The sequence below is a fragment of the Balearica regulorum genome, chromosome 1 (genome assembly GCF_011004875.1).
Source record: "Balearica regulorum gibbericeps isolate bBalReg1 chromosome 1, bBalReg1.pri, whole genome shotgun sequence".
Lineage (NCBI taxonomy): Eukaryota > Metazoa > Chordata > Aves > Gruiformes > Gruidae > Balearica > Balearica regulorum.
Genome location: NC_046184.1, coordinates 201,461,316 through 201,749,673, shown reverse-complemented (window position 1 = coordinate 201,749,673; position 288,358 = coordinate 201,461,316). Strand labels below are relative to the sequence as shown.

The window sequence follows — 288,358 nt, the reverse complement described above, 5'->3', positions numbered from 1 at the left end:
GTTCCTTGCCTTTTCGGTTTATCACTTCATCAAAATGCTGCCCCAGGGGCAGATTCAAATCCCCTTGCAGTCAGTGAAGAAGTCAAGACTTTTGGGTTGGTGTCTTGTTTCCTTGTGCTCTGGAGTGTATCAGGAGACAGGCTACAGTCCTGGCAATGCTTCAGCACTGTGAGGAGGAGTGGCTGAGTAGGGCTTGTCTGATGTGTGACCTGAAATAGTGGTGTACCCACATTTGTCATCCAAAGTAAGTGAGGTGTTTTTAGAGGAAAGGCTGCTTTCTTAAGGCACCCAGGAGACCTTGGTGCACTAGTTCTTGTTCTGCCCTCTACTTCTGCTCCATCCAAGCAGCACCGGCTGCTGGAGCTTCCTGCTATTGCCGTCACGCTGCTCTAGCATTATACGATGAATTTGCTTCAGTTTTTCATATTTCTGCTCCGAAAAGGAGAGAACGTGTTCCATGAAGAAAAATATAAAGCTTCATACATATTTAAAAAAAAACCGAACAGTCTTTAGATAAACTGTCTTCTCCTATTTACTGCCTATGACTTTTCTAACACAAGACTGCAAATTATTGCTTTAGGTGAAAATGACCGTTCATCCTAGCCAGACTTAGACATGATTGATTGGTGTCAGACTTTTCCAAATCCTTAAGTTATAAACTTTACTCCATGTTATGACACATTTTCCCTTTCAACAGAAATAGAATTCAAAATTGATTATAAAATATATGCAAACTGAACATCTTTTCAGCATGCTTGTTAGTTTGTTTCCTTTAGCTCATGTTCTCTCCAATAGATTTTAATGGAATACACATCTTCAGGTTCCCCTTCTCACTGAAACTATCTGGGAAGATTTCAGGGGAAGGATGTCTCATTTTTTAGGCCAGAAGCTAGCAGAACGAATAAAAGCTAGGCTGGGAGTAAGAAAGAGAGGAGATTGTTACACAGAGACTAGAAAGAATGGAAAGGGAAAGAGAAGCAGAGGACAAGGGGGGCTGGGATCACAAACGGAAAGAGAGATTTGCAAGACATGGAGGTAAAAAATCAGTTAGAAGATGGATTTTAATTGTCAGCTCAGATCCAAAGATGCTGTGGGGCAAGGGCAGGTCAGGTGAATGAGTGAGGTAGGAAAAGGGTAAAAGTGAGTTTTTCAACTGTGGGAAGAAGGGAAGGAAAAGGACTAGGGGGAAGATTTAACATGTTGTGGGGGGGAATCATTCAGATCTGGCTGAGCAAAGGGATGGGACAAGAACCCAGGACTTGAATAAGAGCCCTAAGGTGATGGAGGGACCAGGAAACAAGTGGAACAGGGGGGAAAGGGCAGGGATGCACTGGTGGAGAGGCTGTGCAGTGAAAGTGATGAGCTGGGAAGAGGCTTGGGGCTGAAAGGAGTAGTATTCACACAGTGTGAGCCAGGAGAGGGCTGATCAAGACAAGTTGACAAGGCAGTCATAAATGCATGTTTAATTAATGCAAATTACAGTCCTACCTCTTCCACAGAGTGTATGTTTGCATATTCTGGACCCTGCTTTTGGTTGTGCCAACAGTCTCTTTTGTCTTTTTTATGCTAGTTAAAATGAATTTAAAATTACACATAATGAATGAGAGAAAATAGCTCCACATTTTGGAAGACATTGTTTTATAAAAATAGAAAGAATATAAATAAAGTCTATCTGTCTTACCTAGACAATGTTCTGCATTTCAGAACTGGTTGCTCTGGTAACTTTAAAAGATACTTTTTCCTCCTGAACTGAGAAGCAAGCTGACTTGTAAAGCCACACAGCCAAGTAGTTGAAGCAGATGGTGAGTGACCTCAGCAAACAGGAAAAGAAAAGTGAAAGAATAACTGAAATTGTCTCAATATTAGGGCTATGGTATCTGTCTTCCAAAGGGCAATTCTGAAGTACTTGTTTTATACCATTCACTTAACACTTTTCCTCCCAAGTCTGTTATTTAGGTCGGAGAAAAATGGTCCTTCGGCATCTTCTTGATATCATCTTATCTCAAATATCTGACACAATCACACTGAGATTTCCCTGAACAGTACAAACTGTAGTTGTTTGAATACAACGGTTAGTTTTGTTCTGAGATTTATGAAATAGAAGTGTTGACATATCTCTAAGAAGACAGAAGACAACAAAACGATTCTTCATGTACCCCCAGTGTGTTCATGAGAGTTACATCAAGGAAGATGGATAATATCAAGTGAATTTTGTTTTCATGTTAAGGGACATTAAAATCCTATGAAGGACAAAGCCAAATTCATAAAAAGTTCTGTACAGCTAATGGAAGTAGAGAACTGTGAAAAAAATATTCACACTATTTCTATAATATTTATCTAATAAACCTGCAGAAAAGATAGGCAAATATCTATGTTCAGCTTTGGATGACTGCCATATTCCCCTCATGCCTTGGCATGAGGGATAGAAATAATTACATATGGGTCTGAAACTTCTCCCCACTAGAAGGATAAAGAACTTTATTGGAATAAGAAACAGAAACCAGATGATAACACCATTCAGAGTTATGGCTGATCTTTGGATAGGGCAACAGCATCATGAAACCTACAGAGTGCTGTGATGGATAGGAAGTTAAAATATCGAAGAGTGTGTATACATGTATATGCATATAACTATATACATATTTATAGTTACAATTCATTAGTTCATCCAGAACCACGTAATGTGCATGAACTTTTCAGTTTGCACAGTCCAATGATGTGTCCTTTGCCAAGGCTGAATTTTGTCTGCTATCATGCTGTCAGTCTCCAATCTTGGCAATTAGCCACCTATTTCTATTTTTGTCTGTCTCGGTAGAAAGAGTACAATTTGTGACTGCACTCTACTACCCCATGACTATTCAATTTCCTTAACAGTGTCTTTCAGGGCATTTGATCTTTCCCTTTTCTGTGTTCAAATAAAGTGTGAGCTTTAACAACTTTCAGTGGTCTACTCCAGACTTCTGGCAGAATAAATTGGCAGAGTAGTCTCTTGGACTAGCTTATCTTCTAGAAGTCATTCTGACTTGTCTCCATCCCAAAAAGATCTAAGAGCTTTCCATCCTTGTCTTTAATGTCATTTAAGACTGGATATCAAAACCGCCAAAGAACCTTTATTTATATATGAAAAAAATGTCTATGATGTGTGGGATCTGATTTTGTATTCTTATTGCAGTCCTAAAGAGAAAAGCACAGACATTTTACTTTCTCTGTGGAAGCATCCTATAGAGTATATAAATTCGTTATTTAGATACTATTGATGATGCTATTATTGACGTGAAGCTCAACATGAGCTGGCAGTGTGCACTTGCAGCCCAGAAAGCCAACCGTGTCCTGGGCTGCATCAAAAACAGCATGACCAGCAGGTCGAGGGAGATGATCCTGCCCCTCTACTCCACTCTTGTGAGACCCCACCTGGAGCTCTGGGGGCCCCAGTACAGGAGAGACATGGAGCTGTTGGAGTGAGTCCAGAGGAGGGCCACGAAGCTGATCAGAGGGATGGAGCACCTCTCCTACGAGGACAGGCTGAGAGAGTTGGGATTGTTCAGCCTGGAGAAAAGGCGGCTCTAGGGAGATCTAATTGCAGATTACCAGTACCTGAAGGGGCCTACAGGAAAGATTGTGAGGCACAGGGAGTGTAGTGACAGGACAAGGGGTAATGGGTTTAAGCTGAAGGAGGGTCAATTTAGATTAGATGTTAGAAAGAAATTCTTTACTGTTATAAAGTGGTGAGGCACTGGAACAGGTTGCCCAGAGAGGTTGTGGAGGCCCCCTCCCTGGAAGTGTTCAAGGCCAGGTTGGATGAGGCTTTGGGCAACATGGTCTAGTGGAGGGTGTCCCTGCCCATGGCAGGGGGGTTGGAACTAGATGATCTTTGAGGTCCCTTCCAACCCAAACCATTCTATGATTCTATGATCCTACGATTCTATACTGGATACAGCTCCCAGCACTTAGAATGAGTAGAAACGTTCCCTGCACTGACCTTGTGGAAGATGTCAATAGTAAAATGCAAGTCTGTGTAAGTAATGATAGAGTCAGGACAGGAATGGTACATTTTGTCAGTCCAGCAATTGATTTCATGTATTGTTGGAGGAAGTCAGAGACCTCACACCTTTTTAGGTCCCAGCTGTCCAATGAACTGTTCCAGTCCTTTAAAAAGCCATGATTAAGACTCATCTTTCTGCTTTATAAAAGCATCTGTTCTGCTTTCTCTTTGGTGACCTGGTGAAGGGCTGAGCTTCTGCAAAAAATGTCATCTGTCCCTGTTCAGAGAGACACAGAAAAATACATCTCTCGAACTGAAAGCCATGTGCTCTTCAGAAAGATATGAAGACATCTCCATCCTTTTAGTGACTCTTAGATTGTCAGGGACTATCTCTTATTTTCAACAGGAAGATTGTGATCCAGGTACAGGAGTTTTTCTATGTTTTCTCACATCTTAGCGATGAAGAAATTATTTTCCAAGTGTTTCAGATATAGTAAAATTTAATCATCAAGAGGCAAATCATATCTCAAGCAGAGAAAGCTGTTTTTGACTTCATTGTTTGCTGTTGTGCAACACTTGGTAAACTGATTTAAAACTTACTTTAAAATAATCAGGAATGTAATTTAAGCCTCTGAAGCAGTGTGCGCCAAATTACACTCCTTTACAACAAAATTAAGAAATGGTTTGCGAAACTAACAAGAGCATTATGTCATGTCTGGAGCTGGCTTAATCACTGAAAAAAATATTTAAGAACTTTCAAGAGATTTCTTAGTAAGGCAAAAGTTACTTAAGACCCTTTAAAAAAAATTCTTAGCAGTTTTACAGGTGAGAGATATGTACAGATCTTTTTGTTCATTTCCCCACAAACAGAGCTGTAGGTAGTTATTTGTCTCCCAACTTCTCGGAGAGAAGCTGCTCTTTCTGAGGATATCCTTTTTCTTGTGGACTGGCATGTAATAGTTTCTTCAAGCATCAAAATGAGATGCAGGTTAAAATACAAGTTAATAATTTTAGAAGAATTATTCAGGAAAATAATCCATAACCTACGTATTCAGGAATCTACAAGAGGTTGTAGAAAACTTTTGACCTTTCTGTACCAGATGAATTCTCTATGAATGCTGTATAATGGGAAAGACACCAGTCTCTAAGACTGGGTACCAGAAATTGGACAGTGAGAACACTCACCTGCTAATGAACAACTGCAAGCATAACTGCAAGAGCTATAGTCTATTTTTATGCTGTGCACAACCAGTGAAAAGAGTCACCATGCTGGTGATGTACTGATCACAGATATCCCACCCTGATCTAGCAGATCGGTGACATCTACTCAGTTCACCCCCATGCTCACAAAGTCTACTATCTTAGCCCTCTCCGGTAACACTGCTAATTTGGAGATCTCTCATATCAGGAGAGTAGGGCTCTTTCCTCTGCACCACAGGGGCTGGAATTCAGATCTCAGATGCACACAGCTATATCTTCTTGGCTGAGGCTACATCAGCTTGGTACAATACACTGAATCGAGATTGACAGTTTCAGTATTTGGATGCAATGTGTGCATCTATAACTTTATACCACTGATTTAACAGTAGTTAAGTGTTCCTTATGATAGAGAAGTTGGTATTGTTCCATCTGAATTCACGTGCAACCAGCCTTATATAGACATGAAAGTATTCATATCGCCACTTGTGTTTATGAATATCAATAATGTACTATTCCCAATAAACTTCTTATCCATATGTTTGGAAACAGCTTCCAGGTGCCACCAATTCGTGCCAGAAACCTCCTGGATTGCTTATGCACTGCTGTGTTTTCCTTCCAGCATACCAACAGAAAATTCTCTCTGTAACCAGTTCTGCACCCCTGCCATACCATTGTACTAGGGAATCACTTCCAAAGGCTTTTCCATTATGATGTGTTAGCCCTTTCAGATCCATTGCTTTCCATAGTCTGTCCCCTGACTGGACTCTTCTCATTGTTTTGCCATCTGAGATTTTATGCATCATGCATATTTACTTCCTAGGGACTGGTAAAAATGCTAAGTATCACAAGACTTTAGCTTTGCACATCCTCATTAGGAAAAAAACCTCAATTCAATTAAAAAAAATAATTCATTTTTCATAAACTTCTATATTTTGGCACCTTCTCATTAACATTTCTGAACATTTAATACCTGGTTCTTGATACTAAGCTTTTTTAAAAAACTTGCATTATGTCAACTCAAACTCCAGTAAATTTACCATATTTGCTCAGTTTTTACAGACCAAATCTGAAACTGCACCAAAAAAATGGGTAAACAGTTCACTCAATAAGACTTACTTTCTGTAAATCCATGCTTGCTGACATGCCTTGTATTCCCCATACATAAGGTGTAGTTTACTGAAAAGCTTGCCAGATTTTTTCATTACTTCCATTACTTTGGCAGTAGTTCCAGCTAGCAGAAGAATCAGAGTATATTTCAGACATGTGACTGTGGATGTGGAAGAAATAGCATTGCCGACGTCAGATGACTGCAATGGCTTAAATATGATAGATTTAATTTTTCCCATAGCTGATGGCTCAGCTTCAACTGAAGCAGTATCAGGAGCCCTTGTATGAAAATGAAGTACACGGCAACGGTGGTGTCAAGTCAACCAAATCTATTAAACTCTTAGGTATAAATAAGACCATAGGGAACAAGAGTCCATCTGAAATGGTAATTTTACATGAACAACATGCAAAAATTGAGTGTGGATGAAAGTACTGGAAACAAAACCAAAATATATCATAGATGCCAGTCTCAGAAAAGTTAGATACTGATCAATCTTACTGTACCTATATACAGCAAAAAGATCAATAAAGTAGAATAGGAGAAATTCTTCTTCCTATGTTTTCCCTGCCAGTTCCTGGTTCCCTTTCTTCAGCACCACCAAACCACCACCTCTTCTAAGGCAAGCATTCAAAAGCACAACAGATATATTCCCAGAAGTGGCAGCAGTTATGGCACCGTGGTAACCATAAGAATAAAAGGGACATTCTTCTTAAGAACTTCTGATGGTCCCTGAATCAGGAGCAGCCTACTAACCAGCTGAAATGTGCACTACTTTCTTTTACCTAGCAAATATTTCCCTGAAGGGACTGACCATTTTATTAATTCTTCCTCACTACAGTTGCAGTTTTTTCCCGATGTTTACTAAAGTAAACAGACAGTATACAGCTCCGGCAGCTCATTAATATTCAGCTTTCTTGCATCTGGCTTATTATAGCTTTTGAGTTTATTCTCAAGACTCCTTTATGTCTCAAGATTGCACTAGCTTATAAAATTGAAAATACACTCTCTGTCATCTTGAAGAATATTACTCTGACTAGAAAGCTGCATGAACTATTGCTGGTGAGCAATATTTCCCTGGAAAAGAAGAGCAAAAGAGGAGCGATTATTTCTCACCTACACCTACATTTCTCTTAGCTTTCAGTCATGGCTGTAATATGTGACTGATGATTTTAGAAACAATCCACATTTAATTGTCTCACCAGAAATTCTTTAAAGTGTTCTGATCATGTTAGGATGCTATTTAATTCACCTGCTGAAAATTAATCTCCTCTAGGTTACCCCAAGAGAGCTGCTCTGAAATACGATCTAACTTTGAATACATCTACAGTAGCATTGCAATTTGAGTCAGGACTGTGGTCTGGAGGCAAATTAGCCTTTTGTTCCCACTTTGGTTTGTACCATGGAGTGATCTCACAGCACACAAATGTGTTCTTCCAGCTGAAGCTAAACCAGAAGAGGAGCGCACCTCCGTGCTCTGGCCATTGGTGGGCCCTGAACTCACAGATCATAGCCAGTTAGTCCAGGTGAAACTCCCTTGGAAATACACGGACAGTGCAGACTTTGGGTCCTCAGATCTGTTTGCTTCTCCAAATGGTTCATATTATGCCACATGGCTTCCTAGCTTCAGCTTGGCTTTTGGCAACTTCCAAAATCTTTATGAACTTGAAGGAGTACTCTTTTTGGCAGGGATGGGAAGAAAAATTTCAAACCAAGGGAACAAGCTTGGTCCTGAAAACTTATCCTAATTTTGCCTATTAAGTGCCTTCAGGTATGGTTCTCCAATGGGTAACTCTAATCCGAGAGGACCTGGAGCATTCCCCAGGTCCCAGCTATGACTGTGTGCTTTGATGACATCCAGGCATTCATGTCACTGTGAGAATTCAATATGCCCTACCAGGTAGAAGAGTATCTTTGGTGCACTCATACATGCCACCCTGTTTGCTTGCCTGGGGGCACCAGCACTGCGGGACACACACAGCCTCTAGACACAGTATCTAAAAAGACGGCCTTGAAGGACATGCATACATTTCCCGCTGACACCAGCATATTAACATTTCACCACAGCTGGCTTGATGGGGTACCCAAGTGTGAATGTGCTGTCAGTAGCAATTAACCATGTTTTGCACGTAGGTATTTGGCATGTTGTTAAATACCAGCAGCTCCACGTCAGTCTGCTGAAGGGTTTCAAACACTGCTGATGTTACTGGTGCTGCTCCCATGTCATTGAGAATGGGGAACTCCCCCTTAAATAAATAATATCTCCAAGTAGTGCTTGAGGTTTTTCACAGCACAACAGAATTTTTTAGCCCGGTGTAATCTAACCACCACTGTGGGATGTGTGACTCTTCCACAGACAAGACTGACCTGCTGCAGACCTAGCCCGGGGAATTATCCTCTCCTCGGCAGAGGCTTGTGTTCTTCTCTGGACAGTCCTGTTTCAGTCTTTGATGGCAACAATAATAACGGTTGTTATAATGTCAACTGTAAGGTCAACATTCAGAAGCGGTGTAAATTATACTGCTGTAAATCAGTCCAAGCGAGTGTCAGATGTGTTTTGATAGAAATTGCACGTTAGAGAAGCAAAATGGCAGGACTGAAGAAAAAGAATCAAGCAAAGTAAGATAAGGGGGCTATTATCCTGGAGAAGACTAGAGTATAAATCCTTGAATAAAAACTACAATATATAGCCAGTGAATTCTATTTCTCATGTGCAATCACTTGATTAGTAATAAAGAAATAGATGGTCATTATCAAGTTGGACTTTTTTCCTGCCCTACTTTTCTTCATAGTCTCTTTCAAGGACAAACTTTTAACTACCTAGTAAAGTCCTTATTAATAATTTCCTTCTTCACCTCCACTGCTGACCCATCTTTATTAAATAGTAACTTTGTAATGTTCTTAAAAAAATACCTGCTGGCTCATATCTGCATTCTAATATAGTATTTTCCTATACAAAAAAGAATAATAAAATTAAGTTTTCTCCAAAATATATCAAAACAAAAGAAGCTAGTAAAGGTAGGTTTCCTCTGAAGTCTTTGTACCAGCACTATTTTTTATCCCACTTCCTTGGTAGCATCAGGCTAACCAAGACTGTGAGAGCTATTTGTATATATCTTTCTCGCTGTGTAGAATAATCCAAATGTGTAGGTAAGAAAAGCAGAGGGACCTCTGGATGTCACATCAGACTCAATAGTCAAATTCAAACCTGCACCACAGCTTTGCCTTTTGCTGTCTGCATCTTCCAAGTCAGAGTGTTCTTTGGAGCAGATTAATTAACATTTCAGAGCCACCTGTGTGCACGTTTGGAGATGTCACGTAGTGTCGTGATTCAGCCCCAGCCGGCAGCTGAGCACCACGCGGTCTCTCGCTCACTCCTCCCCTGGCACAGGGAGAAGAATCGGAAGAAAAAGGTAAAACTTGTGGGTTGGGAGAAGGACAGTTTACTGGGACAGCAAAGGAAGAGGAAAAGAACAACAACAGTACTTATAATAAAATATACAAAGCAGGTGGTACACAATGCAATTTACTCCCCAACCAGACACCCAGCCTCTCCCCAAGCTGTGCTCCTCCCCAGCTGGCCCCCTTTATATGCTGAGCATGACATCATATGGTACGGAATATCCCTTTAGCCAGTTTGGGTAACCTGTCCTGGCTGTGTCCCCTCCCAGCTTCTTGTGAACATTAACTCTCTCCCAGTTGAAAACCAGGACACTTAGATACCCAGCTGTTGGCATATGGCACCCAGGGTTTCCAGTGATGTTTGTTTGTGCTTCAAAAGGGAAAAAAATAATCCTGACTTTAGCACCTCACAACACGTTTAGCTTAGCCCTGGCAGCACTGGGTGTTTTTCTCCAATGCAATTCTGTCAAATCCTGATTAACAGAGTGAAATTCTGAAGAAAAGCACCAAAAAATATGAATGAATATTTTACAAAATTTATAAATATTTTTTCAGCAGTGAGTACTCATTACAAGGTTACTTTAGGCATAGGGCAGAGCTTTATCTATGGGCTTCATCTCCCATGCTAGATCATATGGACTATCTCTCTCTTGAACGTAAATAGGAGAGCTTGACGCTACACAGGTTTACACTTTTTAATCAAGTAAATATGGAAGGAATAAATCTTGTTTGAGTATTATTATATTTGTTGCATAAATTATATTATACATACTTAATTCTTGTTAATTAAAAATTTTAACTGAAACGGATGTCCATGATCATGTTTAGCTGTACACTTTCAAGAAGGAAAGTTGTTAGTACTTTACAAGTGTCTTTCCTAAGGATTTCCTGGCTTCAGAAGTCATTTTATCAATACTGAACGCAACATTGTGCAGGGAATTTCAACAGGAAGATTTCCTTGTTGATCTCATTTATATTGGCAAGCATACCTCATGCCTTTTACGTATACAGCATTTATTGACCTTATCAAGCATCACAACAAGCATCATTTTCTGCTATTGTACTAATTCATGTCTGAGAAGGCGAGTTTGCTAATATGCCTGCAGACACAATATAAAACTCCTGTAGTGGCTATGTTTCCAAATTTTTCCTCCAAACAAACAAACAAAGACAGCATATTTTATATCCAGGCTGTATGGGCAATTTTGGAATCCCAGACTTCATTAAAAACTCCTTGAAGTCCAAATGATTCTTTCATCTTACCTGTAAAGGTTGCAGATAAGGGTTTGATCATCTCACTTGACTTCACATCTTTACTGTAATGCTATTAGATGAGCTTACTTTAATGTTCTAACCATGACATATGGACAGAAGGTGATTAAACTTCTGCTGCCTTTAAATTCCTTTTGACTTTCAGGAAGTAGATGGCCAAACACAAAATTCTGGTCAGAAACAACTTCTACCGAAGAAAAGAAGAAAAGGTTTACCGTCCACCAGCATATAAATGATAATTGTTTCTGGGTGAGTTCAAAGTCCAATTTGTGGTATGAATCGCAGGGCTCTACCCTAGCATTAGCCTATTGTTTGACCCATGCTTTTAGCTCCAGCTCACCCAAAAATAATTGTGAGCAGGAAGCCTGGAAGATCTTTTTTTCTTTTTCTTCTCTCTTGTCCAGCAAGGAGCTTTCTGTTTCAAAACACAGTAAGTGTTCATTGCTTTGGAGTTCCACCTCTTGAAACTTCTGCATGAATTTTGGCAACTGGAGATGATGGATTAGCTTCCAGAGGCCCTTCAGTTTCTCTCCAAGAGGAGTGTATGGAAAAGGAAAAGTATTTAAGAGTCATCTCAAGCTCTTTTAATAAGCTACAAGCTTATTCTAGCTGAAGGACTGGATCCTTTTGGAAGCATCTACACCAGGCAGAAGAAAGTTGGCTTTTAGGAATTGACGAGAAAAGTTGAGGACTGGAAAAGTCAGATTTGTTTTCAGATGGGAGTAAAAGAACATGCAAAGCCAAGAGCTTGCAGGCTGTTAAAAAAAAAGATTCTTCTGTAAGTCTGACCCTGATACCAATGAGTGTGTGAAATAATAGAATGATCCACAAATGACAGGAGGAAATTTGACCTGGAATGAGACAGGCACAGTTACAGGCATGCCTCTGAGCAGAGCCCCAGGGCTGCACCCTCACAGAAACATACATCCAGCAGTACCCACTTCCTAGCTATCACATACCATCTCCTCGGTATTACACGCTGATCCCTCAGCCCTAGTCGTACTGATCAACATAACGAAATAGTAATTTATTTCTTACAGCAGACCTGCCTGGCACACTCATTACAGTGTGATCCAGGAGGGAATAATGATTCATATGATGAATTTGTCCTATGAAAAACATAACTCTATCTCTCAACTGGTGTTCAACAACAGTGGAAAAACCCCCAAAAACCAGCCTTAGCCTTTGTTGTTTATATACTGTTCTAACAGATATTCACAGCCTCTGTACCTTTTTTTTCTCCCACTTGAATCTCTGTACCACCATGTCGTAACTGTCAGAACATGAAGTGTTTAGTTCAGTGGCTGGCCAAAATTAAATCCTACTACTATTCAAGGTTCCTAACAACTCCTACCATTAATAATTTGCGACTATTTCTATTTTTAGTGGTAGCCGGGAACATTAAACAAGGACTACCATACTAGACAAACAAGAGTTACTGTATTAGACACCAGAGGAAAAAGCCACACTGACACTCTTGCCATCTAGAGTGCTGGCAGGTGATAATGTCAGACAGATGAATAAATACATTGGACAGAAGGTGGGAAGATTCGCATAAATCAGTTGCAACAGAGAGTACAGATGTCATGTTCTACAGTAGTTCATTCCCTCTAGGAAATCATGCTTCTTCACATTGCTGAGTCCTATCTTTCAGCAGCACAGATTATGTCTGCAGATGTAAAGAAATTGTAGATACAACTTCTGTATTATTTCACAGGGGGTTCAGTTCTGATGCGTCTTCATTCATTAGAAACATGCTGGCTTTCATTCCTCCTTCTACCCCACTCTCACACACAAAATGATTCTCATTTCTGCAGCTTAAAAGTGAAAAGTTGACTTCATCCAAGCAAAGATGCAAGCATTTTCCCAAGGTCGTTTTTGCTGCAAAACTGACATAAGCAACAAAGAAATGCAAATGAGCAAGTGTATGCACAACTGTCCCCCGAGACTTCTGATCATCTTTCCTGACACCAAAGCAAAGAAGCTTTGGTGGAGGTGAAGGCTATTATTGACAACCCACAGCAGATATCATGGCCTGAACTGTTAAGTATCCAGCTACAGGAAAAATCAGTGACTCAGGCACACGTACACTCTCAGTCACAGCCTACACTGAAGTCCAGAGATGCTGTTCAGCTGCAGTGGGGACAGAAGCTTTGCCCAGATACCCAGATCTTCTTTGAGAAACACTAGAAGAGAAACCTTGTGTCTGCACTACCCATTAATGTGGGCAGAAGCAAGCACTCTCCTGAAGTTTTTCTGGGACTACTGTGTTCAGTCCATCCACAGGGTATCCCACCTGCCTCCATCGCACTATCACACGGCTGCCAGGCACACAAGACAGTCCAGGGTCCTTTCTCACATGGCCCTAGAGCTGCATGCCACTGAGCTACCAGGGATTTGTAGACAGCTTGACTCGGAGCTGCCTTTATACACTGCGGTAAGGTAGTGATTGGTGGTGCAGATGCCAAGAAGGATTCATGGGTCTGTATTTGGGAGCATGCTAAGATTTGGATAAAGTTCTGTCTGGACCGTGTTCCCAAAGGCAGTGCAGTGGTAGCACTGAAGTTAGTTCCTAATTCAAACTAGTTTGTTTACAGTTACATAATTTTCCTGGAACTGCAATGGTTAAAAACTGTGTTAAAACAAAAATTAAACATTTGCCTCTCAAATGCAGATATTAAGGCTGAGGGAGGCCACCTTTTGTGTTTCCTGCAGTTTGCTTCAGAGCCCACGGCACCACCATACTGAGATTTTGTCAAATGAGTTTGACTAAAGCTCACTTTGTACACAAAAGACTTTGAGTGATATGAATCATCATCACCTAGAAGCTCCTTTCATAACATTTTATTAAATTAAACGAAGGAGAACAATGAACTAGATTAGATTTTGGGGACCACTGAATCTAGTCTGCTATTTTTGCAGATGAGAGTTTAGATGAGCTGTTCTGTCTTAATATAAACTAGCGAAGAGATAAGTTGCAAGTTCCAACAAAAAAGAAAACTTTTAGAAATGAAAAAAAAAGGAATATTATCATACAAGAAAAAAATCTCAGTAACAGTAATAATACAGTTGCAATTGTTATCCACATATTTCCATGTGTGTATACAGCACCCCTTGTCCTGGTGTTATGGTCGTGCCACCACTGCCCCTCTGACTCATAGGCTGATGGCTTCAGTCTGGCGGGGGTGGAGGGGGTTCAGCAAGTTGTTGGCATCTTGAGTCCTTCACCAGGAGGACTCACGATGTTTTTTCTTTCTTCATTCTAGGATCTACTTGGGGCATTTTTATATGATTTTTTAGCTCATCTATACACTTTCTTTTTCATCATTGGTATATAACACCATGTTACATATGTACTTACTATATATAGTTTATTTTACATATGTTAGGTACTTGTTCTTTGTTAGCCCTAAACCCAGTTTTGTCCAGCTCTACATCTACATTTATTTAAATAACAATTGGTGAGAAATCCCATTGCACTAGAGCCATGGGGTCTCTAATGCAAAGCCTGTACCCATCTCTTTTATCATCTCATGCTTGCAATCCTCTCCACTGCATCCTGCAAAACCATTTTTCCAGGTCTCTGCTATCTTACAGACTGGAATTTCTCCACACCACATTGTTAAGTCACAATCATAAACATGTCATTCTACACAGAATGCCTACTTGCTACTACCACCTATATATAAATTATAGTTGTACTATATACAGATAAGCCACAGTAAAACAAGTTAGACATGACCAATTGATCATTAGAAAAATTGCTGTTGTGATTAAATGAAAACAAAGGTTTAGGCAGGTCAAGAAAAGTTCAGACAAAGCCTTACCAACTCAATACAAACCCTGTGGCCTGTTACTAGCAACGGCAGTATTGTATTACTAGGCTACAGGGCTACAGATGAGACAATCATGATGTGACTTCATGGTGGGTCTCTGAGCTTCTATTTGTTTGGCATTTCAGATAATTGCACTGTTCCCTACTTCATCTCTTCATTATTTGACTGTTTTTTTCCATTGATCTAATTGGGGTTTTTTATTTTCGTGGCATTTTATATATACATATGTAGACATTTTAGATATATATATGTATAGATATAAAATGAATACCTGAGTAATGAAAGAGTTTTTAAAGTTGGACCAAATGAATCCATTGCCAATGAAAGAGTTACACCGGGAAAGAATTTTGCTGCAGAGGTTTTAATTTCAGAAGAATTTCTTTCACATTAAGTCCCACTAGAAATAATATTAAAATGAAAATGGAGTAATGGATCTTGTTGAAATATCTAGGGGGAAAATCAAATTGAATTAAGGACAAATTAGTTGGTCCAGTTTTGATGAACACATGGACTTAATGTGATGAGTGAAGATCAGAGGCTTAATTCAGTGCTCTCATTTGAGAGCTAGAGAAAGGCTTCAAGCTACATTGCAGGCAAGTCAATCCAACATGCTTATGAAAAAAAAAAATAATGTTATCCCATTCTGTCTGTTTCCCTGAAGGAATGGATCTTGAAAACGTTTAGTATATATGTACATCCCAATCACAAGACTTAAACAGAGAATGGAAAATGTAGATAAGTAATTTATCTCGGTTTAAGTGGTTAGGCATGCTTATTTATATGAGGAGGAAGAGGACAGAGGATCAGTAGAGGAGAAGTTTTGTCTTTGCTTCCAAGCCTTTGATGTGGAGGGGTGAGAGCCCACTCTTTATGGGCATGTCAGGAAGAGATAGAAAAGAAGCAGATCTGCTGGGTTTAGCTCAGGGTTCAGTGTTTTCTACTACCTGCAGTAAAAATTCTGGTATTCAAGCTATATTAGCATACATTTCCTATTCCAAAAAAAAAGTACTATATCTTTACCAGACTGCCTGAGGTCATAGTTACGTGAAGATATAGATTCCATAATGAAATATGGATGTGCTCCAAAAAGTGTCTCCTAATAGACAAGAAGCTGTTCAGCAGCCTCATCCTTATTTGAGTTGACATTTGTCCAAATAAATAATCAGAATCTCAATTTTATTACCGCTGCCAGAGCAGGCTGTGGTCTTGTGTTTACATGGTGATCCACTGATCATAGAATCATTTCATTGTAGAGGGCAATCAGATTAGTAAGGTATGATTTATCCTTGGTAAAATCCATGCTGACTGTTCCCAGCTATCTTCTTGTCCTCCATGTGCACAGCAATGTCCTCGAGGAGGGCTCATTCTATGATTTTCCCACGGACTGAAGTGAGGCAGACCAACCTGTAGTTCCTGACGGTGATCTGTTGGCCTATTCTGAGTATGAGTGCAACATCTGCCTTCCTCTGGTCATTGGGGAACCTTCTGCCATCTCCATGATCTTTCAGAGATCATAGAGCGCAGCCCTTCAAGGGCTTTATCAGCTCTCTCAGCACCCTTGGATGCACCCTATTGAGTTCAATGAACCCATGCAGGTCAAGTTCTTGCAAGCATTCTCTGACTCAGTCTTCATATGCTGCTGGTCATTCTCCTCCCTGAACTTCTTCACAGGAGGCCTTGGAGAAGCTGAGGCAAAGAAAACATTGAATACTTCAACTTTAAAAAGTTAATTAAAAGTCTACTACAAGGTAGCTGTATGCTCCCCTACACATTCCTGTTAGTTGTGAGAAAACTTAGGATATCTCTACCTTGACTTCAGCAAGGCTTTTGACACCAACTCTTGTAACATCCTCATAAGCAAGCTTAGGAAGTGTGGGTTAGATGAGTGGACAGTGAGGTGGATTGAAAACTGGCTATATGGCAGTGCCCATGGTTGTGATAGCAGTGCAGAGTCTAGTTGGAGGCCTGTAGCTAGAGGTGTGCCTCAGGGCTCAGCACTGGGTCTGCTTTTATTCAATGTATTCATCAATGACCCTGCATGAGGGGACAGAGTGTACCCTCAGCAAGTTTGCTGACAATACAAAACTGGGAGGAGTGGCCGACACACCAGAAGGCTGCACTGCCATCCAGCGAGACGTGGACGGGCTGGAGAGCTGGGCAGAAAGAAAACTAATGAAGTTCAACAAGGGCAAGTGTAGGGTCCTGCACTAGGGAAGAATAACCCCAAGCACCAGTACAGGTTAGGGGTTGACCTACTGGGAAGCAGCACTGCGGAGAAGGACAACTGATCAACCTGCCAGGAGTACCATATGGCCAGTCAGTGCACTCATAATTGCAACATAGCTATTGGACATGATTGTTTCTTGCCTTGAAAACAGAAAACAGATAGGGAGCACAGTAGTAAGGGAATGATATCAGGATGGGGGGAGCAAGAGAGATATTGGGCATTTGATAAACTAGATGGTATCATGGGAATTCAGGGAACACAGAGAACCTGGGGATACTGCAGAGGGAGCAGGTGGGGATGAATATAAGACATAATCTATGAGAAGTGAGTTTCAGTAGCTCCACATACTGATCCACGCAGTACCTCATACAGTCAGGAACGTAAATGCAATTGGCCAGGCTTCAGCCTGACAGCAAATGCCCTAATAGTCAGTTTCTGCTCTCAGTTATAGTGCTATAAAACTAGAATAACTCTTCCATTTGATATTTTATTCCTAGTTATCACAAGGTGACACATCTGTTTATATTTTCTCATGCAATGCATGGTTATGGCAAATTGAAATTCCCATCAAATCACAATACTTTGCATATACTTAACAGCATCTAAAAACCCAAGAGTTTCACAATTTCATATTCCTACTTGTCAAATAGAAGACTAGCATCTGATTAACATTGTCAGAGTTGCTTGGTTGACACATTTAGCAAGACACAGAATAACTTCAGCCATATGCTTTAAAATACTATGAGAAAGGAGAATTAAGCATAGGTAGAAGCCTAATCCATGGCCAAGACTTTAAAAAGACGGGTTCCTACATTTAGGCTCTGAAACTAATCATTTTCTTAAATTAATCAGTTTTCAGTACTGATTTTCAAAGCAGGCAAATTCAGACTACTCCAGACCTCACATCTGCAAATTTAATGCAAGGAAAGCAATCTGATTTGGGATCAGAATTCTTTCTTGAGTTAATTTGGCGGGTGCTGACACATGGAACCTGGATGTAATCCCTTTGCTCCTCGTCAGATGAGAGAGAAAAGTGTTACATCTTTTCCTAGCCTGAGAACCATTAAGTGGGAACACATCCAGTAAGAAGCACATAAACCAAACTCCATTCACTAAAGGTCAAAATCTGTCTATTCCATACATGTCACAGAATCAGTTGGTCTGTGAGGATGTTATAGGAAACAGAAGCCTTGCTAGCGTCAGACAAAGAACATCCACTGCCTTCCCCTCATCTACCAAGCTAGTCATTTCACCACAGGGTGTGATTATATTGCTAAGGCCTGATTTCTCCTGTGTGTCCATCCTGACTGCTCCCAATCACCTTCCTGTCTTTCATACATTTGGAAACAGTTTCTGAGATTATTACAGAACTGAGGTAAGGCTGGCCAATCTGTAGTTCCCTGAATTCTCCTTCTTGCCTTTCTTGAAGGTAGGAGTGGCATTTGCTTTCTGCCCATCCCCAAACCCCTCCCCTTACCACCACAACCTTTCAAAGATAATTGAGAGCAGACTCACAATGACATCAGCCAGCTCCCACAGCACTTTTGGGTGTACCCCATCAGGTCCCAGTGACTCGCATATGTCCAGTTTTGTTTAAATGTTCCCCAACTTGATCTCTTGCTTCGGACTTCCCCATTGATTTCAGAGGTCTGGAATTCCTGATGACAAATATCACCAGTAAAGACCAAAGTAAACAAGGCATTGAGTGCCTGTGCATTTTCAACGTCCTTTGGCATCAGGTCTTCTGCCCCATTCAGCAGCAGGCTCACATTTTCCCTCATCTTCCTTTTGCTCCTGAGATACCTGTAGAAACTTTTCTTATTGACCTTCATGTCCCTTACAGTTTCAATTCCAGGTGGGCTTGGGCTATCCTAACCTGGTCCGTGCACTCTTGGACAGTGTCTCAATACGCCTTCTGGGTTGCCTCTTCCTGCTTCCATATCTTATATGCTTTCTTTTTTTGTGTTTGGGTTTTGTCAAGAGATCCCTGTTCATGCATGCAGACCTGCTACTGCCTTTGTTTGACTTTGCACATATTGGGATGGACCAAACCTGAGACTGGAGAAAACAATCTTTGAAAATCAACCAGCTGTTCAGGACTGTCTTCTCCCCAGGGTCTTATCCCATGGGATTCATCCAAACAGATCCCCAAACAGCCAAAGTCTACTCTACTGAAGTCCAGGGCTGTGTTCATAGAATCACAGAATCATAGAATCGTAGAATGATAGAATTGTAGAATCATAGAATCTAAGAATTGTAAAATCATAGAATGGTTTGGGTTGGAAGGGACCTGCTATTCACTTTGTTTCTTCCTCTTGAAATCCTGAACTCCACCACTCACGGTCACTGCAGCCAAGGCTGCCTCCAACATTCCTGACCAGTCCTGCCTTTTTTGTAAGATGAGGCCCATCTCCTCTCATTGGATCCGTGACCACCTGTCCAGCAGATATTAGGATGTTTAAAGTCCCCCGTGAAGACCACACCCTGAGAATATGAGGCCCCATCTACTTCTTCTTGTTCAGGCAGTCTGTAGTGGATTTCCACAATACTATCACCAATGTTACTCTGCCCTCTAAAGTTAGTGCGGCTTCTGTCCCAGTCCCTGCCCATTCTTCTAGTGCTGATGCGTGAGAAGTACCTATAAAATGAATGCATTATTCCAGCTAAAATTCAAATTTGTTTTCTGTGACAGAATCAGACATAGTTACTATGTGGATGGGAGAGAGAAAGAAAAGCCACACAGAAGAGCAAAATCTACCTTACAGTATGACTGATGTGCACATATTTAAATTGCTATAAAAAGGGAGCAAGGTGGCAGGTTATGGTGCTGCTTTAAGTTCATATTCACTTTGGAGGGGACAAACCTAACAGCTCCTTTATATCAAGTTCTTACTGTTATCTCAACTGATATCACAGTACCATGTCCAAGGAGCTATATGGTCTCCCTCTAGCTTGATATCTAAAATACTAACTCACAGATAACATCTTGCAGGATGAAATTCAGCCTCCTACGGTTACAGCAAGCAGACTACAAGTGCCCTGCAGACTTGCAAATAGCTTAGCTAATAAAAGCTTCAAAGACATCTTATAAAACACGGCCTATTGGTCATTTGTCTCATTTCCCTATGAAAAGGGCTACCAATTTTCCTATCATTTTCTGAAAGAGGTGATGGTGTCATAATCAGGAAAGGTTGAATCTGAAATATTTTGTGAGAAAGAACTTAGCTGAGTTAAATCTGAACCAGTCACCAAGATAACTAAGGCTGTGTTAACTAAGGCTGTGTTAGCTAAGGATACGATAACATCCTTGGCTATAAGGACATAGTGAGGCATAAAACTTGTCTCAGATGTGTGCATAAATATTAAGTTCATCACACTATGAAGACCACTGCCAGACTGAGACCACAATAAAGTTTCCATCTTCTTTTTTCTTAATTGCCAGCTCTGCTTGCAGCTGTCAAACCTAAAACCAGATCTGCTCACTGTTGATAAAAGCTGCACTGATTCCAGTGGGAATACTCAAATGAAAAGGGTTGCTTGTATGAACAAAGGTTCAGAAAACAGATTTTTCCTTTAAAACAAGGAGTATATCTCTGCTTTCAGAAAAGTATTCTGTACATTTAAACTAAAAGAGGGTAAATTTAAATTAGATATTAGGAAGAAATTCTTTACTGTGAGTGGAACAGGCTGCGCAGAGAGGCTGTGGATGCCCCATCCCTGGAAGTGTTCAAGGCCAGGTTGGATGGGGCTTTGGGCAACCTGGTCTAGTGGAGGGTGTCCCTGCCCATGGCAGGGGGGTTGGAACTAGATGGTCTTTGAGGTCCCTTCCAACCCAAACCATTCTGTTATTCTATGCTTCTATACATTTATGTTGTTTGACAAATTGGACAATTTTGCTACCTAAATTATGCTTTCCCTTTTGTTTCTTTTAATTTCTAAATTTGTTTCATTTGGATCTACAGCTTACTTTCACCTTGGAGACATTGCAGCCAAACTACCTACAGAGGAGCTAGGCTTACGTAGCCTGATGGCCGGCATAGTATCATCCCCTGCAACTCCTCCTGCTAGAGAAAGACACAGGACTGCAGCCATTCTTCCCAGTACTCACATGCAGCTGAGCAAAAAACTGAACTCAAGGAGTCATAATTTCCTAAGGACTTGTGGTGGGTTGACCCTGGCTGAGGGCCAGGTGCCCACCAGAGCCGCTCTATCACTCCCCTCTTTCATTAGACAGGGGAGAAAAGGTACAATGAAAGAAAACTTACCGGTCGAGATAAGGACAGGGAGAGATCATTCTCTAATTATCACCACGAGCAAACCAGACCGAACTTAGAGAGGGAATTCATCTTATTTATTACTAAGCAAAACAGAGTAGAGGAATGAGAAATAAAACCAAATCTTAAAACACCTCCCCCCACCCCTCCCATTTTCCCGGGCTCAACTTCACTCCTGGCTTCAACCTCCGCCCCCCCCAGCGGCACAGGGGGACAGGGAATGGGGGTTACGGTCAGTTCCTCACGTGGTGTTTCTGCCGCTTCTTCATCCTCAGGGGGAGGACTCATCGTTCCCCTGCTCCAGCGTGGGGTCCCTCTCACAGGAGACAGTCCTTCACGGCCTTCTCCAACGTGAGTCTCCTCCACGGGTGCAGACCTTCAGGAACAGACTGCTCCAGCGTGGGTCCCCCACAGGGTCACAAGTCCTGTCAGCAAACCTGCTCTGGCGTGGGCTCCTCTCTCCACGGATCCACAGGTCCTGCCAGGAGCTTGCTCCAGCGTGGGCTTCCCACGGGGCCACAGCCTCCTTCAGGTATCTCCACCTGCTCCGGCGTGGGGTCCTCCACGGGCTGCAGGTGGAATCTCTACACCCCCTCATCCTTCCTCCATGGGCTGCAGGGGGACAGCCTGCCTCACCATGGTCTTCACCACAGGCTGCAGGGGGATCTTGCTCCGGTGCCTGGAGCACCTCCTGCCCCTCCTTCTGCACTGACCTTGGTGTCTGCAGATGTTCTTACATCTTCTCACTCCTCTCTCTGGCTGCAAAAGCTCTCTCTAACTGTTTTTCTCTTTCTTAAATATGTTATCACAGAGGTGCTGATTGGCTTGGCCTTGGCCAGCGGCGGGTCCGTCTTGGAGCCGGCTGGCATTGGCTCTGTCAGACACAGGGGAAGCTTCTAGCAGCTTCTCACAGAAGCCACCCCTGTAGCCCCCCCGCTACCAAAACCTTGCCACGCAAAACCAACACAGGACTTAGCAAGCCAGTCATGTCTGATCAAGTTTACTGAGCACTTTGGAAAATAAATAGATAAATCTGATCATGTACTAATGTAATACCTAGGAAAATGTTCCAGTGTTTCAGTGTAACTCCAATAGCATCTTTGACAATGTTATTTCTGCAGATGTGTAATAGAATGCACTTTTTCAGGCATTCAAGCAATAATATCCATTACTGTGTTCTTCAGAGTTTTATGAGGTTGCACTTATTCTTTTTTCTTTTTGTTCTTATGTATTTAAGTGTCCTTAACTGTAATAGACATGTTGCATCATATTACCAACATTTCACATTAGTATTTAAAAAACAGCCAAAAAAGAAATGTCAGCAGAATGATTATACTTTCACATTTCACTGTGCCAATGAGGGACAATTACGCTGCAATCCAATAAAAAAGAATGGCTACAATAGGGAGTTCAAAGCACAAGGTGACAGCCTAGAAAAAAACTGTGTTGCTTTTCTGCATACATTGTTTTTTGTAAATACTGGAAATTTCTTGTTTTCTTAAAAAAAAAAAAGAAAAAGTAGATGCATCACAGATCTGGGAGGGGAACTCAAATCTGTAAGCAAAGTTCACCTTTAGGGAATAGCTGTTGGCATTGAAACTGATATGCTTCTGCTTTTGGGAGAAGCAAAGTGAGCCGTGGGTTTAAATGAGGAAAAAAATGAGAGATGAACAGACCAGTAAAAATCAAGCTAAAAAGAAAAAGAAGGGACTGAATGCTCTACAATTGGAAGACAGAAAGGATGAAAATAAGAAATGGACAAGTAAGGACATCATTTATTCACTTGTGAAAGGAGAGGCCCAGGGGGAGAACAGAGATAAAGCAGTACATTTCTACAAATGTACATCGTGCCACGTTTAAAAAGTCACAAGGCAGCAGACTGTTTAGATAATACAAGTGCAAAAAATCAATAAAATCTGGCAAGTATGAAAGAAACATTTAAGATTTGTTCCCCTTTTTTTGGTTGACTCTTCAGTTTTGTATGTATACGGATCTACTTGTAGCTCTGGTTTGTATAGATGATAGCTGTCTGAGACTGAGACTCTTTAATGTCTACAAACATTGCTGAGCACAACAGCTTCCATTCTCTGTCTTGGACTCTCTGATGTTACCAAAAAACCTCTTTACTTATGCTCAGAAAAAATGATGTATACTGCAGGGAAAATTGATTTTTAGACTATTTTATGTCAGCATGTCTCTTGCATAAATAGATGTTGGACATGTTGCTGGTTACCAAACTCAGAGAAGACAATTTATCTGAAGATTTAGGCACCTAAATTTAGGTATCTGCAGGCAAGCCAGAAATTTAACCTTTGATGAAAGCCAATGGAGATCTGGACAGTACAGATACGGACTCTGGAGAGCTATTTGTCTCCTCTAAAAGCAAACACCTACATTTGGTCAGTTAATTGCTCTCTATACTCCATTAGCTGACTTGATTAGATCTCCCTTGATTATAATAGGAGGTTAGATGCCTGGCTCAGGGGTTAAAGGTGTTAATACCAGACTTTGCATTATAATTAGAGATAAAGCAGCCCTCGTACATGGCAAAACTAGAATATTCTAAGTTGCTTTAATGACTTTTCTAAAATGGTCCCCACCTGGACTGGCATTGTGTCACGTATCTGTAGATGTCTGAACCTTTATCTGAATCCTACCCTTAAATCCAGAACTGAATGAGAACATTGCTCAATTCCTCATTAAAAAAAAATTTTTAAAAATCTAAGAATTTCAAAATCAAATAAAAAAAATACACCTCCAGTTCATTACAGTCATGAGTAACAGTAAGGACTTGTGGAAAAAGGAAAAGGCACCAAACATGGGGCTCAAATCCAGAAGCCTGAAGATTAAGAGTCCCATACTCTACTAAGAGCCAGGCTAGGAGGAAGGGGAGGAGTTTATTGCACTGGTAAAGCTGGTGGTCTGGCCATGGTAATGGAAATACCTTTAAATCGTTGTAACCCATGATTTGAGTTTCACGTTCTAGGAATTACTATAGCAGGAACCACCTGAACAAACCTTACGAGAAGCAGTGCAAGAGTAGCAGTGATATGACCTGAGCTGGCTTTAGTGCCCAGTAACTCCACGCAACCCACCACCTCTCCTGTCCTGAGTGACCACCGTAACAGATGGAGCCCAAAGTCATGGACTAAATGAACTCTATGGACATTTTGTGGACATTTGTGGACATTATATGTACCTGTTACAAGGGGGATCCATAGACTAAATGAATGATATCTGTGTATTATATCAAAGGATGGGAAGGAGAGTGTTGGTTAACGAGGTTGTATTGGATAGTGTGGTACCTGAGCATGATGCAAATGGTGTGGGTGTGAAAAATGTACTGGTTTTGGCTGGGGTAGAGTTAATTTTCTTCATAGTAGCTAGTACAGGGCTGTGTTTTGGATTTGTGCTGAAAACAGTGTTGATAACACAGGGATGTTTTCATTATTGCTGAGCAGTACTTACACAGAGCCAAGGCCTTTTCTGCTTCTCACCCCATCCCACCAGCGAGTAGGCTGGGGGTGTACAAGGAGTTGGGAGGGGACACAGCTGGGACAGCTGACCCCAACTGACCAAAGGGATATTCCATACCATATGATGTCATGCTCAGCATATAAAGCTGGGGGAAGAAGAAGGAAAAGGCGGACATTCAGAATGATGGTGTTTGTCTTTCCAAGTCACCGTTACACATGATGGAGCCCTGCTTTCCTGGGGATGGCTGAACACCTGCCTGCCCATGGGAAGTGGGGAATGAATTCCTTGTTTTGCTTTGCTTGTGCGTGCAGCTGTTGCTTTACCTATTAAACTGTCTTTATCTCAGCCCATGAGTTTTCTCACTTTTACTCTTCTGATTCTCTCCCCCATCTCACCGTGGGGGCAGTGAGCTGCATGGTGCTTAGTTGCTGGCTGGCGTTAAACCACAACAAAGGGGAAAGAGAAAGCAGGCTATGAAGAAGAAAGACCTTTCTAGATCCAAAGCTATTGTCACACTTAGTAAGGCAAAATCATCTTTCTCTGTGTTGGTTTGTTGTTTTTTTGTTTTTTTTTTTTAAATTCTCCAGTTTTATTCATTTTTGTATGTTTCTCCTAACCAGGACCTGATATGAAGCTGCCAATACCACAAGATGCTAGTAACTGGCATAGTTTTGCTGATTAGCATGTTTGACTGACAGCATAGTTTGATTAGATCTCAGCAAAAGCATACATGTAAACGAGACACAAAAAACACATGCAATGCCAGTCCAGCCTCAGACTTCAGAAAGCTACTAAAGCAATTCAGAACAGTCCATTTTTGCTATGATGTGCAGTGTCTCTAATGCAAAGACTGCTGTGAATTTCTTTCAAATTGCTCTGAGTCAACTGGAAAACTTTTTTAAAGCAATCTTGGCTTTAAATCAACCTTCAATAAATTGCTATAAGTATTTTTCTAGCTGAAACAATTAGTAAATAACTGGAAAATCTTTTTTGATGCCTTTCATAATTTCAGTTATAAATTCATAAGTGCATTGTTCGCTCTGGCAACTCATGATTTTTTTTTCCTCCTTTCTCCCTAAAAGGGTTAGTGCTCCAGTAGGCACCACGTGTTAATCAGGTGTGAGTAACTGAGAATATTAATTTGTCAAAAAGTAGAATATATAGGTGGTGGGCCCTAAGTATTTATGAATGGTGTGAAAACATGAGGCTGTAAGTGTCAGTCTTTTCCCTGGCCCATCACAAGCTGGCTGCTATTTGAGTCAGGCCCAGCTTCATCAAACAACATGCTGGTCATCAGGCTTTTATCACTGATAGATACCTAACCAGGTATGTGAATAAAATCAGATGATGCGATACCACATGGTAGTGAACATGGTACATCACAGCTGTGACATAACTGTAATCATGTCAAACTGAATACTAAAAGAGGAATTTTTATTTGAGTGAAAGGATCTCCTGGCATATCAAGTTGAATTTTGTCAAGTTGTTTTCACTACCCCGAATACTGTTTTCTTTCTTGTGCAAACAGGTACCTTAAGAAGTTTCAGAAGATTATTTCTACCATTTTTTGACATCAAGAGACAGGTAGGTAGATGAGGCAGCCACTCATTTGGGAAGCAAGATTTCATTGACAGTAAAAAAAAGTATGATAACTTTATACTTTGAATAAGATTTTTAAAGTCAGCCTTGCAATAAGTCTGGAGTGAAGCAGCAAATGATTTATTTAAGGTTTTTGTTTTTAATAAGAGGACAGTTAGATCAAGGTCTGGTTTGCATACCAAAGGCTTGAAAGGCTGTATGATGGCAGAAGTCCCTCTGCTTGGAAATAAATCAGGCTACTGGAGTCTATGCCTTGCCACATAGGAGTTGAGAAATTACTTCCTGGAAGTAGTTCTATCTTGGGTTCATGCAGCAAATCAGAATCAAAGAGAATCGTAGAAATATTTGGACCTCCTGACTGATTGTTCTGGATTTAAAGATAGCCTATTTTGAAACTGAGAGAAAATACTTTGGAAGCCATCACCAGAAGGCATTGGAGGGAGGTCCCCACTAGTGCCCCCAGTAACTTCTGTCAGCCCCTACCTCTGACCCATTGAAAAGAGTCTTCATAGAATACAGAAGTACCGTCTTGCAAAGGTGTGTAGTGCTAATCAGCGCAGGTTTTTTTAAGGGCTGTCTTCTGATGTGAAGGCTATCTTTGTCAGCTCCACTTTGGCTGGTGCCTGTTCCTCCGTGAAAGTTGTATTATGTGTCTGAGAATGGGCACAGTGCCACCCAACAGATGGTCATAAGTGTAGGCATGCTGTAAACCTAGCATGTACAGATCTAAAGCCAGATGTCTCCTCCAAATAGGAAAATCGTGTAGAGCTTCTACATTCTTCGTTAGCTAAAGTCATCTCTACTTTAAATATCCCCAAATACTTTCCAGCACAGTCAGAGTGAATTTTGGGCTCTAGTATAGAAAGATAAATTATTCCTGAAAGTGAGGAAAGAGATTATGAGGGATGTCTCTATGCAGCAAATAGATCTCTATAAAATGTGTGGTGTTAAGTGGAAAATGAACTTTTCTATTGTCTTAAAGTTACTCCAGAGGATAAGTATACATAGAGTGGGCAAAGAGGCAAGTTCAGTCAGATGTGGAAAACTTCTCAGTTATCTCAGGATTTCATCCCTGTTGTTATTATACATTCCACTAGTCTCCTGCTTACTATACAATATGGCATGAGGCTCGTTCCTCTCAGAGCAAGTATGATATTAAACAGGGTTTTGCTTTCCATGGCTCAGAAGCTGGAATCTAATTTATGCAATGCATGCAAAAGAAAAGAAATGTTATTTTCCAGTGACAACCCGATAAAATCTACACACCAGTTTTTTTTTTCAATACAAACAGCCATTGCAGGGAAGTTCATATATCAACTACACTGTTAACATTTCACTTAGAAAGAAGTATTTTCTAGGAAACTAATCTAAATTCTTTCCTTCTTTCCCTGGCCTTGCTTTCAGTTTTTCCTCAGCAGCTTATAGCACAGAAAGTGATTTTCCTGTTCACTGCTTACTGCCATCAGCCTTTGCTGTTTTCTTGCTTTTTTTTAATCTCCTCATTTCAACATCAGTACAACATAGCTGCTTCAGCAGCAATCACAGGTTCTACATGCCTTACAGGTTTTGTTTTCAGTCTGAATGCCCTTTTTATTCTGCTAGCTGTCTACACTTCACACCACACATTGCCTCTTTCTCAGACGAATCTCTGTGATTTCATTTCCTCTGCTTTACCACTCGTCTTTGTAGCTGGTCTAATCTAATGTCAGGTTCTCTTGGTGGAAAATTGATTCTGCCAGACTGTTTTGTGGCTTTCAAGAGGCTTTGAAGAAATGAGTATGAGCAAAAAGGGCAGTGGAGGAAGTCAGGGCTTCCAAACATTTGGATACCAAATTGCTGGTTCATACCATCTTAAGGCAGAAGAGATGGAGCTTCTGCTCTATGCAGGAGGATGAACTCTCTATGCTCAGGTTTATCTGTTATTTAAAGTATGCTTTCAACTCTGTCAGCTTGTCTACATAAATGAGGGCAAAGCAAAGACACTTTCCTGTCTTCCTCAGTTAGCACTCCCAGTTTTCTGACCTCCTCAGTGTCTGGAGCCTCTAAATAGTCTGGTCATGGTAAAAAATTAATAAATTAATAAATAAATAAAAAAATTAAAGGGACTTCTAGAAGGTGTTAAAAATCCTAAACTGAGCATCATCAGGTCAATCTAGCAGCAGGCAATCTCAGCAGGAATTCATCTGCCTGAACAATTACAGAAAAGTCTTTCTGTCATTTTTGTATCAAAAGAGTCGCACCTTGAAAGTTCAGTTTCTTTCAGACTGACTAATGGGCCCAGTTATCCAGTCCCACCACTTCTGCCATTTCTGTGGGTTGGCAACTTCTGGGACAGACATAAATTCGAAACAGAAATGGTTGCACAGCTGCACATGATACTCCAGTCATATCAAAAGATAAAGCCCTCTTACCTCTTCAGTATATCCATGACTAGAAGCTGTGATTCCTAACACCAAGCATTACGTACTCAGGTGCAAAGTATATGGAAGATTATGCCTTTATTTGTGGAAGAGGTTATGGACGGTGATTTTGCACTTGAATGTAATCACTGAGTGAACTGGAGACCATGTATATTGTGAAAAATATTTTCTTATTGGCAAGTATATGTTTGGTAGATATCAGGTTTGCTGAGGTTACAGAGAGGGGCTCTGTGGTGGGTTTGACCTTGGCTGCCTGCCAGACCCCCACCCAGCAGCTCTATCACTCCCCCTCCTCAACAGGAGAAAATAAATGAAAAAAGGTTGTGGGTTGAGATAAAGACAGGGAGATCCCTTACTGTCATGGGCAACCCAGACTGAACTTAGGGAAAATAATTTAATTTATTGCCAATTAATAACAGAGTAGGATAGTGAGAACTAAAAACATAAACAAAACCACCTTCCCTCCAGCCCTGTCTTCCTTCCAGGCTCAACTTCACTCCTGACTCTTCTACCTCCTCCTTCTGAGTGGCACAGGGGGATGGGGAATGGCGGTTGAGGTCAGTTCACAACACTTCATCTCTGCTGCTCCTTCCCCCTCATGCTGTTCTCCTGCTCCACTGTGGGGTCCCTCTCATGGGGTGCAGTCCTTCATGAACTTCTCCAACATGGTCCTTCCCATGGGCTACAGTTCTTCAAGAATTGCTCCAGTGTGGGTCTTCTCCAAGGGATATAGTTCTTCAGGAGCTGAGTGCTCCAGCATGGGCTGCACCTTCCTTCAGGGCACATCCACCTGATCTGGCATGGGGTCCTCCACAGGTTGCAGGGTGGATATCTGTTCCACTGTGGTCCCTCATGGGCTATAGGGGGACAATCTACTTCACCATGGTCTTCTCCACAGGCTGCAGGGGAATCTTTGCCTCCAGCACCTCCTCCCCCTCCTTCTTCACTGACCTTGTATCTACAGAGCTGTTTCTCTCACATTTTCCTCACTTGTCTCTCTCATAGCTCCAAAAAATGAGCAGCATTTTTTGCTCTTTCTTAAAAGTATTTTCACAGAGATGCCAACAGTGTTGCTGATGGGCTCAGCTTTGGCCAGCGGTGAGTCTGTCTTGGAGCCACCTGAAACTGGCTCTGTCCACCATGGGGGCAGCTCTTGGTGCCTTCTCACAGAAGCCACCCCTGCAGTCCCCCCCACTACCAAGACCTTGCCACAGAAACCCAATACAGGTTTTTAAAGGAGTAATAGAAAGGTGGGTGGGGATGGCAAGTGTTACACAACCTCATTCCAAGAAATGCCAGACAGGCTTGGTGAGCACCTAGAAATGTTGGTAGCTTGTTAGGCTGTTCACAATGTATCTTCACCCTAGAATAAATTTATGATCTGTATTTGAACTAATTCTTATGAATTACTACACTTCTATCATAGTCCTTGACTAAGAGCAACACTGAGATTGTATGGGCAATCTCATGCTTCTTGGAGGAACAGTATGCTCAAGCACTGTAAAAATTTTTGTCTAATAAATCCTGGTAAAACATGTTTACTCATTAAGGGCAAGTGTGGGAGGACAATGAAGGTCAAGGGTACTTTGCTTGTCTAAACCCATGCCCATACTGCACGTTCTCCTAGTAGCAACAGGTAGTGTTGTCCGTACAATTTGCCAGCACTGGTCATTCAGGCAGCCAGTTTGAAACCAAAACAGCATCACAGTTCACTAAGGGTCTCTGTATGAGCTCTTCACTTGAGCTATAGCTTGGGATTGATTTTCACTGTTAAATCAGTGGGTTGAGGATCTGAGGTGGGACAGTCATAGGGTAGCTTTGTACTGGCAGAGTGTCCTTTGGTTCCAGAGTCAGAATAAGCAATACTGGCATAACTGGCACAGTTATACCCATTTCAGGAAGGAGCTGCAAGAAGCGAGGGGTAGAAAGGAGGAAAAATTATTAGTTTAGTTGGCTAGTGTAGTTAAAAACTGAGTGTGTTGTAAATTATATAAGCCCAATGCTACAACAATGCAAGACAAACACACTGAAGAACTCTGACTTCTTCCAGGAATACACCATATTATTTTACTTTTAAAAAATATGTTAATCAGTCTTCACAAATTGAGTACTGACTACTAGATAAAGGCTGGAATTTCTGGACTCAAGTTTTGTGGTGATGTGCAGTGATGTCTGCATAGTGCCACACAGTATCTTTTAGGAGTAATCCCTATACAGACAAACTTAGAAATGGTAGAGCTGCGGCAGCATGATGTTTTGGTATTAGGTCCTACTTTCAGTCTGAGAGGAAGGCTGCATTAATGCCATTGCTCTGCTTTCAGCAATGACCTAGTTCCATCAGCAAAACAATACACTGCCATATTGGTATACATTTTTGCTCCTGCGGGTATTTTGAGCATGGAGAGAAGGAAGAAAAGGAAGTTTCTCAATAAATCTTTCCCCATATTATTATATGGAGCAGAAACCCTCCACAACTAGCAGGTGAGTTATTGTTTCTTTTTCTAGAGAACTACAGCTATCAATTAAAAAAAAACAAAACAAAACAAACCCCCACACATTTTCACTTTGTAAGTTGTACTTTGAAATTATTAATGTCACAGTGTGTTAGCGATGCTTTTGAACAGGGCTGCTCAGTATCCAAATGTTTTTCAGATTTTTTATTTACATTACAGGTAAAATTTCAAACTTTAAAAAGCTTTACAAACTTAAATTTTATATTTGCTGGTCTTCTGTGTGGTGATATGGGAGAAGGAATGGAGAACAGATGCTTTTATAGACAACTACCAAATTAATGTCTTCTACACAGTAATCTGAAAAAGCAGGGGAATGAGCTGGAAATCCATGTAGCTCCTTTCCTTTGTTCCTTTCTCCATCTGTGAGTTGCATTATTCGTGGGTGAATCTGTGGAAAACAGGAACTCAAGGAAGTTGGTAGGTCTGCTTGCTTTAGGAGGAATTTAAAATTCCCAGTACAAGAAAACCAAAATTGAAGTCTCACTATGCGTAAGAAAAAAGCATTATCACAGAACAAGAATGATTCAAAAGAACTGGCAGAATTGTGCCTACAGAATCTGTCCACAAAATCTGAAATTTGATAAAGTTATTTAGGCTATTCAGAACATGAAAAATAGGAGAAAGAACTTTAGAATGCAGAACAGACAGTATACAGACAAGTGAAATATAAAGTTGGTAAGTAAAAAAATACCACAAAACTACTTTTCCTTCAACAGTCGAATTAGAGGTCTGTTGGCTTTATCACCTAAGGAAAAGAAGCTGCATATCATTACAGATAGATCACTGGAACCTCTACTTAATGCATCACAGTGATGGAAAAAAGCAAATGATATGTCAGACTGCATAAAAAAATGGACTGGGGAAGAATACTGCAAAAGTAATGCAATTATGTTGCTAGTTCTACAATACCAGCCACCATTTTTTGAGAAAAATTGCACAGAATTATAGAGGGCTCAAGACAAGGGCATAATTATTAAGAACACAGAAAGACATTTTAAGGGAGATTGAAAAGAGTGGAATTTTTTCCTTTAGAAAAGAGGTTAATAAGAGGAGATGTGAAATAACTATACTACATAAAGGAATGTGATAGAAAAGGTAGATGGGAAACTTCTGTTTCATCTCTCTTGTAATGCAAGAACAAGGAGTTACACTAACAAAAGCAAAAGCTGGCAGAATGAAAACTGATAAAATCCATTCCCTAGAGCAGATAATTAGACTGTGGAGCAAATATGTTGATAGAGATGCAATTGAGGTCAAGGATTCTGCAAGGCTGAATGAAATTTGAATGATTACAAGAATTCATGCCAGGAAGAATGTCAGAAAGAAGGTAAAGCCTCAGTTTTCAGGGCTAAACCCAGTCTCTAACTTCAAGCAACAGGTAGAAGATGGTCAGTACCAGGCTTCTTTATTTTTCATATGAAGTGCATTTCTCACTACTATTAGTAAAATTCACACAGTATGGCCAATAGAATTTCTCACATAAGTCCATTTTACAGTGTTGTTTCGACTGCATTTTGGGTCTGTTCACAGTAACATGACAGCATTGCAGATGGTGTAAAAGCCTATCTCCAAAAAACAATCCAGTCATCACTTCCATTTTCAAAATCCAGAGATGAGTCATTCCCCTCCCACAGGTAAATGTATTTGTATGAACATCAAGCTCTACAAACTTCTATGTCTGTCCTCACCGTGAAAAAAAATACAGCAGAGTCCTTCTCTGTATTGATAAAACTCTCTGTATTGATAAAACACTTAACCACTCTCCAATTTAGCAAGTTCTCTGTCAAGCAGATGTAACTCAGGGTGCCCACATGGGTACAACAGTGCAACACTGGATTATGGCAAAGAGAATATAAGAAGAAAAAGTTGGTAAGTGAAGGAATGAGAAAAGGGTTCCTTGGAGACAAATAACAGCTGTGCAGAGGTTAACCACAGTTCTTAGAGGGCCACAGGATTACAAGATGATTTACACTGGGAGGAACCTCAGGGATCTCTGGTCCAACCTCCTGCTCACAGCAGGTCAGCTCTGAGGTCAGACCAGGCTGCTCAGGGCTTCATCTAGCTGGGTCTTAAAAACCTCTGAGGATGGAGACTGCACAACCTCTCTGGTGCCGCTGCCTGACTGTCCTCACAGAGAAGAAATGTCTCCTTAGATCCAGTCTGACGATCTCCTGTTTTACTTTATGCCCATTGTCTGCCAGCCTCCCACCCTGCACCACTGTGCACCACTAGCTCCGACTCCTCAATGACCTCGCCATACACACTGGGGGCTGCTTTTAGGTCCTCCAAAGCCATCTCTACTCCAGACTGAACAAACCCAGCTCCCCCAGACTTTCCTTACAGGGCAAGTGCTCCAGTCCCACCATCTCAGTGGCCGCCCCTGAACTCCCTGTCTGTCTTGTACTGGGGGACCCAACACTGGATACAGTGATCCAGATGTCATCTAACAAGTACTGAGTAGAGGGAGATAACCACTCCCCTCAATCTCTTGTTCTGCCCCTGTTCACACAGCCCATGCTGTTGTTGGCCATCTCTGCTGCCAGGACTCAGCATGGCTTCATCAAGGGGAATTCATGCTTGACCACCTTGATAAACTTCTATGATTAAATGACTGGGTAGATAAAGGAAGAGCAGTGGATATTGTCTACCTGGACTTCAGTAAGACCTTTGACACTGTGTCCCATAAGACCCTCATAGTGGAGCAGCTGATGGACTGGGTAAGAAAACAGTGAGGTGGACTGAAAACTAGCTGAATGGCTGGGGCCAGAGGGTGGTGATCAGTGACATGAGGTCTAGTTGGAGGCCAATAACTAGTAGTGTACCCCAGGGGTCAATACTGGGTCCTTGTATGAGGAAAGGCTGAGACAGCTGGGTCAGTTTAGTCTGGAGAAGAGAAGACTGAGAGATAATGCTTATATCTAAAGGGTGGATGTCTAGAGGAAGGGGCCACATTCTTCTCAATGGTGCCCAGTGACAGGACAAGGGGCAACAGGCACGAACTGGAACACAGGAAGTTCCATCTCAATATGAGGAAAAACTTCACTTTGAGGGTGACCGAGCACTGGAACAGGCTGCCCAGAGAGGTTGTGGAGTCTCCTTCTCTGGAGATATTCAAAACCCGCCTGGACGTGATCCTGTGCAACCTGCTCTAGGTGATCCTGCTTTAGCAGGGGGGTTGGACGAGGTGATCTCCAGAGGTCACTTCCAACCCCTGCCAATCTGTGATTCGGTGATTCTGTGAAATGTCAGCAAGACTGTTGCACAGCCCACAGCAATCTAAACCATGAGTAAAAACATTGCTTCATCCAGCTTTGCACAAAGCCCTTCTCGCAGCTGGTCCTACACTGACTTGACTTGCTAAAGACCAGCCCCATTGATTCAGACTTGCTCACAGGTTTGCCTTGGGCTATTTGAGAACAATCACATATTTGGTGCCCAGCCATGCCAGGAAGGCTCTGCATTTCTGGAATGCTCTTCCTCAGGCTGCTGTAAAAATTGCAGTTGCAGGACACCCTGATCACCCAGTGTTTGAGCTCATCAGATTAAGTTAGGAAGGGAGGTGGGGGGGAAGTAGTATATGATATTTGGATAAATAACATTTTGTCTTAACATGATATTACAGGAACTGGTTCTTTGGTTGAGAAGGCCTCTGATGCAGCTGAAATGCAATGGTAACCCTGTAAATATATGGCTGAGTTGGTAATAAATCTTCTATTTCTCATCAAGCCACAAGAAGCTGTGGGAGAAATCGCAGAAAGTTGACAACAAACTCATCACTTTAGAGAAAATCTTAAAAAAGCTTTGAATGTCTTCTTTCCTAAGATACCAAAGTTCATTGAAATTCCTCAGACACTCCTCAGCAGCTGTACTAACCTGGACTAACACAGAGATGTGTCTCCAGTTCTCCTGCTCAGGAGAGGAAATGGCAGCACAGCACTACGGGCTTTTGTGAGCCCTTTTTCACCAGAAAAGCATGTAAAGCCTCTTCACATCTGTTAAGACTGGCTATACATTAAAATTGTGCAAACATATCCTATAGGAAAAATTTCACACTTGATTCCATGCCAGTTGTCTCTCTTTTATTTCCCTCTTCTTCTAAACCAAAACCTATATGACAGTATATTTTTAAATTCAATATACCTCTTCTTTTAGTGTTCCAGCTGGTGAGAAACTAAGACATTACTGCAGTATGCCAATGTTTATGGCTACTAATACAGAAATAATCTAAAACAATATATATATGTGCCACAACTGCTAATATCTACTGTATTATTTTCATACAAACTCATTTTATGGTCAAACCTCTAGCTTTTCTTCAGCTAGAGGGATGATAAACTTTAAAGTAGTAGCAATTTCCTGAGACCTGAAAGAATGGTAGCATATGAATTTCATCCCAACTGCATGGGAAGATACTGTGAAGTTTAATGTGAGAAGGAATTACGGAGAATGTATCATTAATAGACTTACCAGGGAACTACATCTGTGCTGTAAAACTCCACAGGATTGCTTAATAACCTGTGAGGAAGGAAAGTGTCCACTGTTGTTTACTAAGGCTTTTAAAATGAATTACTTCAAGATGATTATTGCCCCTCTGAAAGATACCGGTTATTTTTAGGGCTCTGCCATAAAGACTTTATTAGTTTTCCACATGTGAAGATAAGGCTTCTGTCATTGTGGTGCAGACACTCACAGAGAATGTTCGTTAGGTGAACCGATTTATTGAGATCTCTATGTAGGATAATACGAGGGAAATTGAATCTCTCAGACAGAATGATCAACTGCTGTCTGGTTGGTGATGGGGGTCTGCAAGGGTCATTGCAGCGGCATCTTCAGCTCGATCAGGTGAGACACCCCAAACTGTAAGTCATGGAGATGTTTTATATCCAGCTGGGCTGTGGTCCTACATGATCACTCCTGCACAAGGAAGATCTATTGCTACTGATTTTCTTCAACTATGTAAAAGCTTTTCCTATCTTAAGTATGTACAAAGATCTTTCCGACATGACCATTCTTGCATCTGCAGAAACAGTTTCTACTGACCACACAGGTGTCCTATTTATGTACAGTTTGGTCAATTCTGCTGTGGGAATGGCCTCAGGGTGTCTTTGGGAAGGCCAGAGTCGCCACCCCAGGTATTAGTCAGCATGCTGAGGCAAAGCAGCCATGTTTATCAGTTGGTCTATGTGCGGCAGCAGCTGCCGGGGGGAATCTGCAGGGCTGTTCAAAATCCTCCCCCTGGAGAGCAGCTCTCGAAATTGGTCAAACGCTTCATAGTGAGGCCAGTAGGAGATCAGCCGAGCACTTTGTCGCGCATCAGTCCACTGAACCAAACCAGTCCCACGTCTCGTTGATGCAGAGACAGGCTGGGGAGTTCCTGGCCCCCAGGGAATGAGTACACTGGGAGTGCACACAGGCAAATCCCTGCTGTCACAGCTATAACTACAGGGCAAACTCCAATTTCACTTTTATATCGGACTTACAAGTTAAATCCTGTAGCTCTTGCCACAGTAGATATATTTGGTAGCCAGAACTTCAAAGGAAGGACAGAGATCAATATCCAAGTCTTTTGTCAGACACCATCTACTAAATTACTCTAGTGGCAGCACAATTTTCACATTTCAGCATTACAATGGTGTTCAGTCCCCCTCAGTATGCTTTGATGTCTCAGGTTCACTTCAGGTTTATTTTTTAATTTTCCTGTCATGATGAAATGCACAAAAGATGTGACTCCATCATGAGCCTATTGCTAGTGGTCAGAGAATATGTATTTGCCTATGCTGATGTAAAGGAAAATCAAATAAATATCTCACAGTTTTCACAACAATTTAAAATGCCATTTATTTCCCTGTATAGTAAAACATTACTTCTTCCCCCTCTACTTTTATTTGCCTTGTTTCTTTTGTTTGATAGCTCATGCATAATTTCACACCTGCATAATTTCTGAAGAACTAGGATTTTGCTTATCAGTTTAAAGAATAAAGATGGACCACTCAAAGAAACACATAGACAGCCGTTTCACAGGCTGAACTGAAGGGGCCTGGGCTGTTTATGCCAGCGGAGATTTCCTTTTTGCAGCCCGCTGAGAAGCCTTGTACTCTTAATAATAATGTTAAAAGACTCACAAAGCAAAAATCAAGTGTATAAAACTCCGCAAGAGATAAAAGGAAGAGTACAAAGAATTTAATTCACTAGAGAAGAACAAACTATGAGTGTGTCCTATGATGAATACCAGACAGTTTGAAGCAAAGACCTCTTCTTAGAAGTCCTTCAAGGTAAGTGTGCTGTCTGTTGTCTCTGCTCAAGGCTGTGTATCGCACCGAGTTGGTGCCCAGTGAGGCACAGCATGGGTTACATGCAAACCTTCCTGATCGGATCCAAGACACCTGGCAGCAGTTCTTCGGGAAGGCAGTCAACATCCAGACATGGAAGAAAAACTCATGCCACTGGCAAGTACGTCCTGGTGCACACCCAGTGATGCTGATGGGAAGTAGGTGGTTGTCAGACTGGAGATCGAAAGGAGACAGATCACTCATAGAGAATGAACAAGGCAGCCCTGCAGTCTCTCCAAAGATTTAATATTATATAGTTACAAAGAGTCAGATACATGCTGTTACCTGCCCTTTACCAGAAATAAGGATTAAGTTGCTAGAAACAAGCTTTGCCCCAGACTGAATATAGGGCTCCACCTGTCCATCTCAGCTCTGGAAAATGATATTGCTGGTGGTGCTGGGGGAGGAGGGTCTGAAGCTGGGAAGTAATACTGAGAAGCAGGGAAGAAAGGATGCTCCAAAAAGCAGCTGTGCTGCCAGAGATCAGCTAACCTGACATTCGCCTAACAGCTTGCTGATATTATGCACTGTGTGCAAGACCATGCTCTTCAGCTTCCAGCTGAGCACATTTGATGCAGGGCTGTTTCTCCAAGGACTCTTGCCATCTCAAAGAACTGAGCTTACTCCCCCCATATTCAGGGCTATTGCCAAAGGGTGTTAAACATCTGAGCGGCTTTGGACAGAAAAGCGCAGCCTTTGAGATACTCTCCTGTCTACCAGTCCTGTAAAGCTGTCTAGACTGTCCCAGGAGAGGGGGTGGAAGTGTAAATCAGATATATGCGTAAATCTACAAGTGTAAATCAAATTCTATAAGCATGCCTATGCAACGTGGTATAGGGAAAAAATTATGCAACATTACCAAGACAAAACCCCAAGGACGCTCTTGAAGCTCCGGTAAGAAATTAATCTTTCCTTCTTTGGAATTCAACAAATGGCTGAAATCTTCTAGGAGCTGCATTCAACAGTTCCATGGCTTTGATACAGTGCAGCTAACACCGCGATGAAATAGGATCATTACATACAATAGCAGCACAGCACACCACATGGGGATATGTCACGCTATTGCAAAATAATTTATGCGAGGAAAAGCACTGTCTGGTACCGTGGAGGTAATTATGTTTATTATCTGTGAGCCCGTGGCGACAGCAAATGTGCACTGCAATGGCTATATCTCACCAACACAGTAGTCACCCACACTGCTGATGTGGTCATGGTCATTTTACGAATTACACCAAAGTAATATCTGAGGGAAGTTATTAAACCTGCTAATGTAATAGTGCCTGGTACATGGTTTTAATATTCCATTATTTATTATTTTAGTTTTTTGCAATAAAAAGCCTGAAACATCATTTCCCTACCAGGGCTTCAGGCTGTGCCTGGGCTTACTCCGGTCCTGCAGTGAAGGACAATTAAATGTTCCAGTTTAACACGTGACAGATCTGAGTGCTGTTCCCCATGTTGAGACCACATACTGGCTGCATTTTATTTTATTTTATTTTATTTTATTTTATTTTATTTTATTTTATTTTATTTTATTTTATTTTATTTTATTTTATTTTATTTTCAAAGATCCAGTGCCATCTTGCAGTCAAGCTAATGCAGAAATTATCCAGCTGGACTACAGGTTTTGGATTAGCATTTTTTTGAGGGTGCTTTCTAGAAAAATGAAAGTGAACCTGCGGAGCTCCTTGCCAATAGCTTTAAAGCAAGCCTGGCTTTCTCACTGTAAGGTCTTTTCAACCAAGAAGAGACATATAGTCTTGATGAAAAATTGTTAGATAAGGATTTTTGTACAGAGTTATGAAGATCAGACTGTGTGATATGGATTCTCCCGGTGCAAGAATCAATGAGGATGTCAAAGCACGTGATGTCTTTGGGCATCACATCACCTGCTGCTGCAGCAACCCAGGCAGCGAGCAGGCAGTGAGCAGGCAGCGAGCAGGCAGTGAGCAGGCAGTGAGCAGGCAGGGTACGGAATTACAAAGGGCCCAGATACGGTGCCTGTAGCAGGTAACTTCCCTGCTGGTCTGCTGGCAAAGCCAGAGGGAAAAATGAGTCTGTTCCCAAGGCACCAAAACTTCTGATCCCTCTTACTATGCATTAGAAAGTGAATTTATATTCTGGCCCTTATTTGCCTAAGATGTTTTGCCATTATGCAAGGTCTTGGGCCAAGATTTCATGACGTGCTGCATCAAACTCCCCAGATCACACACAAAGCCTTTAAACCCATTGCTGCTTTGGCATCTCCTAACTTGCAATACCGTTTTGAAAGCAGCCAGTTGTGTTGGGAATTCTGTTGTCCTTGTTTTCTCTTCACATACTGTTTTGATTTGCTCCTCATTGCTCTATTATGCCATGGGGCTCATGGTGTATTACTCTTATATTTTTCACTGGCTGAAGCCACATCTGTTTGGACCTCATTCTGTAGTTCATTTTTCATTTCACCCAAGTACTTCCCCTGCATCTTTTTTTTTTTTTTTCTCTGAGTATATCCAGAAAATAATCTTTATGTTTTCACCACTGTAAAAATGAATTATCATCTGTGGCAAACTTTCCTTGTAGAAGAAATGGTCACCAAATGTGTCAAACTGAAAAATTCTGCAGTCATGAACCATTAAAAAAATGAAAATAAAAATCAAGTATTGTCTTGGTCTGATTGTTCAGTAAATAATCAAGAAGTCAACATTTAAATAATACTAAAATAATATATATATTTGATGGAAGAAAATTGAAGAGAAATTTGAAGAAAATTCAGCTCAACCCAAGCAGGACATGCACAGAAAAAAAAAAAAAAAGGTTACATTATGAACAGCATTTTTCTGTGTGGAATGGCAAATGAAGCTGCATTAAAAATTAACAAATCTGCACAGAAGATAAAAGCACCAGTTTCATTTCACCAGGAGGGCAGCCTTCCCCGTCTGTATGTCATCCTCCCCATTACCTTTCCTCAGTTTGATGTGACTGTGGAATAGTCTCGCTGTGGAACAGGCTGTTCCTCACTTGCTGCCTGTACTTGTCACCTGTTTGCTTTCCTAACCCCTGCAGCAGAGGCTATTAAAATGGTTCTGAATAGTTCTGTATATTTTAGCCTTGGTTAATTGGATCCTTCTCGCCTCTTTTTTCACAGCTATTTTGTTTTCCTAGCCTTTACATAAATATTTACTTCTTACTGCATTTCTCCACCACATTTCTCCTTTTAAAACCATTTTCTTCTATGTCCATTTCTCCATTTACACCACACCATCTACTGAGGGGTATGGGGGGGAGGAGGAATTCGCAAGCACATCTGAGCTGCAATCAGTGAGTCATTTCGCTCATCTATTCATTTCTGAGCAAGATCCCACATTTTCAAAAATTGACTATGCCGGAGCCTAATTAAGGAATTAAGATACTAACTGTATGGAGTGACATTGAAAATTGCAGCACACGGCTTAAAGAAGGAAGGCATTTTCATGGCATTAATTATTTACGTAAGGGAAGAAAATGAGTGATAGTATTGCTACAGGCAGAGGAGTTCTCAGATGGGCAGTGAGCTGAGCTGCCTGCACTCATTAGCAAGAAAGGTTGTAAAAAATATCTTGTACTATTTGTGCATGAATAGTAGCGAAATCCACCCATATATTTTGCAGGGACCACTAGTAGCTCCTTGAATCCTCTTAATCAAACAAATACTGTAGCATTAAACATTTATTAGAGAGGAGGGACAGTGGTGTGAGAAGTGTCTTTTGAAAGGAAAAAAAAAAAAAGTTTCAGCTTTAGCTCAGTGTTTATTTCAAATAACTTTTTTTGTACACGTGAGGAGCAGCACGGCAGAGCGCTGCCCGGGAGCAGCAAGCCATCGCGTTGCTCTGCTCCTCGTGCACTGCTCGCCTGTCCTGTGGGCATGTGTTGCAATGTCTCCGGGGTCCTTCCAAAGGCTCTGGGGTGTGCGGGGCTTGTGTCTCTGCTGGGCTCTCCGGGCACACACGTATGAACAGCTTTGCTGGGTCAGCCTGAAGGTTCATGTAACCACGTAACCATGTAACCAGAGATGCCCAGGAAGAGGCATCAAAATGGAAAGATGAGATGAAGCACTGATGAGCCTCAGCACCCTTCCTGTAGCATTTAGAAATGCGCAGGGAACAACAGCAGCGGTGGTAATGAAAGCTCTCTTAACGGAATTATCAAACTTGTTTTTAAAGTGAATTGAGTGTTACTACTCTCCTGGTTTAAGCATCATAAATTGTCTCTTTTGGGGCTGCTCCACACCTCAAAAAATTGTAAAGAGCCCTAAACGAGATGAATTAAAAAAATAAAATATAAAAATCCAACTGTAGCTCCCCCCATGGAGACAGAAGCACTAGGAGCAGCCCATGGCTGCTGCAGGGCAACAAGAGCAGGAGCGGGGACCACCGCAGTCCACTGCGCACCCACTCTCTGGGATGAAGTTATAGCCACACCGTTGGCTGTGACAGTCTGTAGGGGATTTGTCTTCCTTGACACCCATCACTCTTTCACCCTTTCATACTAGCGACCACCTCCTGGCTCCCTGTGAAGACCATGTGTGGCCATTAAAGAAGGCTCCCGTTGGTGATTAGCTGGTCATTTTTAGGATTCAACAAGCATTTTCTCTTGCAGGCTTTGTTCTGCAAGGAAATTGCGATGTCCTCAGGGATGGGAATATTGATCAAACATGGTTACCGGGTGCTACAAAGCTAGAAGAGACTTGGCATCACTTGTTTGAGAAAAGGCAACATGACACAGTTCATGTTGTGAATGTGTTGTGAAGACTTGGCTGAGGGCAGCCACTCGTATTGCTTTGCAACTGTCTGCCCTCGCATCACCCTTGGCATAGGCGACAATGCAGAAGTCTTCCTGAGATCACACTACATCTGTTGTATTTCTTCAGTCACTCATTTTGAGGCCCCGGGCAGGCAGCTCATGGGCTCATCACCCTTCCCGTGGTGGTGCTGGCTCTGCAGCCGGCTGGCTCTGGGCACTACAGCTGCTGGAGGAGCACCATCGACACGTTGCTCGTGGTCAGGAAAATGCTTCAGGTGGTGCAAAAAGAGTTTCTTTCTCTACTTGCATATCACGTTGTGAAATCATTGTAGTTCATTCACCACTTTGATGGAATGCGTGATTACGAACAGTGGTTGCCACAGACATACTCCAATGACACCGAGGAGGCGGCACAGCCCTTGGCAAACCAGCAGCACATACCCCTGTGTCCCTCGTCTGGTTGTGGCTGCTGGACGCTGTACGGGGATGGTGAACCCTAATGCCACGGTCTCTCCAAGTCTCTGCAATATTAACACCGAAGCATGGCGACTCGTGGGTCTGACCAAAGCCCATTATGCAGTCTCCACCAGGAACATCCTAGTCAGATTAGTAGTATGGGAAAACCTCAAGTGGGGACTTTTTAACGGTTTGTAGACAATGAATTAATGAACTAGTTAAGCTTTTACAAATTATGCTAAAGCTAAATATGCCATCTTTCACTGACTACTATGTATTTGCCTCAAGAAACTGTAATTAAGACAATATTGATTTACCACACACTTCCATTGTCACAGATTAGTTATACCACTGACATTTACACAAGCTCCTTTTGACCTGGAGCATGCAGCAAATGCTCAGCCAAGTTTCACACTTAATCTATATTACACTTCCTGGAGGTAGTGATCTGCTATATACAATTAAAATTGATTAGGTCTTGATTTTCCAGAGTATCTGAGAAATTCATAGCTTTTTCTGAGATAGAGAAGAATTTTGCTTGGTTCCAATATAAAATAAATCTGAGCCTAAAGTGAAGAACAGTCCTTTCTTTTTCTACCAATAATCTCTTTACTGGCAGAAAAAAATGTCTTCCTCTCTTTTATGCCAGTACGGTTATCATCAAGAGATAATATTTTTCTCCTTATAAACGATAGTCTCCAATGCTCAAGCTAATTTTAAACCCCCGCTTATCCTGGAATTCAAGATTATTATTACTGCTATTGATGGGGTTTCAGCAGCAGATTTATATAATGGGCTGCAATATTATTCTTTCATGATTTAAACAGAAGCTCAGCACCTCCTGATAATAGATTTCTGAACAGTTTTCTACAAGTAACAGCAGTATCTCTCTTCTTCTGCCCTTAGGAAGTCCTACCTAGCCTAGCTTATACTCCATCTTCTTCTTCCATCTTCCATTTTTTTTTTCTAGACTGCTATTTCAGGTGGATTTGTGCTCATTTCGGATTACGCTCAGTTCTTGATTCTAGCTTAAGCCTGATTTCATGCATAATTCTTGGAAGACATTATTTCTCAGCTGTGTACTGCTTTGTTCATAGACATTATCAGCAATAAAGCAAACCTTATATGTAATACTACACACACACACACAAATTTAAATTTTACATATGTGCATGTTTGCATTGCATAGCCAGGATTTACTGCGTAGGCTTCAGTCATCCCAGTGTTTTCTAAATTCCTTTGAAATGGAGATATTTAGTATTTGTACTGCCTATGGCTTCAGTATACCAAAGGTTTTATAAATGAAGACCTAAAACTCTTCCATGGACAACTTTTACTGCATATGTACCACTTGTAAGAATATCTCATTTGGAAATAATGCTGTTGAAACAATACAGAAAAAGAGCAAAATACAGCTCAGTTTGATAATATGCTTACAAAAACAAAGGCTTAGCATAACCTGTAAAAATACAAGTGTCTGTGTCATCCAAAACATGACGGTTGCAGTTTTGGACACATATTCAAAGATCTTAATGGGAAGTCTCTTGTTCATCATAAAAGCCAGGTGTAATATACAAAGTTCTTATGAAACATTCTTCTACAAATACTGTCAGATGACCACAAGTTTCTAACAAAGGAGGCAACCTGGAATATTGAAGGGAGGATCAGCCTGCAATCTATAAAGGTGTTAATATGAGAGGAAGATGTGGCTCTGACTCCAAACTGGGCCCTCTCACCTCAGATGGTGACATTCCTATTGTTGGAGAAGAAGCAGTGTGAAATTTCAGAGCATTTTCCAAATGCATTGACCATTTTTGAAGGTTACTGTGTGTTAGTGAGAAAGCCGGAGCTCTGAGTCCATTTGGGGGAAGATTTTATTAGAGTGTGGGATATCTAGCACAAGATGTCTTGTTGGTATTCTGATTATACAGTGCTTAATAATGTCAATGGAAAATCAAATCAACTTTTCTAACACTCTGGTGTCTTCAGACTTGAAAAAACTGGACGAGTCAGAAACTGTAAAAGCATCCTGCACTCAAGAAAAAGAGGTGAGAAACGAAGCTAAGCAATTTGTCATAACTCATTGTCCAGCTTAGCATTCCCCAAGGCAGATATCTGAAAGGAAAGAAAAGGAAAAGAAAGAAAGAAATATGTAATATTCCATCCTAAAACTGGGAAGAACTATTTACAGGTGTACTGGAACAAATAAATAATATCAGTGACAACCTGTATGACCTGTAACAATGCCGGTGTGTGACAACAGGTCTACTTCTTACCTGACCCATGGCCAGGCTGCTGTCACTGCGGAGGGACCATCTGCGGCTTGTGAAACTCGGAGCTGACCAGCCGCACGCTGCCGGTCACGGGACTGTGTGACAGGGAGCTGAAGATTGCCAGTCACATAACCCAGAGTCTTTTTGGCTGAAGAGCACAGCACTTGACTTCCCATACCAGTGCAAGGGTTTCTGAACACCGTTGTTTTCTCTGACAGCTCCGGACAGACAACTGAAATAAAAGCAGTGTTTGTTCTTTCATTGTCACCACAGGACAAGCAGTCTGTCTGGATCTCTGCACTGTAGGATTATATTGATTTTCTGAAAGTAATTACAATAAAGCATGTTATACAAGAAATAACAGTCAGAACAAGGGACTACTATTAGCAGAAATAACTCAGATGGGAGGAAAAAATGCAAATTATATAATGTTATACCTGTTTCCACAGACCCAGAAGAGACATTTTGAGAGTCAAATGAAATAAATTGAATCACAGTTCTGTTTTACTTGCTAGTACAAGTACTCAAATAATTATATTACCATATTAGGTATATTATTAAAATTTCTTTTAATATTTCTCTGGACTATATGTAAAGCTTTATCATAAAAGAGACTTCTGATTTTAGTCTGGTTAGCTAGTTTTCCCTTCAAACAGTGTGTTTTCATCTGGGAAATCAATTATAACCTCAGCATGATGTAATTAATTCAGTTTCCTGAATACAGTGTCATTTCATGGCATCTAAGAGAGCAACGTGGCATTGGTAAATATGTCCCAGGATCTACAGAAGTCCTTTGGCCACTTAGGAGCTAGAGGCCAAGCAAGGTGAACTAGGGCATCTCAAATGCAGAAGAGGTCTGTGTTTAGGAAGCTGAACCAAGATCTCTTGCACAAACATTGATATTTAACTTTCTTTCTCGCATTTTTAAAAGTCAGGAGTGCAGGAGATGGCTGAAGGTTGATTCTAGCACCACATGTAACAGCCAAAAGGTAGAGAGAATCACAACCTGGATCTGTCGAGAGATACACTAGATGGCAACTCAGCCTTTTCTATCTCTTGGCATATTCTTAAGCTGTGTCGATTTCTGCCTCCTTCGCCTAACAGCAGCAAGCAGTGTGAGCGCTTTGAACATTTTTGATGGTGCTATATTCTCTACTCAAAGACACGCTATTGCATCAGGCACACTTAAAATGTTTTAAATACATCTTCTTTAAAAGATGCATGGCCCACTGGAAAAGAAACAAGTTAATTAAATAATTATATTTCCATTAGGCTTTACCTTGCTGTCACTCACAGGAATACACTGATTTCCTGAATGCAAATAATCAGAATTACACACAGTATTCCAGATATGATCGCACATGAGTACCTTATGCAATGACATTGATATTTCCCTATATCTATCAGAAACACCTCTGTTGTGGTTATATTCAATTTTCTCACATGACATTAGCGGCTATAATCATATACTTCTCAGTCACTACCCTTCTATCTCTTTTTCTTCTGTCATGTCTAAATTATGAGCTTCCAGTTATTACAGGAATACCTGCAATTAATCCTGGCACACATTACTTATCCTTTCATCCTATTTTTATTTTATGTCATCTGAAGGCCACTCCATTCTTCCCTTATTTCACTTGGCTCTTGCTGTGTTGATAACAACTCCCAGTTTTGTGCCATCAACAGATATCATTTCTTCTCCTCTGTACTACGGTCTTTAATGAAAATATTGAATCAAAGTGGTCCTCAACTTCAGTTTCTGTTCCACTTATCCTGTGCATCTCACACATGCCTACATCTTAGGAGGCTAGTAAAACAGAATTAAAGTACGTGATATGCTCATATGTACAGAGTGGTGAAAATAATTTGTCTGTTTAGACCTACAGGAATAGCTCCTTTATTCAGTACTATTATCTAATTTTCTCTGCCTCTGTACAGAAATCAGGGAGGGATGTAAGAAAACTTAAACAATCCTTTCTGCTTAAAGCTGTTATTAACAACGTCTCAGACTTAATGCCATAATGCCTGTGCTCCAGGTACTCAGGTAGAGTCAACACACAACAGAGTGTTTTCCCCATAAAGATGACGAACGACATCCAAATCTTTCTTACAACACTAATCTTGGCCCATTGTTGGGTCTTCATTTATTTCCTTGGTCCACATGTTGGGGTTTTTTCCTAAAAATTGGGAAAATTCTGTGAAAGCTCACATGAAGCTTGTTTGTGGCGAGACATTTCAGCAGAAATCTTCCTTACTGATTTGTGCCCCAATGAAGAATGACCAGATGGCCTTTCCTGCTCCAGTCAATACCCTTTTCAGTCTAAAATCCTTACCTTGTATGCCTGCTCCCAGAAGACAGCCCACCTCTTTTCCCCCAGACCAGCTCTGGTGTCCTGTCCGTGTATTGCTTTTAACAGTACGTTTCCGGTACATTACTCTATCTCCTCCTGGTGCTGGTATGACTTTCAAATTCTCTTCCTCCTGTTCTTCCCTCAGCCTGCCGGTCATCCTGGCCTCTCTTCTTCCAGTGTCTCCCATATAAGAATAGAAAATCAGACTTTTTCTTGAAAGGTCCATATACCCAACAACTTGTCTGCAACAATATCCATAGGGAACGCTACACAGGGAGAGCATAAAAAAGGATTACGAGACCTCTGGCTGGCACACTCTCCCAGACTCCTGCAACAAAGGATTAGTGGCTTCCCGAGCTGACAAAAGCATGCAGGTCAACAGGCTTAAAATCAGCTGATGAATCTACCCGCCATCAACTTTTCTAATTGCTTCTATTTTAGTGTCTGAAATGTTCTGTTGGCATTGAGAGCCACAATTTGATTACACACTCTGTGAAAAAAAGTACTTTCTCTTGCATTACTTGTTTTTAATCTGCTGCCTGTAACCTCATTAAATGCTAATTATGGCATTGTAAGAAACACAGAATAATCATTTTCTATCCCCTTTCACCATAGTATTCAGAGATCTTTATCATAGTCTTGTCTTTTCAAACCTGGGCAATTTTTGCCTATTTAATTTCTGGAAGATATGCAACAGCTTTCATAACTGTTCTTGTCCTTGTCTGTGCCTTTTTTTAATTCCTATTGTACCCTTTTGTGCTGGAATTATCTGGAGTGCATATGGGCATTAAACTAAAGGCATTCCTTACGTTCATACCATCACATAAATGAGCTTTACTGGACAAAGTGAGATCTCAAAATGCAGTGTTATGTTAATAGAAGAGTAACTCTCCCAGCTAAAAAGACTCTGAGAATTGTCTTTATCATAATTTCCTGGTTGATACACAGTATTCCCAAATCTGCTGTGATCAGAACTGACTCCCACATACCAGAGTTATTCAAATTCCCATCTAAACATTCCGGAATAATTTTCTGGAATAATTTTGAAGACAGGAATAAGCAAATAATCAGTGTCTTTGTTGGGAAATATTCACCAGGCTTAAAGCCAGCTGTGGCAAGGGCAAAAATCCCTGACATTTTAGGATAGGTTAGACTTTCCTTAGCTTTAACTTTAGCCACATAAAAGCCAAGCACATTCGGTACTGAAATGTCAGAAACAAACTCCCCTGCCAACATTTTGAATTAATTGAAATTCCATTTTCTCCCAGTAACACATTCCGCAGAAAAATATTGCAACCAATTCTAGTTAATGGTCTTCTGTAAAAAATAGCAGAGCAGAATGAGTCATGTTCTCAGTTGGGGATATAGAAAAGATGAAGAAGGAATGAAAAAATGGGCAACATGAGCAGCATATGTAAGGCTGACGATGTACAGCATGCCAGCTTCCTTTGTTCTTGCGTTGGTAGCAATGAGCTACCAACATTTCATTGTAATGTCACCCGTTTTCAAACTGTGTTCTCCAGGACTGAAATCTGGTTCTGCTCTGTTGTTCTACAGAACCAAGAACTGAACAATCACTGAAGGAAATTAGCCATTATAGTAGCACCCAAAACAGACATTTTCTTTCCAACTATCTGTTAAATTTCTTAAGCAGCTATGTCTCAAAACTCCAAAAGTTCAGTCAAAAGCAAAGGCTTTAGTAAGGTTTTTACACGGCAATGTCCATGAAAACCAAAGCTTACACATCAAGGGATATACACGATGTGTATTTAAGAATCTGATATTTCGTTATATTTTACTAGTTCAGTGTTTAACAATACACTCGGATTTGTGGTGTAAGGTGAGGTTTCAGAGCTAGGAGAGAAAAGAGGTTCTTTTCTACAAATATCTTCATTGACTTTTTGGACTGTTTCTACTGAATTGGGGTTTAGTACATTTTAATTCTACTATCCATAGGTAAGCTGTCAACAGAAAAAAAGAGAAAATTTCAATGATTCATCATGACTTTTAATGACTTTTGCATGATTTATTTATGTAAATATACTGTAAATAACTGGTTGGACATTAAAGGGCAAATGAAATGTTTTTTCATTAACAGACAATTTGGAAATGAACAGTATAAATAGAACATAGTCATCACCACTTTATTTTATGTCATTCCAATCTACTGTCAACTTCTTTTCATATACAAATTTACCTTTTTTGTAATCTTGAATACCTAGAAATCTTGCATAATGAAACATGTTATTTACACTGCGTATGACTCACAAATAAATACAAATAAAAAATATACAAAATGATTAAAATATATCATTACATGAAAAGCAAGGAAGATACAGTAGATGTGCTGATTAACTATAAATGCTTACATATTTCTACATATATTTCTAATCTGAAATTGCTAGATGATATATCTGATGATTTTGATCAGGAATACTGGTTCTTATGCCTGCACTACTGGAGAGGAAGCAATATTTCCAGACATAATGAGCCACTTAAGAAACATTTATGAAACTGCATAGGATGAAATGTAGTCATTTTAGAAAACAAAAATAAAATATTTGACATTGTAAAATATAAGCAATTTAATTCATGCCATATAGATACATTGTATATTAAACCAATACTGTAAGATGGCACTGTAAATAAACGGTAACAGAGCTATAACATTTTAAAAATAAGCAATTCACATGGCATTTGTATCATAAAATAGCAGATGTACAATATTATTTACATTGCAAACCAAAGAGATAGTAACCCCATGAAACCGCAGCAAACAAATTGTTCAAAACATTGATCACAGACCTGATTCATAAAATATGGAGGAATGTATGGAAAAATAAGTCCTTACATATCTGAAATGCTGCATTAGATACTGGGTGTGCAACTCCCATCTACGACCACCCGATGAGGTATGGCCACAGTCCCACCACCCTTGCTCACAACGTTTGCAGAAGGCCTGGCCAAAGCACACTTTGCACGAGGCCCCTGTGTCCTTTACGTCACTGGTTCACCCGAGCACACGCAGGACCGTGGCCTGAACGGCCCATGTAACTAAGCTTTAAATCCAAATGCAGGTCAGGGGAAAGTGCTGTCATCTTCCTACATGGAACGCGTTACACATCGACGTGCCCGACTATGATTCTGTTTACAGACTGAGTGTTACCCATCAAATATAATACTTGCAGAATCAGACCACTGATGGTTTTCTACAGCAAGGAGTGTGGGATATGGTTTCAAGGCTCTTTGCAGACTAGTAGCCCAAACAAAGACTCCTATTAGCCATAAGAGGAGTCATAGGGTTTTGCTTTTGCAAGGACTATCAGGAGGTAGGAAGTCTGCAATTATTCAGAACACCATGTTTCTGGCATGGCAGTACTGACCAAGGTTTTGACTGTGCTGTAATAATCTGCTTTCTTTGTGAAGGTTTAGAACTGCCACAGATCAGTCCTGATTCACAGTAACATTCAAAGTTCCTACCAGAAAAACTTGCTGGAAAGTGAACCCTACTTGCCAAGTCCCAACAGAGTATTTGGGTATTGACCATTTCAGCAATGAATCTTTTAAAAATGGTTATTAAAAAGGACAGTCACGTCCTGCCCTGTGGCAGTATTCTAGCTAGTCAGTATCAAATTTACCAATGGAAACTCAGGTGTGACTCCTATGGCATGGATGATCAGTGTTGACCACTGTATTTGAATGGTGTTCGCTCCACATGTGGCAATGGCAAAGAAGGAGTTTTAAGAGAACATGAAGTTAACAAATGAGCTCTACCTCACAATCCCCTCACTTTTTTTTTTTTCTTCCTTTCTTATTGTTCCAGATAGTTTTCGTGAAACAACAGAGAGTTGGTGGTACCAATCACGTACTCCTGCCAACATCTGAAATTCCAAATGCTGCAATTTCCATGGTTTTCCTTAGTATTTGCCAGACTGAAATGCATGACCGTGTGTCTGCACTAGCTGACCAACGTGTCAACATGTGTTGTGACTACACACGTCAACTAACTCTACAGCGTGAGGTGAGTCCAGTGGACTTGCAAAGTTGGTGTGCTCCTAGCAGTAAACCCAACAAGTCCATACAAAACTCTCCTCACTTGAGATACAGAACTGTTCTGCACATGCTTAGTGTGGCCCGAGATCTCCAGACATCAGGCAGCCCAATTGGAGCTATGGACATGGTTGAAGAGATGTCAAAAATTTCCAAACAGACAGAAAACGGTATCACAAAAGTGATGACGCAGCTACGCTTTCATGTGGTAGCATGGGAAAGCAAGTTTGCAACATACTACCAGATGCAGTCTCGACATACGAGATCTCAAATAATGCAAAAACACAGACTTAAACTATTTTTTTTTTTTTTGCTATTTTAAAGGATGAGAGACTAATAATAAATACAGTCTGGATGGTATCTTGAGCACCTGGCAGTGAAACTGAACTGGTACTTTTCTCACCATCTCATTGCAGTGCTTAGGAAACCAAGCTCCGTCAATGAAACCCAGTGAATTAGCTACATTTGTGACAATGTAACTTTTTTTTATTTGAAGCTCTATTGACTTCAAACGAGAGTATGTGGGGGAAGAAACAAGTATTTTATGAGCAACTGTTATGTGTATCAGCAAAGTTTAACAAGGAAAAAAATAAAACTAACTTCCCTATTATACCATTTCTTTAACTAAGTACATACATTTCTTGTATGTAAAATTTCTGGATTTGTCTTAATATTCTGTCTTCTTTGATCACCTTTTCAGTGACTTAGTTCTGAAATATGTAAGAGAGGTAACCTGGTCACACTTAGGAACAAAATGTTCTTCCATTGGGTTTCTCTGGGGAAACAATTTTTCTGGCTATTGTGTTATTAATACGACACAAATTAATTAACGTGAGCTACCTACCAAAGGACTAGGTCAAATAAGGTGAGAACTGACTTGAAGGAAACCTGTATGTTTGGTGGTGGTTTTTTTTTTAATCCAGATAATTTCTCCCTTACAGTAAACTTCCAGATAAAATGGGAAGCAGAAATTAGAACAATCTTTGATGAAGGCCAGTGTCCATGGCAAAGGCTTCATCAAATCTGTCTGATGTAATGACTCCAGAAACTGAGAAACTGAGTAAGCAATGCAAGATCTTCAGAACTTACTCAGATGAACTTCTAAGGGTTTTTGTTGTTTTGCTGATTACTAATAACTCATAAATGATATCTTGGCTCTATTTATCTTTATGAATCAGGTACTGCGTAAAGGTCATGCACTAAAATAGCTCCTTACTTTTACCTTTCAAATGCATTAATGGGGAGTCAGAGTAGGATGGAGCCCACCACAAGCTAACTAGAAGCATGAGAAAAGAGTGTTTGTTGAATAGAAATGTTTCTATTAGTATTTAGACAACTGTTAGTATTTAGACAAGGCAAAACTTCTTTGCTTGGTCCTGTGAAGAACAATAAAACCTGTATTTTGATTATAATCATTTATATGAATACTAGCCTAAAACTAGAGGCATTGAAATAGAAGATGTATAGTATATTGTATATTGCTTTTCTTATAGAGTGTACCTTATGTTTCTAATATGGTGACAAACAAGTGACATTTTTTAGGACAAACTAAAAGGACCTCATTGTAACAAACACCATTATAGCAGGTCACACTATGAAAGCAAGATGTGAAATCACAACACAGTGCAGGCATGCCATTAAAAGGTAATTTCGAGTACTCTTAGAAGGCTGTTTTACCCTTCTGCTATCTGTTAACAACATGCCTGCAGGAGTTTTGTAAAGTTTCTTCTTCTTGTTTGAGGCCTTCAGTAGCTTTGGAAAAAGGAAGGGTAAAAAAGGCAAAGTGCCCTCAGTTACACTTTGCAAGATTCATATCAGCAAAGCCTACTCAAAAGGACGCAGAAAGAGAAAATTGAGAAGTATCAATAGAAACTGAACAGAACAAGGCCATTTAACATTTGTTTCTTCTAAAGAAGGCCCAGGCTATTGGCACTGTTTGCATTTGCTAGAAAAAAGCAGCGGCTTATCAGGAGGAGATTCAGGAAAGGCGTTCACTGATCTCTCTAGCCTGCAAGATTTACAGATAGCATCTGCTTCTCCATTTCCCAGCAACACATGGAGAAAGACCCCTTGCTGTACGGAGGCCTGTGTAAACAGTAACTCACAAAACAGTGATTTTAAAACAAGAAGAATAAACTTTAGATTTTTGTTTTTTTCAGAAGCTCATAGGGTCACAGCTCTCAAGATATACATTCTGTTATAGGAAGAGCAGTACAAATGTTAAAGCTTTTAAGACCATATGTAGTTCACTGCACACACAATTTTCCCATGGCCTACACATATGGCACATCAATTTATTACATAGACTCATGTTCCTGCAGAGGGATTAACGCGGAATTCTGCTGTTATACTGGTGCTGCAGCCTTGAATAACTCTTGCTCAATGACACAACACAGGCCTGGTTAGTACATATGTTATGCACTTCAACTGCTTGCAGTCAAAGACATAAATGACAGAACCAAACTTTACTGTTTGTTTTCAAGTAGATAAGTCTTTGGTTAGTAATAAAATCAGTTAGTTTGGGGAAGCAATCATAACTGAAATAGTAATTTTCAACAGAGGTACTTACTGTAACTTCCAGACCACTAAGACTGCCAAATGAATCCCAATTGAAAAACTGAAATGCAGCATGTGATAGTTTGTATGGACTCTGCTTCTGTTGGCAGGTGGATTCGTTTGCTGAACAGCTAGAAGTAACCAGACTCAATTTTGCAATTACTCCTTTATTCTCAGTGTGGGAAGATCTTGGCTTATATGCTTTGCTGAGCTTTTCTGTCCATGCTAGCTCACAGTAAAACTCTAACCTGCCACATCCCTTCCCAGTAGATTGCAGGCTGATGTTTTAAAATAATGTTCAGATTTACATAGTACTAAAATTAATCTCTTAACCATTAAGTTGACAGAAATGTCTAGGGACACCACCTTACCTCCTCTGCACATTACTAAAATGCAAATACTGTCATTAATTAGATTATTCTTGTAACTGTAAGAAATTTTATACAAACTGTTTCAGTTCACAAACATCACACTGGTCTAAACCCTGACAGAGCTCTAGTGTTACTTAATGACATCTAATGTTATTTTAATGCTAAGCATCCTTTGTTGATAGTGCAAAGTTGTAATCCTGTTACTTAGTGCAGAATGCTTGTACAATTGAAGTGCAAGTCTCTTCAGAGCAGCTTTGTAGGACACACTAAAGCAGTATTACTGAATTAAACAAAAAGCATTTGCACCCAGGGGAGACTGGTCTACTTCCACAGGAGTGCAGGCTTCGAGGTGGTCAATCTTTGCATTTTAGGAGTACCAAATATTTTTATCCAGCTTGCAAAACAGAGAAATTTGAAACAAGACAAACAGCAGTTCTCACCATTCATCAAACTGCACTGCACTGACCTGCTCCTTCCCTTTGTTCCGCTCTCAGTAAATGACCGACCACTGATATGTGGCTCGTAACTCTTACTGAAAATTCCCACTCCTAAAACTGAGCATCATGAACTCAGGCCTCCATCTTCCTACAACGATCCAAGCTTTTTACTCATACCTACATCTCACCTTCACATAGGTCTGGCCCTGTTATCGGACCTGTTTGTGACCATCTTGGACAGGAATTAGCCCTCAGATTTTACTTTGGCAACACTGAAATGAAAGGGAAAAGTTGAAAGATACAACTCTAAGGCATCAGAGATTAATCATCCTCTGGAGTTACCTGCAGAGGAAATGAAGATGAGCCTGAACAAATTGCCAGTTAAATCACCAATTTCAAAATTGCAGCAGGCTCCTGGAAGAAAGGTTTAAACAAGTATCATGAGTATGAGATTTTCCATTCACGGTTTCATGAATTTCATGGGTTTTCCATTAGATGGGAAAGTCAGGATCACGGTGACAGACAACTGGAAAATTCTTATCAGTTATTCTAGGCAAGATATTGCATGCAAAGTTCAATTTGTTCTCAAAGGCTTTGGGAAGAGACTGAACTATGACTTGATGGGCTCAGGCTGTGAAGTTCATGCCAATAACACTAGCTTGTTTTGCAAAAGTTTCTCCTAATCATGAATTTATCCCACTGAAACAAATATAAACCTCCAGAAGATTTTCAGTAGCATTCAGTTCCTTCTCTCAAGTTGGCCACAGGGGCAGAGCGAAGTGGCAAAGAGATTAAGGGGATTATTTGTGGCTGTGAAACATTGTCTGGACTCTCCAGGACAGTGGTCTGAAACAGCTTCACATTTGTGTGTTGCACCAGTGGATTGCACAACCAGACTACACACAGCCTCTTCAAAACACTGTGGAATCCTACAAAGAGGAACTGCAGAATTTTAGTGAACTGGGAAAGGTGAAAATCAAATCAAGAAGGGATGTAAAGTCAGTCCTAGAGTGGACCCCACTATATTCAGAAAAAAACCAGTATTAGTTCTCTTACAATACTTGGCTGAAAAATTCCTGTGTTATTAATCTCTGGGCTCTAATATAACTGAGTTTTAACTAAAGGGACGATGATGACTATGCCTCTCACCAAAGCAAGGATGGATGCCAAAGATGCATAATTTGGTTCAGAGCAATCCCAAGAGTAAGGTGATAATATATCCATAATATCTCAAGATAGCAGTGTCCACATATTTTGTATTTTTTATTCCTATTTTTCTACATATTTAACCAGTCATATTATGTTCTATAAAATGCAAAGTATGCCATGAAATGTGTGCATAATGTGTAGGATATGCAAGGCAGATAACTGCTCGTGCTGCTTATCTCGACATTTCTATTTCACAACTGAATCTTAACACTGCAGTAATAATGGTACACAGTGAATGCCAGATAAATGGTATTCATGCTAATTAAATCCCAAAATCAAGATTACTCTTGACGTCTTTTACAATGATGACCAAAGGCTTCTGCAAGAACAGAATTTGCAAAAAGGACTGTAGCTTATAGCTAGACGACAATGAGCATAAATATTTTACAAATATTTTTCAGTGATTTGATTCTCTGACGTAAGTTATCATTTATACCCTACACTTGTCAATACCTCAGTTCTGAAATGCAGAGATTTTATAAAAGGTGTGTAGAAAAGACACATACTACAGAAAGAATTTCTAAAGTGGTGAAGATTATTCCTGAGCTATACATAGGTCTGCTTCTGAATCTAAAAGTAAAAAGAATTAAGTCATATTACAAACTGCACACAGCTACTGCCAGCCCTGTCTTCAGCTGAGACCCAGCCTGTACCTTGCAGAACTTTTTACCTTGACCAGACAGGCTGAAGGTCCCTATCTGCAGTAGATGCTGCTCATTCAAGTTCATATGCAGTATGGTAGAATTTCTCTGCTATGGAAAACAAATAATTGAAGAAGAATGAAGAATAAAGAAGTGGTTTGGGTTTTTTTAAGTCCAAGCAAGTAGTGATACAAATTTGCAAAATCACAGCATAAAAGAGAATTCTTTCAAGTGCAAATGTTTGATGTAATGAAAAATAATTATCCATTTTTTATTAAAGATATGCTGAGGTTTGGACAGTTACTTTCACTGTTGCTTTCTTACTAGATTTGGGCTTTGGGAGTTTAGTTTTTATTTTTCAGTTGAATAAGTTTAGTGATGAATTCTCTCTCACACCTCCCCCCTCCCCCCCACCCCAAAGAAGATAAAAATGTTAAGCCAAAGACTCTTCTTCTCTTCTTTTGGAATATTAAAATAATGGCTTTAACATAATGACTTTCACTGCCTAACTTGAGGTATGTGACTTTGAAAGGACTGTGGCCAAACTGATTCAGCTGATAAAGCAGCAACCACAAGGTGGATCTGGAAGGTGAATAAAACAGAAGCAGGACTAAACCCTGTCATTCTTCCAGGTGGTGATTCAGATTATTTTTAATGTTTTTTTATGGGTAACTTGGTTTGAGTTGAGCATTCTTTTGTTGCTTTTTCTCCAGATATTATGATATTTTGATATACTTTCACCTCTGTTGCCGAATTCATCCTTCTCTGGCAAGCGCATAATGTCTATTTTTAGCTCCATGAGCTACTAATCCAGTTTCTCTGACAACTGCAATTTGTTGGAAGAAAAGACTAGTGTTACATTGTCTCACAGCTATGAGCCCGTTTGATAAATTAGCTTCTTAGCTGACCTTTAAAGCAAGTGAGAATAATGTGCCTGCAATTCCGTGGGGTTTGGATTTCATTATCATAGCAGTGTGTATGAGACGGGATGGCCCTGCTGCACAACTTTGTCTCTCTGTTTTGTTTTCCTGGTAATTATAGAAACTGTTTACTGTACATGGAAAATCTGCAAGTTTTCTCAGCTCTTGAAGACAATACCATTTCTAATTCCTTTTCTCTGGAGAGAGTGACAGTTCACAGTGTGGAGGGCTGCATACTATTGCTTTTTCACAAGAAGAACTTTCCCACGGCCTCCCTAACCAGGACTGTGTGGAAATGGCCACAGATGTCTAAGGATCAGAATGGTAAGAGCAAACAGAAGAGAGAAGTATGGGAGCAGAACAACAGAGTGGCAGCCCTGGTCCTTCCTACTTGCCTCTGGTTCCCAGTCTGACCCAAGACCCTGTCGGAGAATCTGGGGACTCCAAGTGAGTAATAAGGCAAGTACAATTTAGGACAGGTCAGAAAGAAGTTTTAGTGACTCTGATAGTAGTGAGAGTACATTTGGCCAGCCTCTCCCCTCTGCTCCCCTGTTCTTTCCCAAGTGACTTCAGAGACCAACCCATATACCGTTTCAGAAAAAAGAAAGAGGTGAGGAAAAACGATCATGTCAATGTTAACAAAACCAGGTATCCACCTCTGGGAGGGAAGGACTCCCTAAGTAGGAGGGTGCTAACTACCACTATTCTAAGAAGGAATCAGGCAGTAAAGAACATGACAACATGGAGAAATGGCTCTTGGTGGAGCCTACATGAGTGGCACAACAAGTATTATCTTAACTCAGAAGTAGGGAGTTGAAAACAATCACAGACTGTCAGCTTTTAGTCAAACGGAATGTTCTCTTAGTTAGGATAAGCCTCTTTGCCAGACCTCTCAAATCTTACATATTAATAATTTTACCACCACAACCCTTTGAATCCCTGGTTGCAGCCTGGCCCCTGTCCCTGATGTGTTTATCTCCATGTATATTTGTTGTTCTATCCTATTACATCCTCCCATTCTTAGCAGCAGTGGAATTCATCTCACCTACAGCTAACCTGAACTAGTCCTCCACCTCCACACTGTAGTCACTGGGGAGAGAGGCAGTGATTTATCTCATCCTAAACACTTTAACCAGGAATGATCATTCTTTGAGATGCCAGGATGTCCGCACTGACGGTAGAGGGAGCTGACTTCACTAGTTCAGACCAGTCACAATTTGTAAATACCTAAATTTTTGTTAGCGGAATTTCACTCTTACAGCAACTGCCAAACCCCTTGGTGCTCTAGAGCATAATGGGTCCCAGTGCAAGTCGGGCAGAGTGACACATAAGAATAACAAGCAATATTCCAGCATCAAAGACATTGATGGCTGCAACTTAGTGAACTGCTAATTTTGTAGCAAGGCAATATAAATGTCATGTATTGGGATGGGAATTTTGTCTAGACTGGGCTTTAAACTTCAGTAGAAGGCACAACGCTGACATGTTAGGAAGCACATTTAAAGCCTCACTTTAGGGTGCAGTGTATCTCTTAAGACACTCTAAACCAAGTTAAATCTAGGCCTTTCCTAACATGATATGCTTGGCATTTTTGCAGAACGTTTTTGGTGAAATGCTGCTCTCTTTGAAATGAACTATAAACAACTGTTGGTTGAACGTGCTCTTGAAAACTCCACGTGTAGGACTGTTTCTGAAGGAATGGTGTGAACTGTAGGTTCTGTCATAGACTTTGTATCTTGTTATGATACAACAGTTTTCCAAGCTTTCTTTCAGTTTAGGCATTTCTAAACAATATTTACTTACAAAGCAGAAGATCTTCCACTTTTTTAAAGTGTTAACGTTTAAGTACCGTATCCCTACATACTTTATAAAAGGCATTCTTACCGTCACCTCCAAATTTCTACCAGTTGTCAAAGTACCCCACTTCTAATGTTTCACATCTAGTTTTGCATTCAGTATCAAAAGTCATAGAGGAATTCTGAGTTCTACCTCCAGAAAAGTCAAATGATACAGGGACATTCTTTGCATTTTGCATTTAGAATTTTTAGACTTTCTTTTTTCCCCTACAATTTTTCTCTGCAACTAGAGATTCAACTCTAACTTAAAATACAGAACAACCTTCCCTTCTCCAAAAGTAGTGCACTTCTCATGCAATTCCACTAAAACTTTAAGGATGATGGACTCTAAAACTCATCCTAATGCCTTGAGAGTTCATGACATTATGTACAGCACTTTCTTGTATTTCGCATCAATACCCAGAACACTTCCTGGGTCATCCAACTTCCAAATACACAAAAGCTGAGAATCAGCAGCACATCTATGCACAGCAGCTCTCTCCCACACACAAACTTTACTTTCTTCAGACGCTTTCTTTCTGTTGGCTTCTTACCTATACACTTTGCAGGACCTGTGAGAAGTTTCCGGAGAGGAATGCACAATTAAATACTGGCAAGCATGTGGGATTTGACTTAGAGATGTAATGAGAAAGTAAATCTCAGACTCAGCTTGACACTTCCTCAGTAGATGAGCTAAATTGGATGGAGTTGGCTGCGTAGTACATTATAAAGGTGGGTAATGAGCTCAGCCCCACTAAAGACCAGAGCATTCATACACTCACAGCAACACATCTGGGAGCATCACCTTGAAAAAAGGTATTAAAAAACTGCATACATTAGAAACAATTCCATATTTCATCATCCAGCACATGTTAGCACTGGGAAAATGCACCTTTGCTGCTAGTTGGATATTTAGAATTTGCTTTCATACATTATTCTAAACAACATTTCAAAGGAACAAAAAGGATATGGATTTTCAAGCCACATTTCAAAAACTTATTTAGGCATTCAGAACCTCAGGATCATTCAGCAAAGTTAGGTTTAACCTTCAGAAAGAGGTTGTGTTTAAACAGAGAAAATGAGATTGAGGAGTATGTCCCTTATGTGACTGAAAATTTTACCTTCTCCTTAGTAAATGCAAATAACCTGAACCAGGCAGCTGTGCTTTATGTGTACAATTTCAGAATTATTTGAACAAATCAGAAATGCCATAGTATCTTTTAAAATAAATATGCATGTTCACATCTCTCTTATCTTTTCCATATGATCTGTTCTCCCAAGCAATGGCTCACTTTTTAAAAAAAACCCTCTCCTTGATAGTTATTTATTCCTAACCATGTTCTCCCACAATAAGCTCAGAAACTCTGATATTGATTCAACAGTATGTTCCAGTCTCATTAGGGAAGGGAAAAAATAATACCTTAGAGGTATACTGGTAATAAACAAATGCCAAAATGGATTAGACAGCATTCCTCCTCTCTGGGTATTAATCAGTTTTAGCATCTATTTACTGTTGTGTATAAAGCAGAAGTTACCCATTTTATATATACCTGCCTGTTTTATTGCTCATATTTGTCATTCCCGCGTATATCGTATATATATTACTAGCACTCTTTTTTCAAGGATGGGAGGCCAGTCTTACTCAGTGGACAGTCTTTAAAATAATCTGTTTGCAATGAAAACTCTTTTCTAATCCTGGTCTACAGTTCTGATTTTGCTCTTCCTTATCTAAGTAAGTAGCAACAAATATTTTTAGAAAAGTATCAAAAAGACAACACCTCACAAAATCACATGATTCCACTACATACTCTTCTCCCCTGGGGAAGAGGATGGAAGGACAAACAATACATGACAGGGTGTTATTCTGTCATTTTATGTTCTGCTAAAAGGCTGTTTGTTAACGTGATAGGTGTTGTACAAGAATCTACACAGAATATATTAGCATGGCTTTACTTATTGCTTCAAGAGTTGTCATTAGACAGTATTGCTAGGGAATAATTATCTAGAAAACAACTAGCTTAATGTGAAACTTTCTGCTAATGGAAAGTTAATTTTGGGCCTACGAATTCACAAAAGTGCAATAAATGTTTGTTAATGATAACCTGGCAACTATCTCTCTGGTCTTGAGAATTTATATATTTTATTACCATTCTTAGTACAGGATAACTTACAAGGTTCATGTGGGCATTCTGGCATATAGTTCAGGTGAAGATGGCACAGAGGTTTTGCATAATTGGGCTAGGAGCAAAAAACTCAAAAGCTTTTCTAAATCACAGTCCTAACAGCATCCAGGAGCTGTGATTGGCAATGCTGTTATCATATGTAAAGGGTTCAGACATCAGAAGGAAGAGATTTCCAGAACTGCAGTAGTCCCCGTTCTTGACAGTCACCATGGCTACTGTATCAAGCCTTTATTTATCCTGGAATATGCTTATCTATCCTTCTGCCACATGGTTTGATTCAATTTATTTTGGCCAATGCAAAACTCTGAAAAGCAGCACAAACTAAAAGATTTAAGACACAGCACTTGGGCTGGAAAGAGCTTAATTCAGTGGGATCAATCTCACTTATCTTGGCCATCTTAAAGAATAGGTATCTAGTCTAAGTCTGCCATCTGTGGTCACTGAGAAAGGTAAGCAAACTCAGGGATTTAGGTAGCCTCATGCTGTGTCTAGAGCAGAGGGGACAAGTGCCTGAAGCACTTACCTGTCCCCCAGTCTTCAGAGGAAACTTGATTCTCGCAATGCTAAAGCTGAAGTGGTCCAGAAAGCTGAATGCAGAAGCGAGCATTGTTGTAGTCGAGGCAGCCAACGTGTCCCTCCTGATGACCTTTCACTGCTAGCCATAAAGCATGGAAGACACTTGATTCTCTGAAATTCTGTGTCTTCTCTTTTAGTCTGAAATAAAACATGTTCAGCCTCACTCTGCCTTTGGAAACTAAAATCCCAGGAGCAAACAGCCGGTTTAACATCTGCCTCCACTGATCCTTTTGTTAAGGCTGCCAGCAACATTGCCACTTTGCATCACTTGATGTATTGGCATCTCTAATGTGAACCCCAGCCCACAGGGAAGGAGACACTGAGATGCCTCATGCTGCTTTTCAGAGGCCATTTGTTGCTATAGTGACACTGCGATACTAACCTGGACAGCAGATAACTGGAGGTCAGCCTTTCTAAGCCACAGGAACAAGTAAGCATCTGCAGAGGTGAATGATCCGTCACCTATGATTGAATTGCTACATTCCCCAGTTTCACTGGTTTGCTTGCTTTCATGCATGATTAATAGCCAAGCCACAAAAGATCAATCATATATATGAGGTTAAACAGTTTACAGATTTTTGTTGTAAGGCTGCTCATGCATTGCAAATTAGTAACATTGTTAAGGAGTAACTCCTAGCGGCAGGGATAAATTTAGTGCTTGGGAAAGTTAAAAACATGCCATGGACTTTTAAGGCACTGACTTCTCCACCCAAATCCACTAGTGACAACTTGCACTGTGGTCTTCTCTAAGGATGTGAGTGCCTGCCATGTCACTGTAGCAGTTTTGTCTTTGCTGCAAAGAAGAGTAAGAGCAGCCCTTCAATCTAAATTATTCCTTAGATATAAGCAGCCACGTCAACAACAGATGCTAATAAGAACAATAACAGGAATTACTCACTATCTATATCACAAAGAGGGTGCTAACATAAGGAAAGTGAAGGTCTTTTGAAGAGCAGATGCCTGGCCAAGAGCAGGAAACAGCATGAAGAAGATGGAATTATGAACTGTAGCAGGAGCCCATCAAGTCCTGCCTGTTGAGTCTCGTGCACACTCAGCATCTTCAATTCATCCACAGTCTCTACTGTCACTGGCACCCTCAGTCCCAGTAAATTGCTATGAATAATGTATTACCTTGAAGGAAGGGAACCAACTGTTACTGAGTTTGACAAGCTTTTTCATGCTTCTTGTTTTGCTGCTAATTTAAGCATGTTGCTATTTCCAATATTTCACATGTGTAATTTTGCAAAAGATCACCAGAACTCAAAAACGAAGCCAGAAGCTCTGAGACTGCATTAGGACAGGTAATTAGCATCTGAAGAATCTGAAAGCTGTCCAGCAACTGATGCAGCTTTCATACTCATTTGCAATTCAACACAGCAGTTTTGGGTGGTATTTTTTTTTTCCTTCATTTTTAATCGTCTGGGAGAAGGATCTATTCAGAGGAAGAAATATATAATGTGAAATCAGTTAGCAGAGTTTAAGCCTCAGTGCAGTGCTATGATACTTCCAAATGCATGCAACATACCATGGTTCTGCCCTGCTTGATTTATACAGAAAAAAATGGAAGAGGGATGTTAATGGAAAACAGAAAAAAGGTGGTTATACATCTGATACCTCTGCTGAGCTTAGTAGGGAACACTGTAAGCACAGGAGGAGATAGCATTGTAAAATGGCATATGCACACACATGAACCTCAGTAGGACCTGCTAATGACTCAGCTGCAAGCATTTCTTCTTCAGAATAGGCAATTCCCATAGAAGATTTCCAAGGTTTTAAAAGCTTTGGTTTTTTTGTTTGCAGAGGCATGTTTCCAGGCTCCAAAATGCCTTTCAAAACAGACTCAGATCTGAAACTGGATGTGGGAATGAGCAGTGAAGCCAAAAGCACAACCACAGCTAATGACTATTGGTTCTTTGGAATTAAAAAAGAAATATTCTGCAGGATCCTGCAAGAAAACCACAGTTTGAGAGTCCTGGCTTAGCAGCAATTCTTCCGTGCAGTGGCTTTTGTCTTTGAATGGCAGATATTACCAGAGTGATGTAGAACAAAATTTATCCACCACTCTGCCATCACTATTTCCTTCTTACTCTAAGTTCCTGAACTCTATGCACTGCATCACAGAAGAGACTGTATGACAGGGAGCTTCAAGCAGATGGAAAAATCTGACACAAGATCTGTAAAAAGTGATCTGAGGGAATGACTGCTGCCTCTGTTTACTTAGGCCTGATGATTTTGCACAAGAAGCTGGCCACTGGGTCTGCCTCTGTGGTCAGTCCATGGTCTCTGGTCTCTCTGAGCCTGGAGCAGAGGGAAACTGCACAGAACAAGTTTGCAGCAAAGAGACTGATGACCCCAGCTAGGGTCTTCACATCATCCTTCCTTTGCCCTGTACAGGTAATATACAGTAGATTGCCTCTCTGTTTTCAGAGAGGAATGGTTTTGTACAGGAACTCAAGACAGCAGATGTTGCTACTTGCAGCTATGTGAAGAAACACAGGCATGTAAATTCTTAATTAGAGAAACAAAAGATCATCTGTTTTATAGCAAGAAAAATATTAGAAGAAAATTCCAACTATAGTATGTTATTTCTGCATCCATTTCAGCGCCTCTAACCTCTCCACTTCATTATCCCAAGGTGTAAAATCTCTGAGAACCTTTTTATTTATGAAGACAATGCCAGGCAAATGAGAAAGTTTTCCCTGTCACTAAAAGGAAGTTTTGTTGAAGAAATGTTGAGTCTGACTACCATCTAATTGACTTCACAGCATTAACCTTGATAATAAATTTCATTTCACTTCATAAAGGTGTCCAACAAAATAAACTTGCAACCTACTATTAAAGGCAGAAGATACAACTACTAAGTTAAAGAGTGCTGAGAATGTGTTTTACACTTTTCTCACTAAGATAGAAAAATGTCCCTAGAGAGCCCACACATTTTTATTAACTTCCTTTGTCATAAACACAGAAACAAATAACACAATACTTAGCATCAGTGCTGAAGTTCTGGACACATTACCTTTACACAAGCTTATAAAAAGCAGGGACTGTACATTCTTATACAGTAAATCTACTCCAATTTGGGGAGCTAGATGATTTATTTGCAAACACTGCCATTGTCTCCATGGTGATGCTGACACCAATTTTCAGTTTTTGCACTGATCTCTGCAATTATGAATTTCCTTATAGAATAAACAGTCACTTGAGAGGATGAGGATGGCGATACAAAACTCTTCAGATTGCTTCTCCAATTTGCTAGCAGAATTAGCATTTATCCATCACTTCTCATGAAAATGTTTCTATAGATATACCAACATTAGCCACAGAATTAACCTAGACTTTTCCTATTGGCAACTGTGAGAGACAGGTTATTGAGCTACAAGCTTTTGGTCTGAACCTCCATGTTTGTTCTCTTCACAGAGGACTATGGGTCGTGAGAAGAGAAAAAGCATTTGGCCAAAGAGACTGGTACTATGACATCAGCACCTACTGAACAGTGAGGATGTGCCAGTGAGTCAGAATGAAATCTCAATCTATCAATAGTTATTTGAAAAAATTTCACTCTAGGGAACTAGGTAATGACATCAAAACCACAGCTTTATTAGCTAGGAAGTGGTGTTCCCCTTCCAGTGGTGAAACATGAACTTTTTTCCATTTATGATTCTTGCATGTCTTACTGATGTTCCCAGGAAAAAAAAAATGCATGCTACATCCTGTTTATGTGCTAACCAATGGCTATAGGCTAAAACTTGTCATCTTATGCAGAAAATTCTCAGACTTCTAGTTTAGATGGAAATTCTGCAACCTCAAGCTCAAACAGTTTCTGTTAAGTCATTTTTTCAGATAGGGAGTAGAGCTGCAGATGCTGTTTATCAAGGTACATAAAAGATTAACTCCTCCAATCTCAAGGATGCTCTAATATCAATAGAAGAAATCTTTAACGTCAGTGTTCCTCTAGAAAGCAAGGGAATGTCCATTTATGTAAGTTTCTGCTAATTCCTGTATGTTAGGAAAAAATTCTTCACCAAAAGGACTGTCAATCACCAAAACAGGCTGCCCAGGGAAGTGGCTGAGTCACCATTCCCGGAGGGATTTAAAAGACGTGTAGATATCGTGCTTAGGAACATGGTTTAGTGGTTGGACTTGGCAGTGCTAGGTTAACAGTTGGACTTGATGATCTTTAAGGTCTTTTCCAACCAAAACAATTCTATGATTCTATGATTCTATGATTCTATCTACCCTCTTCAGGCAAGAAAAAAACCACACCTGCATAGTAAGTTCAGATGTCCTCTACATGCTGAAGTCTGTAAATGTTCAAGATGATAGTGATTTTTCATCCAGGAAGGCTTCATGGAAAGGAAGCTTGAAACATGTTCAGCATAGGCTAGCAGCACCACACTAACTTGTTCCCACTCAAACATGGGCGACTAGTCAAAGGGGAGAAATACAGCACTGTCATTCCCTCCACTGAAAGATCTAACTGGATAATTTGGACATGTGGTGAAAGTTATTTACTTATTTTCAAAAGGTGCCTCAAGTTATGACTACAAAATCCCTAAGTAAACTCTAATTTCTGGTCTGGATTATAGAAATGCAGAGCTTCTCACATCTAGTGCTGTTGAGAGTCTGATCTTTGATTTCAGTGAGCTTTGATCAGTCCCACCTAAAGCTAAGCCACTTCGGAATCACTGCACAAGTGTTAACTAACAATCTGCAAGATCTAACATCAGCCCACTTCAGTACAACCCTAAAGGAAGCACATCTGCAGAGGAAAATTGACTGCTATTATTTTTTAAAAGCAAAACCTGAGAAATAAACAATGCCTGAAAATATGCCTATTAGGGGACAGATCCACATCTTGTTTCAATTGGATTCATTGAAGACAATACAGCTATGTTGATTTTCAACAGCAAAGAACTGACCTTTTTTAAAAAAAATGACATGGACTCATCTAAATCTTGAACTGCCATTTGCATTAAACCTGGGAAAGTATTGCCTTCCCCTTTTCAGTCTTTTTTTGGTCTACATTAGATAGAGCAGGGGACCTTTAGCCAATCCAGCAACAGAGGAAATTTTCAGATGAGCATCATTAATAAGAGATAGGAATTTCAATAATTCAACTAGAGTAGGAGCACAACTCCTATTACAAAAATGTGGAAAACCATTATCCAGAGACCTTCCAGTGACTGCTGGAATTCCTCAGATTAAGTTTTCACAAGATAAAATTTTTCTTAAAAGTCCAGGACTTCTACCAAAAATCAGTTTGGCTGATAATTTGGTTGGAAACAAGCCACACTGAACAGAACTTGTATGTTTGTCAACATATTGATCTTCTACACTTTGTTTGCTTTGTCCTGGAAAGACTGGACATACGGCACTGTAGGACAAATACTGAACATTATTTTATATAAGCAAGACAATGCTCATCTAAAGCTTTAGCATAAACATCAGGTAAAGAGATTTACCAAAGTGTTTTTTACTGTAAAATATTGATATTTTTGTTGCCAAAAAAGTCAAAAAATGACTTTCTTCCCACTTGTATAACAACAAGGTTTGATAGGTAGAACATATGAAATATACAGTAGCTTCTGAAAAGCTATCTAAGCTCACTCAGCTTACAGTATGTGGAATGTAATTATCCAGAAAGTGAAATATGTATAAAAATAGGTAAAATTCCTACAATATTTGTATTGAATTATAATTCCTCCTGCCAGGAAGGTTACAACAGGTCTACAGTATATGTATGAAATGTTTGTTCATAAAGTTAAAAAACATCATTACCTTACTGAAGAACACATTAAATGTAGGAATGCATAATCAGAACTGACTCTCAATTCTGCTTAGCTGGTGCAAATCTACAGAGAACCATCATCCTTTCTGCACAAAACAAAACCAACCTCTAATTTTAGAGTTGGGAGTGTTTTTGTTTGGTTTGGTTTTGTTTGTCATAGAGGGGCCAGACTGAAGTTTATGAAAGAAATTCCTCTGGAAGTGGAAGTACGTTGTTTAATTTTTTTTTCCCTATCTCCACTTTGTTTACTGACAGCATTCACCCACCTTTTAAAATGATTATTGCCTGACATTACATGGAGCTTTTACTGCTTGTTCAGAACAAGACAGTGAAATAGAAAGAGCCTCCAACTCCCCTGTCATGACCCAGTTCTGGGCTTGTGCTTTTTTGACGAGTCTTTGATCTGCAGCAGGCCTCATAGGCTAGTCTCCCGGAGGAACATGGTGCCAATGTTGTAAGAAACCTTTCTCACTCTGGCAGATGTGATGGAGGGTTTTGGCGGCTTCTGACCACTTCTGACCTCGAGGAAGTAACAGATCCCAGGAATTTCCTTTGGAAAGTTTTCTGGAAGCTCTTCACGGGAACGTGGGATAAAAATAAAATTTTCTTCCTTTTTCAAAAGCCTAGGAAAAAAAACCAAAACAGAGGGATATAAAAAACTGTAAAACACAGTCCAGAAACATATTTTTGGAAGACATTTATCCTATGTGGTCCCAAATAAAAAACGAATTAAAAGTATTATGTAACATCTACAAAAATCCTAAGCTAGGATCCGTAGCTGATATATATTAACTTAGCATCATCAACTTCAAGGAGCTCTGCTGACTACGATCAACTGAGGAGACGGCCCAAATAAACACATTCTCTGAAAATCAGTGTCAGCACTCAGAAAGTCATGTATCAGAACGGGAACCAAACTCAAAATTATTATTATCTGTAATGTATCATTTGGCTCACTTAAAACACTCCAGTCTGGCCACTTGTGCAGAAATGAACATTTCAAGAGTGATGACCACCACCAGATCTCCTCCTGGAAAGTAGGTATGAAGGTGACAGTGCTTGGGAGCTCTCACAGGTTAGAAGCAGGGTGGTCAGTTTGTGCCCTTCTCATGCTCAGTAGTATTGTATTTCATAAATTAAGTTCAAATACAGCAAATTCAGATTCAACAAAAAGCAAAATAAAATCTAACATTATTTGTCAAATGTACCCATGGGTTTCTGGCCACCTGGTTGGAGTCAAAAAGGGATCCAGGTTCACGGGAGCCATGAAGCCATCCTCCAGGCATGCCCACACAAGTGGTACAAGATCACAGACCTGACTATACTTTGCCATTTTTCATCTTCCTCCATAATGGAGAAATCTCTGTCTGGCTACATCTGAAAGTTTAGCGCCTCTTTATCAAGTATCTCTCCTGAAATTAATTGGACTTGTAAAATAAAGAAAACAACTCTACACATTTTCTTTTTGTTTCCAGTAAATAAAGTTAGGGGTACTCAGTCCCTTGCAGCACTGAAAAGACCAGTTTTGAGGTAATGGTAAATTCGGAGCACAGCTGGATATATGAAAGTAGTCTTTATCTTTTCCTCTCTCAAGATATTTATTCTTTCTCTCAATCAGTCTTATATGAAGTTCAAAAACATCAGTGGGAAGAACTTTATTAGCTTCAGTGAATTTTGTAATAGGTTGTTTATTTAATGTCTCTAAAGCTGGTTTCTGGGAAGTAAATGAATGAATGAATCCTATTGCCAGGAGAATTTTCCAGGATTTTCAGCACATGTAATGGCACTTCCTTTACTGAGTATTTTTCATGGGTTTTCGCTGAGACAGTCTGTGTGAGCTCATTGAAATATAAAGGCATTTTCTTCCCAGCTTTTAAATAATCAGTTGGTTATAAATCAAACAATGTTTTTGCCTTTGAACTTCTGTGGTGGTCTTTGTTCAGCATGTGGTTTGAATGTCATAATCTATTTTCCAGACTGTCAATTTTATGATCAAAATACTGTAATCTTTTCTAAACTGTATGAGAGTTTGCAGAGGCTTCTATAGAGAAGCCTCTCTTTTCATCTCTGATATGCTAAAGGTAAATACTTTGCGTTTTAAAACTACAGGCTTAATACACTGAAATAACTCTTTCCTGTTTCCCAAACTATATTTCTGCAAGCAACAACTGAACTCTTAGAACTTTCTGAGCTAAATCTGTAAGCTTTCGCTGCAGTCATTCTTACCCAAAATGACTACTCACTATGGAGCATCTGGTGAGCATCTAGCTAAAAATCAATGGTTTCGTTCTAAGAGCCTCACATTATCTAATTGTAATGACAGTCTGAAACTGTAAAATATATATATATTCTTTGATTCAGTTCAGGGCTGAGTTTAGTTGCTATTTCACACTATTTTTCTCATAGAAAAAAAGTGCAAGATAATAATTAAAGGACTTATTTTCACCTGCTTTGTGAATTGTAACTTGGTTGCAATGAAATGCTCTGGAAGTATCAAGGATGCCAGGAGTGATGGGTGACTAACCAATTAGTCCTTTGGAAATTCCTCCACTGCTGTGGCTTGTGATCACCTCCACACCCATATATTAGGTTCAAAAATCAGCCTCTCACCTTCCATAATTGTCTAGCTGACCTTTATGGGGATAAAATTTCAGCTCCCAAGCAAGTATGGCAGGAAATCTTATTTACCAAATGCTAATGGAAGTTACTTATGATCATATTCTATCCTACTTACTTTAGTTTATACTTTTAAGAAAAAATTTATTGGCTGGGTCTTGTAATAATACTATTAGAAGGACTTTATTCAGGACAAAAAAATCATATTGTAAGCATTCTCCTAAAGAACAGGTTCTTCAGATTCCTTAAATATATTAGTCCTGACACTTGGTTTCCCAGACTGAGAATGAGATCATTGTTCAGAAATTCCCTCTGATTTCTTACAGCTTTGTGTATACACTAAAGAAATATTTATCTGCTAATCCTCAGTACTTATCAGTGAGGACATTTTTCTGCAAGAATCTTCCCTCCTATATTTAGGCCATTCGTGATGTTAAAAAGAGAACAGTACCAATTGATGGCCATGGCCCAGATCTACAGCCCTTTTTAAGTTTTTTGTCTTCCTTTTCACGGGTACAGAGAACCCCAAAAGATACTTTTGCCAAGCAGCAAAATGAATAGCACAAATCCTCAGTGAGGGCAAGGCCAAGCCACACAATCAGTTTTTGCATTTCCCCTCTGGCTGAGGGGCAGAGGCAGTGTAAAACCTTCCGATCTGGAGAGTTTCCTGGGTGGTGGCACCCAGTTCTGGTTGGTTGTCTCACCTTGTGGACCATTCTCAGAATATTTTGTTGTGACCAAGTCAGATTGCCTGTTCTGAAATTTTGAGAGCAGAATCTATCCTGAGAGCACAATATATCCTTCACCCTCAGGAAATTATATGGCAGCATAAACTCTGCATAAAATGTCCCCAGATTGTTCCATAGTCATAGAGCTGAAGTTGAAGTTATACAACCTCCACAGTTCAAGTGCGCCTCTGCGAACCTCATGAAGTTCAACAAGGCCAAGTGCAAGGTCCTGCACGTGGGTCGGCGCAATCCCAAGCACAACTATAGGCTGGGCAAGGAATGGATTGAAAGCAGCCCCGAGGAGAAGGACTTGGGGATGTTGGTTGATGAAAACCTCAACGTGAGCTGGCAGTGTGCACCTGCAGACCAGAAAGCCAACCGTGTCCTGGGCTGCATCAAAAGAAGTGTGACCAGCAGGTCGAGGGAGGTGATCCTGCCCCTCTACTCCACTCTTGTGAGACCCCACCTGGAGTACTGCGTCCAGCTCTGGGGGCCCCAGTACAAGAAAGACATGGAGCTGTTGGAGCAAGTCCAGAGAAGGGCCATGAAGCTGATCGGAGGGCTGGAGTACCTCTCCTATGAGGACAGGCTGAGAGAGTTGGGATTGTTCAGCCTGGAGAAGAGAAGGCTCCGGGGAGACCTTAGAGCAGCCTTCCAGTACCTGAAGGGGCTTACAGGAAAGCTGGAGAGGGACTGTTTATGAGGGAGTGTAGTAACAGGACAAGGGGTCATGGGTTTAAGCTGAAGAAGGGTTGATTTAGACTAGATATTAGGAAGAAATTCTTTACTGTGAGGGTGTTGAGGCACTGGAACAGGTTGCCCAGAGAGGTTGTGGATGCCTCCTCCCTGGAACTGTTCAAGGCCAGGTTGGATGAGACTTTGGGCAATGTGGTCTAGTGGAGGGTGTCCCTGCCCATGACAGGGGGGTTGGAACTAGATTATCTTTGAGGTCCATTCCAACCCTAACCATTCTATGATTCTATGATTCTATGAATATGCATATAACAACTAGTCTGAAAATATTCCAGAGCATTTATCTCAGCTGTATTTCTGACATCACTTCTGTGTACTTCCCTTAAGAGCACTATTGCAAAGGATATTTTTATAGTATGTTATTCACAGGTTCAAAATTCTGGGTTCCACTCAAGTTCCACTCAATTCAGTGCTTAAATTGTGAGGGTCAGCTACTCAAGCATGCCTATAAATTGCTTGGAACTAGGTCTGCCCTCAACTTGTCTCCTTGATGTTTCAGGGGAGGAAGAATTTCTTAAATACTGATTTGTTGTTGATTAACTTTGACAGCTTCCCTTCCTAACCTGAAATCTTCCAGAACTGTTTTATTCTTGTTCTGTCCCTTCCCCGGTGGAAATGCTGTTGCTTTCATGAAAAAAGAGATGGTATCTGAGAATTACCGCATTTATTTTTTTATTTTCAGTTCCTTCATTTAAAAAAAAAACAACAAACAAACCAAACCTCTCCGTATGGAAACAGAAGATGTGGTTATTTTCTAGTGGAAACAAGAAGCATTTCAAGGTCAGGAAGTCTGTGTGTGAATGAAAATTGGAATCATACTTGGTGGGAACCTTGAAGAAGCTTTTAAAAGCTGTAGCTCTTTTTCACATGGATGAAATGACAGAGTAATTATATTTCAAACTATTTTTGCAAGAAATAGTCACATCCTCATCGGTCAGTTCCTATATTCAGAAAATGAATTCACAAAGATTTGTTACTACAGAATTATTTGTTGCAAGGCCCTCTATCCTGAGTTCATGCTTTCCACCATGAGTCTTACTCTCTCCATGCATGGAAAACAATTTCACCTCTTCATCTCTCCATCTCTCAGAGATGTCAGACCTTTGTATTTATCACTGGATGCTGTGAAGATTCATTAACACTTAAACAAAAAAAGTACCTCTGTTTGCCGTCAGGGTCAGCAGGAAGGATGGCTGCAAATATTTTATGATTTTTTTGTGAAAAGTGGGCTAACCTGCTCCATTCCTTCCCAAATACGGACTGAAGGATCTATCCAAAGGAAGGAATAAGATGGTGAGAGAAGCAGCCACTTAGCAGCCTGGAATAGCAACTCCTTTGGAAATATGAAAGAAAAAATTCTTTGTAAATACAAAAGACAGTCTTCCTTGAGAACTGTGTTTCCACAGCTATAGGAATAAATGATTACCACATGTGCAAACTCAGCTCTGGCTGCTTTGAAAAACAGCAGTGCTGAGAAAGCACTCGCCTCGCTTCAGCATGCTCTAATATTTTGAGTTCCACCATGAGGGCTTCAGAGGACACATTGCCCATACAGTGTCTGGAAACATTTGAAACCTCCTCCCTGCTGCTGTGACTAGTGCTTGCTGGACATGGCCAGCACAGGTTGCCGCATCCCAGCAAACTTCGCAAATCCCAGAAGGCTGGTTTGGCTGCAGGAGCTTGGTACATTGCATAGTTCATACTGCTCAGGGGCCTGTTTTTTCCCTCTCCCTTTACACCAGGCTGGTCTTAAAAGCCACGTTCAGGCCGCACAATCAGGCCAAATCCCTCCAGAGTCAACACATAGTAAGGAGCAAGCAAGCAAGCAATCCTGGTGGTGATGCATCCCATCCTCAGCCAGGCTCCTCCTCTTGCTCGCCAAGCTTGCCACTCGCTCTCCCCTGACAGCAGGAGCCGTTCAGGAGTATCGGCCTCCCCAGAGCAAAGTACAGCATCTCCACCTGCCTGCATGGTTTGCTCCCCTCCGTTTTCCTCAGGCCCTCCGCAGAATGTACAGTGGATATACTTTACATCACAGTTCCTGAGATAAGTGCCATAAACATGTATATATATATATATATAAAAAATGTATTATATAATAACCTTCAAGCACATGCTCATATCTAATTAGATATAAGAATAATTATAGTATTTGCTGCTGCAATAAACTATGTAACAGGAATGTAATATTCAAATAAGGTATTAACAAGAGGCAAATATTTTTTCAGCTTTGGTTTTGCATATATATAGACATTCTAACCTCTGCATAATGAACCCTAAACGAAAGCCATGTTATGATAGGGTTTGGCAATTTGCTGAATCAGAGTTTAAAAAAGCACTCAGAACTGAACTTCAGTGTAAACTTCTTTTAGGATAATTGTTTTGTATAGACCCAAATTTGAACAATATTTCTAAAAGACATGCAGTGGACTACAATAAAGGAGAGTATGCACTGCCTTCCTAAATACACTATGCACCAAGAAAAGCAAAGTGGCCAGGTCAATCTTCCATAAATGTTACCTTTCAGAGGGATAGCTATCAACAAAAGTAAAAGGTCTTTCTGTCCTAACTGTTAAAGAACTGTAAAAACTGTAGACAACCTTTTTCACATCCATAATTAGGAAAATTGAACTAATGGCTTCCTAAACAAAGTATGAGAAGACTGTCTCCTGCTGGAGCCCTTCCTCTGTGGCAACAAGGGTTGGTCACTTCCCCAGCTGGGTATCTGGTTTGATAATGTACATCGGCTCATTTGTTTCTATATGAATTCAAATGACAAATCATTATGACACTTATTAGAAATATTGGTAGGCTGCTCATAAAATACACTGTATAAAGATATGATTTTCCTATTGTAATGCCAAAAATCAGTACACTTGGTCCTAAATTTTAGTGTCTTTGAATTTCTCCCTCTATACATGCTAGAAAGACCGTGAGACTGAAAAAAATTTACTGTGCTGGATCTAATTAATTTCGCATTGTACTTTATTATTTTTTAAACTATGGAAGTTTGTGTTTTGGTGGTTTTCCTTCATACAGATCAATTGTAATACAATTATGAAAGAACCAGCCACGACTTTTTAATGCAATATATAGTATATCTCATGCAGCTCAGCATGGTGAGTGTCTATTGCTGAGCTTTAATACTTTTATTTCTCACCCACCGAAACAGAAGGAATACTGGGTCTCTGATCTCTGTTTGGGATGTTAGAGAGTTAGGCTCAGAGAACTGGATTGCGCCATAACTAGTAGAAGACCCCAGGCTTTGCATTGATCTAACAGTGCTGGCCTCAGGACCTGTCTGGATTGGTCTAGGCTTGAGCTTTTTGTAGTTTTAGCAGCTGTCTAGCAGTCAGATGACTATGTGTTTTAACTTTATCTATGTGTAACTGTGGTGTAACATATACTGTTAACTAATTGACAGTGATCTAACACGGAGTTATTCTGCGTACAGTGAACTACCTATGAACCTTGAATAAAAATGTAGTGTCAAGAAGCACAAGCACAGCTGGACAGCAGAAGCCCCAGGACTGTTATCACAAATCACAGTGCCTATGGGGGTGCAGCCTTGTGGAGGCTGGTGACACCAGGAACAGAAAACCGAGAATAAATCAATGCATTTTCACTAGACTTTTAATACTTTAATTAGACTAACAGTAATTTTTTGTGTCCATGCATAAGCTATGTTCCCTTTCTGTTCATAACTAAATTGCCTATCTACCACCATGTCTCATGAAAGCATACATGGTGAATTGACCAATACAAAAAGAAACAGTTTTTTAAAGGGTGCTTAGAACAAAAGTTTAAAATAATCTGAAAAGGCTCTTGGAGAACAAATCCATTTGTTCGTCCATATGAGATAGAAAAATATAGATATAACCTGTAGGAAAAAGGATTTGATTAAAATAAGAATGTATAAGGAGCTCATTAAAATGTGTAGTTTTAATTTAAAATCCCGATAAAGAGAAACGTATATACATCATTTTTAATTACCTAACTGTAAACTTCTTCCATACAATATTCTGTGAGATAACTGTTAAAAACTTATTTAAATTCTGCAGGTTTTAATCCATTTTAAAGGCTGAGGGGCAATTTAGGCAGGTGAAGCAGCAGTAATCTCACCCAGCTCCATAAGGAGGTACCCTTAGTTGCTCTCTCTCCTAAATCAGATAAGGATGTGGGATACAGGCTGTTCATCTTTGCCTAAACTCAGGTCACAGATGTATTGCCCAGCATGTGATAATGGAAAGTATCTGTACGCAACACTTGATGCCAGAAGAACCTTCTCCAAAAGGAAAATATGTGCTGGAAAAGACCAGAGGTAGAAAGAAGAGGAAAAAGAGAATTCATTTTTCAATAGTTGCTTGATAAATAGAAACAATTATATTTACCTGCTTTTGATAACTGCTTAGAGATCCCAAGGCATTACATTGTAATACTATTAGGGAAACAGGATGAATGTGGGTATATTACATTAATATCTGATAAACATCATTATTCAAGGCTGAAACAAATAATTAAAAAATATTTAATCTCTCTTCTGTGCTGAAGAAGAATCTCATAAATCTCATTGTGCTTCCTTCCTGAGTATGGAAAATAGGGTAATTTTATTCAACTCAGGGTAATGGAGATGAATTAAATAAACATAGAGCTGGATTTGCCAGTTTACTGAAGGAGCAGAGAATGTGTTATTCTTCTCCTATTCCTTCATGGCCACATGTTTAAACAGGGACCAGTCTGGGATCCTCTACTCCCTCTCCAGTTTCCACATGTTTCACTGGAAGTTTTACCAGTGCTGTTCCAGTGCTTTCATTTTACAGTGCTCAGTGATTCAAAGCAAATGGGGCTCTCTAATCCTTCAGTCAAAAGACCTGTCTGAGTCAAGACAACAAGGTATTTTGAACAGAAGTGAGCTCTTATCCCCAACAGATTCAAAGGCCACCTTTGTAAAAGGCGCTATTTTACACCGCAGAGCTCTGCCCAGGCAGGTGTAACTGGAGCAAGGCTGCCCCAGGTTCAGTGCTGCTGCTAGGCAACACCACATTTTATATTTATAATTTTAGACTCTGATTCTTACACAGGCAGATTACGGGCTCGTAGGGAAGCATCTGAAACCAATAACAGGCATTCTGAAGTGTCATTGTAATTTGAATGCTGATGACACTTTATAATGTATAATCTGTACTGTAAAATGAAAGCTGATAAGTATTAGACATGTTTCCAGTATCTGCATGCTTTGTAAGCACAAAACAGAATTTTCATCAGAGTGTGTGGTAGACATAAACACATAATGATAAGTGTCAGTAGTTTTAATTAATTGAAAACTCTGTTATTTTCATACTGACTGCAGAATTATCTACTTTGGGAAACATTGCTTCTTAGCAATACATAAAAATAATAAAAAATATAAATATTAATATAAAAATATTAACTGAGTACTCAACACCATAGCATGGTCAAATAGAAGCATTTGATGGAATATAAGGTCAACTATAAAGACATTTCAGTTTCCAATGAATCACTTCATTTGTACACAGCAAATTATACACTTATGATGTAAAACATATTTAAGAAAAGTTATATACAGATGCATCATAGAATTATAGAATCATAGAATCATAGAATGGTTTGGGTTGGAATGGACCTCAAAGATCATCTAGCTCCAACCCCCCTGCTCCGGGCAGGGACACCCTCTACTAGACCAGGTTACCCAAAGTCCCATCCAACGTGGCCTTGAACACTTCCACGGATGGGGCATCCACAGCTTCTCTGGGCAACCTGTTCCAGTGCCTCACCACCCTCACAGTAAAGAATTTCTTCCTGACAGCTAATCTAAGTATACCCTCTTTCAGTTTAAAACCATTCATTTCTAAGATGACAGGGAAGAGAAAAAAATTGTAGGGCCCCTTTTTGATAGAAACTGGAAGATATACAGGGGAGGAAAATCTGACTGATGTGCCAGCTAGGTCTTAGTGAGACTGCTCTCCCACCCCACGTTACAAACATTTGACTTGTTATGGTACAGTATGACCAGTGGCAGCCAGGTAGAAGTGAGAGACAGACAAACAGGAACCATCTTCTCTGTGCTACAATATCCTCAGATAAAGGGCAGTGTAAAAGCACGTATTTCTAGCAAACTCCATATACAAGGCCTCAAACTGACTTTCAGAACAGACTTTTCACCTGCAATGTGATGAAAAGAAAACATAAAACAACCACAGATCTGTTGTCTCACAGAAAAGAGGCCATTAACAATGTCATAACCAAACCCAACAGAACTGACACTGGTACAATAAAAGTGACTCTGGCTTCAGCATGCCAAGAATGATTTAAGAAAGGAGTTTTGTGCATCATTGGCCCCACAAATATTCAGTACTTATATTTCCAGCTGTATTTTTCTTAAAATAATATGAAGGTGTCTAGCTCACCAATTTCTGCTGTCAAGGACATAAACTTGAGCTACACCACAGCCCTGAGTGGAAACACACCCCTGAACCAGATTTACGAAGCACTAAGATCTCTCTTCTGAAAAAGTATGGACTGCACTTTCAGAATATCTCAAAGAACTTCTCAGGTTGGAGAACATCCCTTTATAAGAACTGTTCCTGTACAAGAACATTTCAGATCCCTGTCATAGGGACTGTGTTCATCTGATAGCGTTTTGCCAGAATCTCTTACCTCCATTTCTATAAAATTAACACCATAGGCCCTGCTACTGCATACGTTTTCAAAACCAGAACACAATTGGTGAACAATCTTGTGTTCCCTTTTCAAACAATGTCTTAGAGGGTTTCTCCTATCCCACAGTGGAAGACCAGGAACTAAAGCCACTAGAACATTGTGCTGGGAAGGTCCCAAAGACAATTTCTTTTCAAGTGACACCAAGTTCCAAACAGCAATTTCCTACATATTTATTGAATTTCTTTTTATTTAAATGAATTGATTTCTATACCCAATAGTAGGTTGGGTCTGTGTTTGTCTTGCATGTTACCAGACAATTGTATGAATCTGCTTCTGTGCAATTTATGACCAAAAGTCTATTCAATTTTTCTGCCTCTTGCTCAATTAGCTACACTTGCGCCATTCTGTAAATCTTATCTTGAGCGAACGGGCTCTTCAGATGAATGTTATTTTATTCACCAATTTTAATTACTTTAAAACTTTAATTTCTGACTGATTTATATTTTAACATATCAGATGCTTCAATTCTTGGATGAACAAATTCCATTTAAAACTTTAATTTACATACATAGGTATGGGGGAAAGTAAATACTGAGATTCACAGTTCCGTATAAGAAAAAAATAAAGAAAAGCAGTATTGTTTGAGGAATTGCGTACAGATTTACCACAGAGAAACAGCCACAAAACCTGAGCAAAACAGTATTTCAGAAAATTACTTCAGATACAGAATGTTGCAAAAAGAGTTAGATTGAGATCTCCTGCCAAAAAAAAGTAAGTACATCAGTAGTAATCCAAGCAGCAGAAATTCTAATAGTCGAGCTGTCAAATTTGAACAATAAGGAACACCTTTTTTATTTAGGAGCTGTTCCTCCTAACCAGATTTAATCAAGCCTTCTCTCTATTTGCATAATTTCTTCAAAGATCTAAGGATAATGCTTTGCCATTTTCAATCATGGTTTTCTTTACATTAATAAAATGCTTCTATCATGTGTCTCTTTACAGTGCTACATAAGAAATTTTGTCTTCAAGAAAGCATAAAAACTCTCTGAAAGCTTGGCCTTGTTGGCAAAATTAAAGACTCTTCTGAGCCAATGGGAATGTGCTTCTCTCCGTGAACTGTGTGTAGCAGGTGGAACCCAAATCCTTAGCCTAAAGCTGTAGTGGGACATAAAATTATGGTGTTATGGGAGACATCTCCCACTTCTGTTCCATGTTATTTTAGGCAGGAATGGTTAGCTCTCCTGTTCTGCTTGCTTGCCTCCACTGCTTGACTTCTTTTTACATTCAGATGGCAAACGAGAGATTGACAGTCCTATGCAACACCTCTTCCCATTTGTCCTGATGCCCTGCTGACTTTCTGTTAAAGTTCATGTGTTGAGGACAGAGTATGTTACAAGATCAAACTCAAAACATGCTGCAATAAAAACAGTAGGAAAAGGCTAAGAGGACTTACTGGTATGTGGTTGGACTGACATTGATGCGGCGTGGGTGACTTCCCGACTCGAACTTGCTTGCGAGGGTGACATTGTTCCCAAAGAGGCAATAACGTGGCATTCGTACACCAACAACACCGGCCAGCACTGATCCTGAGTGAATGCCTATCCTCATCTGGAAAAACATGAGATCCATGTCAGTCCGTCTGTCTTGTGCTGCCCATGGTAATGTCATTAGCACTTATTTACAAACCAAGCACAGCAACCCTTTCAAAGAAATAAAAACCAAAGAAGAAAGAGTGAAGTGGAAGAAAACAGGATCTCCCATTCCTTTAGCTTAAATCAGGTGTGGTTAAAAAAAGAACAACAAAAACATGGTTATCTTTTTACTATAACTATTTTCTTCTTCTGTGCATGTTTGCTGGAGACTATGACAGTCAAAACAGGAGTCATGAACTGAATAGGATGGGATGACCAAGAGCTGCTGCATTATCAGGTATCTAATTACACAAATAGATACATTACAGATGGTTATTTTTGTCACCACTTCTAACATAGACTTTAAAGTAAGACTCAAATTTTCTCAAACTGGCAGAAGGAGTAGTGGAGTGAATGAATATGGTACTTTTATCTTATTTGTATTATTTTGTTCGAAACTCCTCAAGGTCTAAGGTCTTTCTCACTTTGTCAGACAGAGATATTGCAATGGTGAAGATGCTGGAGATTAAGGCACCAATGATTGTAAAAATAATTGTATCCCCCCAAAAAAATATGGAGGAATAAATCCCCAGCAAATTAAAAAAAGCCATGTGACTATTCTAGCAATCATCCCTTGCAACTGTCAGAGGTGATTATTTTGATCTGTAAAGCTTGCAGTCACCATCCAAGTTTCTTTCAGAGTGAATAATCAGAGAAGATTTATCCTGCAGACATTTTAGCAACCAATTGTGCTTTCTTACAAATAAAAAAGTCTTTTTCTCTTGTTAACTTCACAAAATTAAAAAAATGAAGATATTTATATATTGTGAGGATACTCATAGCAACTGGACTGCTGCAAAACATGAGATAACATGAAGACAATAAATAGCAGCTACTAAAACAGGGTCTGATGGGGTCTGAATGAGTGGCCTAACTAATACTATACTCCATACTGTCCTTTGACTTACTCAATTCATACTTATCGCACTGTGCTTTTGTCTGTCAATCCCCTTCTTTTAATAACACAAGGCATATTTACTCAAAAAACAAATTAAAAAATCATTGTTAGCATTTTTTTATGTTAAGACAAATGCCAGCATTTTACAACCTTTGGGTCCATGAAGTTCTACAAACACGTGGGAGGCCACATTATTTCAGTGACTATAGCTCTTCCCATGTGTCCAAGACTTTTACCATGCAGCTAAGCACCCTTTTCATTTTGTTCCTCTATGTCACAGACAATGGGTATATAGCATTATATCTGCTATACGCTAAGCCCATGAGTAACATAAGAACATGTTGTTCTGCATCCACTGTGATACTACTTACAACATTCCCACAGGCAACATAAAACCTTCAATCTTCACAATAATGCTGTTAATTACAGACTAGGATTAAAAAAAAAAATCTGTGAATAAATAACACCCAAATTTAAATGAGCTTTCAAACCTTTACTACATTTTTGAAGGCAGCTACTGAAATCCTTCAAATACTCTATCCTATTGGGCTGGCAAGCACCCACAAACTTGCTTTGGCTGTGAACATCTGTGCAAACCCATCACACCCACATTATTTTGGTCATATTTTCAGGCATAAAGATTTCTTGCTTTTGCCACAACATACATTTAAACTCTATTGCTCATTTCCAGTGAAAAAAAGTGCTCCTGCACTCAAAAAGTGAGCAAACAGCCCTTCTCCATATTAGTGAGGTCAGTACTTGTCCTCAACAAAAGATTACGAACAGAAAGCCTTGTTCACATGACAGCAAGTATGCTGTCAGCTTTCAACAAATAATAAAGAACTAATTTACAATGTCTTGTTTTTGTGAGATGGGAAAAGGATTAGTTATTTTGTACACAACTTTAAGAACAGAGCTAATGCTACCTATTTGTTCCGCTACTACTCTGCCCATTTATTTGAGAATCACAAATAAACTACTTGCTATGACCTCTTCTAAGGTACATTCAATCACATGTGAAGGCCAGATTGAAACTATAAGAAGAAGCACTAGCTTTATATTGCTATTGGAAAGTGGAATGAGAGTATACGTTAGAGTGGAAGGAAAACCCAGTAGCAAAAAATGTACTAAGAAAATAAAATTTACTTTTGTAATAGATACAGTGAAAGCTAAAGTTGTTCATTGTTTTTCTGCTCTTACTCTTGAAGTGCTTCCTTTTATGTGTCCACATAGTTTTTATAATTCAGGGCTTCACTGACAGAGGACTTCCAAAGGATTTCCAAAACCATCAGGATTTCCAAATTCTTAGTAGCAAAAGTTTAGGCTCTCTTGAAGAAACCAAAACTCAATCACACAGTAAATGCTTTCAAGATCTTTTCTCATGATTGTCTCAAAAAGACACTGGGGAAATGGCTTTTGTGGTTATGACTTTTCTGCGTGTGCCAAGGAAACCAGTTGCAGACATTACACTGTCAGACTTGCCGAAAAAATACAAGCTGATATAGCACCCTTAATATCAAATATTTTCCATTTCAAGGTTAGGTGAATGAAGCTAAAGCCATGCCAACTTCCACAGAAAAACTGAGGCTAGGAGTAAAAATAAATGGATATTTAAAATTTCAGTCAAGAGGACATAGGTTAGATCTTCTGTGACCTGCTTGACTTTCAGAAGGGATGAGACAGTAGAAGAAAGGAAACAGCTTTTCTATTTAATATAGTGTGTATCTAAAGAGATTCTAAAAACCTGTGGTTTAGCTGAGTACATAACATTTTGTGTTCTGTAGTATCTCTGATTTTTTTAAAAAACCATACTCCTACAATAAAAAAGGCAGATGTTCTCACAAACACAGGTTAAACTACATAAAGCTACTGATGAGTGTCAAAAACTGAAGTTGTCATTGGGTGCAAGAAAGTTAATGTACGTTTTCTCATTAAACCATACAGAGAAATGCCTGACACAAGACAAAATTACACCAAGAATGGCTTGCAATAAAGCTCCACTTATGCTTCATTACATGGTTGTCTACAAGAAAAAGCCCACAACATTGCTGCTATTGCTATGAAGTATGCCTTAGTGTGTCTCCTTATACCAAGAATAACCATTATATTGGTCATATATTACTTTTTAATGAAATATGCTTTTCATAAAAATGTCTTTTCAAGATTTTATTTCATCTGCAGATAAGTTATTCTGGCTTTTTCCTCACTGAGTTGAAAAGTGTTGTTTCAACAGTTTAAGGCTGTTTTTTTATGAAGGAAGAAAATGTGTGATCAAATTATTAGCAACAAGACGCTTACTGAGACATATCAACCTCTCACATTAACTTTGCAGCAAAAGAAAATCTGCCTAGAGAACTTGACTTAGAACAATAACAGTTACGTATGTATAGTTATAGTTCCCAAGCTATATTGTATATGCAGCCCTTATCAGCGCTTTCCCAGAAGAGTTATCATTAAAGACTAGTAATAACATCTAATGTTAATTAGGTGGCAACACTAGGATGCATTATTTGTCTATCATAACTATATTTATTCATTTATGTCCTTTAAATATGTGTAATATATTATACATATATTAACTATCTTATACTTAAATTGATCATTTTTAATAAAATGCATGCCCTTCATCTGTGTTGACCGCTCCTTTGTCTGTCCTTAATTATTTGGCTAATGATAAAAGGGCAGCATATAACTGAGACTGAAAGTTCAGAGGCATTATGCATACAAATGAAGATAGCTCTTTGGAAACTATCACAAAGAGAAGACAGCCATGGAAAAAACAAAAACCAAACAACCAGAAAATACCAGACCTCCAGAGTTAAGGAACAGTGGATGCACAAAGCCAAAAGACATTTCTAGAGCAGAATATTGGAAGGCACAATGGGGAATGAAACATGAACAGGTGTGAAAAAAAGCAAGAGACTTGTGAGAGGCCTTTTAGATAAAGAGGAACAACGTGAACTGGCTGCAATGGAAAGATTTAGAGTGGAAAATGACAGGGAGAATAAAGATTAATTAATTTGATCTTTGCAGCAGCTGTGGTAATAGTGAGGTGGAGAAAAGCTGATGTGAGTGTCAGAGGTGTAAAAGAAAAGCAGTCTGCATTGATCGATGGAGGACAAGAGGAAAGACATAGCTATGTGGAAAGGAAAAGAAGCTTCCAAAAATTTTAAAGAAAATGTAGCAGTATTTGGATATTGCCTACTGGATAAAGCACAGGAAGGCGAAAAGGCTAATACCTGAGTGACAGGAAGGATAGTGGGTTTGTATGATAGCGATAGGCAAAGAAGGTTCATAAGGAAAGCTAAGGAGCAGGGGAGCTACGGTCATCATCTGATGAGGAAACATGCCAGAAGTGGTTGTCAATGAGAACTGATAGTCCAGGCTGGACTGAGAGAAAAGTCAAGAACAAACAGGAACAGGAATTATAAACATAGAAATATTTTGGTTTTCCGAACTGAACATTAGGTTAATAGGTTTTTCTGACGTATTGAATCTTAGAAGAGTAGTGTGTTACCCCTTTAAACCTCTTCATTTCCAAAGTATGACTTTTCTTTTTTATAGGTAAAAGTCCTGGGTTTGGTTTTGGTTTGGTTCGGTTTGGTTTGGTTTTGTCTGCTGTGCAGTTTCTGTCACTTGCAATAGCCCCAATGCCTTCTTAGGCACCATACTGAATACTGCACTATCAAAATAAAGCCTATTTCAAGTGAGACGAAAGCAAATGCAACATTGAAAACTCACAACCCATCTACACTCCCTTTATGGTGAAGAGGCACAAATATTTTATAAAGAGTAAAGGAAGGCAGTGTTGTGCCTGAAGTAAATTTCATCATTGCTAATTTATTCCTTAATAGCTTTTTCTGTTAATCAGTACATTCACAGTAAGCAAATCCAGTAATTTGCTTTATGTTCAAAGCTCTTGAGCTTTTTATCTTTTGCAACCCTCTTGAAAAATGCATTCTCCTTTCCCTCTCCTCATTTCCCCATATAATTTTTGAGCATAAAACCTCTGACAGTAAAATGCAAGCAGAAAGAATCCAGAATCATAGAATCATTTTGGTTGGAAAAGACCTTTAAGATCACCACGTCCAACCATTAACCTAACACTGCCAAGTTCACCACTAAACCATGTGCCTAAGCACCACATCTACATGACTTTTAAACACCTCCAGGGATGGTGACTCAACCACTTCTCTGGGCAGCCCAGTCCAATGATTGACAACCCTTTCGGTGAAGACATTTTTCCTAATACCCAATCTAAACCTCCCCTGGCACAACTTGAGGCCATTTCCTCTTATCCTACTGCTTGTGACTTGGGAGAAGAGACCAACACCCAGCTGGCTACAACCTCCTTTCAGGTAGTTGTAGAGAGTGATAAGGTCTCCCCTCAGCCTCCTTTACTCCAGGCTAAACAACCCCAGTTCCCTCAGCCGCTCCTCATATGACTTGTTCTTCAGACCCTTCACCAGCTTCGTTGCCCTTCTTTGGACATGCTCCAGCACCTCAATGTCCTTCTTGTAGGGAGGGGCCCAAAACTGAACACAGTACTCAAGGAGTTGGCCTCACCAGTGCCGAGTACAGGGGCACAATCAGTCCCCTACTCCTGCTGTCCACACTATTTCTGATACAAGCCAGGATGCTGTTGGCCTTCTTGGCCACCTGGGCACACTGCTGGCTCATATTCAGCCAGCTGTCAACCAACACCCCCAGGTCCTTTTCCACTGGCCAGCTTTCCAGCCCCTCTTCCCCAAGCCTGTAGCGTTGCCTGGGGTTGTTGTGACCCAAGTGCAGGACCCGGCACTGAGCCTTGTTGAACCTCATACAGTTGGCCTCGGCCCATCGATCCAGCCTGTCCAGATGCCTCTGTAGAGCCTTCCTACTCTCAAGCAGATCGACAGTCCCACCCAACTTGGTGTTGTCTGCAAACTTACTGAGGGTGCACTTGATCCCTTCGCCCTGATCATTGATAAAGATAATAAAGAGAACTGGCCCCAGTACTGAGCCCTGGGGAACACCACTTGTGACTGGCCACCAACTGGATTTAACTCCATTCACAACTCTTTGGGCCCAGACATACAGTTAGTTTTTTAGTCAGGGAAGAGTATGCCTTTCTAAGCCATGCGCAGCCAGAAAGACACCATTCTACAGTGTACGTAGTAGTACTTGTCTCCTCAAGAACATTTTATAAAACCTCAGCAAATCTAAGATTTTGACCAATATATGTCTACACGTTGATAACAAAGAGAACACATTAAAACCCATGTTTCCCTTCAGTCAAAACTGAGACATTGCATTACAAGACTTAAAAATACTTCCTTTATTAATTAGACCACAAAACAGTGTTCAAACTGTAATGATTCCTGAAAGGAAAATTAACTTTATTTTTAATCATTCTTCAAGCTTCTTATGTACATGTTGCTGTGCAAAAGTATCTGCAGTCTTGATTAAGGGCTTACAAATCTATTTTAAAAAGCATAACCCATGCTTAATTCAAAAGAAGAGAAAGAAGACATCAGAGGCATCTTTCCTGATAGGTGACAGCATGAAGAACTGCATAATGACACGCCAGTAAAGAACGATTTCTGAGTTGAAAAGAAAAGGCTCTTTCTGGACAGTATTGATAGGCAGAGTAGGAAAATGAAAAGTCTGTGGGTACTTTTCTTTTCATCTGCCAGTAAAGAGTAGTTGATGTTATAACATGCCAGTACACTTTCCAATTCAAACCAAAGGTACATGTAACCTGTCTTTGGATAGGCACAAGGCAAAAATACATGCTTATTTCCGAAATTCTCTCTCTGCATCTAGTAATTTTTATTTCAGGGATTTCCTGGGCCACAAGAAAACATTTTTGTAGAGGAAAAGTGTTTGTTGCTCACAGCTCCTCCTCAAATATGAACTATAAAATTTCATGGGAGTGGTGGCTGTACACATTCTTCCCACCACACACACAGAGAGAAGGACCTTAATAAACAGTTCTCACACTCTGAAAAACATATTCCCATGACAGAAAGAGAAATCAGAGATTGCCTCACAGGTTAACTGCATCCAGAAGGACTCAAAATTCATTTTCACAGAACTGCCTGCCTTGCACAGACCCTGAGCTGAAGAAGCAAGGGCAGGCTGGGAAGTAGGTGACACAGTTTGGAAAGCAACCACAAGCAGAAGTAATCCCCCACTCAGCCAGCCTGGAGCATTTCAAGCCTTAATAATGTGACTGACTGGCAGCTGCTCAAGACTTTGCGCTGAGCTGGTAGCAGAGCTCAGGGCTGATACAAGGCATAGCTCCATGGAAATATTTCTAGGCACATGGATGTCCCAAGCCAGGAAAGCATGTAAATATAATAAGAAGTGTTCCACTGGATCAGGACTTTAGACATCAGTTTCAATAACGTATGTGGATATCTGTACACTACCATTTCTCAGACAAATAAAGCACTTTCTGCCCTAAAATACTGAGTGATACTCTGTGTTTCACTAAGGACCTTCTCCCTTCTGTTGTTGCAGTCCCCTTCCGAAAGAAGAAAGTCACCTCTCACAGAGCATCTTAGCTATTAGTCCATGACGCACTGCCAGATCCTTTCAAACACAATGTGCCAAATTCTGTAAGACGGTATCTGCTCTAATATTGTGTAGCAGCTTCTACAACAGTGCTATCTCTGAATCTCAACATATTCCTTACAAAGGGACATTTATTTGTAAAATGTATTAACACAAAATAGACTCCACAGAGCTCAGAGCTCCAAAATCAGGGCCACACACTGGTGAGTCAATGTGCCTTTCTGCTCCTTCAAAGAACTGTAAGTTGACAGGACTGACAGCTATGCCCTGACATATGCTTTAGTGTGTGGGTTATCTGTATTCTTAGATAGATTTATAAATATCACAGTGTCTTTCTGGAAAGGGACATATGACAGTACAGCTCACTACAGAATTGTTGCCAAGGAACAGACCTGCTCAGAGGAAAATTTAGTCACTTGGGATTTCACAAGGTGTTCTATAGAACTAAACTACAGGATATATTTCCCCTATATTTAAACAACATTTGGAGAAATGAACACTTAGCTTTTTTCTAATGAGAATTTCCTAGATTTCTTACTCATAGACTTAGAATTATTCAACTCATCTGAAGCAAAAGACACAGAAAATTATACAAGGACACCAAAAAATACAACAATAAACTAAGAAAGATTGAATTCCTTGGGATCAATTAATCCATTTTAAATAGTTACTGGGTAAAGCAATCATGTGGTTTGTGTAAAAGACATACAATTAAATTATAACTAATATGATACACATTATATATGATCATCCCTGTACTATGGTCTTGGCATACAGTCATTTCTACTGAATGTAGAACAAGGAGCTGTGAAGCATTTCTACATAAAGAAGTCTTCCACTATGATCTAAGTTAGCCCTGCTTTGAACACTGGTTGAATTAAAATGACCTCCAGAGGTTTCTTGTAACTTCCTTTATTCCATGACTCTGTATTTCATACCCTATGGTGAAAAATTATACCCCTATGAGTCTTCAGCAGCAATATGAAGTAGAATTAGATGAAGTAAAAATCAAAAACAAAGACCCAGACTAGTTTTGGGGGCTCATTAGTTCTAGCACCAAAGGAAAGTTTATACTGGGGAAATTCTGTCCTGAGGTATCACATGAATTCCCTATGGCATTGCTCAGAGTCTAGGTTAGAAGAACATGTGGGTCATCTGTAAGAAAACATCTGACCCAAAATGATCTCCTGGGGGCAGGAGAGGTATAAACCATGTAAATGAGAATTTCTGTAGTTGCTGAACAAAAGAATAAGTCCCATATTCTTCCCCTAAGATTCCAAAGAAGAGACTTTAATGTTAATGTGTTTCTTCACAAGCTGCTTCTCCCTCACCAATAAAATGTTGCATTTCATTGCTGACATAGCATTTAATCAAAAACATTTTTTATTGTTTTCTTTGAATAGTAATTTCCACAGCAGGAATTTAATTACTATGTGAATCTGTGTGTTCAGGAACTTAAAAAAGAGCTAATCATTCAAGCGAGCCCACATAGCAGTGGAGGATTTTTCCCAGCCTCCTCTCCACTGACACCCAAAAAAGAAAAAAAATCATCAGAAAGTTCTGCTTGATCCTTAGCGTAGGAGGACATCTTTGTCTCACTCTCCATCATATGACATATACTGAATGGATCGGGTGATATTTTAACAAGGATAAATGACACATGCTCAAAATATTTAAGGGAACAAAAAAAATGTATGCTAAAAAGAAAGTTGGGCAAAAGGGTTTTAACCTTAAGAAACAGTCTTCAATACTTTTGTTGATTTAGTCATTTAAGGTAGCTTTCACCTAATTTCAACCACCTAGAAGTTAGGCAGCTCATTTAAAGAGGTAAATAACCTCAAGGTTGCAATTCTTCACATTCCAAAATTGGTACCTAGGAAGGGCCGGATCAGTCACTCCTGAAGGTGTCTGACTCTCTTGGTAGAACACGGGGGGACATTTAATGGTAAGTTTAGCCTGGAGACCTCATGCTTAGACAGCTCAAGATAGGTGAGATGAATCCAACTCTCAGATTAGCAAAGTTGACACATTTTCATCTTTGCTTAAAATGAGCTACACTCTTGTGCATAAATGATCAGAGAAACAGGTGTTGATGGGTAGGACCCTGTCAGAAGATCATTCTATTTGTAGAACAGCAGAAATTTCTTCAGATATTTTAACATAATGGTCTTTGACTCTAGCCTTCAATCTTTGAAACTGTAAAATGAAATGAAAACTTCATGTTTCATCTTTTGATCATAGTACACGCTTTTGTGCATAGATGAAATTCATGTTGATCTGCTTTAGGAAGAGCTTCTTGCAATCAGCACTAAGGCAAAAATAATCAAGATAAAAAACTGAAAAAAAAAACCCCTCCTCCACATGGACACTGTAGACATGACAAAAAAATCAATGGGCCAGGTTTTGCAAATATGCCTGTTCATAAGTTGGGAAAAGAGAGACTAGTTTCTTTAGCACCTATCAATCTAACAAACAATATATGCAATTAAATATGGACAAAAGCCAGAAATAAGTCAACATGTGCCCTTTTTTGAACTACAGTAAATGAAGGAATGACCACATGTAAAGATAAAAGGCTGAGAACATCCCAAGCTGTGCATAAGGAATGCTTAGCGTTGCAAGTTGTAATAGCTAAAAAATAGTTTGCTTCATTGTGAAGAAACTTAGGGCACTGCCATCATCACAGAGATTTGAATACTAAATGCCCAACATGACCACACTTTCTTATGCTTATCTAAAGGATAAATTAGCTTGTAAAGTACGGGAAGTTTCCATATGACAGCTGAGGCATGCAGATACTTTATACTATATATATTCCAATGTTAGAACTGCTCACGGTATTAGACCAACCGTCCTTACACATCTCACTCATCTCTAAAACGATAATGATGCTGTGTTCCTTTGCTTGTTCATCAGTTTGTTTTTAAGAACTTCAATTTCTATAGACTTAACACAAGACAATGTAAGAGCTAGATAACAACAATGATTTTTGTAGAATTTACCCTCCTCTTAAGCCTGGAACAAGTCTCTACAGCTGGGAGGTAATGATTAGCCTAACGCGCAATGGCTATTGATACAAAGAGAAAACAGGCTCTGTGATTGTATAGATGCTACAAACAAGAGTCTAAGATTTCACCTTGGCTATAATTGGGAAGGGGTTTATTAACACTCTTTACTGGCTGTTGTACTTCACCATCACAGAGCTTTAGATTTACGCAGAGAAAGTGAATTTCTTCCTCAGTGAAACCAAAACACACATTTGCATATGATGAGTTTTTTAAAAGTCCTTCACACCAGCAAATCCACACAGTTGAGAAAAACTACTTCATACAACAAAGGGAATGAGCATGAAGAAAAAAGGTACTGTTTTGCACTGAACTGAGGATTTTAGCAAAGCATTCACAGACTCTTATGATTCATGTATAGTCAGCACTTCAGCAAGTCAATCAAACACAAAGTAACACAAAATGAGTCTAACAAAAGGTAGCATCAGAACTCAGAGAGTATTCTGTACAGCTTTGTTACCTTCACTGGAAATCTAGGTTATAAAAGAAATTTGTAAATAAAATGCTTAATGAAATCAATGAAAAATAACTTTGTAACTCATTGAAAATTTAACATTTTCTATTCCTAGATTTAAGCTGCAAATCTATAAACAATGTCTGATGATTATTGCACGTCAGATGTGTCATGAATGGAAATGAGATACTTTTACTGTTTGTTTCAACTACTTCTGATAAAATTGTTAACTTCACTGCTATTTTAAGAAGAATATTCAGGATAAATTTGAATGTTCCAGTGTTTTCATGACTCGAAAGATTGCAATCTTATTTTCAAAGCAGTTAGCAAATGAAGACCTGATGATGTCGAGAATATAACAAAAACCAAACAGATGGAGACAAATTGCTCTCAGATGAAGGTGAATCACTTATGGGAAGGAAAGACTTCAATGTTCAGTCTAACAACTTTCCTTCACTTCATTCAGTGATCTCTCCCTCTGTGTCTCACACTCAGACACCCCTCAGAGACACACTGCTAAAGAAGAAAGCATGGGAATACACACATCTGGTTTTAGCTTGTGCATTCTGCAAAAAATTACAATCATAATACATATAATAATTCCTTTTATATATATTATGTATTTTGCAAATACAAAAATTAAAACATTAATATGCTTAGTCAAGATGACCTCTGCCCATCTTCACAAGCTTTTATCAACTAATTTGTTTTTCTATAATACACAAAAATATGCACACACAAATAAAAGTATATTTGTGCTTTTATTTGTGTGAGTGAGAAAGAGCAAAAAAGAAAGACAAAGAGATTTTAAGCCTCAATTATCCTTGCATGTTCTTTTGAAAATCACTAGACAAATTAAAAACTAATTTAGTTTTGGATGCAGCAGCAGATGATAGCATGGCATATCTATGACTTCATTGTTTGTCACTGTTGACCAGCTAACCTTTAATGCTGCTAATTGGGTGAATTTGGCAGCTGAAGAACACAGATGCCTAGCCCTGGATTTTGCTTATCCAGCATTATCATTACATGCTTCTTTCCTGATGTTGTTCTTGTCTGATTGTGCTTTATTTGGAACTTTTCCAGTCAACTTTTTCACCCAAAGCCATCTCTCTTGGTTTAACCTTTGTAGCTGACAACTCCTCTACCTTTTAGTCCTCTTTACTCCTTTCACCATAGAATCATAGAATGGTTGGGGTTGGAAGGGACCTTAAAGATCATCTAGTTCCAACCACCCTGCCACGGGCAGGGACATCTTCCACCAGAAGGTGCTTTTACTCCCAAAAGCATGCAAGATGTATTTTCATGGAAAGAGTCCCTTTATTCTCTGGTGCCCTATATTTGTCATACCTTACATGTCATATATGTAACTGGTGTAACTGAAAAACAGGAGTAAAATATTCTCCCACAAAGAAGAAGAACAACTAATTCAACATCCTTCTCCCTTAAATTGCTAACCAAAAAAACCCCTGTACTTGTCTTTAAAAAATAATTCAACTTTTATCAGATGATATATAATCAAGTACATGTGAGAAAAGCAGAAAGAAGCAGCAATGATTCAAATCACCTGAAATAAAGTGTTATCCCCACAGTAACAAACAGAGGAAAAAAGGATGAGTGGAAAGTGGTCTTTATATTAATGGGTTTGTTAAAATACACATTAAAATTTCTGACATTAATATGGAATTTTTTGTAAGATAGTTTTTATTTAGTAGGTCATCTGCGGAGAGCATGCAGCCAAGACAAGCAAACAAGCTAGCTACTAACCTTAAGTAATAAAATAATAGTTCTTTTAAAATGAATAAACAACAGAAATAACACTGGAAAGCTAAATATAGCTATGGTTATGTACAGGAGAAAAAAAGAAAGAAAAAAGGAGAAAAAATTCTTGATCTTATTGCTTCAAAGTCTATCTTTTAACCTTAATAAATTAAGGGAAAACAGTTGGAGAGAAAGAAACCATTAGACATTTCAGAGACTCTGGCTGTGGTTTTGTGAAGATTAAATCACGTCAATTTAATCATTTTTATTTGTATTTAACTTGAGTAGAAATTAAGTGGATAAATGAAATAAAGTACATGAAATAGGCCTGAACTTCATCTTGCTTGTACTTGCGCCTCGTAAATAAAAATAAATTATGCTGAATTTTATTTACTTGTTCGTTAATTATCTGCAATAAACAACACACATTTGAAGTTAACAGATCACACAAACTGAATGCATCTAGATATATAGTCCAAACTAAAAATAAACAATTCAAGAGAGAAAATAGGAAAATTCTGTATAAGGTCTCCTGAATGAAGACCAAAATGAACCTGAGTTAACAGGCAATCTGGTCACATAAAAAAAGTAATCTGAGGCTATGAACATCATATGACACTCTAAATAGTTCCTTCCTACAGATATCTAGTTAAACCACACCAAGAACATTAAGTTAAAACCTAGGTACTGTCAACAGGAGAGATTTCTGAAAAGATCAACAGTCCCTTGAAAGGATTTGTTTAAGGGGGAAAACTAAAAAAACTCATAAATATTCACAGCTTGGCTAAGTATTACTCAATAGAGAGAACATGATAATCATCTACAAATATCTACAAGGTGTTAAAGTCAAAGAGGGAAATATGGCAGATGGGGACATAACTAGAAATAATAAAATGGAAATGAAGACATAGATGAATATCCAGTTCCCTAGGCCTAAATAGACTATACGAATGGCAGCGACAGACTCAAGAGGCAAGTGTGCTAAGCTACACATAGGTCTTTTCTTTTCTTTTTCATAGGCAGTATTACAACACTTGAGAATACATTATAAGGATGATGACAGGAAGATGGACAGGATGCCTTAATACGCACATGTCTTTTTTAACTCTAACATCATACTTTATTTAAGGATGGCTAATTAGAAAGTGGCGATACATTTGAGGGTTTCAAACGCCTGATGAAAAGTCCGTCTTCCTGTCATCCTTAACTACAGATGGGTAGGAGAAATATTTTCTAAAATCCTGAAACTACTTAAATAAACAGAATTTTGAAATTCCACTTTAAATTAAGTGTAATTCAGTTCACATTCTCATTAGAATTTCACTTAAACTTCATCCAAAAACTTGGGCTGAATTAAGGTTTAGCACTTTGAAAAGACATCTAAAAGAACTTTGCGAATCTATTATTTTAGCTCTTTGAACAAATCTATGTAAAAAGAAGCTAGTAGACTGCACCTAGTACAAGCAACACTCGAAAGTAATTGAAAACAGTCACTGAGATAGAGGGTTGTGTCCAATACTGGAACATCTATTTCTATGGTAATAGCAGCTGTGATAATAAGCAGAGGAACACATTCCTTTTGAGGAAAGAAGTGTGTCATTTTTAGCAGAATTCAAGTTGGAAAATATTAATTAAGAAATAATGATTTAAGTATTTCGGAAAGCAGGTGAGACCAGGATCCCAAACTCAGAAGCTTCAGCAGAACCAGGCCTCACAAGATTTGTACCTTCTCAGGTCCTCCCTGGGCAAAAGGAGTGGCTCCAGAAACACTAGGGAGCATCTGAGCTGGGTCTAAGAATCTGGGAGCACAGCAGGGAGACTTTAGGCCTAAAACTTCCTTACATGAACAGGGGGTTTGTAGACTCCAGATCTGATAGGTGAACTGGGGATGATTAAAGGGTGTGAAATCCTAAAAACCATGTGGTCACTACTGGTTATCAAGCAAGCTGTCATTATAGTTCTTGAAACCTGCATTTCTGGAAAGCATCTTTGCTGTCATGGAATCAAAAACCTGTTTTGGCAGAGATTTTTTGATCAGATCAGGTTATAATAGTAATCTAGTTACTAGAGACCAAAAATGGAGACTACAGCAACTATGTTGAACCAGTTTATTTACAATATAAACTTGGATTTTAAACTTTTTTTAAAAAATAATAACATGATGATCTATGTCTAACAACACACTTTGCAGCATTGAGTACACTATGCATAGCAAATCAGTGCACTATTGACAGGGAGAAAAAGTAATATAATAGACAGTCATTCTTCAGGAGTGTGACTGTCAGTTCTGTTAATACACTGCGATCATACATTGAACTAGTCATGTTATTTTGGCATTGGTGTGTTCCTCATCACAGATGATCACAGTTAAGCTTCATGTGGATAACTATCAAAATAAACCCTTTCACAGGAAATACTATGGCAGTTGTACATTCAGCCTCCATGAGGATGACAGAAAGGATCACCTCACTAAAGGGCAGCAACCTCCAAAGTAAAATGAGGCTACATCCAACAGTGGGTTTGGTTCAAAGAAACAGTGCAGCTTTAAAGCACATGCCCCAGTTGTCCTTGCTTACTCTACGTTGCTTCACTTTACAAAGTGGTTTTGGTCTGGATGAACTAGACCCTGTGAGAGGAAATTAAAGCAGTAGCTGTGCTCAAGATGTACACCAAAGTCAAGACAGACTCTTATGGGCATATCAGGATCCAAATCAACATTTGGTCTTTCATATCACATACAGTGAAGGCATTCAGTCTGAGGAACAAAATCAGCTCAAGTGAAAAACCTCAAAATGCATTGAGTGTAGATGTAATGGAGCACAATCTCCATCAATCCACTGAATCTTTTCTGTTGCACTGATCTACCTACAGGGGCAAGAGAGCAAAATTAATTACCTAACATTAGCCAGCCAAAACTGTGATCATGCATTTAAAAATTTACTTCCTAAAATTCTAATCAGCGACTGACGTTTTATAACAATAAATTAATTACTAAGTAAAAATGTTACGGTTGTATTAGAAATGTTCAGGACTGAAATGTAAAATGAAAACAATGACATCTTTAATTAGAGTGGTAAGGCTACAAAATTAAGATATTCACATATAAAAAGGTTGTAGATGAACCTTGAATGAAATTAGTCAAAACACATTTAAGATTTCTCATTGCTAAACTGTTTAATCCCAGAAGCTTCCCACATTAAGAGTTTGGCTTCATATATTTGAAAGATGTAGCACGTTAAATTCCAATTACTTCATAAAAGGTAGGCAGTGTGCATACAAAAGATACTTACAACAATAGACTGCATTATGGTGTGTCTCAAACCTCATTATAAAGCAGCTGCTACAGTGGACTGTGTCTGATAACTCACCATAATTTGTCTTCATTTAGTCTTCCTTAGAAATCGATCTTCGTTTGTAAGCAAATTCAGAGAATCCTAATGCACTTCTAATAATCCCCATGGGAAAGATGAATAATGTTCTGGCTACGTGTTCCACAGACACCATTCCCCATTGTAGAAATATGGGAAGACTAATGAATCACCTCCCTCACCAGAAGAGGTGCGGGAGTAATCAAGAGTAATGAATCAACTCCCTCACCAGCAGGTCAAGGAAGGTCATTCTGCCCCTCTACTCTGCTCTCATGAGACCCCACCTGGAGTACTGTGTCCAGCTCTGGGGTGCCCAGTACAAGAAAGACATGGAGCTGTTGGAGCAAGTCCAGAGCAGGGCCATGAAGATGATGAGAGGGCTGGAGCACCTCTCCTATGAGGACAGGCTGAGAGAGTTGGGATAGTTCAGCCTGGAGAAGAGAAGGTTCTGGGTAGACCTTAGAGCAGCCTTCCAGAAGGGCTCTGCAGGAACGCTGGAGAGGAACTGCTTCACTGTGAGGGTGGTGAGGCACTGGAACAGGTTGCCCAGAGAGGTTGTGGAGGCCCCCTCCCTGGAAGTTTTCAAGGCCAGGATGGATGGGGCTTTGGGCAACCTAGTCTAGTGGAGGGTGTCCCTGCCCATGGCAGGGGGGTTGGAACTAGATGATCTTTAAGGTCCCTTCCAACCCAAACCATTCTGTGATTCTGTGATTCTATGAAAACTCATTTCCTCTCCTCTGAAGCCAATTAATTATTTTCTGTAAAAATAAACAGGGGCTTTCTTCACATTGGCAATCATCCAAATTCATGTTGTTGAAATTAAGATGAGAATTTGAGCAAAGGAAAGCAAAATTTCTCCTTTAAAGCATACACTTCATTAATATCTGTCTAAATCATAGAACAGTGTACCTCAAAAAGCACACAGATTTTTAAAAAATTATGCTTATGTGTGAAGAACCTGCTAACAGGGAAGTACACTGCCGTATTAATCATGAGGAAAAGTTGCCAAGTAAACACAAGTCTTTTGTATCTCTGTATTTTGCCAAATCAAGAAAAGCTATTTTTCTATTTGAAATATCTTTAAAGCTATTACCTGCACTGCAAGTTTCAGTGAGGCATACAGACTCCAAGCTATGTTAAGATGAGTTTGTTCAGGTCTGATCCAATATAGCCACAGAAGCACAGCACTGCTATTGGGTCAGCCCAAGGGACCATGAGGACCACTGTCCTGGCTCAAACCCTGGCAGCTGTCAACACCTATGAAAAATTATCAGAACATGACAAGTGCAATGTGACACCCTTCCAGCTTTCCTTGCTTCCAACCAGTTGACACTCTGAGTCTTCTGAGGTGAAAGATACCAACTTCTGCTGAGCTCCATGTCCTGTGATGCCCTCACTAGACTGTTACAGCTGCTCAAACTAACCAGTGCAAACCTGGAACAGGTGACTCTGATATTTGCTTCTCACTTAACTGCCAGCATATTTCTGGTCGTCTTTCTTTGCTAGATTTTTCAAAGCTATGCAGTGGGTGGGACTGAAGAGAGGCTTTGGTTCTAATCCTCAGGCAGTAATTAATGACAGCTTACTTGATTGCAGCTCCTTTTTCCTTGGTCTGCCATCCTGGCTGTAAGGCCAAGGCAATGATAAAACTGTCCTCCAACTCAGCAGCAAGAGTCCCTGCTCCCCACTACATATCCTTGACTTTACTTAAACAAACTAATTCCTCAGAAAATTGGCATACAATGAATTTTTAAATATTTTTCATAGGAATGGAAGCTGCTCTGCTTAGCATGGAGACATCTGGAAACTCTCCCAAAAAAATATTTCTAAAAGTAAGTTTTGATAATATGCCATTTTTGTGGAGGTCTGCCATCACCTCAGTACAGTCTGACAGAGTTTAAAACACAAGGTACCATAACATCATGTGATTTGGCTGACTGCATTTCCACCCAGTTAGCCCTGTGCTGACACCGATAGCTGACAGCATGCTGCAGCAGCTCTCCTGGATTGCAAACAGAGCGTGTTTGAACCGTTTTTAATGAACTCTCACTGACTCAAAGGCTGCCTGAGAAAGTACTTGGGTCAAAGGCAAGGTAGGACAGCAGAGGGCAATGCACGCCGGTGCGTGGGCAGTGTGCTGTGGGATGCTGATGATGCCTGGCTTTAAGGAGAACAGCTATCGGGAAGGGAAGAGGGGTTGTAGTAGTTAAGGGCGAGATAGAAGATAAAACACAGGCTTCTTTCAGGGCATTCATGGGAAGGATGACAATGCCTGTTTATCCATATTAATCCATGGGGATTTTAAATGCTGTAACTACCAAATCCAATAACCAATATGCCTGGGCATAATCACATGGAGTAAATGAGAATCTTGCTTACTGAAAATGCCTTAAAAGTAAAATTCCAATACAAGAGAAAACAAAGGAATAAGAGAGGAGTGTGGAGAGGGCAGGCCAGTGTAAGTTAAGTTTTGATAAGCTAAGCCCATAGTGAGACATGCCAGCAACAGACAAAGATGCTTATCTGGTTTTCATGCACCAGTAAGAATTCCAGATGTGTCACAACAAACATGGAAAAACTATAATTCCTGTAATGGCATTAGGCCGTAAAGGTATCATCTTCTGCTAGCCCAAATTAATGAGAGAACACGAGTTCTTATTTTGGAACCTTGTCCTACTAAATTGGCTATATGCTCAGGAAGTAGTTGCATCAGGATGTGAGGGCATTATTCATAACATTGTCATTACTGTGCAAAACGCATCAGGATATGGACTTAGAAATGTTTGCAAACAGAATGAATTAAAATGAATGCTTTATCTAGATGGCAAAATAAACTATATTCACGTCTGCATAACCCCTGCATCCCATGGAGGAAACCGTAAGTCCCGTTGAAGATTTGCTCTTTGCTGATGTTCTTGGAAAGGAAGCAGTAGAAAAACTGTTATCACAGACCTCTCTCACAAAAATTTCCACAAACTTCAGTGTTTTTTACAGCCCATAAACCTGCTGTTTGGTTCTTATGCACACAGATTTGCTGTTCAGAGGTGTGCAATCACTTCTACCAAGTTTTTCCTATTGGCTTTTTTCTCCTCTTCCTTTTTGGGGGAGCAGGAGGGAAGGGTATAGAGAAGAATTTTTAGGAAGCTGTCAGGGTTCCATATCACTTTCCTGTCCTCAGAAGACCAAACTAAAAGTAGTCATGTGTTGCAATTTGGTCATACCTTCAAACAGAGGCATTTATAAAGTAACTTGGAGGGAGTTCAGATGTCCATTAAACATAGACAAGGTTCTAAACCATGCATTTTTTCTCACTTTCTACTTTCTTGGAAAAGAAAAACCAACACCTTTTCATTCATCTTGTAAAACATTGTTTAGAGCTTAGATTTCATTTTGATATTAGTGTTATGTGTGCTGTGCACTGATGATGCTTGTTGTTAGGGTTAGCAAGAAAAACATTCCATTTTGTATACATTGCAGTTTTTAAGCATATTTTCTGTGAAACAAAACACACACATATTTTGTCCTTCAAAATATGAAATGAGAAAACCATGACAGGCTTAAGAACAGCCACTATGCTCACCTGCAGTGTGGGACATTTGCCTTTGCCTAATGTAAGCCATGGAGACTGAGCTTGATTTTCTGCAGTCCACTTAACCACTGGCTGGTCTTAATGCCTTTTTATCTTTCCAGAAATGCCATCCTAAACCATAGAACTTTTTGTTCTATTAAAAGATCATTAAAACTAATGTGTTTCACAAGAAGTCTTAGTTTAAAAGAATCTGTGTTTTCATATGCGCAAAACATTTCACCAGAAATAAAGAAAAAATAAATCTCAGATGGATCTACTCACAGAACTGTCAAAAGCAGAAAAAGGATGATATACCTGGCACACTTCTAAGCCAGGATAAGTTGAGCCCTATACTACCACTCTCCTGGATGCCATGATTAGCCTCAACAAAACTGGAAATTCTGCACGGTCCTATAGTTTACAGTTTGTACAGTGTGGCTCTGTAATTTTGTGTAGACATAACTGGAGAGATAGTTCTGCTATGAGAATAACCTTTCTCTGTTCTGCAAAAGAAATGTTTACAAGCAATCATTTTGATTCTGAATGGCTGTTCATTTCTTTCTAGTGAACAATCAGACCAAAAAACTTACTCACTGTATTCATCAGGGAACAGATCTTTGCAACATTAACCTCATCTCCTGTAAACAATAGTCTTTGTGTGTGAACAAGAGTAGGCTTTATTATTTAGCGATTTGTCATTCATTCTCATGCAGTAAAAGTTTTTCCTCTGTCCAGGGAGCAAGAATGTCACATAATTTAGGTACCCAACACACACAATGCAACAAATGGCAAAAATCAAGGAAGAGCTCGTGAAACACAAAAAGACTAAAAATTCTTTGGCAAACGCTCACACATAATGAAAGCTCTGAGAACAGAACAAGAATGTTATAGTGTCCTCAGTATGTTTATAATTAGCAATTTCACAAGCTCCCTATGAGTCCGTTGGGGAGGAAATGTCAGCGTATAAGCAACCATAAAATCTTGTAGGGTAACCACACTGAAATAGATACCATGACCTCAGTCATAGCAGACAGAATTTTTGCACTCTCTTTTGTCGTTTTTGCTGCCTGAGCTATCCTAGCTATTAAATGTGCCATTCCTTCAGAAAAAGAAGTTGACATTTAGCTGCAGAGGTCTGTGACTAGGAACAGGCAATAAATTAGGTAAGAATGTAAGAACAACTGTACTGTATCAGACCAAATGACCATCTGGTGCAGTACTGTGGCCCTGAAAGCAGACATAACGCTTGAAGGCAGAGCCCAATATTCAAGGGATAGTACCCTGGAGACAAGTGGGGTTAAATGAAGGACTCTCTGAAGCCTGTGAAAACTTTATTCTAATTATGGTAGAGAAAAGGTTTCAGACCGTGCCAAACAGAATGTAACCATGCTTTGTTCTTCCTGAAAGTTTAAGAAAAGGGAGACTGTAAATTTGAATATCAAATACTTTCCTACAAAGTGTGAGTTTTTGTGGTAAACACATACAGAAATAAAAAAAAAAAAAAATGAACTCCACATAATCTTCTTTTAATTTTTACCTTTGAGTAAGTTCTTATTCACAGATAGCCCAGTGAAATGGAGACTGATATTTTGGAGTTAGAAATAATGGAACTGTCTTTATCCCACTACAAAATTTCAGGGCTTACAATACCTTCTCCATGTTAAAATTAATATGTTTTGATATTAAATTAATTAGCGTTTGAGAGTTGATATAAGAAAAAGTGAAAGACTCAGTCATTAACTCAGGGTATATTTTCATGTTGTCTTGGTGCATATAAGCCAATAATTTAAAGTCACATCCTCAAAAAATAGTGTGTTGGTTTTGCGTGGCAAGGTTTTGGTAGCGGGGGGGGGCTACAGGGGTGGCTTCTGTGAGAAGCTGCTAGAAGCTTCCCCTGTGTCTGATAGAGCCAATGCCAGCCGGCTCCTAGATGGACCCGCCGCTGGCCAAGGCCAAGCCAATCAGCGCCTCTGTGATAACATATTTAAGAAAGAGGAAAACAGAGAGCGCTTTTGCAGCCAGAGAGAGGAGTGGGAAGATGTAAGAACATCTGTAGACACCAAGGTCAGTGAAGAAGGAGGGGGAGGAGGTGCTCCAGGCGCCGGAGCAAGATTCCCCTGCAGCCCGTGGTGAAGACCATGGTGAAGCAGGCTGTCCCCCTGCAGCCCATGGAGGGAGGATGAGGGGGTGTAGCGATTCCACCTGCAGCCCGTGGAGGACCCCACGCCGGAGCAGGTGGAGACACCTGAAGAAGGCTGCGACCCCGTGGGAAGCCCGCGCTGGAGCAAGCTCCTGGCAGGACCTGTGGATCCGTGGAGAGAGGAGCCCACGCCAGAGCAGGTTTGCTGACAGGACTTGTGACCCCGTGGGGGACCCACGCTGGAGCAGTCTGCTCCTGAAGGTCTGCACCCCATGGAGGAGACTCACGTTGGAGAAGGCCGTGAAGGACTGTCTCCCGTGAGAGGGACCCCACGCTGGAGCGGGGGAACAATGAGTCCTCCCCCTGAGGATGAAGAAGAGGCAGAAACACCGTGTGATGAACTGACCGTAACCCCCACTCCCCGTCCCCCTGTGCCGCTGAGGGGGGCGGAGGTTGAAGCCGGGAGTGAAGTTGAGCCCGGGAAGATGGGAGGGGTGGGGGGAGGTGTTTTTAAGATTTGGTTTTATTTCTCATTCCTCTACTCTGTTTTGCTTAATAATAAATAAGATGAATTCCCTCTCTAAGTTCGGTCTGTTTTGCTCGTGATGATAATTAGAGAATGATCTCTCCCTGTCCTTATCTCAACCTGTAAGTTTTCTTTCATTGTACCTTTTCTCCCCTGTCTAATGAATCAGGGGAGTGATAGAGTGGCTCTGGTGGGCACCTGGCCCTCAGCCAGGGTCAACCCACCACAAATAGCCATCAATGTATTTACATAAACTGTACGGATTTCTTAGGCTTCTACAGGCTTTAAAGTCGAAATTGTGATTATCGCAAAAGCTAGGTTAAAAAATAAAAGCATTATCTGAACTTGCATTCTCTTGAACACTTATGCTATTGGTTCTTCTTTCAAAAAAGTAGCTCCACTAACATATTTTGAACTTGTTTTATAATTATCTTTTAATCATGAAACACCTGAACTATTGAAAAATGGCAAAATTACGTGTTCAATGATCATTCTTTCCTTTAGGATAATAGTAGTCTGTAAGGCTACAAATTGCTCATGTGTATGCAGATCAGTCACACATGGGTTTGCTGAATCTGGCCTTTCATAACAATATGTGTGTGTACACACACACAGAGACATGCAGAAGGGCATCTATATATGGAATATTTATCTATATTTACGGAATGATTTCAGTTTGTTCTGATGATTCAGATGCTTTGTTATTATTACTTGAACCTAAATATAATTGTGTGTGGGATGTGAACTTGGCTATTAATTGATTTTCTAAGGTGAATAGTTGTTAGTATTAACTTCAGTAACTCGAGACAGATATCGCTTTCTAGAGAGCCAAAAATAGACCAATTTAGGGCTCACGAGCATCAGCTAAAAGTATAGAAATTTGAAGTCCTTCACTTTGGAATTCAACACAACTAAGGTAGATCTAATTCTTATATAATACAGATTCCTTACATGCATTAATAGTTGAAGAAAAAGCTGCTACTTAGATAATAAATAAAATTTGTTTTTTAAAACATACTTAATATTTCAGGAAGCCACACATCCTCAGAGACATTTCACATGCTTTTGGTTTTACAAGATGGTGCAGTTGTACCACTTTGAGAAAATTCTTGAAGACAGATATACTTGTAATATAAAGAGGAAACTGTTCACTCCTTCTATATGTATCCCTCCTAGTCTCTATAAACTGATAGTCAGAAATGGCAGTTTCACCTCAGAAAATCAAAGGCTGAACAAAGGTAGCTAAATGCAAAAGATTTTCTACTCAAGTCAAACAACTCAAGCTTGGCTCCCAAACCACTTAAATGCACAAATGTACAGTTAGCTAACTAGGTTTGAAATGTTTCCATTATCTATAAAACCTGGGCTACTTTTGATTAAAGTAATAGGAGTTTTGGTCAAAAAGACATCTGAATAATGATGTTGTTTCCTAAGTTCAAGCAACCAGTGTGTTGTGAGATGATCTTTTTATAATATTGGAAAGAAAGTGCAATAACCAGATACTGAAGATGGTCTATACAACCAGCTCTAAACTGGAAAAGATAGAGACAAACACAAGATGCAAACAGAAATCACAAATAAATAAAAGATCAGACCTCTACAACCAGAGACGATAAAAACAACTTTTTTAATAGACTATCTACTTTAAAGTTTGGAGTGAGTAGGGATTTTAATTGTTCTGATGTTGAGATGCCCCACAGATGCCTCATTTTCAGACCACAAAGCTCAATTATTTTCTGACAATCAGGCCACCTTCAGATCATGGCATTTTTTCAGAAAAACACAGAAACATCTACTGGAATAACAGGGAAATATTTGTGTCATTTCATATTTTATATTTATCACTGTCACAGATTAGTCAAAAAGCAGAAAAGACTTCTTGAAGGTAAGATTCACTAACAGTCTGCTGCTTTTAAGTAAAATACATTGATGCTTGCAACAGAAATTATAACCCTTAATTCTGCAAAGTGTTGTTTGTGGCTACAGAGTGATTCCTAAAGGACCACTCTGCAGAAATAACAGTAGTAAAGTAGTAAAAACAACAGTTAGTTCCTTTCCATAAGAATGTTAGAACTGAATGGTAGTTAAAAATCTCCCTATTTTTAGGATTCTTGTTCTTCTGGTACAGGTATTTATTACTTTTTTTTCATCTATTTTCTAAATGTAGCACAAATGGACCTACTACAAAGTAAGCTGTCACGGAAAGAAAAATGGGTATTTTACAGAAAGATGACAGAAAAAGGAACATAGGGATTTAATTACTCAATTTCCATTCAAATTAATGTAAGAGATGTCACTACTTCCACAGACAACTGAAAATTTACTCTTTGTAAAGAAGATGTTATGTCTCCCAAATGAACATCAAATCTTAAGAATAGAAATATATCACTATGTTACCTGGGACAGAATAAACCAAGAGCCCAGTACAGGCTAGGACCTGTGTGGCTGGGGAGCAGCCTTGCTGGAAGGGACCTGGGGGTCCTGGTGGACCAGCAGCTGCACAGGGGTCAGCAGGGCACCACTGCAGCAATAAAAGCAAATGGATCCTGGGCTGCACCTGCAGGGGCATCACTGGCAGAGACAGAGATGTGATCATCCCACTGTACTCAGTGCTTGTCAGGCTGTACCTGGAGTACTGTGTCCAGTGCTGGCCCCCACAATTCAAGAAGGATGCGGACAAACAGGGGAGGGTCCAAAGGAGGGCCACAAAGATGATGAGAGGGCTGGAGAACCTGCCCTATGAGGAAAGGAGAAGAAACGTCTAAGGGGGGACCTCATCACAGTATTCCAGTACTGAAAGGGCATCTACAAAGAAGACAGAGGCTCTCTCTTCACAAGGAGCCACATGGAGATGACATGGCGCAACAGGTAAAATTTGCAGTGGGAGAGGTTTCATCTCAACGTAAGAAAGAAATTTTTTACAGTGAGAACAATCAATCACTGGAACAACTCCCCCAGGGACATGGTGGAATCCCCATCGCTGGACGTTTTCAAGTTGTGATTGGACAGGGTGCTAGATAATCTCATCTAGGCTTTCTCTCCCACAAAAGGTTGGAACAGCTGATCTTTTGAGGTCCCTTTCAACTTGAGCTGTTCTATGATTCTATGACTTTTGATAAGTTTTGTTTTAATCAGTTTTTTGTCATTTTAGATTTTAAGATAATGGTGGGGGCTTTAACCAGTATTAAAACATTTAGCTAAACGTCAAGAATTATCTTGCTCACTCTAGAAAAACTATTTCCCAGTAAGAAATTATCTAGGGCCTTATGTTTGCTGGTGTGGAGATTTTCCAGGAAGGAAAAATGGGATCTCAGAAATGCATTCCCATCTTCCTCTTGGGGGTTGATCCTTTTTTCTGTAACAAAGCTTCAAACCCAGACAAAAATCAGATCTTTCTTCTGGATAATAATCACTTGGGCTCTTCCAAATTCTGCCAGGTGGGAGAAATCCCATTACATCCTAATCCACTTTTGTTTATACTACTTTCCCCTTTCTTTTTGTTGACTTAATGAAATAGGTCACATGCTAGGAAGAAACCAAAGAGTCCTTTAGTTAACTGACTATCCTTAGATTATTTGTGCCTTGTTTTCCATTCTTCTCCATTCAAAACTAATGTCTTTGCCTCTCCTCTCCTCCCTTTTTAAAATATTAAAGCAAAAACAAACCCCAAATATAAGATATACCAAAAGATGGAGATTGTTTTGTTTAAAAAAAAAAAAAGTTCAGGTTATTCAATATGAAGTCTCTGAAGATGATTACTTACATTGAATCACTTTTGCCCTGGTTTAAATTCAAGGAAGATATCTGAACAGAAGAAGCTGTTGCAAGTTCCTCTGATGGATTGGCATTTTTTCCAAAATATGTCTCATAAGAAAGGAAGCTGAAATACCATTAAACATTTAGTTTATGGATTCATTTATGACAGGAAATACATTCTTCCTTAGGGAACTAAACTATTCTGAAACAGTTGAACAATGTTGTTGAACTTGTCAGCTTCAAACAGAAGGTCAAGTATAATCCTCCAGCATCCACCCCCCATCTGAACTGTTCACTCAAATATAGCACAGTGTAATGACTCACTGTTTAGCACAGAATAATGACAACAGTTACGTGATAGAGTTTTTAACTGATGCTTAAAACTGCAGACTTTTACTTTTCTTCTCAGAAGCGTGCCTGTTGAAGGGAATGGGGGAAGAAAAGTAGAGAATTCCAATTAACAAATACACTTTCTTAATCTTGCAGAGGAGATGCTGGCAGCTGCTTCTAAAACTCCCTTTTCTGTGGATGCCAAAGAATGGGGCCAGATCTGCATAAAGGTTAACTTATCTACAGGATTACCCAGTGGGGCTGAGAATGACACTGTTCTCTGTGAGACAACCCACGGGCGGCTCTTCTGGGACTCTGCGCAAGGCTCTGCTTGCAATCCAGGGTCAGAAAAGACAAGGACTACTGAGGCACTCTTCCTTGCAACATGAAAAAGCTTTGTGTCAGGGTGGCTCTTTCCTGCAGTGAGCATCATCCTCCCAGCAAAATTATGTTAAAGGGGCAAGATAGTAGCCCTTGACTTTTTAAAGCAGGCAGGCCAAAAAGCAGGTGCAGACAGCTCGGTCACTGAAAGGAGAGGCAGATGCTGTAACAATGGAGCACAGGGCAGCAGCTGACTGACAGCATCTCAGCAGCTGGAAACACAGACGCTCAGGTAGCGACCGCCTCTACAGCTGCAAAGGGCAAGGCCATTGCCCCCTCTATGTCCCACTCAGAGGCCTCTGGGATCACCTGTGCCTATTAACTCAGTGAGGTGGCAATTCAAGCCTAGCAGCATTTTCTGTTCATGCTTATGTGGTCGGACTGCATAAAAGCCAATAAAAGATAATTTTTATGCAAAATCTGTGCTTGTTTCTCAGTGTATTACTGCTTATCTTCTGTGAGTCCTTGTAGGTTTGTGTATTATCTCATATCACTACTTGTATTTAGTTTTTGTGTAAAGTGTTCCATATCTTCTCTATCTCAGGAGATAGATAAGAAAAATAGTCTTGTAGTTGACAGTGGAAACCTGACTTTTAATTTTTATATGACAAGAAGACACACTGAGGGAAGAAGAGAGCAGATATTTAGGACTTAGGAGAAATAAAAATTCAGCACTCAGCTACCCTGGTTCCCTAGCCAAATTCTTTAAATATTCATGGATAATTTTAATTTATATGAGGTCTTGTCTTTCTTATATAAATACACAACATCACTATACACATGGAATTCTCACTTTCTAAGGATTTTTATTCATTGTTCCCTTTGTAAAGATGTAACATTGTCAACGTCCTGAGATTCCTGTGTACAACACAGATTTATTTATTTACCTGGTGGGTTGTGTTGCTGTTGTTTTGTTATTATTGCTTTCTTTTTGTCTGAATAAAGAGTCAATGACAATAATGACAATAGAAAAATTCAGCTTCAGCACAGAAGTCCTCCATTGACTGTAACAGTCAAAACCAGAATGTGAAGTTCGGGCAGTTGCACAAAGTGCCCCAACTCAAGCTCTGGGGCAAAACAGTATCATAGGATATCTTCCATCCTAGGTAAACAATGCAGGGTTTTTTTCCATAAAGGACACATTTCAATGTTTTATTCTGTTTAAGTTTTTTGGTGTTTTATTTGTTTTGTTTAGTTGGGTTTTTTTCCATGTGATTGTCCTACTCACTAATCTATTTACTATTCTGGAGTAAGTTTTTCTCTGATCAGAAATTCACAAAAATCTGATAAATTTGCCTTGACAAAAATGTGGCAAGACAGTTCTATGGAAGTTTTGGGGTTTGATCATTCAGTGTTCTCAGCCAAAAAGTGTTTTCCATGGAAAATTCCCGACCAGCTCTACTGCTAGCCAGGCATCTGGAGTATTACTTGGAGGCGTTTGTCTCTGGAACGACTGCTGAACCGTGAGAATCTGACCAGTAAGAGATGTCACACTGTGACCTTAAATCTAACCCCACAATCCAGCTGCACATCCTGTGGCCACAAATTCCATGTGGGAATCTAAATCTTGAAATCCTCGCTGGTTTTCCCTCTGCATGTACTTAAATCACCTGGAGAAGGAAATGAAAGTATCTGCTCACTGTGAGGCATTAGGACGAAGTTACAAACTAGGTGCAGACATCATAGTAAGGTTTTGTCTGCCTTAAGAAACAGGACATATGACTGAATTACAAAGGAATTTATGTACTCAGTTAAATCTAAATACTATGAGTTACTCACAAAGAGTTGTGAACATGTAGTAGTCACTGAGAACTAATAAACAATGGAAAAGTCCACAAGATGCCCTGGGTACCTACCCTGGTTTCTACAAGCATGCTTTATCTTTGCCATGGACACAAGTACAGACAGAAAGGCACTTGAGCTTCTTACTTGCAGGATAATAATGTCAGAGAAAGCACGGCATGAGAGAACAGCCAGGTCCAAAGACAAAACCTCTTCACAGTGATTCTCATTATATTAATTAGCTCTCTGCTCATCTTTCAGGTCTTTTCCTCCCAGCAGTCAGAAACAGAGTATCTTCATAACCTAATCAATTAACTCAAGTTGGATTTACACTGGGTTGCTGATGCTGATCACAGAATAGAATCATAGAATGGTTTGGGTTGGAAGGGACCGTAAGGATCATCTAGCTGCAACCCCCCTGCCATGGGCAGGGACACCCTCCACTAGACCACATTGCCCAAAGCCCCATCCAACCTGGCCTTGAACAGTTCCAGGGAGGGGGCATCCACAACCTCTCTGGGCAACCTGTTCCAGTGTCTCAACACCCTTATCGTAAAGAATTTCTTTCTAACACCTAATCTAAATTGACCCTCCTTCAGCTTAAACCCATTACCCCTTGTCCTGTCACTACACTCCCTCATAAACAGTCCCTCACCATCTTTCCTGTAGGCCCCTTCAGGTACTGGAAGGCTGCTCTAAGGTCTCCCTGGAGCCTTCTCTTCTCCAGGCTGAACAACCCCAACTCTCTCAGCCTGTCCTCACAGGAGAGCTGCTCCAGCCCTCTGATCAACTTTGTGGCCTCCTCTGGACTCGCTCCAACAGCTCCATGTCTCTCCTGTACTGGGGCCCCCAGAGCTGGATGCAGTACTCCAGGTGGGGTCTCACAAGAGTAGAGTAGCGGGGCAGGATCACCTCACTCGACCTGCTGGTCACACCTCTTTTGATGCAGCCCAGGATACGGTTGGCTTTCTGGTCTGCAGGTGCACACTGCCAGCTGATGTTGAGCTTTTCATCAACCAGCATCCCCAAGTCCTTCTCCTCGGGGCTGCTTTCAATCTATTCCCCACCCAGCCTGTAGTTGTGATACCTCTGATGTCATTCCTCTGTGGTCTACGATTGCATGGCCAGCAGGCTGACCCTTATCCTGTGCAGGATCAAGCCCCGGTAGCTTTGAAAACCTACATTTATCATCTACTGCAGACCTTATCTACGTACCTGGTGGAAACAAGAAAAGCACGTCACCTGCAAGAAAACAAACTCTTTGGGAAACTAAACGTCAATCTAATTTTCAGACTGGCCTCTTCCACAAAGCTGCTGGTTTGTACCCACTACTCATATTAAACCCCCCTTAACCCTTGTTATTGCAACACATATGCAGTAACATGGTCAGACAGTGGGTGTAGTATGTAACTGGATATGACAAAGCCACTTCAAAAGGAACAGAAGTTGCAAATAATGTGTGTGGTTTTGGTTTTTTTAAAGCAATTGATAATTATTAAAATCAGACAAAAGGAAGCACTTGAGTGAAAATGACTGGAGGGCTGAGAACTGGGCCAAGCTGAGGCATCATACCTCTCCTCAAGTCCAGGGAACCATCACCAGGGCTGACTGTGGCTCACCATCTCCATACTCTCAAGAAAAAGTACCAAGCTTCCCCCTGAGACGTGCAGCTCTGAATGCTCCCCAAAGGAGTTGTGCTGCCCTAATGTCGGTAAGCCTGTGAAACTAAGAACTCTTGTACTGACTCGTTGGTCATTTTTTGTAAAAAAAATCTCTTAATGCAAGTGTTTGTTTTGTAGAACTGTTTCTGACTTTTTTCTTTTAACACAAGGAAATTTCTAATACGAAGTTATCCAGCCTGAAATAGGATATACCCTCCAGAGTCTGATGTAGGCATTAGGTACAAGGTGAAGTTGCTAGGAGACCACAGATGGAGCAAGGAGCATTGCCATAACGCAGCAGCTTTTCACACAGGGCTGATGAGAATGCCTGCATCAGCAGTCAGCCTTTGACAATTTAAAACAAAACCGACAGCCTTTTACTGCTTACGTAAAGATGCACATTTGGTGAGGATCAGTAAATTGTTATAAAACTAGCATGCTACAGTCTAAATTAAAAGCAAGGCAAGAAACACTGAAAAGGATTACACAAACAACATTCGCTAAACTGCTCTCCCTCATTGTATGTTTGGGAATGGCCGCTTCATTTAGAAACCAAAAAAATCCATATATTCAAGTAAACGTTGGGACTTTCACTCTACTTGTGTTCTGGGCCCAAGTGCCATATTACCATAATGCAAAGGGGAATATTTAATGAATCAGCAGAAGATGCTACGCACACTAGAATTCATTGCCAATTTCCATGTTATTATATTACCTTCACTGTGGACATGAGGCAGAGCTCTTTTATCTCTTCTGTACCCTTACTCATGGGGCAGAATTCATGCTTATTAAAATTTACCACTTGGCAAGCAGAGATTAGAGCTTTATCAAACTCAGGCTTTCACTGTTCCAGTCATCATGACCACAGGTATTTAAACAGACTACACAAACCAAAACTAATGCAGCTGCATGGAGGTAAAGTCACGCAGCTTAGACATGCTACAGAAATGGTTCTACTTGTAAAACATCATTTGTCACCTACATTGTATATATGGGAAGTTGAAGTATAGAAAGTCTGCATAACATCTAAAATTCAAATGGAAAGGTTGTGACTGAACAAAGACTTGAACCTGTGTTTCAGTCCAGCTCCTTCCAGTGGGATTGTCCATCCTACTGAGAGCTCATTAACCTGATATTTCATTATAAAGTAGACACTGAAAGCACGTCAGATGAATGGAGGCTAAAATAGCTTTACTCCCCCCATTTAAAGAGGGAGCTACAGTAACAAGTTTTAGATGTAGCTGTTCACATTGTCAATGTTTAAAATTAGATGAAGTTAATCCCATCCTCCACATGAGGGAATCTGGACAGGCTGGATGGATGGGCCGAGGCCAACTGTAGGAGGTTCAACAAGGCTCAGTGCTAAGTCCTGCACTTGGGTCACAACAACCCCAGGCAAAGCTACAGGCCTGGGGAAGAGGGGCTGGAAAGCTGGCCAGTGGAAAAGGACCTGGGGGTGTTGGTTGACAGCTGGCTGAACATGAGCCAGCAGTGTGCCCAGGTGGCCAAGAAGGCCAACAGCATCCTGGCTTGTATCAGAAATAGTGTGGACAGCAGGACGAGGGAAGTGATTGTCCCGTTGTACTCAGCACTGGTGAGGCCACACCTCGGGTACTGTGTTCAGTTTTGGGCCCCTCCCTACAAGAAGGATATTGAGGTGCTGGAGCATGTCCAAAGAAGGACAACGAAGCTGGTGAAGGGTCTGGAGAACAAGTCATATGAGAAGTGGCTGAGGGAACTGGGGTTGTTTAGCCTGGAGTAAAGGAGGCTGAGGGGAGACCTTATCACTCTCTACAACTACCTGAAAGGAGGTTGTAGCCAGCTGGGTGTTGGTCTCTTCTCCCAAGTCACAAGCAATAGGACAAGAGGAAATGGCCTCAAGTTGTGCCAGGGGATGTTTAGATTGGATATTAGGAAAAATGTCTTCACCAAAAGGGTTGTCAGTCATTGGACTGGGCTGCCCAGGGAAGTGGTTGAGTCACCATCCCTGGAGGTATCTAAAAGTCATGTAGATGTGGTGCTTAGGCACATGGTTTAGTGGTGGACTTGGCAGTGTTAGGTTAATGGTTGGACGTGGTGATATTAAAGGTCTTTTCCAACCTAAACAATTCTATGATTCTAAACGGGCTCTTTGCCATGCTGTTTTCCTTTCTCTGGCTGATAGGTGAAGAGGCACTCTCGGGTTGATACTGCTAATACCAGACTACTTTGAGTGCAGCTTATACATACAATAAGAAAATAGGTTCAGCAACGCACATCTGAAAGTTAGAAGCTGCAAATGCATCAAGTGCTCTATCTTGATAATAAACAACCGATCCGAAGACCAGACTATGCGCCTTGCAAATACAAAGTCCCATCTACCCCACCTGAGAATAAATTAACCGAACTGAAGCCAATATAAACTAGAAATTTTTCTGCGCACTACCCTATTTAGATTATTGTATGAACTAGTCATTAGCATGAACAAAAAGGGAAGATGAGGGTATGTATTTGCTTCGGTTTGTGATTACAGCATTTCCCAGCCTAATTCTCATGTTATTGTAACATAATCATTTGAAAGATACATAACATTTTTCTGCTGCAGAGGAACATATTTTAAAACATGTTTTGAATTACTGTGGTAGGGCCCAATCTTTACGTTCTAGACAGAAACACCTGTACACAACAAATCTACACAATTGTAGTTAACTTCAGCAGCTTCATGTAAATTGTTTACTTTTCCTCTGTGTGTTCCCAGTTCTGTACCTCTTCACAACCCTACGAGGACCACCATCATAGACTATAAAAATGAGCAGATAATCTTAGAGAATAACCTCTTGGGAAATCTCATTAGTCAAAACTAGGTATGTTCTGCCAGAGTAACCCTTTTAAAAATAAACTGAAAAGGAAGCCTTTCTGTTTATTTGGAATACATACTGCACATTAACTAATTAGGCAAGATTTGAAGCATGATAAAAAGTGATGCCACTGATAATATCCTATGGGTTTTAACACATCAAATGAGATCTGCATTGCGACCTTTATCTCTAAAGGTCAATGCTCTGGAGAATTCTTCTTACAGCATTATCTCTAGCTATTAAAATTAATGTACTTCCACTTTATCTAAAAACATGTAGTAAAATATGAAGCATATCTTAAATTCAAGTAACACTCACTTAAATGTAGGAGGCAATTTTAAATCAATATTTTCAAACTAGAGTCATAGAGCACTACGTACAATTAGTCATACAGAACCTAAATCAAACGAGTGCTTCTGGACTAAAAGTGGTTTGCTGAATGGATATAAACGTATATCCAATTCTACATGCAGTGTCTGAGCCAAAAGTCCTTCTTTGGTACTTAGCTAAGGCCTTAGCTCACGCTAAAATAATGGGATTTTGCCTCAAATAGAATTGGATTAAAAAATGTAATACAGGATCCTGAAGCCTTCTCCATCACTCACAGGAGAATGATCAGCCCATTTTCTGTTACGAATATTTCTTTTGAAAAGAGCAGATTGCGTTACAACAGTGATGATAGGATTTGTGGAAGCTGCTATAATACATCTCTCTTTCTGCAAAACAACATTTCTTCATTACCCTGCAAATCACAGGCTATTCATGCAGGTGTAAGGAGTGCAGGCTGAGGGTCTCCATTCTGCTTATGCATTTCTGCTACCTTTGGCTCTGCTGGAAGTGTCAAATGCCCGAGTATGTGGCAGCTGCACACCATGGTGCTCTCATCAGCATGCTATGAACTCTGACTCAGGGGGCAGGAGCATCATCTGGATATAAACCAGACCTGCTTCATACACCTTGTCACCATCCTGAGGTCCATCACTGTTCACTGGCCACACGAGCATTGCTCTCAGGGGCACATGAAGTGTACATGGCTGTACAAACAAAGTATTTTTGTGATCACTACAATGAATGCTTTCAAATGATAATTGTGTACCTAGATAACAAACTTCATTTCGTTGTCTGCTAATGCACTTTATAGGTGAAAACCTTATCGTAAATTCCACTTATGTGACATGCTATTTTTTCATTCATTCATGTAACTTTTTCTTCCTAGGTACCTGGAGTCTATGTCTGAGACTCTGTTAATGTCATTCAATAAGATATCCACTGCTATTACAGGGATGAACATTTCAAGCAGCACAAAAAGTAAACATTTGCATTCTGGTGAATTCAGTCCTGAGATGACAACAAAATATATCCATCAAAGTAATTTAGAAAATATATACATTCCATAAACCATAATCATAAAGTCAACCATATCTAATTGAGTAATCATCAAATAAAAAGCACCACATTTCATAATTGCAGTTAGTTTTCCCTAGAGCTGCAATCTCTGCAACCAGGAAAACCCGAACAGATTCATAATGACTCTGTCTGTAAAAATGACACCCCCTAAGTAACTAGCCTCTTAAATGTGCATTGTATCAGTCACACCCCACAAACCTGGGGAATAACTTCTGAATTAGTGGTTTCCAGAGAGCTTAAACAAGAGATATGCTTCTGGAAAAGAAATCCCCTGCAAACACCAAGGAGACTTTAGCATGTTTGCTTCTTACTAGAAAACAATCAGAACAGAGTGACTGTGCTCTAATTGTTAGCCTACTAACAGAAATGGAGCTTCAAATGACTATGCTGTCATGTATTATATGAAGTGGCTGAGAATTTCTTGCTATTTTATCGAGGCTTATCAGGCAGTTTTGGGGGAGGAGAAAACAGAACACTGTTTACTCCTGAGATCAGAAGGTCCCTTATTTTTAGGAATTATGTTTTGAAAAACTGTCTTGGACTTAGTGAAGTAATTGCTTACTTATTTCAAAATATCTACTATACTACTCTGAAGAATAAAGTCAGAATTTAGTCACAGCAATTCATGAAAGCTGTCAAAGATTTCAAAAGTTGGGCATGAGGAAACTGCCCTCTGATTTCAGCTTCTTTTCAAATATCCAAATATTGATGTAGGTTTTTCGATACAAGAAAACAAAAGCTGTGTCAGCATTCTATATTCAACACACTTGGCAAGGATTCAGGAAATGTGACTTGTGCTTGGTAATGTGAATCATATATAAGAATTTAGGTCAAAATAGTCAAATATTGTACTTCTTATGCCATCCGTATAAACAGGACCAGCTCAAAGTAACCACATCATAGTACAATTTAATTCACTGTTTAGAAGTCAGGCCACTTATACATGTCTTGTAGTCTGCATTGTGTACTTTGTATCTAATGTTAATGAATATTTAAATATTTTAATGGTCAGGCTTAACTATAAAATATGTCATGCAGTAAGTCATCTATTAATGGTTCTGAGTTGAGTCCATAGTAAGTGTTACACATACTTAGGGATCCCTTAAACATCAGGTAAATTATAGAACCATAGAATCCTGAGTTGGAACAGACCCATGAGGATCATCAAGTCCTACTGCTGACTCCACACAGGGCAACCTAAAAGTTAAACCATATATCTAAGAGCATTGTCCGAACACTTCAACAGCGATAGGCTTTGGGCCATGACCACTTTCCTGGAGAGCTTGTCCCAGTGCTTGACCACTTTTTCCTAATACCCAATCTGAACTACCCCTGATGCAGCTTTAAGACATTATTAAGCACATGGAGCATTTGTTAACAAGAATCTGTGGCATGATGGGCACTTTCATGTTTTTTTAAATGAAAAACTGGAGCTAACAAAAATAGGGATCACTCTAGCCAATTCAACATTGGCTGGAAGGCAAAGTCTTGCCAACTCAATTTAGAAATAATGCATATGTTTTTAACTGTGACGATCATTGACATAACCAGTAAAAAAACTATGCGTTCTTTGTTTTTTGTGAGAGGATTCATCTGACAGAGTGTAGAAGCTTACAGCATAGACATCCACGTTTAGGCTAAATCCATAGACTTCCCTTATAGACAACTGAGAAAATACACATTTTTAGGCCATGATTCATCTCATACTAGAGTAGACACCTAAACTAGGACAAATGAAAGTAGACTTCTTCAAAAGTTTTTTTTTTTCAATAGTTTTACAGGGTAGACATCCATGTGAGAGGAACCCTAACCTCAATATGTTTAAAAACAAATCAAGATGCCTCTATGAAAGGAGCTTTTTTAAACATGATTTACCAGGTTACGTACAAAGGTAACAACATCCTACAGCTTTTGTCATCCAGGAGGTAAGATTACTTCTCCTCACCCGAGGAGAAGGACTTGGGAGTGTTGGTTGATGAGAAAATTGATGCACTTGCAGCCCAGAAAGACAACCGTGTCCTGGGCTCCATCAAAAGAAGTGTGACCGGCAGGTCAAGGGAGGTGATCCTGCCCCTCTACTCTCTGCTCTGGTGAGACCCCATCTGGAGTACTGTGTCCAGCTCTGGGGGCCCCAGTACAAGAAAGACATGGAGCTGCTGGAGCGAGTCCAGAGGAGGGCCATGAAGCTGATTGGAGGGATGGAGCACCTCTCCTGTGAAGACAGGCTGAGAGAGTTAGATTGTTCACCCTGGAGAAAAGGCGGCTCCGGGGAGATCTAATTGTGGCTTACCAGTACCTGAAGGGGCCTACAGGAAAGATGGTGAGGGACTGTTTATCAGGACAAGGGGTAATGGGTTTAAGCTGAAGGAGGGTCGATTTAGACTAGATGTTAGAAAGAAATTCTTGACTGTGAGGGTGGTGAGGCACTGGAACAGGTTGCCCAGAGAGGTTGTGGAGGCCCCATCCCTGGAACTGTTTAAGGCCAGGTTGGATGGGGCTTTGGGCAACCTGGTCTAGTGTGGAGGGTGTCCCTGCCCACAGCAGGGTGGTTGGAACTAGATGATCTTTGAGGTCGCTTCCAACCCAAACCATTCTAGAATTCTATGATTTTATGATTAGTTGATGTCACCATCCCTCCTGTCCTGAAATCTATTACACTTAAAACTGAAGACAGAACAACTAACACCCATGGAGGAGCTTCTCAATACCTCTACTTTCAGTTTAAGTAAGATGAACTGACTTTTTTTTTTCTAAATGCTAAAGGAGGTTTATTAGCTCTTTTTAAAAAATATTTGGTTATTCCTAGCATTTTATTCTATGCAAGCATTTTTCCTCTGTACTGTATTTATAGTCTTTCTTTTATAGTTTTTCTTATGCAGCCACTGAAATCATGAGGAATTTTGTGAACAATAATGACAGTGGTAATGAAAACAGTCACAAACTGTGACTCTGAGTAAAACTTACACCTTCAAGATTTCCCTATAATTGCAACAATCACTCAAAAGAAAGTGAAAAAATGAAGACAGCTCTCCCAGCACATGACATTGTAGCTAGAATGTATTAATCAGCTGTAGTCATTGGAAAAATAGAGAAATCATCAAACAATCTAGAAAATCTATTTTAATAGCACTAAATTAATACCTGTTTGAAACAGTCTTATATGAAAACTGAAAAGTTTATGTCTTCTGATATCTTTAGACAACATTTGTCTTGTAATGCTTATTCTGTGTTCAACAAATGTCCACATGAAGCTTTAAAAAAAACTTCTTCAAGATCCATAGTCCAAGATATTGTTTTCAGAGAATTATTCTTTTGAATATGTGGACATTTTTCAATAATCAAATATTTAATTTTTGTTTACATTTTAAAACATTCTTCAGCAGAATTGATATCTAAAAATAAAAATATTTCATTCAGAACTCAATATAGTTTTATTTTAACATTGTGTTGCTATATTTCATGGAATTTCTAGCTTGGTTGCCTTGCATCCACACTCTCCTTTCTGGGCAAAACAATTAATTTGGATTAAATCTCTCTTGATTCACTGTACACAAAGAGTTCAAGGAATATATTTCAAGATAAGACCTAACTAGTAGGTAGAGAGGAGTTGGAACTCAGAAGTATACAATTTTATTGCTCAAGGATTATCAGAACAACATCCCTGAACACGTTTTTTTTAAAAATTTACCTCCTTTCTGTCAAGTTTTAAACCTTCAGAACAGGTCTTTAAATTTTTTGGGGAAAAAAAAAAAAAAAGCTAATTTCAGATGCAACCCTCATTTTTTAACAGACATGAGAAACTGCAGTTTACAAAGAGCATTTCAACCATGATGTAAATCATCCGACGGGAAGCCTGTCCAGCCTTCTCATCCAGCTACATGTGGCTTTTGTTACAGGCTTTAGACAGTGTTGAATAATTGTGCTACATAATCCCCCCATTTTCTTTGAAAACAAAAGGTTTGTGTTATGGGAACAACAATTTAACCAGAAACAGGAGTGAGTACACATAATGAAAACCATGTGTAATCTGACCCTTGGAAAAGAAAGGCATATCTATATCTCCATGGTTTTTCTTCCCTGCTGAATCTCCATCTTCTACCTAAACGTCACCAATTCCAAATACCGGCAGCTACAAGGTTGGTATAAAATCCAGAGAAGCAGATCAGCTGTGGAACTTTAAAATGGTACATGTGGTTTTCCACCTCCTTCTACCTCCTGTACCAATCTAGGAGAAGGAACTGGAGTTGTGTGGGAAGGAAGCACATTAATACTGAGAAAGAGCAGGAAGTCCACACATTCTTCTTCTACACAGGTCAACATCTATTTAGAAGAGGCATGTGGCCCCTTAGAGTTGCAAAAGTCTATGAGTGTCCCTACACTAGTGCTGAATTTCAGATCAGGTACCTACTTCTGAAGCAAATTGTCCAATTGCCATTGCATACTGTGTTTTGGCTTGTAGAACAGGACAGTCCTGGATCATGTGTACTATTGTCTTCTCACACTAAACTGAATCGCAAGAAGGGCTCCAGGCATACATCTAATGCCCTCCAGCCACAAATAGGCATTCAACGCATAAGTCAAGGTGACAGCTAGTCTGGGTGGTCTACTGTGCTTACTGAAGTAAGGCATAGCTTACGTGATTGTTGATGGGCACTGGTGAAATATATGCCCACAAAAAAGCCTGTGATATATTGATGCAATTTTAAATTCTCCTAACAATAAACAGATTTCTACTGACAGACCATGATGGAATTAATCAGGTCCACAAACCACTGTTTATCTGAGAAAAAAGAGCAAATGGGTTACCTTAATAGGGCTCCCATCTGGAGTGAGAACCTCTTCTGAAAGCTCCATCATCTTCAGTGCCATCAGGGCAATGGATTTAGCATGACTAAGGCTTTTCTTATGGAGCCCTGCCGCAACGCAGTATGCATCACCTATTGTTTCCACCTGCAGCAATCAGACAAATCAAATATTAAAGTATGATAATGAGAAAAGATCCCTACCATTAGTTATCTGCAATCAAATAGCATTGCTTAAAAACATGTGAGCAAAACATCCATAAAATAAGCAATTAGACAACGGAGCATAATTACCTGAGTTTGCAAACAGGTGCAGTCAAAACCTGACATATGATTGCATAGTGGCTCATCACCATTATAACCAAAGAAGATCTTTACATCTAGAATAGTGTATGCCATCAGCTGAGATATGACAACATTTTTCCATAGCAGTAATGCAGAAAAATCTATTTTCCTAAATAAGAAATTGCTTGCAGCTTTGACACTATCCTGGCTGAGTTTGCTGATGGGTAAGAATAGTGCTACATGATTATAATTCATAATTATTATTTACTCTGCTAGAAATGTATATCAGGAAGAGAATTAGAAAAAGCAAAACATCACCATAAAAATCAGTGAAGGGTCTATAACTTCTCATTAGCAGGTAGCTCTTCCTGATATAGGGAGAATTTACAAATAGATGCTACTGCTACAGACTTTTGACTGCACCTATCTCTGTTATTTTCAAATAAGAATTGTTGCCTCTCTCTACTATGCAGGCTACCTGACTGTGAATTCCCTACCTTCAGGCATCAAGTTCAGCAGACTGATCCCTCTGGTCTCTTCAGAGAGGCCTTACCTCTCCCTTATTCTTGATTTTCTCTAAAGAAAGTTGTCCCTCAGGAGAAAGCAGGAGCAAAAGAAATTACAGAAGCCCTCTGGCTCTGGATAAAGGCAGCCTCAGAAACACTGAAGCCCTCGGGTTCTGCAGCTTTATTGACAGCATTGTGTTTTGCAGTCTGCTTGCCCACACATCTGCAACACACTCTGCACACAGTCCGTTAACACGTGCCCTTGAGGGCAGATCCAGCCCTCAAGGATTAGTTTGGTTTTTGCTACATAACTAATCTGGCTTTCACCCTGCCCACAACACTACAGGAATGCCAGAAAAGACTTCAGCAAAGACTAGAGTGAGAAGAAAGCATGTCCTGAGCAAGGAGTTATTCAGGGAATAAATCCACCTGATTCTTCTCTCTGCAGGGATTCTACTAGTATCACTAGACCTGGACCTTCTCAGATTAATTTCCAGTCCTGATAAACAGAATTGGAAATAGTATCTCAAAAAGTATGCATTACATGTAAATGTACCCAGAGCATGAATCTAGAACAGCAGTATGAGCAAATACTTCCCACTACCAAACCTACAGAAGCTGTTAGAAGACCATTGCCAAGTTTGGCAGCGTAGCCTTTCCTCCTGATTGTGCGGGAGGAGATATAAGAAGCTGAGGGTTTCTCCTGAGGTGAGATCTGAGACAGCTGTTAGAGCTCTCTCGTCACTTTTGGAAGCTCCTGATAGTACTTTTATATAGAAAAAAACCATGTAGGAGCTATCAATACTGCTGTCTGTCTGCTTTTTTACCCAAGCCATATCTCAGGATCTCTGTCCACAAGAAGCAGAGACTGCCAACTCCCCGCAGTTTAGGAGGTCGTCTTTCCAAAGACAAATGGATGGGCAAGTATATTGCAATGGCTGGTGAAAAATGTAGAAACTAGGGAAGAAAACACAGGAGTGTAGTGAGAAAAAGTATCAGAAGTTAAAAAGACACTCTGGATGGATAAGAAATAGATGGTAAAACATTCTCTAAATCAGAAGGAAGAAAAAGCAGAAATTGAAATAACTGCACATTGTAATCCTTAAAAATTGTAGATGTACATGACCAGTTTGAATAGAAATGAAGAGGTTAGTACAAAAAGAGCTGAGTCTATGATGTCAAATAGAAAAATGAAGTACAAATTCTGTTTTTTGTTGAATGATTTACCTTCAGAATTACTCTTCCACTAAAGTTAGTTGCATTACACCACTGTAGATATGGGACCATATAGCGTTCCTGCAACATTCAGACAAACCTACATATTTTGTTAGCACCTTCCCCTTTGGAAATCTCCATAGCTGTGTAAACTAATTTAAGAGCTGGACTGCACTCATTGAATGGGTAGCATCATCAGAGTTGCGTTGCACACTATCTATGTACTACCAGAAAAATGGGACTGAAGCTGCCTTGTATAAATCTTACTCTGAAAATAAAAATAAAAACAATTATAATAATACCATTGTAGGATACTGTTTAAAGTACTTGTCCCTGTGAAGTTCCTCTGACAGTAACACTTGAGAACCAGGGGAATGATTAGGACTGCTGAGACTTACCTGGTAGTTGAAACTGGATGTGGTGACTACTGATAAGGTTCTTTAATGATTTACCATTCTGTGATCCTGTTTTCAGTAAGTCACTACTAAGATTTTCCAAAACTAAGCATTTAAGCTGAAATTTCCATGCTGACTGTCTCCATCAAACTTTAACCTTAGTTCAGTCCTCCTTTAAAACGAGATTTGACAAATTTTCTAATAATCTCTGGGTTATTTCCCCAAGTCCTTTTTTAAAAAAGCTCCAGGAATTCTCATAATTCAAGTTGTTCATGGCACTTTCATTTAGTTGCCTCATACAGAGTCACAGAATCATAGAATGGTTTGGGTTGGAAGGGACCTTAAAGATCATCTCATTCCAACCCCCCTGCCATGGGCAAAGACACCCTCCACTAGACCAGGTTGCCCAAAGCCCCATTCAACCTGGCCTTGAACACTTCCAGGGACAGGGCCTCCACAACCTCTATGGGCAACGTGTTCCAGTGTGTCATCACCTTCATTGTAAAAAATTTCTTCTTTATATCCAGTCTAAATCTACTATCGTTCAGTTTATAAGTGTTGCCCCTTGTCCTGTAACTACAGCCCTTGGTAAAATGTCTCTCTCCATCTTTCTTATAAGCCCCCTTTATATATTGAAAGGCCACATTAAGGTATTCCTGGAGCCTTCTCTGACTTAACAATCCCAACTCTCTTAGTCTGTCTTCATAGAGAGGTGCTCCAGCCCTCTAAACCTCCTTTAGCATTTAGAAAAAAAAAGTCAGTTCATCTTACTTAAACTGAAAGTAGAGGTATTGAGAAGCTCCTCCATGGGTGTTAGTTGTTCTGTCTTCAGTTTTAGGTGTAATAGATTTCAGGACAGGAGGGATGGTGACATCAACTAATCATAAAATCATAGAATTCTAGAATGGTTTGGGTTGGAAGCGACCTCAAAGATCATCTAGTTCCAACCACCCTGCTGTGGGCAGGGACACCCTCCACACTAGACCAGGTTGCCCAAAGCCCCATCCAACCTGGCCTTAAACAGTTCCAGGGATGGGGCCTCCACAACCTCTCTGGGCAACCTGTTCCAGTGCCTCACCACCCTCACAGTCAAGAATTTCTTTCTAACATCTAGTCTAAATCGACCCTCCTTCAGCTTAAACCCATTACCCCTTGTCCTGATAAACAGTCCCTCACCATCTTTCCTGTAGGCCCCTTCAGGTACTGGTAAGCCACAATTAGATCTCCCCGGAGCCGCCTTTTCTCCAGGGTGAACAATCTAACTCTCTCAGCCTGTCTTCACAGGAGAGGTGCTCCATCCCTCCAGTCAGCTTCATGGCCCTCCTCTGGACTCGCTCCAGCAGCTCCATGTCTTTCTTGTACTGGGGCCCCCAGAGCTGGACACAGTACTCCAGATGGGGTCTCATGAGAGCAGAGTAGAGGGGCAGGATCACCTCCTTTGACCTGCTGGTCACACTTCTTTTGATGGAGCCCAGGACACGGTTGGCTTTCTGGGCGGCAAATGCACACTGCTGGCTCATGTCTAATTTTTCCTCCACCAGTACCCCCAGGTCCTTCTCTGCAGGGATTGTTCTCAATTCATTCATCCTCCAGTCTGTAGTAATATTTGGGATTACCCTGACCCAGTTGTAGGACCTTGTACTTGGCCTTGTTGAACTTCATGAGGTTATGTCAGGACATTAAAAAAGAAACTGCAATGGGAGTGATACATCGTGCTTCAGAATTTCAGGCTATGCCCATCAGTGAGTCAGACGTGCATGGGGAAGAAGGGAATTTCTCTTGCCTCAGCTGAGAAGCAAAAAATGGACCAGAAAAACAAAGCACTGCTTATAGCTCGCTCCAAACTACCTGCTGGGTAGATCCTGAAATCACTGTGCACACCAGAGAGCAACTTACTCCATAAATATTCAAGTAAATGTCAATAGAATTAAGAGAAAAGGAAGATACTACTCAAGGTGGCTAAAAATAGCAGCACTCAGATCTGTTTGATGCTCTTCAAGATAATGATATACAGTAATGAAACTCCAGAGGAAATCTCTACCATGTAATTAACTTCTGAGGTTTTGACTTTGTAATGTGACTATTATAGTGCATTATTAGTAGTATATTTGATTTTTATATCCTTTCTGGATACATATGCAGGAAAAGGTATTTTTCTATCACTATAAGATTGGAATACATAACCCTGCTGCTTTTTAAAAAAACAAAATATATTCTGTTTTGAATATTTCAGCCATTTTTGCATATGATTGACAGTTTTACCTTTATTGAAATTTAGTACATTTTTGTTCTAGTTACATAATCGTTTCTTACCGCTCTTAATATTTCTAGTCACTTACTGATAGCCTGACCTACCCTTACCTACTTTTCATCCATTTCACTGATTCACACTCACCGTGGCCAGCTTCACTGGAGCTTTTATTAGTTGGGAATTAATATATAGCACCACAGAAGAAAAGTGAGGTTGAACTTAGATTTTGAAATTAGACCAATCTATAAAAAATGTTGGATATAGTTTTTATTTTTAATTAACAAGCAAAGAAGCCAGAAAACTTCGCAGCTACTTACACTGCTATGCAAAGGCCTTCTCTAAAGCCTTCTATACCTCTGCATTGAGTCATTGGAAATGTCCAAAACATTTTCAGTCAGGCCGTCAACAAATCAAAGGTTAAGATTCATAATTAATTGAAGTAGTTGTGTGTATTCTACAGCTCAGAAAAAAGCTTCTTGGTATATATCCTGAGACTGCTGAATATTGTAGAGTAATATTGTATGCGTAAGACTTGCAGCAGGAAGCAAACAAAAATACCTTCTACTTTTGGGGAGAAATTTTCCATGTATCCAGCTTCTGTTAGACCTTGGTAGATACCATATGTCTGTTTTAGACATGAGCAGTACTTTTCATAGAAATTGAGCTCTATAGTAATTGTCTTACAGTCACTTATTCTTAATTCATACCGATTTTAGGTGGAATATGACTTGCAGATGAATCTAGTAGCCCAGCAGACAGAATATAATTTCTCCAATTCTAATGTATCCAGACAACAGATGTTAATAGACTGTTCCCTGGGCAGCTCCAACAGGTCCCTTCTAACTACTAGTAGCTAAACTTTGCATTGTGTTGTGTTGTGTTATGTTACTTAACTGAGAAAATGGAAGTTGTAGCCAAGTGATGTTGCCTGGCTATAAAGTTGGGGTATTGATTCAGTGACAGTGTAGAAGGGAAAATGGGGTATACTGAAGTAACATCCCTGCTTCTGTACTCTTCCTCGTGAATGCATGAATATGCACCAGTCACAATGTATATGAACTTCTAGAAGTAATGAAGGAACTGAAGTGTCACACTTCATTTCACAGGGTTACACACACAGGGGGAAATATAATTTTGTAAGTGAAACCCACAATGGTAAGTTTAAAGATTTTCATCTAAAATTTTCAGGAATCCCAACAGTGTAAGGAATCTTACTAGCACCTTTTTTGAAGCACAGCTTGGAAATAAGCACAAAAAATGTAATCATGGGGGTCACTCTTGTGGCAATTCTAATCTGAAATTCCTATAGCAATCAGCAGTATTACTGAAGGAAGTAGCTGGAGGGAGAATTGGCTCTAGTTTTAGTCCTGTCTCTCTCAGCAGGTTTCCTGTAAAAGCCTGATAATTTGTATTATAACTGTTACAGTGGAGTATTCATTATTATTTTTTTTCATGTAAGAGCCATAAATAAATCTGTGTACACTTTTTCCTTTTTTAATGGGTTAAATTATACTTATATCAAGAAGGCTTATTTGCTTGTGATTAAAACTAAATACGTACAAAAACATGGGTCTGAAAACTCAAAAATTGCCATCTTCTTTCTGGAAGAAAATCTACCCTTAACAGCATGTCCCTTCACCTTTCTCTGAAGGGTACTTGTGTACCCATCTCCAAAATACTCAAAGGGCTGCATAGGTATTTATTATCTCACTCCTAAGGGTTATAATATTTAGTACCCATTCACTCTAAAATAGTCTGTGCTACTGCCTCCACAGACTGTTCAGTGCTCTTCTGCAAAATAAAAAAATTAATTGGAAATAAAAAGTTGGATTGCCTTCACTATAGAGATAAATACTTTTGAAGTATTGTCTCTAACTCAAAGTGTGATCCATAAATAAAAACCCTTAATGCAGGTTACACTAGTGATGTTAGTTTGAGTTGGCTGTCCTGCTGACATAAAATTACCTGCTAATAGAGCCCTTCTCAAGCCAAATCCATTTAAGGGACATTCATCCTTCAGCACTTTCCTGATACATGCATATAACAAAAAAACAGATTTATTTTTTTCTCACAAGACACTGGAAAAAAAAAATTACAGTGCAATTCAGGATGAAGATCTACAGGACATTCCTTGATGTTATACACAGGTGATCAAATGAATACAAGATTACTTTGGAAAGTAAATACGTAAGTATTGCAAAACCATCCTTTGCTCAAGGATGCTTTTCCTTGATGTCATGGTTTAGCTCCAAATGGCAGCTAAGCACCACATGGCTGCTCACTCACCCTTCTCTCCCCTGGTGCGATCGGGAGGAGAATGGGAAGAAAAAGGTAAAACTCATGGGTTGAGATAGGGACAGTTTACTAGGACAGCAAAGGGAGAAGGAAATAACAATACTAATAAAAAAATACACAAAGAGGGTGGTACACAATGCAATTTGCTTACCACCTGGAACCTGATTCCCAGCCCATCCAGAGCAGCCACTCCCTCTCCCCAGCCAGCTCCCCCCAGTTATATAGTGAGCATGACGTCATATGGTCTAGAATATCCCTTTGGCTAGTTTGGGTCAGCTGTCCTGGCTGTGTCCCCTGCTAGCTCCCTGTAAAAATTAACTTTATCCTAGCTGAAAACCAGGACACTTGAGAAAAGAAAACCTTCAGTGGTACACGTATGAGGAAAAATATATTATGCTGATCAAAGATTATTTTGTTTATTCTATTAACATATATAGATTATCTATAGAACTGTATCACACATATAGACTTTAAAACTTGGGAAATATTTACAGTAAATTGTTTAGTTCTGGTATGTGACACAGCCTATACCTCACTAGATGGTGTGGAAAGGTAATCTAGGTTTAATCTTTACGTTCATTTAACCCTTGTACTTCTTTGAGCAGGACCAGTCCACTCAAGTCAAACCACAGTAATGCAAATGAACTCAGAGAAAATCGCCATCAGGAGAGACGGGCAAGGACATGCCCGTTTTCTCCACTTACTTCCTCTTTGTCTGTTAGTAGGAATGAGAAGAAAGACTGGTGTAAAAGGTCCTCCAGCAGCTTTATGGTCTTCTCTGATCTTAGACCCTGCGTCACAATTTAACAAGGGACTTCAGAATACGCCAGGTTCTAGCAGAGTAACTAAACATAGGTAACTCCTTTCCATATCTTCATTTCTTATCCTCTTTTTATAGAGTCACAGATATTTCTGTAAATTCAGTTGAGTTTCCCAATGCATCAAATACTGCTCGTGTTCTCACGAGTTTCTGTTATTTTAATCACCAGAAATATTTATTTATACTTAAGTAAGTATGTGTTCATAATCATCGTAATTTTAAATTGGCAGGAAAACTCGGAATATTAAACAGTTTCTCTACGCTCCACACCCTGTTTACAGTCAGAGTATATAGAGTGTATATGCTATACTTAGCTGAAGAGCAGCTTATTACTAAACTGTTTCTTATCACTTATGAGCAATCTGCCAATAGCCTGAAACTCTCCTACTGCTGGGAGATTTTAAAGTTTCATTTTACAATACTGAAAAAATAACAAATCAGTTGCAATGATATCAGTTTCCTCTTAAAAAGCTGGAGAGTGAAAAAAATAGAAATAAACAGTAGGAAGATGGGTAGTGGCTTAGTTAATCGCAGTTTAATGCTCTTCATCTTCTTCACTTTTCTTAGTAAGAAAACTAACTATTCTGTTTTGGATGTGGTTTTCTTCCCTGCACAGAAGAGTGTTATTCTCCATCTCTCCTTTCACCTGTTGCCTATGCATGTTTCCCCTCTCCTATCCAAATACAGACATATTGTTCTAGGTGCATGCAATGTGTACTGGTTAGTTAACACCTTTCAAAATACAATATGCAAAAAACCTAACTAGAATTTCACTAAGTAAATATATCTGCCTTTTCTGACAAAATATGTGCTTCTTTTCCTGATAATAATATTATTTGCACTCTCATCAAGCCTGCAGTTGTCACCAAACTGGGGGGACTGGTCAGTTTGCTCTAGGGCAGGGCTGCCATCCTGAGGGACATGGACAGGTGGGACAAATCGGCCAGCAGGAAATTCATGAAACTCAACAAGGACATGTGCAAAGTCCTGTCCCTGGGAAGGAATTTCCCTGGAGCTGATACAGCCTGGGACCAACTTCCCGAGGAGCAGCTCTGTGGGAAAGACCCTGGGGGGTCCTGGTGGGCAGCAAGCAGCACATGGGCCAGCAGCGAGTGCTGGGAGCAAAGATGGCCAATAATATTCTGGGCTGTATGAACAGAGATTGGGGAAAGTGGTTATTGCCTCCTAATCAGCACTCATTAGACCACACCTAGATACTGTGTCCCGTTTTGGGCCCCTCAGTACAAGACAGAGATGTATAAACTGGATTCAGCTCAGTGAGGGGCAACCAAGATGGTAGGAGCCAGAGGACCTGCCTTGTGAGGAGAGGCTGGGGGAGCTGGGCTTGTTCAGCCTGGAGCAGAGATGGCTTTGGGGGCACCTCAGAGCAGTCCCAGTGCCTGTGGGAGGTCCTCGAGGAGACAGAGTTGGGCTTTTCACAGGGGTGCAGGGTGAGAGGGCAAGAGACAACAGTGACATCAGCATCCTTATGGTTTAGGAAAGAGGGAAGCCTGTGAAACTTATTGACTGCCAGATCTTACTCAGATAAAAAGAATTTTGCAAGTCTTTTAAAGAACAATCAAACAGTTCTGCAGACAGTGAGGATTTTAATAGGTGCTTCAGGAAATACAGTGATAAAGAATATAATCCTTGTATTTTAGGGCATAAAAATGAGAATTCTAGAAAGAAGTCTGCCATATATACCTGACATTTCATAAGTAGCTCATGTACTTCTCCAAGTACCCCCATTCAATAGTGTCAAGCACAGACCATTATAATTCACTAATTATGGCAGTTTCCTCTGTAAACCAAACTTTAACTGTATGATACGCCCTGTCCTCCAATGTATCTATTAGCTATATTGAAAATTATCTGAAATTTCAGTTGTCCAAATGTTTTCTGTCTTCCCTTACATTTAGATAATTGAGGTTACACTACAGTCACTGATTTTTTCACTTTAATACTCTATCTTTTCATCCCAGGAAGAAAAATCTACCACACAAATTACAGTGGAAAAATTAAAGCTGAAAGTTATCCACAATTTCTGAACTTTTCACGATGTAATATTTAAGCTGCCCAAGGAAATATTCAAGTAATGGCCAATTTTTTTATTATTATTTGTTTTCCTCCATTGGCAATAATTCAATGTTTTCTTTTTTCTGATTTGTGACCTATACACCTATGGAGAAGAGGAGAGGGGGGAGGGGAGGGGAGGGGAGGGGAGGGGAGGGGAGGGGAGGGGAGGGGAGGGGAGAGGAGAGGAGAGGAGAGGAGAGGAGAGGAGAGGAGAGGAGAGGAGAGGAGAGGAGAGGAGAGGAGAGGAGAGGAGAGGAGAGGAGAGGAGAGGAGAGGAGAGGAGAGGAGAGGAGAGGAGAGGAGAGGAGAGGAGAGGAGAGGGAGAAAGAGAGAAGGAAGGAAACAAATTTTTTTAAAAAGCCCTTTTTCTGTGTATTTATAATAAATAACTTTACTCCTCAGTTGAGCCGTGGAGTTGCATTGTCTGGAGTTGCAACACTACAGTTTCCCTGGTGGTTGCCCAGCAGATCAGCATCTGCCAGAATGCCAGCCTTTCTTTATCTTTCTCTAATGATCATCAGTAGAATTACTACCTCAGTCTCCTTGGTTGATGAAATGCTGTTAGTATTTCTCTTCTTAGCTAAAAATGAACAGAATCAACACTAATGTCAAGGACCCTTGCATACTCCATTGCCTTTTACAGTCAATCCCACATGTTACTGACTGTTTCAATGTGACTGAGCAATACATAGTTCTTTGGATGAAGATCAACATATCCATTTGCAGAAGTCATGGAAAGTCAAGCTTTGAACTAATCTAAGTATTCTAAGGGTCCCTATTAAAAGATAGCACTCATGCTTGGTGGTGATGGGAGTTATTCCAGTGCCAATATAACAGAAAGCAATGAAATTAGGAATGAAATAACTTGGTTTGATGCTGATTGTATGAGAGAATTTAAAAATGTAATGAAACTTCATTATACTCAATCAAAATACACTCTGTGAATTAAACAACATAATATGGCATTAAACTGTATAACATGATTAAATAACTGTAAAAATAAAGCACATGAAAAGAAGACGGCACAAGCAGGGAAGAAGCAGTGTTTCAAGCACATCAGCTGCAAGTTGATAAGGTGTAGACTACATGGGTGAGATTCAGCTCCCCTACCCAGAGACATCCCTAATACAGTAATCTGAATATGAGTTATTCACTCTCAATTCCCTTTATCATCTATGGACTGAAATGGGAACTCCAGCAGTCATCTAACCAGTGCTAAGCATCTCTTTCAGGAAAAGATGAATCTCACACTAAAAAAGATTCACACTCACCCATTCAAATCATCCTTTATCTGTTTACTGTGAGGATAGTCTAGATGACTAGTTCTATGTTATAAATAGTATAATTTCACCTCTGTCTCAGAACTACAGAAGAGAAAGAATTAACAAGACCATGTGAAGAGGCAGAAGGTCAAACTGAATTTTAGAAGGCAGGTGAATTTTAGAAGCACGACAAGGCAAGTTCTGGGAAATCAAACAGTCCTTCAGGAAAGCTGATCTCTAGCCAAACAGATGAATCAGTGGAAAACCTTTCTACACTCCATATGTCAGTATCCTTTTCACTCTTAGAGATTAACCCAGGCTCAGAACAAGATTTATTGGAGAATATGAAGTTTAAGTGATTCTTATGATTACATTAACAACAAAATCAATTAATTCTAGTGTACTAATTTTGTTTTGAATACCTGAAAATAGTTTTTTAAGGAGCCAAGTCAGGGTAGGTCCCTGCGCATCTCTTAGATTAAGTTCCATATTTACTCCTCAGCCTGGACTTACTGGAGAACATCTTAGCTTTCTGCATACCTAGGTTGCGTTTCCATGGGAAAATATAAATATGTAAGGAAGTGGTTTCTTAAGTCTCATCCCATTATGAAGCCAGGATTCAGGATGGGAATGCATCTGTAACTGGAAGCTGGAAAGTATTCTTAGGTATCGCAGTAAAGACCTATGCCTTCCCAAAATTTTTAGTATCCTGTTTATCCATATTTCATTCCATCTGCAAGACTGAACTACATAATACCTTAACACTGTGCATTTCTTTTATGAAAGCTGAAAGGTCTTCCGTCTAAAGGAATTCAGCAAAATTCAGCCTTAAGATGAAATTCTTGCAAGTATATAACTTTGAAGTTAATAGTATCTCCCAGTGGGCTTTTCTTTCATCTGTTTTCTGCCCTAAGTTGTACAGCAGGAAAATTAGGAAAAGACCATGGTATATGGCAAAGTGGTGCTTCAGTGGTGCTTCAGACTTATCATTTGGGCTTTATTATTCCTGTCCGTGATTTCTAGTTCAACAGCAAACAAGATACTTCTTTAACTGGTATGGGACAAAGACTGAAGAAGAGGGAGATTGTCTCCATTCTAGTTTTATTTTAAGTCAAGAATCTAAGCACTCATTGCAGGGAGCATTTTATTTGATGTCCATATTCTACCTCAAGATGTCAGTCACACAAAAATTAAGCCTCTAATTTAAGCTACTCATCTATACTCTTTCTATAGTCAATGAAGAGAAAAATGAACTTCCAGGGTATGATGTATTCCATCCTGAATTCTAGAAACCTCATTTTTTTACCCATTTACTACAGCAGGACCCAAATGTCTATATCTTTGTTTAATTGCCTGCTTCCACGCCAAGACTGTCATTTGATATATAAGACCCCTCCTGTGTTATCAGCATGCTTTTTCTGAGAAATGGCTGAAAAACAAGTTTATGTGGGCCATGATGGCCACAGACTGGGAAGGCTTGGTTTGTGAAACTCTCAGAAGACTCTAGGCGAGCTGTTATCTTCTCATACGTGACTCCCCCCATGCCTCTGAAAGTGCTCTACAGACGGCATGTTCGTCCTTCCATAAAGTACCCCAAAACAGAAGAAGATTGCATGAGTGTGTTGACTACTAGTGCTAAGATACTGTTTGTCAGCACAACAGCGAGATCCTCTTTAGCTCAGAAAAATCCTGTATCTTGGCATGCATATTTTGGCATGCAGGTCAGGGATGTTATTAATCACTAAGTGGGAGGGAGGGCAGACATCAAGTATTTTGGGCAGCCTATGGTAGAAAGATTTGAACAAGTCAATCTAAAATACAGATTCTAAGGAAAGAAATGTCGAACATACATGCTGGAGAGAAACTAGAAAGGTTATTCCACTGAGAGGTGAAGTGTGCATGCTCTTTCTCTGGAGGTGGTGTAAGTGCAGTTCAGAAAAGCCTCCACCGAGAGTGGCCTAAGTATACTTGATCCTGAGGTAGCTTCTAGATCTATGTTTCTGTCTATGTAACAAAGAGTGAATGCTGACCTTTTCCAAATTAATCAAAACCCATTTGTTTTTTTGATGTTGTGTGAATAGAAATTAAAGCCTGATTCTGTTTGCATTTTGAAGTACACTATATGTTTCTCCACTGCACAGATCCGGCAGAAAAGCTTTGAAACACAGTTGAACTGTGCAACACTGTGAAGCTTAACAACATCTGTCAGCTTAAAATATTTAGGTCTGAGGCTTTTTGCTAGAAATTAATTCTACATGTTAGATACGATATTATTTATAGACTCCCAAAATCTCTGGGATACTATAAAACATCTCCTGTTTTTTATAGATTTTTAAGGTTTTAAAGATAGGATTTGAGAATAAGATTGTCTTCAAATGGACCCAAGAATCTCCTTTAGTTTCTACCTTAGTGTTTGGTTCTTTAGCTTCTGTCTCTCAACTTTTCAAAATTAACTCCTAAGCAGTGAAACGTTGTGCCTAAGTTTCAAGGTAGCTCTGCAATGCTTTTATGACACTGCATTCTGCTTTTGGAAATAGTTCAGTGCATGGAAAACCCCCGCCATGTGAGCAGGAATGGATTCCAAGTGTCCACCTATGAAGTTCAGAAATCTGTTCATCTGGTAAAGCTCATTTTTTAAAAGAAATGTCTTACTACAAATCCCAGCTCCTTTCCCAAGAGCCTAATTATGAAGTAATTGCTCTTACCAGGCCTGAGGGCATTTTATTTTTAGTAAGTTTAATGATGCTACATGCTGGCAAGTTCAGGAGCATTTTGCAGGACGAGCTGTATTCAAACTCTTTCTATAGCACCTACTTAGCAGTCTTAAGCATAAATCTTTCAGAATCCAACATATGGAGGAACTCTTTCATCTACACATTATTTCAGAGTGCTGTTTTCTTTACGAAAGGAAAAAAGGCAAATAGTACTTGCTGTGTAGACTTATTATCTAATATTTTAAAAGGTTTTTTTCACTAGTTAAAATAGACACATGCTAGAAGACTTACAGTTTACATGATTCGACATCAGCTTTGCACACAACAGTCACAGAATACAAAAATCATTGTGCATAAATTATTTTTCTTCAGTAGGCAAGTATGAAATTGCAAAAATCACACCAAATATGCCTGATGAATAGAAAATGTCCTGGCTGGCATTCTGCCTTATGTGAGGTAGTTGCCATGTCAAGTAAAGAATTGTTTAACAAAATAAGCAAATATTAAAATAATCACTCATAACTTAAGACACACATTTCAGTTTAATGAGACTGCCCTTCTCCAGACGTAAGAGTGGTCTTAATTTGCTATAGGTATCCCAAGTATTAAAACTATTACTGAACAACATCATCTTCCTCAAGGCTACATAAGCTTTAATTTATCTGTCTTGAAATTCATCTGTTAGCTAGTTTCTCTTAACTTCCCTAAGTATCCTCCATATTCATTTACATCTTTTAAGAAATTAAGGTACAGTCATGAATGCTATTTGCATGAATGAAAACTCTGCATCTTGGCATGCTCAGGTATATGAAGGGCCAGCCATATGTTCTCACAGTTGTGCTATATATCCTCTAGGTCTGACACAATACTGGACTGCTTAAATGGAAATAGGCTAGGCTGGTGGAAAGTAAAATCAATTTTCTCCAGTCCCTCAGAGGGACTAAAATTTAGAAGGCAGAAAAAATTGACAGAAGAAAACAAATTATTTAATTATTAATGATTGGTTTTACAAAACATAACATCAGGGAGAGCTGTATGCTGCAATAGGGCGTTGCTCCTAGCCCTGGTTCCTGTCCAGCTGCTATGTCTGGGCTTGCTCCTCAGCATGGAGCAGGGTGTCCCAAAGGAGGATACCCTTCTGGGTCTTGTCCAAATAAAAAATCAGGATATAGCCAAGGTTCACACACAAACTGATGACTTGGGAAGCACTCCCAGGACCTGTAAGTTGGACATAGGCTCTAAGGCTCCCAAGCAGCTTGAGAGAAATGGAGCGGGACACTTATAAACAAATGTGTGCTTTTTGGATAAGAGAAAAGTGGAAGGGGAGAGACGAAAGAGAAGAGAAGGAAATATATACAAGCATGGTATTCCTGAAGAAGAAATTATATACAAAAGCAAAAGTCCTAGACTCTTTAGAGGATTCTTGGGTGATGAATTGCCTAAAGCAGAGAACATGCACAGATGTTTTAGTGCTTTGTGCAGGTCTGTATGTTTATAAAGTACAGAATAGCTCCTCTGGAGCCTGCATGTCTGCTTCATTTGCACATCTCCCTAAAGACAAAAAGTGTAAATCTTCCACAAGGCTGCAGAAAAATACATGCTTAAAGTAACAGGAAATCTTAAAATATCCTGAAGCTCTTGAGTGCTGATACACCAGATCTGCAGGGAAAATCCAAGATATCTTTTGTGTTTCTTTTTTTTTTTTTTTTAACTTAACTCAAGAACACTTCTGAGTTCCCAATAAAGATAGGTGTCCCAGCTTTGTCCTGACTTCATACTGGAGTGAGACACACCTGTGTGCCAGCAACTAAGTCCATGTGCAGCCAGAGAGTTCAAGGAGAAAGTCAATGCTATATAGCCTGCTCAGAGCAAGAAAAGGAAGAAGGTTCGGGATCCCTCTGTGTTGGGACCTGAACAGAGCAGCGCGCTGAAGGGCAGCTCTACCAGGCTGGGTGGCACCATGGAGAGAGAGCGAGCTTCTGGGCAATGGAAATTTCCTTCTATTACCCATTTTCTTCTATTACACTGTCAAAACCCACTGACTTTAAACTAACAGGAAGAAGCAACGCCTAGTACACTGGTAATCCCCAAAACTGCACCTATTCATCTTAAAAAAGGTATATTATGGTATTTTATGCATATAATATTGCTCATATAAGAGTATCAGTATCGTTTACATATTTTAATTGCATTTCGTAATAATCTTCATTCTTCAGATGCCTAAGCTGAAGCTAAAAGAATTTGAAACCTTCTCACAATGGCCACGTAGTTGCACTGAGCTTAAACGATGAAAACTGTAGAAGTGATGGAATGAAGACCAAAACAGCGACCATAGATTTTACAGGAAAACTTGGACACTAGGGTTTTTAATGTATGAAACATAAAGCCTAGAAAACCTCAGAACAGTCTGAAGCTCATGACTCCTGTCATTGCAGTATTCTTTAGACATTGTAGCATCAATAGGAAGCTTAAGAACATATATATGAACATATAAAAATAATGGTTTTCAAGAAGGGACAGTCATGGCACTGAGAAAGTACTGTTATTTTCTGTAAAATGAATACTGATTTCTGCAACATAAAGTACCAGTATAAAAATGTAAAGTGGTATCTTTAGAAAACGTGAGTTTAAAATGAGGCTCCTAAAAGCATTATATCATAACCTCAATATAAACAACACTTTTCAGAACTGGTGAGCATTAGTCTCGAATGATTGCAGAGCAGTCCAGACTTCCCACTCTTTTAGTTGCAGGTCTTCACAACAAGCAAAAATTAAGGCTGTAGCCAGGGTTAGGTGTATAAAATCAGAGAATGAAAATCTGACATACTAACTGTATCATTCAAAAAAAAAAACCAATATCATTCAGCGTAAAGTGAGTGAAATAATGTTTCCAGGAATAATAGCCAAAGAGAACCCCAAGGAAGCTGGTAAAGGACTTTGAGGCATGTATGCGGCACTACTCAGAAAAAGAGAGAATCTCAGTTTAGCCAAATAATGAATCCAAAGAGAAAACAGAAATTCACATAACAGAGTTGTGAATTCTAACTATAAAATTAACCTGTGGGATTATACTGTCTTATTCAATAAATATTCAATTCAGCTCTCTCACATCCTCTCCCTTCTACGATTACCCCAAGAGTGTCCCTTTTGATCTTTTCATCAAGGCTATATGTAAGCAGATTCTTTCTAAAGTTTCATTCTCTACAACACAGATTCTTTCAGACTGCTAAAACTGTCACCCAGGCTTGTATCACCATGCATCTCAATTACTGCAATGTTCTCCCTCAACCTGGACAAATGTAATCTGTCATCTTTGCTATTCATTCAAAATACTCCTGTGAAATTAATTTTCTGAGCCCATCATCTGCCTGTGTCATTCCTATCTATGCATCTATCCACTGGATACCCTTCCCCTACCTCATCAGTTATAGCTACTTACTTTCATTGTGAAGAAATTTCAAAGTCTAATTCAGCCCCCTTCAGCCCTCTCCAAGCATTTCTTATTCTGTATCCAACAGCTCATTACGCTTGCCCTCTGTGTCTGACTTGTTAAATGCAAGGATCTTTGTTCTTCTTTTTGTGCCATACGTCCCTGTAAACATCCCTGAATAAATAGTATGAGACAAATGAAAATACTACGTTTATTGTCTGAGTCCAAGATTAGATGCACCAAGGTTCTGAATTCAAAATGCTGTAATGGTAAAGATGGGTGAATAATTTATAGCATGGAATCTATTTAATGAATTTTGCTTAATTTTCTGTTTACAAAACAGTGAATTTGATATTCAGAAGTACTCACCAAATCATCTTTGCAAATTATTCTTGCCATATTACTTAAAAACAAACAAATTTGAAAATTGATCTGTTTTGATGTATATATAGGTCACATGATAAATTTCTGTAGCCTAGTTACAGGAGTACATCTTAAGAGGTGGGCTGTGGGTACAAATACTGGTGATTACATATCTAAAATTCACTGCCTGACAATAACTTCTAAAATTATAGTTGTGGTGGTGGTGATCATTCCTAGCAATAAACTTAGCTATATCAGAATATCATCTGAAACAAATGAAAGAGATATAAACACACAAGCTATTTTTATTTTAAAATGCAAATGCTTTTTCAAAAGAATTGTCATTTTATTTTAAGCCTAATTCTCTAAGGCAAAGAAAAAGGGTTCATTGCCTGAATTTTGTCTTTCTATAATGCTCAACTGAGTCAGTTTCATTTAATCCCACAGCAAGTTTTTTAGACTTCTGCTTAAGAAACAAATGAAAAAAAGATTTTGGGGGAGAAAGAAAGATACATAGAGCTCCAAAATAGGCGCAGTGCACACTGCCTTACTCATGGGTGGGCTGTGGAGGGAAGCAAGGGACGTGTAAGGAAGCTCAGGAGACATGGGGGAGTAGGGACATGGAGGAAAATCCAAGTTGAAAGGATCCAAAAAAGAATTGGCTGTATTGAGGCAGTAACAGTGGAGAAAGAGTGTTAGAGGTGTAAGACATTCTTCCATAGAAAAATGGGTTTTGTTTATTCCTCTGCTCACAGAATTACATGAGAGTCTTAACTTTTTGGAATGTTTATTCCTTTTCTGAATGCACAAATCTAATCTTGCCTATCTCAGCAGCCGTCATCTTATTTTACTGGTCAGGACACTATTTCCATACAGTAACACCTTTCCATTTAAAGTGGCACAAAGCTAGGCAAAAGGCAGTAAGCCATGGTCTAAATGATACCATATTCATGACTTATGTATAAATATTCCTCCTTAGTGTTCTCACAGGACTCAGCCAACCTTCCTTCCAAACAGGTCATAGTGTTTTACATACTTTACTTCCTATTCCCATGCAACCATAGTTTTCAACAAAGAATGTCCTGACTGCCTCAAAACAGTTAACTAAAATTAATCATCTGGGAAAACACTAACTACTCCCATGTACCAGATACAGCATGTGAAACAGGGTCACTAGATATCACTCTTGACTGTGGGTCAGAAGGTCCTCGAGTCATGTTCTCAGAGCTGGCTCGAGATCCAGTAAAGTAAGATCAGATAAATACAAACTAAGATCAAACTTCCCATCTTTTCTGACTATATCACCGCAGCAGTTTTCAAATGAGGGTTGGCACCTTCCACTGTAGTCCTCTCCCAGTGTGGTCTTTGGCTTCTGAGCGCTAGTTAATACAAACACCTAGCCCAGGAGCACAAAACCTATTTACAGTGTGATCTTTTACTTTGGTATACTGTCCTACTAACCTATATCTAAACCATGTTCAGTTCTATCTGTGGTATGTATTGTAACTCTTCAGACACAATTATTATTAATGTGGGTAATTAATATTTTAGATGCCTTTTAAAGTGTATTAGAGGCTAAAAATGAAAGAGAGAGCACTCTTGTGAAGACTTTTTCGCTATAGCCTATCAACAAATACTATTTGAAACAGTTAGAAAACTGGTGATTTAGTTTGCAAGCCTCAGACAGAAAACAAAGTCAATATATAATTTTACAACTACTTTTTTTTTTCTTTGGTGCATTCAGTTATAAAAAGAAATTTGCTCTGCTTTTCCTATCACAAAATTAAAGGTATTCCATATACAAAACATATTCACTGTAGATTTCACAGGATAATTAGATAATATCTTAACTGCATTTATTAAATTCTACTTCCACTCTTTTTTCTTTCAAATACATACTGGACACCAAATTCACTGAAGAGAAGTGAAGGTGATGAAGTCTGTAACAGAACTAACACATGTGACTTTTTTCTGCAGAGCAGTAAAGGAGTATGGCACCCCAGTGCCATGTCCCACTCACTCCATTTACTATGAATGGACATCTGCTGTCCTCTTCCTGTTTTTCAGTGGAAGTTTAATTCTCTTATAACATTTTTTTAGTGAATGGTCCGCTTTTTATGGAAAATTTGAATTCTTTCAGGGGAGAGATAAATGCCTAAACCTTAAACCATTCAAGTTTCAGCTGAAACAGAAAGTATTTGAGTGCCTCACAGGAGCTGCAGCTTGGGCTAGGATCATCACTGAGCACTTCATCGCCCTTAGGACACTGTGGCTGATGTGTCACCTAAAGGAAACCAGGCTATAATACAGGAGGTGTACGTTCCTATACGAAAATGAGAATATGAGGCATATAGTCCCATGGGGGAACCATGATGACAGCTCAGCATCAAAGTATTTGATTTTCAATGAGAATATTTCAGATGTATTTTTTTACACACAACAAAAATATTGCCTTTCCATTTTTATAGGGAAGGTCTGTAATTTAGGAAGATTGCTACTGGGATTTTTTTCTATCTTAGTTTCAGTTAGATTTTGCTAACTTAGGACTTGAACTATTACCTTGTAGATATCCAGGAATCCACACTGATGGTCAAACCGCGTGTAGAGCTCGTTCAGCATGCTGATGACCTGCATGGGCGTGCACTGCGCACAGATGGCAGTGAAGCCAACGATGTCCGAGAAGAGCATGGTGACATCATCAAATTTCCTGGCCTGAACCTGCTGTCCCTGCCACAACTGCTGAGCCACTTCTTCAGGGAAGATAGAAATAAGAAGATCTACTGTTTTCTTTTTCTCCTCTTCCAGGGCTTGGTGTGTGCATTCTAGCGTTGCCTTTAACTTATCCATTCGTTTTTTCAAGCCATCCTGGGCCTTTGCTTGCTCCCCAACCAATATGACATCGCGAGTAGCATCATGGATAGGTATGTCTGAAAGATGGAGGCCTCGGCCCATCAGTTCATCCAGCTTGTCCACACAGGGGGAACCCAAAAACAAAATCGAATTTGATTCTGGCACATGAATCATTTGTCCTTTAATTTCCATCACCTGCAAAATAAAAATAAAGTTTAGAAAATGAAAAATTAACTCATAGATGTGGATCCCATTCTGTTTTCACCATCCTTCCTCTTCAGCTAAAATGATAAATATAAACTGTAGCCTTGTCCTGGTTACGGCTGAGATGATAGAGTTAATTTTCTTTCCAGTAGCTGGTATAGTGCTGGGTTTTGGACTTAGTATGAGAATAATATTGATAACACACTGATGTTTTTAGTTGTCGCTAGGTAGTTGTAGTGTCTACACTAAGTCAAGGACTTTTCAGCTTCTCACGCCCTGCCAGGTGCACAAGAGGCTGGGAGAGCACAGCCAGGGCAGCTGGCCCAGGCTGGCCACAGGGATATTCCATACCATATAATGTCATGCTCTCTATATATATAACTGGGGAAGCTAGCTGGGAGGTGGGATCGCTGCTTGGAAACAGCCTGGGTGTCAGATTGTTTTATTTTCCTTTTGCACACAGTGAGCAATTGCATTTGTGCATCACTTGTATTATTGTTGTTATTGTTATTATTGTTATCATTATTCTCTTCCTTTGTTATCCTATTAAATTGTCTTTATCTCAACCTGTGAGGTTTTTTTTCATTCTCCTCCCCAGCCCCTTGGGTGGAGAGGGATGAGTGAGCAGCTGCGTGGTGCTCAGTTACAGTCTGGGGTTAAACCACGACAAGCCTTTTGTACAGAAGCCTCTTGCACTCACCTATTCAAGTAATGAGACTCACATAGTCTGCTCACCAAGGAGAGTCAGAAAATGGCCTATTTACTATACTGACACAAAAGTATTCTCAAATCAGATATTTGATTCTATTTCAACCCAATTAAATAAGAAAGCAACAACGATAATATGTATTTCTCAGAATGATGTGTAAATAATGCTTCTAAATTTCGCTCCTGGCATGTACCTGGCCTCAAAAGCAAATTCCAGAGTAGCTCCTTCTTTGTTACTTAGCTATAAATTATAATAAGCACAAAATTAAAGGGAAATTACAACTATCTGAAAGCAGGTTAGTGAAATGGTGAAGTAGCTACCATTCTTTTTCAGCAAAACAGCTACTAAGTCAAAATTGGCCATGTTATAGAGAAGTCAAATAAAAACAGACATAAGAAAGAATGCCATAAAATAATGAATGGCATTGAAAAAGTGTACCAGTGCTCCTATTTCCTATTTGCCTTCTCATATGTGCAGCAGAGTTGAAGGCTGACATTCCGTTAGAGTCTGCAGATTTCTTGGTGATACAGATTCATGTAATTTGTATTTGCAGAATAGAAGAAGGAACAATAGGAGAGGAGCAGCAGGTGGTTTGTCACACTGGTTTATAGATTTTGCATTTGCCTGTTAAACAGCTAGATGTCTTGAGTGCTGCCCAGTGGTTGATACCAATGAGGCCCTGGCTTGTTGCCTCTTGCTCCATGGTGGCAGCCAAGCACAAAACTACCAGATTGAAATGGACATTGAAAACCAACTGTAATAATATATTTGACATTTGGGGCTACATACATTCTGATTTTTATTAACTTACTCGGGTCACACAAAAGTAACTGTCAAATACTGTAAAGGTACATTTTTCACCTGACTATAGTATTTAAAAAACAAACAAACAGAAAACTAAGATGAACATGTTTCTTTTAAGCAGAAAATAATTAAATTGGATAAACTGGATCTTTTTGTAAATACAGCCTGCCATAGCTTCTGCCATGAAAAACAATCATAAACAATGTTTGCATTCCGGGACTGCACAAACACCAGGGCAATGCTGTGCTAGGTGATCCAAAAAACCCACAGTCCTTACCCCAAGGATCTCATGGTCAAAACAGGCACAAAATACAAACTTTGTGCATCAAAGCACAGTGTTAGGCACCATAATGCCTTAAATCTGTATTTTTCTATTCCACACAATCCACCGAAATAAAAAGGTCTCCTCCAGCGACCCTTTCTTTCATCATCTAGGCATTCCCTCAGTCTCACATGATTCACTTTATCATTTAATCCTCCTTCTATCCATAATCCTCCCAAGCAAAATAGGAAAACCTCAATCAGAGAATCCAGAGGTGTCTGTAATAATGAAGTGATTTAACTGTCCAGAAGCCTGGAAGCTCCTGCTGAGCTGACAGCTATTCCTACATGGTACTTTCCATGTTTGGGGGAGATGTTGGGAAGCTCCTTTTTCTGTTAGGGATTTCTTACATCAGATAATACGCTGTCATTGCAGATCCTACGGTGAATATGGGGACTGAGCCTATCCTGTCCTCATGCCCCTCTGCCTCCATACCCCACCTGCTAGCAACCCGGCAGATGTAACTTCTGATGTCAGCCTGGGAACTCAGCAAATGAAAGTAAATTAAAGTAATTAGAATTGTCATTTTTCCTAATTTATATTCCCACACACCTACTATTTACTAAGCCTTGTTTCCTCAACTACATTCTGGGACAGAGATCTCTGTGAGAAAGCTAATCAGCTACTAGATGGCAGATTTAATGCTCCAAGACTAATTGTTCTTTTTAATTTTTAAAACATATGGCTCCTTGCTCAAAACATAAGGGAAATAGATACTTTCTTCATGCATGCAGCCTCATGCTTTCAAAGGGCACATACAAAATTGTTTTAACTCTGAATTACAAATTGCCAAATGTGAAATACATAGCATGTAACTCTCTTCTTATTTTGTTCCCCTTTGCCAGAGGTTTTTCTGCTTTGTGTTCCTAGAACTTCACTGGTGTGCAAAATAAATGTGTCTCATATTATCGCTTCTCTCTTCCACCTCCAGGTGAAAATAAGGTGTCAGCTCAGGAGGAGAGAGTGTGACCACAGACCCTGGCTGAGCCAGCCTGGCTTGGGGGTGGACTGCTTGTCAGCAAGGCAAGGCACCTGGCTTGGAGCCCTGCTTCTTCTGTTATCCTGCTGTGAGACTAGAAGAAAATTAACACGTCCCTCTGTGCTCCTGCTTCGCCTCTGTCAATTTGAGGTGTTAAACTCTTTGATGTGATCTCTGTCCGTGTGAATATATTGTGCCAACCTTCCCCTGGTGGATTCTTCTCAGGAAACACTGATCGAGTGAATAACGTACTAAACAGGCACTCTGGAGTCCTCTGCTCTGCTTCTGGGTAACCCCAGGCAAATTATCAACTCTGAGTGCTTATTTGTCCTTTCAGCACAGTAGGAACAATGATATTGACCACCCTGTAACACACTTCAAGATTTATGTGTGAGAAGCAATAGAAGACACAGACAATCCTGTGAAATGCCTAACTAATAATAACCTGTTCTTCTGCCCAAGTGAGCTGAGCCCCTGCTTCAACATGGTTGAGAGTTTCTAGGGTATTTTTAGAAACTTTTGCAAAGATATTCTCCCTACACAACTGCTTAGTTTCCTGAAAGTGTCAGAGGTTCAGTGCTATTTCAGCTTTATCCTCTGAATATTACTATCACTTGTTCTGCTTAACAGGAATTGTTGATGTTTCCTGTCACTCCTTTCATGTTAAATTAGTGATTCTGATATCCTGCTCTCTCTTGATGACTGAGGGGTTTGGTTTTTGTCTGAAACTGGCCTGCTAGTCTCTTCCAGTTGTCAAATCAGGGAACTGGACAGCAGAAGCAAAGCTGCCCCAGCTTGCCTGGGGAGAAACACTGAGGTCTTGTAAAGTACAACAGTAGAGAAGAGCAAAGACCACATCGCTTTTCTCAGTTTTTGCAAAGCCCTTTCCTTTCCAAAGAAGTTTCTGAGATGATTCAGACTCTTTATAGAGGACTTAAGTCTGCAACTGTGATCCAGCATAACCTCCATCTCTTTTCTTTGGACTCTCTTGCTCTTATATCCTTCTCTGTGTCTTACAGTATAACTGAATGAAATGGGACATCAGATTTGCCTGAAGCTGGCCACAGCAAGTCACACTTCGGGGCATCTCTTCAGAGCTGGATTGCTTTACACCTGGACCATAAGCCTACAGGCAATCAGGATTACATCATCTATCTTTCTTGGAAGCAGGGAAAGATTGAAACGTTTCTGTCATCAGTTGTATTTCTTTACTCTACATTTCATTGCTGTTCTGTCTCTAATTATATTCTCACTGAATGAAATGAGAATAATTCCACTGTTTTCAGAGAACATTCTCCTGATCTACAGTGGTATAAGAAAACATTTTGAAATGAGCAATTACACGTCATATTTTATGGGATTACATTTCTGTGAAATGATGGTGCAGCCTAAGTAGCTCTAGGATGAAAAAAACAAACCTATCACTGAATTTTACTTTCACTGCAAACCCACTACAAAGAAAGGGGAGGAAGCAGAAGAGGCCCTGCTTCTCAGGAACTCTTTCAGCCTCTCTCCCCAAAGACGCATCCAGGGAACACTGACTAAAGCTGCTGTTTGAGAACATGAGAGAGTCTCCTACTGTGCTGTGCACCAACAGCTACTTCATTAAGTACACAATATCCAACGCTCTGCATGCTCTGGACACATGCCACCCTAGGATTAAGTATGGATCAAAAGCTTATGAATCAAATGCCAACTCCACTGCCTCGTCTTTAAGGATGGGGAAAAGCCTCATTTGTTGCACTGATGGAAGACAATACTTCTCTATACAAAGACAGGTGTTTTGAAATACTGACTGAGCATAGGTATACATACATTCTGGAAAAAAATAAGGGAAATATGAGACAATATTTCTGAGAAAAAAATGGGGATTTAAAGAATAATTTTCTTCATCATTAGGCCAGGCCATGTGTTCTGTGGCCTCTGCCATCCACAAATTTTAATGGAGCTGCTGCTTTGCCTTTGACCAGTACATAATCCCTCCCAAACTGTGATTATATCCTTCTTTTTTTAGGGGTTTTATTGGGAGTGGGTTAGGAACCTTACAGTGCTAGGCCACACTTTCATGAACAGTTACACATGCATGCTTGACTTCATACAATGAACAAATTCAATGAGAATAAACAAAGCTGCTTCTTTCACAGGTCCACAACTATTTAGAGGACTGGGAAGATTGGGGGGAAATCAGCTTATGACAAATCAACCTGGAAACCATCATCACTTCAAGGTACAAAGAAAACAACGTTAAAAAAAAAAAAGCATCACTGCATACTGAGGATGAGCGTATAGGGTGACTTTCAGAAAGGTGAGTCAGATGCTAGCCTAAATTTTAAAATACCTGGATTCACTTCTGTGAATGTGATGCAGGATACATGGCAGTGTCTCAGGGACATTTACAGAAAGATATTCCAAAGTATTTGAGCAGTTAGGGGCTTAGGGGATTTTGTGAGCACTGGACAAGGCAACGGGACACTTCCAGAAAAAAATGTAATGATTCTGCTTGTAATGTTTCCAGGTGAAACATCTAAAAGAAGGGCTGCAAGTAGGATGGAAGACACTGGAATTAAAAAAAAAAATCTCTTAAACTGGAGAAATGGGCTAAAACCAGGACTCAAAACAAGGGCAATGAATATGCTTAGGCAGAACTATCAAATGCAAATAATACAGGCAGGCTAACAGATCCTAAGAAGATGTCCCAGGGTCTACAGAGTGAAACAGATGAATGTAAGCCAACAAGTCATGCTGTCATTAAGAAAGAAAACACTATACAGGACTACGTAACCAAGAATGCAGCTTGCAAAACACAGGAAGTAATCCTTCTGCCCTGACCACCAGTGCTCAGGCCCCAGATGGGCAAATTTGTTTTCTGTTTGGTATAACAAAGAGGTGGATCAATTGGAGAGAATCTGGTGAAAAGCAATGAATGTGATAAAAAGTCTAGAAAATACGACCTACGAAAATATTTGAAAAAAATTTATTTACCCCAAAAGAAGAAAAATCTGAGGGTGGGGATAATAAATTCTTCAAATACACTAAGAACTGATGCAAAGAACTCAGACTGTTGTACAAATCCAGTGGGAAAAGCTTTGCAGAAAAGGACCTGGGGGTCCTCATGTACACCAAGTTGAACATGAGCCAGCAATGGGCCCTTATGTCAAAGGCTAATAGTAGCCTGGGCTCCATTGATGAGTGCTGCAGCAGGTTGAGGGAGGGGACCCTTCCCCACTGCTCAGCACTGGTGAGGCCACACCTGGAGTGCTGTGTCCAGTGCTGGGCTCCCCAGTACAAGAGAGACATGGCCATGTTGGAGAGTGTCCAGTAAGGGGCCAAAAAGATGATCAAGGACTGCGGCATCTCTCCTATAAGGAAAGGCTGAGAGAGTGGGGACTATTCAGCCTGGAGAAGAGAAAGCTCAGGGGCACCTCATCCATGTATACAGATACCTGAAGTGGGAGTGCAAAGATGACAGAGCCAGGCTCTTTCCAGTGGTGCCCAGTGACAGGACCAGAAGCAATGGGCACAAACTGACACACAGGAAGTTCCCTCTGAACATCAGGAAACATCTTTTTTTTACTGAGGGTGACCGAGCACTGGCACAGGTTGTCCAGGGAGGTTGTGGAGTCTCCATCGTTGGAGATATTCAAAAGCCATCTGGACACAGTCCTGGGCAACTGCATCTCGGTGGCCCTGCTTGAGCAGGGGGTTGAACCAGATGACCTGCGGAGGTCCTTTCCAACCTCATGAAATGAACAAGAAGTAAAAGGCTCAAATTGGAAAAAATTATTTTAATGTGAGATATTCTTCTATTGATAGGGACAGTGAGAATGGAAACATTAAGTGGTGAGGATAGTGGATGCTGTGGAATTCTTTGCTTCACTCAGTTTACAACTAAAATAGTCACTCTGTCCTCTTTTACAGGCAACAACAGAAACAGGGGTTTCCAGAATAAAATTCACATGATCTGTGTGAGTTGTCTAAGGGTCGAATGAATTGTGTCTCGTAGAAATACCTACATTTCGCTGTTGTAAAGGGAGCACAAGGCTTGGACATAGATGCCTACACTAGTGAGTCCATCCCCTATCAGAATAAACTTACTTCATAGCAGTAAAGATATTCCTGTGTATTTAAAGACACCTAAATGCCATTATATATTAAGAGAAGTACAAGTTGTCTATTGATCAAACGGATTTGTATTTTAAACACTCCAGATCTCAGTTCAATTAGTTAAACAAAAACTTGATATGCCCATAAAGTTAACTCTGCTCTGTGGTTGGCTGACCACCGACACAGGCAGAACACATAACTCTGACCTTAAACAGAGAAAAAGGAACAGCCTTTACAACCTCTCTAATACTCCAGCTCTGCCTGTAGAGTGGGGTAAGTCAGAGCCACAGCCAACAGAACCAAGAGTGGAGAAAGTTTCATGCAAATAAGAAAAACTGATATTCAAATGAAGCCCCAATTCACTATCTTATCTGTAGACAAGAAAAAAAAAAGCATCTAAATTCAATATAAAAATCATAACAAAACGCCAGCTTCCATCACACCTATGTTTTACTGAAAAAGCTAAGAGAAATATCTATCATCTCCACAGAAATTAAAAAACATTTTTTCAATTGATGCAATTGAATAAACTAGTCAGCGTTTGCTCAGCACAACTCAGGACGTGCTCAGGTCCTTGCAACAGTATAACTCTCCGCATTTGCTTACAAGTTTGGATTTCCAGCTCAATGCATTGTCAAAAGAACGTTATTCCACACAGCAGCAAAGTGACTGTTACAAATTTCTGGTTATTTATAGAAATCCCTGGGGTGTTACATAATGTGCAACAGTCTCTAGACCAAAGTGAACAAATTTAACATTTTCTGTACATCGTAGATAGATACCTCGCAAACATAGAATATGAATGCATGGATATCACAGGAAACCCACCTTTAGAAAACCCAAAATTTTGGTGGGAATACGCTCATGTTCTATAATGTAAAGGAGAAAGTGATAATGAGGGAACCATTAAAATCTTTCAGTTGTAAACTTGGACCTCCAAAGCAATTTCTTGATATCAAAAGAGTGTGGCAAACAAATTAGGGTTAGATAAGACCTTCTCCACATAAAGCACAGGTATGCATGGCCAATCAGAGCATGGAGCCATCTGTAAGTAAACGTGAAAGGGGAAGAGGTAAAGGAGATGACTCTATACTTTGCACATTAGTCTGTCAAAGCAACTAGATAAACAAAATGAAACGGTGGGTTACACCTGAAAAGATCATGATGATTTACAATTTGTCCCTTCTTGCTTCAAGGCACAGAAATTGCTTTAAAGATGGTACTCCACACTGCTTCCTGGTAAAGTCCAAAATAAATCTAGCCCTGAGGCATAAAAGTAATGGGAAAACGATTCCTTGAAGGAACTCCTTTCTTCACAAGGTAGCAAAGAGCCATAACTCAACCCAATATGTGCCTGAGTTAGTTCCCCTCCTGGGTGCTCCCAAGCAGAGGAGTGGGTGAACTCAACATGGCAGACGGGCAGAGCAGCCTGACAAGGTGCTGGTGCCTGGCTGCATGGCACAAAGGAACAAAAGACAGTTGCTAAAACAAGAGGAAGAAACTCACCAGTGATTCCAAGATCATTTCAAAATGCCTTTTAAAGACAACACACTGAGATTAGATTGGATTTTTTTTTCATTAATAAATATCTTCATATACTTAATAATGATCTGCCAGGGTCCTGAAGGCACCATTGGTCTGACTGCCCCTGCCCATTTCCCCGGGGCTCCCCCCACCCTGCCCTGGGCCCAGGACCCCATGTCAGCCCCCTGGCACTGTCAGTCCCTGCCCCAGCAATGCTGCAGCTGGACCAGTCTCCAGCTCCCGCAGCCCTGCCCTGCCTGGCCATCAGCCCCGCTGAGCTGGGCCCACCGCTGGCCCCAAGGCCCAGCCCAGTCTTGGTCTGTCCCTACCCCCAGGGAGGTCCCAATGCCCGGGGCTGGGGCTGCCCCTGGCTGCCCCACTCCTGGCTTGGGTGGTTGGAACAGGCCCTGGCTGCCAGGCCCTGTCCATCTACCCTGGGGACCCCCATGGCTCCCTGGCTCCCACTGCACCCTGACAGCATCTCAGAAAAGATTTTGCCTAAAGCACCTGTCAGCATTCAAGGAGCATCTGGATGATGCTAACTAACTACTCATATAGTTTAGTTTTAGGTAGCCCTGTGAGAAGCAGGGAGTTGGACGTGACCCTTACGCATCCCTTCCAACTCAAGGTATTCTACTATTCTATGTTTTTCCTTTCAGTGAAAAATCTATTTAATGCCTGAAGATGACTTTTAGGTCACATACACTTCGATTAGAGTGCTAGATTTTTAGGTATTGATAATACATCTCTCTGCTGCTTCAGTAAAAGCCAGGATATCCTATGCAGATATACAGCATACACCTTAATCCATCAACACAGTTATGAATGTACAGCATCAGGGTTAAAAAAATCTGTTTGCATTGGCCAGGAGCAGAGCAGTGAAAACACTTTTTTGGGAATACCCATTTGTTTAGCCTAATATCTTTCTCTCCGATGCTTCTGGCAATTGGGAGGAGCTGGCCTGGCTTCTTCATGGACAGTGGGGCTTAGAAACTGTAGGATTTCTGCTCTCAGAGCAGTACACAGTGTCTGAAGTTATGGACTGTAGGAGCCCCATGCAACTTTTCAGTGAGATTTATATTCTTGACATATAGTTTAAAAGAGACAGGAGGATTAACTGCTCTGAGAAGCTGCAGATTCTGAAAGATTCCAGCTTATGGGATAGTTCACCATTTTTTCATATAACTTTGAGTCAGCCAGGAGCATTTTTTAAAAACTCCTGAAAACCAGAAGCCCTGCTGCTTGACAGGAACCATGAGAACAGTGGTAATAATAAACATACTCCAAACAGGAGGTCCCCAAGCCACGCACTTGTATTAATGTTGCATTTCATCAAAAGCAAAATGCATTTTTTGTACTTACGACCCCACCACAGTTTGATTACAACAAATCAATCAAAGTGTAAGGGAAACTTTACATATTTAATATTCTCTCTGTGTTTATGTAAGACAAATGGAAAAGAATTACACTACATTTCCAATGAATGTATGTTAAACACTCTTATTTTAAGCCTTCCCTGGGAAAAATAAATGGATTATTTTTGTTCCATTTTTATTTCCATTTTAAAAAAGGGATGGAGAATGAGAAAACAAGAATGTAACATTTGAGAAAGTCACTAAAGCTCTCTGAAAAGTTGGTTCTTCAGTTCAAATGAATCGCCATTACCCTGATAAGGCAATGAGGTGGAGGGTGACACAAATGCACATTCAGTTTGCTAACTTCACAGAGGTAAAATTTAGATTGGATATTAGGGAAAATGTCTTCACTGAAAGGGTTGTCAATCATTGCAACAGGCTTCCCAGGGAAGTGGTTGAATCACCATCCCCGGAGGTATTTAAAATATGTGTAGATGTGGTGCTTAGAGACATGGTTTAGCAGTTGGACTTGGCAGTGCTAGGTTAACAGTTAGACTTGATGATCTTAAAGGTCTTTTCCAACCAAAACAATTCTATGATTCTATAAAAATTATGCTTGTTACAATTAAGTTACCTGAAATCATTATGCCAAATTAATAGATAAAGACCCTAATACAATACTTATCATGTCTTCTTCTGCACCTTATATTTTAAGAACATTCCCATGCATTATCTAATTATATATAATATAATTTATAATAGTTATTTCTTGACTTCCAAACATCTTTTCTTGAAAAGAAAATCTTTCTTCAAAAGAAAATCCCGTAGCAAAGTTATGAGCATCATATTTTGCTTTTGTTGGGGTGAGGGCAGAGGGAAGAAAGAACCTGTGAAAAAATGAAACTGTGGTTTCATTTCTTGACTCCCAGAGTGTACATGATGAGCCCACAGCTCCTGCCCCAAAAGCAGATCCAAGGGTCTGTATCACAGCCTGGCCCCAGCTGGGTGCGTGTTCAACACACATAATGGCGAGTCTCTGGCTCGCCACTGGCTTTCGTGGTGGCCAAGCTGGTCCTTACCAGGTCAGCCTTTACACCGACAGCTCTGAAGATGCTGAATTGCAAGCAGAAAATTTCATTTCTGAATAGAAGATAAAGTACCATCATTAAGTACGTTTGTCTGCTCGACTGCATCTTTGAGACCTTGTCTCTCTTTTCTTTTTTGAAAATTATCTTACAAAGTAGCATAATTACCAGCACCCAGAGCAAGTTAATGCTCAGCACATTCCATTAGACCCAATTTTACAAAAAGTCAAAGCATCTGCAGGGAAATCTTTTTATGATATAAGTCTAATATAAATTAATAAGAATAATTTAAGATTGCCTTTAATTACAAAATTTTGTTGTTTTAAAACAAACATGTCATTTTATTACTACCTTTTGTTTACATCACAAACCCAGCATCAAAGATCTTTCAATTTGTTTTGAATTATTTAACAAAAATTTTAAGAACAGTTGAGTTATACAACAGCAGTAGTAGCTGATTGAAAGACACAAAATCCTTCCTATAGTTTAAAATTCATCCTGCTCCATACATCTAGACCTTCCTCTTTTTTTTTTTTTTTTGGTGGTGCAACTGCCATACAGCAGTATGCAGACAGGGAAAAAAAATTACCAGGGGCTGAAATTCCTCTGGACACTCTACTCTGAACTGGGCCCTTCTTCGCTATATGTTGTGCAAACACATCACATCGCACCTTTGCTGTTCTTCTGAGCTTACACTGCAACATTCTTGACTTTAACACACAGGGTAATGAAACAAGATTGATCGCTAAGACTATCTATCTGGTTAAAAATAAATGCTACATATATTCACATGATCAAAACTCCAATTATCTCATGCCTGTAGAGACCTTTATAATTGACAAATATTATTTGTTGGTTTGTTAAAGACAGATATTTTTATTGATTTATGGCAAAGTCAACCAAGCAGCATGATGGAGGAATGTTCCAGTACACTGAAGGCAGTGGAAAGGCTCCCATTTTCCACAGTATTGTTACTTTTGGGATTAGTTCCTACTCTTTTCACCATAAGATTTGTGCAGGTGCACAAATCAGTCCTGCACCTAATCCTTCCACCAGCAGTATTCAGCTCCTAGCAAAAGCTTCTCATTTGAATATGATCCGTCCCAGCTGCCTGAGATGATGTGCTAGCAGAAAGGACTCTTAGTCATTCTGTGATATTTCTTGCTAAATATTTTTCTTTCCCAGATCCAGGTTAGTTAGTTTCTTTGTGGATTTTTTTTTTTATCAAAATGCAATGAAATGGTTAAATGAGAATATATGTTTATTCATGAGAACAGCAGGCAATGAGCAGCAGAAGCAGCTTTCCCCTTTGATCTGTGCAGAACAGATATATATAGCAACCATTAGGATATGTGACATTTCATCACCAACCTAGGTACCTTAAAAGTCCTGTGATTAAAAGATCCCTTAGCCCATGCACTAACTAGCTTGCAGACATTTTTCTCCTTTAGGACTTATATGTTTCAACTCTTTCGCTATTTCATCTTAAGTATATAAACCTGCTCCAAATTCCTGCCAGCACCACACCAAGGAACTGATTAGATGTAGAGTCCTCTGTTGGTGTTTTACTTTGTTTCTTTCTTTATTACCCCATGTACCAAGTACTTTTGCAGCTTTGATAAAAGATTCTATCATTAGAATTTGATATTGAGATTAATCAATTCTGATCTCTTGGTGCAGTATAAATTTTCAGAACACCAGGAGAAGAAATTTCTTCTTTTCCCAGTCTAATCATTCTTATGTTAGACATAATTAGAAAGAGCCATTCTACCTCTCATTGAAGTCATTGTAAATATATCCAGCTGTTTTTAGTGGGAACTGTACCAGGTTTTTAAAATTAAATTTTCTATATTTTTCTTCAAAAGGTTGAATTTCTTTCGGTATGTTCAACACAATACATTACAGTATTAGGAGACCTTTCATCCATAACTTTCTATTAGCTACCAGATTTGACATGTACCACTAAAAGACAATCTTCATGTGGAGTCTCTTACAGGCCACGTTAAAGATCGAAATTTGGGAAGAATGCATTGGCCTGGCTTAGTAGTCCCAGGTTAAGGGTATCAATTTTAACAAAATCCACGATGTATTTATTTTACAACCCATCAAGAAATGAAAAGCAAACAAAAACATTAAAAAGCCTTTAATGTAATTTTAGATATAACATATATAAAGTGTGAGAGGGAACAGCCGGATGTAAGGAATATTCACATTTCCGCATGCGTTAAAATATGTTTAGCTTCCATTTTCTTCATTGCAATTAGTTAATTTTTCCTTTAAATGATAACAAAGGAAATTAAAAGGATTAGGTGGAAGGTGATATTTTAAAACCGAAACATGGTCTGTGCTGCCTTGATTATTCTAGCACAAATTGAAGAAAGCAGTTAAAGCAAGCTGCTTCTATGACCCAAGCTGACAAGAGAGAAATATGAAGTTGTCCCCAAGTTCTTAGCTGCTCAGCATTGCTGCCTGAGGGCCACCAAAGCCTGGAGGAAGGTTGGTCCTTCAAGTGCAAAGGTATGGCACAAGTGTGAGCGTGGATGCAAATGGGAGACCCAGCTGTTAGAGTGAAGAACAAAGGAAGAGATTGGTCTAAAAATGTTGAGAACTGCTGCCTTAGCAAGCTCCCCACTCAGCTTGCAGATTTCTGCCCTTCAGGGGCGGTTTGCAAAACTGCTCAGTACTTGCCGTGGGTATGCAGACCACGAGCCAGCCCAGCCCCAGAAACCACAGGACTGCCCTAGCACAGTGCTCTGCCTCGGCTGAAGTGCCCTGCTGAGAAGCAGAAAATACTTGCTCGAGCACAGCATGGTGCCAGCACAGCTGCCTGGCTTTTGGATCAGGGCCAGCTTACCCTTGACAGGCCGAGACCGAGCGGAGCTAACGAAAAGCTGTCTCTATACACATCGACAGGACCAACTTCTTCCAATTTATGCAAATACCAACCTTGCTGTATTTGCTAAGGCAGTGGGTAGTTACATGGCATGGATTAGCCAGGAAGGGGTTTTGACAAAGGTTTTCCAGACATACCCAGGCTAGATGCAATGCTGTTGTAGCAAATGGAAGGGGCTAAAGAGCCTCCCACTCATCACACTGTTTGAAACCAGCACCACATCTGAGGGTGTTACTGTAGAAATACAGTCCCCCTAATGCTATCCTTAGCTGTAATCCAGCAGTGTGTGTTTTGCAGTATCAGCAAGCTTCCCCCAGGGGCTGTCCCCTCCTCTTCTCAGTCCCTGCTGGGGTTTATTAAGGACCCTGCCTGACCCTTGGTTACAGGAGCAGGGGCTCCTTGATGCTCTTCCTTCAATGGCTCCTGACAGAAAAACAACCCTGCCAAGAATCTCTCATGAAAAAGGTCCCACGAGAAGAGCCTAAAAGAAAATAGAGTCTTTTCATGGAAATTAGTTTACCTTAGTTTTTCCAGTTTTTACCTGGAAATCTGCGGCTTTCTGTGCTGATTCACCACAAGGCTAAGTTTTACTAAGCATTGGTAGAACCTACTTCCTCTGGCACGTGTGTTTTCATTAGCTGCACTGCATTTTCATTATATATTTGGGCTTTGCTTTACGTGGCCTGTCATTGACTTATGTATGATTCTGATTCTACAATTCTATGGTATAGGCTTATTTCATTTACATGCACAGACACACTCATAAGTACTCACCTCCTTCAGCACAAGTCATGATCTACTTGGATTCAACAAGCAATGAGGCAAACGTTGGGCCTAGTAATACACAGTTTTGTCTTCAATGATTTTGCACCAACACCATATATTTCTAGAGTGCTGTAGTACACTGGAATACACATTTACACTGGAAATCCCATCCTCTCTTCTGCGTATTACCCATGTATGTTTCATGGTACTCAAACTAACACAAACACAAAAATTAGAAATCTTTCCCTAGTTTTCAAATACAACTTGCAATATTTGGCTAGACATGGTGTCCTCCAGAATGTTTAATTTTTGTTATTTTATTCTTTTTCATAATCTATTACTAAAGTAGCAAGTGTATATACAACACTTTAAGGAATATTGAATGTTATTGCATTATCAAGGTGATGATTCTATGAAATAAAATTCTAACTCTCAAAATGGCACTGGCTGATGTGCTGGGAATACGGAACATAGGACCTCAGTTTCTCATGCATGATCATATGATTTATTTATAAAGTTAAAATAAGTAAAAATAAGCCAATTCTTCCAAATAATCTATTCTTGCTCAGTATTCCATCAGAAGAACAATCACCAAAAAAAGGGACAGTAAAATTTAGCAGTTCTTAATCACACTGCGACAGTCTTTTGATTTAAAGCAATGGAATTATTCACAGATCAGTTGATTTCTTTAAAAGGAGAAACTATTCTTGTATTCACCAAGGAAATGAGCGAAAATGAAGATGATTACCCAACTTCAGGTAAAAGGAAACGGCACAGAAAAGCAGACCGATGACTGCCTATTTCTGTGTTAAGACACAAATTCTCTCACAAGACAGTATGTTACCTTTGGTTTAAAGAAGTTTTCCAACTGCTTTAAAAATGCATGGCTCTCCAGGAGGGATGCTCCTGAGCATGAAAAGCATGAAAAGCAATGCAAAGGCCTAATCTGAAGTTGTATGAGGTTAATGGGGAGGCTGTTTCTGACAGCAGCACGCTCTGCGACAGAGGGTGGCAAATAAGCGGAAGATCCCTCCTTTCTCAAACGATCAAAATACATTCACCTTTCATTGGAGGAAACAAGAAAGTCTAGGTTATAACTACCAACACTCACTACAAGTATACATTGTGTCAGGTTGTTATAAGAAATGGAAATAGTCTGGCATAAACAACTCTCTGATGACATTTGTGATTTGTCAGTCACAGCTAAACAGTGTAACTAGCCATTTTCCCCAATTTCTTCCCACACATGTCTGTGAAAGGAAATAACACCCTGTGCTCAACAGGCAAGAAAATAAGGCATTGTTTACCAAAACTCAGTTTGCTGAGACTGAGTGAAAAGTGACTAGTGACTTGTGAAAGTTGCTAGTGACTTGTGAAAAGATGGAAGAATGAAATCTCTCTCCTTTCTGCTGTGGCTGATGGCCCCTCAGGCAATCCAAAACACCTTTGTATTTCACACACCATAACCCAACTGAAATATGTTAAATGACCACAGATTACCAAGGCACTTCAATTACATTTAAGTCCCCAGAGTGAAAATCCTGACTTAGTGAAGTAAATGGCTAAACAGCCAACTTTTCTATGTAGAGAACTCCACTGCAGCTTCTTTTCTATGCTATGAAATTATATACTATTTGAACATTGATGGCCATATATATATATATAAATACAGTCTCCGCTTACTGCAAAGGTTCACAACATCTTAATGCTCGTTATTTCACAAAAGCAGTTACTAATTGAAGTCAACAGATAAATTAAATCAAACCTTATTCTGGAAAGCTTTCCAGAGATCAGCTTCCATATGCCCAGAGTTGTCTTGCTCACTTCAGATCACCAGAAGCCTAAATTCTGCAGAGCTCAGTCAAATCTCAGTTTCATGTGTGTAAATCATCAAAGTCAGGAGAATTGTCTTGGATTCACACAAGATGACAAAAGCATCACTGTCTTACAGTGCCTAAACTTTTAACTGTTATATGAAGACATTCTTGTTACACAAGTTAAAATTCCTGATTTTGTATTAAAATCAGATCACACAAGAAATGAAAAATTTTAGAGATGCAAGATTGTTCCAAATACTATAGTTTGTAACAGAATAAATCCTCCAGAAATAACTCTAATGTTGAAGTTAATTAGTAAAACAACCTGCAAAATAATTCTTCTGGAATGAGAACTGAAATTTGGTAACATACCTAAGCAATATATTTTAAACTTAATTTTATTTTTTTCATATTTGGTGACAGTCTCGTATTCAAAGCTGTTGTAGCCACACAGTTCCAACAATGCCAACTTTAGCAAGCTCTTCAGTCACCCTCAATTACAGTCCCCCTTGAGATAATACTGGTAGATGTATCCTTAATACTTAGAGAAAACAGTGACAGTAGCTGGTCAGAAATATCCTGGCAAAATACCTTTTGGTGTCAGGAAATGATGACTCAAGGAAAGCAAAATATTTCATGGGTATACATTAATTAAATCAAAGGATAAAACAAAATATGTATCCACATGGACTCAAATTCCAAACTCTTTAATTCCATCATCTCTATTCAAACAAACACTTTCAACTTATTGACAGAGAAATACTATATTCTAAATTTTACATCTCAAACTTTTGAAAAAACAAGTTCTAGTTTTCATTTTTGAAGAAAAAATTTTGAAATGTCACAATTCTCTCAGGTTAAGGAAGTTGAAGTTTTGATTATTTCTAATAAAGACAGGCAATTAAAAGATCACATTGTCTCTATGGGGCACTATACCCTGAGCTGCAATTAACAGAAACGGTTTCCTCTTCAGCAGTGATAGTCAAAAAAAGGTGGCAAGGTTGTATTACTTGAAGGCCTATCTCTTATTACATACAGGCTAAGAAAATTGTGTTTTCAAATATATCAATACTATCAGATTGAAATTATGTTCAGGTTGTAAATATTTTAATTACATCTCTCTTTGTGATATTTGGAACAACAAGAACAGAAATATCTCTTTCCTGATGCAAGACAGCAGACATCTAAAAATTCGTCTCAGATTAATTCTGGGCATCCCTTTCCAGTGGATTTTCTTTATCAAACCTAACTGGCATACTGCTAACAAACTGATTCGTTTGCTTTGGCTTTGAACATTAAACTGATTTCCCTCTCTTTATCTTCATTTTGACCGCTGTACACCTACACAGGTAACATCAGACCACATTTTTCTTAGTTAGACCAGCAAATGTTACATGCCACGCTTTCTTATGCTGCTGCCACTGTGCCATTACTCTCATTAAACAGCCAGTTCCAGGAACAGCCTGTGTCTGGCAAGCTGTATCAGCTCTACAAACTTTCCGACAAGCCAGAATTCCTGACACAGAAGTAATGATTCTCCTATGTTTATTCATACATCAACCTTGGAATACAATGCATACTTTTAGAAAGAGGTTGATAATGTACTTTTGTACTGGCGCTATGATAACACCACAGTTACAGCACTAAATTGGCTGTATTAGATTAATCATTGGTCCTCCTCCTCCCCTGCCCTCTGCCTGCTCTCAACCAATACAGACACCCCAGACTAAGTCGTTAGGGCTGCTGATGTATTTTATGGGTGAGGAGAGGTCCTTGGTTTTATGGAGTTTTTTGGAGGTGGTCTTTTGGCTTTATTTGGTCTTGTTGTGTTTTGTAGTCTGTTTGGATTTTTTTCTTTTTCTGAGAGCTATCTTGAGGAAGTCTAAAAAGCTGCTGCTTTAGGTGAGGAGGAAGAGACCAGGACTCCAGAATGACCTACCTTTTGCTTTCTGATCCAAATACCACACTACAGGATGCTAATGACAAAGTCCCACCAGGAGCTCTGAGGCAGCAAAACCTGAACTTCTCTCCCAATTAAGCAGCTTTGCTGCGAGAGGTTCTCAGCTTTGCTTCAATGCAGCTAATTTTTGGTGTTCTGTAACCTGGTTCTGATTTAGCCACTAATTGCTTTCCCTTTCTTATAAAACCAGATGGAGAACTCTTCAATGGGATTACTGTTGTTAGTCTTTTTTCAACAGTGGCAGTAAAGAGTTTTTACTCTGGTTCGTAGCATTAGTGGTTTCCTAATGCCTCCAGAGAATCTAGTTTCATCTCTTTGGTTACTGAATTCTCCAAGTGATCTGAGGCCAATTTCTAAATATCTCCTCTCTCATTATACTTGTAATCAACAACAATCTGCTGCCTGTATCATCTGGCAAAAACATCTTTAAGCTGGAAAGGGAGCTTGCTTTTCTACCACTGTTCAGTCGTCATACCTATCTCCAGCTTGCTATGATTCTTTGCTCCTTCTTCCATATCATTCACAATAAATGGCAGTACTTAAACCTCACGAAATAAGACTAAATAAGAGTAGTAATCCTAGTCCATTTACTGCACTCTCTTGACATTTGATTTTAACATGATTTTTTTCTCTTCCTTTTTTTCTTCTTCTTACTAAACTCTGGTTTTCCTCCTAAACTTTCGCTAGCGATTTCAGGAAACATCATGTTCTCATTTTCAGTAGTACCAATTTAAAATAATGTCCACTGCAGTAATCCAACTTATTCCAAATGTGCAGCAGTGTAATAAAGCAGCACTTGATTTATAGCTGCTTCCGCAAATTTCCTCTGTTAATTGCCATCAAACTTGATGGGTTGGGTTTTTTTTTCCTTTCTTCATGCACAAGCCAAAAGGAAAAGCTTTTTTTGCCAAGTTTCCTTAATCTTTCTTAAAATTAAGTGCTCTGATAAATATACATGTATTTCAGAACTCTGACATTTTACTGGATTGTCTGACTTCTTTCTACTTCCAATCGCAGAACATGGAAAGTCTTTTATTTTGATGGATCAGAAGCCAAAACACACAAGATCTATTGCTTCTCTAGCCAGAGATTCTGTTTTCATTTACTCTAAAAAGGTCTCATCTGCCTCCAAAATAATACAAGCTTCTAAAAGAAAGGTAGTCACAAGTACTACAATGAAAAAAAAAAAAAAAAACCCACACCAAAAAAAAAAAAACACCAAAACACAAACCCAAAACCCTGAAGTGAGAAAATTACCAAAATTCTCAAAAGCAACTGCTTCTTGCCACCAAGATTTGTAATTTTTAAGAGAAATAAAATTTCATGACATGGAAATTAGGACCTTTCAAATACTTCATGTTCAGCACCCACCATCACATCTGCATATCTTGGTTCTCATATCCATTTTTTTTAACCTTACCCAAAATGTTGTGACCCATTGGTGGATTCAGGCTGCCTCAAAGCTATAATTTTTTAATGATGGATCGAATTGTGATGTAATATTACCTTATTACAGTAAACTGCTCTGGATGTGTATTTCACATTTATACTCTTTGTAGAATCTCATTTCATTAGTGAAATGTTCATAATAAGGTATATGAAACCAAAGACTAGAAATTAAATTGACTTCATCCTTCCTCTTGGGCTGGAAAGACTGCCTTATTCATTTACAAAGAGAAGACAAAATTAATAAAATGGATTACTGTTTAGAAAAAGTAAATATTTTATGTGCTTTAAATTATATAATCTGTAATGTAATTTGGAGTCAGCGACATTTATTCATTTTCAGCAGGTATGAGTGTTTGGTTTATTCTGTTTTGCATGGAAGAGGAGCAGGTTCTACAAAGAGAAGAACATATATTGTCTTTAAAAGAAACTGGAATAAAAAAGGATTAAATACAATAGAAGCTTCACCCTCATGTGGCTAGGACTTCTTGCCTTTCAATCTTGGATGATTCAAGACTATATTTAATTTGTTTTCCTAATCTTCCAGCGTAATTCCTCCTTTTCTGGAACCTACGCAATATCAAGTGTAAACAGATACACTACTAAAATGTAGTTTCTGACGCACATGTGCAACCATATAACAAATCTAAACTTGGCTTGATCATCTTTTCTTGCCATATCTTTGCGTATCTTCCTAAAGCAGCCTCAGTAATTACTGGCATCATGTGGCACAATTATGGACTTTGAATCAAAACAAAAGGCAGCAGATTGCAATAATTTTAGATGGTAATGAATCTAACATTAGATTATCAGAACACTAATGAGAACCAAGGTGGTTTGAAATGGCATGCTCAAATCAGAATTAAATTTTGTATTCCTTTTGTAAAGATGAATAATTTAAACTTCCTGAAAGTGTTATAATCTGTAAATGACAAGGTTTAATGGATCTTGCCTCACAAATAACATATCAGACAGGACATACATGCTTAATTTATGTTGCATGCATTCTTGGAACACATGTATACAGGTGAAAAAAAGATAGCTAATATATATATATATATACAGAAATCTGCTAAAATATAAAAAAGAGGAGCCAAGCACATAAATCAGTGCCACCTTTAGCTGATTTGCATATCAGAACTTATGAGAATGAAATTATCTTTTTCCTTCTTTTATTGTTTGAATATATTCCAGATTTCCAAGCACAGTCTAAGTATGGTCCCTTCTTGTTTGGAAAAACTGCAGCAAAAATAAATATGTCAAGGGTCATATACAAATCCATGCCAAGTAAGTTCTTGGCTCTAAAATGTAATAACTCAGATCGCCTGAGAGCTCCCAGATTATCACAGCACCCACTCAAAATTGTTTTTCCACAAAGTTAAATAATATAAAGGCTCCTTCCAAGATTTCATATTAAGACTCTCCCCTCTGTCTAGAAAAGACCCTCTCCTTTCCTGTTTTCTTATAATTATAGTAGAGAACATTTGTTATTTCAACTACAACTTTTTCAATCTAAAATCCCACCCTCAGTGCAACTATGAGCATGTGATTTTTGTCAGATATTGCTTTTCTTCAATCTGTTATCTTCATATTCTTCACTTTCATTAACTGTGAGTTGTCTTAAGATTCAAATTATGTGTTTCTTGATCTTCTATCTATAGCACCTTGTGGGTGCTATAAATAATAAACAGCACCTTGTGTGCTTCTTCCTTTAGGATCCAACCCTTCAAGCAGTTACGATTCTGTCAGCAGTCACACCATCTAGGACAGTTAAGCAGGAGAAACTGAGCAATGGATAGCAACACGTCACTTTGTTGCTATTTTTAAATTTCAGGATAAAAGATGAAAAGCCTCAGCCAAATAAAAACTTCTTTTTGGGGGGGCATACTGTACCTTTCATATCTATTAGAAACTATGATATATTCCATCTGCTTCCATACATAGACTGAAAAAGAAGTTAATACTGGGAAAGTCTTCTTGATAGAGCCAATTATATAGTATGTTGCCTCACTAACAACAAGCATGAATCCAACTGGGATAAATCCTTCTCTCATTTTACTGGTCTATACAAAAATAAGGCCATTGACTCAATGTAGTTAGACCAGATTTACAACACTGTGATTGAAAGCAGAAGTCTTTGCTGTCTTGGATGAGTGACAGAGGATTTGGCAGGAGAAAAGAAACAATCATGAAGCAAATTCCACCTCTCTTCTTACTGAAGAAGTCTCTCTGACTTCAATGGAAATAGGATCAAGCCAGCATTCAAGCTCGATCAAACTGTTCTCTTTTTAATCTAGCAATTATTGTCACGTTGTCTGGAAAAAAACCCAGCTATTAAAAGATTATAAATGTTCAAAGGAAAATTATAAAATATAATCTCTGCAGCCATAAAAAAGGAACTATTAATTTTCTTTAAAAATAAGTCTCTTTAAAAAACAACTAATGAAGAAAAAGAACTGCTAAAAAAACAAATATATTTTCTGTTGGATGCTAATATTGTCGATATTTTTCCTCTTGGCTGAACTCTGAAGGTAAATTTGTACTTAGCAGATATAATAAAGCAAAAATGAGAAATTATATCATTACTGTTAGCCAACCATGTCCAATTTCATACTAGTTTTCAACCAGCAGTAGGAGTGTGCCCCTTTAATTTAAGAAATTAAGTTAATTTGGCACAGTCTTTAGCATGTCTTTTTCTCATAGGACAATGCTGAAGCCATCTATTCCATTAGTCAAGAGGGTGAAAAATCCAGAAACTGCTGCATTTGTAGTTCAAATTGAATAGCCCAATTAGGGAGTTAAAATGCATGACAACATGGAGAATGCCTTTTAGTAGCCTGCCATTTATAGTACAGACTCCATGAAGGGAACTATATTAAAATGTACATTCTGATGTTATTGTAACATCCTTTAGTTGTTCTGTTGCTACTGATTTACAGAACTGAACCAGGAAGTTGCTTTTCATCAGCGTACATTTTCCCTCCATTCTACAAAAAGCGTAGCTTGAGAAGTGATCTACACAAAAATCATTATCTCTGTTATCTCAATTATTATTGCTGACTAGCCAGAGAGAACCAAGAGCCAGCTCCAAAGAAAGAATTTAAACACCTAAAACAGGACTTAGGACACCTAAAACAGGCTGTAGGTGCCTGCACCTGTGTCCCAGAGATGCTCCAGCTGGCCTGCGGCTGCCAGCCTCCCGCCTGAGGTAGAATGGAAGGCAAAGAGCAGCAAAGCCCAGCCTCCATCCCTACAGAGGCTTACAGGGCAAGTGTTCTTCCGTTACCCCGCTGCCATGGACAGCACTGATTTCTCACTCACAGACACCCCTATTAAAAAAAGTAGCAGAGGAGGTTGTTATGCAGGGTTTGTATAGTAGTCTAGCTGTAAAGAAAGAAGACTTGCCAGAAGAATAGATGTGGGCCCAAGCTCTCGGCGGCTCATAGGTATTACATTCCCATCTGTCCTTGAGAGAGGATTCTGTTTTCTAAATCCTATTCAGGCTCCAGCTCTTCTCTTCTTGCCCTGTGTGGTGGGTTGACCCTGGCTGAGGGCCAGGTGCCCACCAGAGCCACTCTATCACTCCACTCCTTCTCTAGACAGGGGAGAAAAGGTACAACGAAAAGCTTGTGGGTCGAGATAAGGACAGGGAGAGATCACTCACTAATTATCATCATGAGCAAAACAGACTGAACTTAGAGAGGGAATTCATCTAATTTATTACCAAGCAAAACAGAGTAGAGCAATGAGAAATAAAACCAAATCTTAAAAACACCTCCCCCCACCCCTCCCATCTTCCCGGGCTCAACTTCACTCCTGGCTTCAACCTCCACCCCCCTCAGCAGCACAGGGGGATGGGGAGTGGGGGTTACGGTCAGTTCATCACACATTGTTTCTGCCGCTTCTTCATCCTTGGGGGAGGACTCCTCTCATCGTTCCCCTGCTCCAGCATGGGGTCCCTCTCACGGGAGACAGTCCTGCTCCAGCATGGGCTTCCCACGGGGTCACAGCCTCCTTCAGGTGTCTCCACCTGCTCCGGCGTGGGGTCCTCCACGGGCTGCAGGTGGAATCGCTACACCCCCTCATCCTCCCTTCATGGGCTGCAGGGGGACAGCCTGCTTCACCATGGTCTTCACCACGGGCTGCAGGGGAATCTTGCTCCGGCGCCTGGAGCACCTCCTGCCCCTCCTTCTGCACTGACCTTGGTGTCTGCAGATGTTCTGACATCTTCTCACTCCTCTCTCTGGCTGTAAAAGCTCTCTCTAACTGTTTTTCTCTTTCTTAAATATGTTATCACAGAGGCGCTGATTGGCTTGGCCTTGGCCAGCGGCGGGTCCGTCTTGGAGCCGGCTGGCATTGGCTCTGTCAGACACAGGGGAAGCTTCTAGCAGCTTCTCACAGAAGCCACCTCTGTAGCCCCCCCCACTGCTACCAAAACCTTGCCACGCAAACCCAACACACCCTGATTTATGTCCTTGTTTCCAGAAAGATGAGGTGTTTCCAACGATTCCCTTGCAGTCTGCATCTCCTATTGCTTCACAGCAATGAAGGTCCCATTTTGGACTCCTCCCTGCCGCCTTTTCCCAGGCACCTCTCCCAGGTCTGTTCTCAGCTCCCTTCAAGAAGAGACAGATGCATGACCTAAGTTAGATGCTTTACTGCCGGTTTACCTTTTCAGATCAGGGCTGGGTTTTCAGTCCTCCTCAGCAGCTGAGAGCAGGTCAGGGTGGGCAGACCCCACTTTGCCACCTCCCTGCGCGCGCAGCCAGCCCACTCCCACCACGGACACTGCGGGGTGAGGGAGGGAACTCGCCCCGGCTGCTGCCTCTGCTCTCACCTGTGCGTACAGCCGGGGAAACGTGCCACGAGCGTGGGACGCACCACAACAGAGGGAGATGTGGGTCATTATGTGGTTTTGGCAATGATATGCTCTTTTTAAACTCACTAATGAGCCAGTTATCATGATCCTGGGTGTGAGGTAAATAAAATAAATAAATGATACGTGTTCCTAGCTGATAGATCTGCTAATTCCTCATACGAATCCATCTGTAACGACTCCTGAGCATGTCACTTTTTTTTGCCATTTGAGTCTCACTTAGTTTTAATATGAATTTCTCCAGAGCTAATGACAATTCAGACAATTCATCAAACTGGGCTGTTACCAAGGAAAATTAAAAACCTTGGGTAACAGTGTTTTTACGGTATATTTAACAAATGTATTTCAGTTTATCTCCTCTAAAAGAAATCTGATATTCCCACAGATAACAGTAAGGATTCATTATGACCTCTGCTACCTATAATCAAACCAAGATGGTTTTCTAATGGTATAATTGCAAAAATATATTTTTTAAATGTCACCATTATTAGGATTTGCTGTGGAAGTGAAGTATGCTGCAAATAAGTGTCTCATTCTATTTGCTCTTTACAGAAAATGAAACATGCCAGGCTGACAATTTCCAAACATGCTGCAGTATTTGATTCTGTCATTAATAACAAAGATTGAATAGTGATTTGAGCCAGTCATTTGCTACTCATAATAAAAATTGTATTATATTTTCTGTAGGAAATAATTTAAACATGTTCTGATCTGTTCAGTTAGAGTCAACACACCTCCTTTCTGTACCAAATCTATCTTTGGAGAGGAAATAATATTATCTGTGGTCAAATCCTTGAGTTTTGGTGCATTCATGACGATTCATCCCTTTTCAGAGAACCATTTAAGCATATGCCAAGCTTCAAGAATGCACTTAAAGCTAACTGGTTTTTTTTTTTTTTCAAGCAGTACTTGACTAAAATCGATACTAGACTGAGAAAAACCCAACTGAAGCAAATGAATGGATGTTCTATTCTTAGAAAACACATTTTAAAGATCCAGCATGTTTAAAAAACTTTGTACAGCTTTCTTTTATCACTAAAGTATATCCAAAGAGCATCAAGGAAGCGTTCAATTTTCATGATGTTCATATTTGAATTTTAGATGATCACAAACATTGAAAAGCCATTACTCAGTATCTTATCGGTTGAATTATGAAACAAATGTCATAGAAAGGGAACATGTACTCTTATTTTAACAGAATACTAATGCTATTATGTTAAAAAAGAATTTAATGTTTTTTCTTAAAATGCTAAGCTGCTGCCAACCAGAAAAAAAATGTAGATGACACTCAGAATATTGCACGAAAACTACACTAATGTGAAGAAGTAAGACTTTGTAAACTTATAACTTAGTGAAGGGAAAACAAAAGTGAGGGAGAAAAGATTTCCTTTTTTTAAAAAAAAAACCAAACCAAAACCCACCATCTAATGGCCACCAAAAGAGGATGAAAAAGGAGTATGCAAAAGGGACACTTCAACAATCATGAATATGACAAATCCTCACTAACTACTCACTCAAATGCATGGTGAGCCATCATCATCACGAGATGTTATTTTATGTTACAGTAGTGTTCCATCTTATTATTTCACAGTGGAGTACCACTGTTTTCAGCATTGCTGATTATATGAATTTTGGGGTTACATACAAATAAGGATTTATACATCTAATAAGCATGATGCCACAAAGTATGAAATGTAGGTATCAAATTCACTAGCTGACACGTCAGCATTAACACCACTTGAGGTGCCCTGTGGTATCACTCTTGGCTTCCTCCTTGGCTTGCTCCAAAACACCACAGGTCTCTCAGACTTCCTGCAGCCCTGTGAGGGCTTCTCTTGTGCTTTAGGGCATCTCAGTCATATCAGATGACACAGTGTAGACAACTCAATTGAGCCCTGGGTGACTGTTTTCCTGGGGAGATGCATGTGCCTCAAGAAGGTAATTGAAAAGCCTGTATGTTCAGCATGTAGCCAGACTGCTAGAACAGTTGATGTATCTGAGATTTAAGATTTCTCCGATTTGCAGATGCTCCAGTAAGGTGTTTTCAGGATTCAAAACTAACTACTCACAGATTTTCTTTAAAGATCAGTGTTCATTTGAACTAACTTCCTGCACCTTTCACATTGACATTGGAGCTTGCACAGAAAAGAATGAAAGATTCATACAGCTCATAGCACTATAATTAAAAGCAAAATTATTGAACCATTTTAATTATTTAAGCAAAATAGTAGATTCAGATGCGACATGTCTGTTATAGTGTTTCAATGTGGATCAGGATTGCACTTCAGAAGCAAAGCCTGCCAGAGCTGCCTTGGAGAGCAGACTGCTCTCTAGGATTTCCCTGCTGAACTCCATGTTCCAAAGGGCAGCCAGCCCATGGGACCAGACTAGAGCCTGTCCGTAGCAAAACCCACAGAAATATAAATAATGTAGGTACTCAACAGTTACTGGTTTGCCCCCCAGGCCTGTTCCTAGTTCTCCACAATGCTTGCTATTCTAGATACAGTCATCTCTCAAGCCTGGGTCTGTTTCTAATCCAGTATTTATATAAAGCAAAATTCATGAATAATCTTGGGACCTAATTTCATGTACACCAATCTGTCTGACATGCCCTTTTCAGTATGCAATTTAGGAGTCCTGAGTTACAGCAGCTTAAACTTATGCCAACCTGCTAGCACACGTACCTAAAGCTAAACTTGGAAACCAGCTTTGAAATTGTCATGACCCCAATTCGTCTTTGCCTAGAAACTCAAGCAGTCACCTCATTCAAATACTAAATGAATGCAGCACACTCCTGACAGACTGACACTTTACCCAGGTTTGAATGGCCATGAGTGATCTGCAGCAGTGGAGAATCAGGCCCTGCATCATTTCTATTTGTCAAATCATCATGTGGTCAGTCGCCATTAGCAAGTGCTACGTATCTATCACAAATATGTAACTGCTTCAGAAAACAATGTATTTCTGTGATCACAGAATTCTTTTGTTTTACAATATAGACTACAGGTAGGATTTTCAAAACCATCTAAATTGTTTAGGAGTACAAGTCCTATTAAATATTAGTTTGGTCTTTGTTCTTAACAGCTTCTGAAAATGCTGTTGCATTGGCATACAACACATATAGGTTTTGGTCCTTACCTCAAGTATCAGTTTGTCACACCATGTTCTATGGTTGCAAATAATAAAAGTAGTTGGCATTATCTCAATGCCAGCTAGCTCTGCAATTCCTGAATTATAATGAAGTCCTTTATAAAACCGGTATTCAGTATTTAATATTTCAGCCCTTTGGCAAGGCATTAAATTGAGACATAGCAGAGTAATTTTTCCAGATCACATACAGGTTTATTTTTTAGTAATCATAATCTATCTAAGTTTTTAAAAAATTATTTATAGAACAGAAGTTATAGTTCATCATCAGTCTTGTATGCTTTTTCCATGGTTATGAAGACTCAGACTTAAGCCGAGACAGTCTAATTCTCACTGTGCATTTCACTAAGGCAGAGTAGATATAAAATGCTCATGGCATTTTGTGTGCACTTTTCAGTCCCTTTCATTAGTTTGCTTCACAGGTCATTAAGGATCTGCCACTTACTTTTGCCCAATTCCCTGCTGCTGGATACAATCATATCATATAGTTAATTTTCCTAAATGTATGAATTGCCATTTTTGAAGCAGTTAGTTTTTTGAACACATGCTGCATGTCAGCTCCACCTGCTGCTGCCCCACAGGAGACCCAAGCGAGCTCAGACATGATAAGGGTTCTTGCCACCATCATACCAACAGCCAGGTATGCCCACACCAGATGGTAGGCAGCTTTCCAAATCACCCAGGTGAGTTTCTTCATCCTCTCACACTTCTATTTGTGGAAGAGGCCAGGAATTCATAGGTCCACCACACCGGCATGTGGTGTAAAACACATAGAGCTCTTCACCGAGGAGATTAAGGATATTTTCAGGGAGGTGAGATGATGTCTTTGTAGTAATTTTCTTCACACAAAGGGTGCTAAGAAGCTCTGATTAAAGAGGCACAGTCTGAGAAAGATATGCCAGAAGAGCTGCTACTGGAAAAAAATGGGTGATTAAATAGCCACAGCCAATAGCCTGGGAAGGTCCTCAGTCAGGGGGTCTGCAGGATCTTAAGATACCAACTTTCAGCTGAGTTCAAGAAGACATTGAATTTTTTTTTCCCTTTTCGTTAGCAAGTCAGAGAGATAAAAAGGCTTTGTGTTTGACAATCTGAATTGTAGGTGAGTAGAACGTTTATTCAGTCCTAACCAGTTCATTCATAATGGAGTGAGTGAAATATAGAACTATTGCACACCTTGACAAGCATAATAGAAAGTAAATAGGATGACTTTTCCAAAGGAAAATTGAATCCTTTTGAAAGGAACACTCAGCAAAAGGCAAGAGCATGTACAACATTTAGAAAGCCCTTGGCAAAGTTTTTCATAAGAAGTTAATAAGGAAATACAACCGTTGGATAGGATAACATTCTGTCAGTTCAGAAGTAGAGTAAGGGAAGGAATGGAGAACAGACAGTGACCAGGTTTTTTCAAAGAAGGGCTGTTAAGATGAGGATATTTAAAGGAATTGCATTTGGTTTTCCTTAATGATCTAAAAAGCCCCACCAAAAAGCCCCACATTGATACTGAGATTGCAGAACAGCTACAAAGTAATCAGCCAGAAAGGCTGGAGGGGATCTGTAATATAGGTATTAAAGGTATTGAGCTTGTAAGTTTAATGATCCTCTTTCATAATGAAGGAGGAAGGCAACATTCAATGCAAGAAGAAAGAGAATTAAAAGCAGGAGAAGGAATATTCCTTTTGTTTAACACTGACAAATAACCCTGTTCAACTGTTGAAAAGACTCACCCAGACAAAGGATTTAGTAAGAGTTAGAAAACATTTAGTCCTTTATATGGATAATGAAAATATCTAAAGTTAATGCATAAAAAACTAGTCTTCACACCTCACACTACATAGAAAGTCGGAAAAAAATTCCCCACCAAATATGCTAGTGTGTATTCCACCTTTTAACTGCCTCCAGTTATATTCTGCCAGTCACAGACAGAGACAAGATCCTGGATTAAATCAATCAGTCATGTGGTACAGACGAAGGATTCAGAACCATACCTCTCGCTGTTCTTCAGACTGTTATATTCCTCTGAAAAATGGGTAGTGCAACCTGAAAATACAAATGCCTAGCAATCCTTATGCTCCAATAACTCAGACATCTTCAGGCATCTTCTCGGTAATTAGAAGACAGATTTAAAGAAACTTTGGCATTACTCTCATTGGGAGGGGAGAAATCCCAGGAACCTCAGATTGGAAAGGACTGTCAGGAATCTGGACCTCACAACCACAGAGACCTGTGTGATAGGTACATAATTCAGAGAGGCCCAAATTACATGCATCCCACCTCACACTAGGCACCCCATAACATCCCTTAGCATTAGACAACAGACTTACTGCCTCTGGCTCTTGGGTCTTTTCCAAAAACAAAAATGCCACAGGAAGAGAGCAACAGGGATGAAGTCATCACCTTTGGCCTCAATTTTTTTGCCTTTTTTCCTCAGTATCACCTTCTAAGCTACCTTTCTGATTCCAGACATTTTAAGCTAAGGTCAGAAGCACTGACAAAGCCACCACAGGCTCAGGTATGGGGCTCACTGAGTATCTTTAGAGAATCTACACATTCCAGTGAACATACATATACATCCATATGGTGTTCTGCTGGTGCCTTTTTTTTTAAAGTGAGGAATTTTAAGTATGCATGTTCACAGGTAATTGAGCTATCAACACATAATTATCTGTGTCCTTACACTGTGGGGAAAGTGTTTTTCTCATAAATGTAACTTAAGCAGATGGCAAAGGCCATAATCTACTTTATTAATTACACCTGTAAAGAACTGTTCACTGTCATAAGCCTATACCATCTAAGCATTTCAGTTGCATTACCCTTCACATCCTGAGAAAGTTAAAAACCACTGTGACTAAAAGCTGTTCTGTCTGCATCATAAGCAATACTACAAGTCTCTTTTACTACTAAAGGTGACAAACATTTCCCATTAACAGATATCATTTTCCATTGCTCATAACTTTGTCATATTTGAACCATACAGGCTGAAATTTTCCATTTCCAGTGTCTCCCTCAGGCTGTCATGGCATTAGAGAATTTGAACCAAAATGGTTTGGGGACACTTAAAAAAAGCACCGAACAAATAAAAAGTCCTTGCAGTTAAAGAAAATCAATCCTAATAAAGTAGGAAATAACAACCTTTGCATTGGTGATTTCTAGTACTTCTGTGCATAAGTGCATGAATTTAGAATTTAGCATCTGTATCAGGCATGTGGTTATGCCATACTGTCAACTCATCCAAATTAACAAATGCAGAAACGCCTTAAAAATGTGTTTATCAGACAGCTGGTAGCACATTTCAGCAGATATATGCCCTGTGTGTGCTATAGACCAGGGCTGAACAGACGTTTTCCTGCAGTTCCAGATCCGAAGTACTACACACACCACTGGGTGAAAACACAGGAACTGAGTGTGAGGAGATCAATTACCTTGTACCACCATTACCCACCTTTCTGAACAAAAAAAGACATAATATGAAAATAGAATCTGTTTTACCAGCATACAGGTAAAAGAAAATCTACCTCTTCCCAAGGAGGTATTTTTAGGCATATTTCTAACATTAGAGAGCATAGTTATCTTGTATTGGCTCATCAGCAAGCTACTGTTCTTACAATATACAAATATTATTTATATTTTTGGCAGTTAACCATTCAGTGCTCTAACTTTCAAATTTCCATTACATCACATCACAGACAAAAGCACTACAGACTGGAGTCACTTATTCGTAACCTTTATAGGTAAAAATCTGCAAGACTTACTAGCAGTATAAAGTAAAAAATTAAGAACTATTAAGAATATTGCTGAAGGTGCAGTAGAACCTATGCTAATTCCAAGCTTTTGACTCCAGTTTTCAAGGAAGTTAGCTTAATAGACATTATTTACAGAAAACATCCAGCTGAAAACACCAAATCAATTACAATCTTTGAGAGTTTTCAGAACTCCCATATTTTTGAAGAACACTTTCCCTGTGCTACAGATAGACAATGTGTCTCTTTGTACTAAAGTCTCACTCCTGAACCACAGAAATAATAGAAAAAATCAGCCTTATATTGGCTGCAAAAGTGACAATTACATAGTGAGATAGGAAGTCACCTTTTCCAGCTGATCTATGAATGCCACTACCAGTTCAAAACTCTCGAGGTAGCATTCATGCAGAGCCTCTTCTTCCAACTAGACCATAATTTAATCACTCTATAATGCATAATCTGCACATTACTTTTGAGTCTTCTCCATATTTGATCTACTGTACTGAGTTTCAACACACACACACAAAACTCCCAAACTGAAAAAATTCCTCTCAATGGCAAATCAAGACAGAATTTTCACTGAAAAGTTAACTGTGCTGCACATAAACTATTCCAAATCTGTTATGCAGGAGTCAACAGGAATAATGACTTACATGTGCAATGCTATTAGCACTGCAATACATCTTCAATAGAAATAATGTAAGAAAAATGGATGAATAAAGACCTTGCAGAATATTCTGCTTGTAAAAGAATGACTGAAATGAAAATGGCAAATCTGAAATTGGTATAAATACAGCAAAGATTAACTTTTCCATGTGAGAAACCAAAGTAGCCAGTAATACTTGACAGGGCTATGGCACATTTGTGTTTAACAATCTATAGGTAGACAAAACTGCCATGTTACTATCCTGCTGGAGGAATATTCATTCTCTCTTAAAATGCAGACGAAGACATTGATTTGGAGGCAAGACAGGTATACGAATGGCTATAGTAAAAAAATTACCATGAAGACAGCAGCTGATCTGCCATAACCTACACTGCAGGACATGTTTTACCTTGCAATGATTCTAAGGTATCACACTCAGTAAAAGCTGTCCAAGCTACTTTACATAGTGTAGCATGAGGGGTAATGGTTTTAAACTGAAAGAGGATAGATTTAGATTAGATATTAGGATGAAATTCTTTACTGTGAGGGTGGTGAGGCACTGAAACAGGTTGCCCAGAGAGGTTGTGGATGCCCCCTCCCTGGAAGTGTTCAAGGCCAGGTTGGATGGGGCTTTGGGCAACGTGGTCTAGTGGAGGGTGTCCCTGCTCATGGCAGGGGGGTTGGAACTAGATGATCTTTGAGGTCCCTTCCAACCCAGACCATTCTAGGATTCTGTGATTCCACCTGGACTTGTGCAAGGCATTTGACACTGTCCTGCATGACATCCTTGTCTCTAAATTGGAGAGATGTGGATTCAATGGATGGACCACTCAGTGGATAAGGAATGGGCTGGATGGTCACACTCAAAGAGTTGTGGTCAACAGCTCAATGTCCAAGTGGAGAACGGTGATGAGTGGTGTTCCTCAGGGGTCGGTACTGGGACCGGCACTGTTCAACATCTTTGTCAGCGACATGGACAGTGGGATCAAGTGCACCCTCAGCAAGTTTGCCGATGACACCAATCTGTGTGGTGTGGTCGACACGCTGGAGGGAAGGGATGCCATCCAGAGGGACCTTGACAGGCTGGAGAGGTGGGCCCATGTGAACCGCATGAAGTTCAACAAGGCCAAGTGCAAGGTCCTGCACGTGGGTCGGTGCAATCCCAAGCACAGCTATAGGCTGGGCAAGGAATGGATTGAGACCAGCCCTGAGGAGAAGGACTTAGGGGTATTGATTGATGAAAACCTCAACATCAGGCGGCAGTGTGCGCTTGCAGCCCAGAAAGCCAACCATGTCCTGGGCTGCATCAAAAGAAGCGTGACCAACAGGTCAAGGGAGGTGATCCTGCCCCTCTACTCTGCTCTCGTGAGACCCCACCTGGAGTACTGCATCCAGCTCTGGGGGCCCCAGTACAGGAGAGATATGGAGCTGTTGGAGCGAGTCCAGAGGAGGCCACAAAGCTGATCAGAGGGCTGGAGCACCTCTCCTATGAGGACAGGCTGAGAGAATTGGGGTTGTTCAGCCTGGAGAAGAGAAGGCTCCAGGGAGACCTTATAGCAGCCTTCCAGTACCTGAAGGGGCCTACAAGAAAGATGGTGAGGGACTGTTTATGAGGGAGTGTAGTGACAGGACAAGGGGTAATGGGTTTAAGCTGAAGGAGGGTCAATTTAGATTAGGTGTTAGAAAGAAATTCTTTACGATAAGGGTGTTGAGACACTGGAACAGGTTGCCCAGAGAGGTTGTGGATGCCCCCTCCCTGGAAGTGTTCAAGGCCAGGTTGGATGAGGCTTTGGGCAACGTGGTCTAGTGGAGGGTGTCCCTGCCTGCAGCAGGGGGGTTGGAACTAGATGATCTTTGTGGTCCCTTCCAACCCAAACCATTCTATGATTTTATGATTTCCCAAAGACTACGAGTATGCAGATAAACTGTTAGGTTGGCATAGTGTATGCCCTATAAATAATACTGTCTGCCTTATGGAAACATTTTCATGAAGCTGTTTCACGACATCACGTAGCTGATCCCTGTACCTTTTTACTATGGTCTCTAAAGTAACATAAATATGCATGAGTGCAACACTCACAAACATGAAGCCATTTACTCAAGTTGTAATAAAGCCTTGGAAGTACTTTAAAAGTCAAGAGCATGGCCATCTTCTATAGAGTGCCTTTGGCATTAGAGGTGTCAGGCATTGCAGGCAGAGAGAGGTTATGAAAGCAAGTTCTACAGAGGTGAAGAAATACGGGCTGAGCAACAGAAACTAAACAAGAATTGAAAATTCATGCATAGTGCTATTTAATAAGACACTCTATAAGTAAAAAATGTACTAAAAATGCTCTGTAAAACAAATATATACCAAAAAAAGTTGGGTTAGCCTTATTATAAAAGCAGTGTAGATGGCATGTCATGATACCACCCTTTCTTCTGAAGGCAAAGATGACAGAGGGCAATCCAAGGCACAAAGAAAGATATTTAGCAGTGTCACCATAGGAACCATTTTGCAGAAGTGTGTAGGAGCAAAAGAACCTGAATGATGGAAGCATTTAGTGAAAAAAAAACCAGAAACCAGTAACAAAAACCTGAAATGTAAAATCAGCTACAATGTGCTATGACTGGAAGACAGCCGAATCTATGTGGTTCCTGATACGTGGGTAAATCAAGATTAGAATGAAAGCGTGGTTTGATTCAATGCAGATGCAGACTGAAATATGCAGTCATTACAGAAGGAAATTTTAAAGCAATCCAGAGGACTACACAATGAGAGTAAATACATATCTTCCACACATGGTGAAACCAACGGGCAGTGGAAGCAAGCTGTGTTTCCTTGGAAACATCTAAACAAAAGTTATGTGACTTTCAGTCAGCCCCATTTTCTGAGACAGCAGTAGGACCTATGTTAAAGGCTTGGCCTTAATATTATGTACATTTTATGTAAACCAGAGTAATTGCTCTGAAATAAGCCGAGTCATTCTGGTATAAAATCAAAAACTTGTTCTTCAGATTGTAAATATGGAATTAGTTTTATTCAAAAAGTTTTATTTTCATTATTATTTGGTTTTGAAAACAAGTCTATTCTGATCCTTAAATTTTGTGGATAATTATATCACAAATCCAAACTGGGATTTTCAGTACATATATACAGCAGATCAAATCAAATCTTTTTGGTTCTGAGCTACCTTGAATCTCATAGACTTAAAATGTCAGGGCAAAATGTTTAAGCTAATTCCTTTAAATAAAAAAAACCTGTGCATGGAATATGGCTTTTAAAGAACATAGCAGTAGCAGACAAAAATCATCAGTCACACACTTAAAGCAAAGCATCTAGAAAGGCAAACTCACGCAGTGAACCTCAGCTTCCGTGTATGTCATCTCAAAGCTTTGAGCTTTCAACAGGCTTAACGGGTTGTGATATAAAAACAGTACAGGCTAAGCTATGATTAAACAGAAGAGGAGAAAAAAATTGATCACTCCCATTGGTCTCATATGTCATCCGACAGTCTTTTACATTAATGAAATCTTCCTCTGCCTAGGGTACGGCCATTCATATTTTGTATCTCATAAGAACCATCAGGACCATCAGGATTACTGTGGTTTAGGAGTACCTTCAACACCTTCTGTACAATGATAAATGCACACATGCTAACAATAAATACATTTAAGCAGGAAATTAGAGAATGTCTCCAACCATCAGGGGAGTAAAGTATTGGGATAGTCTTGCAAATAGGAGAAGGGGATGGTAAAACAAAATCTATCCAATTTAAAATGGCACTTGATCATTTTATGAAAAAGTTGTCTGCAATCACAGGAAACTGGACCCTTTAGGGTCCTAAAAATATGCAGTTACTGGGATTATGATGAAAAACAGTCAACACAAAATGAAAAATTCATTTTAGCAAAGTCAGAAATACTGAAGAAACAGAAAGAAGATGGAGGATGAAATGGAAAATACAGAGGATGAAATGGAAAATAAAAATACCTAGAACATTGCAGACTACATAAAGGTACTAAAATAGTTGAATATAGCCAAAAGAATGAAAAACCTGAACGTAGTGCTACAATCTTAGATATGTTACTTACCTCATACCTGTGAGCAACTAATTTACTCTTTCCAAATTACTTCTTTGTTAAGTACAAATGGGACTAATGCCTATTTTACTAGACAGAGGTGATCGGAAAAGTAGCTAATGTGTCTAATGTATCCCATCAGTCTCTAATTTGCTACAGAAAGACAGATTCCAAACCAAAACTCCAGATTTGAAAAGGAAGTATTATTAGTTCTGAGTTTTTAAAAAAGCTGGGTTTTCCTCTTAAAAGGAGAAATATAGTGACATTACTAAAACATTAAATACAATTTAAATCATAAAGATTTCCATGGAAAAGGTGCTGAGTGTTTTACCTCCTGGGAAGAAGAGAAGGGAAACACTTACTACATCAATTGACATTACTAAGAGCAAGGTAGTACCCTGAAAATATGAAGGGACGAGCAGGAAAAATGAGACACTTTTCAAATGTCACTAGGCTGTAGAGCTCCTGAGATGAAGGCATGAGGGAGTCATAAACACTTTCCTGAAAACAGACTCAAATGCAGGTGCAGGAGTGGTTAAATGAAATCAGAATGGGTGCCTTCGGCAGAGTAACACCACTCTTATGGGCAGCCCCAGTGAGCCCTGCTTCACTCAGCACCCCAGAGTGCTGCTTCCTGATACCAGCAGTCAGGAAACAGCGTGCGTTGCTAGTATTTATGAATTTTTATATGAGGATGGAAATTCTGAAAAACAAAGTCCATGGATGATACCTTCCTTGATTCTGGTAGAGATATGGTTTCACCCATCAAGTTTATTACTTCTAATGCTTTAGTGCACCTAGGAAACTGATTAATTAGACTGGTATTTTGTTGTGCTATATAACAGAGAAAAAAAGAGTGTCCTGCCTCAAACAATATAAAGTCCATATTAAGTTTCTTTTTTTCTTTGTCAGATATGAAGGTCAGACTTTTATGTTAAATTCCATTTGTTCCTTTGTACTCTGTCTGAAATGGAGCGTGCTCCATGCAGCCATTAATTATTATTCACAAATATTCTTTATTTCATTAAAGCAATTCAACTTGAACAAAGAATTAAAGGGGAGACTTCAGTTCCAGCACTTCAGACTTACCCTGGTAATAACTAGAAGCAGAATTTGGTTTTGTGCCTCTAAGACTCCACTTCACTGTGAGAACAATACAGGCTCACCTGAGAAGGAGCTGACAGGGCTGTAACTCAGCAGGTCCCTTCCCTTAAAGCCTGGAAGGAGCTGGAATTAGCCCACACCCTTTACATCCTCAGCTCAAACTGAAAGCTGAGCTACCTTAATCCATGAGCAAAAAGTTATTGCTGTTTCCTCACCATCTTCATCCCCATCAAAAGATATGACATTGTAAGAGAATTGCAAGATCCAGACAAGCTAACCATGGGTTAGGATAATAGTTTTATACTGCAGAAATGGAAAATCTAGACAGGGTAAATCTAGACAGTGGATTATGAACTAAATTGTCAAAGGGGACAAAAAAAGATGCACATATGTGTCTGCCACTCCACATATTCAGTGCCTCAGCCTAGAGCAAGAACACAGCACAACACACTGCTACACTGACCGTGATTTCAGATGCCATTTCTGGCTTTAAAGGCTTGCTGTTGCAGAGAAACCTGCAAGTGAAAAATACAGAGAATGTTTCTGCTTTGGATTTCAAAAACATAAGATACAATTTTATGTTATATTTTTATTTAGTTTTCTATTGCCTTTTCTTTTGACAGATTCAGCACTAAAGAATGACTCTGGACAGCCGCCACTGCTGCACTTACTGTTCAAAATGTATTCTGCTATTGCCATGCCTGTCTTTGGCTGCAGCACTTTACATGTTATTGCTTTACACTTGTGTTTCCTAGTTCTAGCATTGGGGTGGGAGTCTGATACTTATTTGTCTTAAGTCTTACAGATTTTTTTTTTAACATAAATCTTACTGGATTTAATATGATAATATTTTCTTAGATATTGTTAAGCACTTTTTATTGGAAGGTCTTTCTATTGTCCCAGCAGAAGGATTCAGTTCAAGGTCTTTGTTGATTGGATCTGAGAACAAACTATAAATGGTTTTGACTGTGAAAATGATATTGGGACTGCTGGCTTGGCCTCACATAAACACATAGCATGATTTATCATGTGATGTTGCATTTAGCCAACAATTTCATACCAAAACAAAGAAAACATTTTGTTCTTATCGGATATCTGAAATGGTCAAACACAGAAACTTGCTTGAACTCCGGTAACATATTTATTACTATAGCTTATCTTCCCCGTGAAAGAGTCCATTAATAAACAAATAATACTCGGGCAGTCACATAATAACTGAAAAAACCACATCAAATGTCAAATGTTATAACTTCATTTCAGTCATCAAGTTATACGAGAAAAACTTTGCCCTCTTAAAATAATTTTTGTTTCTTTTTCCCTTCCTACTTACAGCATCAAAAAATTTTTTACTTAAAGAGTCAGTGAAACTTCTAAGATGCATTGTGCAATGAGACAGCTTGTGGCAGACCTGTAATATGGATGTAAGGCAGCAAAAAGGAAAACAGTTCACATTCAAAAGCCTCAGCTTTCTAATTTCTAGTGCCTGTAGCCATGTAGACCGAAGCATCCCTGAAATCTCAACAACTCATCACACCTGCTGCCTTACAGAACAGGGATCTCTCAGGAGCCCAGGTGCTGAGCTTCACGAGTGAGCCCAACGGGCTACAGCCCACCAGTTCAGAAGATGCATTAAAGTTCACTCAGATGCATTAAAAGGATTCAGGACTTGCTTTTCATGCAAACAGCATTTGTTTATATCTTGGTTTAGATTTGAAGATGGAGTCAGAATAGCCCCGCTCTACTTAGTACTGTGCAGTGTCTAATATATAAAGTGACTTACAGATTTACACATAACTCTATGAAGATTTTGAACACTTCATTTTACAAGAAAATCACGCATTAAATGGAATATATATGACTTGAGACTCGTATTTTCAAAAATAACAGAGAAAAAAGCATTTTAAATCTCTAATTAAAATTATCTAGTAAAAGCATTAGGGAAATTTGCCATTCAATAATAATAGCATTACAAACCAGTCTCATTTGCCAGGGAACGAAAGAACTTCAAGTGCAATTCTACACTTCAAGGATGCTTCCTCCAAGGCCTACTATCCTGAACAAAAATCTAAATTACTGGGAGGTAGTATCTTCTTTCATCTAAAGAACAGTTTTAATGCAGTATCTCAAATTGTTTTTCATGTTCTAAATGTATAGGAAATTAATGAGGTTTTATTTAGCAAGATGGATTCATAGAAAGGAGCTGTTTCATTTGACACTGACAGGCAAACACTTCAAAAGTAAAATTTTGCAAATGTCTAACAGGACATAGGTACACTACACACCCTTGCAATGTGAATTCCTAAAATCTACATTTATTTTTCATTTATCAGTGCTTTTCCTAATACAAGCATATGTAAGTAATTATATATATGGTCCTACTGTCCAGTGTGCAGTTTGTTTATGTATTATTAAGAGTATCTACAGAAGGTGCAGTGTTGTGGTGTACACGTTATGATTACCTAAAGAGCATAGTATAACCAATGATCACAGATATTATGCTTTTCTAAAAGTAAACATGGCCACATGCCATATTTTTGATCAATTAAGAAATCATTTTAAAATATTATATTATTAATATTATTAACAAATTCAAAAGTAAGAAAATTCTGATTTTCCAAATATGAGCAGTGATATAATCAAAATACGTACTGATTACTTTATTCATCTGTTCCTATTTACTTAGCAGAAATCTTTAAAGTAGAAAATGAAAAGCCTTCAATGAGAAATAAAATAGAAAATCAAGCAACCTGGTACTCTTAAAAGTACGCACATCGGTGGATTACCAACAGCATTACATTGCATAAGTAAAAAGATATTTCTTCACCTCTTCTTTTCCGACACCTGCGCGAAGAAGATAAGAAAGGCTACCATATAACTGTTCTTTCTCTCTCAAACAAAATGCAAGATAACAGAAAAACAGACTTTCTGAATTACAATTTGATTTTAGTTTTACAGTATGGTGCTTCTGTCATTCTAGTAATAGGCTACTTGAAGGAATAAATTTTTCCCTGTTTTCACTTTAGGTAAAACCCTGCTTCTTTTAGAGTAATTTGCACAAATCCTGTTGGATTTAGTGGAGACAGGGCTTCTTTTCCAGCGAAGATCAGTGTTAGTTAAACATTTGTGCACCAAGCTCTTGTGCAAGTGCAGTACCAAGTACAAGATTCCATCTGGCTATCTCAGCCTCCTGTTTGTCTATATAGGACTTCACTTGTTTCCTACAGCTTTTTAGCTCTTCCCAAATCCCAATGTTTTACAAAAATACATCTGTAACAAACATATTCACAGTACATGGGTCCCAGTAGCTAGGACACTCAGGTAAACTTTTCAGGTTGTTTCTGATCCCAGTTTAACACAATCCTTCTCCTCCCACTCCTCCAGGAGAGGTTATTTTCAATCATCTAGATCATTTCCATGAACAAGAACAGAAAATTATATTATTAGGTTCTTCTCACAGATCTGCAGTAGCAGATTGACAAATACCCTTTAGTGATACTTTCTTCAAAGGGAATAAACCTACAAATTAAAGTCATTTCTCAGTCTTACTTTTGCTAAAGGGAAGACAGGTTTACTCAAGTCCTTTATAATCTGCTGTGGGATATCAGCCCTGCTCAGCAGAATGCCTTATTGCTGTTCATTTTCTCTAACTCAAGTGGGAAAGCACCAAGCAGCCTTCTGGTAGATTACTACCTACAAATACAAATGCTTGAAGAATTACATGGGAAAGATCTGTTAAGCTTCAACTCCCAAGGCATTTTTTTTATGATTCATACAGCACTTCTTTCAAAGAAGTAAGCCTCATGCTTTTTAATCTATGCAGAGATCATAAACTTTTTTTTTTTTAATTCCATAACACGTTATGGAATACTGATCATCTGTACAATTTTTACTTCAGCAGACACAATTCACAAACACATACAGATACCCTAAAAATGTTAATAACTCTTCAGCTTCTTAGAAAATGGAATCTGTTTTTCCTCCATGTGTAATCCTTCTGCTTCCTCAGTCATGTGCGAAAGCTCTGTTTGAACAGCAACCCCTAATGCTTGCTGTATTATATACCATAGAAAGTAATTAACAGAGGAAAGCATAAGGCCATCTCTAATCTGGCAGCTAGCTTTTCTGACATAAGTTTGAATATTGCATAGCCAGGAAAAGTGTTACAATAAAGTCTTCTTTGTGAAAAGGACCATACGTAGGAAAGTACCCATACTTCTGCTTAAAGAAGCCTCCCGAGTATCTGCTACTGTGAAGACTATTCACGGGGGTAAAAATTTGCAGGGTTGTATCCATCAATTCTGATAACTCCCTGCCACAATTGTTGTCAAATATCAGGGCTAACACAGCTAAAGGATTGAGGCTTCTCAGTGAGTTCACTGGGCAAGGAAGAACCTTACTGCTGGAGACATTGAAGAACCAGAGCTGTGCTTTGTTCAAGGAGAACCACATTGCACAAGAAAGCTTTGTCCACAGAGAGGGGAGGAGGACTGCCTCTGCTCCAAGCTGCTCATGAAACACAGATAAGCTGAAGGCAGTTATAGATAAAAGGATTAGAAGGTGGTCCAACAAAGACAGAGGAACATGTCCCAGAATATTTTGTTCAAAAACATCCAGCAGTCATTAAGTGATATCAGAAAGTCCGTCCTTGCTTGAGAAATTCTTGTGCTTACGATCCTTGCACTTCTGCCACATCCTTGCTAAAGGCATTAAACTGCAAGCCCAAAGGACTTACATCTTATGGGCCTCTTCAGTATAAAGGTAGGCACCAGGAGGGAGCAAGGTGACTCAGGTATAAGTTCTCAGGCTTTCTCTCAAAGGCAAAATAAGGTACAAATTACTAGGAAAGTAAGGACAGTGGCATTCATTAAAACAAGATAACAGAGTAACAGAGCGTATGTCATAAATTTAATCATAAATGGCTATGTTTTATACAGGATCGTAACAAACTGAGTTTAAACCACAAACTGAACATCTGTGCTCAACCATGATATATTAGGATGTTCCTGTATTTTTTTGTAATCTGCTTAGACTCTGAGCAATCTGACACAGACCCTATGTCATCCTACATATCTACATACAGGCATGAATGATAGACCCTTTGGGGTAATGCTTAAGTATAAATAATGAAGGCAAATAGAAAAGATACCTAGGGACCTTAGCTGAAGGACTGTTCGGGCCTCTCCCACATAACATCATGTCCACCTGCATTCACATTAAGGATCTCACCTTCAGACCACAGTTTCAAACTGAAAACCTCATTGTACATAATGTTTCCAGCATACAGATTGTCAGAGGCTAACTGATCAAATAAAATCCTGGAGAATGTCACAAATGATTTAACGGTGCTTCACTGCTGACTTAAAGAAAAGTAATCAGGCATTGGATCCAAAACAGGACACAAGCCCAGAAACAAACATTTTATGCACTTTTAAAACTTTTTTTGGTAGGAAGAAACATAATACTCTGATGGGAAAATGGTGCTACAGAGCATAATACACATCTGTAACTCTGGACGAGAACCAGCAGTGCTGAGCTGCAGCACAGGCAGCAATGTGGGATGGTTTGGAAAGAAAGGGATTTGAATATGAAATGCAGCAAGAAGAACTGGCACCCAGTGTGGTAGCTAGAAGTGATGTCTAGGAGAGACAGAAACTCACTATATTAGTTGTCCCCAGCAGGTACAGTGCCAGGGGCACAGAGCAGCATGCCTGTGGAGACAGGGAGACAGACATATGGAAAAGGCATACCTGCCTGCACTGGGGCAGGTCACCTATAGCATCTGCAGGAGCACAATGGGGGCTGCAGATCACGGTATTCTGGGGTCACCATCTCCTGCTTCTGCAGGAACTCCTGCACTCTGAACTCTGTAAATAAAGTAAAAACATCCGGGACTGTCCTCTGGTGTGGTGATCAACAGGCAAGGAATGGTATGGGTCCACAAGATTGACCTCCTTCACCCTCGCAAAGCGGTCACAACCAGATTCCCCCTGGGAAACTCTTGACCCTGTGCCACAAATTTTTTGGGAGATTACTAACTGGTACTAGCCAAAATCATGCCAAGGAGCATCTCACCATTTAAGAGTACAAACAATTGCTTTGCAGAGCCTCCAAACGTCACCTGGCAGTGCTCAGGTCACTAGTCCATGCACAGTCAGTGATAATGTGGTGTGACCCCCACCCTCCAGCTGTGGACCTAGGAATGGGGTTGCAGTGGACCAGATGTGGAGAGCAGACAGTAAGTGAAGAGACAGGGTCCTGGTTTAGAAAGCTGGTCATGCAAGAGAGGAGAGCATGAAAATGGGTGAGAGAGAGGGCACAGCGTGCCTTCTGGGGACAAGCCAGACATGCTGTTTGCTTTGCATATAGTCAGCTCATTTACTAATTGATATAGTTCATTTATACCATTATCTAAAAACACGTATTTATTCTCCATCGCAACCCTTTCTTTTGAGAGAAAGTACTGTTAGCTGTTTGCTAATTCAGAATATGACTGATCTGCCCCAGTGATGCTCAGCTGCAACAAAGTTGGGACTGGCTGAACTGAATAAAAGCATTTATATAACAATTTCAAAAAGCAGCAGCACTGCTGCAAGACTTAGGCATGCAGCAGTGGTCTCACTCAGCTGAGATACCAAAGAAGCCAGAGCTCTGAAATGGAGCTGTCAGCTGAGAAACAAGAGCTCACCCAGATCTACAACATCCCTTCCCCAGCACAACCCATCTGGAGGCAGCAACACTTCCGTAAGGTCATTAGTTCTTAACTAGCCGTCACACTCTGGGGCAATATCAGATAATTTCCAGCAAAATACCCCACAGAATATTTTAGAGTTATCTGTGTATCCACTATGTTTCTGGCCAGTCTTGCCAATACAGAGTTCAACACTCGGGAGCAATGGGCTAACGTGTCCTTCAAAGTTTCACCCAGCAGACTATTCCCATATAGACACATTCTTTCAATACCAAGAGCTTCTGTTGATGGAGTATTTTGTAGGGGACATTTTTAACTGTGCCACAAAAAAACCCAACAGATCAAGCTTTCTGCAAGATACTGCCATTTCATCTCAGACTCCTCACTCAGATGTTGCTTCCCTTGGCAGATTGCAGGTTAATTCCCTGTGTATTATTATTTTGTAAAATGAGACCTGCATTAAGATAATATTAACAATAATTTTACTATATCTATTTTGATTAAAACACCTTAAGACAAAACCTTGGATCTGTCCTGTTTTCTTAGTTAAGTCATTTCTTGATCAAATTCTCCTTGACTTCACACAGAATTTATATCTTTACCCCGTAGTTACTCAGACCAGCATCTGATGACTTCACTGTTAAGATCTGCCAGTGAAAGAAGCCTTGGGTTTGACCTAGAAATAGCCACTTGTGGCTGAAAACAAACCCAGAAATAGACACTTGGGAGGGGAGGGGGAGGTCAATAAGTTCCTTCACCTCATAATTTTGTAGAGCTGTACTTTGGCATAGGTAGAAAAGAGCACGTTAGTCACTTCTTCTATTAATTCATTGGTAATTTTGTGGACATTTCCCGTAATGAATACTACAATCTCTACTTCTACAGTGACTATAGAAACGAGTCTTAAAATGTCAATCAAATTAACACATACAAAAAAATAAAGCTTATACAATTTTTTTAAGTCACAGTTTGTTGAATGGTAAATTAACTTTTTAGAGTAAAAGGATTTTTTTCTAAGGTAATTGTTTATGATTGCTTCTCTTTTAAACTAAAAAAATACAGCAATACAGTATTGACGAAGTTAACGCCTCCTATTTAGAAATAAAAGTCTAATTCCCTGAACACGCCATATGGACAGCTTCTGTTACCAAAAGAGTTTCATGCTCAAGACATTTGTAGGAGCAGTCACCAAATTTATTTTCTGCATTTAATGTCAAATTAGACTTTATTTTGCTCTTCTTACTCAAAATAAGTAATCCATTGAAACTGGACTGATGATAACTAGTAAGACAAATCAAGAAGTAATGTCTTATTTATCCTGAGCAAAGGTACAAGGTTTTGGTCCCACGTTATCAGGATTTAATTTAGAATTGTAACTTGATTTATGTTATCAGTTAGGGGTCAGGAGATCCTCACCACATCCAGTAGCACTTCTCTTTGCTTTTATACTCTCAGGCACACCTCACTACACCAATAGTTACAGAACGATTTTTAATTTTTTTATTGCAACAGTTGTTTTACAGAATATTCAACTAAAAAAAAATGGGTATTTCTGGAGAGTGCAAGCAGTGGGATTCTAGGATGGTCCTTCAAGTCTTGCTAGTCAGGTATGGTACCCTGCTGTATTCATCACATTCAATGAGCCCAAATTTGATTATATGGGAAAAAAAAGAATCAGAGCAAATAAGTCAGCTATTTTTAAATACCGTTTATGGATTTGTCAGTGTTATTCCCATGTCCCCAGAACTCTCTGTGGAGTTACCCATCACCCAAAATGGCTCTAAAAGCCATTCTGGACCCTGTGATACTACTGAGCATAGCTAGGAAACCTCTCAGATGTTTCTGCATTTTTGGCTGACATAAAATATTCTCAGCTATTTTATCCCCATATTCCCAGGAACAAATGCCAGAAACTGAATGTTCAAGACACAGAACAGAAGTTATCCAATAACTGAATTTGAAGCCTTCCTGAGCAAAGAGGAAATAGACTGAATCAGCAGACCACTGAAATGAGTGAGAAAATTTGATGCCCTTTTAATGATATGTTCCATGCTTCTTTCACATGAAAATTAACAATACTGCCTGTCTGCACAGCACTGACATCTCTACTGTAGTCAGTGCTTTTATAGCGTATTTTTCCTTTAAAATGAAAAACTAAATACAATTCAATGAAGCTGAAAAATCAAAGTTCTTTCAATATGAAGTATCTCCTTTAATATTTGCCAAGCACTGATATTTTTCCCCTTGGGTTTTAGTGGAGCTGAAATAAACATAGCCTCTTCTGTTCTTTTCTTGGTAGCTCTCCTTTATTGCATAACAGAACTCTGGGAATAGGGGATCACTTCATTCCTTTTGCCTGACTTTTGCCAGGTGCAATGTCCATGGAGGCAGAAAGTACTTTCACAGCAGTCATCCAAAACCCCGCACTGCAAAGAAGTCTGAGCCACAGCAAACACAGCTGAGAATTATCCCCAGGCCCTGTTAATCCATTCAAACATTCCCTCTGCTGGATGTCTTTGAGGTAATAAACCAGAAAGCACGAAGGGGTTTACAAAAAATTGCAGCAATTATTTTATATTTAAGTACAACATTTAAAATATAATTAATTTAGAATCATTGGGCATTCCCCATGAACGTTTTACACTAATACAAGAAATCAGTCTGTGCTCTATCATACAAGATCAGTTTTAATATCATCTCTTTCTAAGCAAAGTCAAGCAGATAAGGAGAAGCCACTTAATGACTGAAATCATTCAACACTCTTTATGGGGAGAAGGACTAAAACATGAATTCAAGTGGCAAAGATCCTTGGCATCAGTGGAAGGAGGGGACATAACTGAGTCCCCCAATTCACACCTCATGCCTCTTCCAGTGCCCACGTCTCAGATGTTTCTGCATTTTTGCAGAATGATTGTCCCTTCTCAAACAGAACCAAAACAGCCAAACGTGCCAAGGGGTTGCAGAGGACCCTACCCCCACCACACACAGAACAAAAAAGAAGTTAGTCTGCTCAGTTTTTTCTTTCTTCCTCAAGCCATTGGGCATGACTTCACTGTTGTTTTGTGATAGACATATTGGTTCTTCAACAGCCATGACTAAAGACCTCCAAAGTTATCCCAGTTTGTATAACTTTGTCCATTAACATATGTGCTTAAGAAATTGATTTATTAATAGATTGCTTGCAAATTTGGGTCTATTCTTCAAATTCTCCCAAACACAGCACAGGCTAAAGATTTTTTATGCTGTAAGCTTTTATTTTATGAATTTTCAGAAGCAGTTATCTTTGTAACCTGCCAATGTAAGCCATCTTTTTGAAACACTTCAATAATATTATCTGTACTGTCTTAAGAAAGATCCCCTAGACCTATATTTTCATCAGCACAGACATTTTTTAAGGTACCAGTTCAACGTTCGAGGAGGGAAGTACTAGACGAAGTACTGAGACATGACATAATCAGACCCTACCAACTCCAGTCATGACAGTGATCCACTAAAGCCACTGGAATATTCCTAGTAATATGCTGTTCAAAAGATATAACAATTAATAGCTAAAGTCATTATTTATGCAGATAAAACTATATGTTCCTAACAGTCCCTTCTAGGCACACTGTAAAAAGGATTCGATCTCTAAATTTTCAAATAAAAAGAAAATGAAAATGAAATATTTTTATACTCTTGATAGAGTTGCATAGACCCTGTTCTGCTAGTAGTGCCACAGTAGAGTGAGAACCATTCCAGAAGAAGCTGCTGACCAGTGTAAGCAAGAAGATCAAGTCCAGTTCTTAGAAAGAAACAGAGTAACAAGTACCATAGAATATATAAAATTCACAAGGCAGAGAGAAACTACATTGGTCAAAATGTTCAAAGTAATATTTAAATATGTCTTCATCTAGGACTGAATTTAAAAATGTTTACCTCTTTCTGGGATGTCAAAGTACCAAATGTTTATTATTTGTTTGCAATATGCAGAGGAACAAGTTTATTCTGTTTTGAACAGGAGGAAAATTATGGGTTAGGAATATCTCACATGCCTGTCACGGTTCTGTGGAAAAAGAACATTTAATTCTCTTTTCAGATACTCACTCTAAGTTCTCACTTATAAAAGCCAAAGTTTAGTGACCAGAACAAATAATATAAATATTCTTGTATGGGTTAATTCATTTCACTTTCTTTAATCGTGATGATATGAGGGGGGTGTTATGTACTTTTTAAAAGGAAATGTATCATAGATAGTTTTAGCTGGAGGGAATTTGAATACACGCACTTATAAAAGGCATATTCAAAAAAAACCAAGAAATGAGAAAAACTACAAAATTTGAGGAATCCTCAAGACAGCACATTACAAAACTCTGGATTATTTTTGTTCGCTATGATGGCTTAGTACAGGCAGAAGAACCTGGGAACATTCCTGTGTTCCCTCTAAGCAGTAATTTTGTGGTTTATGCAACTCCTACGTCTAACGTGTTGGTTACTGAGATAACTTCTGTCTTCGCACATCCTAAAAACCCACACGTGACAAAGGAATATTCCCAGAATAGCAAATCCACAGTTATCCAACCACAGTCTGCCTGACTGGGCCGTATGCTTGAACGATGACTCCAGTGTAAAGAATTGCAAAGGAAAGGCTCATCCTTCCTGAGCGAGTACTCCTGGCTCCTCAGCCCTCCATTTCATCATTGCAAAACATGCGCTAAAACGATGATTAGAACTGCTGGCATGGACCGCTTGCCTGGTAATAGGTGATCTGCTGTTTTTGAGACTGTCAGTCACTGCCCTTGGAAGACTCTGGAGAACAGAGCAGGGTAAATATCGCACATCCTTGGCAAGACTAAAATGCAGCAAAACGTTACCTAGTCAAACTTATTCACGTCATACCTTTTCCACACTGCATCCATTGCTGCTCAAAGATAAAAGAAACACTGCACCTAAGTATTAGCAAATCAGCACCTGGCTTTTGCAGGTCACTTTTCTAAGTCTTGACTTTTGTAAATCACTATTATCTTACTCCTTCATACTACTACTAATTATTCCTAGTGAGGCAACATGCAAAATAAGCTAGGTATTACTTCATAGTAGTATTCCGTTTGATTTGAGTCTTATGACCTCCAAAATTTACGATGTCTGATTCAGATACATTCCCAGAATATAAAAGGCGTCAAAACCAGGTACAAATCACAGGCAAAGTAATTTGCTGTCAGCTGTCTATTTTGCCTGGGTCCATGGCCCAGAAAAACATCAGTAAAGTTACTATTTACTGGAGAGTTTCAGAACTTCAGAGCTTTGCCTCTGTGGAAATAAAGCATGCAGAATCCAGGACAAGATGCATGCACAGTGAGCATGAGCAAATTAATGTATTCAGAGTCAATCCATGCTGTCAACTACAATATAAACTCAAAAGTCTAGATATTTATGAGATAGGATTGGAGGACACAAGCCAAGTAGTTGAAAAACAGTCCAAAACTACTAAGCCACACTCAAAATCAAACAGGAAGGGAATCCCAGTTTGAGGGTTCCAAACAAAATTTAAGGTGGAGGGAAAAAGTGGAAAGCTTTCTTTCCACTCTCTGGGCTCTTTGGCCATGCAGGACCACTCTGCAAGTAACCTGGAGTAACTCAGGCTTGCTCTGAGGCAAGGAGCATATTCCAGGAGCAGGGTTAGCAGGAAGTTTTGGCATTTGCTGTGTAGAAGTGACCTTATAACTGAAAGCTGCCAAAACAGGTAGTGCCAGGCCTTACATTTGCTGCTTCTCGGAGCAACAAGCTTAGCGTTTCTGCTCACAGGCACACCCAGGAGTTCCCACAGCCTCTGACTTCCCACCCAGGCACTTGTAGGAGCTCATGCTGAAAACCCACTCAACCATCAGGGAGACACTCAAGCTTTTCTCTGTCTTTCTAAGGCCACTTCAGCCTCTGCAAAGAGACACAGAAAAGAAGCCTTAGCTTAGCTTAGGAAGGTAAAGAGTGACTGAATGTTACTACTTTAATTCAACCATCCCAAGGAAAACAGTGCTTTTTTGACATCACACGTATTCAGATTAGAGGACTGTGATGCGATGAAAAGCACAGTTACTCAAGAACTCACGTGAGCAAATGAGGAAAAGGATAAAAATGTATTGTGAATAACCAATACTTAATTTCAGTCACTAGAAGAGAGAGGTAGAAAAATTGCATTCCTGAAAATCAAACTGAGTTGTGCCTAAGTATTCTCATTATGCAATGTAAAAATCAATGAAATGCACTTTTTTGTTCTGGTTATGACATAGTGTAATTTAGAAATCCATTCAAAAGCTTTCAATCAAATAAAGATGGACATTTTCATGTACAAGTACTTCCTTATCATAAAAAATTATACAAATCATAAGAGGGGAGAGTTCAACATGGAGTCAAATTGTTTTAATAGCCACTTGACTCAACAAAATAATTTCCAAACAGCTTCTTTGGGTTTCAGCTAATGGAAAAGAGAAGGGAGTATTTGATCTTTAGATTGTTACACCACTTCTTCAGTCTTATCACTGAAAACATTTTTAAAATGATATTTTCATTGATCTGTCTTAAAGAAGAAATACTAAAAATTCTAGGTTGCTTTCACAATGTTGCTAAAGTTCTCCAATGCACAACCATGACTGAGATAGGAAAGTCATGTCATCTATTGTTTCTTATAACCCATCACAGTCTGTAGAAGCAGTCAAGCCAGCCAATCCAATTCATCTTGAAAAACATCAAAGTCCAAACACATTTTGACAAGCAAACGGGTGGGATATTAGCATTAGAAGAAACAGAAGACAGAAATTGATTCTGAGAGCTCCAGGAGCCTGCAAAGCAATGGGAGCTTAGTGTCAAAGGCTGACTGGATGTGAATAAATCAGCTCTGGGAAAAATTAGAATTCCTAGATCACAAGTGACAGATGTCCCTCATGCTAGAATGACTTTCAGGCCACTTCATTTGAATGTTATTAGGAGAGGAGGAAAGACAGAGTTACAGAGCAAAAGCAAAACACTTCAAGATTGTGTGTAGTGGGTTTTTTAGTCTGCCAGTGTCAGCACTGCTCATTTCATTCAGTTGGTCCAGAATAAAAATAAAAAATAGCAGATAAAGAATAGACTCTTAATATAAAAAAGTGGACAATGTACTTCCTGGATTTAAAACTTACTACTTTTAGACAGTTTCTAATGGTCAACAAACAATAGGAAAGTGTTCTGCTGAAGCAATGGGTAAGCAGGCTTCCTCGCCAGCTGCACCACTCTGTGCACAACGTCCCATAGACCTGGCTGAAAGTGGCCACCAACCAGAGAGGTCTCACCTTCACAGTTTCTAGTAAACACCGTACCTTACATCCACAGGATGCCACAGAAGCTGACAGTATGAAGTTCCCCTGGTTCAAAACGTGCTACAGAAAATTGGAGGAGTCATCCTGTGCAGGTTATCACATGCCACATCCTGGATACCACTGCAAGAGGATGCTCTTTCATCCTAGGAGAGCTCAAAGCTGGGAGGGTGTGTTACAGAAAAGAGCACTGCAGGCTTAAACATTTTCCTATATTTTTAATTAAGCATTGTCTGCTAGTCACTGTAAGAATCTGATCATGCATGGTAAATACACAGCTGAGTGACTGAACGGAAATATTTAACCTAGAGATGGCATCTCCTCATCCCATGAAAGAAGGACCTAGATAAGTAACTCCACAGTTTTACAAAACAATGGAAATGAACAGGGAAGAATCCCACCAATTTCCACTGAATCAGCCTACATTTTAAAATGAACAGTTGTTTATTGCTCAGCATTTTAAAAAATCTGGCCATTTACTAAATGTCTAGAATCACTTTAGAATCTAATTTTCCAGCTACACTTTTTTAATATTGGCTTTGGTTTATTTCTATTTACTTATGCATTTATCTAAATCAGCACACTGAGACAAATTCCTGCTGGTGCAGTCTAGCTCATCTACCACAAACCTCTCCTCCCCACTGACAAGAGCTGAGGCACTGGCTAAGAAAGCCTGCACAGTCAGTAGAGCTATAAAAAGCTGACACTACCATTTTGCTGGACATTTTCCCATTACAGAGTTGGTGTTTCTTAAAAATTTGAATTATATGTGGTATTTGGAACTTCTTGAAATATAAAATTCTCAGAGGATTCTTTTTGTCAAACCTAATGTTTCATATTTTTTGAATGCTGTTGTATTATAATATAAATGTAGAACTTTTTCCCAATGGAAAGTATTTTAAATCTAAAATTATCTAACACAACATTTTAAGACAATAAAAGGAAATTTTGCCATATCCTTGGGAAATTGTGATTGTAATAAAATGGCATATTCAAAGAGAATACATTCCAATACAAAAATTCTGACCACCTTCAGTAATGAAGTTTTAGGTGCCAGCTTTATTCTTAGACAGGTTCTCTAAATCAAAGTGTTCGCAGGTCTAACAGTAAGTTAAAGACCAGTGAATATTCTTATAAAAACTGATTTATTTCAAAGGTGGAAAAGGGCTGTTAGTCTGAGCAGGAGAGCAGTAGTACAAGGAAAATACAGCTGCACAGTATCTGGCAGGGAACCAAATCATTTCTTTCATGATTCACTTTCCACATCCAATTGGATGCCAAGTCACAGTTTCGGAAAGGCCCCCACAAACCACTGCTGGCAGGGCTCATCCTGTCAATCTGTGCACCAAGAGGATCGTGTCTGGATCGGGGCCCTGGGGACGCGCTGGGTCCCTGTAAGGGCAGCCCCATCTCCTCTCAGTATGCCCAGCACTGATGCCACAGGAGTGGCACATGAGGGGGATATTAGCCAGGAGAGGAAAATCAGGACAGTCAATCATTGTCTTATACAGCCAAAAAGTGAGGCAGCTCTAGCCAGCTCACTATACTGTCAAGGAGGCAAGTATTTACGTCATGTCACAGACGGCCTTGTTCATTAGTATAGTCAGAAAACAACTGTATTCAGAAAGTACCTATCAGCAGCTTCCAGCCCTTGTGTGGTCAAGCCATGGTGCGAGGGCTGCCTACCTGCACTCACGCTACCTGCGCACCTTAGTGCTGGGTTATCGGCTGCATTTTGTCTTGTTCTCTGCACAAAAAAGACCTCTGGGGGTCTGTTTAGCCTACAGAAGACAACGACTGAGAGGGGATCTCATCAATACTTATAAATATCTAAATGATGGATGTCAAGAGGAAGGGGCCAGACTCTTCTCTATGGTGCCCAGTGACAGGACAAGGGGCAATGGGCACAAACTGGAACACAGGAAGTTCCATCTGAACATGAGGAAAAACTTCTTCACTTTGAGGGTGACCGAGCACTGGGACAGGCTGCCCAGAGAGGTTGTGGAGTCTCCTTCTCTGGAGATATTCAAAACCCACCTGGATGTGATCCTGTGCAACCTGCTCTGGGTGATCCTGCTTTAGCAGGGGGGTTGGACTAGATGATCTCCAGAGGTCCCTTCCAACCCCTACCACTCTGTGATTTTGTGATTCCAGTGATTCAAATCCCAGTAAATCCAAACACACAAATGAGCCTTTGCATAAATGGGACAAGCACTAAGCACCATGAAAGTCAGGACAGGTGGGGTTTTTAATTTGTCTTCTGGGTGCTGAGTTAGCGAAAGATCATGATTTGTGCCTTAATTTCATCTAAACACAGAGCTTGTGTCTAGACTAAATGAAAACTATTTTGTTATTCTGTCTTTCTCACTGCAAGCCTGAAAAAAGATCTAATTTATGCATTCAAATGAAGATAAAAGTGCTTTGAAGAGAGGCTGAAAGGTCTTCACAAAGCCTTCTAAAACATTTTTTTCTTCTTGAGGAACCACGGGGACATCTGAACAGCTTCAAAACTGCAGCAGAGTTGTCTGTATCACATCCCTTCAACTGACATTTAAAGTAACCAAGTCTGAAAAGTGTTGAGGCTATTGCAGAGTTAAAATTTTCTAAAAAAAAGATAAATAGCTGTAAGCGGGACATAATTCCAATATGAACAGAAGTGTGTGACAGAGAAATAGGGAAATGCCTAAGTCAATTACTGCTGATTTTTAAGCGGGGTCACACTTACAGCACTGATCTACCTGCCCAATACTCAACTTCCAAACGAGTGTTGGCAAATTGAAAAGAATTCCAAAATGAGATACGAGTGACATCAGCTCTGGGAAAATAACACAGCATGCAGTTCCCAAAGCTCATCTATTTTGTCTATCCAGGAGAAAATCAAGGACTTGATCATGAGATAACAGTATTGCCATGTCGCTCCTCTCAAAATCTATGTAAACAAGACAACTACAGCCTCTGAATCTGTGCAAGCTTTCATTTTGGAATAAAAGGGAATATCTAGCAAAATGCATCACATGCTGAGCTTCATTTAATTGTATAACTACTCACAAACAGAAACTTTTGGAAAGTGCTTATAAAACAGGTGAGGCAGAAGAAAATACCTCTTAAGCTAAAATTACATTCTAAATTAATTCCCATGCCTGCAGCACAACATCTACTTTGGGGCCCTTGCACTTTGCCATCACCCTTTTCTTTCTCATTTACACCTTTCTGTTCAAGACAATTTTTCTCCTAAATGCTGGCAAAGGATTTCCTTTACTGCCATTCCCTTTTAACTGCTTCTTAAGAAAATCTGAATTGCTACTATGGTGCTAGTGCTGACACTTGTTGTTCATGGTCTGACTGTACACGACTTTAAGACAGAGAAGGTCGCTCTCCTGAGTGGTAGCTGGGCGCACTGCTGATTCGATTCATTACCCACCTGTAATGACACACAGTACAAACCGCAGCAATGATGCAAGGATGCACTCAAAGCTGCACAGCTTGATGGCACAGAACAAGCTTCTGAAATCAGAGTTGTTTCCCAAGCTGGCTACTAAAACTTGCCTCTAGCAAGCTCTGCTCCCTGCCACCTCTTGTATGAGCAAGCCACAAGCGTAAGGTAAGACAATATTGTATGAGCAAGCCACAAGCGTAAGGTAAGACAATATTTTGTTTGTTTAATTTGTAATTAGATAGGAAAAAAAGCTTTAAAAGCCCCCCCCCCCCAAAAAAACCCAAACCAACCCTTCCTCTTCAGAGTGATTTACAGCAGATTCATGAAGAGCAGAAGATGGTTGAAGGGCTGTGACCCTGTCCCAGGGTAGGAGAAGGTGCCTGAGAGGGATGGGCAGGCTCTGAGGGAGGAAGGAGCATGGCACAAGCCTCTCTCAAAGGAGAAATGATTGTGCCGAAAGGTAGCTCAGAGCCAGTATCTCCAAACTTTTCACACAATGTTACCTTTTCATAATTAAAGGCTATGGTGACTTTGAGGACAGATTCTGAAAAATAAAGTCCCTTTTGGTTTTAAATAGGTTGAATTACATCAATTCATACAAAATGAGAAGCACTAGTTTGCTTCTCTTGGGGGAACATGTTGTTTCCAGGGGAAAATGCAGCAGAAACATGTTTGTTGTTGCCAAAGAGCATTGCCAAAGAGGAGCTGGAAACATTGCTGCTGTCAGAAGCAGCAATATTTGGAAAAGGACCCAGAACTTGATATGTTGTTACCACAAGAGTCCTTCTGAAACTCTGGCCCAGTGTAGGTAGCAAAATAGAAGTGGAGTTTCTCCAGCTATATCTAGACCACCTAAACTGTAAATGTGGCACCCCTAGGCAGAACTTAGGTGTCTAAGTATCCAGTGTGATTGAGATTGACTACTCCTGGGTGCTATCTCTTAAAAACCCTGAAAATCAAGAATTTCTTCATTTAGGGCAGTGGTATTTCCAAGGCACCCACACACTCTCAATGTAAGCATTAAGTATAAGTACTTTGGTGCATAAAGCTGGAACCCAACTTCACACCCAAAAGCTTTCCCATAATTTCAGGATACGCAATGAAACAAACTCCATCAAGCCTTTGGGGAGGTTCACCCTCTAGAAGACATGTTCCCACCTAACTCACCTGGGATGCACTGAACCCAACGTATGGCTCACTAGTTAAGGCAGCTCTCTTTTAAAACACTGAGGGAAGAGGCAGTGTAGGAGGACAAGTGCCTATTTAAATGATTGTAAAGCACTAAAACTGGCATAAGTGATACTTGGTACCACTTACAGCTCTGGTTCCCTTGAATGCAGGGTGAGAGATAAGAAGAAACACAGAGGAAAGTAGTGTTTTGAAATAGGGAAATAGGATATAATAAAGTGGCAGTGTGAACCCTGCAGTGAGAGTCTTTTAGAAAACAATACTGAAAGCTACTCCCTAGTAAATGACTTAATGACTATTATTGTTATCATAATATAGCTGGAGTGAAATTAAGGATTAGATACGGGCATTTTTTAAAATTCCTCACCCTTTTGATTTAAACCGCACTATTCAACTCCACAGCACAGAATTTTCTGAATGGCAATGTCATGATTTGCTACATCATCACAGGCAAAGCTTATAAATAATTTAGGAAAATATTCACTTGGCCGGGGAATATCACTTAGCCCCTGTTTGCAAGGCATAAGTGAGTTTTCCAGAGTCCACAGGACTTGAGCTGCTTCTCTCTGAATAAATAATCCTCTCCCATCACAGATATATACACACATCCCCTTCCAAATTAATGTTCTTACCTTATCTTTATTTTCAGAGTCAGAATCCTCAAGCTTGGTCCGAATGACAAAGGGAGTAGATAATCTCAGGAGGACTCGTTCAAACGTGGCACTGATTTTAGGAGAAACTATGTCAAAGCACTCCTGGAATTTCAGAGTTTTATGAGTGTCACATCTGAGCTGCTTCCTAAGACCTTCTCCAAGCTGGAGAACCAACATGTTTGGATCAAACATGAGGTGAAAGGGGAAAGCTCTGCAGAAGGTGCTGATGCTAATCCTCAGGTCTAAGGGGGACTGGGAAGTTCCCGGTGGAAGTGCTTTTGTGATATTTGCATTTTCATGTTCTTTGATAAGGAAAGTCAGACAGCTGCAGTTTCCTGGGTTCGTCCCCTCTGAACACAACTTGTCATTAGTGACCTGTTCTACTTGCACTTCCAAGCGGTAAATCTTCTTTGCTGCTGCTTTTATCATTCCCACCATTGCAAATCCCACAATCTGATGTGGGTGAAAGTAATGAAGCATGAGATTGCCTTCAGGGAGCTCTTTGCATAGGAAAGAAGGGGATTCCAGGGTGGCCTGTCTTCCAAATGAAGTTCTAATGTGCTCCAGCAAAGCATCAAAGCCATTGAAGAAGTCTTGAAGGGTCCCACCTACAGCTCGAAGAACTCTTTCATTCTCGTCAAAGCAGACATTGAAGAATTCCTCCCCAAACTTTTCTTGCATTTCCTCAAACTTCAAACCTATAGGACAATGAGATATTGGTATCAACAACATAGTATTGCTACTGTGTTGCATTTTTGCTTTGTTCTCTCTTTGCCTGGTATTTTTCCAAGTCAGTGAGAGTGGCTTTTTCACTGGACACATACCCATGGGACTTCTCTTTTCCTTGGTGGTTGGGAATAACCCTTGGATGCCTGAAACACACTACTTCATTCTAAAAGCCATTTTTGCCTGTCACTTTATGTCCTCATACTTTCAGTTTACTGTCCCAGCCAGCTGCTTGTGGGGTTTACACTTGCCTGTCTCCTCTGCCCTGCTGGAAGTCAGAATACATTATAATTTCCCTGATTTTTGCATGTCAGATGCAGTCTGCTGTGTGAATGCACCCAGACATGGGTGCATCCCTTCCATTGTTGACCTAGTCACAAATTAGGGTTCTGCTTTTATGGCCCCTCTGTTCACTGCCTCTGCAAGGGATTCAGCTCTTACCAGCTTGAAGAATGAGCTATTGGGACTCAAAGTCGGGCCTCTGGCTTTCAATAAGCAATGTAAAGCCCTGCAGTCAGATGACACTTTAGCAGCTAGGGGAGGGGGATTGTGAGTTTTGGGGGTTTTTTTCAGACAAAACACTTTTCTCATTATAGCTATTCGGCACTGCCAGAAGATACAAAGGAATAATTACTTTTTTGTTGCCTGCAAAGGAGAGCAAAGCCTTTCTATTTTAGGCTTCTACACTCACCCATCTTTATAAAAAACCCTGCCTCTTAGAGTCATCTAAACTGCTAGTAGATGGGACAGCTCTGTGATATCTCACAATGTCACTTCAAGTCTCCATCACAGGAATTCAAAAGGCTGGTATTGCTGAAGGGAAGAAAAAATATGGGTGATGGAAGTCCCCAAATACAAATGTGTATCAAATCCTACTGCAGTTTGTTATCTACCATTTTAAGGATAACCCAAAAAAAAAAAATTTGACATGGTGATTAAACATTTTCCTCTGTCTTATTTTAGGGAATCTATGCTCTGCTAAGTCTCATCTGTATATAATCCCTATATCACATAGTAGAGCTACAAAATTTATCAGGTATGCTTGTATTGTCCTAAGCTGTAACAGAAGAAAAAATATGACTCGATCGTATGTGAATTACAGATATCCAGCAAGAGTTTTCAAAGGAAATTAATATAGGAATTAACAACATCATAGTTCCTCCAGTGTACTGAAATTTATCAAATTTCAGTGAAACAGACAAACGCCTTAAACTTTTAACTTGAATCCTAACAGAAATGAAGGGCAGTTACTTATTTCCTAAGGGCACTACAGGTCCTTTATTTTAAGATGTATTCAGCATGCTTTATAACATTGATAAGATCCCAGTGGATCACCAAACTTTTCACTGTTTGTTTAGACTGTTTGTAGGCTTTTAAATTTGCAATAACAGTGTGATTAGTGACTTTCATGCCCAAAAGGTGTAGCAGGGGACAGAAGTCATTCATCTGTTGTTTGCAGACAACAACCTTTGATCATCTCAAGACAGCATCTGAACTGCCTGTGCCCACAGGCTTAGATATAACGATCAATATTCACGAGGGATCTGAATGTTCGACAGCTTTTCAAACTATCTGCAATGATAGTTTTGTTTGGACCTTCAGTGTGATTAATAGCGGATGAAAATGCATAGAATTACATATATAAACAGGGCAGCATGACAACATGACAAAGCATATTTTATAAAAGAAGTAATAGTAATAATTTGGGAAAGTTCATTCGAATGCCATTACTCATAATCAAATTTGGTCACTGAACTAGGTTATTACAAAAATATTCCCAGGATCTTTTATGACCACAGATGGTCAGATCTGCGGCTAAGCCAAAAGAAAGTACCTCTGGTACACAATGGCCCCTAATATCCTGACTCAGAGGACAGCATGCCAATTCCTGACTCATTACCACTATATCTGCATAACATAGTATTGTAGCATCTTCCATAAAAATACTCACTATAACCAAAAATAATTAAGTTCTAACCCATACCAATAACATTGTCATAACTGGATATTAATAGCAAGGAGCTAAGAAATTATCACACTCATACGTATACACAAACACATATGCATATTTTTAAATCTCATGTTCTATAGAGAGAACTGCGAATAGCTTTAGAAGTCTGTGTGTAAACATGAGCAGTCTAGCAGGGGCACCCAAGGCTGTAAGATTGCAGAGGCCTTGAAAGTAAGGGAACAGGATGCTATCAGAAACCTCTGGGCTATTCATGCAAATGACCAAATACTGTTACAGATCTATGTAACATCCCACAAAGCTGCCCAAAACGATAGCATGGGTGAGTTGTCTTTAACGTGTATTATAAAATTACAGTAAAACAGTTGCCCTAGCACCACTAACCTAAAATAGGGTATGCAGAACTGATCACGTGTTCACTTTCCTGCCACATATGTAAGCCTCATCTCATAATTGTTATTGGGAGTTGTATCTTAATATTCGGCCTAAGGTTTTGCTGATATTGTCTTAGATTGGTCTTGTTGTCTGCCCTGGAGTACTGGCTGTTCAATTTGGACACAACGTACTTACTCCAAGCAACATGAATTATACTATGAAATTCAGGCCAATGACCTGGCTTGAGGACATGCCACTACTTTTAAAAACATTTTGGCTTTGAATTGAGTTACACACAGTACCAGCAGAAAATTAGATTAGCTCAGAATAGAAAAATGGATATGCCCAAGCTCAACCAAACTGCTGGTCTTAGTCGGGAATTTTCTCTCTAATAATAGACACTATGAGATACTGAGAAAATTAATTGAAGTCAAACAACTTTCTAAAACAAACAAGTATTACATATCTATCAGGGAAGTTTCTTCTTAAGCCTCACCAATGAGAGGTCAATTTTTGCTTGAAGCTTGATGGGTTTTCTTTAAATCAAAAATCTTTATTTAAATTCCTATTATAAAAACACACAGAAACTATTTTTTCTGTATTTCTATAAAGCTCTTGTCTTCAGTGATGTGCTTGTACGAAGTTGCACAAAATACTTATTCCTGCCTCTCCGATTGAAACAAATGATGAACAGAAGCACAGGCTTACCTAACATTAACTCTGTATATATTTCATCATAACCTTTTCATTAACTACTATAGAAATGATCTCAATCTTTTGAATATATTCTGTGGAGTTTTTCCATACCCCCATCTATATTTGTATCTGTTTAGCTTTCAAGATACAATAGAAATTACCATCATCATCACAAGGAGAGAAAATGTCAGACTGCATCAGATTGCTATTCAGCTGCTCTGAAATCTTGTATCAGCAGTGATTGGTATCAGATGCTACAGAAAAACTATAAAATCTGATGGAAAATCATGAAAAAGCATGGTTTTGAGGAAACTCCTTCCTAACTGCTACGGTAAATGTTTGGCTTATTCACTGAAATGGATGGAAGTACCAGATCAGGAGATAGTTTTATTACATATAGAAAAACCTGCTTGTTACAAAAATTCCCAGAATTCATTATCTCTATAGTGCATACTTTACTGCATTTGGAGACTTCCACAGGCTAATTATTATCTTTAAAAATTACATTTGGTATGATTTCCAATTCGAAAGTATTCAGTATTTCCTTTGATTTTTCTTTTATTTTGAGAAAAGACAAATAAAATCTTCAAAATAATCTTCTTTATAACCTTCAGGTTATACATCTGCATAATCTTTTCTAACTCATCTCACATTAAATTCTTTCTCTGCATCTGCATTTTGTTTTAATTTTGATTTTGCTGTGGAACAATTCAAATTGAAGATGGCACTAATGTCAGTCAACTTCTGTTCATCAAAATTGATGATTTGTTATTCCTTTCTGAAAAGCTAGTATTTCATAGAATCATAGAATCATAGAATCATTTTGGTTGGAAAAGACCTTTAAGATCATCATGTCCAACCATTAACTTAGCACTGCCATGTCCACCACTAAACCATGTCCCAAAGAACCACATCTACAAGTCTTTTAAAAACCTCCAGGGATGGTGACGTAACCACTTCCCTGGGCAGCCTGTTGCAATGGCTGATAACCCTTTCAGTCAGGAAATTTTTCCCAATATCCAATCTAAACCTCCCCTGACGCAACTTGAGGCCATTCTATTCTTTCTTTTTCACTATGGACTTCTAATCAAAATTTTAATTCAGCTGCCCAGAAAAAAAAAATATTTCAGATCTGTATGCGTGCCCAGCACGTCCAAGTGCAGAGGCCACTGCGGTCCCATATTGCCTCATGAGACAGATGAGAGACCTGACTGCCATAGATAAGGCTTCCTAATGGGGATTAGCTGGGAATCAGTAAGAAGGAAAAAGTCTTCCTTAGTTTCACCAAGACACTTCACCAAATGGCAATGATACAAAATAAACCAAAATTCATCCCAATATTCTCTGCTGCTGCCCAAGTGAAGTCATTTGTTATTTTGAGCTTCTGCTATTTACCAACCTTCTACTAACATACAGAATGAAATTCTAAAAATTCATCAGTCTCAATTTGCTTTCCTCTTGGAAAGTGATCTACTATGCTCATATCACGTAATCCACTTCTTTGAGAGGACAAATCACATGTCTTAACTCCAGTAAGTTTTTTCTTTAGTACTTTCTTGTTTTTTCTTGCAATGCCATTTTTATGCTAGCCCATAGTGGAGAGAAAGTAAATATGCACATTGCAGAAGGAAATTGCGGCAAAGCAACCATAGAATGAAAATATTGCTATGCGCCTCTACTACAAAGCACTTTGAGATCTATGACAAAAGTACTATATAAGGTCTATTATTATCCTTTGAAAATGTGTCTCAAAGACATTTAGAGCAGAGATCTTATACTTGTGAGCCAGATCCAAAATTACTGAAGTCTTTAAGCATAGGCTCAAAGTAAAAATTAAGTATTTCACTGAACTAGAGCAGAAATAGATGACTTCATCCTGTAATAACATGCTAGTAAAAGGTCCTTCTTCATTTTCTTTTCAGCAGTTCCTGTAAACTACGAATCCACTACAAAACATCAAAGAACTAATACAGTATTTCTAAGTATTTTGTACATTACTAAGTGGAGAAATTAGATAGGAATCTGTTCCCATAAAGAAAATCACAAATCATAGGCTCTTCAGAAACAAATAGAAGATGAATGCTGTGATAAAAATGTCAAAGTAATCCATTAACTTGCAGAGCAGGCAGAAGCAGTTACAAGCCATCCAGTTCTTCCTTAACTAAATCACAGAGACAAAGGTTGCAGAGTGGCAGCATCTGATTCCTTTGACATAGAAAAATACTGTTTTTTTCTGGGATACCCATTAAAAATCTGTAAATGTCAAACATTAAGGGGCTAGGACAATTCAATATACAATTCCAGAACTCATACTGTGGACAGAATCAGAATTTGCCACCTTCAATTATAACAAACATCTCTTAAATGTTTTTGGATTAGCAGATTTTTAATATGAATACGATCTTTTCCTTAAACAGACTTTTGGACAGAAAGCCAAGTGGCAGTTCACAATTCCAAAGCGTAATTCAAGATGGTAGGGAAAGCAATGTTTATTCTCTCAGTAAAAAAGGTTTTGATGTGTACAGGCTAATGCTGAAGATACATTAGATTAATCATTTGGCTTGTAAGTGAGCCTAGGAAAGGATCTAATTACTGTATAAAGGACTTTGATCTTACTTCATTATGATGGTGAATTTATACCATCCTGGGAATACAGATTATTTTTATATTACCAATTTTAGTGGTTTTATATAAATGCATGTGCTCCTTTTGGCTGGGATAGAGTTAATTTTCTTCTTAGTAGCTAGTACGGGGCTGTGTTTTGGATTTGTGCTGAAAACAGTGTTGATAATGTAGAGATGCTTTTGTTATATAGAGGTGTTTTCATTATTGCTGAGCAGTGCTTACACAGAGCCAAGGCCTTTTCTGCTTCTCATACCATCCTATCAGCGAGTAGGCTGAGGGTGTACAAGAAGTTGGGAGAGGACACAGCCGGGACAGCTGACTCCAACTGACCAAAGGGATATTCCATACCATATGACATCATGCTCAGTATATAAAGCTGGGGAAAGGAGAAAGAAGGGGGAGGACATTCAAAACGACAGCATTTGTCTTTCCAAGTAATCGTTATGCGTGATGGAGCCCTGCTTTCCTGGAGATGGCTGAACACCTGCCTGCCCATGGGAAGTCATGAATGAATTCCTTGTCTTGCTTTGCTTGTAAACAGAGCTTTTGCTTTACCTATTAAACTGTCTTTACCTCAATCCATGAGTTTTCTCACTTTTACTCTTCTGATTCTCCCCCCAAACCCGCTGGGGGGGAGTGAGAGAGCGGCTGTGTGGTGCTTAGCTGCTGGCTACAGTTAAACCACAATACAATAACATCATTTACATATTTGCCTTTACATATGGTTCTGACACAACTGTAAAATTTGTACTGCACTTCTGTTACAGTGCCATACAGGGCCTGCATATCTTTCAAGATTACATAAAATAAAAATTATAATTATTGTTAAAAAGAATTCCTTGCACTTGTTCACCTATAATACTTGTTTTAGCCAATTTTAATGTGGTGTTTTCCTTCCTTGTTAAAGTGAGGGTGTCCTCTCACAAATGATGCTTAGAAATATCATTGTAATTACTGCCTCTTGGTGAGGACCTGATCACTGGTGCTTAGCATACATGTAAAAGATTCTGCTCCAAACCACTGACACAGGAAGCTCAGCTGAGTTATAAAGAACAGGCAATGTCGGTTTTTTTTCCCCATATAGCACTTTCAGTAGCAACCAATTCTGTAGGCAAAGCCAAGCTGTCTGAAGCAAGACTATCATCATTTTGGTCCACCATGACATCTTGGAAATCTCACTTCCTAGATTTGCGCAGGGTTTGTTAAATGAAAACTGCAGTCACTGGGCTCGTGATTCCTAAAGATAAGGCAAATCCAGTTTGTTTCCTGTTAACTCTAGAGATCAAACAACAAGAAGAAGAGAGGGGGTTTTGTAATCTGCTTTTGCTTTAAAATAAGCATATATGTCTTTGAATTGACATGGGAGCAGGACTTCACTTCTTGGAAAGAATAAAATTGTAATGAAATCTAAAAACTTTTCCCATGAAATGCAAAATCACCTTTCATCATTCCTCACATATATAAAGGGCTCAATTCAGCTGACTAAATATAGAAATCTAATGCTACTTGAATCTTCATAGGAGATCCAAGACATCTGTAAAAGAACTAACAGTTATATCTGCCAGGATATGGGACTTAAGGGAGACCTAGACATTTTTGAAGGTTTGACAGAGGCCACGCAAGATACCCCACAGCATCTAAAATAATAGCAAACACCTACATTTAGTAAATGAATCATGCCCGGAATGTCTTCTACTTTATAAACAGATTTCTACAAGATGTTATTGTACATCATAACTTCAAACTGCTCACTATCTACTTGTATTTCATCTGCTTTCTAACAGTAAATAGTTCTGATTTGAGAGGACTGGGACGTCTAAGGCCATTTGGTATAAACATTTGTCCTTTTCTAATTTAGATGTATTCATTTCAGTTTTGAAATCACATGAATTGTGTGAATTTTGTTTAGATTACTTCTGTATTTCCAGTGCGCTGTAACTTCTGTTAAATATGTTAAATAATAGGAGTCCTGTGTGTATAGCTTAGACCCCCCCGCCCCAGGACAGAGTTCCAAGTATTATTAAAATCCATTAGTATCGCCAGTCCTCTGGGCCATGTAACATTTCTTTTTATGCCATTTGTAAACCAACAACTTTAATTATAAATCAGGCTGTGCCTCCTAAATTAGTTGCATCCTAATGACTATCTGCAGTTCTTAGTCCAAAGGAAAACGAAAGTGATAGTAATTTATGTACTTTAAATACATAAGCATTTACAGTTTTCAGACACCTGCCAAGCAGTCCACCTTTTCCAATTACATCGCCTGGTTTAATCTCACGGTAGGCTAAGGTCTGTCCTGGCATCTCCTTTTCAACATATTTTCTGCCTATTCAAATGTAGTATTTCTCGGCAGTGATGTGCTGTTATTATTTAATAGTTACCAGAATGATCCCAAATTTATTCCTCTTTTAACTACAGAATATGGGTGAGAGCTGAGATTTTCTTGGTTTCATAAAGGAAACACAGATCTTCAACTCTGACAGATGTACAGACAACAAATGACTTTTACAGAATTATGCCCTTTGCACTAAACAGACCTGCATGATATATTTAGGTATGAAGTGATCTGCTCTATATAAAGCAGCCTACAGTACATATCTTTTTTGGTGGTGACAAGCAAATGTCACCCAGAGCAAGAGCTCTCTAAACCCCTACACCAACGATGGATTCCACCTCCTCCTCAGTGTCTTGGGGAGGCTGAATCCAGAAACAAGATTTATCTCCTTGACGGGACAGGGCTCTGAGCTGAGTTTCCACATAACTTATCACTGGGTGAATTTGGGAATCCTCACCACTGTCATCCTCCAAATAGAAGATGCCCAGAAAGATACTCACTTAGAAATGACAGAGAAGCAAAGTCCTCACACCACTCTCAGAGGCAAAATCAAGAGAATGATCATTGTTATTAACCTGTAAGTTATGAATGCCTAACAGGAAAAATTCTTGCAATACGTTTAAGTCCACATGTGGAGCTGACTTAGCAGCCCTTGACATAGGCTGTGCATTTTTTAAGGAAAATGAGGTAATTGTAGTAAGATTTTTAGGAATCAAGTTTTTATAACAGATGATAAAGAGTTTTGTTGTATAAGTTAATTTCTTGAACAAAAAAATAGAAGAGAATGTTTTTCTGTATCTTGAGCAACGGAAAGTCAGACAGGGGCAATTATTTCTGCAGGCCTCCTTGTTGTAACAACTGTCTGATACAAGTGCATTTGTAACTTCAGGCTGTACACCCAAGGTGTGGCAAGTGTTATTTATGCAGTATATATTACATGGCGCTGCAGTACATACAATTTAGATGATGTAGTCTAATATGCAAATAGGCTTTCAAAGACAACATTTCTTCCATGTCCTTAAAGATTGGGCATGAACATCTGCTTCTGCTTTGCAAATTTTGCACAACAGATTTTGTATAGGTATTTATGAATTTCAGTTACTTTTCAATAGCTTTACTATCAAAGTTGTGGCAGATTACAGAGTTCCTCAGAGGATGTAGAGGCTCCAAAGGAAATACTGGTGACATTTAAAGGAAAACAGGTAACTCCTTTAATGAAATTCCCTTTCTTTTCGTGAAGGATTGAAATAAGATTGAAAAGTAGTTCACATCCACAAAAGCTACATTAATTGTGTGCAGTGTTTGAAAACAGTGGGGTTCAAAAATGAAAATCGGGCATTTCTCTATTGCTTCATAAAGCTCAGTAGCACAGACCTGCTTGGAATACCTGTCCAAAAGATAATCAGGAGACAGGTCATGAAGGCTTTATGTCCCAAAATAAAATCCTTACAGTAGGAATTACAGACTAACAATTAAAAATCTTTTCATCCTTATTTCCCTGTTGCTGAAGTTTTAATTTGGAACTACCTGGAAGTCTTCTGCTTTATTCTGACTAGCTGCAATTAAGTCAAAACGGACACTCTAATCTTACTTGGAATCAAATTATTTCAAATTACAGAGCAAAAGCAGTCCCAAACAAGATTTGGCTGTCATTGCTTAAAATGCTGAATGTACAAATGGTATGAAAACGTCTTTGCTTTGAGAAGGTTAATATCTGAACAACACTGACATATGGTTTAAAGGATTAAAAAAACCAACTGTTATCTCCATTATACAGGCGGGAAATTGAGGCACAGAAAGAATAAAAACTTGTCCAAGGTCAAATAAGAAATCTCTTCAGATACAGTCTTTCTCTCTAACATACCTCAGTATAAATTTGTAGTCACCTAATAAAGAAATCTGGTAGACATCCACATAATACATTTCATCATAGGAATCTTTTTCTTATCATTATTTCTAAAATAAGTTCAGACTAACACCACCAATCTGCTCTGAACACTACTTAGCTAGCCAGCTAAAAGCATTATCTGTGCCAACAGGATAAAACATACCAGTGCTTATTCTTTGAAATACTTTATTTCCAACTAGGAACTTTACAAAAGCTCCCTTTAGAAGCTAGAATTTCTCTTCTCTTTTTCCCAATTCCCAATATATTGTCTCTTGTATTTCCTTTGGATGATATGCTTCTGAAGGACACTGTAGAAGTGTGCATGCACCAGTTAAAGCAAGCAAAGTGCATCATAAAGCTGTCTGGACTATTTTAAATAGGATACAAAGCTAAAGTAAATATTCCAGCCTCAGAAGCTGTCACCACAAAGGAAAGCTGTGCCATTGATCTGGTATCAAACATGGTTTACAGCATGTGAGCATGGTGGACGTGGCTCCCTTAATTACAGCGGATTAAAGCAGGAAGAGCTCTATTGATGTCTAGACTTGTAGCAGGAGCAACTCAGCAAGAAGATGAGGAGAATCAGGTCCTTCCACTGCAGAAAGATGGTGTCACACTTTAGTGATGACTTGACGGAAGGAAAATTCCAGTATTCATACATGATAAATCACATGCATTGAGCTGTGCGTATAGATTGCAGTCAGCACTTTGCTGTGAGCAGTGTAAGCACCAGGACCACAGTGTGAAGCATCTGCTCACAGTCTTCCAAGCTTACTAATGATCTCAGCATTTGCTGTCTTCTGATGAATAAGGAATGTTAAATGACTATTTTAGAGGCAGTTAGAGGGTCAGGAGAGGTGAATCATGTTGGCATTATCTAAGGCAAGAGAGCAGGAGGTTGCTTCCAAGCACCTTTAAGAAAACACTTTCTTCCTGCCCCAGACAGCAAGTCCCTGTTACCGCTCATATAAATAAACTGAGAGCCAGATTTGGTTCAACAATTTCTCTAGCCTCCATCACAGTCAAATTCACTCTTGTCTCCTGTCTCACCAATGCCAATTGCTCTACGTACACACCCCAGTGGTTACGTCCTTCTTTCATAGAAGCAGCTGTGATTAATCCTTATTCAACTAGAAAAATAACTGCATATGTAAGAATTAATTACACAGCCTCCATTAATTATTTACCTGTTATGATAAAAGCTACAATTAAAATGAAGAAGTTGGTTTTACTGCTTATTCTCTTATGTTCCCATCCCAGAGAAGGAGAAGGAAAGAAGTACTGCTTTTAAATTATCTCAGCGTTTTGCTTGCATCAAAATTTTTTTTTGCTATGAACTCAAGTTCAGTCTTTAAAAGGTCAGCTTTTCCAAGAGTAAGTCTCTGCAAACTTATTTTCAACAAAGTCCACTTCAATAATTCCCCAAGACAGTAACGTTTAGACATTACCCCTACACCGTGATCCCAACAGTCTGATCTGCCCCCTGACACACAGGGGATACCACTGAAAAAGCAGGCTGCACGTTATTCAGCCATGCTAAGGGACCAGGACTAATATATTGTATTTAAAAGCACTCTGAAGATGAAAAAGTATTCATAACTATTTCTTAGAACACATACTTTGTGTCAGGGTGAAATTAAGTACTGAATGTCTAATTTGGGAGGGGGGGTTGTATTAATATGCACATGATAACATGAAAAATTTTTACTTTGTGTGAATCCTGCCTTATCCCTCCTAGCATTTGTTCCTGAGAGTTAACATTCCATTATTTAAAAATGCAAACAAACAAAAAAATATGGTAACTAATACTGGACATATTTACAATTTAATTTGTTCTAAATTCTCTCCATGACCAAATGTGCAAAGTGCCAAGTACCCTTTCTTCCTAGCAGCTGGTAAAGGCCTTCCTGACAGCACCTAGCATCTGGCAGAATAAGGCACCTGACATCCAATAAAAGTATTTTGAATGGCAGTGCAACAGTCACCTCTCAACTAGAGCACATTAGCTGTTTCACAGAACATACAAAGTCTGTGTAACAATTTGAGATAGAAGAGACAGACATGCAATGCATATGCCTGCAGAAGGATTTTAAGCCAGCAAGATACAATGGTCCACACCACAATGTGGACAGAATATCACCTTACCATATTCCCCTGACATGGAAGGTAAATCACATCTTTAATTATCATACAAGGTCAGATTTCAGTTTTGTGCCTCCTGTTGAAAAAAATCTCTCTAACTGGATAACCCCATAAATATGTTGCAGGTTTATCCTTTGTATTACCAGCTCAAAGGAAGCTTACTATGAACCAGAATGCCATCTTTTGTGCCTTCCATTCCAACTTCAGCAGTTGGAATTTTTCTGATTGAAAAGCAGTAAAGCTTACTAACAACTTGGGAAGGAGAATAAGCTGGATAAATCATGAGTGGATGCAAATAGCCAGCTATCTAATTTGGACACCTATTAAGACAATTGCACTTGACATGCAACATTTCTAAAAGTTTATTGCAGCAAGCATTCTTCAAAATGAATGTAAGTTTCCAGAATGTTTCATGCCTCAGGTACAACCCACTCTGTGTTTCTGAGGCCCTCTATCCACCATGCCCATAGATGATAAGAGGATCTATTGTTCTGTAGAAGTCCTACATAACCACTTTAGATAATTCTAAGACCAAGGCCTGCACAAGTACAAGTCCATTTGGACTGAAAGCCTTTGAAACTTCCCTAATCACTGACATCAACCTGGGTATTGCACAATACAACTCCCCTGACTCCATTGAAAAATCTATCTGGCTTGTCTCAAAGGTGCAAAATATATGTAGAAAAGGACACAAATGTAGTAACAGTGCACTGATGTAGCTGCCTACGCCCTAAACTTCCTTTGCTGCAGCAAAAATTCCTTGGTTCATTGTTGGTATTAGGATGGCCAGTAAACTTTCCTTCCAAATAAAGGAAATAAATTCCTTTGAAAAAATACATACCAAGTACATTAGCTGTACACTGGAGAATTCCTGAGACATCTTCAGTTTCTTCATTGCCAGAGCAATCTGTATAGGAGCATCTGGTTGATATATTGTGAAAGTTCTTCTCTGCATCCCTGTAACTACAGTAAAAAAAGGTAAAAAAGTTATAGCATATCCTTATATAAATGCAAGGTCAACAAATGTCTTTCAGAAGTGGCAGTAAAGGATGCCTTCAGCCTCTCTTGTCTCTTCCCTCTTCTCCCCTCCCTCAGCCCCTTTCCATTCGTGTATTATCACACACAGATGAAACTGCATTAATAGCCTGGGTATCTCAAGTACTATACTAGAATCTGGAACATTATCTGTAATGAGAATGAAGATATAAGAAAAAAATAGTACCAAAGGGCTGAAGCATAAGGGAAGGGTATCAGACGTCATTTCCACTGGGGTGTTATCTATAACAAAGTTGTACAGTAAACTCCAAGCAAGATGTTTATGAAGCAATGGTAAGTATCTAATAAGAAGAATAAATCTTCCACAGCACATTACATTAGCACTGCAAGTATAAAACCTAGCTTTCTCTGTGGATTATCTTCTGAGAAGATCTCAGCAGAAAGAAGGATGTCAAGCTGCAAGTCACTATGCTATCAAGAATAAAGTTTGTGTTATAGCCTGTTAAAGAAAAATTAAAAAGAATCCAAACACTGATGAAAGACATAAAGCTATGCCCTGACAAGCAAGAAAGCAGCTACCTTCTAAATGATTCTATTTGATATAGCTTTGCTGGATTGATTTTCCTTAATTCAACAGAAACAGAACAGAAGCTCAAACTATGTTTGAAACAAAGCTTCATGCAGGTGATAATGAGGACAGAAGAGGGAATATATATGAAGAAAATATTGCAGCAGACTGATAATGCACTTGAAAAAATATACAATCGATTTAGCTCAATGCACAGAGAAAAGCTTTTCTAATGAGTATTTTATTAACAGTTTTTTTACGCTTTAAAGGTTTGTTTATACTTCATAAATCATGAATAGCAGTTTTAAGGATCAGACTATTCATCAGGTTAATGTCTGCAGAATCTCAGCACCTGTATTGCCAGCACCTGTGGGAAAGGAATCGAAAGGATTCGGAGCCGTGCGTCAGGTTACCCCCCAACAGGCAAACCCGTCCTCCGTGTGGCATAAAGCATATTGCAAAGAGCAGGCTTCTCTTAGACAAGGAAACCCCAGTGGTAAGGGCTGCTGGTGCGCTCTGCAGTGAGCTGCATGGTCTCTGCCACTTTCCAGGCCTGCAGCGATGCCAGCACACCTGCCTGGCAGGAGGCCACATCCTGACACACTGTCGCAGACCCCAAAGTCACGGCCCAATGCCACCGCCATGCCAGGACACCGGGCCTCTTCAGCCTGGGTGTCTCCCCTGAATGACACCATGGCCACTCCTCACCTCTTATCTTGACCGGGACGGGAGATTTGATGAGCATTTATGTTGTACAGGGTGTCAGCACCCAGGTGCTGGCAGCGGGGTGCAGGGGCCGCTGTGAGGAGCGGCCGGGGCTGCCCCATGCTGGGCACAGCCGGTTCCAGCCAGCTCTGATGGCCCCACCACAGGGCACGGCCGGGCCCAGCAGCCAAGCGAGTGGTGCCTCTGGGAAAATGTATTTAAGAAAGGGCAAAACACCTCATGGCGGTGTCAGGGGTGAGAAAAAGAAGTGAGAGAAACAGCCCTGCGAACACCAAGGTCAGTGCAGAAGGAGGGCAGGAGGTGCTCCAGGCGCCGGAGCAGAGATTCCCCTGCAGCCCCCAAGAAGACCATGGGGAAGCAGGCTGTCCGTTGAGGACCACAGTGGAGCAGAAATCCATCCTGCAGCCTGTGCAAGACCCCGTGCTGGAGCAGAGGGATGTGCCCTGAAGGAAGCTGCAGCCCATGAACAGCCCACAAAGAGCAGAGAAAAGCATGAGGAGGAAGGAGCAGCAGAGAGGAGCTGTTATGGACTGACCACAACCCTCATGCCCATCCCTCTGTGCCACTCACGGTGAGAAGAGGTAGAGGAGTCAGGAGTGTCTTTATCTCAACCCACAAGCTTTGTTCATCTCATTTTCCTCCCTGTCCTGTTGAGGAAGGGGAGCGAGAGAGCTGGGGGGGGCGGGGGGGTGTCTGACAGCTGGACAAGGTCACCCCACCACAGATCATGGGGCAGGACAAATACAGGACATCTGACAGACAGATGCTACTTTAGCCAACTCATACTTATGTTCAAAAAACTGAGTCAAAGTGTATCGTAAGTCACAGGAATTATAGGTTTTCAGAGTGTCCCTGTATTAAACTTTGTCCATTAAAAAATGTATATCTAAGCCACATGTGGCCATAAATGAAAAGCCGCATTGTTATTGCACACATGCTTTCCTCAAGGCACTGTCTCATCCTCTGAAGTCTACTAATGTGAGACTTCAAGCAATATTTTCAGCAACTGAAAAAAATTAGCAGCCAGAAGGCTTCTGCCCCCTGCCTGCCCCGCAGCAGACATCACAACTGCCTGCCGAGACTGGCTCCCTCGCTGTCCTCAGATGCCAGCCAGACTGCTAATACTGCAGGTATCACCCACCAAGCTAGGGCTCCCTCTGAATTTTAACCAAATGTTGAGAAACAGGCAAAGACAATTCTCTCCAGTGCACCAAGCTTTGAAACTATGTCAGAAATTCTAAAAAGACCCTCAATGCAGCTTGAAAAAAATTTCCCTTACATCTGTGTAATTAAATTCAGAGGACAGCATGCTTCATTTGTCATATGGCACAGCCATTTAACAGCTGGAGACATGCAGTCATTGTATTCTGACGCTGTTAGGAAAAGTTATCCGTGACAATAAAATACTTGTGCGGGTAAGGAAAAGGTTGAAGGGAGATTATTTTAATCAATGGAAGAATGTCTTAGGTTTTCATGATGATAGTTGCTATTACTTTCTTTTTACTTCTCAGTCATATATTAATTTTCTCAATGAACTCTTAGGAGGTGGCTTTCAGCCCTGCTTCTGCAAAAACCTACAAGTATGTAACAGTGCATGTATGTAAGAAGCAGTGATGCAGGATTTTGCAAGACTTGGACCTCAGGTCACAACATAAATAATTTTTCCAGCATTCTCAGCTGGCTCTGTGAAAAGCAAATTGGAATAGATCTCACACTTTTACAAAAAGAGTCCCTCTTCTCCTTATATATGAAATATCACTGTTAATGCAGCAGTCATGCTCTGATGGGATTGCATGGAAGCAGGACTGGAGAGCAGCTTATCATTAATGTCCGTAGTACGTATAGTTACTCCAGAACATCTCTAGGAATTTGTGAGAAAAATTAAAAAGTTGGTCAAACAAGGCTGTGTCTTGGGCAGCATAGAGGAGAACATTACCTTGCACCTTTCACTACCTCACATTAACACTTACCCAATAACTTGATGTTCAAAATACTGCAGTGTCCTTTGAAGAGTTTGCCGAATAGTCTGAGGCTATAGAAGAATAATAAAAAAAAAATCATAAGATTAGGAAAGTACAGTACAGTTTAATTAACATTATCTTTTAACACACTATTTTTCTCCAGTTTTACTTCTCATCTTCTATCTGCTAGGTGCCCATAATTTCATAGCAAGGGATATGAAATATTATTAATTCCTTCTATCTTACTTCACCATTTAAATAGGAAGGAATTTTACAATGTGACATAATTAATACTGCTTACAAGACTAGTTGTGCATAAAAAAGGAGCCACTTCACTATTAGCTCTCAAGAACTATCATCTGCCAATTATCTCATTATTTTAAAATAATTAATTTAAATTAGTTGCAAGAAAATGCTATTATTTTGTGATGAAAGTATCACCACGAAAAGGCATTGGGTTTCTAAACTTTGTATGCTCCCTAGAGCATTTTGTACTAAAGAATATTATAAAGACACAATTTATTTTAGCTGACTTTCCTGACAAGCTAGGGCTCTCCAATCATCTTTTAAATTATCAGGAAACTCAAGCTCATCAAAAGAAAATCATGACATGCTTCAAGCATTTCTATGCTATTTCATTTTAATAGGTGTTCACCAAACTACATATGTGCATATATGTGCTTATTTGCATTATTACTACAGTGTTCTCCAAAATACATATGTACGTATATATGTTTATTTTCCTTACTACTGCTACTGCTGCTGCTGCTATTCCTGTTATTTGAATTAATTCCTGAGAGATTTTGGGGTAAATAAAGCAAATGTGAAATCTATGTCATTCTCTTTGGAATTTTCAAAGTCACTTATGGCAAAACATCATTCTTCCAAAATGACTGGTTTGTACCAAATCTGAGGGTTTTCACCTGTCCCTTCTGTCCTGCTGCCAGAGGTCAAAGGTACACAGTTGGGATTTATAAGTCTTCCTTCTGTATCAGAGGCACACAGGGATATTTTGATCAGACTTGCAGCAGCAGACACTTAAATTTTAGAGATATTTGGTATTTCCCTACCGTTTGGAAAAGACATCTAATTGTTTTGGAAAGTAATAGTTTCAATGCCCCTTAATTGGAGGAATTTCATTCCAAAACCACCATCGTCTTTGAAAGTCTGAGATTTTGCTTACTGCTGTACACTCAGCAGTTCAAGAGCTGAGCTTTTTTCCTACTATTGCCCATGAGTCTGCAGAAGGAGGTATCTGTTTTGATGATGGCAAGAGTGAAAAAGTGTATACCAAGCTGCACTAGGTTTGTGCATTTGCAAAAATTTCTTTTTAAATACCAAACTATAAGAATGTGTCTACCCTTTTGAATTCAAATGTGCAGAAATGCAAGCACTTAACAAAAATAAGCTCAAAATAGATGTAAACCTTGAAGGGGGGGTGGGGGGGGGTGTTAATTCTCTGTCAGATAATTACTTCACTTCTCTGTGGGAGCTGTTTCCTGTGCTAAAAGGCATTAAAAGTTACATGTTCTCTTGCAAAACACACTCAATGAAACCATTACATACAAAAAAACATCCCCTTCTCAGTGGTACAGCGGGTGTTGAACTCCTTAGGCCTGATAGGCTACAAATATATTTCATGGCATGTTCTCACAGAGATTCAGAAGCTTTCTGTGCTCAGAAGGCAGAAAAAATCCATTCTGCACATATAGAAAAGATGTATTTTTCCATTCTAGCCACCAGGCAAAGCACAATGGCTTTAAGCAAAGAGGTCCAGACAGCTGCCATCTCCCACCCCCATACAGCATGTCCCTCAACCTCACTCCCTACACCCAGAACATTAGTACTCCACCAGCACCCCCTCTGACATGAAACGAGGAATGGTAGAAATGTCTGATTGTTAAATTAAATCTCCGTTCTGTTTTTCCGAAAGTGCTTTTACAGCAAGCATATGGAAGGCAGCAATGCCTGGTACCACAGCGGAGACGAAGGAAAATATCTACTTGCCTTCTCAGGAAATTTTGCAGCTTATGACACCTGAGCAATCCTCCATGGATTGCCTTTGCCTTTCTCATGCCTGACACACAGATGTTGTGCTCCTTACCCACTGAACAATCCTTTTGAATAGCTCAAGATTTAACCACACAAGCCACCGCAAAGTCCTGAGCTTATTTCATCAGCAGACCTCATTTCTCCTGCAGTATTGAATGAAAAAAAAAAAATAAAAAATAGCCCAAGTACTGCTAACTGTCTCTTCTGAAAGCTAAATCATCTGCCTGGCTGTTGTCAGACAATTTTATACAATCCCATGAACTCATATCCCTTTTCGCTGGCATCTCCTATCAAATCTTAGAAATTAAGTACAGACAAAAATTAGTATTTACGATTAAAATACTGGTCATAAACAGAGCTCTGTGTAACATGCTCACAGCCAGTATGAAAATTGACATGAGGAGTCACAAAGTCTTTCTTCATTTCTGACAGGAATTATGACAGCATGTCACTGTGCATGGTTAAAAAGCCACTGTGCTCACCTTCACAGTTTGCTGTATTTCAGCACTGGTGAATGCCATTTTGCTGTAGATGTAATTCGGTAACTATGGCCATGACTAAACAAAACAAGGAGATATGACACTGGATTATAGCTACCTACAAGGGTAGTTTGGTGTTCCACTTCTTCCACTACTGACTATGCATAGCCTATGAGAGAGTGGGCAGGAAAACATCTCCATCTCTTTTCTGCATCCAATGGCAAGACTGGATGGAGGCAAAATAGCTAAATCTTCTTCTAGTAGCCTCTCCAAGAAACATAGCTTCTGCCATTCAAGGAGATAAAAGATAATCTATAACAACACATCTCTTCTACCGCAATGTATGTCTATGCCATGCAGGCACCCAGTGGCACTTATTTACTGCAGAGGTTTTAAAGCTTCATGACCACTTAAAATGAAATATTTAATATCAAATGGCAACTATTACCTAAAATAGTAAATTTTAACAATTCATTTTTATTATAATAATTTACTAATATTCAGTATACATTACAAAAGGACTAGCCACATCAGTTCACATTTCTAAGGGCAACTCAAATTAAGACATGCCAGTATTGCTATCGTTAACTGCAAATTAATCCAAGAATTGCCATACTAGATCATATCCAAGCTCCATCTGGAATGATGAAATATGAGGTAGAAGGGACCACTGAAGGTATTTAGACTGACCTCTTGTATGGCAGAGGCCACAGGACTTCTCTGAATTAATTCTGAATCCAGATATCATGCCATGGCTAAACCTAATGTGTCAGAAGAAATTGTAAATAATCTGAATCACAGAATCATGTTGTAATTTGAGTAGCAACTCGTTGCTCAGATCTTTCTCCAGATGATTTTTGAGTGTACCCAAGAAGCGTACCCCAAGGGAGGCTTTCCTATCTCCATCCTTCCATGCTCCAGTATGCCTCAATATCCCTCCAGGGCATCCTATCCCTGCTTCCAACTCCTGTAAACATCTGGTTTTGCATTTGAGCTCTGTGTGGAGGTCCATATTCATCCATAATATCCTTCTTCCATGCTTTCTTGACTTTCTGCACGTCATCGTGAACTGTTCTTGTGCTTTGAGGAGGGTGTCAAAGGTCCATGAAGATAAATCAACATCTTGTGCCTGTTTACTGTACAGACTAGTTGCCCATTGGATCCTGCAAAGAAGATCTATGAAGAAGCCAAAATCTGCTCTGCTGAAGTGTGACGTTGTGATTCCACTTATTTGTCTTTCCCACTTCTCTCAGTGTTTTGAAGTCTCCAGCATCTCATAATCACCGTAGCCAGGGCTGCTCTCAACCTTTATACCTTCAACCAGTTCTTTCTGTTTGTGAGCAATAGCTCCAGCAGACTATCCCCCCTTTGTCATCTCATTGATCACCTGAATTAAGAAATTGCCTTCAGCACACTCAAAAAAATCTCCTGCATTGCTTGTGCTCAGACCTATTGCCCTCATAGTGGATTTTGGGTTGGCTGAAGTCCCCCATGAGTACCAAGGCCTGGCATTTTGAGGCTTCATCCAGCTGCTTTCACTTCTTGAACAGCAAGTGCGTAGCGGAGGTACCAGCAAAGCAGTCCCACTCATCTGTCCTCTGCTCCTGACCTTCACACTCTGGGCTAGCTTGCTCTGTCCAAAGGCAACCTCCTAGGCACTGCTGCCACCTCTTTGCGTAAAGCACAGCTCCTGCTCCTCATCTTCCCAGCCTGTCCTTCCTGAAGAGCCTGTGTCCATCTCCTGCAGCATCCCATCCTGAGAGCCATTCCACACAAGGATGTGTACAATACCGCAGGAGGTCCAAGCTCAGCGGCAGCATGGACATGTCTAATGCCACCTGATTGCTCCCCATGCTGTCTGCATTTGGGCACAGGCACTTGAGATGGGCTCCCAGTCATGCTGATTTCATGAAGTGAGCATAGGAGCCTCTTGTTGTTCTTCTGATACTTCACTGCTCCCCCTTTTCTTCTGAGAATTAAATCCCTTCCCCTACGAGCATAGTTTAAAGCCCTTCTCACACGGTTGTGAAGCCTTTTAGCAAAGACACACTCACCTCACTTTGTCAGATGAATGCCAATCTTTCTCAGCAGTTCTTGCTCCTCAGAGAGTGCCCCATGCCCATGGAGACCAAAGCCCTGCCAGCAACACCAGCCACACAGCCAGGGACTGCCCTACTAGATGTGTCTGCTCCAGCCAGAACCTTTCCCCCTCACCAGAAGGACTGAGGAGATACCAGCTGGGCACCCAGACCCTTTGCCCTTGCACTGAAAGCCATGCAGTCACTCCTGATATACTCAAGGTCTCCCCTGGCTGTATCACTGGTGCCCACATGGATGAGCAGCAGGGGTCATAGTCCAAGAGACAAACAAGCTTTGGCAGCCTCTTTGCAACACTCTGTCTGAGCTCTTGGCAAGCAGCAAACCTCCGGAGGCAGCAAGGCAGGCTGGCAGATGAGTGCCTGTCTCCTCAGGAGAGACTTTCCGATACCTACCACCCTCCTCTTTTTGAAGCCTTGTCTGGCTCTGATGCCTCATCCCAAGGGAGGTCATCTCTTTCACCTCTTCCCAGGGCACTGTATGAGCTCTGTAACTGCTGAAGAACAGGTGGAAAAAAGGCCTCAGTTGTACTCTCAGAAGTAACAAACCTCCAGCCTCCTCCATGTCAGGAGTTTCCACCACTGACCCTCAAGGGTTATCTATTTTTCCCTCCTTCCTTGCAACAGGGGGCTCAGGTTTGTGGCTCTGCAGGGCCTCTGGGAAGACCTGTCCATCCTCCCTGACGCGTACAGCCTGGTCAGTGTCTCCTACAGCTATTCCACCTGGCAACTCAGTGCTGCAACCAAAGCCCACCGCCGTTGCACAGAGGCAGGCAGCGATCCTGACCGTGGCAGCCCTGCCATGACAGCTGCTGTGACTCTGCCAGCCACCACTGGTTGCAGGATGCACTCATAGAGAAATCTGCCCTTCTTGCTAGTTCTCACCCAGCTCACCAGTAGTGCAAAACTGGTTCAAGACCTAAAACTAGAGGAATAACAGCGCTTCAAAAGCACTTTTATGACTAACTGGAGAAAATCTTTATGACGGTATTTGTTTAAATGATCTTGAAGTATTCCATGTTCTTTGATTCAGACAACTTCCTTTGAAAAAGAATTCCAGTTTAAACATTGCGTACAATTTTTTTTTCTTTATTTGAGTTTAATTTTCCCTTCTTTTAACTTCATTGCCTCCAGTTTTGGAGACAAAGGGAAAGGACTTCCACTTTAATTGCATCCCATGTTATAAATGTCTTTCCTAAGGCAATCAAATATAAGCTTTCCAATCTTCTCTCAGAGGACAGAGACTTTAGCCTATTCCCTAGCCATTTTCTGTTGCCTCTGAAATGTCTTTCATTTGATTGCAACACCTCTGGAGATAAACGGTAGGTCTTATCTGCCCAACTGTAGGCACCCAAAGTGATTCATCCTACACTTGGCATCTCATACATGCCTGAGGACTCAGTCTTTAGATATAATCATTTCTTTCTTTTGTCTAGAAAAGATGTTGAGTGATTGCTTCAGACTTAGACATCTTTTAAACGTTTAAGTAAGGACAGACAAACCCCACCCTGAGGTGACGGAACTGCACACAGTATCCCAGATGACTCAGTCTGAATTTACATAAATGCATTTTCAAATTCTCCATCCCATTCCTTTTGCATCCTAAGATAACGAGATAGAATTAGAGAAGAAAGGGATTGTAAGGAACAGGGAGGTCCAAGCCAAGAGAGCAGCCACGTACACAGACAGTTTCCCCATAACCCTAACAAGGCTTCAAAGATTTTACCTGGTAAAAGCTAAGTGGCTCCTTGCTGAGCCTCACAAGTGCTTCAGCAGTCATGGTCTTAAAAACTTGAGTGCTTAAAATTTTAAACATGAAAGTTGAAGCACTGAAGAGCATAATAGGCTCAGCTAGAAACCACTTTGCTTCTATGAAAATTTCTTCAAGGAAGTCCTGTGGGTCAGGGGGCTCCTCCAGACTCTTGCGCCCTGAGGAGCTGCAAAGTCCTTCCTAAAGAAATCTGCACTTCTGCATTTGCAAGAGGCAAGCTACCATAGACCTCAGCAAATCAGCACTTTGATGTTGAAAGTTTTACATGCTTCAAATTTGTAGTGTTCAATCACTAACTCAGCAGACTTTAATTGCCGCTTCACTGCTGGTGATCGTTCATTAATGAAAAACATTTCTTTTTTCCTTTTTCAGAAACAATTTTAGTCCAGTCTTTGTGCATAGGTGATTACAGATCTCTAAGTACGCGAGTAGATGTGCACCTGGCCCACCTGGAAGGAAATGAATGGCAAAATAGTAATTTTTATGTCCAGTTTGTGTATTTTTAATATTTACCCCGTTATAATGAAAGCAGCAGAAAACTGTTCTTTCCTTGTCCTTCTGGTCACCAAAATATTGATGTTAAAGAGGCCATAAACAAAGAACCAAGGCTCCAGCTGAAGACAAACATTTATCAACATTCCCAAATGCCAGGAGTGGGGAGATAAGCATTGAAATTGCTGCAACTAGGAAAAAACAGAACTGAAAAAGAAAAAGGAAGGCTCCTTTGGCATTCTACAATTTTCTGATGATGCAGAAAGGAGGAAGGCTCCCTAGCAGGTCCTTTCTGGTCCTGCACAGCCAAGATCCCTCCCTGTCCCCTTCCCGATAGCTGAAGAATGGAATGAAAGAGCACAGACGAAAATCAGAAATGGAGAAGCAGAGACCCAACATAAGCAACCATTTGAAAAAATATTTTTTAAAAAATCATCTTTGGGGGTTTAATAGTACTTTTGATAATGTAATCAGGAAAAAAATGTATTTTTATCCTCTAGCTTGTGAACCTTTAGGGTGCACTAATTTTTTTTCTGTAATTGTACAAGCTAAAAATGTATTTTTTTTCATGAAAAACAGCTTCCTGATTCCAGAGGTTTGTGCTTTAGATAAATGCACCACTTGCTTGCAGACCTCTGTGACTAGCACCACATTTGGTATCAGAGGGAAAGATGCAGAATCCCCAGGAGGAGACTGTTTGGGGATCCAGAGTAGGATGACTGACAGCTGGAGGCAAACCAAGCTGCCGTACAACAGCCCATGATGATCCAGGAGGGACCAAAGCTCAGTACCACCTGGCACCTAAATCTGAGACCATTCTGCTCCTCAGTTCATGCAAACTGGGGTACTCTTCACAGAGAAATACTTGTGCACATCAGAGAAAATGCCTTAATTTAATAAATAACGTTAAGACTAAGAATTTTACCCCATACTATTTCATGGCAATAACAACGCAAACACTCTGAAGAAATAAAACAGAGCTAAATAATAATTAGAAATTATAACTCCTGCCTCCCCAGCTGCCTTTCAACTAGAAGAATCACAGGCATTATGGATGGAAATTGCCTATTAGAACATCTAGTCTAACTCCTTGACAGTGAAGGATAAATATCTCAGGGTGCTATCCATTATAATACCGGCTGGGATCACTTTGTTCATCTTCAAATTTCAGCCATGTCTGGAATGGATAGAAGATCTGTTCTGTGCTGCGAAAGAATGTATTCAGTAGGTGAGAATATAATGGATGATCCACTGCTAATGCTACCTGTTCATCTTTTAATGCAACTCACATCTACTACATAAAATCATTGGTGCTACTGTAGCAGACAGATAGGAAATGAAAGGCTTTCCATGTCAGTCCTCCTCAAGGAATTTCTTCTGCTGGGATAGAAAAAACCCAATTTCCTCAGTATAACTGGACCTGATTTCATATGCAGAGCTGCAAAGATGCTTACCCCTTTGAGACCTATAGACAAACCACAGATTTTTTTTGTCTTCATTTTGAAACTTAGTTTGAGAGTCAGCAAGCGGACACATCTATAAAGAATTTGGCTATGAGATGGAACGGTTTCTTTTAGTCAAAGCATTTTATAACAGCATTTAACATTAGCACAAGAGATAGAAGGAAAGAGAGGGCTTTTCTCTGCGTTAACATTATAAGTTTCACCAGGAGTATATTGGACTGCTGTGAAGTGGTAACTGTCTCTGCTCAAGCAGTTGCAAATGAAGGACATTCACCCTCATTTTGATGTAGCCATGACTGCACACTGCTAGTTAGAGGCATATATTCATGATCACAACATTCCCCTCTACTTTACAATGTCTTTCTGTATTATTTACATCTGGACACTTTGGCCAGAGTAGAGGCAGAGAAGTGCAAAACAATTGAGATCAATGTTGTGGCATCAACGCTGGTGCCGCCATGCTCTGGTTTGTGGGCCAGCGGTTCAGATCCGCCTGTGGGCAGGTCTGTTCCCCAGCGGGGGTATGCGCTCTGCTTCAGGCAGCAAAGATGCCTGCAACGTACGAATGTTTCCAAGACACGTTTTTTCCCAAGCACCATAGGGAAGTCAAGATTTCAGCCTGAAACTACACAAACATTAAAAAGGCAACTATTACTATGATCAGTCTAAGCACTAGATGTCAAATACTCAAACTCACCCTAAATAAAATTTCATCAAGGTTAATACAATGCTGCAGGCCCTCGGGTGCAGCTAAACTGATTTTTTTAATATTTTATTTGCTGAGGCTAAAGTTCCCTTCCATGAGATGTTAAACTACCAAACAAGACAAACAAACAAAACCCTCTGTGATGCTCACATTGATAACCTTTTTTCCAGAATGTTCCTGTTTAAGACACCACAGCTCTGTTCCACGCTATGAAATAGCAGATTGACTGGCTACAGACTGCTCTCGTGACCTTCTGTATAAATGGCTTTTCTCTCTGTTAAGAAAAAGTCTGATTTTATTATACTTTAAAAAAAATAATCCTGTTTGCCTGTTGGAATTAGAAATTAGGAGTTTCTCATGGGATTTGCTTTTCTTCACCATTTGCATGCTTTTTTTCCTTCACACTCTCATTCCTGAGAAGGATGTTACTCACATAAAGCTCATCCAGCCTGGGCTGTTAAATGAATAAGCTCATCACACTGCTGATACGGATATCATTTGACATTACCTTACTTTATTCAGAAATATAGGCAAAAATCATTCCTACAACCATAGAGCTTAGACATACCTGATGGGTTAATGTGAGTAATAAGGAGCTCAGAATATTTGTGCAAATTTTTTTTCAAAATATCATGTAAAAATCATAGAATGATAGAATGGTTTGGGTTGGAAGGGACCTTAAAGACCATGTAGTTCCAACCCCCCCTGCTGCGGGCAAGGACACCCTCCACTAGACCACGTTGCCCAAAGTCTCATCCTGCTAGTGGCAACAACTTGTTATTTCTACTAAAAAAAGTAGTTATTCCTTGAGAGTAAGTGATAGAGGTTTATGATGGAGTCAGGTTTGATTTGAGCTGCTATATTGCAACTTCTCCGCCAAAACCCCAGCTCTGCGCACTGGAGGATTCAATTGCAATTAAGCAATTTGAAGTTACAGCAGTTCTGTGACATAAGTAATAGCCTACACACTAACCTAAATGACTGTCTTTGGTTCACTTTTCTCTCACTGTCAGGGAGTATTCAAAAAGATTGTATTCAGAAAGACAATTCTTAAATTCAAACTATTTGGCAGCAGCCAGTAGTAGCTTCCTAACTTAAATAGGAAAAAAATGTTCTTTCTTTAACATGTCTTCAAATGGGCCTTTAAAGAATAGCAGGAATAATTCTGAATGAACAGAAAAGTATATCAGAAGCTATTTTCACTTAATAATGCTTATAGTTCAAGAGATGCGTTACATAGGCCATTCAGAAAATAAAACCAAACGCAAATGTAAGTCAGTTTAATGCTGTGTCATGCTGTAATTCTCTTTCCAGAAAGATCAGTACAGCACTTGGGGGTACACAGTCTCCTCTGAATGCATGCCCAGTCACTCTCAGCTCCTTTAGGGTACTCCATGCCCCTTAGATGGGAGCAGAGTATTTGACTTTTCAAATCAGTGACAATTTTTTTTTTTCTGATTTTGATTCTATTTTCAGCCTGGTATTGGATACAAGTCAAGATAGAACTGGAGCAAATGTGAAAATTGCTGCAAGGAACTGAAATTCAGTAAGATACTAAATGGCATTTCTAAAGAATAAAACTGTGTCCACTGGTGCCAGGATATCATTCCCACATAGCAGAGCTCTTAACGACAGAAAAATTTACGTTGATAATGAATAGCATATAGTATCATCATCTCTAGTTATAACTAATCTAAATTTATGTCATTGTGGGTGTAAAATTCATCCTTTAAAACAGAACAACAAAGATGAAAAAAAAAGAAAAATATGTCATTAAATTTGCTTGTGATGTACATACAATTATTGCAGTTGATTTCTTAAAAACAAGGTCATAAATCAACAGCCCTACTAGGGTCCTAGCATTTTATTATTTATCTGCAAAAAACTGAAACCAGCCCAGTGAGAAGGGCACCTATTTGTTTCGACAGCAGCTGGATCCAGCTCCAAATTTCTCTGATAGAGTACGTAACCAAAGACCCTTTGATGGTGGTTCAGATGAAGGAGGACAGAAGGGACATTTGCACCCAGCCAGGAACACGACTTAGGAACGTGTTGGAGTAGATAGAAGCTGCCTACACAATTACAGGCTCAGCTTTGTGGGCACATCACAGGGATAAAAGGCTGTGAGAGGGCAGAGCCAGACATGGGACAATAAGCATGGAGCACCGTTACGCATGATCTCATGAGCTAAAGGAGTCAGAACTACCAGAGTTTATAGCACTGAGCAGCTAAGTTTGGTCCCACAAAACATCATCTTCACACTCAGGTGCTGAGCACAGCCCCGGCTGCGCACAGTTCCCCCGGCCCCTTGGGCTGCGGTGCCTGGCTGTGCCCAGCTGCTGGGAGAGCCTCGATGCTTTTGCTGTCCGTGCTCCTGCTTTCTCAGCAAAATGGTACTTCGGGGGGCAACAGGACAGCAGCTCAAAGTGATGTTCAGTATATGCATAGTTAGTTTGTTGAGTGCAGCTGTGACAAAAAGCCACCTCTCTTCTTGCATCACTGCTGCTCTGCCTCCCTGCACGGTTCACCCTGCTCCCCGACCTTCCCCAGCACACTCTACTCACAAATGCCAACAGTAGGGTACATATGGAGGTCTGCTCATCTTCCTTACCACCACATACTTTTCTCCAAAATATGCAGCTGTTTTGGTGGAGGTGAGCCCTATCATCTTCCTATTTCTGGCTGCTGAAAAATAGAGGGTTTGGGGTAAGCAAGTTCCAGATGAACAGTGTCCATCCTTCAGCCATCCAGGCATGTCAGGAAACCTTTAGGAACCCACAGGAACATAAAATGACCCTGTGCTGATTGAGGATCAGACCCCTACATCCTCTAGTACAACAACTTCAGGAAAAATCTCTAAAAATGTATTTAAGAGAAAAGTTGGAAAATCACGGGTGCTGGAAAGTGCTAGAAGCTGTTCTCCAGGAACAAGCAGAAGGGTTGGATTAAACACTGCAACACAGGAAGGTTCGCTTCTTAATTTTTTTCCACAATTCCACAAAAAGTACTATTTGTGCAAGTCAAAATCAGCTAAACTTGAGACCAAGATTACGAGTGATACAAAATGCAGTAACTTCTCACTATATTCTAGTATAAGATATCTCAAATACTTCATTACTGCATTTTACTCTACAGAATCTCTTTCCATTGACAGTACAATTGTACTAACTCGTGAATACGTTGCACAGGAGACGCGCACATTTTTGCCCTACCACTCGTAAGACCTAGCCTGCTTGCATAGCCTTCTTGCCGCTCTGCCCCACGGACGGAGCTCTTGCTCAGCTCCTTCGCCCCTTGGTTGCTCCTTCCAGCTCGGTTCAAGGCTCTCCACACCCCCAGAGCAGCGCTCGGGTAGCCTCTGCTACATTGAAATATCATCACCCCAGAAATCTCTCGGCATGCCACAGCAGTATTAAACACACAGACAGAATTTTTTCTCAGTGAAAACACACAAACAAATTTTACTCGGTATCTCAATCCTAGCCGTCGCCGAAGGAAAGCCCAAAATTAAGGCTAAGCATAAACAACAGGAACCTGAAGCATCCTTAACTTTGAAAGTGTTCAGCACCAGGATGGGGATAAATTGCTGCTGCGTTCATGTTGGAAAGGAAAACATCGAGCTATTGCAGGCAATATATATAGTATGTACATTCACACACACTCTATGTACATAAATATACGTTTATATACTTAACAAAGACCTGTCTCTATAGTATTATGGAATGAAGATATATCTACATCTATAGTAAAAGTATTAAAGCTTTTTGTCCAGAAAGAACATATGTCAATGCACCCTTCAGACCTGCCTTTTAATTTTACGAAGAATGGGAGTAAGTCCCATTTGACACTAATTTTATAGGCAAAGTATTTTTTTTTTTACTTCTAATTATATTCCTGATTTCTATTAGCAGATGTGCAAAAATAATCAGATTCAAAGTGTTAGACATATGGTAACTTGACTTGTTGCAAGAAGGCACATATTCAGTACCACAGAACAGATTCTCAATAAGACAAGAATGCACCAAAATAACAATGCACCTGAACAGTGATTTCTAAGAGTGAAAACTGAAAAGACAGGTGACCTGATTATTTTCTTATACCATGACTGTGACAACATGACTTTTTAAACTTAATCACATTAATTTATGCCAAAATGTGTAAGATGGGAATGAAACACTAGTTACAAAGCCAAGAAAAAAAGGCAAATTTTAGGCAATATGTATCACATATTAAAATTTAAAAAGAACACAGTTTTTCAGCGATAAGGGTTGCTATAATTAGCTCCCAAGGAAACCATGGAAGCTGTTGTTTGGGACATCAGAACCAGGTTGGGTGAAATTGTTGCATTCTTAAATGAAATTTCTCTGAGAGCAAGAAGGAAAGAGGACTATAAGATCTATCAAAGTTTTCCTCATTTCTTAATTCAAAGAACATGCTAATTTTGAAAACAAATTTCACAATTCATCAAAGCTGTAAAACTGTAATTGTCTTTTACAGCAACTCAGTACAGGAGGTAAGAGTCAAAGCTGGGAAAATACAAATACTAAGGTTATCTAAAAATATGGCACTGAGCTACTTCAGAATACTTCAAATATTTTGGGTAACACATGCTCTAATTATACCGTCATATTACTATCCAATTAAATAGCTTCTTTTTTTTTTTTTTTTCTTTTTTGTACTAAAACAAGACAGGTCACCTGAGATATCATCTATTAATATCAGCATTACAAGACCAGATTCCCAGTGGAAAGGGAAAAAATCAATGGGAAAGAAAAGTCTGAACTGAAACTGGACGACTATTAGCTCCGTAATGCACTGCTAACTTCTGTTAAACAGCTCATCTGCTCCTATCCAGCCAGTTCAAGAAACACCAAACAGAAAAAAGTATATTAAAACCAAAGCAAGCTGATAGCTGATGGTGATGAGCCTCGTAAGTAATTTCCAAAGCTGGATAACAATATGCAAAAAGATGATCCAATGCCACAATAGCAGATACAGTTGTCTAACAGATTAAGACTACTTGTTGCAATTAATGTTTTATACCCCAACACGTTCAAGTATCTCAGAGACCAAACAAGCATTCAGCTGCAGCTGAAACTTGATGAGGAAAATTTAGTGATGGTCACTGAGGTATTATTCATAGGAGCAAAGCATAATCGTAACAGAAAGGCTGCAGAAGAACGTTGTATTTTACACGAATCTACCAGAACTCCTGAGCCACTGATTTCAGTCTTACAAAGCGATACCAGCGTGCGTTACGGGTTCTACCCAAATTCACTCCTTATTTTAGCAGACGCAACGCTTCATTGATTCTCAACTGCAGGTGTAGCTATCCAGATAATCGTAAGTCATGGATTTCCAAGTACACTTCGAAGAAACTGATCTCCCAGGAATGTCAGCGCTTCTGGGAGGTACAGGGAAATCTGTTGCTGAAATATTTCTGAACACAAAGACGAAACTTTTTTTTTTTTTTTTTAATCTTGTTCAGTATGGAAAAGCCCTATAAATGTAAGAAGTTCACACCTTCCGAGTGGTGAAGGAAGAACGCGCATGCCGTGCATCATACAGATGTAACTTTTTATAAAAAACGTTGCTAGTACCAGATAGTGATAAGCACTCTATGATTTTACGATTTTCTTTTCATTCAGCCGGGGAGTCGGCGGAAATTATAAACCCACCTAAACCGGCAGCTGCGCGCATTTGTGCCTCCCGACCCATTTCCAGCACCGGGCTGCCGACATCCTCACTCCCGCAGGTCTGCGGGGCTGGCAACCCGCAGCCGGGGCGGGCACGGCGGGGCAGGGGGCTCCGGCGATCCCACGGGGACGCCCGGGAGGAGGGAGCGGGCACCGCCGCCTCCTTCCCCACGCAGACCCGACCCCGCGGAGCAGCCGCCGGGAGCCGCACGGGGTCTGGGCGGCGCGGAAGGGCCGGGGCCGGGCGCGGCGCTCCGCGGGCGCGGGGCACTCACCGCGGGGGCCGTCAGGCGGCGGATGCTCTCGCCCAGCGAGTCCAGGTTGACCCGCCGGCGGCGGGGAGCGCGGCGCGCCCCGGCGCTGGCCGCGGCGGCAGCAGCGGCGGCGGCGGCGGCGAAGGGGGTGTCGGCGGGGCCGGGGGGGCTGCGGCTGCCGTTCCAGCAGAGGCGGGACAGGGGACACTCGCCCTCCTCCTCGGGGCTGGTCTCCGGGCAGTCCGAGCCCAGGGAGCTGAAGGACTCCGAGGAGATCTTGCGCCGGGACATGGTGCCGCGGGGCGGCGGCGGCGGCTCGGCTCAGCGCGGGGCGGCGGGCAGCCGCGGCGGGCAGCGCCGAGCCGCACGGCCGCGGGGGCGGTCGCCTCGCATGGCCGCGGGTGCCCCTGGGCGGGAGGCGGAGGAGGCGCCGCGCCGGGGCCGGCGCAGCCCGCGTCTCTCGGCGCCGCTGCCCGGTTCCGCGCTTCGCCGCGCCCGGCCGGGGGAGCGCGGGTGCTGAGCGGCGCCGCGCCGGGAGGCTTTAAAGCGGCGGCGGCGGCGGCTACCCTCCTCTGCCTCGGCCGCCCGCCCTCGCTCTCCCCTCCCCCGGCTCCCTCGCTGCTCCGCGGGAATCACGTGTTCTTTGGAGCCCTTTCCCCCTCCTCCTCCCGCCTCCCCCCGCCCCGCTCGCCGCCTGTCGCGCTCAGCCCCGCTCGCCGCGGCCCGCAGCCGCCGCCTGGCCCCGCTCCCCCGCGCCGGGAGGATGCTGCCACCGCCCCGCGCGGCCCCCGGCGGCCGGCAGCACCGGCGGGGCGGGCCCACGGCCGGAGCCGCTGGGAAGGGCGGGCAGGGCGCTCCGCTCTCCTCCCCGCGCTTTGGAGCCGGGCGAAGGGGGGAGCGGGCGGACGGGCCGATATCCCCGCACGGCTCCGCGGGGAGCGGCGGTGTCCGCGCAGGGGCTGGGGGCGCCCCGGGGCCCTCCCGGTGCTGCCGCCCCGGCCCCGACCCCGGCTCCGCGCCGCCGCCCGGGCCGCGGCCGTGCTGGACAGCTCCCTGCGCCGGGGCAGGCTGCGGCCGCCGCGGTCGGGGCGGGCGGCGGGGGAAGTCGGTCCTCGTTCCCCTGCCAGTCCCTTTACCGGGAAGGAACTTTTCTGAATGGCAATCGGGAAGCTGAGGCTTAGGGAAGCAATCCTTTTTAAAAGCTGGGAAGGGTAGATGCTGCCATCAGTTTGCAGAGGCAAAAGTTCTTCTGGTCTTTGTGCAAGCACTGCTCCCACCAACGTTGCGGGTCGCGTCCAAAAAAGGAAAGAGGAAAGTAAATTCCTTCCCCTGTAGCAGCCCTGTGCTACAGCCTTGCAGAAGGAGAAAGGAGGGGAGTGGGGGACACAAAGCAGAGGAGCTTCGATACAGGATGACACCCCTGAAGACAATGCAGGGTGTCTCCTTCCCAACTGTCCCTACCCGTGCAGTCAGTTTAAAGACACCTTGAGAGTTTCATGGCAATAGTGATAACCCCACGTAGTCCTTCTCAGCATAAAGGCTACAAGGAAATGTGATGTCAGCCGTAGTGGTTCTTCCTACCATCAAGGAAGACAGCTTGTCATCACTTTATCTTTGTTCAAGCAAAACTTACTTTAAAAGGCAACGATTTTAAGATAGTTTTTACTCTACCTTTCCCCTGTATTATGACATACGTTTTACAACATTATCCTGTTAAATGTCTGAGTGCAGCCTAAGCAAGAACTCACTGGAGAGACTGGAAAGATTTCCACAGGTATGAAGGAGCTTTTGAGCATGGCCCTAGGCAGCACAAACCGTGTGTCTGCGTTCAGAAGGGGCACAGGTCTGTGGCTGAGCACGCTGCTTTTAAACTAGGGCACGACAGCCCTTGCCAGGGCATTTCTTTCAATGTCATCATCACTGTTTCTCTTGGCTCACTCAGTTTCTATTTCTTTTTTTTTTTTCTTCCTATAGAAATACATATGGAGTAAGAGAAGCAACGAAGCTCTCTTTGTCAGCCATACTTTTTCAATTTCTGGGGCTTGAAGCCTGTGGCTTGAAAGGCTGTATAATAAAGCTGGTGTGGTCTGTACTGCCTTCTGTTGCCTTATTAAATATTACACTTGGGATGCAGAGACTCTCTTTCTGCAGTCCTGGTGATGCCCTCAGCAGCCCTAGGACAGGAATCAGACATGACTTCACCTGAAAGTTAATTCACGCATGAACCTCCAGATCTCTTGTCCTCCTGTCTTTCCTCTTCTAGGGTATATCAAAATTCATCAGTACCTGAGTGCAGAGAGACGAGACAGTTACTCTGCCTTTCCCTTCTTCCCTCTAAAGAAATCCTCATTTTAACAGATTCTCTGAGACCTGCTGCACGAGCCCCTGCCTGCCCTCAGGCCAAGCTCCTGCCATTGAGGTGATTCAGGAATTAAGGGGTCTGGAAGGTGTCCTTCGGTGCTAAACACTATCCCTACCACAGGGTACTCTGTGTTAAGATGTTAACTTTCTTCATGTGCTTCAGTTTCCCCTAAACTTATTCCTTCTCATAGACCATATCAAACGGTCCTCAGTGAAGCAAACTTCCACTGGTTCCCTGGCTGATGCAGTGACAGTGACAACTGGGTAAGAGCCACATAGTTTAGCGTTGAAAATGCAAATACATATTTATAAGTCTAAACTGTTAAAATACCGAAGTGTCAGCTGCTTCCATGTGCAGTACTTCAGCTGTAGGGTAAGCAACTTGCTTGTGGGCATATTTGCATTTTATTCAGCACTAGGGAAAAATGGTTTCAAGATGACAAAACTGACACTTTTTAAGTCTTAAGTTTCCTCTTTTTCTTAAAGTTTAAAGCAGCACTTCCCAATGCAACTTAGCATTTGACAGCACTCTTGAGTTACCCTTGCAGCATTAAAAAATACTTTCTTCATACCTCTCATGGCCGTATTTGTTTTATGTCTTTAGTGTGGTGACCCCGAAATGGGAAGGGAAATTCTTTGCTTCAGTGACTGTTCCTGAGGTTGGGATTATTATAACTGAATGCACTCATATACCAAACCAACTCTTCTCGAGAATGTAAAAGACATTTTCCTTCAGCATCTAGACAGTGAAGTTCACCACTCAGAGTAAAAAATGCAATTAGGGCTTCAAGTCTTCTATTGCTGCAGCTGAAACAGTGCTTTGAGTAAACCCATAGTCAGTGTCACTACTCACTGGCTATTCCGCTCAGCTACAACCCTTAAAACTTGTGGATGCAAGCCTGATACCTGCCTGGTCCGGTTACAAAGATGTCGGTAGTTTGCATACTGCAACTCTGTTTGGGATTTATGATATAAAATACGTGGAATTGGATGGAGGCACCAGCTGGAAAAGTACCGAAGACCATCACGAGATGCCTTGAACTAAGTAGAAATGGACATCAAAAGATCCAAGCTGATGCAGGTCCTGGAGATGAGTCTGGTGAGGCCAACAAGCCATTCAGTCCCTGGTTAATTATTCTCATTTTATTCCTCCTGATCCAGATACAACCTTGGCAAAAGCTAAATACCACAGAGGGTTGCTTCATCTGACAGTCAAATGCCTCTGACAGCACATAGACATAGACAGTTACAGCACATAAGAGAACAACAAATGTTCTTCTTTTATACATGTCTCATCAGCCCAAATTTGCAGTTGGCACATTATTGGATGAATAGCAGAAGTGTCTGTAAAATGTATAAGGTTCACCAAAATAGTGCCTGTGTAGCTTTTCTATCATACTACAACAGGGTGCAGTGTATGTGTCCCACACGTATTGCAGACAGTTCAGAGAAAAATATGAATATTTTTAATTCTTTTACAATCTCTAATGTATAATCACTCTGCTAACAAAATTATACTGAAATGCACAAATGTTTTATAAATTTTTATAATTTTCCAAGTTTTTGTCTCAGTTCTAGTAAGCAAAACCCACAATACCGAGTTCAGCCCTGACAGAAAATGCATGGTCTTTAATTTCCACTAATTACAACATGTTACTTTATTGTTATTTATTCATTATTTTTATCTATTTGTTATTAACTAAGCACTGATCAGACATTATATGCTGGAGTTTTTATGTTATTATTTTTATTTACAAATGCTGTTTTTCTGCAGCTCACAGAGCCTTGGAAGACTCAAATAACAAAAACAATTTCATCATAGTCCATTGCATTATCCTATCTGCATTTGTTGCGAAAATGTTAGTCGCAGAGCTGCCGGAAGAAACTATTTGAATTAATCCCACTTAGGGATTAGTCACATATATCACATATATATTTCATATCATTTCACCTATTACATTTTTTTTTTATAATGATCTCTTTAGAATACTGCTGAACCTGTAAGTACTTAATTTTTCTTTAATAGAAAAGATAGTTGTCCCGAGATCAATGTTTCCCACAGAGAAAGTAAACATCTGTTTTGCAAGGCATTTCTAAAGCAGCAGGAGACCATTATGCTGTGACAACATTCTATTACAATTACTTTATTGCAGTCAGGCAAAATGAGTGATGTGTAGCAAATTTATTCTTTTTTCACATTCTGCCAAACCTTCCTGTTCTTTATCCAATGACTTCCATCTGGAGTATTGCCTGAAAGGATGGCTGGGGCATTCTGCCATTTGTCATTAATGATCTGTTGAATTACGATTGGCTTAAAGAACAGATCAATTTTATGTTTCAACTACTCAGAAATAAAGTTTATGTGCAAGATACAGCAGATTCACATTGGCCAAAGTTGATGTTCTAGTAATCAGGTTATGTTTGAGTCCATCATGCTGCATGGTGTATTACTAAAGGAGTAATGAATCTATTTTCCGCTGTGAGATGAGATATTACATAATGAGAGCAGCAGAATCTGAGTCTTAATGCTCATAAAATGTCTTTAATCTGAGACCGTCGGCACACTTTTAAGAGTCTTGTTCTCGTGAATGAGAAAAGGAAAACACTGGTGACTGATATCATGAGTCTCACACTACACAGCAGATCAATAGCAGAATCAGGAATTCCTTGTTGCCTAATCTAACTTCAAGACAACTTTATTCAGAATCAATTGACTTGAAACATGAATGGCCAGCACCAGATCCATTCGTAATTTCAGGAATTTCACTATACCAGCTTGCCAAAGAAAGATCAAAACAAGATGTCAAGGCTGTGTAAGGAGATGTTATATTGACATCATCACTATTTCACACACACATACACACACACCCCAAAAAAAAAAAAAAAAAAAAAAAAAAGGAGGAAGCTGCTGCGGGAGTGAAAAAAAATAAGAATGCCCAAATAACAGTGATTTCACTCAGATGATTAGGTCAAACTGAGATTGCAAATGTCAGGGAGAACTCTGATGGCATACAGCTTCAATTAATTGTCTCGAAGGAACATACAGCTGGCTAAACATTCAGACTTAAAAATGTATAAATTGTAAAAGAAAAAATATAGCACAGCATTCAGAACTTCTTATGTCCATTTGCCTTGAACAGAGAGACAGATTTACTGAATTCAACACCGGATGAGGTAAATTGAACATTTTCTTGATCAGCACTTCTTCTGTGTCCTGAGTATTTTACGTTGAGGACAGCAGGTAACAGAGGCCCTGTGAGTTCTGCCTCAGAGTTACCTATACACCCACACACCTATACACCCCATCTGAATTCCCTGCACTCTTCATATATCACGAGAATCCAAGATGGCAAGGACTTTCAGAGCTTCTTGTGTCCTGGACAGAGGCTGAATTAAACCAGGACCTTCGCACTTTCTGAAATGGCTGCTAGGACTGCCTCATCTCCTGAGGGAAGGCAGAGCTGATGCCCATGAGGCAGGGTGCCCCTCATGTCCCAGTGCCCTGGCTTGCTTGTAGAAATTCCCCTTGGTGGTCTCTCTCATGGCACATAATAGTTTCCAGGCAGCCCTGTGGTGTTCACTGGGCTGGGGATGGGCCAGGGAAGCACAGAGCAGCTCTGGAAGCAAAGGCGAGGAGTTAGCAGGTAAGTCCTGGGAAAATTAGGGTAGTCACAAAGTACTGACCAGGTTTTACCAGGGTTGAACTTGACCTGATGGAGGAGTAGTTTGCCGAGGCAAGCAGTGCTGCACAGCATCTGGGAGACGACCAGCCTGCAGCAGAGCTTGTACGAGGAGGTTTTTCTTGACTAGCTCATCCAGGAGCTTGCTGGGAGCGTGACAGAAATTTCTACCAAAGGAGGCCAAGCAAGTGTATGTAGTACATAGTGTTGTACTGCCTCTTCTTCAGTGTCATCTCAGCAAGCTGGTCCTTTCCACAAACATTACACTTTTATTACAGTTCATCTCTTCACAAATTGACACCTTCCACTAGATATTTTCCAATTTAAAAATTCCAAAATGTAAATCATTGTCATTAACGTACTCTTAACAACTGGCCTAAGATTAACTCACACTGGCATCTTGTCCAATTAGATTACCTTTTTCTTTTTTATCTTAATGACAGGAAATCCCACAATATTTTACCCCGACTTGTTTAAAAGTGAGAACTCATATCACATAATGAGTGGGAACACTTTGTCTTGGAAGCTTCTTTGCACCCTATAATGGATGAACTGATTAACAAATTGTCTGCAACTGTTTGTTCCTGTGAAGCACAAAAAGGAAAAAAGATTTACTTACATATAGTTTCAGGACCAAAAGAGAAAGAGTGAAAATATGCTCATACCTATGGATGTAGATAATAAGAAACCATTAAGATAGTACCTGAGAAAATAAAAAATATGTACAATATCTACCTACAGGACATTATTCACTGAACACAGTCAGCCAAAATGTTGTCCAAATGAAAGATCTTATTGAGCTTCTAGATAAAATCTATTATAATAAAATCTACTCTGTTTCACCCAGAGATGGCAAATAATCCTGTTGTGAAAGCAATTTCTGCAAGCAGGAAAATGTAATGTACATAGCTGTCTATAATGTTGGTAGGACTGTCTTGGCCTCTTACACTAGATGTATCTCCAAAGTGAACTTCAGTCTGTCTCTGCTTAGTAGTGCATAGCGGTTTTGGATACTTTGTAGTGGTCAGGAACCTTTCCAGATGTTCAGCTTTCTAACTTGCTGATGTTGTGGCTACTTATGTAAAAAGAATCCTAATATTCTAGAGAAACTTTTACAAGAGTTGCAAAATATGGTGACTTAAGTTTTAGCATCAGTTCAGAATCCACTTTTCTGTTCCTTCCATTCTTTTCTTGCATCTTTTGTCCTTGAAAATATAATTGCTCTTTTTACCTCATTTTTCACTTTCTCTTGGCTCCTTAGAACAAGGCTACAGGTAAATACCAAGGTAAATTGTTTTCTTGTCATTTCATTCCTGTCACTTTGTTTTGGTGAAGGAATACAACTTTCAAATATGAGCACTTGTGCTACTCAGAGCACTGTCACTCTTGCTGACGTTACATAGCATCAGGATACCACAATTTCATATTACAAGGTTTCTTTGCAAGACAGATCATCAGTTCCCAGAGTAATATTTCTATGCAGAGACTAGTGTGAATGCTAATGGGAAAGCTGTGCACTGAGAGTGTTTAAATAAATATATTTTATAATAGTAACACAACTGGAAACATATATATATGCATGTATGTATATATAAAAGTAATTTTGGCTTCAGAATTTGAGTTGGACCCTGTCTAAAATGTTCTGTTGGGGGGAAGGAGACAAAAAAAAAGGAAAATATAGGGGGAAAAGCCCAATTCTTTTCTCTATGAAAAACTCCTAATTGATTCTCAAGTTCTCTTTCATGTCAACATATTTTATGCAAAAAAGTCTGACGAAGGTAGGTTACTGTGAGGGAATCACACATCTGGGAGGGGTTGCAATGTGCTGTCTATAGCATCAATATTTCACTTTTGTAGCATGTTTCACTCCAAAATTCTCAAGGCAGTTTGCAAGCAATTACAGAGCAAATGTCTGTAATGTGAATAAGCTTGAAGAAACAACCGCAGATTCACGCTGGATTTAAAAGTACTGTGGGCCAAATCCAGTACTTTTTATCCCTACTGATACTGGCTGCGGTGCTCAGCACCTTGCAGGAAGTCCTCAGGACTTCTCTGAATCAGGGCCTGTGTGAATAAGTCTCAAAATCTTTTACAAGAAAAAAAAAATCCACAGGCAAGGTACATACTGCTATAATAGGATTTTAACTGCTTGTAGCAATGCAAAAATAAATTCTAGCTACCAACAACATTTGCTGCTAAAGGAATAATGTTTTAAAAAACTGGTCTCTTTAGATAAATAAAACAGACGTGCAAAGTATGTTTACAGAAAAGTACCATTAAGAGCCTCAGACAATGGAACCGAGTCTTAAGAGAATGGTATTTAACATTTTGCAATTAAAGCCAATAGGTAAACCAGATGTTTTGAATATTTCTCTTAAAAAGACAAGGTAGATCTAAGCTCTCACTGCAGTGGTGCAGCCAAGTGCCTGGTTTGCAAAGAGAATGAACACTGCAGTTCAGGCCACTAGTAAAGTTTTCTATAAAACCGGTTTTTCACTTCATTCTTCAATAATAAGATTCAGCTAAAGCTGATTCAGCTTCCACAGAAGTGAAAAATACCTTCTGTAAAGCAATGAGAATTTGATTCCAAAAAGGTGAAAAGCTACTATAGTTGGTTTGAACTACTTTTAGTACTAATCTGTGCACAATACAAAGCTCCTGTAAAATTTTGTGCCCCGTTTTTACCATGAAGTGAAATGTATGCCTGCTGTATCTTCTCAAACTGACCACACTTTTATTCATGCACGTGCTTTGTCTTCAAATAGTGTCATATTTGCCATCCACTGACAATAGTTTAATGCTTTACATGACTCAACACGAACAAGGTGTCAGAAATGTTAAAAAGCAATTTCTTTGTTGGTTGGATACAAATGCAATGCAATGCAAATGCATTGCAGCGGAAAGGAGCAGGTTAACACTGAAAACATCCGTACTACCTCAAATGCTGAACACTGCCCCAGATTTTGAGACGCACCTTGAACTCATTGCAGGTGAAAAGTAGGGAAAAGTTCACAGTATTGCAGTGTTAACCTATGCAGTTCATTGTCTAGCAGAAATTAATTTGTGCTTAGCACAAAAGCATTAAAATGGCTTAATGCGGACGAGATTTGAAAATGAAAGAGAAAAATGTGAAACCACATTAAGACAAATTATAGACACATGAAAAAGAAACCCTGATTTTATTGCCATTGGTATGAAAATCAAGAACCTGAGTTGTTCCAAAACTAGTATAACCAACAAGTTCCTAAATAAATAACTTTTTAAAATAAATCCAGGAGTAAGTAACGGAAGCACTGTGCTACTCTCTGTGGTAGCTTCCTCCCTGTCCAGTGCTGCCAGTAATTCTGAAACATTTCAAGTTTCAAAATTCTTTGTTCTCTTCTTCCTTCCCATCCTCTCCTGTTCTGTTCAGCTCCCTCTTATTTATAAAAAAAAAGTCAACATATAGCTCATTACATATTGAAGACAGTAACATTTTGACTCAAGCAGACTTGTATAAGTGTAAAGATATATAAAACAGAAACAAAAGCTCTTATTCTCCTATTGGAAAGGCAAGTGTACCTGTTATTATCAAGCAAAGCAATTTCATGATAATCTGAACACCTGAGAGATATCTGGGAAGAGAAGAATTTTCAGGGTAATTAGGTTTTAAATAGTTTAAAAGGTCTTGTGAGGGGTCTCTGTACTGAGCAAAGTTTCAGCTTTGTTAGAACAGAAATATGGGTGTTAGGCAGAGAGACAGATTTGATGTTTCAAGGGGCAAATTAGAAATGAATAGGTAAAGGTTTCAAATATAGATATATGATTTATCAAAGGAGAAAGTTCTGCCCATTAAAACTTGCCAATCTCAAGTTAACTTCTCATGTCTTCTTTGGATTTTATTGAAAGATGCCAGATTCTGACTTTCATGAAACAAGAAGTTATTCCAAAGAAATGTCTGCTTCCTGTAAGCAATCCATCGTGTTTTATGGGCCTGACCAGAAGCTGAGTAGCTGTTTATAATTCCACATTAAGGAATTTAGCGGTAAAAAACTTAACTTTGGTAGCAAATTCTAGGAAATAACTGGGTCAGAATAAACTTCGATAAACATTACGACTCTTACAGTCTTCCTTAATTTTCTTAGACTTAAAAAGAGAACTTGACTTAGAAAGGGCCACAAGATCTGTGTTCTTCATTTCTTCTTCTGAAATATTTTGGGTTCTTTTACTGTTAATGAGAGGGCAATGTGCATAATGCATGCATAAGACTCTGCATTGTAGACAGCACTAATAGTAGAGTTTTATTATTTTAGAGGATTGGAATTTATGAGGTTTGAGTGCTTTTTTTCTGAGTAAGAAAGCAAAGATGACTAACAGAAGGAAAATCGGGCTCTACTGGGAACAGCTGAACCATAAACATGAAAAAAACAGGATTTTAAAAGGTGAGGTGATAAACATCTTAATGCTATGGAGGTTTTGTATAATCTTGGTGGAAATGAGAAGAGTAACAAGCCAACTATGCTTACAAGAAAAAGGTCAGAGGCAGCAATATTCATCTTCAGTCCTGGAGAAATGAGTAGGGTTGGTGGAGAGAGGAGATCCCACTCCTGATACGTCAGGGAGCACCACTGCTCACCTCAGCATCACAGCCCAGGGCTGGGGATACAGTCTGGAGCCAGGTCTCAGCAGGAGAGGTAGAGCTTTCCTGCTTTCATGGGGCTCCTGGGATGCAAGCCCACCCATGCCTGCCCCAGCACTCAGCACCTTCCAACCACCCACCCAGCACCCTTACAGCTGCTGCAGCCCCCAGATGTCCTGCTGGATGGTTCATCACTGCCGCCCTGGGGGAGGTAGCAAAAAACATCAGGATTTCTGCCCATCCCCACTCAGCAGCTTTTCTTCATCTTTGTGGCTATCAAGTGATTTCACACCCTGTACTTTGTACACCTCTCCTAGGAGGGCTGCCCACCAATGTGAGACCCATGGCCTTCATGTCTGTATAGGAGGATCCCGTAGCGAGAGCATTACGAATTTCAACAGAAAAGAACCTCAGAACACAACAGAACAGACCTCACCTATCCTTCCAAGAAGAGATAGAGATTGACAGTTACGTTAGTGAAATGTCCCTGTGCTGGCTGGGGGAGCCACAGCTGTGGCACACCCTGGGGATCCTATGAAATACATTCCCACTAAATCCCCTTCCCTTTCCTGTGTCCCCTGCCCTCCCTTATTTAGCACACAGACAAGAGTGCTTGGCAGAGAGGAAAAGGACAGCATAAGGTGCAATGTGGCCCATACCCATAAAGTTTAAAAGCATATGGCCCCTCTATGCAGAAAAGCAGCTAAAATCTAGGTCCAGAGACAACTTCCAGGGGTTTCAGCAAGGCCAGGAGGTAACTACATCAGTCAGATCAACAAAGGGGAAATCCAGAAACATACCTAAACTATAGCCGCTGTAAAAATGCAAGAGTAAAATGTGTTGTTCTACATCACATATGAGAATATTGACATTATCAACCGAACATACCAAGCAGCTCTTCCCTGGAATACATTTGTCTGAATGCAGTACATTTAGTGTAATGCAAAGAACTCACTGAGGTTCTGAACGGTTTAAGCTTTTATTTTTACAATGCATATTTCCATCCCTCCTGGCTGTGAAGATAACCTTGAAACCTGACCAGCACAGGAGTTTCAAGAGTATGAACTCTCCTGCTTCCCATTATTCCTACAGCCATACTACCTATTTTATTGAAAACAATTTCAGGAAATAAAACAAGACAGGACTGGAAATTGCTGCAGAGAAAAGGAAGAGACATAGAAAGACAGGGAAGAGAAAAGAGAAACAGAAAATGAAGATACAGAAGGCAGAGATTAAATGGGCAGAAACAGAGCAGTCATTGGTGTGAGCATATTGCCCCAAACCCACTCATTACTGTAATGTGAGGGTCTGAGCCAATAATAAGTAAAGATAAAACCTAAACATCCACTGATTCATTTGGCCAAAAGCAAAAACCTGCAATGTAGGCAGTTACCTTTCAGCTAGTACCTTCTCTGCTCTTTACAGTCAATGCACAGAAATAGGCACTTCTTGGGGGGGAGAACGGAATCATTTAATCCTAAAATAGATGGCTACAAATAGGTCAAGTGAATCACTTCTTGAAAATACCTACTTCTCTCAATCGACTCTGAAAGGACTCTAGGGTCACTTGTTTCATTGTAAATGCTTATATCATAGATAGCCATAATTAGATGAGATGATCCTACCCCCAACCACTATGCAAAGACAAGATCCTTCTCTTCATCTTTATATATATCCCTTATGAAGACAGTGAGAGCTCCTCTGTGGATTCTCATTGCAGATCATAGACTGGATTTTGGTCCCCTTTACCAAATAGATTGTATTAACTATGTTTATTAGGTGATACAAAGTTATATTTACTGCAGTCAGATACTAAAGTAGAATCTGAAAAATTCATATAATGCCTGAGAAGATGTTACAGATCAATGCAAATATAACTACCCGAGCCTCCATAATTCACCTATAATGAGTTTAATGTAAGCACTACAAATGCATAGAATTATTGTGAGATATTGAGAGAGGATAAGATTTGAGGCACAATCCTTTAAAAAATCTCTATATAAGTGAAAACAATGACATTTTTGAAGAATATCAAATATTAAAAAATATTTCAACCATTGCTGGATATTGAATTTTAACAGCGACAAGCGAACATAGAGACTGGTGAACAGTACAAAAGGGAAGGCTGCCGGGGTGCTCCCACGCTCGGCCACAGTTTGTCCTTACTGAAGTGTCAGGTACCCAAACAGCAGCAGCCCCACTCTTTTCTAGTTCTGACAACTACTGGGGAGATAAAAGTTTTGTCCAAATATTACCACTTGGTAATGACAATACTGCCCATTGTTTAAAGCAGATCAGTAACTGATCTGAGGCTGCTTTGTCATTAGATAATAAATGGTGGGAGCAGAATCTCTGGAGCAAAATATCACCATCACCATTCAGCCTCGCCAGCCCAAGGTCCACACAGCTTGTTTTGGAAAGGTCAGGGTGCCACAGCCAGCTACCGGGGGAAGATTTTTCACTCCCTTCTGCTGATTTCATGTGCTTTGAAAGAATACAGCGCAAGTTCCTTCCTGTGGTGAAAAGGAGCTCTCGAGGAGTCTGAGACCTCCACATCGCACTGCTGCCGCTGCCCCTTACAGCTACCCAGGGCAGGTGGGCAGGAGGATGGATAGCCACCAGGAGCTGAGCTCGGCCAGACTCCCACTGCGGTGCACGCACAGGGAGCACTGGGGACAGCCAGCTGAGCCTGGGATAGCCACCAGCCCTGTCACCTCCACCACAACCTGGCAAAACAGGTCATTCCTCAGTGTCCCGTCATCTTCCTCTTCTCCCAGGTGGCCCCACAGAGCTCTCTGGAGTGGAGATGCTCTTTGCTAGGTTTTCCCCTAAGCTGAGAAAGAGCCATTTACTCTTTTATCCTGGTGACACAGGGTATATCAGGTAATATCAAGTAAGGATACAAGCAAAGGACCAGCAGACAAAGAAAGGGAAGAAAAGGTTCTCCTTTCGCTTTCTTCAGCACAGGTAGATGCCAGCAGCTGAGCTGAGGTGCCGCATCAGGGAACAGCACTCATCCTTGGCTCACGTTAACCTTCCTGCCAGGTATTTCCCTCAGACAAAGGAGCCCTCGTGGAGCTGCAGAAAAAGAGAAACAGCTGAAGAAGCAAGTCTTGATTCTGCAGCAGCCAGTGGGAACAAGGGAATACTTACGGACAAGGAAAAGCAGGGTTTGTAAGCAAAAGGACAAAATCTGACTATGGGACTATTTGGCTGCATGACAAATTGTATAAGATTAAATCAATGGAGATGAGTGGCAGGAGAAGGAGAAAAAGAGAATAAGAACCTCTAGGAAATAGAAGTGCTATTCCTCAGGAGGAAAGAAGAGTCTTAGTTTCCAAACCAGTGGCAGGGAAGAATCAGAAATAAAACCACAGCCACTGATTGATGGTAATGCTTTTATTTCCACAGAGCTTCAAGGGAACTGGAAGGGGGAAATATATTTTCCTGGTTTTTTTCCTATCAGTTTCTTTTAGGGTATCTATTGCTATTCCTGTCCTTGTGCCAGATAAGGTTCCCAACCAAGGCTTTAGTGCCTTGGTACTTTATTGCATCGTCACACTTAGAATGACATAAGCACATGACACAAAGCTTTTCTGCTCTAAAGTCATTACATTTTGGGCCACCTCAGATATAAGCTTGATCAGAAATTTATCCAAAGCAAAGATTCCCATGGATTTTAATGGTCTTCGGGATCAAACTCCATGTGTATAAACTGGGGAAGACAAAGATAAGCCAGATATAAGCCAGAGATAAGCACATTTGCAAAAGGAATTTCATCACAGGAGTGTTGTGAACATCAATGCTGAGCAATGGGGTGATTTTGTGATATAATTGAAGAGCTAAAAAGAAGCAAGAGGTGGGGGGACAGAGAGGACCAATGGGTTTTCTTTTCTCTTCCCAAAATCCAGTAATAGGTTTAAAATCTGAGATTTTGCACTGTGTGTATGAAAAAGGAATTAGAATAAATAAATATTTTGCACCTGTGTATCATGTCTTTTCCATTTAAGGTTCCAAGATCAATCTCAAAGATTCAGATAGAGCTGTGAGTATTATAGGCTAATTAAAAGCATACCAACAAGCCTAAGCTTCAAACCTTATTAATGTAACTAATAAATTATAATGACCATTGTCCAAAGGGACTACTGCCATGAGGAAGCTAGAAAGGTAGTCAGGGTTTGGACAGACTGTCATTCCAGCATGATAGGACACAGTGCAAGTACCTTCATGGACAACCACGGCAAGTGGCATAATATCCATATTAACACATCTGAAAGTATTTCCTACTTTATGCAAACCACAGCTACAGCTCAAACAGGGACAGAGACCTGCTTCCATAGTCATGTTAGAGCCACCACATATTCCTGCCATCTTCCTGGGCTGGAGAGCTGCTGGAGTAATGCCCGGTGAGGGCACAGAAGGTCACGGTCATGCAGCCATAATGGTTAAGAACTTGAGAACTGGTTCCTACCAGGGAAATCATGTCTTTAGCGTTGGGGCATATCAAAGGGATCTGTCTTTCGCATGAGTTGGATGACAGCAGCCCATTGACTCCAACCCCTTGGGCATAGATGTCTCACCTTTCCACATGTGTCAGCTGGGGGCAATCTCTCTGTAACAGAGGGCTTGCACAACAACAGTGTGAAGAGCAAATCAAGCCCATTTTACCTATGTTAGAAGGAAGGCAGATTGACTTTTACACTGTAGGTTTACAGTGTAAAAAATAATTTATTTTGCTGAAGTTTGTCCATGTTTTAAAGATGAAGGGTATTACTTTGAACTTCAGTAATTCTGCATCAAACACAGAAATTTAATTTTTCCTAGTCAGCTGAGATTTCCTGCAGAAAACAGGAGGTATTGTTCACATGTGCCAAAATCCTGCTGGGTTTTCCCCCATGCCTCAGTCAGGCAGACAACACATTAGCTGGTCTCCAAGAAATGCTCAGGTGTAAAATGGTACCTCCTTGGGCAAAGAAGTGCTCCAAAATGCAAGCGATGTCATACTCGTGGATCTTTGTGGCTGGCAGAGATCTCACAGACCATAATCGTATGGAAAATGTAGATACTGTGTTGTTTGATGGCCTTTCTAGTTAGCAGTTTCACTGAGTACTGAATCACACCCCCCCATCTGGCACACCATAAATTGCCATCATCTTTTTGTCTCTGGGTGAGCGTCCCCTGCCTTTGCGACAGAAAAAGCACAGAATACTGACAACGAAAAAAACACCTAAAACAGATTGATCTGGCTTTTCCCTGCAGCAGTTAAAAAAACAGCAGAGCGCTGTGAGCCCAACAGCGGCACAATGAATCACAGTGAAACTCCCTGCCACCAGGAAGAGATGCCATTTTTTACCCCTTTGTGCTTGGCCGCTTTCTGCACAGCAGCTTTCACCTGTATCTGTTTTTTTGTCACAGAATTATTACAAAAAAAGCCAACCAGCCACCACCAGCAATCAGCAAACTATACTGGCAATGAGCTAAGAAGGGCAAAGGTATTAATATTGAGGGAGACATTAATATTGAGGGAGACATCCTGCAGCTCAAAACCACATATTAGGCTAATGCCATGCTTTTGAGAAAGGGTATGCCAGGTGAAAGCAGAGCTCTTCCCTCTGCAGTACATACAGTCAAGTGTGAAAAGCCCCCAGGTAACCTCTACGATTCACTGGCTTGCTCTAAACATTTAAAATTCCATTTGACAGAGTATGAGACCAACCCGGGGGTCGGCCGGCGGGTGGTCACCGTCCCACTGCAGGCTGGGTCAGCCCCGCTGGCCACCGCGAACGAGCTGCTCATTGCACTTGTTCCAGTTTTGCTCTGTGCTGGGGGAATTCTTCTTCCCGGGGCAAAAATCAATGAAATGTTCTCTCCAGCATGGTTTTCCCTTCCAGCTGTTCACTTCCCCCTCCTCTTGTGCAGTTCCTCTTCACAGACGGATCCTCCCCGGCTCCTCTGTGCTCATTTTCTCTCCCCCTCACGCCTGCCCTCTCTTCCCACCTCAGACTGTCTGCCGCCTGCCCAAAATCCTGCAATTGCTCCCCTGCTCCCTGCCGTCACCCTAGGCTCTTCCCCACTGCCTGCCAGGGCAGAGAGGCTTGCAAGGCAGAGGAAGGAGACCTTTGTCTGCCAAGAGCTGCAGTGAGGGAGGAAAGCCCCCTTGCCACAATCTTGGTGAAACAAAGCAACACCAGTGCCCTTGTGCTGCTAATGACTTTGGCAAATATCCCTCCAGGAGTCCTTGAGATAGGAAAATATGTTTTGTGAGTGTCAGTATGGCACCAGGCATCTGAGGCCCGGCGGTCATCTGTCTCTCTAATTTTTCTTTTATGGAGCCACAGCCATGGACTAGACTCCAGAACAGCACCTGGGCTGGTTTCGTCTGGGATAGAGTTAATTTTCTTCATAGTAGCTAGTATGGGGCTATGGTTTGGATTTGTGCTGAAAACAGTGTTGATGATACTGAGATGTTTCTGTTATTGCTGAGCAGTGCTTACACAGAGCCAAGGCCTTTTCTGCTCCTCACCCCACCCCACCAGCGAGTAGGCTGGGGGTGCACAAGGAGTTGGGAGGGGGCACAGCCAGGACAGCTGACCCCAACTGACCAAAGGGATATTCCATACCATACCGTATGATGTCATGCTCAGCATGTAAAGCTGAGGGAAGAAGAAGGAAAAGGGGAGGATGTTCAGAGTGATGGCGTTTGTCTTCCCAAGTAACCATTACACATGATGAAGCCCTGCGTTCCTAGGGATGGCCGGACACCCGCCTGCTGATGGGAAATGGTGAATGAATTCCTTGTCTTGTTTTGCTTGCATGTGCAGCTTTTGCTTTACCGACAAAACTGTCTTTATCTCAACACACAAATTTTCTCTTTCACTCTTCTGATTCTCGCTCCCATTCCGCTGAGGGGAGTGAGCGAACAGCTGCGTGGTGCTGAGCTGTAGGCTGGGATTAAACCACGACACCACCTTTCTCTGGTCTCTGAGTGGTTTAAGTGCCCAAACATCTGCTGTTTGTCTGACTTTTGTGCTGACACATCACCAAAACATGGATGACAACAAGGAGGACATGCTTCCTCTGCTGGAGGGGAAGCTTCTAATGGTGCCACAGGGTTGTGGCTGGCATGAGCTCTGTTACCAGTGGGGGAACTGCTCTGCAGCTAATTCACCTTGCAATAACATTTTATAAAGCAAGTCTTGGGGCACGAGGTGCTTGGAGAGAGGAGCAAAGACAGCACAGACCATAGTGGTGGTGCAACAGAAGGCTACCTGCCTGCATGGGCAGGCAGGCACTGACTGTTCGAGAAAAATCAATGAAATTGGACTAGAAGGCAGATCCTGTGGATTTCAAAGTGGAGATATCTGCCAACTGCTAACCACATATGACTGCAAAATGTCTTACACCCTGATTTGCTGTGTACTACTTCTGCAAAAACAGGAATGCTGTTTCCAAGCACATTACTTGGCCAAAGAGAATTTGTTCTGGGTTTCCCAAGACAAAAAGCCCCAACACCTCTAGAACTGATGCCCTGAGCAGAGTTTGGAATAGATGGATGAGTAAGCAGAGATGATATGAGGGCTGGCCTCTCCTTACAAGTAAATTGTAATAGCAGATGGGTAGCAGTCCATAGCAAACACATATAGAACAAGAAGTTGCCCAGACTTCTTGCACTTTGGTAACTAGTCCATGCTGCTGAAATCGTTCATTTGAGCACTAAGGAAGAAAAAGTCTTAAACTAGAATCCTCCCTCTGGAAACCTGTATGAGAGCTTTGCTTGTCACAGCCATAGTATTTTTATTACCCTGATTTTCAAGGAAGGTGTAGGTATGAAAGATGGAGAGGGACTTTTTAGAAGGGCATGTAGTGACAGGACAAGGGGGAATGACCTTAAGCTGAAGGAGGGTAGATTTAGATTAGATATTAGGAAGAAAATCTTTACTGCGAGTGTGGTGAGGCACTGGAACAGGTTGAGCAGAGAAGCTGTGGATGCCCCCTCCCTGGAAGCATTCAAGGCCAGGTTGGATGGGGCTTTGGGCAACCTGGTCTAGTGGAGGGTGTCCCTGCCCATGGCAGGGGGGTTGGAACTAGATGGTCTTTAAGGTTCCTTCCAACCCAAACCATTCTAGGATACTATGATTCTATATGCTATTGCACTGTCTGTATGAGGGTATGAACCTCACTAGCTCTCCCCAATGACCTCTGAACCCATTGGCCATTTTTAGACAAATAGGAAATGGAACGGGCACAAAGATTTTGTAAAAAAGGCATTTTGGTAGAGTAGGGAGACTTTGCTGGTGCCCTGACCAAGGCAATGGGAGCACTGGGGCTCGTTCATTACTAGAGAACACAGACTTGTGACAAGTCAGCCTTCCTCTGTTCTTCTGCTCACACTATTACTTGTTTTGAATCTGTGGTAACTGCAATACATAGTCTATGCTGAAATGCTGTCTGGTCTGATCACCCCACAAGGCTTTAGCCTACACTCTGTCAAGTTGTACTGATATTTTTAATGTATTCTACTAGAACACTAGGTTTACATAATGTCTCTTATAGGCATAAGCACTTGTGGTGCTGGTGTAGGGGCCAGGAGTGACCACAAGCTAGGAATACATGGAGACTTATCAGGGGTATGGATGAAGGCAGCAGGATAGAGCAAACTCTGCACATTATGCTCATAGTCCATAAAGAAATGAGCAGTGTGCTGAAATATGGCTTTTTTGCTCATGGGGGCTCCATCAAGCCCCTGGAGCTCCTGCCCTGCGATGGGACAGCTAAATACTCTGTGGGGTAAGCGATTGTGGCAGGTGCACCCACCCCAACAAAGCCCGTGGGAAAACCTTCCTGCCACAGTTTGAATTATGCCCCCAGGGCATTGGCAGTTTCAGCTGACAAGAGACAAAGCTGAGGTCTTTGGCCAATGGGGACCTATGTGACCATACATGATCCCAGGTCAGATTCGAACTGGGTATAAATGGAGTCCTGCGAGGGGGCCGTCTTGAGTCGGTCTCCCTCAGGGCAGCGGGTCTGCAGTTGGGGGGTCTCCCCGTGGGTTGGGATGCCACCTGCGGTTCATCTTCTGTACAGATTGAGAGACCTCATCTTACAGGGGGTGAGTGATTTTGGACATTTTGGGTCATCAACCATAAAACTTAGGAGCTCTTAAGTCAGTGGTGTAGTACTAATTTCCCAACCGACATCCTGAATCTGTGAATTGTTAATGTCTGTTGGAGCCAGAGTGGTTTCAATTAGAACAAAACTTAGTTTTTCCCCTTCCATCTTGTAAAATAAATATTTTTGTTTGATTATTTGTCAACTGGACTGGCCTAGTTTGTGTGGTTCCATGACAGGGATTACTCTCATTCTTAGGCAGGCTGGCATGTCCTATGCCTACAATTATAGCAGCAGCAGGGACAGAGCTGGTGTAAAGCCTTCCCCAACAGCCAGACAAGATCTGCTCATTTAGAGTGAAAGTCACCCCTTCACTACCCATTGCTACAAGGATGTGATGAACCTGTCAACCTCAAGTGGATGTCTTTGATACCTGAAGTTTTCTGTATTGTCTATTTTTATGGAACTGAATCACACTCTAAATCACTCTAAGTCAATTAATTCATCCAAACATAGGCACCTAGTACCAGCTGAGATGCATTTAGAAGCTTTTATCTGGAAATTAATCCAATTTTGAGTGTCTGTAACCTTACAGCTGTGGTCTAGACTGCTCTCTCCATGCTCACCAGGACAAGTGCACGGCCACAAAGCCTTCCTGAAGGCAATCCCAATTCCCTGAGCTGGCAAAAACAGCTCAGGCAAACACATATGTGGCTACCACATCACTGGATCTCCAACCTACCCAACCAGCTGGCTCAGCATTTTCCAGGCATTTCCTCTTCCCAGCTGTAAGCCCCAACATGAGGCAGAAAAGGACATCAGCATGGAGGGTAGAAGATTTGCTGAAAGCCGTAGGTAAGCAGGTGCTGAGATACTTTAAAATCTGTCTTTTCCCATATCCCATAAAAGGACTCTTTCCAAGACATAGTCTGGACTGCTGTTTCTGGGCCGTTAGTGAAAAGCAGACGAGGCAACTTCTCTGCTGTAGGCACTGCTGCTCCCATTGCTTACTTAGATCATTCCAAACTTTCTCCCTTTTGTTTGCAAAACAGGCATAAAAGTAGGTGCAGGCTGTAACGGACAGTCTTATTACTGAAAGAATAGAAATATTAATGTTCATTAGCACAGTATCACTTATTTTGAGCAATACTTATAGAGACTCAGCTGCCAAGAAGTTATATTTTTAAAGGCACAGCAGCTATTGAACAGCTATTGTGTTCCTTTAACTCTGATCGGCTCCTCACTACAGGCCTTCCCTGCTCTCCTGATGTGCAGAAAGGCCAGCAGAGCTTGACTGGCTTCTTCTCAGAGATTGATAGAGCGGGTTTGCAAAGGGGGAGTCACCTCAGCAATTTTAGTAAATGAAGCCTGCTACTGTGGATGATCTTTAAATGAAACCCGGCCTGACCTGAATGCACAAATTCTTCAATTAAATCCCACCAGGTTGGCATACCTCATTCTGAAAGCATAATGCTAATATTATAATGTCATAAAGAGTTGTCTTCCCCAAGCTGCTGCTTTCCCTCTTGATTGGCCTATGTTTATTCACACTTTGAATGCATAAAGGTACCTGAAAATTGAATACATAGACCATTTTCAAATTGATCTCCAGACTCCAGTTAGCCTTTAACTTCAGTTCAAATAATTGATCAACACTATCCGACTAATGCAGTTAAAGTATTCCTCATCCCTAATTCACGTCATTGCATCTTCGTAAATGCATGATGATGTTCTCAATAGGAACTTTAATACTGCTGTCTAAATGTGAATAGAAAAATGACCTTTCTAGGAAAATCCAAGTGTGTTTGCTAAGAATTACTGCTAGTCCATTCTGAAAAATGGTGACATGCCTTGCCTCAGAATGAATTTTATCCTCTTCAGTAAATTAAACATTGCTGCACTAACAAAAACAACAACAAGGATGATGGAGACTGTTGAATAGCAACACATAAGACACCCTGGGCTCAGCTTTCACCTCAGTTTAATCAAAGCAACCTTGGAACACCCCTGTTGACACCAGCTAGGTTATGACTAGGTTGTTTCTGCAGTCCCTGCGTTTCACCTGCCCATGGCTGCACACATTTTGCAAGCAAGGAATGGTGAGCAATATCATACTTTGCTCTTCCAGCTTCATTCTCTCTTGTTCATCTCCTGCATCCAAGAGCAACGCTGAAGAATGTCTCAGGAGACACATTGCTCACAGTCAGTGGGTGGAGGGCTGTAAGCCAAGCCAATGTCCTTACACTACTACAGTATTCAATATCTGTGTCAGGGTTTGGGTTTGCAACCAATCATTCACCTGGCTGCTCTTGGCAGATGACTTTAGTGGAAGTCCTGTGAGCTGAAGGGTAAGTAGCCACATGTGCTTGAGTGAGGTTCTTCTGATGTTGACCTCTGTTGAAATGCTCACAGCCACAAGGTGAAACTTGTGCTGCAGTAGCTACAGTTAAGTGGTTGAAGGATTTGGGACTATGTGAAATCAGAACCCAGTTCAATATTTTTACAACTCTTCACATTTTTACACACACACAGACATACTTATGCAACCACTATCAACTTCAGAGGATTTAATCGTAGTTTTTTGTCATGGGTATTGGCAAGATAATAACTATAATAATATAAAAATACCAATATAATTATAGCACAAAAAGTATGGATCTCTGTAGGCTTTTTTTTTGTCAAACTTTCTTACAGTCCTGTGTGTTTTGTTTGTGTTGAATCTGAACTTAATTAGTAATCAGAATCCTAGGTCTCTCTTTTCAATTCTAAACCTCTGGTACAAAATATTTTAATATCTTTCTTTTTCTTCTTTTTCAGCATGCTAAATGAGGCATTGAAAATTCAACTTTATACTTGATAGATCTTTTTAAAAAATATTCTGAGAAGGCTATAATTATTTAAATTTCAGTTCATAAGTATTTAAATGACTCGGAAATAAAGGAACTCAAACCTAATTAATCATATTTTGACTAATAAAATACAGTAAAAGGTGATTTATGATGTCTGCATATAAATGAATTTACTGGTAATTTAGGATAAGTGAATGGTTTGCTGTAAGGATCAAGTTTAAAGACAACAAGCAGCTGAGAAAAGGAAAAAGGTAACACCTTGCGGTCACCAACAAGCCTTGCATTAGTCAGGTCTGTGACAAGGTGACCTCAGCCCATGGGAGAGAGAGGTCTGTCATTAAACCTGCAGATCATTGCCGTGCAAACACAGAAAAGACAAAACACCACAATTAATAATAGTGCTAGGGCACCTTGACCCAATGTGAGTGGCTCCTCACAGGCTGGAAATCATGGTGAGCTCATGCCTACATTAAGGTACAAATATGTTCTCATATGTATAAATTTTTGGCTTACTCCTTCCTTAGTCATCCATGGTGGAATGAGGTGACACAGCTCACGACAGCTAAGCCACTCACTTGGACAACTCATTTGTTTAAGAGGAAGATTAGGACTCTTGTAACTGTCGTTTAAAAAGCCTTACACTCCCGTATCACAAAGCCACAACTGGTCAGGGAGCTATGGCTGGAGACGTGGCACTGGGTGCCAGCACCGAGGGCTGCTCCACCATACCTGAGGCAGGTGGAAGAGTGGATAGAACCATTGCTGAAGCAAGGTAAGAAATGTCTAACTCTAGTTAAGCACTGGAACAGGCTGTATAGGGAGACTCCAGGGTCTCCATCAGGGAAGATTTTTAAAGGTAGGTTGGAAGTCCAGCAGGCAGGCAGGGTTTAGGCACATATATACATGCATTGGGGCAGGAGGCTGGAGCACATGACCTCTTTCCTCAGCAGTATTTTTTCTGACTGTGTCACAGTGCTGCTGCTCAGGAAATATGAGAGGTGTTGCGTCCCACTCAGAAATATCCCACTCAGATGCTTACAGCTCTGCAGGCCCTCAAGGAAACATGAGCAGAAGAGCATCACTGTGAAATTACAATAAGGGCTGCTACTAAAAAGAATTGCTGCTCTGCCTGTAGGAAATGATGATTTCTGCACAAAAAGGTCATTTTCAAGAAGTGTCTTGGCTTGATGCTCCAAGTGGCCAAAAGTACATTAGGATAACAGTTTGGCCATATTTCCTTCTCCTCATGAACTCAGTGAACTACTACTGTAGAAAGCCCTGTTCCTACCAATTACGTGGTCTGGATAGAGAATGTGAACGTATTCAGTGCAGCTCTACCTCAATCTTCTCTATGAAGCTTTGATCGAGGTCTGATGAAAAATAAGTCACACAAGAAATATGTCATTTATGAATGTTTCTGATGGCTCCATGGTGGAAAATATCCTGAAAAATATCACCAGCTCAGGGATATTTGTAGGTACAGTAAATATAGGTAGACCAGGGAGGTCACAAATCACAAGGAACTCAGCTATTCTCATGAGTGAGGGGGGAGACTGTATTGGTGCATGGGAGATTGAGTCCAGCCAAGGATTTGGGTGAGGCTGTAGAGGTGCCAGCCCTCCAAACTGTAAGCATGGAGATAACTGTTGTGGGATACAACTGGTCATTTTTTCTCATATCTTTGCTTTTCTCCCCATCCCCCTACCCCCCCCCCCCCTTCTTCTTTCACATTTGCTAAGAATTACCACATGAACCCTTTACACTAGTATCCAAATTGTCTTTTTTTTGCCCCTCTCTTTTTTTGGAGGGAGTTTAGTCCTCTGCTTAGGATTTGCATTGCTAATGGTCTCCCAAACAAGTCATCCCTATTGTCCTCCAGTCATCCAGCTGCTCTCCTCCTGCCTTCCCCTGGAAAGCAGAGGAGGTCATTGCCACCATCGTTCCCCAGCACCATCCTCACACCAGCATCAAGTGTGCTCACTCCTAACCCACCTTGCACACCGGCACAACTGCCACCAGTGAGCCCCCAAAGCAAATTCCCCTCTGTCAGAGCAGTGACCACCCAAGACATTTGTGGGAGAAACAATATAAAAGATTGAGCAGTCTGCCCAGGTGAAGTTTGTACTTTGGTGTTCTTGTCCTCATATGGTTAAATGCCTGAGAAAAAATAATTAAATTCTATTGCTGCTGCTGCTGACAAATGATTAATAGTCATTTCCCCAGTGCTCATCACCATGGTATTTTGAGAGAGAGATAATGAAAATTCTCCATTAGCTTAAGTGCTGGGGCTGCTCTTATGGGATCTGAAGAGCCATTGGTCAGCTTGGTCCCAGCAAAGACAAGTTCTCTGCAAAGAAACTCACAAAAGAAAACCTGAAGGTAAATAAGAGGAACCCGTTAAGCACAATTTGCAAGTCATGTCATTATTTTTAGGTCTAGTTTGGCATTCCTGATTTTAAACTTCTAACATTATCTATGAGTTTGTGCAATTCTTTAACTTGGGGGGGGGGGGGGAGGGGGGGGAGGGAGGAGGAGGGCTATAAGTAGGTTATTTACCAAAATTGCAGTTTTGTGGAATTATATGCAAACTGGGAGTGGGGTGGAATTTTCTTCACATTTCTCTCCCCTCTGCATGCCCTCTTTCCCCCCCCCAAAAAACCCCAGTGAAATGTTTTGGAAATGTCAGTATTTTGGAAATGGCATTTTGAAATGAAACATTTCAGGTTTTCAGGAGTGTGTTAGTAACTGAGCACTAGTTGAGATTTAATTTTTTATTTTCAAAAATGAAAAAAAACTTTATTATCCCTTTACTTCCACAAACACCTTCACATCTCAGGATATTTGGAATCTAGAATACACAGGAAGTTTGGGGTATAATTATCTGAATTCCACATAACTGATCCAACTTTTTTTTGTTGGCTGAGATTAGCACCAGACTTCTTCCTTCATGAATTGTGAGAAACAGCTGCACTGAGAATCAGCTTTCTGAAGACAGAAATTATGGGATGTGAACCCATAACCACAGATGTTATGGGATGTTCTGTCTTTTATATAGACATATCCCTTGGAATGCAGGGTGAATACAAGTTATTATTCCCTTTGCCCCAGTCTGAGTGCCCTATCTATGAAGGTTAGAGATTTGGATATTCTTGTTTGTTTTCTGGCCCCAGAAGCATTTAATTACTGACCTAAATTGGAACAACTTCACCAGGACAGATGAGAAAAATCCACCCTCAGTTCTGACACTTAAAACATGTCCTAAGGGTGTGGTTGACCTTCACTGCAACCGTGTTCTGGCTCAAACAGAAAGGAGACTTGCGCCTGGGCTTCCTCGCTTAAAGCCATGGCCATCCTTGTCATATCAGGGCACTCTGTTCTTACATGATGTATGTTTATATTTCATTTCCAAATTTTATTTCCATGACTCCAAAGCTTCATGGGAGTTAACTTAGGACTGGAGGGATGTGAGTGCTGATCTTTGCACCAGGGAGTTTTTTGTTTATATTATGTTATTATGCATTTACCCAGTTACTGGGTAAATTGCACAAACACGACTTAGTGTGAAAAAACATAACTCAGGACTTCTCTTTACGTTAATGATCTGACTATTTAACAACAAATCTATACCTACTTTCATGCTCCGAGGTTTTGATCCAATTAAGTTGCAGTGCTTTCCTATAGAGAGGTACACATCTGCAGGGAGCGATGGAAAGTAATTTTTGCAACTGAGCTTATAGTCTGATAGATAGAGCAGTCTCCTGCAAAGGGGAAAAGGCAGATTTGATCCCTCTCAGGGAGATCCCTTCTGCATCCCCCATCATCAGCAAAAGATCTATGCAGAAAGCAATTGCACAAGCGAAAGCCGTTCCTTGATCCTTGGTTGTTGATCCTTGATCAGTCTGCTGCTGAATTTTATATAGGATGCAATTCTGGTGATGTTGATAGTCATGATCTATCAAGACATGGTCTGAAATATCTTGATAAACTGAGCCCCTTAGGGAAATCAAACTAAGGATCTCCTGTATCACTTCTATGCCTGTACCATTGCTGTCTCCATGTTTAGACACTTGGCTTGAGTCACTCTCCTCTGGCCCATGGCAGTTAGGTCCCTACCACATTTTGTCAGGAATAAAGTTGGCTTCTCCAGCTCTCCCAGGTACCTTTTGACATCACTTTAACAAGCTGTTCCACTTTACTGGCTGTCCACAACCCAATACAGCTCATATCTCTCTCCCTCAGCACAGTTTATATAACAGACTCCATCCCAACAAGAGCAACCAGATTTTCATTTCAGTATCAAGACTGGCAGATGTTACCAGGTCTAGCAAATAGACATAACTAGGAGAGTCAGTGTTTTAAACAGTCACTGAAATCACAAGAAAGAAACTTCATGTGTTTGGTCTTCTTATGGAAGTCAAGGATGATCACACTGGAGACTGTCCTCGCTAAAGATGTCTGTTTCTACTTATTCACTGCACTTTCTCCCTATAATCAAATGAGATAAAAGCCTAAACATAGATGCCAACTACCATTTTAGATGCCCCAGAGTAGCCAAGACACCCACATGAGGTTGGCACATGTGTTGGAGGACTGGTGGGACACATGTCCTGCTGAACTGGCACCTGGAGGCCAGGAAGGTTTGCTTAGGGTATCTCCAATGGTGCTAGACATCTATTGTGCTCAGTTACACTCAAAGTATACAAAATTGATGTCCATTCTTCTCCCTTGATGGCAAAGGCAATCTATAACTCAGACTGAAATGTAGATTCCTGTCCTGTAGAAGTGAAGCTCTGATCAGAAGAATTCCACCCAGTTCTTGGCTGTCCAAGAAAAATAGTTAGATATCTCTCTGTCTACAATTGTTAGATTACATACTAAAGAAGCAGAGGAAAAGTTACAATCCAAAATTGAAACAGAATAGTTTTGCAACTTCTCTCTGATCTATCACATATATTATCAGGAAGAAAATACACTACTTAAGTGTGTTTGTGTTTATTTGCCTTTAATAATGAGAATAAGAAGACTGATAGGTTTCAAACATATTAATTATTTAGATGACATTTCCCACAGTATAATGCCACATTTTTAGCCAGAACAAAACTGACACCTTTTATGTACTTTAGAACACCCTTTTAATATGAAAAGGCTCTTTTAAACACTTTTTGCAGTTCTGTTCAGAAAGCTAGAATAAAAGAAAGCTGCCACTCTCCTTGGTGAAAGGTTAAAGAGCGTGTTTCCAAGTTGAGTCAAAAGCAAACTCAACAGACCTTACTACCAGGCAGTCAGATTTTGTTCCTACAACAGAGATACATATAAATACACAGCAAGTATCTCATGGTAAGATAGTATCTCACAGAGTCATGAAATAAAAGGTGTAGGGGTAGAAGAAGCATCAGAAAGTACATTTAAACCTGGAATTGCTTCCACTGACTGAGTGGCTGCTTATACTATGCAGGCTGACAAGCAACATTTCCATTTTCCAGTATCTATATGCCATTTATCATTTTCACTCAGCACTCCACCATAAATCTAAAGAACATCAAAAACTAAAGGGCAAATATTAGAAGAGATATACAACTTCACTCTGTTTTATAGCAATAAAAGGGGATTTTTAATTCAGCCTTTCCTTCTGTGTTTTGCTTTTACACTTTGTCATATATTAAGCCAAGTAGTTCAACCCAAAGGAACTGTTCTTGACCTTTATTATTACAAAGGTCACACATAAAAGGAGCAAGAATTGATAACCCGGTAGAAGGGTAGCTTGTAGCTACTCACAGAGGGGGTGAGAAAGATAGGTCTCCCAGTTATTTGCTCTTTGTTTCCTATTTTAGAAATTTTCAGCCTAGCTTGTACCAATACCTACTTCAGAAAGTGGGATGCTAATTAAGGGAGCTCTTCCATCTCCCTGCTATCTACCCGATACAACACATGTTCCAAATAATTTGAACATACCATCCCTTACCAGTACAGTGTGAGTCAAGGAATGTGATTTGTCTTTCCTTAGGGACCAGTAAGTTCCCCCAAATTGAACAGAATGACAGTCAGACTGATAACATCTACTCTATTCTGCTTGTTTTAAATAATTTCCCACTCACATACCACTCTCTGTGGGAGAAAGAGTCATACACTCATTAATTCACCACTAGAGCTTCCACAATCACTTTAAAATGTTCTCCACCTCTAACATTTGGTGGAACAGGGACTCTCAAACTCTTGTATGCTATGACTCCACATGTAATTGTTTTCAGCTAATTCTCTTTAGAGGTAGTCAATTAGTTTTCCCAGGGCTCTGTAGATTCATAGGCACTAGAAGTTGGTAAGTATCCTTGGGAGAGATGGATGGGATTTCTCATACACATTATGAGGACTAACTCCAGGATGTGGTTTGCAGCGTAGAAGTAAAGAGCTTACCCCTTTTCCAGCACCTGGTCTGGCCTGGAACAGGAAGCAATTTGTGTTGCCTCAGTGCACATAGAATCATAGAATCATTTTCATTGGAAAAGACCCTTAAGATCATCAAGTCCAACCGTCAACTCAATAGCACCATGTCTACTAGAGCATGTCCCGAATTGCCATGTCTACATGCTTTTTGAACACCTCCAGGGATGGTGACTCCACCACCTCTCTGGGGAGCCTGTTCTAACGTCTGACCACCCTTTCAGTGAAGAAATTTTTCCTAATATCCAACCTAAACCTCCCCTGGAGCAATTTGAGGCCGTTTCCTCTTCCCCTATCACTTGTTGCTTGGGAGAAGAGACCAACACCCACCTCACCACAACCTCCTTTCAGGTAGCTGTAGAGAGCGACTACAGAGAAGTCTTTCCTAACATCCCATCTAAACATCCCCTGCCACAACTTGCGGCCATTTCCTCTTGTCCTATTGCTTGTTACTTGGGAGAAGAGACCGACACCCACCTCACTGCAACCTCCTTTTCACATAGCTGTAGATAGCGATAAGGTCTCCCCTCAGCCTCCTTTTCTCCAGACCAAACAACCCCCGTTCCCTCAGCCACTCCTCATAAGACTTTCTCTCCAGAGCCTTCACCGACTTCATTGCCCTTCTCTGGACGCTCCAGCAACTCAATGTCCTTCTTGCACTGAGGGGCCCAAAACTTAACACAGTGCTTGAGACGCAACCTCACCAGCACCTAATACAGGGGGACAATCACTTCTATGTGATCATTTCCATGGATATCATTTCTATGTGCTTCTTGCTGTGCAATTATCTGCATGTAAGTTTTCACTGAAAACACAATCATTGTGAGAACATGCCTGAAACGGAAATAATTCTCTAATGTGCATCAACCTGTCTTTGGAAAAAGCCACATCTCTTTCCCACCTGACACAATAATAACTGATCATGTAAGGGAATAAATGTGACTGTCCTGTTGGTGATGCCAGCGAGCCTCTCAAACTCAGCTGATGGATCTTGATATTTCTAGCAGTGGCCCACAGAATCTTCAATTTTGCAAGCATAAATTAACAAGAGGAATCCAGAAACATGTCTGAAGTCCAAACTTCCTCTTACTGTCCAGTCTACTTCTCTTAATTTTATACACACACACACACATAAACCTTACAGAAAGTAAGCCCTGCAAAAGGATATCTTCATACCAATATGTTGCTTGGATAGCTTTCTCCACTACAGCTTTCCCTGTTATATGTGCCAACACCAGTTCATGCTCCTTCAAGGACTATCTGGTTCCTAAGGTTTTGTCATGGGTATCCTTCAGACTGCGGCTTTAGGCTGCAGATCTCCAAGTATACATATCTCTTTATACTTACTTGTACAGCAACTGATACAGATAGGATTCCATTCATAGAAGGTGCGCTTTCATTTTTGAAAACAATGTAGGATATTAACCAAATGTATATTCTGAAATAAAATATGCCTTTAAATATGGAAAGTAAATTCCAATTTTTTAGGCCTAATACCTTACATATGTTTTCCTATGTCATTCAATGTCCACATGTCGCTCTTAAGGGTCATCCTTTTATTAATGTCCCAGATCTTTCTTTCTTCCACTTTCAATTTGTGTTCAATTTTATTCTGCTTTCCAGGGTAGGAATGTTCTCATCACAGTTGAGATTAAAGAAAGATGCTTAAAAATACCCAGGTGCATTGTATTGTTGCTCTGTTGAAAATCTTTGTAAATTTAACACTTCAAGTTTGAGGCTTTTGTTTCACAATTTCTTGATAACGTTGAATGAAATTACAGGTCCTAAAAGAGAAAGGAAAGAGTGGCAATCCATATGTTGTTCCCTTAATTCATCATCAAGTGGAAGCGTTGATTCTGTAGGTGGCACTATGAACCAAAGCTTCCACACAGCATTTGAAGTTACGGTGCCACACCAGAGACCGTCCTTGAGAAGAGGTGCATAGCTGAGGTCCTGACCACTTTGTGGTTATCAACAGTCTCAGAGCACTTGCTGCAAGAAAGAAGTTGTCTATATGAGTGAGTTGTCCAAAGTGAATCAGCCAATATCCACTGGCAGACATCCAAGGGAATCCAAGCCTCTTGTTCATCATTTATTGGTTGAGACATGATCTCTCACACATTTTTCCCAGAGTTGAATCTGACAAAACAAAATACAGCTGAGATCCCTTTTATTCACTTTTTACATTGTGCAGATACTAACAAAGGAGGATTTATAAATATGCTGATATAGAAATAAAATTAGGTGGTACAGAAAATAAGTTTCTTTTAACTGATACCTTCTAGTCATAGTGGCTGCTCTTTGCTGTATCTGGAACAGCAGTTATACTCTGTTCCCTTGGAGAAGATCAAGAAGTGAGCTTTGCAGAAAACAAGGTTTCTGATTTCTTTGAGAGTACTGCTTTTGGATTCTCTGTGACAAGGAAAGATCTGTAGGGAATATCAAAGGTTACTGGGGCATCTGTCTGAAATAGTTCTGGCAGTTGACTTGGGAAAAAAAGACAAGAAAGTCTGTGTGGTTTTAAAAAGCTAAGATTGCTGGGGAAAGTCAGCCATTCCTATGCTGCTTACTTTTCCATGTGGGTTTTTTAAATTATTTATTTACTTATTTATTTAGCAGCTTGCCCAAGGTTGAGGCTGAAGCATGGGAGAAGTATGCCTGTTTAGTAAAAGAAACTGGTATTCACTCAGGATTTCGAAGCAAAGTGATACCTCTACAACAAATTAACCTGGCATATATACCAAACAAGCAGGTATTTGGTGACAAAGCTTGCCACTGGGAAGGTGCAAGAGTGTCATTTGGCCCAATCTTTCCTTTTGCGGAGCGAATGTTGGCAGTCACGTGCAAATCAAGGATGTTAGTGTGGTTGGTCCTGTTACAGGTAAATGAAGAAGAACAAATGTTATATCAAATACAGCTTGAGTTGCTCTTAGCATGTGTTTGCTAAAGGAGTGAGTGCAGATTTAGGAAAAGTCAAAGTCATATACATGAATATTCATGCTGATTTCACTGAAAACTGTGACAGAGATTGAGAATTGAAAACTGCTGCTGTTCCTCCTCAGAAAGACCAAGCTTTAAACAAATGCATACTTCAACCACTCTCAAAGTACTGGGTCTTAATCAGCTGCTTAAAACACACTATGGCTCTACACACAGCACACTAAAGTTATCAAAACTGAAGAATTTTCTTAATTCTTGGCATTTTACAGCTGTAGCATTTTCAGGGGATGCAGTGTGCTCTCCATGGGGTGCTTCACACAGAGGCAAATCCCCAGAAGATGGCAGGACAAGTGATTGCATCTGGCTAGGACCAGCAGAGAAGGGCCAGTGAACTTTGGAGATTGCCCATTTAAGATTCATTTCCTTAGTCAAAAAAAGCCACGGTTCAGGGTATAATTCCATGGGTGGGCTTGTCACTAGCTATTCACTAACGACCATTCTGATAGGCAGCTGGTCACTTGATGAGGCACATTAGAGGAGTCCTCAACAAATGGTAACTTGTAGGGGCTTCAAGTCATTGGGGAAGCTTGAGCAGGAGAGAAGAGCTGAGGGATCTGCAGAAATGAGGTCATTTTCACTGTGGAAACAGCTAAGGAGGGAGGAGATGGGCTGCAGGAGACACGTGTGTGACTTGAAGGAGAAGCCATGTGCAGAAGCGTACCGTATTCTCTGGACGACTCACAAACGAGGAGGGAAATGAGGCATTGAATTGTCTACAGGTGTTTTATAGCTGAGTCTCAATCTGTACAACTCTGAGTTGAAAGCGGGGCTGGTTTTTTGAAAGATCTTACAAAGCCTGGGCATAGTTTGCTCTTACATGGCTGTCCCTGGAGAGAAAATTGTAAATTGAGACTGCTCGTGGTGGAATCTCTTGGGAAAAAAAAAAAAAAAAAAGGAACTAAATTGCTGGCAATCTGAAGAGTGGTCTGAGTACAGTACAGGTGGTCTGAGGCTGCGGGGCTACAAACCCTCATCTCATGAGAAGGGAGAGGCAAAGAGCCTATTCTGGGAAAAGAAGCCAAAAGATGCAAATGAGGCACAGTCTAATCAAATGAGGAAAAACTAAAGAGAATATGGGTCTAGTCTGCTGTGACCCAAATGCAGCAGCTGAGGAAGTTTTCCCCAGGCACAATGATTTTAAAACACAAGAATCCCCAGCTGATTTTTCAACACCAATAAGTAAATGTTCCTAATGAATCTGACCCTTATCTCAGTTAGCAGTTTTGTAAAGCAATCCATATAATCCATTACTTCTGAGTTGTTTTTAGCTGGCTGATCATCTGTGATGTGTGCCCATGGATTTTTGGACTGTGTGATTGACCATTTAGGTCAGGTGATGCCAGCCGTGCTCTCTGCATGGCACAATGGGACAAGAATGATGAATAGTGTCTAATGGATACAAAAAGCAAATATTCTTTCTCCAGTATGGATTTTCTTATTTTCATATAATGTACAAAGGACACATGCAGATATGTTCTTTTAAAGTATGCTATTTCTTATTCATATTTCATGGAAGGGTATAAAGACATAACAGCTGGGACGTACATATCTTAGTCTGCAGAACTAAAATAAAATCCCCCACAATTCTTGTTCTGTTCAATGCATCTTTAGATTGCATAAAAATACAAGAACTTCCACACTAGGTCAGTTCAAAGGTACGTTTGGTCCTACTAACATGGCAGAAATTGCGATATGCATCCAGTGACCCTTATATACCCTTCTGGCTTTCAGTAGGAACAGGCTGAAGAATTTGTCTTCTAGATGACAAGTGATAAACAGAAGTATTGTTTTTGGTGTTAATGAGAATTTTTCATTAAATGCTTTCATTTTGGAGAAAGAAAAGCAATGCTGAAGGCAAATATCTCTTTGTTTGGCACTACTTCGACTTTTATTTAGCTCTACCCCTGTGTGCACTTAGGAAATTATCAGAAGTGAAGAGCCAGACAGCCCATAAATGGTGAGATCGATATTCTAGAGTTACAAGACATGCAAAATTAAACCTGGAACTTTCTGTTCTGTTTTCTGTTAGAAGCATTCTTATAAATTTTAGCTGTCAATGACTGTTTTCTTGTCATGGGCCATATTCTACAGGTCATTAAATGTTTAGTTGTACTGTTTGGAAGGTAAAGGAAATGCTCAAGAATATGGTTTTTTTGTGGGTTTTTTTGCTCCCAGAGGGGAAAATAATACAGCTATACAAGCAACACACTTCATTTAACTATGACGGAAAGAATTTGAAATTTTTCTCATACAAAACTTACAGTGCCTGAAATAAAATAACTTCTTGAATCGGGCCTGTCAAATCCTTATAAGCAATCCCATTTACAACAGACTGACATTCACCTAACACATTCACCTGGTTCTTATAACCAGCCCTGGTGTACAACACAGTTCTAGGGTACACATTACAGGCTGCTTCTAACTAATTAATTCCATACAGATTCCTTTTAGCTTTTCATTGAGAAGACCTTGACTGAATGAGAAATGTGAACACTAGAAAGCACTTTTAACAGAGAGACAGGGAACCGGTGTTTCATACATTGATATAATGTCTAGATTAAAAATTATTTTCCATAGAACAATAAGGGCAAGGAAATCAAATGTTGGCTGGCACTCAGAGGAAAGATATTCCTCTTGAACCTCTCTTAATAGTTGGTGGTTAGGAGAAAAAAATTTGCATCCACAGCTGAAATCTGTGGCATTTATGTCCTATGATCTATAAATCTGGTCTGCATTCTCTTTGTTTCATTTTTCCTAAAACACAGTCCAACATCCTAAACTTCAGAGCTCTGTTGCATTACACAATCAAATTATACAATTCCAGCTTTTTTTAGCAAAAAGCACACAACACAAATGGATCAGCTGTCAGAGTTTGCTGTGACCTGCCTTAGCAGTTCTATCCAAAGGTGTTTGAGAGACATTCCAGTGTGCACAATGGTTTTTATACATCAATGCATGAACACTAGAATTTGGTGTGCCATTGGCCACTATTTGTTCACTCATGTGTCCTTCCATTTTCACCTCTGGAGGAGTTGCCTGTCTCTCAAAGACATAACTAATGAAAGATCAAAGAAGACATTTCAAACCCAAGCTAAAATAACTATGGGCCAAATTTTGTTCCTTCACAGCATTAAATTACCATTTTACTCCCCAGATCTACACAGATACACACAAGAGGAGAATATAGTCTTGGGTTTGTAATTATATTTACCATTAATTAAGGATTTATTATCACTAATAATTGTATTAAGTGAGAAGATACTTACTATTTTGTGGGGATTTAAGTATAATTTAATATTGTTGCTGGAAAGCTCTCTATATATGAAGTAAATGCTGTTTAAGAAACAACTGGCGCTCATCCCATCATACCTGCACATCTCAGATCCTTTAATACAACATTCCTTTGGGGTGGGGAAACATTACCAGATCTGTTTCACAGAAGGAACCGAGTGTTAAACTGGGAATCTCGATTCCAGCTGCATGAAAGGGCTTAAACAGCACCTCTGGCTGCCTGACTCAGGGTTACTAACCTGGACTAGCCTCCTGAGATTCCTCTGCAGGGAATGAGGGGAGGAAAGTACCTAGAAAAGGGGTTTAGATAGTCTGTGTTTTCTTTGCAAATGCTAAGATCTGGTCCGAACCATATTTAAGTCTGTTGCCTCTCTGCTGGGATGCTTGAGATGTATCTTCTGACACAGGCTTCTGCTCCCAGGTTGTCACCTTTCTGCTGCGTACGTGACACTGCCTCACTCCTCATTTTTAAGCTGAAGGTGATAGAAAAAGGCTGGTGGTCAGAGCAATCACCCGGGGAGTGGAAGACACAAATTTGAGCCCTCCTTTGGCTGGATGAGTTTGGACTGAACCCCCTCTTGCCCAAGGGAGTACCCCAACCCCTGGGATGGTATTGGAGCTGCCAAATAATCACTTCTCATGCCTCTTGGTGACTCTGTCCTCCCAACTGCAAGAGCAGATTTGGAGAATTAGAAAGCAAATGAACAAAGAGGAGCCTTTGTAGCCCAGAATGAGGGTAGAGGACACAGAGGGAAACCTGGATTTTGAGACCTTATTCTTGAGATATTATCTGGTTTTGCCTTAAACTATCAGCAAGTGAAATACAAAATTTAATGTTGGTTTCAGCTGAGAGGATTGATTTTTCTTCATAGTAGCTAGTGTGGGGATATGTTTTGGATTTGTGCTGAAAACAGCATTGATAATATAGAGATGTTTTTGTTCTATGGACCTGTTGTTGAGCAGTGTTTACGTGGGGCCAAGGACTTTTCTGCTCCTCGCACCGCCCTGCCAGCAGGACGGCTGGGGGTCCACAAGGAGTTGGGAGGGGACATCATAGACAGTACAGGTGACCCAAACTAGCCAAAGGGGGTATTCCATACCATGTGACATCATGCTCAGCATAAAAGGGGGCTAGCCGGGGAGGGGCGGTAGCAGCTCCAGGACACGTGGCTCGGGGACAGCCTGGTTTTGGAACAGGTCTGAGTGTGCGGTCTGAGTTGTACGGTCCTCGGCTGAGAAACTGCATTCTGTATCACCAGTTTCGTATACTCTGTTAAGTACTGTTTTGTTTTGTTTTGTCTTCCCCTCTCCCTTTGCAATCCTAGTAAACTGTCCTTATACCAACCCACCAGGTTTTGTCTTTTCCTTCCCATTCTCCTCCCCATCCCACTGAGGGGGGGGGGGGGGGGGGGAAGTGAACGAGCGGCTGCGTGGTGCTCAGCTGCCAGCTGGGGTAAAACCACGACAACGATCTATATCTAGGAGCAAGAGATGCAGTCTTCATGCTTTCTGAAACACAAAGGACAGGTGGTCAAAGTGGACAAGCTGGAGAGCAGTGAGGTCTCACTGGGGATGGCAGCAGCAGCACAGGGAAGCAGGCAGCAGTGGCAGCTCAGCTCATTCCTGTTTACGGAAATTGCTACTGGAATAATTTTCCCAGCTCAAGGATCTGACAAAAAATCAGAGATTTTTTAAAAAAGATTAATTAAAATTATTTGAGGGCTAGGGAAAATACCTCACAAGGCTTAAATTTTGGTTCCTGTACCAAAGGGGAGGCTGGAGGGTGACCTGACTGCAGAGAAAACGTTCAGTACTACATGCCTTCTTCATCTTGCAGGGAATAAAATGAGTTGCAGCAGCTAGAAACTGAAGTCAGATGCATTTAAATTAGAAATAAAGCATACAATTATAAAAACAGAGATGGTTAACCAACAGAACAAATTACCCAGGAATGTTCTCTCCCCCTTTGTGGTTTCACATGAAGACTGCATGACTTTTTCTAACATTATTTGTGGAAAAATACAAGTCCTACTGTGATCAAACACAAACTGCTGGGTGCAAAGCAGGGTGATGGGTCCTGCGATACGCAGGTCAGGCGAGGTATCAGTAATACTTAATGAACAGCAACTACTGCTAAATGTATATGTTATTAAATGTATGTAAGGAGATAATCGTGTGTGAGCAAAGAGCATGCAGCATTGTGCCCTGCTGTTGTAGCCAGGCTTTCTCCATACAAAAACCAGGACACAGCGCTGCTCACCCATCCCTTCCCCTGACTGGGAGGTGGGATCCAGTCTGAGCAGATGCCAACGTCCAGCATCCTGGAAGCTTAAACATAGCCACTAAAGCTATGAATGTCCATGACACAGTGAATTTGCAGGAGGAGCTCTCAGGAGGCCTAGACCTGTTTAAATATGCCTCCTTGAAAACTAGAGGGGAAACCAAGCAGGTTTCTACACAGGGAACAAGGGCTCCTGTGGAATAGTAAGTTCTACATTTGCTTGTTCAGCTTTCATGTGGAAATGTCCTTTCTGTGGGGTGCGTTATATCAGGTCAGTCAGGATACCTGGTGGCTAATCAGAGTAGATGGGCTGACCACAGCACTAGCAGGGGGAGGTGGTGCTCAAAAAAGGTGGCATGGCATGGTGGCTGCAGTCCACCCCCATCCCAGCCCTCTTTCTTGATAAAGGCTGTGGTGTCACAGACAAAATGATGCCCCTGGCTCTTGGGCTTGAGGAGAAGGAAGGGTTGTGCAGGTCCGAAGTTATACTACAATGACTCTGGCAGCACACACCATCTGCCCAGCAATTTGAAGGACACAGGGAATCCATCCTTATAGGTGCCTATAGCACAAGTGTTTCAAGATTTATTGCAGATGTTCACAGTGACATCAAAACTGGTGGCAGAAAAAAGAAAAAAAAAAAGATAGAAAAGGAAGATCCCACATGGCTATCTTCACAGCAAGAGCAGGACAAAGGAGCCAGCTGAAGAGATGATTAGCCATGGCTGCCGTGTACAAAATGTAAGTTTCCCTTTGAGTATTCGTAACATTATCATTGGTGCCTATGAACTAAAAGCAATCAGTACATGCAGCAGCTGTTAAAATATAATGCAAGTAATCCATATGGGATATGCTGACTTCTACCAGTGATGTCTGCTGTTTCTTAGTAAGCAGGAAGGAATAACTCATCATTATAATATTTACACCCCATTTTACAGTCTGTCTCAATGCATAAAAAAATCCTCAGGCTCTCAAGACAAAATTTCATATCATTGCTCTAATTTACCTTGTTGAGAAATATAATGATGTGTTAACACACTAACACAAATGTAATGCCTGTATTGCATACAAGATAGCTATTTAAAGTCACTATCCACAGGGTTTTATGTGTAGTTTGAAGAGATAACTTTACATCCACGTTGGCAGCTGGTAGTTAAAGTTACGTACATGCTTAGTCTCAGGGGCACATTTTCATCCCACGCTGTACTAGATTAATGCAGGTAATACAGACAAGAGTATGATGGATACAATCTACAGCACATACAGTCAGCTTGCAAAAAAAAGGAAGATATTTTTTTCTCAGTCCTCAGGAAAGAAACTAATACAGCCAGCTGATATTAGCCTCATCCTGTGCAGGCTGTCCTTTGCCAGGGGACTGTGCCGTGGTGGCTGCAGTGTCATCTCCTGCCGGGAGCACACTGGGAGGACGGGGAGCTGTCAGCCAGCTGGGGGGTCTCTTGGGGCGCACGGCCCGTTGCACTTCAGCACATGTGTGGGACTGCATCTCAGCCAGCGAAGCGCAGAAGCACAAGCAGTATGGGCCACTTCTCATCTGTTGCAGACAAACAGAGCTGAAAGTAGGTCGCAAAGATTTGAAGTTCCTCTGTGCAAAAGTGAAGGAGAAAGACTCACAAAAAAGGCTCAACTGACAGCTGGAGGATAGGCTGCCCGCTGTCTCAGTTAGGTCAGGATTGAAGCAATGAGAGCCCTGTGGAAAAGTAAGCAGCTTCTCAGCAGGCAAAGAGAAATAGCAACTGCTATCTCTAAATCTTTATAGATCCTAGAAGTGTCTGGTTATGGTATTCTCCTGAGTGGGGCATGCAAAGAGAGTTTAATATGTTTATACTCATCTATTTATAGAGAAACCAAGTGACCCAATGTGTAAACATGTCTCATTAGATCTGAAAGTACCAGCTTGAGTCTGCACAGGAGAAAGAAAACACCCTAGTGAGGTCTTGTACAGCCTCACAGGTTTCTGTGCTCTGCAGTACGTGTGCCTCACAACACCTAATGACGTGGTCACTCAGGTCAGACCAGCACGTGCCAGTGACCTTGCACACTGCCTGTGGGCTCAGCCGTACCTGGCACGGACGTCTTCCCACTGGAGGTGGGCAATTCAGAGAGGGATCTTTCACCTTTCAGAGTCCCAGTGGTACTGCAGGCCATGGGGGCTGACAGCCAGGTCAGCCCTTCTGCAGCAGACTTCTTCCCAAAACATCGCCAGCTGAGTCACTTCTGTAATTCTGCTCTTTCTGGCATTTATGACTTGCCCAGGCAATAGCCCAGCTGACCTGTGGAAATCTAAGGATTTCCTTCCAACCAGACTTTCCATTTGATCTTCTGAGCAGAAGGTATTATTTTTGGGGGGTGAATTAATCATGCTGCAGCAGGACAGAAAGGAGCTTTTCCCCAGCAGGCAAAGACCAACCTGCTCACCACCTGTCACCTCCCAGTTAGAGTCAGGTAAAATCCCCTAGCTCCAGCATATGCTGAAACTATCAGTGGCTGATAGATTGCAGTTGTCATCAAATCTACGGTCTGAGTTCAGTGGTGGGTTTTTTTCTTTGAAGAGGTCAACCACTGACTATGCTGGAGCAATGGGTGTAACTTGAAGTAACTCAGCAGCACTGAGGATTTTAATCAGGAAAAGCAAAGCTCTTCTGGAATCATTTAATTTCCTTAAAACCACTTTTGCCAATATTGTTCTCCTGCCTTTCTGTCCTGTAATCAATCAAATCAGTCACCTGCACTCAATGCCTATGTTGTCCTTTACTCAAGTGGTGAGGCTGAAGATCTTTCCTGGGTCTCCCACACCAAAGTGGATATAAAAGCAAAACAGACAACCTCTCTCCTGGTTGTGCTTTGTGACACCTGTCATTTACTTCTTTGACCCTCATACAAAGCAAACCCTGTATTCACACAAGCTCATGTAGGTTTGATTACACCTGACACTGTTCTCCATGTCACTTGACACTGTAATCCATGGCTGTGCAAATTTCCTTCCCATTTCCTTCCCATTTCTGCTATCATTATGCAATTGCCCTGCCTTGGAGGAACTATTTCTATTTCTTGGAGGAACTATTTCTATTTCTGTGGCTAGGTTTTTTTTCCAGTCTAATAGCTAAGACTGCTTTTTGCGCCAGTGACAAGTACCCTGTAAACAGGAAATGGAAGCATTTGCCCTCTTGAAATTGGAAAGAGAGGTCATATTAACTTGACAGGTTCTAACTAATGGCATCAGAAAAAGTGTTAGTTGGAAATTAGTTTCCATTTCTACTGACCTGGGTGAATTTCAAAGTGCTAAGCTCTTCATAGTAGCCTCCATGTGCTCACCCATAGCTTGAGTCATTCAGTCCCCTCTGAGCATTGAGTTTTGGCCCTAGAATATTTCTGTTCTGCACAAGCATGTTATCCAGCAGCTGTTCAGTGAGCTTTTATTCTTACTTACAAATACTGAATTTTTTTAACAAGTTACAGAAAAATTCAAAACAGAGGGATGAACTTTGTATAATTGCAAATGTCTCCCTTTGAGTGTTTTTGGTTTTTTTCAGGTCTCTTCCTCCTCCTGGCTTTTCTTAAGACCAGTGTTTCACATCTGGGCCTCAGCAAATTTGTGGGCTATGCCAGTATGGTAAGGAATATTTTTTCTCCTCAAACTGTAGCAGGCAGGAAAGAAAATACTGCCTGCAGCTATGGACCCCCCAATGAGGCTTAAGTACCATTGTGGGTAATTTTGCCTGGAGAAATTTATTGAGAAGCAAAGGCAATGCCTAAATAACATTTTATTTGTACGTTGCTCATTTGAATAACATCAGTGTAAACATCCCTTTTACGTGAGCTTTTTCCTCCCTGCTGAGAGATTGATGGGGGTCTGGGAGAGGCAGGAGGGAGCACCAGGTTGCGTTACACTGTGAGACATCCAGGCACACCAAGGGACCTTTCCCAGCACACTATGCAGCAAAAAATGTCACTATAATCTTCATAGGGCAGTGAATAAGACATAGCTGCCTTAGCCAGATCTTGAAAATCTGCATCCCCCACAACGGGCTAGTGGGAATCTGTGTTGAATCTCAGAGCACAAACAGCTCAAATAGCGCTCTTCAGCCCGGGTGTGAGTGTGCTATGCAGAGCCTTTTCCTGAGGAGACTGCTGGTGCTGAGCATACAGCAGGAGAGCATTTCCTAGGCACAAAGCTGGGCTGCCGCAGCATGCCCGATGCTTACGTCCACCAAAGGCTTTCCAGGTTAACATGAGAATCAAATGGATTTGGAATAGTTCCCTTCTCTCTCTGAACCCAGTATCTTCAGCTATGCCCCTGAAGTTTCACACAGTCCCTTTTCCATTAAAACCCACAGCACACAGCATCTCTTTGTTCCTAGAAAGGTTGTTACCATGCAGGGGGCAAAACCCAACACAGCTGCACTCATTCTTCACTGCTGTTAGCAGCAACAATCATCTCCCACTGTTATCTTTTCAATTTTTCCTTTCCCAGATGCCAAAGAAGCCCAAACCTGCAAGACAGCAAGAGCGTCCCTAGAGGGCTTGAGCACTTCCATTACTCATCCAGCTCATCTAGACAGGTTTTCTTATATTTCACTGAACAGAAAAAGCCACTTACTGTCATTCAGCTGTGAGGATTCTCTCTGCTACTGGTGCAACTAACATGTTCAAACAAGGGCTTTCTCCCATATAGCCAGATTCATGTGGTGTCACCTTGTAAAGAAATCATAATCCTTTGTTACAATGACTGGTCTGCTGCCTTGATAGCTATAACAATGTACATTTTACTCAATAATAAGAAAAAGCAACCTTCAGTAAACCTCAGAGGAGTAAAAGGTGCCTACATTGTTTAAGGAGGAAAAGACATGGCACAGACTCCTGCTCAGAGCAGTCACTTTCCTGCAGCATCCATTTGACTCTGGAAATTGGGGCATGAATAGGACAAAGTTAGAGGGATTAGGAATTTGCCAAAGAAGATGCTTTTTGGAAAACAGGCTCCTTTTGTGTTGTGTAAATCATCATTATCTCTCAGCATGATAACTGTGAGATCAATAGTGCCATAGAAACGAGCAATGGGTAGTGTTCATGCTGTGGCCCATTAAATGCTCTTAAGGTGTGTCTACACCCATGCTTCAGTTCAGATCAAGAACACACATTGCAGCCTCCTCTTGTCCTGCACTTTGATTTACATCATCAAGAGGGTCTCTGTTGATGCGAACTGGATCCTTTCAAACAAAGGTTAGCTAAAGGATTCACTGGACCATGCCTGTCCTTCCCCACCATTCCGAGCACCGAAAGGACCAATGCTGTCTTCTGAAAGTGCCACTGGTGTTGCTAAATGTCCTTAGCTCCAAGGGGAGCAGGGAAGTGGGACTGCAATCGTATTTCTGCACCACAGTTACTGGGATCGAAGGGTACTCCAGTAAGCACACGGAGGGTTGGGACTGTCCTTTGTCCTTGACGTGGCCACAGTAGGGAAAGGTTTCTAAAGCTACTAACCTGTCCAGTGTATCATGTCTGTATCAGCAGGAGACAAGTCACAGCTTCTTCCTCTGTCCTTGGACTACAAGAGAAACCTACAGACTGGCTCACATATGGACATCTAAAACTAGACCAGATAATTTCTGTCTTTTATGGTAGACATGTGCAAAGACCAGAGGACAACCTGACTTGCCTTAATAGTTAGCCACACCTATGAAAGAAATGTTTTTCTCTGGCAAAGAATGCAGGGTCTGACAGATGGGGACAATGAGAGCCATGGAGGCAATGCAGCCGAAGGTGCTCAGGGTCCCTAAAAACCTGGGGCTCCCTGCACTGCAGGATGGGTAATGCCTGTAGTAACCTCAGTCCTGACTGAGGAGTTGCCTATGAGGTACCCTGACTGCAGGCTGACAGTAACTATGTGAGCAGGAGGTTTCTAGCCAGAACGGGTTTTAATGCATTGCAGGCAGGATCCGTTGAGTGGAAGGTGCAGATTGATTCACAGCAGTCTTGAAAAGTATGTATTTTATGGTGAAGGTAAGATAGCACTAAAGCCATTATCTGGGTTCTGTCTGCCTCAAGTTATTAAATGAAATAGGCTTGATTTTAAAAAAATAGTGTTGTAGTGCAGCCGAAGCTCTGGGCTGCTGGGCAGAATGGCAGTTTGTGTCAGGAAAGTGACTGCCTTTCCAGCCTCTCAGTCAGTGCATCCCAGGAATGCTCCCTTACTTTCTGTGTTGGTTAGGACGACATGTTTAAATAGCAGAAAATGAAGTGGGTTCCATTTAAACAAAGCTGTGAGCATCTGCCACAAACCCTCCCAGCAACGCAGAACCACTCAGAAATGGCAAATTTACCCCTGGATGTACTGGAGCAATTTTCTCCCCTTTCCAAATATTTCCTTTCAGATGTGTTGCCTCTGGTCTCACTGCGGGTTGCACCCACACGGGTGTCTCAGGCTTCCCCCCCGACTGAAGGACCATGTGGTGACAGAGGCTTGGACAGCTGGAGGGGCTGCTGCCAGCGAGGCTGCCTGCATGGGACAGGGCAGAGCATCTCTACTGCCATGGAGAGCCTTGACACAGTCGAATGTATCAGTCATTTATTTTTCACCTAGTGCAATAGGCTGTCACATACTTGTCTCAAGGTCACCAGTGTCCCACTCCACCTGATTCTTTTCATCAGAGCAGAGCGCTGAGGAATTCTGCTGTGATTAATAACCATATCTATCCCCCTGGGCTTATTTTTTTCCCTCCATTTTTAATTCTACGTTCTGCTTACCAGCTGCTCTTGTTCATTAAAAAAACAAACCCTCTCTAGTTCTCATTAGCACCATATGTCTGCTGGTTATTTGAGAAATGAGCGCAAAATATATTTAAAGGATTAGTCAAATCATGATAGGCAAAAGGATTGAAAGGCAAAAAGCTAAGGAGATGCACATTAGGCTGCATCTTCTTGCTGTTACACATACTCTCCACAGCTAAACCCAAAACAACATCGCGTCACAGTCCTCCCTCCCTGTTCCACTAGTGCCTCCACAGCTACAGTGAAATCACAGCAGCAGCTCTGGCTCTCACTGATTCCCCAGCAGAGACTTTTTTTTCCCCCTCCCTCCTTCTTTGGGGAAGTTACCACTGACCCAAAACCAGCTTTCAAATATGAGCCAAGAACTAGTGCTAATTGGCGACAGTTGTTTCTATGAACACTTGCAAAGTTTCGCAGGGCTGTTCCGAACCATTCAGAAATCTGTGCAGCACAAAGCCGGCTGCTGTTTTCTGCTTCCCTCCTTACAACCCTCTCTCATACAGAACATCCCTCAGCATGTGATGTTTGAAATTTTTTTTTCCTGCAATCTCTCTATAGTTTCACATCCAAACATATTCATTTAATTTAAACTGTGAACACAGATAATCCATTTTCTTTGGGATATAATAAGGCAAAAAGCCTAACCTATTTCTTTTTTCCAAGAGCTTCTGTCATGCAACAAACCCCGTTCCAGTATTTATAAATTCAGTCCCCATCCTGACATCCTGATTGGTAAAGGAGAATATAAACAGCCCAGAATTTGGCTTGTCTTAACGCCTCTGCACTTCTCCTGAGAGTGTGACATCTCATCTGATGTGCATTACCTCCAGCAGCACACGATCCCTTGGCAAAATGAACGTGTCCAGATTTCTCAGCCAATCTATTACCATCAGACCCAGAAGCAACAGAGATGCTGACTGACACTTTTACAGCACCGGCATTGAAATTCATTGTTTAGTGCAGCTCTGCAAATGGCTATGCTGAAAGGAATGAAAAAATATATATTTGTATATAGATTTATAGAGTAATTTTCATATGAAAATCTATACATTTCCTCTGGCGACTGAACTTGTAATATGAACAGCATTGCCGATGATGGCCCTTTGTTTGTTTGTCTGTTTATTGTTTTTCCATAGGAAAAAAAATAGCAAGCCATTAATAGTCTGAGAAGAGACTTCCTGCCCAGAGGATACAGGGAACAGGAATGGCTCTAAGTGGATCTTCCACAGCAGAAAATCTGGTTCAGAATAATAATAAAAACTTGCAGTTTCTCCTGAGAGGCTGAATGTATGCTGGAGGTGGGTTATTTTCATTTTCCACTGAAGCACACCTGGAAAAACCGAAGCACATGAGTCACTAAAGATAATGCATGAAAATGTTGAAAAGGCAGGAAAAAATCCAATTCTTCTGATCACTCACTCAGCATGCTGCGAAGAGGACTTCTTACAATCCGTTACAGGACATTTATGTAGTCGATGGATTGCAATAGTTCAGGGGACTGGACAAAAACACTAAGGTAGAAATAGCATGCAGTGGGTGCAGCATTAATAAGGTGTTCATACTGGGCATGGGGGGAAATACATCATAATACTTGGATTTAATGGTTTATAGCATCAAATCTTCCTAAGATTCACATAAAAATATTTAATAGCTGGCTTGATTGATGTGAGGGAAAGCTCCAAGTGGAATTTAATTGTATTCAAAATATTTCAGACCATGTAGTTTATTTCTTATGTACATGATTCTTTTTCTGTATTGTTCCTATTACTCTCAGCAAGGTTTCACTACCCCTGCTCCAGCCCAAGGGCGTAGAGACCTCTGACTCCTGCAGCCAGCAGTGGGTGCAGGAGCCGTGTGGACACCGAGGCTCCCCCAACACCTCACCGGAGCCAGGTTTGCCTGGAGCGGATCCGGGGGAGCAGCAGGCACCCCAGGGCTGTGCTGCACATCCAGCCACCCACCCCTGCTCCTGCCTCCCTCCTGGTCCGGGGGCTCCTGTGTGTACATTTCTTCAGCATTTCCTAAAACGCAAAGCTGTTGGAAAATGCAAAGCTTTTGACACAACCATTTCACTCTCCCAGGAGAATGAAACCTGCATCATGGTGCATTTCCAGGCAGCCAAGTCTCAGAGAAATTTTTCTGTTGTACATCTTTTAAAAAGGAAGGGTGCTTAGGATGGAATTAGGAATGAAAGGCACCGAGTGTACTAAAGCAGTAGAAATCTGATACCGGAACCATGATTACATACCACTATTACCACGTCAACAGATTTACAGGAGTTTGTAAATTAAGCTGATGTAGCTGTAATTACTGAGGAACTCTTCTGTTTTCTTAAAATGTTCTTTCAAATTCACATGAACCCATTTGGAAATAACATGATTCAGCACCAAGATACTGCATCTTCCAGAGGTTGCTGTGCTCAGAGGTGGTTTGGGGTCTTTTTTTAAAGCCCAGTCTCTTCTCAGGTGGCAATGGTGAGGATTTAGTGTGGATTTCTGCTGTGATTCTTACACAATTGCAAGCATCCACGCAAGACTGCAAGATGCTGTTATGACTCCATTTGTAGGACACTGACGGAGAGAGGGCATTAGCATGTGAAATCATTTATTCTCTGTGTAACTGATGAGCAGAGTGCCTCTTGGCATCCATACTAATAGACCAGTTCAGCATAACACTGGCTGTTTATTTTCTGAAACGGAAGCTTGGGTCACCCAATATCCTTGTCTAATTTTCTTTAAAAAATAAACAGAAAACTTAGCTTTTCTCCAGAGAATGTCAGACCATTTAGAAAGGGTTTGTTCATTATGGCCCTACAAATTTTGATATTCATTTGTTACACTTAAATTATTGTATACATCTTGTCAGTGGGAAAACTAAGGCAGGCATCAAATTAATGTCTAAATGCACAGATTTGTCTCTGCTCAGTTAACTTAAGTCCTTACCTGGATTTGGTATTGCAGAGGAACCACTGGCATAAAGCTGAAGCTAGTTAATTCAACCAAGATACAGGTTAATGCTGGGGTGAAGCTGAGAATGTAAATGTAAGGTCTCAAATGCCGAGAGTGCTCCGTGTCCTTCCCGTAAATCCCTGCCAACCTCCCTCGCAAGGCGTGGGCTAGGCAGCACCCTGCCTTTGCCCGGCACTGAGCTCAGCACAGAGTCGCAGGGTCGGGGACTGCAGGGTAGGGGAGGCACCGCGGACGGGGTACGAATGTTTGTGGTATGCTAGCATCATCTGCGTCAGCTGCATGCTAAAAACATTCATGGCCCAGAGAATAGCTGGTTTATATCTTAACCTGGAATATGGTATGGTGACCTTGATTTCAGCCTACCCTTGATTAGGCTGCCCTATTTTCTGCATCTCCCACTCAAATCATTTCTTGATATGAGCAGGTATTTGTTGGATGAGTGTCTGTAAAAGGCATACTTGGCACGTCATGGTTATTTTTACCGGAAAATGGCAGATTTGCAGCAAGTCTTCCTTTTGAAACACTGGACCAATCTGTCTATTGACACCTCAGTGGGACTGATTTAATTTAATAACTAGATTTTGCATTTCTGTAACTCCCGTAGGAGTCCAGCTCAGTGCAGCGACAGGCAGTGTACCTAACCAGCCTTTTTGCACGTCCCTCTGCTTGATGCTCATGTCTAAATTGGAGAGTTTCAAAAGACAATCAATGACTGCTGCAAGACGAAATGAGTTCCTAATCCTTTTGCTCATTGACCCAGAGAGTTTAAGTCCCTCAGGGAAGAGCAGGTTCCCCCACCTCACCACCGGTGTCACAGCTACTACAGAATATTCCTGTGTTCATCCTCAAGCCTGACAATCCGTGTTTGACCAGAGTCAAAGGCAGTCTTCCAGTGGGGTGCCCGTCTGTTGCTGGGAGTCCTCAGGAGGCAGAGAGCCGGCTCCTTCCCCAACTGCCTGTTCTAATAGTTAATATTAGTGCATTATTTTTCCTCACATCATATTTTCTGTCTTCAGCATCCAGCCACTGGATCTCATTATACCTTCCTCTGCCCTGAGCTTAACAAGCCATTTGCTAACTGATATGTTCTTCCTGTCAAGGTTTTCCAGGTCGCAATCAAATGATGTTTCAGTTTTATTTCCAGCAGTCTGAACAAACTGAACCCTTTGAAGCTCACACATTTCAGCATTTCCTCTAAATATTGCATCCTTTTCGGGGGGTCTTTTCTGTGTTTTCAGCAGCCTTTCTACATCCTTTATAAAACCCATGTTAGGATGCAATGTGTCACTCCCAAAAAAAGCACCTCCAGTGACTAAAAGGAAAGCAGGAGAGTCTGGCTCAGATGCTTCTAGTCACCTGAATCGCTCCCCTGAAGCATTCACAGGTCCTCAGTGTGGTCTCCCAATGCTGTGCACATAGAGATAAAATCATCAGCCCAATCATACTTGTTACCCCTCTCTTGTGGCATGCAGAAAATGCATTTTTCCTCTAAGTGTCTCAGGAGGCTGACACTGGACCCCTATGTCACCATAATCCTTTCTTGAGTGCCTGCTGCCTGGGCTGCAATCCCCCATCCTGTGTGAAAACCTTGGCCCTGCTCAGCAGAGAGCTAGTCCAAAGCAACACCATCTCCCTTCCGTGTTTCCCTCATGGACAACCCAAACGGTGATTAAATGCTGGTTGCCTGCAAATCCTCTCCTCTCCTGCAGCATCTCAGCAAAGATTTCTTCTCAGTGGGACCTCGTGAGAAGGACCCCAGGCCATCCCACCTGCTTGACAGCATCTACATGACATTGCCTTTCTGCACACCCAAGCATCCAGGAGGTAGACAGGACACCCTGCATGACAAATACCCACCAGGTCTTCCCAAGCCTGCTCCAACACCTGCAGCTATCTCAGCCAGCTGGGCTGACTGTGGTTTTGGCCATGTGGCCAGACACAAAGGACAATCCCGCACAGGACAAGGAAAGCATTTTGTCCCTGGGCAGGTCCAAATATTCCAGATTGCTCTGAATGGCTGCCCAGTACCACTGCTTGGTGTTGCATCAGCATCCCCTGTGACTTTTCGATTAGCCATCACTTTAGACTTGCTTTGAGAACACTGGCAAAAACATTGCGGCATGTTGGGTGCGGTGCCGATCCACGGAGCATCCCACCAGGCGCAGCCCACGCCGTGACTGGTCCCCATTCCCTGCTGCCCCTCGCAGCCTGCCGGTGGACCAGCATTTCAACCATTTAATGCACACGCTCTTCATGAACACTCTTTAACCTTTGTGCTGCAGACAGAATACCACAGAGCCCTGAAATACTCAGAAAGATTTTGCTATATTCATGCAGTTCACTTTTTTTGAGCCAAACTTTTAATTTAAAACAAGATGAGCATGTTTGTTTGCTATGACAAATTAAACACTGATCTGTTAAAGTACACATGTAGGTACATACTACTACAATCTGTGTAGAGGGTAATGGCTGGTAAAACATCGGCAACCAAAGAGCAGAGCTGTGAAACACAGGCAGGGTATGACAGAATATTTTGGTTGTTCTACATCTTCATGTCTGATATATGCGCAGAGCAGAACACTGTGTACAAATGAGAGGTGAGCGACAGTGCATTTGGCAGAGTTGAGCATAAAGCATAGTCTATAAAATTCTTGCTCAGTGCTTATCAGGCCCCATCAGCTCCAAATCAGGCATTTCCACACAATTTGCATTCCTTTTTCCTTACAGGGTTATTTCATATCAGCATCCTTCTGCAAAGGACCTCTGTATTTGTAGCCAGACAGTGATAGTGATCTGCAGCATGTCACCACCCATCAGAAGCAGCTGCTGAATTGGATTGATGGTTTCATCAGTTGATGTCCTGTTTGGTTTCATGTTTCACCCTGGGCACACAGCTCCGTCCTGTATATGTTGCTCTTTATTATGTCTTCTTCTTGTGACTGTACCTTGGTAGCACTGGAGCTTCTTGGCAGGGTGAGAACACCACAGCCCAGACTCCTCCATCACTCAAATACCATGTAAAGGGGATGCAGATACACAAATAGAAATAAAAACTTGTTGTTTGTTTTCACCCAATAAAATAAACTGAAGTAAAATCCAAAAAGAAATAGGATGTTATGGAGCATATTTTCAGAGAAGAGTTATTAGATCATAGTAAGTCTGGCTTTCAGTAGGGACAGAATTTCCCAATCGTCTAAATATAGACGTGTGAAATGACCCTGCAGCTACCAGCAATATAAAGCTTGTTTGTGGTCAATATTCAGGAGAAATTGTTGCAATACTTCCCTAGGTATTGTTTAACTGGTGAACCTGGCAGGATCACTGCTTGCAGGGGTTATGTGCCACATAAATTGTCAACGTCTATCATGTGCTTCGTGCTATCAGATAAAGCAAAGCAAACCATTTCAAAACAGGTTCAGGCTTTCGAAGCATGTTCTGTTTGCACACGGTGTTTGTACATCCTCTTTCAGGATCCTCCAGCCCCAACTGGAGGCACAATAGCGAGGAAACTTGCTCTGGGCTGGAAAGTTAAATACTTGCTGCTTATCTCCCGTCAATTTAAACAGCCAGTGTTTATGCATTGACAAGGCAGCTCATAGGTCACAAATGTGCTCCAGTAGTCAGAGTCACTGCTGACAAGTGAATCAGTGAGCAGTGAGACAGCCGTTGGCACCCGGGATCCAACGCTCCTCTCCTCAAAATGCCGGTGTGTGGGGGTGGAGGCAACAGCCTGGCAGAGTCAACACACCACAGAGATGCTTCTGCAGGTTAGGCTGATTTTCAGGAGGTTTCTTCTCCTTCCCAGCAACACGTTTGAATGACCTATAACGGTTTACAGAGAATAAGAGAAAAGGAGGAAATATACCCAAAACTGGGTAATTCTACATTTACAGGCAGCAAAGGCAGATAGGCAGAGTGGAAGGAGAGGACCATGTAGATCAAATGATTTTTATCCTTATCCCAGCTCTCCCACTGATCTGTAATTCACTTTAGCCGTGTCACTGTGATACATTTTTTTGGTTTATCTACTGACAATATGTTCTTCAAGACAGGAACTACCTGTGCCTTTTCCAGGGAATGTGACATGGATCTTAGTCGTGTTTCGTGTAAGAAGTAATACTATTTACCTAGTTAGTCCAGTTAATGTGCTAAAGAGTTATTTTTTTCAGAGCTATAACTCTCATTGGCTCCAGTGGTACCCAACACTGAAAATCTTCATGTGTACATTTAAAAAATAATATAATGATACTGCTGAAGGTGTCTATAAAAATCATAAAGACACAAAAATACCATACTAGGAGAAAAAACTCATTATTTTTCTTAGAGACCAGACAGTAAACAAACAAACATGAGACTTCAGATACGATTAAAGCTTCCCATTCCCATTGGAAAAACCAAGTGCAAGAGCAAGAAGTATCCAGAAACTTCTGTAGAAAAAAGTTGGGCATATACTAGGCAGCATGCAACTAGTCTGCACCACATTGCATTTTGTATTGCATTACTTGGTCTCCCAGGCAACTAATGTTGAATTTAGTTGAGATCCTTCTGGAGCAGAATCTACAGAGATTAACTAAGTCATCAAACCACTGCTGAGAGTCTACAAGTAAAGGGGAATATAATGCAGTTATTAGGAATATAATATTCCAATTCTTATTCTGAATGAGAAATAACCCATAGTTAATAACTAAAAGCTTCTGGATTACTTGTAAGGTCAAAGGAAAAAATATTTGGATTTCACTGCAACTGGTCTGCTCCAGCAAAAGTGACAGACTTGACAAACTTGAGGACTGGGCAAAGATGAACCAAATAAAATTCATTAAGGACAAGTGTAGGGTCCTGAACCTAGGGAGGAACATCCCCAAGCACCAGTACAGGTTAGGGGTTGACCTGCTGGGAAGCAGCACTGAGGAGAAGGACCTGGGAGTCCTGGTGGACAGTAAGTTCTCCAGCAATGTGCCCTCATGGCCAAGAAGGCCAATGGTATCTGGGGTGCATTCAGAAGACCGTGGCCAGCAGGTCAAGGGAGGTTATGCTCTCCCTCTACTCTGCCCTGGTGAGGCCACATCTGGAGTTCTGTGTCCAGTTCTGGGCTCCCCAGTTCAAGAAAGACAGGGAACTACTAGAGAGAGTCCAGCAGAGGAGGGCTATGGGATGATGAGGGGACTGGAGCATCTCCCTTATGAGGAAAGGCTGAGAGAGCTGGGTCTGTTTAGCCTGGAGAAGAGAAGACTGAGAGGGAATCGGGTCAACGCTTATAAATATCTAAAGGGTGCATGTCTAGAGGATGGGACCAGACTCTTCTTAATGGTGCCCAGTGACAGGACAAGGGGCAATGGGCACAAACTGGAACACAGGAAGTTCTATCTCAATACAAGGAAAAACTTCTTCACTTTGAGGGTGACCGAGCACTGGGACAGGCTGCCCAGAGAGGTTGTGGAGTCTCCTTCTCTGGAGATATTCAAAACCTGCCTGGATGTGATCCTGTGCAACCTGCTCTACGTGACCCTAGGGGGTTGAACTAGATTTCCAGTGGTCCCTTCCAACCCTTACTGCTCTGTGATTCTGTGATCCTCACTGGAGAAAATACAGCCACAGAAATCTCCGTAGCAGGAAGAAAGAAGAAGTGTTTGCCATATCTAATACAGCTCTAGGTGAGCTGTCAACACTGCAATCTCTCTCATTCTTCACATAATAAGTATTAATATATTACCTGCCTCTGTTGTCCTTGAAGGAATAACCGTGGAAGTAAAACAGGCAAACTCCAAACTACAAAAGACACCTTCAAGTATCTGGCCTGCAATATAAAATTCTCTTTGCATCAAAATAAAATGTCATTGCAAAATAATCATTAAAATTGCCTCAGTCTCACTGACAGGACAAGTAAGTGCACAAGGGTGATATATTCATAGAAAAACATTGTCCTATAATGTATGTGATGAGTCAACCTCTACTGCACAATGGCAGCCTCACACCTATTGAGATCATATTCAGAGAAGTTAATTTATGTGATTATTCAAAATGTCATTGACAATTAGAAATCCTGACATTAGATCAGAATTTGACAAATATCTCACCCAGAGAAAGCAGTATTTTAGCACAGATGCTGAGCTGGCATACATATACCAAAGCTACCGCTTTGTGCTAGAATTGAAGCAGCATTTGGAAGATCCAAGGAAGCCAGAACAACACTATGGGACAAATATCCACATAAAATTTCATTTTTCTCAGCTATCTATACATTTCAAAGTCAGGTAACTAGTCTGAGCTCCATCTGTAGACACAGGAGATAATGTCTAAAGTAGTGGAGCATGTAGGCATGGAGAAACCTAGATACCTGGCTTTGACTGGGATCCTAACTTGTATGTGGCTATGGTTAGGTGAAATAAATCCTGCAGCTCTCTAGCTGAGATAGATTGACAAACCAGCGTTTGACATGTTAAAATATTCCAGCAGTCAATATTCCTGCTGCAGCAGCTTGGCATAGGCTGGAGAGCCAAGTGTTTGCCCAGCTTTGGAGTTAGGCTGAGGGGAAGCACATCTGAGGTGGCATGGGCTTCTGAAGTGGTTTGTCACTTCTGATGAGCTTTCTCCTGTAACTCTGCTCCTGGTAGCACAGGACTTCTTACTTATTTGAAGCTAACCTGGTGTTGTGGTTTAACCACAGCTGGCAGCTCAGCACCACGCAGTTGCTCACCCACTCCCCCCCAGGCAGGATGGGGGAGAGAATTAAAAGTGTAAAAGTGGGAAAACTCGTGGGTTGAGATAAAGACAGTTTAATAGGTAAAGCAAAAGCTCTGTTTACAAGCAAAGCAAAACAAGGAATCCATTCACCACTTCCCATGGGCAGGCAGGTGTTCAGCCATCTCCAGGAACTCAGGGCTCCATCACAAGTAACGGTTACTTGGGAAGATGAACGCCATCACTACGAATGTGTGGACCCCAAACTTCTTTTTCCTTCCCCCACCTTTATATGCTGAGCATGACGTCATATGGTATGGAATATCCCTTTGGTCAGTTGGGGTCAGCTGTCCCAGCTGTGTCCCCTCCCGACTCCTTGTGCACCTCCAGCCTACTCGCTGGTGGGGTGGTGTGAGAAGCAGAAAAGGCCTTGGCTCTGTGTAAGCACTGCTCAGCAGTAACGAAAACATCTCTATGTTACCACACTGTTTCAGCCCAAATCCAAAACACAGCCCCGTACTAGCTACTGTGAAGAACATTAACTCTATCCCAGCCAAAACCAGCACACCTGGCTACATCTCCATGAGCTGTAGGTATCTCAAAGGCACCATTATACATGTTGCCACTGTGAGAAACCATCCTGATCTCAAGTAGCCTAGTGTATATGTGGGAAAAACATGGACAGGAGCTGAGATGAAGTGAGGTAATTTGTTTGATGATATCCAGCAAATTACTGGAAGAAATTGTGCCATAAAAGCTGAATCCTCCTGCAAGCAAAACAGGAGTGAACCAACAATTACAGTTTAACCTCCCTGCTTACTCATGTTCTTCCCAAGGAGAGCTTGACTTCTTTTTGCATGGGTATTTATAACATGCAGTCTGTATTATAATTGTCCTTTGAAGGACTAAACTTCATGAGACGAATAAAGAACAGTAATACAATGATGTAATTTAATTGTAGAGTATATTTCATACAGAAACATGGCAAATGTCCTACTTCCATTAGCCCTGGAAGCTGTGTCCTTGACTTCAACACTGTCAGTGATGCTTCAGGAGCAGCAGCAAACCAGCAGTGATACAGAAAGCCAGGCTCTGCTGTACCTAGAGGGATGCAACAGCATGGTGAAACTGCACTGCCTGTCAGCATCCCCTCTGAATGCAGGTAAATGCAGGCTGCAGCCAGGGACTCTGATGGCTTTGTGAGATGTCACATGTAGAGTATGTCTCAGAGACATGGCCTTATGAACCCTTCCCCCAGTTTCTGCTAGACAGCATTAAGTAAGAGAAGCCACTGTCATATGGGATAAATACCCAAATTAAACAAGGAGCAGAGAGCTCAGCAGAAAGAAAGTGCTTCTCTAACATCACTGCAAGGACTTGTCACCTCCTGGGATGTGAGAGAAAGGAAAAAGCATCCAAAAACTCCATAAGCAGCAGCCAAATCCTTACTAAAGACCAGAGGCATGCAGACCAATATGCAAATGTCACTTACTCTCTCCTGAGTTTTAGAGCTACCTCTTAGGAAAAAGCTATTAAGCAGGGTAAGCTGCAAGTTGGATCTCATCCTTGGCTGATCCAAACAGCCAGAGCTGGGTGACACTTCATCTCATTTGGAGTTGAGGCAATGTCACCAGCTCTCCCAGTCAGAAGGCTGGAGGGACAGTGAAGATCTGATGAGTCCTGGTCAGGACCTTCAGATGTGAAAAGAGTGGAGCAACAAGGAATATTCTCGATCCATTTTAGAAAGGAAAATCACTGTCCCCATTACTGAGATCAAAACAGACCACTCACCACCTGCGGCACTTTCCAGCTTCCTTAAAACCCCTGGACACTGGGGCACACGTAATGTATCAAGTACCTCCAGAGCACTGAGGATGTATACTTTCCTTCTTTGTAGCAATGACAACCACAAAGAAGTCCAATCTCTGCTCATATTAAAGGACAAAGGCAAATATTAAAATCCAACTACATGGGAAAGAGATGTTCAGAGCTATATACCAGCAGCCTAGATGACTATTTACCATGTTGTTGTGGCTTGAAACGAACATTGCTTTTATGACCAACATTTGATTTGGCACCGAGCGCCTCTCTGGTGACTGCCTTTGAGCCAAGGACCGGCTTTGGGTTAGAACTTGGTTTGGGGATACTTTAAAGCCTGAATGCTTTCTCTGGACATCTATTAAACAGACTCCTCAAGCTCTTTCTGTCAATCACCATGAGGGCACCAACTGCTGTGTCAAATTCAGCAGAGCTTTCCAACAGCATTTTGTTCCTGTAGACCCTGAGAATCACCTCCAGGCGATCTACAAAAGAAGCACTGCTTAGTGTATTCCCACTGCCTTTAAGTATTCATAGAAAAGGAATCATTTACCCATCACTGGAGACTGAGATGTGCCATCCATGCGCTCACTCACCCCATACCCTCTTTCCTCTGTCCCTCAGAGCCCTGAGTCACCAAGATGATTGCCATTGTGCCAAAACAGGCAACAGCCCAGTTGTTAGTCACTGTGTGGAGCATGAGGGCATACTCACCCAGGCGCTGCAAAGGCAAAAAGTCTCCAAGTTTTTGCATGCTATTGCACTTTATAAGAAATAAGACTGAAGGAAAAAGTATTTTATGCATTTCAGGGTAAGTCTACCCACTATTCTCAGCACCTTCACTTCCCAGTATAACAGGGAATTCAGAACAACAGACCCTGGCTGAGTCAGGGGACAGGAGCTAACTGGGAACACAACAGTTTGCACCACTGCTAGCTGGCAGCTCTGGGAAGAGTTGTACCTGCTTGTGCTACCCTGGCAGCTGTGCACCCTGTGTTACCCCAAACACCTGCCTGTGCACAAAGTTAACATGTAGTCCTGGATGAATAAATTGAGATAAATATATGGATTCCTCCACCTCTCTTTGGGCTTTGATCACCATCCCCTGCCAGTCCCAGTACAAAGCCCTGCTCACTAGGTTAGCAAGCCTCCTGGCACAGATCTTGCCCCACTTTGTCAGACAGATCCTGTCTTTCCCCGCACTGTCCTCATTCCTCAAAGAAAGTTATCAGAGCTTAAGCCCTGTCTTGGACACTGGATGCACAGCCATAACTTAACCCACAGCATACAATCACTTTGGCCTGAGCCTCGCCCATCCACCAGAAGGACTGAGGACAACCCTTCCTGGGCCGCCATGGCCTTGGCCCTTGCCACCAAGGCCCTGGAGACACTCTTTGTATACTGAAGGTCTTTCCAGAAGAATCACTAGTGTCCACATGGATGAGCAAGCAAGGGGTAGTAGTCTGAGGGCTGGACAAGTCTTGTCAGTCTCTATAGTACACCCCGTATCACAGCCCTGGCCAAGCAGCAAAGCTCCTGAGACTTCTAGCCTATGGGCCAAGGGTGCCTCTGTCACTTCCAGGAGGGTGTCTCCCACCACTGCCACCGACAGATTCCTGGCTCCAGCATATGGATCAGGCTCAACCAGCCCAGACACCTCCCCCAACACAACCTTCTAGGTTCACCTGTTGAGGTCCTGTACCTCTGCAGATGGTGAAGAAGCCTTCCTCCTATTACTATAATTCACAAACATCCAGTCATCCCCACCATGGGAGTCCCCATCCTACACCTGCTCAAGGATTTCCATTTGCTATCCCTCTTTCCATGCAACACAGGGCTTGGGGTCCTACCTGATGCCATGCAGTGGTCTCAGGTCCTCCATCAGCCTCTTCATCTGGCAGCTCAGCAGCTTGGCTGGAGCATGACCACTGCAGAGATGCGTAGATCACCCCTGTGGAGATACCAACCAGCTCCTGGGAGACCTTGGACTTACTAGAGTAAACCAGTATAAACTGCCAGCCTTCCTGGGACTTTCTAACATTAAGGTGTCTTAAACTACAATTAAAATGAATTGATTAGAAAAAGACATTTTAAGGAAGTAACTCTTATACTTGGAGGTAAGCATGGAGACATGAAACAATAGCTCATGTCACAGCTGCTTCTCCATCTGTCTTAGCTTCAAGACAGTGTCCATGTTCCCTCTCAAGCCTAGCTAAAGCCTCTGATGATTTCTGCAGCTCCTCAAAGCTGCAGCTGGGTCCTCCTGACTTGGTGTCACCCCCTGGATGAAGGAGGACAGCTCTGACAAGAACTGCTCACCCTTCTCCTCCTCTCTCTGTGTCAGCAGTGCGTAAGGAACAGTCCTCCTTCCTGCCCCTCTGCTCTGCCCCAAGGAAAGCACACAAGACAGCCAGCAACCTGGGGAGGGATTTTACCCCATGGAAGCAGAGGGTCCCTAGAGCAGCTGCTGCTCCTCAGGTCTCCACCGGTCAGTCGGGCCTCAGCCTGGCTCGGATGGCAGTGAGTTCACTCACAGTGATGTAATGAGAGCTGACAACTCTGCCATGCTCCCACGTGAAGCAGAGATGTATGTGGAGTCTGGGAGATTTGTGTCTGGCTCTGATCCCCACCCGTCTCCTCGCTGTGGACTAGACTATCTGTTTTGTGGCAGGGATGGTGTGCACAGTAAGCACTCAGTGTCTGGAGGGCCGTGACCAAGCCATCAATTCCCATCAACACTGGTTGGTCATCCACAGCCAGCAGCCCTGAATCAGGTCCTCTGGAGATTTGTTCCTCTCTGGCTGGAATATATGACCTAACATCAAGCTGGAAGAGATGAATTTTCTCCTTTGAACAGAGACAGAACAGGGTTAGGTTATTGCTAAATGTCAGATGCTGTTCCTGTAACAGAAGCAGAAGATAAGGACATTGCCACGTGTGAACACATGGACCATACATTAAGGGTGCCCATATTTACTCAGGTATATGCCACCTGAAGGCATAGCAGTTCAGATAATTCATAATAAATAATTTTAGCAAGCAAGTTTAGCCCCATTCTAATAAAGTACCTGCTCACGTTTAATTTTAAATGTTGAAAGTGACAGGACTATTCATGTACCTACATTAAGCCTATGCTCAGTTGCTTAACTGATTTGCAGCAGCGTTGTATATTTAAAACTTCAGAAAAAAAGGAATTTTATACAGTGCTAATTAGATGAAACATAATAGTTCGTCTGGATTTTGTAGACTTTCAGCTCACCCTGCTTACATTCCTGAACAGAGTAAAACAGCAGGCAGGATTAAATACAGATCCTTGATAAGCCATCCTCATCTCAGCCTGGTCCCTATATTTTCTAAGACCCACTGGA

General features: G+C 40.6%; 1 protein-coding gene across 2 annotated transcripts; it reads right to left on the bottom strand.

The window, feature by feature from the left end:
- Positions 1-49,468: 49,468 nt before the first annotated feature.
- GUCY1A2 (guanylate cyclase 1 soluble subunit alpha 2) lies at positions 49,469-229,717 on the bottom strand. Of its 2 annotated transcripts, XM_075742300.1 has the most exons (8): positions 229,135-229,715; positions 214,114-214,175; positions 210,695-210,816; positions 197,077-197,795; positions 139,978-140,463; positions 119,811-119,954; positions 80,275-80,429; positions 49,469-68,666 (listed from the first exon to the last, which is right to left on the bottom strand). In XM_075742300.1, exons 1-8 carry the CDS (start codon positions 229,402-229,404, stop codon positions 68,459-68,461), a joined length of 2,166 nt encoding a protein of 721 aa, XP_075598415.1. In that variant the 5' UTR covers positions 229,405-229,715; the 3' UTR covers positions 49,469-68,458. The 2 variants fall into 2 exon arrangements, with proteins under 2 accessions (XP_075598415.1, XP_075598416.1); XM_075742301.1 differs by lacking the exons at positions 49,469-68,666; positions 80,275-80,429 and adding an exon at positions 108,821-108,927 and having other exon boundaries at positions 229,135-229,717.
- Positions 229,718-288,358: the final 58,641 nt, after the last annotated feature.

Bases quoted from the DNA above. Each gene is read 5' to 3' on its own strand.
- GUCY1A2 (XM_075742300.1), bottom strand. From the start codon at position 229,404: ATGTCCCGGCGCAAGATCTCCTCGGAGTCCTTCAGCTCCCTGGGCTCG. The intron at 210,817-214,113 runs GTAAGTGTTAAT...TTTTTACTGTAG, and splicing joins TTTGAACATCAAGTTATTGG to TTACAGGGATGCAGAGAAGA. The intron at 119,955-139,977 runs GTAATAGTTCAA...TGATTGCTGCAG, and splicing joins GATTCCTGGATATCTACAAG to GTGGAAACAATAGGTGATGC.